At 39.9% G+C, this 250,680-nt stretch overlaps 5 protein-coding genes, 1 long non-coding RNA gene and 1 other non-coding gene across 9 annotated transcripts; 4 read left to right on the top strand and 3 right to left on the bottom strand.

Annotated features, from left to right (window-relative positions):
• Positions 1-1,050: 1,050 nt before the first annotated feature.
• Positions 1,051-41,267, bottom strand: GTF2E1 (general transcription factor IIE subunit 1). 3 transcript variants are annotated; one of them, XM_061167067.1, is made up of 6 exons: positions 41,128-41,267; positions 36,083-36,560; positions 19,548-19,749; positions 13,402-13,643; positions 8,349-8,769; positions 1,051-1,267 (listed from the first exon to the last, which is right to left on the bottom strand). In XM_061167067.1, the coding sequence occupies exons 2-6, from the start codon at positions 36,528-36,530 to the stop codon at positions 1,261-1,263; spliced, it is 1,320 nt and encodes a 439-aa protein (XP_061023050.1). In that variant the 5' UTR covers positions 36,531-36,560; positions 41,128-41,267; the 3' UTR covers positions 1,051-1,260. The 3 variants fall into 3 exon arrangements, with proteins under 3 accessions (XP_061023050.1, XP_061023051.1, XP_061023052.1); XM_061167068.1 differs by lacking the exon at positions 41,128-41,267 and adding an exon at positions 40,947-41,094; XM_061167069.1 differs by having other exon boundaries at positions 1,051-8,769; positions 41,128-41,266.
• LOC133074299 (small nucleolar RNA SNORA70) lies at positions 28,760-28,892 on the top strand. Its single transcript, XR_009697145.1, has one exon. It is a non-coding gene; the product is annotated as a small nucleolar RNA SNORA70 (small nucleolar RNA).
• Positions 41,268-41,360: 93 nt separating the features above from the next.
• RABL3 (RAB, member of RAS oncogene family like 3) lies at positions 41,361-78,949 on the top strand. The gene is made up of 8 exons (XM_061167070.1): positions 41,361-41,458; positions 48,230-48,321; positions 62,341-62,470; positions 66,348-66,462; positions 68,819-68,969; positions 73,701-73,772; positions 77,009-77,047; positions 77,650-78,949. Exons 1-8 carry the CDS (start codon positions 41,413-41,415, stop codon positions 77,713-77,715), a joined length of 711 nt encoding a protein of 236 aa, XP_061023053.1. The 5' UTR covers positions 41,361-41,412; the 3' UTR covers positions 77,716-78,949.
• Positions 78,950-85,502: 6,553 nt separating this feature from the next.
• On the top strand, positions 85,503-127,395 carry HGD (homogentisate 1,2-dioxygenase). Its single transcript, XM_061167944.1, has 14 exons — positions 85,503-85,517; positions 91,737-91,808; positions 92,567-92,655; positions 96,658-96,763; positions 108,371-108,430; positions 110,051-110,142; positions 111,575-111,609; positions 112,448-112,527; positions 113,076-113,175; positions 115,243-115,367; positions 117,142-117,246; positions 119,587-119,713; positions 124,470-124,651; positions 127,130-127,395. Exons 1-14 carry the CDS (start codon positions 85,503-85,505, stop codon positions 127,277-127,279), a joined length of 1,338 nt encoding a protein of 445 aa, XP_061023927.1. The 3' UTR covers positions 127,280-127,395.
• A 15,569-nt stretch (positions 127,396-142,964) lies between these two features.
• NDUFB4 (NADH:ubiquinone oxidoreductase subunit B4) lies at positions 142,965-148,822 on the bottom strand. The gene is made up of 3 exons (XM_061167072.1): positions 148,603-148,822; positions 144,501-144,647; positions 142,965-143,087 (listed from the first exon to the last, which is right to left on the bottom strand). The coding sequence occupies exons 1-3, from the start codon at positions 148,780-148,782 to the stop codon at positions 143,025-143,027; spliced, it is 390 nt and encodes a 129-aa protein (XP_061023055.1). The 5' UTR covers positions 148,783-148,822; the 3' UTR covers positions 142,965-143,024.
• A 35-nt stretch (positions 148,823-148,857) lies between these two features.
• Positions 148,858-149,418, top strand: LOC133073523 (uncharacterized). The gene is made up of 2 exons (XR_009696997.1): positions 148,858-148,975; positions 149,215-149,418. It is a non-coding gene; the product is annotated as an uncharacterized LOC133073523 (long non-coding RNA).
• Positions 149,419-184,348: 34,930 nt separating this feature from the next.
• LOC133073968 (mitochondrial import receptor subunit TOM20 homolog) lies at positions 184,349-184,786 on the bottom strand. Its single transcript, XM_061167945.1, has one exon. The coding sequence runs from the start codon at positions 184,784-184,786 to the stop codon at positions 184,349-184,351; it is 438 nt and encodes a 145-aa protein (XP_061023928.1).
• Between the last annotated feature and the right edge of the window lie 65,894 nt (positions 184,787-250,680).

Genomic DNA, 250,680 nt, shown 5'->3' on the forward strand with positions numbered 1-250,680 from the left:
GATGGCCAGAATGAGTCTATGTTATGACTTAAAAAGTCTGAAACCCAGGAAAGGATATAAAGGGCAATGCAGAGAAGCTAATTCCTTCACAAAAGAAAATCCAGGATGTTTCAATTCTTACTTCATACGCACACCTACTATTACTTGGCCCTCTGTAGCTGTTGCTCTGGTCACAGACCCTAGAGCTCTGAATATTCTCTGTTGATTCTCACTTCCAAAACAGACATCTTGGTTATAAGGCCCTGTCTACTCCCCAGTGATTGCCAGTAATTACTGCACATAGTGCTGGGAAGGTGGTATGTTAAAAAGAAACAGCACATAGACATTATCACAAACTCAGCAATTTCACTTTTAGGTATAGGCCCCTCAAATTGAAAACATCATGTATATGAATATTCACAGCAGCATTATTCACAATAGCCAAAATGCTGAAACAATCCAAATGCCCATCAACAACTGAATAAATAAACAAATTGTGGCATATACACACAACAGAATACGACTCAGTCATAAAAAGGAATGAAGTACGGACAAATGCTACAACATGGATGAACCTCTAAAACATTATGCTAAGTGAAAGAGGCCAGATACAAAAGGTCACATACCGAATGATTCCATTTATACAAAATAACTAGAATACATAAATCCATAGACAGAAAGAAGAATGGTAGTTGCCAAGGGGTGTGGTTTCCCCCGGAGAAAGGAAAACAACTGCTTAATGGGGACGGATTTTGTTTTGCAGAGATGAATATGTTTTGGAACTGGATAGTGAATAAACTAAATGTCACTGAATTGTTCAATTTAAAATGATTAATTTTATGTCATATGAATTTCACCACAATTTTTTTAAAAAGGAAGGGGGATACTGACTTAGCTATTATATACCTTTATCATCTTACTCCCTCACTTCTACCTGAAGATGTATGTAGAAAGATGAAGTACTGGCCATTATGGAACCATAAAGCAACAAATACTTGCCTCAAAAAAGAAAGACTAAGTATAAAGATAAAAGGAAGCTGGGTCTTTGATATCATGAAGGAAACCACGGAATCATCAATTTTAATTTATTAAGAGATAAATAAAATCTCCAGTTGAAGAAACAGCACAATCTTTGCTTCTCACAATTTCTTCTGTAAAGAATGACCTTAACACAGACTAAGTGAACAAATTGGTTTAGTTAGATGCATTTGTTAGATGTATTTTGGTTAGGTGGTTTCACCAGTTGCTGGGAAAAATGCACTTTGCTGCGTAGATCAGCACTCACCATCTGTAAGCATTCCAAACAGGAAGATAATTAATACAAAATAGCATCAAAAACATTAGGTATACAATTAGGTATACAAACGGAAAACAGTCTTTTGTATAAAGGCCATGACTTACTCCTGGCCTGGATAAACATACTTGTTTATTCATTCAGTATTTATTGATGAGTACTTACTATGTGCCAGGCATTGAGTCAGGGATATGAGACAGAACACTGCAGTAAGCAAGAAAGATAAAGCCTTTGCCCTCATGGAGCTTACATTCTATAGCAAGGGGAGAGACAGAAATAAACACATGAGCAATCTCACATACACTGCCTGTTAAGATCACGCATACAGAGCACCACTTTAGGCTTCCCACTCCTCTGATTTAGGACTGGTTCTGAGCTCCTCTGTCTCTGGCGTGGTGGCTTCACCAGATGCTCAGGTTCCTCACTTACCCAGAAGTCAGCAGCACTTTCAACATCACAAAATTGGTCTAGGTAGTCAACAATTCTCAGTTCCTTATCTCCACTGCTAATGTCATCCCTAATATTTCATCCTACTTCAGGAAACACACAAAACAAAAAAAAAAACACCTCACCCCAACCATTTTCACCCATGAAAGGGGAAAAATTAAACCAAAAGCAAAATTCACTATTTTCCCAAGAGAAAGAGTCTACCAACAAAATGAAGCCTACCTTTCTAGTAGATGATAGGGAGGAGTGGAACGTGAGCACAGCATTCAGCTCAAAAACTTGCACACGAGGAAAGATGTATAGTCACTAAGTACAATACATAATTCCAGCACCTGAAGAGAATGTCCTAGACTAGTGCTGTTCAACAGAAATACAATGCAAGCTACAAATGTCAGCAATATAGGCAATTTAAAATTTTCTAATAGCCATATAAAAGAAATAAAAGAAACAGGTAAAATTAGCTTTAATAGCATATTTCCTCTAACCTAGCATATCTACAGTACTATCTTTTCAACAAATAATCAATATAAAAATTATTAATAAGGTATTTTACATTCTTTAATCCCACACTGAGTTCAAAATTTGGTATGTGTTTCCTATTTACAGCACATTTCAATTTGGACTAGATACAGTTCAAGTACTCAATTGTCACAAGTGGCTAGTGGCTACCTTATTGGACAGGGCGGTCCTAGACAAAATACTAAGTTCTCTTTTTCATGAACATTGAAGCTAATGGCTCCCCAGAACTAAAGCTTCTAGGCGTCTCATTGGTTGCACCAAAGAAGCTATATTCTGCTACCCTGGGGACACAGTCCTAGGTACCATGAACCACAAGTAAACATAACTAATTGATTAAGAAACATATATATAAATAAAATTCAGGCAGGAACAAAATGATATGCCTTGGTGGAGAAAGAGTATGTTCTCCTAGTGCCAATTCATCTGTCCATTCATCCATTCAACATTTGTTGAGAGCCTATCATGTGCCAGAATTAATTGCACATGCTAGTATTCTGTCCTTAGTCTTTTGGGGGGGTGGCGGGGGAGTTGAGAGACATAAAAAAATAAACAAGTTCACTGTAAACAGCAATGTTATTATGAAGAAAATAAAGTAGGAAAATATCACCATGAATGGGAGAAGAGATTAAGAGAAGGCTTTTCTGAGAAAGTGCCATTTAAGCTGAGAATCAAATAAAAGTGACAAGAATGGAAAAGAAAGTTCTATGCAGAGAATATAGTTAGGGCAAAGACCTAAGGCAGGAAAAACCTTGGCATATTTGCAAAGCAGAGAACGTCAATGTTGTTAGAGAGTAGTTAACAGGAAGAATAATAGGTGTGCTCATAAAAGTAGTCAGGGGCCAGATCTCTTAGGACCTATAGAAAAGGGTCAGGAGTTTAGTCTAGATGTTATTCTAAGAAACAGTCAATAAAGTGTTTTAAGTGGGGGTAGGGGAGGTATTAATACGGCCTGTGGTAGGCTGGTAGTGGTGGAAGTATAAGAGGTGAGATTTAGAATATATTTTCAGTTTATTAGCAAGTCCTATCAGCTCTACCTTCAAACTTAGGTTATATAAATTAGATTATATTTTGAGTCTGACAGGACTTGCTGATGAACAGGATGTGGGATAGAAAACAGAAAGGATGGCCAACTACTAGACTTTTGGTGTGAGCATGTAGGTGAAATGATGGTGCCATTTATGAGATGCGAGCTGAAACAAGAATAAACTCTGCTCTCCCTCCTGTATTTCCAATCTTGATAAATGGAACAACCATTCAGTCAGAATACAGCTTCATCCAGGGTAGTGCCATATTCAAACAGTCACCAAGTACATTAGTGCCACCCCTCCAAAGTTTCTTAAACCTGTCCCCTCTTTCCATCCCCACAGACTTGTGTGTGTGTGTGTGTGTGTGTGTGTTTTAGTTGCATAGTCATGACTCTTTGTGACCCCATGGACTGTAGCCTGCAGGTTCCTCTGTCCATGGAATTCTCCAGGCAAGAATACTAGAGTGGGTTGCCATTCTTTTCTCCAGGGGATCTTCCCAACCCAGGGATTGAACCTGGGTCTCTTGCACTGCAGGAATATTCTTTACTATCTGAGCTATGAGGGAAGCCCTTTATTACTAAGCCTATTGAAATCACCTTAATAATCTCCAGGTTTCAACTCCAACCCAACAGCAATGCTACAAATTGTTTCCCTGCTTAAAATTCTCCAACAGTTTTTTTGAAAAGTGATTTGGCAAGAGCTATCAGTTTAAGATGGACATGTCCTTTGATTTGCTACTTCTCTTTTATGGTCCTATCCTATAGAAATATAGAATAAGGATATATAAGGGTAATTCATTATAGCACTTTAATAGTGAAAAACTGGACACTACCTAATTCAGCCTAGTCCTTATTTTTAAAAATGAATCAGATTTAAATATACAGATATAGAAAGATTTTCAAGATATTTCAAAAACAAATGGCAATGTATGTATGGACAATTTATATATGATTGTATTCACTTAAAAAGCATTGCAATGTATCTGTGGGTATGAGTGTAAGTATGTTGTTTCTAAAGGTCTAGAAAAGGTCTGGGATGATACACACTGTCAACAATGGATATCTTGGGGTAAGTGAGATAGGGATGGGCTGGGTGAGGAGTTCTCATTTTTTTACTATATATACATATATATCTTATTGGATGAATTTTTAAATAATATATTTAAGTAACAACAACAACAAATTGTACAACTATTCTGTATGCCTTAATGTGATTAAAGGCACTTTAGCACCTGGCACTAGCCTTTGTTTCCACACAAATTTCTCAGACTTATTTACAACAGGTAAGTGATAATGTACTTTCGTGTGATGGGAAATGTGGGTTGAGTTCTGAAACTGGGTCATGTTAGAGACCTGTTTGCTTTGCAACTGGAATAGGAATGGCAGCCTCTAGTACTCAGAAGGACAGCAAGATCTTTCTGAAGAGAGGTTAAGGTGCTTGTTCCTTTCCTTGAGGACCCACTAGAATTAGTTCATTCCTTTTTACCTCTTCAAAGGAAGAAGCAAAATTTCAAGGCATTTCCCGTTTCAACCCATTTGGCTTTATATGTTTTAAGAATACCTGTACTTATTCACAGTTTACTTTGCTTTCATAATATAAAAAGCCAATAGAAAGGACAGTAAGTTTAGTGCCACAGTTCTAGTTCCTTTCTGAAAATCTTCCTCATTTCCCCAAGAGATTTAAAAAAGAAAAATTTTTAACTGATAGTAGCATAGCTCTGCCAGAGATAACAATGTGAAACAGCTTTGATGGAAACAAAATGCTAAACAAATAGAAGGTAGAATTATACCAATTTATAAATTCTAAAGATTTTCTTATGTTTTTTGATTGTCATCTCCTAGCTACTTTTTTTTTTTTTAACCCAGGAATATGTAGAATAAGAAACTACACATATAAGTTTTTCTATTGTAGTACTGGCTGGGAATCTAGCCAAACAGCCAACTGGTAGAAAGAAGAGGAACTGCTCTTCCCAATCTCATTCCCATTCACTAATTATCTCAAAATGATACCAAAAAGAGTTATGAAATATTCAATTATTTCTTCCTCAGTTATTGAGGTCAGAAATGAAGTACCTTGGCAGGACCAGAAGACAAAAACCTAGTTAGTAATTGTTTATGCTCTGGTTTTCTACATTCTAAATCCTAAAGCTGCTACCTACACCAGCCCTTCCATTAAAATATCCTTCAACTGGCTTGAATTGCTGTAGCACATCAAAAGACTTCTTCTTGTTATTTTGTTATTATTATTCAGCCTCACTTTAAAACATGTTAGCTACCACTTACCTTCATTAAATATCAGAGCAGAAAGTAATATTGGTGATCCTACCATAATCCTCCCATTATTGACAACTGAGAAACTAGCCCAGGAAGATCACATCAGGTAATAGTGTCACACTGCAAGTGTCTAGTTAACTGGGACAAGAACCTAGTCTCCTGACTTCCAGGGTATGCCAAATTGGATATTTCCTTTTAATCATTTAAAGTTAATGCTCCTTAAGGTATTCTGGAAAAAAAGTGGTATCTAAATGAGAAAAAGGGTTCAACTACAAGGGCAGATAGATTGGAAGCAATCTTCCAGCAGATACAAAGCTATGGATCACCTAGGGCCAAAGTTGTTTCCTCATCACCTGACTTTGGTCAAGTGTATGAGGAATATTTATCTAGTGCAGAGAGAGAAGAAAAAAAGTGGCAAAGTGAGGGGAGGGGGGAAAAGTGGGTGGAAAAATGGTTTCTTAGTTAGGGAAACATTTTAATAGACCACTTTGGATATGATAGGATCTTTCAAGGTCATACTTCAAACAGGAATAAAATAAAAAACTAAGTTATTTTTTCTAATACATTTATCACTTTCCAAGGCCTTTGGAAAGAAAAAGGTGATGAAAGGTGATGAAGGAAAAAGGAAGCTGAAATATTACAGCACTCTACTTGGGATGAAACATGTGAAAATGGCAAAGACACTCTTTAAGGACAAGGATGTGTATCATATTCCTTGACTACTCAATGCTGAATCCCTCCCATTGACCACCCCTTGCCCTCTACTATAATACAAGACTTCAGTGAAAATCTGCCACACAGACTTGTGTCCATGGTTACTGTGAGTCAGTACAGATGGTGCAGAGGCAAGGTAAAGAAGCCAGGGAAGCATGGAGGCTTCCTGAAGTAAGGAGAAACCTGGCCAGTGTAATGGCTAGGATACCAAACAAAAAAGGTTTCAAGCAAAAGATGGGTTGACAGCTCAAAGAGCAGCCAAAGAGGTTGAGAAATAAAGAAAATAAGAAATAAGACATTAAAAAAAAAAAAAAAACTGAACAATTTCAGCACAGTCATAGGTTATAACACAGACTCCAAGAGGGACATGAAAGAATAGATAACAGATAAGAAAAATAGAATGGTAGCTTCAGGAAAAAGAACATGCAAGTGAGATCAAGAAAAAAAAGCAAGAAACAAGTATTCGCTGAAATGAAGAGCTGACAGTTCACCTAGAACTACATTTCAAAACTTAACATCTGATTACTACTGAACTTCTTTCCAAACTATCAATGTTTAGAAAACAACAACAATGTTTAAAAGTTGAATAGCCCTATTTGCACAAGGTACATACTTAAAGTCATTCTTAAGGCAACTTACGGCCAGAAAAAAGTTTAGATCACATACAACTGCATTGACTATTTGAAACGATGCCAATAAGAGAAAAACTTCTGAAACATTTTTCTTCATTGGGAAGAGTATTCACTTTAATTATGCTCCAAGATGTTAGAGCTAGAAATTAACAAATTTCAGTCAGTATAAAATAGATTTATTGTCAATATTTAGTCATTAATACAACCCAGGTTAATGAAACATTACTTCACACAAGGCTCAGATGCTCTAAAATCTATCTTAACTTTACACATGTACTAGAAAACGATAAATACCTAAAAATGACAATGCAAGGGAAAATATTACAAAAAATACAACTGTAGACCCTTGTATGAAAAATTTTTAAAGTTCTGCCTTTAGGAATAATACCACGCTACATATCAGAATCAAAAATTAACTATCTTCCTTGAGGTTACAATGCTCAACAATATACTGGATACACTCTAAAATACCATGCTTGACAAGAATCAAAAGAGACAAAGAAGGCCTTCAAAAAGGTTGAGAGAAAAAAACAAAGGAGTAATCAATTGTTATATGCTGATTTCTGCTGCGACGACCTCTTTAAACAATTTATAACACTGTGGAAGAACTGAAAAAGAAGGGTATCAGTCTCAGCTTTCTAAATCAGCACAAAGTCAGACGATTTTAAAGGGTACTGTTCCCAATGCTCTCGACTCTTCAATACTTTACATGGACTCCTTATCCTAAGCCCACATTTTTTTCTCTAATTTCTTCCTAAGGACTTTCCAAACACACTTTCTGTTTTCTATTATCCAATATACAAACCACAAGGCAGTAAGCAAAACAATAATATCTGCCAGTCAAGTCAGTTCTAAAGACACCAGTTTTGGTTTAGATATTAATCATGAGACATAGGCATAACCATCCTCCTTCCAGATATACTCTCATCTCCCCTTACACAATGACTCCATCTTCAACAGTGAGGCAATGTGATGCTTTAAGTTTTTTTTTCCTACATCAATGACTTGCCTGTTGTGAAGTTGCCTGGTTGGCAGCAATATCAGGGGCTGTGAGGAATGCTTGGTCAGAACAGATAAAAAGGATGTGATCAGTGAATTACTGTAACCTATCATAATGGGCTTCTACAGGCAGACAGGAAGAATTTACCTTATAGACTTGTCACACTCATTTCAGAAGGGAGAAAAATGTGTCTTAAAAAGGAAAGGAAAAAGATTAGATAAGGGAATACAGCAAAATATTAATACTGTAGTAATAGGAAAGGGAATGCTTATAGCCAACCTACCTTGTGGGGGAAGTTTCTGGCATAAAATAATCAAACTTTCTCTCCCACTATTGTTTGCACAAGATTAACAGTTGCTTTACATCAAGAGGGGCAGAAAGCCACTAAACACATTTCTTCAAAGGTAAGAAATCTCTTTTTGAAATGAGCATTAGAGAAAGGAGGAAAAGGTAAGGAAAGCTCACTCAAAGAGGTCCTCAAACATGCGTTGTCCCATTGCTATGTATGCTTCCTTTTCCTCTGGTGTCATTTGGGCCACCAGCTCTGGCTTCTGGCTCACTTCACTATACGAGAACGGACGGCCAGCCACCATGACAACGGGGTCATCTGCTACTTCCTCAAATTCATCGTCTTCCTCATCCTCTTCCCCATGATGTGCAGCCACAGTGGCCACACGCGGTGGAGAGTCATCATCTGACTCGCTGGTCTCACTCTCAGAGTCACTGCCGTTGGCAGCTGTCACGGGAGCAGCCACCCCCACTGAACCTGCAGGGGCAGATGGGGTCTTCTTCTCATGAATAAGCAATGCTCGCATAACCTCCTCATTATCATCTGGCCCTGCACGGCCTTCTTCATGCTCCTGAAATGAGTCTATATCTATGCCGCCTGGAAAGAGAAAATCAGAAAGTCAATATTCTTAAATATAAAAGGCACTCCTTTACAGCTTATAAAAGTTTAATATATTTAAATATAGGATAATATAAGATAACACAGATTCCACTGGTTCCATTTTTTTGAGCTACTGTCCAAAAGATATTCAAAATGTTTCTCACAAACTAGAGCTTAAGTAACATAAACCTTAAGTAGAGCTGACCCTTGAACAATGTGGGTTTGAACTGTGCAGGCCCACTTATACATGGATTTTTTTTTTTCTAATAGTAAATACTACAGTAATATATGATCCATGGTTGGTTGAATCCATGGATGTGGAGGAACTATGAACATAAGTTATACTTAGATTAATCCCTGTAGTGTTCAAGGGTCATCTGTACCTGGGTCTGTTTTGATTTGTTTTGTTTTTTAATATCTACTTATTGATTGGGCTGTGTCGGGTCTTAGTTGGTGCACATGGCATCTTTACTGGGTACACAGGGTTAGTTGCCCTGTGGCATGTGGGACCTTAGTCTCCCAACCAGGGATCGAATGCATGTTCCCTATATTGCAAGGTGGATTCTTAATCACTGGACCATCAGGGAAGTCCCTGCACATGGGTTTTAAGAGACATATAGCTTGGATCTGAACCCTGGTTCTTCCAACATGCAAGCTATAACACTTTGGGCAAGTTATTTAGTCTCTAAACTTCAGTACCTTTTTCTATACGATGGATGATAAAAGTGTTTGGCTTCTAGGGCTCTGGTTAAGAACATGAAATAATGTCTGTGAAGGACCAAGTTTGTAGCTGGCATAACAGGACATCAAAATAAAGCTCCTCATCCTGCTTGGGGCAAAAGCCAAAGCCTTACAATAACCTATAAAGTCCCACATCATCTGAACTCCTCCTGCCCAACTACTTATCCCTTTTCTTACCCCTTGCTCGTTCTGCTCCAGTCACAGTGGCCTCCAAAGTATTCCCCGTGCACACCACACACACCTTCCTACCTCAGGCCCTCTCCACTGCCCATTTCCTTTGCCTGGGATATTTTTCCTCTAGGTACCTATACTCCCTTGCATCTTTCATGTCTTGATTCAAATTTTATATTCTTTCAATTCACCCCACCTCTATATTCTTAATGTTGTATTTTTTTCCCTATAGCATTTATTTTCTAACATAGTACTTTATGTCTAGTGTCTCTGTCACCTACTTTTCACAAATGTCAGTTCTCCACAAAAGATATTTACCTTTTCTACTCAGTGATATATCCCATGCACCCAGAATAGCGCCTACTGCTTGTTAGGTAGTGAATAAATATTTGATGAATGAGTAAATAAACGGCAGCTTATTTTCCTGAAGCAAATTAAGTATACTTTGAACTGTATCTAGGAATCTAGTATCAGAAAGGAAACTTCTCCCATCACACACTTCCTATCATTTTGTGTACATGTTACAAATGAAGAATTTAAGAAAAACATTTGCATCCTGTATTCTGAAAATAATACCAAATATAATGCCATTTAAAACACATAAAAGAAATTAAAATGTTGATTGAAACCTGACTCCTTTATTCAAATCCTGAGGAACATTTATTAGATGTGTTATTTTAGCCAAGCTACTTCATCTTTTTCTGCTTCAGTTTTCTGAAGTACAAAAAGGGTGGAAAATAGTATTTATCTCACTGGATTACCAGGGTGATTAAGTGAATATTTGCAAAGGCCTGGCACTTAGATTAGTGTTATCTATTATCATTATCAAGAGAAGACCTGTGTATGCTAAGTCGCTTCACTCCTCGTGGCCAACTCTGTGCGACCCTATGGAGTGTAGCCCACGAGGCTCCTCTGTCCATGGGATTCTCCAGGCAAGCATACTGGGGTGGGTTGGTTGCCATGCCCAATTCTGGTCATGGATAAAGTGAAAGCATCTTCTCACTAACATATGAGAATGAATTAGTTGTAATCTTGGACATTTTTACAATGTATAGATAAAACTCCGAAGATGAGACATAAAAGAAAGAGAAAAGGAAAGAGGAATTGAGAAGTTAAAAAGTTTAGATCAGAGAAAACAAGTTTTTGACAACATGGATGTAGAAGTGAGAATTGAAATCAAACTTAACCATTTAAAAATAGTGCCAAAGGCTGAACCTCCTTCTTAGGGCCCTTATTGCCAATGTAGTATTTCAAGGGGAAAAAAAGACAAGTAATGTATGCAAGTCAAAACTAAATGAAGTCATGTCTAAAAGATTTCTGACAAGGTTACTGAGAAACATAGGCAAAAAAGGAATTGATCTGTTACAGAGAGAACACAAAAAATAAGGATAAATGAAATCTCTAAATGGTAAAGCAGAAAAACTAGTTCTAGGAACAGTCTTATTTAACAGAGTTATAAATTACGAAGATGATGTGTACTGGGAAACTATCAAGTTCACTGATGAGGCTAAGCAATTCTGGGTACTTAAAGGCCAAACTAATACCAAAAAAATATAGGAAGAGCTGAAGGTTGAATAAGTGGGCATAAGAGTGTCAGACCTAGTTTGTTTCTCAAACCTGCTGAGTTTGGGGGGTATTTTTTAGTTTAAAAATTTTTTTGGCTATGCTGTGCAGCAAGAGGGATCTTGGTTCCCTAATCAGGGATCGAACCCATACCCCCTGCACTGGGAGTGCATAGTCTTAACCCCTGGCCACTAGGGAAGTCCCTAGATCTATTTTAGTACTGGCATAGTGTAAGAAAATCTGCCTAGAGAAAAATAATCTAAAATATACTAAAAAACCTGATCTAAGCCATCACATAAAGGGAAGGAGAGGATCTGAAAAAAATTCCTGCATATAATTCTAAAGTTGTCTTAATATGCTTCCAGAATCAAAGCAATAAAGAGTCATGTAAAACCTGAAGGATATTTGAAATAAAACTCAACTAATTAATCATAAAATCATTCATATATAATATGTATTGTTCTGGTCACTAGGTCTCAAGTAAAGTATATTACAATTGGAGATAGTCCAGAAAAGGACAATTAAAATAAGACAAAAAATGTAGGTGGAGATGACTTGGGGGAAGAAAATGATTTGTAAGGAGAGTAGAAAAGAATTAGAATTATCACTAAAGTAATGACATCATGATTGAAGTCTATGAAATTCTTAAAGATATTAAAGTAACTTGAACTCTGAGGAAAATAAAGTGTAGGACAAATAAGACTCACTTTACAGTTCACTGGATAGAGTCTATTCAACTATCATAAAACCTAATGAAAGCAAATTTAGACCTAAGAGCATACACTATTTTATACACAGAAGGAAATATTCACAAAAGGGAACCAAGACTAGATGACTTATTTAAAGTCCTTATGATTTAAATTCCACCATTCTCGGAATTATAAACATTGAATGTTAAACTTATGAGCCTAATGGTATGTAACACTGGCTAATAATAGTTTTATTTCATTTGATTTTGTTCCTAAGTTCACAGAAAAAAAGGCTTGTTGCTTCAAGAATAGGCAAGAAGCCAAGCTGGGGAAAACAAACCATTAAATAGTTGACAGACTAACTACAATGTAATCTAAAATAACTTGCATCAAAATAGCTAAACATCACAGTCAAGGTAACCAATGGGTAGAAGGGAGACTGAAGTATGACTACCAAGGAAAATTTTTTTCCAGTTGGAATTAAAAGACTAGAGAATCACACTAGAGGTATTACCTGCTTTTACCATCACTACCCAACTCCACACTACTTTTACAATTCTCAGCATACACAGTAAAAGAAATGCTAATTATGAAGGGGAAAGAGGTTAGGGAAAAAGTAAAAAAAACAAGTGGTTTTTAGTTACTGATGATTCTTTCAGCATTAAAGAACCAGACTCAGTGATACATTGGTAATGATACATAACCTAGGAACAGGGGCGGGTAGGTTATAATACTAATGAAATCTGACTAGAGGTACAGACTCCTTATTTCACCCCTGTTTCCCAGCTTCTGAGTAATATTTATCCAGTTTTAGCCTCCCATTTCCTACCTACTCTTAAAGCATCATCATTCAAAGTCTCTAAATCCAGTAATTTGAGACTAAAATGTATAAAGTAAAATGGTGCAGCTCTCAAACTTCGGATTATTATGCAATTGTTAACACTTCAGGGCTCACAGAGATTTCTAAAACCTTCTGATATAAAGTTCTGTCAATCTTCTTGGATGGTGAGATACTTGTTCTTTATTCATGTGATATCTTTTTATGTATTTCAAGCAGTACAACTCCTTTTTATTTATGAGGAGGCAACATAAAAAGTTGGGGCTAGTGTATAGCTAAGGCTCCCAATTCAAAGAAATAAAAATGCATGTAAAAAGGCAACAGAAGATTAAAGAAGAGATGAATCTGGCCACTTTGCATCCAAGAGTACTTTTGCAAGAAATTAAAACAATGACAATTTCTCAAATCTAAAAACAGAGATTTTAAAAGTTGTCTGTTATTTCAACTAAGTTGAAGGCTAATATAAGAATACTGGTTGGTTTTACTGCTTATTGCTCAAGTTACTTTCTGCTATGGGGGATGGTTTTCAATAAAACTAAGAATTGCCCAGGCAAAATTTCTTTACCAAGTCAAGTTTATTTTCTACTGAACTCAAGACATATTCATCTTACTAACTTCTACTCTTACCTTCTTTCATCTCTTCAGAACTATATGCTCCTTGGACAGTGCTCTCTCTTAACCAAATAGGTCTCTCTTTGGCAGATTTCCCCTCCAGTGAGGCTCGATGAAGATCTTCTTGGTCATCCATGTTAATGACAACATTCTGAGTGTATAAGTCCTCATAGGAGGGACCCTTGGTGGTCCACGCCTCCCGGTGGTGCCCACCTGCCAGGCCAGCAGCTCCAGCAGCAGTTGCTGCACGGTCCTTGCTACATAAAAAGATCAGAGGAGGAAAGAAAGAAAAAAACTTGACGTCTTAGTGAAAGAAAAGAAGGGCAGCTGGGGAAGTGGTTACTGAAGTATTACATATAAATGTAATCATGCACACATGCTTTAATAATTCTGAGAATTTGCTCTTATACCTTTGGGTGATGTTTACATTGGTTAGATGAACACATCATATTTATATTTAAGTTCCTCAAACTCTGAATCCTCTGGTGTGTACAAGTGATTGAGGTTGGATAGATTAAGATGTTTCAATAAATATACTTAGTGAGAGGGGAGAAAGATACAGTGACATAGACCACTTAAAGACACTAGTCTGGCAAAACTCTCTCCCAGTAAAATCTCTGATGAGAATTTTGTTTTAAAACAAAACAAAACAAAAACCCAAAACAAAACACATGTTATATTTTTAAAAGCATCTTCTCAGCTGAATGTAGAAGAATTCAAAGCAGTTCTATGGGCTTTTTCCTGTCTTTCGTGTGCTGAGAAGCTAGAAAAGTATTCTACAAAGCCAGACTTCAACTCAGAAATCAATGTTCTTCTGCATCTCACCAAATAAGGCAAATCTTCAAGCAGAGATTAGCCTCTTTTCTGTCAAGTTGTATCTCTCCATCTCTGCACCTACACTGACTCTCCATATCCAGCTCCAACCATTATTTCTACTCCATGGCAACCATAATCTATTTCTGAGTCTATTTTGTTTAGCTTTTTACCTCTACTAGCCATAATTTTCTTAAAAAACAATTTATTTATTTTTGGCTGTGGTGGGTCTTCACTGCTGCATGGGTTTTTCTCTGGTCGCAGCAAGCAAGGACTACTCTTCATTGCAGTGCAAGGGCTTCTCATTGCAGTGGCTTATCTTGTCGCGGAGCACAGGCTTCAGGGCCTGAGGGCTTCGGTAGTTGCAGCACATGGGCTCAGTAGTTGGGGCTCTCAGGCTCTAGAGCGCAGGCTCAATAGTTGTGGCCCACAGGCTTAGCTGCTCTGTGGCATGTGGGATCTTTCCAGACCAGGCTTTGAACCTGTGTCTTCTGCATTGGCAGGCAGATTTTTTACCACTGAACCACAAGGCTCATGATCATCTTAGTCTACTTTAGGTCAGATCACTCCTTATTTTTCTCTTGTCACTTAATGTTTTCTCATCTCTGTTGAGTTAAGTTTTAGTCTTTCTGCTGCTCCTTCTGCTTGTTTTGCTTTCAATCTGCTCCATACTCTTTTTGACTATACCTGATTTTCTGTGTCTAAGCTCACCCCTTATCTTTCTTTGCCTGTCACTGATGCTTTCTGCATCAACATCTATGCATGACTCTCCCTCCCTTTCTGTTTAGACAACTCTGTTTTATTCCATAAATTATCTCCATGTTTCATGAACTACCTGCTTACTTAGTACCTGCCCTGTATCTTTCTCCATACCTTTTGCTGTGTTCTTGTCCATGTCTACTGATTCCCTTGCTCCATATTTCTCTTACTTCTCTGCCATTTTTTCCCTAAATTTTCCCCATGGATCCTGAACTTGCTCCTGTGCAGTACCCTTTCTCATTCTGAGCCTAAGCAATACTTCATTTGTCTATAAGTTCTGAATCACTTCTCTCAGAAGCCACTCACTATTTTTCCTTCTCTTTGATCCTACTTCATGTCTGCTTACTCCATTGTTCCTCAATTCTCCCTGGGCCCACTTACATCTACTTAACTTTTTTGTCTCCTGTTTAATTAAGATTTTTCTGATATATATGGGGGTCACAAAGAGTTGGACGCGACTGAGCAACTGATATATACTGTGGTCCATGTATCTGATTGGCTCATTACATCTCTCCCTGAGAACACTATGTTTCTCTGTAGGTAATCTTGGTTTCATCCCATACCTCCTTGCCTCTGGATATCTACAGACCCATTGCCACTTTTTCCCTCAAAAGAAGAAGAAAAAAAAATGCACCCTCTCTAGCTGTACAAACCATGCTGATCTGGTCACTTAATCCATGCCTTCTAACTACTACCCTTAGCTGTACCAGGGCTGCTTTGTACATCATTCTTTCCCACAGACTTTTTATTAGTTATCTCCTCACCCACTCTGAGTTTAGGCCTAGGAGGCATCTCTCTGTACCCAATCCATCTACCTTGCTATAGTTTAAAGTCTTATGTTACAGTTGCAAATAACTGGTTTCTTTCTAGCTTTTTATTCCTTTCTGCATTCATTCTAATGTTACTTTTTGCATTATGTACAATGTTGATCTCAATTTAATCCATATCTGTTCTTCATTCCTTTTCTGTCTTCCATATTGTCTTCTAAAAGGTTGTGCTGTTGCTTTCACTATACGAGTCTACTTAGTCTGGTGTAAGTTGTCTTTTTAAATGTTGGTCTCTCTCAAGCATTCAATTTTGTCTTCTCTCTTAGCCTGATCTGTGTTTTCATGTTTCTGTGCTTACTCTATATTCTGAGTCTCTCCTCTCTCACCCAGTTGTCCCCTTAACTCCTTTTAATGTCTCTTCTATTTTCAGCTAATATTCTTAACTTGTTGTGCTGAGCCTGTCCTATATGCCTGTCTGCGCCCACATGCGTCTCCCTGAGTTAGCCAGATGCCTTTTCCGTCTCTCTCCACCCACTCAGTTTCTCTAGTTCTGACCTGGCCAACTCCACCCTGTCCTTTTTCTCCTTCACCCATAATCTTAAATGATCCACTCAACCTTTCTGAAGCTATTATTTCTCCATATCATCTTGAACACATAGTTATCATTTATGCTGTATCTTTAGCATTAACTCTGATGACTCTTCTGAAGGTAGTTAAGTGTTCAGTAGTTTGGATAGGACAATTCAAATAAATGTGAATATAAGACTACTTTTAAAAAGTCTTTTGTTTTCATTACTCCTACAGAAACTCAAGATTGGTTTTATTTTGGTTTGAGGCAGGAAAGATTTGGCCACAAGTTAAACAAATTATTAAATTTGGAAGAATTTTTTTAAAGATATCTTTAAGCATGGAGAATTGACTACACAGATTTTATTTATATCTTCACCAAATATATAGTCAAATCATCAGCAAATGTGACACTAAAGAAAGTCCAGGTGAGAGATATCAGAATTGACTTCTTCTGCATGCTTAAATTTCTCCTATGGAGAGAATGTACACATTTCACTTAAAGATGACCAAAGTGACAATTCAGTTTTGAATCTTTTTACATTACTTAAATAATTGTAGAATTTTTAAAAGATGTATCTCTCACTCAGGGGTGAGGGAAGAATATTATTTCAAAACTAAATTTTTAAAGATCTTTAAGGTGAGTGTTAAATAAGAGATGATGGAAAAGGAGAGGTTACTGACAAGGAATTCCATTTAGGAAGGATAGGAAGACTTTAAATATCATCAGTGGGTTGACTTGCTGAAAGGCTGGAACTGTTCATCAGTTCTTGGGTTAAATCTACTGACAGTTTTGCAGAGGCAGCCTCTGGTTCCTGTTCTAGGGATAAGCTAGAATTAATTGGTTACAGATCAGGAGCCAAACAAACAATCACGCCACCAATTTTTTAAACAAAATAACGCCTTACTATTGTCTGTGTATTCCCACATCACTCTATTGATGTTTTCCTTTTCTTGTGCTGGGGCAGGGTGGCTACTACAAAACTGTTGTGCTCTGAAATAGAGCCTATAGTACAGAAAAACCTAAATAACCACCACTTCCAGGATGTTGGATACAAGCAGTGGAGCTTGTCAAATGCTGGTGAGGCCACCCTAGCCAGAGTAACACCTTCTAACCTAGCTCTTAACAGTCTTGTTCCTAACTAAGTAGAAGCAATTGTATTTTGTTCTCGCTGGAAGTCCAAGTACCCCATTCTATATTTCTTGCCTGCCTTCATTTCCCCCTTTCTTTTTATTGACCAAGCTGTTGAGTAGCCTCTTTTTTGATTAGTATTTCCATCACTCCTAGTGAGAAGCAGGTGATTTGATATACTGAGCCGCTGTTGGACCTCTCATGTTGCTCAGACTTATCTCCAGGATGGACTGAGGGATACCTAAGTAAAGATCCTGGATGGGAAGTGGACTGTGGTAAGTGTGGACAATAGAGGTAGAATGCCAATGGTGGTGGTGAATGAATACTACTACAGTGGGGAAGGATCTTAATAAACAAGAGGATAACTATATTTAGAGGAGGAAACACAAGTATAATTCACAAATAGTATTAATATTATACACTGTAAAGAAAGCAATCAGAGAAAATGTCCAAAACACACTTCAATATGAAATAACCAATAAGCTTAAAATGTATGTATTTTTGTAAAACAAATTTCCCTCACAGGCTATTCTGACAGGGTTGCTGTATTATTTAAATGCACAGAAAAAGATATAACAAATAAATTATTGATAAGAGACCAACAACCAGTAAGAAAAATTTAAGGCTATCAGTAATGTGGATGATATTGGCTGCCTATCAATTATGGCTCCTCTCCTTCTTTGTTTATCGATTTTATTCAAGTACTAATGGCTATTTGCTTCAAAGGACTCTGGATCCTTCCTTAGTCCTAGGAGGTAAACCTTAACCAGTCTAGGCACCAATCATGTGATCTCATTTTCTTTGTGAGATGCTGGCTTAGAAATAAGCAAATAAGCAATTCTGGCCAGTGAGACACTGGTGGATACAGCAGGATGAAGGTGGCCCTCTGAGAAAGTTTTCTTCCATCTTTAAACAGGAAACAAAGAAGGGATGGTCCCATTTTTTGCACGTGAACATTTTCATCTATATGTGATACCTAGAAAGACATGGCCATCTTAGCTAGCTCCCCTGGTGGTCCCAAGAGGACAACCAACAGGCTGAGTTCAGCAGAGTAAATATGGAACAAATCTAGATCCTTGAAGATGTAATTGAGCTGTGAAATTAATTCTGAGCTGTGCTACCTAAGGACTTTTGGTCATGCTAGAATGTTTTTCTTACTGTTCAAGCTACTTCTAGTTGGTGTTCCATTATTACAGATAGAGGCATTCTAACCAACACATATGCTAGGAAAGAAAATTCACATTGATTTGTTTAGATACAAAACCTTCTATATAATTAGATTGTTTTTAACCACCGAAATGAAATTCAATTTGCTCAGAACTGCCCAGAACTGGCTTTTCTGCAACATCTGTACCAGAGAACATAAAATACTAAGAGTGCTCCCAAAATCTATACAGCTACAATTTGGACTATTGGGTTCTATAGAAGGGAGTAGATGGGTATAAACTCTAAGCCATCAGCTTGAAACTGGAAAGAAGAAAGAAAAAGTGTAGAATAGGCAAGCACTCCCTGATCTCAATTCTTGTTTATGCTCTTCAAAGAAGATAAACTGCTTTTTATGGCATGACAAAATGAAGGCTGCCTCTACAATTCAAACATTAGAATAGAAACAGAGAGCCATAGAAAGAAGTATTAACCCATAAGTAACACCCACTTATACTTCACTGTCAAGACAGTTGCACTGAAAGCTAAGGAAGGCAAGAAATGCGTGGTTAGAATGTTTCAAATACAAATTTAAAAAGTGATTGCTGTATTTCTTAAAGAACTTTGGGTTTCAGAACTTGACTAGGAAAAATTCAGATATTCCCAAAAGGCAGAACCAGTTTGGGACTAACCAACAATTAGCAGAGTTGCAGCAGGCCCAAGCAGATTGAGTACTTAAAATCAAACCTGACTATTTAAAGATTTTTGCCTAAGGCCCACACTGTTCTGCATTCAGTACAAACAAATTTCATCGAAGGCACAAGTTAATACAAGTGTGGCAGAGCTTAGAATCCACATAATCTTATAGTTTTTAGTCTCCTAGTAAATTACTTACCTAATCCTGTTCTCCAAAGTACAGGCGGTTAAAAAAACGGCGAGCTTAAAGGTGTTCTTGGTAAGAGTACAGAGCCTATACTCACCTCTGTTTCAGGGCTGGAATTTCTGTAGGTTCTGGTTCAAGTATTTCACGGGCCAAGTTTACATCCTCTGTCTCTCGAAGCAAGGCATAAATGGGCTCAATTTGTTCATTAAATCTTGCCAAAAGTGTGCGTGCATCTTTTTTGGGCATTGCTGATTCATCTTCTTCTACCTCTGTCTGGCAAAAGGTACAGCGGAAAGTTCCTACAGAGAAAGCAAAAGTCTTAAGTCAGGGCACACAAATTCTTAAGACTAGCCTTTAGCAAACAGTATATATCTCCACTCTTCCTCCAACATTTTATTATCAAAACTTTCAAAAATATTCAAAAGATACATCTCTGTGCTCATCACTGAAATTTTAAAATTAACATTTTTCTATTGTCGATTTATCATATATGTATTCGTCTATCATTTTTTTGAAGCATTTCAAGTAATTTCACCCCTAACTACAGCATAGCAAACAGATTTTAATCATAACATTTATAACACATTTATACTTATTTTAACTTGAAATGAAATTCTTTACAGCTTACCACTGAGGCCTGTACCATGAAATCAACACTTTTCTCTTTGCACTGTATACACCTGAGTCTACATTACGGGAAAAGCAGAATAAATACCTAAAACCAAAAGTCTCCAGTAATTCTGTATATTGCCATAAGGCTATTTCTTCAAACTTACTACTTATGTCTAAATCAGTTCAGTTCAGTCGCTCAGTCGTGTCTGATTCTTTGCAACCCCATGGACTGCAGCACGCCAGGCCTCCCTGCCTATCACCAAGTCCCGGAGTTTGCCCAAACACATGTCCATTGAATTGGTGACCTATCACCAAGTCCTGGAGTTTGCCCAAACGCATGTCAATTGAATTGGTGATGCCATCCAACCATCTCATGTGCTGTCGCCCCTTCTCCTTCTGCCCTCAATCTTTCCCAGCATCAGGGTCTTTTCAAATGAGTCAGCTGTTCGCATCAGGTGGACAAAGTATTGGAGTTTCACCTTCAACATCAGTCCTTCCAATGAACACCCAGGACTGATCTCCTTTAGGATGGACTGGCTAGATCTCCTTGCAGTCCAAGGGACCCTCAAGAGTCTTCTCCAACATCACACTTCAAAAGCATCAATTCTTCAGTGCTCAGCTTTCTTTATAGTCCAGCTCTCACATCCATACATGACTACCAGAAAAACCATAGCCTTGACTAGACAGATGTTTGTTGGCAAAGTAATATCTCTGCTTTTTAATATGCTGTCTAGGTTGGTCATAACTTTCCTTCCAAGGAGTAAGCGTCTTTTAATTTCATGGTTGCAGTCACCATCTACAGTGATTTTGGAGCCCCCCCCAAATAAAGTCAGCCACTGTTTCTCCATCTATTTGCCATGAAGTGATGGGACCAGATACCATGATCTTAGGTTTCTGAATGTTGAGCGTTAAGCCAACTTTTTCACTCTTCTCTTTCACTTTCATCAAGAGGCTCTTCAGTTCTTCTTCACTTTCTGCCATAAGGGTGGTGTCATGTGCATATGTAAGGTTATTGATATTTCTTCCGGCAATCTTCATTCTGGCTTGTGCTTCTTCCAGCCCAGCGTTTCTCATGATGTACTCTGCATATAAGTTAAATAAGCAGGGTGACAATATACAGCCTTGATGTACTCCTTTTCTTATTTGGAACCAGTCTGTTGTTCCATGTCCAGTTCTAACTGTTGCTTCCTGACCTGCATACAGATTTCTCAGGAGGCAGGTCAGGTGGTCTGGTATGCCCATCTTTTTCAGAATTTTCCACAGTTTATTGTGATCCACACAGTCAAAGTCAATAAAGCAGAGATAGATGTTTTTCTGGAACTCTCTTGCTTTTTCGATGATCCAGCGGATGTTGGCAATTTGATCTCTGGTTCCTCTGCCTTTTCTAAAACCAGCTTGAACATCTGGAAGTTCATGGTTCACATATTGCTGAAGCCTGGCTTCGAGAATTTTGAGCATTACTTTACTAGCATGTGAGATGAGTGCAACTGTGGGGTAGTTTGAGCGTTCTTTGGCATTGCCTTTCTTTGGGATTGGAATGAAAACTGACCTTTTCCAGTCCTGTGTGAGTCTTCCATATTTGCTGGCATATTGAGCGCAGCACTTTGATAGCATCATCTTTCAGGATTTGAAATAGCTCTACTGGAATAGATGAGACCAATCCATTTTCAAAATTAAAGTTCAAGAAGCCTGTGTTGTTTTTATTTCTATAGCTTTAACTTCAGCTTAATTACAACTTCAACTTGTAATTAAATTGTAATTCTTTAGAAATACCTCATATTTTTCACTTCTACTATCATTTCACTAATCTGGGGCACCATTATCTACTTAGCCTGAAATTAAGCTTCCTAGATCTAGTCTTTGAACCTTTAGGCTCTGTCTTTCCTATTCCAAGTTCCTAGGCCACTGTTTTCTTTATCTCATCCTCCTGCTCTGAAGTCTGTCTGATGGCCGAACCTCTAAAGTCCACAGTATCAAATTGAAATTTCTCATCCTAACATTCAAGATCCTATATAACTTGATCCAGAAACATCATAACCCAACCACAGTCCTTTACTTGTCAAGTAAATTCAAACACTTGAGAGACAATATACATTAACATCTATTTTATTGTATGTAAGTGCTTTCTTTCTAAAGTACTTCCAGGTACACTTTTTGATCCCTACACCAACCCTGTAAAATGATGTCAGAACTGAGGGTGTGAGTTTTGTGACTTGTCCAAGGCACACAGCCAACAAGAGAAATGCAGTAGCAGCAGCTACTGTATACCCAGTGTTTGCTAAGTGCCAAGTACGGCCAATCATCTGAAGATGGTATTATTATTAGTGCTCATTTAAATCTGCACAATACAGAGATTCTAAGCGGTTAGGAAACTTGTGAAAAATCTTATCGCTACTAATTGGGAGGTGATGGCAGGATTCAAATCCAAACTATTATGATGAAACTCATACTCTTAAACATTACTTAATACCACTGGCCCAACTCAGACCTCCAGTTTGGTTCTTACTCTCAAATGCCAGGGATGGCCATCGTTCCTTTCTAACCCAATCAACCCAAGAGATTAAGAGAGATCAAGCACTTAGTGTCTGGCATACAGTGAAGATGTAAAACATTTCGTTTTAAAAAGCCTAATATATGATTGATATATAACCCCACCCTCAACCCCACTTCCCCTAGTAAAGAATAAACAATCTAGACATTTCTGCTTCAACATTAACACTAGGCTCTACTGATATATTTCAAACAGAATAAGTTTCTCTACTGCCTCTCACACATAAAATATCCAATCACATGTAAATTCTTTGCTCATAAACCCTGTCTAAATACTCTTACTCCATCTTCCTGCTATCCACATGCTATCTCATCTTCTACATCTATTCCAAATAAGTAAAAAAGAGAAAACAGCCTCTCATAGCTGAGAAGTAGCCCAGCACTCATATGTTAGGCTGTGGCGCTTTTCTGACAAATGGAATCCACAAATCACCAATATCAGATAAAAGGTTCTCTGAGACCATGACGAAAGTGAGGCAAAACCAAGTCAATTTCAGTCTGTCTGAATACAGATAAAAGCAAGGTCTGCACAACCACCAAAAAAAAAATTCTAGCTAACACAAGTGACTGCTGCTTCTTTACCAATTCTAGTTTTAGCCTCAGCCTGGTCATCTCACTTCTGAGATAAGATTTATGAAGATATCCAATCAAAGAATTAGTCTCACTTCTTTTCTTTTTTTTTTAAGTCTTTATTGAATTTGTTAAATATTGCTTCCATTTTATGCCTTGGTTTTTTTAGCCACAAGGCATGTGGGATCCCAGATCCCCAGACAGGGCTTGAACCCGCACCCCCAGCATTGGAAGGCAAAGTCCCAACCACTGAACCACCAGGGAAGTCCCTTAGCCTCACTTCTTGACAGTACCTAATCCATAGCAAATCTCCTCCAATTACCTGAATCCTCCCCAAAATCATCTAACAAAAGCCCATATTCTCTAAGTTTGTTTAGCAAAGTCTTGCTTAGTCACCACATGGTTCCCTATGGTGTGTGACTTTCTTGCTACAGAAAGCATCAACAAACCCGATTTTGTTTACTGTGGGCATATATCTGATGGTCTTTGACTAATGGACATCAACACAAAGACTGACTTAACTGAACAAGGATACTATTTACCAAAACAAAGAGGAAGAACAAGTTTGTTTTTCTTTGTGGGAGAAAGATATCAAGTTGCTTTAGATCTGAATCCATTGGCCTTCAAAATGGATTTATTAGAAGTCAACTTATTATAACTTCTCGGAGAAGGCAATGGCACCCCACTCCAGTACTCTTGCCTGGAAAATCCCATGGATGGAGGAGCCTGGTAGGCTGCCGTCCATGGGGTCGCTAAGAGTCGGACATGACTGAGTGACTTCACTTTCACTTTTCACTTTCATGCATTGGAGAAGGAAATGGCAACCAACTCCAGTGTTCTTGCCTGGAGAATCGCAGGGACGGGGGAGCTTGGTGGGCTTCCGTCTAAAGGGTTGCACAGAGTCGGACACGACTGAAGCGACTTAGCAGCAGGAATGTTATAACTTCTGAAAGCTCAACAGTGCAATTTAAGATTAGAAATTTTGATGTAACAATCAACAACATATAGATGGTAACTGAAGCCATAAAGTAAATCAGAGTATCCAGAGATTAAGGAAAGTGAGAAGCACAAACAGTCAAGGTATAAGCCCAAGGAAAGAGAAATCCTTGAGAGATAGAATTTGGTACGATCAGAGGGATAGGATGGTGTTTCAAGGAGAAAATGGTATGGTGCTAATTTTCAAGGTCAACAAGAATTGAAAGCTAGCTTTTATATTTCATAAAGTCAAAGTAAAAGTGAAAAGTGAAGTTTCTCAGTCATGTCTGACTCTTTGCAACCCCACGGACTGTAGCCTACCAGGCTCCTCCATCCATGGGGTTTTCCATGCAAGGGTACTGGAGTGGGTTGCCATTTCCTTCTCCAGGGGATCTTCCCGATCCAGGGATCAAATCCGGTTCTCCCACATTGCAGGCAGATACTTTACTGTCTGAGCCACCAGGGAAGCTTTATATTTCGTAACAAAAGCTAAATAGAGACCTTGGCTAGAGAGGTTTTAGTTTATATGCTATCTTAGGGTGTGTGCATGCTAAGACGCTTCGGTTGTGTCTGACTCTTTGCAACCCCATGGACTGTAGCCCACCAGGCTCCTCTGTCTATGGGATTCTCCAGGAAAGAATACTGGAGTGGGTTGCCATGCCCTCCCCAGGGGATCTTTTCAATCCAGGCATCAAACATGCATCTTTTACATCTCCTTCACTGGGAGGCAGGTTCCTTACCACTAGCACCACCTGGGAAGCCCCTACCTTAGGGTATTCTCTAACTACTCCAGGCTGCCTCAGTTTCTTTACCATCTTTCACTCACCTCAGATAGGACCAAAAAGGCACATAAGGGAGAACATGCAATCTAGATCAAAGAATGTGCCAGCAGAGAGAAAATGAAAGGTACAAAGGTTCTTTAGGCCAAGTTTGACAAATGATGAGATAAGGAGGAAAAGATGAGTTCAAACACACTTATGTTTGATCATACACACCCATAAACTACACACACACAAACACACACACACACACACATATATCTAAGAAGGTTACTTTACAAATAAGCCGGTGTATTCATCAAAGCCAATCTGTGCAACAGTATTATTCAGGTCTAACATATGCAGGAATAAAGACTCATAGGAGTTAACGTTTATCAGGTCAGAGCTTAAAAATGAAAATCACAAAGCCCAGATTCAAATACAAATCTTTCTGACTCAAAAGACTAAATTCACTGTACCATTCTGAATAACACATCCCTTTCCTAATCTATCATCTCTGCCAGCCACAATTTAGCAAACTTTCCCTATGTATAGGAAAGGCTTCAATTTTTAAAAATATGGAGCAGGGGAGAAGATTTGTAACAAAAAATATATTTAACAAACATTAAATGTGTATCACATGCCTGGCATTTACTCTGCTGAGTTTTAATGTATTGGGATTGGCAGAATGATTAAAATATATCCAGATGTAGATAATTAACAGGTATTGAAAATAGGGAGAAAAAGATTTTTTAAAAACAGATATTTCAAAACTATAATTTAGGGTTGTCCATTCAGTAGTATCCGAATTCTATGACTCAGGACTTTTCTAGTGACGGTAAGTTATTACTCCAAAATGAGAAAATAAATGGAGACCTACTTGTTAGGATGAGAGGAAAAGAAGAGGGAGAGTGAAAGAGTTTTATACAATTTTAACTTTCTCCCAAAATAATAAATGTAACAACCAAAATGAATCTGGGGCATGGGAGGAGGGGAGAAAAAGGACTGGGAACAAAAGGAAAAAAAAAATCACATTCAACAAAATTCAAACGTAACACTTTCCTTTGCTAAACACAGAAAAAGAAAATTTAGACGACGTCTATAATGCTGGCCAAGGTCTTCGACTTAACTGTATACTCATTAACACATGGGACTCATTTTAATTATGCAAGTATTTAGTCAAGGGAACAATGAATAAGTACAAGTAAAACAAAAGTGAAAAAATTGTTTATCCTCCTTAGTTTAACAAGAAGAAAATGCTGTGGAAATTTATCACAATTGAGGAAAAGGGATGAGGACGTTATGAGTCAAATCCCCAAATAATTAGACATTATTTGGATTGTGTTTTTCCCTTCTTCATGCAAACACACAATGAGTAAGTCATTGGCTAATTCCTGAGTTCAGGAATTCCTGAGTTCACTGTCAAAGATCTGCCAAACATATTCATTGCAACTGGACTATTACTCATCCATTTTCCTACGCCCCCCCAAAAAAATCAATCCATCAATCAAAATAAAATAAGCCCAACTGTTTTGATATGCTACAGGTGCTGCAGTGCTGAAGCAGAAGTTATGCTGCAGCCCAAGTTCTCAAGGTTGGCCAAAGAAAGAGGAAGGATCAAATGTTTACTGCTGCAGAGCCCTCACTCCAATACAGTGAAACTAATGTCCCAAGGATTTCCCACATTCTGCCTCCCTAAATCTTGCCAATCATCTTCTGAGCTGCTTTTCTGGAATTCATATTCTATTGGAGAGTGGTGGTGGTTTAGTCACTAAGTCCTAACCAACTCTTGTGACCCCATGGACTGTAGCCTACAAGGCTCCTCTGTCCATGGGATCTCCCAGGCAAGAAGAATACTGGAGTGGGTTGCCATTTCCTTCTCCAGGGGATCTTCCTGACTCAGGGCTCGAATCCATACCTCTTGCATTGACAGATGGATTCTTTACCACTAAGCCATAGTCAACCCACTCTAGTATTCATGGGCTTCCATGGTGACTCAGACAGTAAAGAATTCGCCTGCAATGCAGGAGACCTGGGTTCAACCCCTGGATTGGGAAGATCCCCTAGAGAAGGGCACGGCAACCCACTCCAGTATTCTTGCCTGGAGAATCCGTATGGACAGAGGAGCCTAGTGGGCTCCATAGGGTTGCAAGAGTTCGTTAGGAGTTAGTGTCTAAACCACCACCACTCCCCATAGGGTCACAAAGAGTCAGACATGACTGAGTGACTAAGCACAAGCCATAGTCAAGACAAAAAAATAACATCAGGTGTTGAAAAGTATAACAAAGAAAAGCGAAACAGGGAAAGAGGATAAAGAAAAAGGAGGGTGGTAGAAAGGGGTATCGTTTAATATACAGGAAATTTAGGGAAGGCTTCTCTGATACAGCAATGTGTAAGCAGAGACTAAAAAGACATAAAGGAGCAAGACATAGATAAGATAATTCCGCAAGAGAGACTAGCATATAAAAAGGTAAGGAACAATAAAGGGATGTCTGATGAGCACAAAGTGTAATGTGGTTGCTGTAGCATGAGCTAGGGAGAGTGGTAAAAACAGTCTCTGAAATGGGGGATAGGGTGGAGTAGAAGGGGATGGAGGAGAAGGGAAAAAGAGAATAGATAAACCATCTTCTAAGTTCTGTTAAGAACTTTGCCTTTCTAAGGAGAGAAACCTTTTAAGGCTTCTGAAGAGAAGAATGACATAACCTAACGTGATTTTTTTTTCTATTTGCTACAGCTTTATTCAGATGTAACCCACATACCATACACTTCACTGATGTGTTTTTTAAAAGGGTCAGTGGCTGCTGTGACAGCTTACAAGCAAAGCAAGAGTGAAAGCAAGGAGACCAGTTAAAAGAGTGGTGCAAAATCTAACCAAGGGGTAATGACTTAATGTTTCTCGACAATTCAATGAAAAAAAATTTGAATAAAAATTTTTTACTTACCCTCACTCAAAAAGTTTCTAGGAAAAACAAAACAGAAGACAATTCACTTCATGCTAAAACCAAGTAACTGGACTAAAAATCAGTAGAATTTCAGTGAAATAAAGGGGAAATTATAAAACTTCAAGATACAGTACTAACATATGGGATTAATTTTACCATTCTTTAAAAATCCAACCACTATATATTATATATTTTAGAAATCAAATTTGGACATTGGTTCCCCTCCCAATGTCTATTTTATGGATTATGTATATATAAGGAAAGGAAATAAACTGAGGAGCTTGGGAAAATAAGATTGCCAAAAATTCTAAATACTACTTTCCATTATGCCACAATGTGTTTCTGAAGACAGCCTAATTAAACAGAACATATTTTCTATATATAGAAATAGAATATACAGATATAGAATTTCTATATAGAAATTTCAGTTCCTAACCAAGGCTTTCAAATTAACCAAAAATGACTAACATTACTCTCTAAAAGCAGTGATAAAACATCCCCAAGCTTCTCTATACTTTTAAAATGTCAACTATTCTCCAAATAAAAGGGTGCTTTGAAATTAAGAGTTGAGAGACAACATATATGGTACAGAATAGACTGACCTTATCATTTTACACATCCTTAAAAAAAGACCTACAATGATTATAGGATTTTCCCAAGGAATAGTTATTAATATAGCCCAAGACTGGAAGCAGCATGCCTCTGGAACCCAAATACACGGTCACTTTGCTGTCTCATAGGCACTGCTTAAAAAACAAAATGAAACAAAAACAACCTCTGAAAATGACATAGCCACTGAACACGCTGATAATGCAAAAAAAGACCCACTGAATAAGTGCTCTGAAATACCCTTACAATATGAACGTAAGTTGGTCAAGCATTAATAACCACAGCTGTCACAATAACAAAATATTTCATTAAAAATCACTTTCCCCATGGAGGTCTGATGTGCAATGGCTGCAAACAGCACCCTCCCCGGTAGTGTATACAGTGTGCTGCATATATGGGTTGCCCTAAGGGACCCTAGAGACAGCCTTTTCCGGTGGACATTCAAGTCTGGCATGCTGTCCCAGACAAGTATGTACAGTGCCTTTGGAAATCCCCAGGGCACAGTGGCTATGGTCCACACTGAACAAGTCATACTGTCTATCTGCACCAAGCTGCAGAAGAGGCATGAGATTGAGGCCCTATTCAGGGCCAAGTTCAAGTTCCTTGGCTGCCAGAAGATCCACATCTCCAAAGACTAGAGATTTACTAAGTTTAATGCAGATGAATTTGAAACCATGGTGGCAGAAAAGTGGCTCATTCCAGATGGCTTCGGGGTCAAATACAACCTAATCGTGGCTCCCTGGAAAAATGGTGGGCCTTGCACTCACAAAAGCCTTGGCGCTTTCCCTTCCTTACTCATGCCCACAAATAAATCCTATTTTATTATCAAAAAAAAAAAGAATTATCTTGCTTTCTCAGATTTAGCTTATGGAGGAGGGAGGGTGGGGTGGATTTGGGTATATAAAGTAAAACTTTATATAATCATAAAACTTACCAATTGTCAACACAGAGAAAGATGGAAAGAGCAGGGACTGGGTTGAGTGGGAGAGGAAGAAAAACTAGGTTTGCCATTTTAGTCTATATATTTTGAGTCTTTAACAAGTTTACATTCATATATTAATTATTTATTTTTAGAAGAAAGAAAACAAATGCTATTTTGAATCTCCAAAAACACTCAACTAACTCCCTCTTAATACACAAAAGTTACACAATCATCCTTGGGATATTCTTTGAAAGCACTACCAAGTCCTTTGTTAAAACCTTTATAACTCAAAATGTTAATGGGTGTTCTACTAAAATGTTACAGCAAATACTGAAGTCTCAAAAAGTTACCCTTTATTCTAATTTCCAAACTTCTTTCATAAAGCAAATTTCTTCAGTTTAACCAGACAAGGATATGTGCATGAAAAAAGGAATTGCTATTATAAAATAGTAACAGACATGAGAGGAGCATAGTTATATATTTTATACAATTATTTTACCTATAATAAAAATGAATTTGAAAAACCAGACTTCAGCAATCTACTGCAGAACATATAAGTTACACTGTAAAATATTCATTCATTTGCATGAAAAAGGAATAAAAACCTAAAGCAGATTTAATGTGCTTTTAAATTCAGAAGATCTCAACTATATTAATGATGTACACAATACAATTCCACCCCCAAAACTTCAATCAATGAAATTGGCTTCTGTCTTTCCTTAAATCAACTAGATTTGGTCTAATCATGCATCATTCCTAGATTCTGTAACTCATTATAAAGGGGAAAAAAATACACTATGCCTGGGAAAGAAAACAAATTGAAGTGTAGTACTTGAGTGAATACTAAAGGAAGTTTATAATATATTCTCTGAATTAGGCCTAAATCAAATTATCTCAACATACAGTGAGCAGGCAAAAAAGATTCTCGTTTTGATATGACTATTGGAAAGACAATAATCAGTAGAACATTGTACACCAGCATCAAAACTAAAAAGCAACTCTTCACAAATGAGTTTGCTCCTATGTAAAATACAAAAAGCATCAAAATACAAAAAAAGATAAATCACAGATAGTTTTTTTTTTAAGTTTTCAAACATTTAAACAAATTTTTTAAAAAAATCAGCCCTAAAGGTTTTGGTGGAAAGTTAAGGGTAGAAGAGGTAAGACACTTATTCCTTACTTACTCTAATAATCACCTTCCTTTGGCCCCATCACCAGTCTCCCCCAGTTCACACCTCTGAGCTTCCCAGTATAATTTTCTAATGAACCCATCCTGAGCAAAGATTTCAAATCAGCAACTGAGCAAAGCAATCCTAGAAAGATTCCTCTTTATGTCTGCTTGTGTTTTTAGCATTTCAGGAATTGAACACACCACTTATCAGACATCTTGTCTTAAACAGAAAGAGATGAAGAGAGGAAAGAGCAGCCTGCTCTATGAAGTTAGTCAACATGAAGGCAACAAGTCTTGGGGCTTCCCAGGTAGCTCAGTGGTAAAGAATCTGCCTGTCAATGCAGGACACTAGGGTTTGATCCCTGGGTTGGGAAGATCCCCTGGAGAAGGAAAAGGCAACCCACTCCAGTATTCTTGCCTGGAAAATACAATGGACAGAGTAACCTGATGGACTACAGTCCAAGGAGACTCAGAGAGTCAGACATGAACCGAGCACGACTCAAGTGAACAAGTCTTGAACACGCTCACGAAAACAGGACTCTGACAGTTTTAAAATGTTAAAGGAACTGAAGAGGAAGTTCAATGACATAGGAATCAGGAAACCTATCTGTCTATATCAAAAAGCATACCTACAGTCACAAAGGAAGGAGGGACTCATGATTTAACCCTAAACTTAGAAATTAATATCCCAAGAAGAAAAGGAGTTTACTTGAATATTCTGAATGACCCAAAACTAACCACTAAAAGAGGTCCGTTTCCACTGTTGGCTATTTTTAAGAGTTATTCATTAAACACTTCTTTTACACTAATCCTAAACTCTGACTCTTAAGTCTTTTCCGAGGAGCCACACAAAAGGTGAATCCCCATGAAAGCTATTGTATCTCCCCTACACTCAATCTAAAATATTCCAGAAATCTAAAACATTCCAGAAATAGCCCTACATTATTACTTGAAATATCCTCTAGAATACAACACAGACATGTGTATAACTACATCCACACACTTTTAATGAGTTTAACTAGATAATCTCTAAGCTCCTACTTATAAGATTGTATTAAACACTCGTTTATAAGATTCTTCTTTAAAAAATTAACTTATTTCAAAGTTTATTTAAAATGGGACCCCCCCTTCCAATCTCTACGTGAATTCAGTAATAGGGGCTTTCCTATTTCTAACCCAAACACCTAGCAATTTTACCCAACCCACAATAAAACTACACTTATCTGCCTTTACATAAGTTAGAAAACTATATTTTTTTAACTTATTAACTTTTAACTTTTTTAACTTTAATTTTTTAACTATAATTTTAACTTATTTTTTCAACTTTTTTAACATTAATATATATATATATTTAATGGGAATAATAGTATTCCCATTGCTAAGAATCCTCTTAAGGAAAAACTTAAAAAACAAGAATAAAATGCTATATGCACAAAAATATTTAAAGTATCATACCTATATCAGCCAAAAAAAGAACACTAAAAGTGGCCCAAAGGGGTGGAAAGGAAAATACGGGAGAAAAATAACATCTAAAAACACATTTAGAACACTAGAGAGAAACAGGAGAGTTGCTGCATTAAGATTTTTACCAAGAGATCACAAACTATTCTTTGCTATGACTGCAATCATAGATAATACACAAAAGGTTGGTGGTTTTGAGGTAATCTTTTTCTCTTCAGAACTTTTTCTGGCACTATGGCTATGTAATTTTTAAATTAGAAATGGAAAATATTTCCATATCATCTAACTTTTAACACCTAAAAAGAAAATATAATCTCCGCCTCCCTTCTGGGAAACATATTGCTGAATTTAACTTACAAGCATCATTAACAATATCATGGTGGTTGAGATTACAAAGTAGAAATGCTACGTCTATCCTCATGGTCAGAGGCTTGCTAAATCTAAAATATGCATTTACGGACCACAAGACACTATTTTGCTGACTGATGGGGTTTAATGCCATGATACCTTTGTTTTCATTACAGAAGACTACCATATTTCAGGAAATAAAACAACTGATTTTGTCTGATTAAGTTTCTGAAACCAAGGACTACTGGGCAAAAGCTAGACTATTCCATTTTAATAAAGTTAGCTATACATATCAAGCATCAAAAATTTGGAGTTCAACCCCAGAACACTAAAGACAGAATCTAAGTGGAAAGTATGGAAAGAGACTACACTCTTTAGGAAAAAGAGATGGGGGAGGGAAAAGCTATAAACTAAAGTGAGAAATCACTGGCTTATATGTGAATCAACACTGGTAAAAGAATTCTTGCCAGACCCAATTTGCTGGCCCCAGAATTTCTGGATACTCATCTAGGAGTCACTACTCTCTGTCCCGTGGCAGAGTTGACCATACACAGTTAAGAACTTTTGATCAGGGAAGAAGTAAAACCTAGAGGGCTTCATCTAATTCCTGTGTACCATCTATTTACTAACATAAATCACAGTGTATAAACCTAAGAACTGTTGAAATGGGAAGGGAAATAGAAGCCCATTAGATCGCACTGTCAGAAATACCATTAATCTCTAACAGCAACCAAGAAATAAAATAGCATTGAACAGCTCTAGCTGAGAATGAAAACTGTACCAATTCGAATAGAGTATATTAACAGCAGAAAAACTTCCCTCCTTCTCCTCTGATACACATACCAAACATTTATTTCCCATCTTCTTCAAAATGAGGAGGAGAGAAATGAATACTGAGCAAAACAGGAAGGAAACAGACGGGAAAAGACCAAGATTTCTAAAGGGAATATACAGAAGAACAAGGGAGGGTGTCGAGGTATTAATAGTGGAAAAACAAACCCAAACCAAACTGACAAGCAGATTGAGAAGTCTATTATCACCCAATCAGCATATTCTTTCCATAAGGAAAAGGCCAAATGAAAAACCGAATCATAATCAAAAGGCAAGTACTTTCTCAGAATGGGGATCCCCAATGATTAAGAATTTTCAATCATGGTGTCTCAGGCTTCACTAAAGGGACATTACTACCAATTAAGCTGACTATTAATGTTGGCTGATCAGGGCACCCTCCCATGAGTGATACCAACGCAAAGGGACGTACTCTTGCTCTGCTGAACCCTGTCTTTCCAGCTTCATGTTGACCATAATCCCTGTATTAAGAATACAGTGAACAGAACAGGCCTCTCTTCACACTGGCCACAAACAACTGTTTCAGTTTTAGCTCTCTTTTATAAAATGTTTTCATGCTCCCTGATGCCGCTAAGCTAAGTCACTTCAGTCGTGTCCGACTCTGTGTGACCTCATCCCTGGGATTCTCTAGGCAAGAACACTGGAGTGGGTTGCCATTTCCTTCTCCAATGCATGAAAGTGAAAAGTGAAAGTGAAGTCGCTCAGTCATGTCTGACTCTTCGCGACCCCATGGACTGCAGCCTACCAGGCTCCTCCGTCCAGGGATTTTCCAGGCAAGAGTACTGGAGTGGGGTGCCATTGCCTTCTCCATTCATGCTCCCTACTCTATCTCAACTCCCTCATACAAATAATCTTGACTGTATTTGGTTAGGTCACTTCTTCTACAAGCCACCTGTTAATTACAACTAATTTCTTTCAGACACAAACCCTAGGTAAAATTTGAAGAGCATCATGAATCAAACTCCTGAATACTGATATATAAGCAGTGGGATAACTTCCTTTTAGAAACTTTCATGAAATTAAATAAGAATCAAGTTGAGTAAATGTAATAGAAGCATATTACTTTAAATTACCCTCTCTGAGGGACTGGATAACACCTTCCACTGCAGTCAAGAGTGACGAAGACGACCACTGTAACACCAACATCTGCAGAAAATCACAAAACCAAAACCCAGAGCTCCTTTAAGAAATCTGTTACAGTAAACAGCAAAAAAATCATGAGACTTTCTAGTTTATTTCGAAAGAGCTCCAGATAAAATCTACAATCTTCCTCTATAGTACACTCATCAATACTCAGGATGGTTAAGATTTTCTTGTAACTAAGACCTCTGCTAGTCAAGCCCTTTCAAAGTAAACAGTTAGGTTTAAACAAATTAAATATTTAATACAAAGGTGAATTCTTTCAATGATTTTTCATCCAAAATGACTGCTTCACAATAGATAAGGAAAAAAGTCATAAGCCATCATGGTCTTTTTGCTAATAATCTTAATTGATATTGGTATTATTTCCCATTAAAAATCTTTAAAAATTCTTTACACTGTACAATATATAATATATACACAACTAAACATGTACACAAACCTGTAATTTTTTTATAATAAAGCATTTCATATGTGAAAAACTTAGATTATATTTTTAGACAGTTATTTTAAAGTCAGATCTATGAATGACAAAGTCACCTGTATTTCTGAATTCAGTCATAACAAAGGGACAATCTAACAAAACAGCAGTGATTCTTTCTATAGATTTTTACAGATTTTTAATACAAAATTGATCTACCGAGTAATTAGTAAAACTATAGTCTCTTTTCCAATTTACAAATAGCAACACAACTATACAAGTGAGCAATTTAAAGTTTCTCATGTTAATGTTAGACGTTGTATTTTCAGAAAACATGTTTTGTAAATTCTGTGTTGATCAGAAAAATCCTTAAACCTAAGTATTTAATCAAATGAAGCAAATAACTCTTGGTGACAATTCTCTTCTATCAATGACTGGCTAAGAAACTAAATATATATTGTTAACTTAAGGGGAAAGGGTGCTCCCTCTTATTTCATCTGGTTAACTTTTACTTATCTTTAAGGTCCCTGCTGTTTAACTTCTTTCAGAGGCCTTCCAAAAACCAGATTAGCTGCCCTAGTTATGTCCTCCTGATAGCACTTTGCACTTCTAATATACAAGTATTTAAGTACTAATAATAAGCATTTATTATAACTGTCTGGCAGTGATTGGCACAAGAAGGTGCTCAAATATTTGTTGAATGAAGAGGTCAAAAGTAAACTCAGTAAAGTCAGAATAGCCTCAAAGTGGTAGAGAAAGTAAACCCTTTAGATTAGGCTTCAGTTGTAAATAAGGGATGGGAGTGGAAGGAGAGGTGGAAGGGCCATGGGTGAAAGAATAGTCCATGGATGAGTAAACTCCCTTGTAAAGGAGAAATGCTTTGCAATAGCGCCTAAAAGTAGTATGACAAATAGGACATTAAGACTAAGAATGACTATATGCTTACTTACACCAATATATTCACTTTTATAATGATATATAGAGCTTCCCAGGTGGCGCTAGTAGTAAAGAATTCACCTGTCAATGCAGGAGATGTAAAAGATGCCAGTTTGATCTCTGGGTCAGGAAGATCCTCTGAAGTAGGGAATGGCAACCCACTCCAGTATGCTTGCCTGGGAAATCCCATGGCCAGAGGAGCCTGACAGGCTACAGTCCATGCAGCCACAAAGAGCTGAACGCAACTGAGCACACAATGATATATATAATCAGTTTAAAAACTATATAAATCAATTTAAGATAAAGGATATACACTTTATTCTAAAAAGTTACTTAAAAGAAAGATTCATTAACTGGAAAAATCTCACCTGTCATGGGATCAAAGAGCTGATTAGCTTCTAAGTCTGTAAAAGTACTACTACAGACAGGACATTTGAAGGAAGCCCGGTTGGTGGAATCTCTCTCATCAGTTTCAATCCTCCTTCTCATGTGGTCCAATTTATATTTTACCACATTAACAAGAGTACGATAACTGATAAAGTAGTAGTTGTGGCGAGTGGTTTTCCCATCAGCAGCAGTCTCCACCCTCATTCTGCACTTAATGAACTTGTCTCCCTTTAAATTATTCAAGACTGATCGAAGTTGCTTCCGATCAAATTTGAGAAGCTCCAGCATGTCCTCCTCTTTCACACAGGGGTTTCGGATCAAGATGTCCAAGGCCAAGGCATGCTCAATGCCATAAAATCCCCGGATCACGTACTTGGCTAGCCGCTTCAATGCTGCAGGAACTTCAGTGACAACATCTGGATCTGCCATCTTTAGCAGCAAACTTCAACTTTAAATGTACTGTCAGGAAAAAAAAAAAAGAGAGAGAGAGAAAATTAGCTAGAATACGGATAAAGCAATTATTTTAAATCTAAAAAAATCAACCCATTAAGTAGCTGATAACCAGTATTCTTGGAGTGCCACAAAAGTACTCAAAACATTGTTTTTAAAAGACTTATAATGCCCAAGCATGTAACAGAGAACAAGATATTCCTCTAGAGTACACAAAAGATCACACCTAAAAAGCCTGACATATTTCTTAAATGGTTATTTTCATGACCTACAGAGTGTTTAATTCTAAAAAGCAACATTATTTATAGCAATGATATATTGTATCAAGCCCATTTTATTTCAGAAAGAGAAACACAAAAAGGCTAAACAAAGTCTCATTCATTGTTCTTAAGGCTACAGATCTTTGGGAATGCTGGGGGGAAAAAACCCTGAGAAACTTAGTTAGCAGTTAGCATATTCTTTTAAGTGTCTTTTGTTCTTTTCTCGAGTAAAATTTTTCTACCAAAATAGATTGTAGGATGTTCTACACAGTCATGCTCTCATAATAAACTCATAAGAAACCAATAAACACCTAAATGACCAGTTGGGGTGTTTGGAAAAATTACTGTTATAAATCTGAAAGAAATGAACAACTACATACCGCTTTACCAACCTTGAAAAGATAAATGACCAAATAAGCAAATGCTATTCAGTTCTTAACAACAACAACAAAGACCAAAATATCCTTAAATACTGCATCCCCTGCAGGACAAGCAGAAGCTAACTGTACCCAGAGAACGGTCTTCTAGAAGCCCAAACCAGCATGAGCTAGACTTCCATGTGATTGTTAAAGAGCCTGGGATTTGAACTTGTGGCTGTGTGATTCTAAGCAAATTCCTTAACAACTTCAAGGCACACTTTACTCTCTGAGAAATAAAGATAATATCAACTGCCTCAATAAGGTTGCGGTGAATCAATGAGAATGTAATGTGCTTAGAGTGAAAAAAGTGAAGTCACTCAGTCGTGTCCGACTCTTTGCGACCCCATGGACTGTAGCCTACCACGCTACCCCGTTCATGGGATTTTCCAGGCAAGAGTACTGGAGTAGGTTGCCATTTCCTTCTCCAGGGGATCTTCCTTCTCCAGGGATCAAACCCGGGTCTCCCATGTTGTAGGCAGACGCTTTACCATCTGAGCCACCAGGAAAGCCCAATGTGCTTAGAAAGCACTTGTTTATAATAAAGTGCTTAAATATCAATTTAATATGTCCCGACACTACAAGGAAATTTCTAACAGACATCCTGTTGAACTGTTTCAATAGGGAATCATACTATTATTAATACTAGTTCCTCCTGACCCTTTTATTTAAAATCAGTAGTTATTAACCCTAATAGATTTAATGCCTCTTTTAATAAGAAATATCTTTATATCCACAGTACTATAAAGGTATTTCTAAATAGTCAATAACATACACATACAGGGGGAGGGATATAATACCTGACCTGTAACAAAGGAAAAATAAAAGGAAATAGTTACAATACATATTTTGGATTATAAATACTCAGGCATGATGAAATATAAGAGATAACAAAGTAGCACCTAGATCCAAACTTGTGGTCCTTGAGGCTCTCTGTCATCCCAAGGCTTAAGGATGCCAAGCAAGTATCTGGGCTCAACACCAAAGCAGTATCATAATATACTAACAGACATATTTTGTTCTCCTTTCCAATTTGGTCTATATGTTGTACTTGAACCTACTTTTGGGGGTCATGTTTTACATGCTCAACAACTGGCAGAACACAGTTATGTGCTTTCAGAAACAGACCAAAGGATGGCAGACAAATGTAAAGGATAACCTACTTTTCTAGTATTATTTCCTACTATTATATTCCCCTCCCTGACCTTCTTCCCCATATACTCCATTTTCCAGGCCAATGACTCTCAACCCTGGCTGTAAAGCAGAATCACCCAGGGAGCATTTAAAAATACGCACCCTGGACCCGTTCCCAGAGATTGTTTCAGCTGGTATGGGAGGGCCAGATTAGGCATCACACTGACTTTTTTAAAGCTCCTTAGGCGACAAATATACAGAATAAGTCCCTGACTACTGCTACCAACAAACTGGGTACCTAGTTATTACACACCCCCACCAAAGCACATCCCATATGGAGAGAGCCCTGTACTATGTATCATTCAGCCTGTTACTTTTGCCTCAAACATCACTGGGGGCACTAAAGATTTGAAAAAGGGAGTGACATGATGACTCCAATAGGTTTAGGTTTCGAATCCCAGTTCCACCATTTCTTAGTCCATGACCCTGGAAAATTCTCAGCCTCCATTTTATCAGATTAACAGTGCCTTCCTCATAACATTGATGCGTGAGGATTAAATGAGACAATTCATATGGAAGTAATGATATTAAGAGCTATAGTAATCAGACTTACACTACAAAAGAGAAGAAGAAATTACCAGAGGACAGGATGAATGAAACTTATTAGAGAAACAAAATCAAAAGGCCCCAATAATATATTCCAATAATATACTGGAAATGGAGTATTTTTAAAATTTTAAATAGCTATTTGGGGTTCCCTCCCCCCCCCCAGTTTTTTAATAGTGATAAAATATACATAACAAAATGTACCAGTTAAGCATTTTTAAGTAATAATTCAGTAATGTTAAATATATTCTTAATGATATCCACCTATCATCACCAACCACTTCCAAACTCTTTTCATCCTGTAAAACTGAAGCATTATATCTATTAAACAATAATATACAGCTATTTGATTTAAGCCACTGTAACTGGAAGAAAAAAGTACTACTATGAGAAGTACATTAACTCCTGAAGAGAAACAGATTTGGAAGAATTGAAGCAATCAGTGTTAGTTGCTTGTCTTTGAGGAAACACCACAGGATATTACTCTGAAGATACCCAGGAGGCAGCTGAACAAATGAAACTGGAGCTCAGCAAAGAATCACCTTGTTCAAAATCTCTACATTCTAAAATCCTCCTTCCTGACCATGTGTTCTCTCCTTTTCTGCCTCTACTCCCCTAATTATGCTGAATCTCCTCAATCTCTGGATTTCATAATACTGAGCTAAGAGGTCTCAAACTGGCAACATCTACCACATCACTTGATTCAAAGAATGTTTTGAAAATTTTCTTAATTACTGGTCAACAATTAAAAATCATGAGATTTCACATTTCAATTTTCAGACACTCTTGAAAATTGGAAATATCTGAGGGAAAAATGTGACCATGTTCCCACACAGAAACAATTAACTAAAGAGCAGTTGACACTTCTAAACAGGGAAGGAGTTGGATTGGCCTCTGTTGACTTCTGAGTGTGTGACCTCTGGGGACCAGCCCATGTTTCTTTTTTTTTTTTTTTAGCCTGGGAGTTCATCAGTTACCTCTCAGCCTCAGCTATGACCCTACCCAGCCCAGAGCCCCAAACGCAAGTCGGTTGTTTCCGAACCATATGTATTACAATCATACAAACACTGGGCACAGAGGTGGAGAAACAAAGATGAAATGAATGCACTCTTTGCACTTGGTCTATCCTCCTCAGTCTCATTTCCAGGCATTCTCCAATTCCACCAGCCACACATGCGTTCCCCACTTCCAGGCCTTTGCACATGCAGTTCTCTCTGCCCCCACAGCTAAGCCTAAAGTCCCTTCTCCTAACAATCCGTCACATCTCGAATGACATTTCCTCTGAGACATCGTCTCAGATTCCCCTTAGTAGATGAAATGAGCCCCCTTTCACAAGTTCCCACAGCTCTTTCCCCTTATTTTTTACAGTGAACCGAATACAGTGAACATACTTTCTCCATATCTACCTCGGAGACCAAGGGTTTAATCTTGTTCACCACTGACTTTCCAGCATGTGCCACAGCTGGTCAAGTGTCCCACAAAACTTTCAATAGATCGCTAAACACCTGTTCTTCAAATATGCCCACCCAGCTTCCCCTCAATTCACTTCCTCTACTGCGGCTTCCAGAGTAGAAAAACACAGGGTATTGGAAACCCTCTTCTTAAACTTCAGATGGTTTTAGGCAGGACCTGACAGCATCAAATTCGTGTTTTTAAGGGCTTATGCAGGCTGCAGCGTGTAAGAGAAAAAATGGAAGGAGTGGATGTGGGGAGTCCTGTCAGATATTTCAGTTTACTCCTATTCCAGTTTCAGAGGAATTTGGACTTCCACCGCCAACCGGCTTTCTCGGTCGCCACAGTTCACGGTACTCTCCACGCCTTCGTGCATAAAGCGGCACAATACCGCGAAACCTCCGGGCCAGCGGGCCTCCACGCGCCCGGTAACGTTCTTCTCCTCCCCACTGCGACACCCCGACACCCTAAATTCCCCAGGACTCTACCAGCTGAGGACACACTCGGCGCAGTCAAGCCCGTCCTACCCGAGGTCGCACATGGGCCGCTCCGGGGCCAATGGTTCTTTGGAAGACCAAGAAGAGAACCGAATCAAGAGGGTAGCTAAGGGGGAGGAGGAGAGCTAAGAAGAAAGGAGCGAAAAAGAGAAGGCACCCTAAGAGGCGGCGCCTGGCCAGGGAACTCAGAACAACAGGGAACAAGGTTTACCAAAGTGAATCCTCGAACACTCCCACTACAGCTTCCCTCAGCGCCTCAACTACCGGCTTATCCGAGCCACGCCACTTGTGCGTCAAAGAAAACGCTCTATTCCTGCGACCAGCTTTAGAAACCACCAGCTACTTTCAACCAGGCGGGCCAATCAGCACAGTGAGGCCTTCAATCAAGAGTCACGCTCTTATTGGCCAATAACATTGAAGGCGCTGCCTTTCAAACCCAGCTCTGATTGGCCTATAATCCCGGAATAGGCGTTAACCTCAGGAAGGCAATGACAAGATGGCGTCTCTGGATCGAGTGAAGGTACTGGTTTTGGGAGACTCAGGTGAGGGCCTTATCACAACCCTGGGGCTCCCGACACTTTTGAGTTATCCGAAAATCCTCCCCTTTCACTCTCCCTCCATCCACCCACCGACTGATTCCGGCTCGTGGCTGAGTTCCTTCTTAAGCCTTAAAGACTACACTTCCCAGAGGACTTTGCTCAATTTAACGGAGCGGCAGCGTCGTCCGGGTGGGGGGCGCGAAACCGGGGCTTTTCCTCTGCTTTCGCAGGTCTCTACGTCGGTTTCCAGGGTGACAGAAGCCCACTGAGTCTTTGTTTTAAAAGATGTGCAGATACTGAGCGTTGAATTGAGCGCCAGGCTGAGACAAGCGCGGACCTTGCCTTTGGGAGATTTTAATTAAGGAAATCAAACATGCACTAGGAAGAATGACACTGTTCCAAGTATTATTGACACTGTTCCAAACTTTGCACGTATTAACTCATTTAATCCTGAGATCGGTCCTATTACCCCATTTTACAAATGGTAAAAGTGAGGCGGAGAGATGTATGATTTATGATATTTACATTATAAATGACAGAACTGGTTTGAGCTGCAAGTCCTTGTATCTAAAACACCAACCCATACTGTTTCATGAAATAACAGGTGGTAGTCCTGTTATACTTTCAGCTGCACTTCTCTTTTCTTTGTTCTCTTTAGCCTTAATTGAAAACCTATTATGTGCTAGGCTGTAAGAAATAGAAGATTTAAGATAGAGGCCATATTGTGATGCAGCTAGAACAACGCTGAGCCTAGCTTAATCCTAGTGTTAAAATTCTTACCTTGGACACTTGAGAACTGGAATTGAAGTCTGTGTTTCTGTATCCCCTTCACTATCTTTCTGTTTCTCCTAGCCTCCATTCCTAATCTTCGTAAGAACTTGGAATAGATGACAACTTTGCTTTTCATGTGGTGGTGGTTTAGTCGCTAAGTCGTGTCCGACCCTTACCCAGGTGGACTGTATGTGGCCCGCCAGGCTCTTCTGTCCTTGGGATTTCCCAGGCAAGCGTACTGGAGTGGGTTGCCATTCCCTACCCCAGGGGATCTTCCCGACCCAGGGATCAAACCCGTGTCTCTTGCATCTCCTGCATTGCAGACAGATTACCGCTGAGACAGATTACCCTGATTACCAGGGCAGCCTGGTGCATTTCATAGATGTACTTTTCTAAATTGACCTTTGGATATTTGCTATGAGCAAAAACATTGTGCCAGATGCTTGGAGGTGGAGAGGACGTACTCCAAAGAGCTTGAAAATTAGCCTTACCAAATGGAGTAAAATTGCCATGGGGAGGAGTTTGAGTACCTTTTCAGATTACCTGAAGATTATTTTGCATTACAAAATATTTTACAGAGAGCATTATTTAATATTCCCTTCAGAAAGTTGCATAATGAAACCCTGTGAACATAATCCAGTTTATGTCAACTTTAGTTTTTTAGCTTGATGTGATACTGAAGTTAATTTAATAAAAGCACTCAGTTTCACAGATAAAGAAAGCAGTGGTGGTCTAAATGGACCTCACAAGAGTATCACCAAGTAGGATTTAGAAGAATCCAGAGCTAACACTTCCCAGTTGGCGCTTGTGATGAAGAACACATGTGCCAGTCCAGGAGACATAAGAGACCTGGGTTCCATCCCTAGGTCAGGAAGATCCCCTGGAGGAGGAAATGGCAACCCACTCGAGTATTCTTGCGTGGAGAGTTCCAGAGATAGAGGAGCCTGGTGGGCCACAGTCCATGGGATCTCAAAGAGTCAGACACTGAACAACTTAGCACAGCACAGAGCTGACACAGTTTTTCATGACATGTAAAAGTGGGTGCTCTCTCTCATTTTTAAATTCCCTTTCTACTGCATGTAGCAACCCATTCATGTTGACATCTTGTGCAAACTGTCCATTCTCCCCACCCCAATTTTTAAATACTTATTACATATAACACTGAGTTAAGTGGTAGGGATATAACTGTGGAATCAAGGCATTATGCAACAGGGTTGAATTGGCTGCTCTATTAAATGTGGGAAAGTGATCAGGCAATTATCAATAGAAAGCTTTTAAAAATTATTCTTATAGTTTAGTTGTAAAACAGAAGACATAGGCATACCTACCAGGAAAGTGATTGATCCTGTCACGCATTCACTGAAGTTAGGCTTTATGTGCAAAGTCAGTTCTTGTCTTTTTATAGTTCCCTTTTAACAGTGATTTGCTTATCTGACAGGTTAGAATATACTTTTTACACTTCATCTGACTTTGTATTTAAACTTCAATGTTTACTTTTGAATAAAGGCTTATTTTTCCCTGTGAAATTTTAACGGTTTCGCAAATATACAAAGGAATGACTTTGGATTTAGAAATCTGTTTGTATCCCATAGAGTTATTTGATAATTGAGTAAGGAGTCCTGAAAATCTAACATGCACATACTCTTTTCTCTTTGATCCTTTGGTATAAGCAATGATCTTAACACATTACCAACTCTGTTTGGCCCTGGCATTTATTTGATTATATTGAACTTTTTACCCAGCAAATCAAGTGCATTCTTTTGATCTAAATTAGTTCTATTGATGAAAACATAGAATTAGAACTTCCTTAAATTCGTAAAATTAGCCACTATTCTTGGTACTCAAGTTGTTCTTACTATGTAAAGTTCATACCGTGTTAGCTAACTCTTGTCACCCAAAACACCCAAAAGTTAATTCATGGAGAGCTATACAATATTATTGCATAGAAATGTTTACTCTGACAGAGTTAAACTTAACTTGAAATTCAAGCCTTGTATCAAGCTGATAACTAAATGCTTAGCTATGTGCCTCCAACATAAACAAGCCTACTTGCAAACACAAAAATCAACAATATGCCCTAAAGGCAATAGATAGCAGATGCAATGCAATGAATAAAAGACAAAGCTCAATTTGAGTATTCAAAAGTCTTAACTCGCTTGTATATAAAAATAATAAATGAAAGGGAAATCTGAGAATATGTTTGGTTCAATTACATGAGCATCTAGTATATGAAGAGGTCACTAAAACCCAGTAGATAAATGGGTAGAGCACATCAATAGATAATTAATAAGAGAGGAAAAGCAACTGGCTTGCAAAGATGATCATAATGTGTATCTTTACCAGAAGGTAAACAAATGCAGACTAAAACAAAAATGTCTCTTTTTTACCTCTTATAAACTAACAAAGATGAAAAAGCAACTGCACACTGTTGAGGTGCAGTAAGACCTGCAGGCTTGTGTATATGGCTGGTGACAGAGTAACCAGATACAAATTGTCAGTGTATAACAAGAACTTTAAATGTTGATTTCCTTTTACATATTAATTTCATTTCTGGGAAGGTATACTAACAAAATAATTTTAATTTTAAACAAAAGTTTAAACAGACCTTTTCTTAGTGTAGTGAAAAGTTCAAAGCACCCTAATATCTAATAATGAGAAAATGTTTAAATAAATCATTATGTCTACTCTCTGAACTTGGAGACATTAAAAATGTTTCTGAAGATTCTGTAAGAACATGGAAATTTTTAGCCAATAAATAAGTACTATTTGAGACCCTATTCTTTGTACCAGAAATAAAAAATGAGTAAAACCCAGCCCCAGGCCTCAAAGAACTTAAAATTAAGCAGCAGTAGTAAAATCTAAACGAGCAGATATAATAGTGTGTTTACGTGCTCTGTGGGAGAGTGTGCAGGGAAGTTGAGAGGATGATGAATGATGTGCTCAGTTCTGCCTGTATGGAATATGGAAAGACCTTTTATCTAGAATGATGCTGAGTCTTGAAAGATTAGTTCACAAGGCCGATGGGAGAGCAGAAATAGAAGGAGAGGCTGGGTAGAATACTTCAGACAAAACCAGCTGTGTAAGCAAAGGCTTTTTTTTTTTTTTTAAGTACCTGCATTGCATCACTCAGTCCTACTCTTTGCAAGCCCATGGACTGTAGCCCGCCAGGCTTCTCTGTCTGTGGGATTCTCCAGGCAAGAATACTGGAGTAGGTAGCCATTCCCTTCTCCAGGGGATCTTCCTGACCCAGGGATCTGTCCTGGGTCTCCTGCATTGCAGGCGGATTCTTTACCGTCTAAGCTACCAGGGCGCTTCCCAGGTGGCGCTAGTGGTAAAAGAATCTGCCTGACAGTGCAGGAGATGCAATAGACTGGGTTCCATCCCTGGGTTGGGAAGATCCCCTGGAGAAGGGAATGGCAGCCCACTCCAGTATTCTTGCCTGTAAAATCCTATGGACAGAGAAGCCTGGTGGGCTACAGTCCATGGGGTCGCAAAGAGTCGGACATAACTGAGGGACTGAGCACACACGCATATGTATATATTCACAATAACAATCTTCTTATAGAAAAACTCTGCTTATAATATTAAATCTGCATGCTGACAGTAGTGTTCTTCAGGTGACTTCTTTCTTCTTTTTTCTATACTTTCTACATAGTCTGAAAATAAAACTTATAATAAAAAGTGATAGGTCCACACACAATAAGGCACACAAAGAGGTATTTTATCTTTTATAACAACTAGTGATGCATGAAGCATTACAAATGTGCTTGTTATAATAGCATCCTGAAATGTGTTAATTGAATGAGTAACCCTGCACAGAAATGTACATGGGATAGTTCATTCCCTTTCCTCTTCCTATAGATCTCTAAATACTAGCCCTAACATTAGTAACTATATTATCCTAAACCCAGGAGATCTATAATAAAAGAAAATACTGTCCTATGAATGGGAGAAGATATTTGCAAATGACATATCCCATAAGGGGATATCCAAAATATGTAAAGAACTTACACAACTCAATATCAAAAAACAATTAATTTTTTAAAATATGCAGAGTATCTTAATAGACATTTTTCCAAAGAAAACATACACATGAAAATATGCTCAGCATCTCTCATCATCAGGGAAATGCAAATCAAAACCACGAAATATTGTCTCACACCTGTCAGAATGGCTGTTCTCAAAAAGGCAACAAATGACAAGTGTTGTCCAGGATGTGGATAGAAGAGAACCTCATGTACTCATGGTGTAATTGTAAATTGGTGTAGCCACTGTGGAAAACTATGGAAGCTCCTCATGAAATTAAAAATAGTTGCCATATGATCCAGCAACTACGTCTGGGTATTTACCTGAAGAAAACAAAAACACGAATTTGAAAAGAGGTATCCACCCCTATGTTCATTGCAGCATTATTGACAGTAGCCAAGATCTTGCCATTTATGACGACATGAATGGATCTGGAAGGTATTATACTCAGTGAAATAAGTCAAACAGAGAAAGACAAACTGTATGATCTCACTTATATGTATAATAGAATCTAAAAAACAAACAAAATGAAAACAGGCTCAAATACTGAGAACAAACTGGTGTTTGCTAGAAAGAAGCTGTGGGGAAAGGGGTGAAATAGGTGCAGGGAATTGAGTTACAAGCTTCCAGTTATAAATAAGTTACAGGGATATATTGTACAGCATAGGGAATATCACAAATGGTACTGTAATAGCTTTATATGGGGACAGAGGGTTACCAGACTTACTGTGGTGACCATTTTATAATGTATTTAAATGTTGTATACCTGAAACCAACATAACATTGCACATCAACTATACTTCAATAAAAAGAAAACTGCTGCCTGTAAAGAAAAAGGGCCATAATGTAGGTGGAGAAAAGTTGTTCTCCTTTTCCAAAAGATAAGTCTAGGCCAAGCAGTTGACAGCTTTCCAAAGATCACTGTATGGGAGAACTGAAGTATCTAAATATGAATTTGTGAAATGGTGAATCCCTGTCACTGACAGTGTTCAAGCCCATTCCAAAAGAGCAACTAACAGGATCTGTGAAAGGGACCTCTGCATTGGTGGTCAGTATAGAGGAGATTACCTCTAAAGTATAACAGTACAATTCTAAAATAAGCTGAATAGATGAAATCATTCCAAAGGAAAAGGATTAGTTAATTTGAAATTGCCCTGGATAAATAGATCTCAAAGTGAGTTCCCTGGATCAGTAGGATCAACATTACCTGGGAATTTGTTAGAAGTGCAAATCTTTGGCTTCCATGACACACCTGCTGAATTGGAAGCTCTGGGGACAGGACCCAGCATTCTATGTTGTTTAGCAAGTCCTTCAGAGGATTCAGAGGATGCTGATACTAAATTTGAGAGAACCAGTGTCCTTAACCATCTTCTCTATCAGTGAAGCTTATTAAATCATTGGTATATTCTGTTCAGTTCAGTTCAGTTGCTCAGTCGTGTCTGACTCTTTGCAACCCCATGAACCACAGTACGCCAGGCCTCCCTGTCCATCACCAACTCCCAGAGTCCACCCAAACCCATGTCTATTGTGTTGGTGATGCCATCCAACCATCTTATCCTCTGTCGTCCCCTTCTCCTCCTGCCCCCAATCCCTCCCAGCATCAGGGTCTTTTCAAATGAGTCAGCTCTCCGCATCAGGTGGCCAAAGTATTGGAGTTTCAGCTTCAACATCAGTCCCTCCAATGAACACCCAGGACTGATCTCTTTTAGGATGGACTGGTTGTATCTCCTTGCAGTCCAAGGGACTCTCAAGAGTCTTCTCCAACACCACAGTTCAGAAGCATCAATTCTTCTGCTCTCAGCTTTCTTTATAGTCCAACTCTCACATCCATACATGACTACTGGAAAAACCATAGCCTTGACTAGACGTACCTTGAACACCCTTTAAACAACCATGCTTTGAGTAACGTCGTTACTGCTTATTCTCAGTCTTTTTAGCATATCTTTTATATGACTAGAGTGCTTGTATCTTTTACAGGTGTTGGGAAATCTTCCTTAGTTCATCTCCTGTGCCAGAATCAAGTGCTGGGAAATCCATCGTGGACTGTGGGCTGCTCAGTAGATGTCAGAGTATGTGTTTCTTATATTTTAGTTTTTCAGTGTCATATTAAAGATAACCTGTTCAAACTTGTGCCAGATTACAGCCCTGTAGTCAGGAATAAATAATAAGAATAAAAAACTAGCCTTTATTAAATACCTACTGTGTGCTGGATACTATGCCCAATGTTTTACATATCTTTGCTTATTTAGTCTTTTTTAAACTGTGAGATATAGCTATCAAAATCAAGGCACAGAGAAGTAAAGTAACTTGATCAAATTCATTCAGTTCATAAGCAGCAGAGTCAAGATTTGATTCTCATTATTCTGATTGCAGAGACTTCACTTTTAATTACTGTGCTGTATATATCTAGAGTTCACTTAATGTGCTCCATTAATAATTCTGCTTAAGCCTTTACCAGTAAGATAGCCAACTTTGGCTAGAAATACAGTGTAAAGGCAAAAGCTTCTGGAGTCTTATGTCTAGGTCATCTGTTCCACATCACATTTAGGAAACACAAGTGCTGTTTCCACTGAATTAGCTACCTTCCCAGATATTTCGGTCTTGCTAATTCCAGCTAGTCCTGTCCAAGCCCCTCTTATATTGGCACACCTTTCTCCATTGAGTTAGGAAATAAATGAGGAGGGAATAGTAGTTTGCTTGATTGACAGCTATTATATTTTCCTTCAGTTCTTTGCACCTGTTGTTCCATAGTCTGTGATGTATATTGCTGAAGATTAGAAATCTTTCAGCCTAAGTATTCCTTTTAAAGATAATTTCTTCTCTCTAGTTGCTTTAGAAAAAAAAATTTTTCTTAATCTTTGATGTTCCATAGTTTTGATGACCTATATCTGGGGGTAGGTTAGTTTTTAGTCATCTTGATCAGAAGTTGTACACCTCATGTCTATCTTCATTTTTCAAAATTTTTAGCCATTATCTGTTTGCCTTGCCTTGTTCTGTCTATCTTCTCCTTTTGAACTTCTGTTGGATATTTGTCCTCACATATTTTAATTGCACTTTTCATGTTTTCTATTGTTTATTTTTCTGTGGTGCATTCTGGATAATGTACTCATATTCACTTTCCAGTTAACTAAGAATCTCTTCAACTATGTCTAATCCATTTTTTAATAAATCCACTCAATTTTTTAATTTCAGTAAGTGTAATTTTTAATTTCTAGTTGTTCCTTTTGGTTCTTTTTCAAATGTCAAAATTTTTCAAAATATTCTGACCTTTCATTAGGTTTTTTTATTTTAATCATTTTCAACATAATATTTCATGGTTTCTTTGGATCATTCTATTCTTTTTTCTGGGTGGATGGCAGATCTCCTACTTGCTGTATATGCTGACTCGGCCTCATGAAAATGTACGTCCTGTATGGTTTGTAACTCTTTAAAGAAGACCACATCTTCAAACAGAATTTTTTTTCCCGCTTCCCTTTTGAAGTCTTTATATTTTATGTTTTGAGAGTACCATGTCTTTTTGTTCCGGTTGCTGCAGAGCTCCAGAGATTTCAGTGGTCCCTGTAATTTCTTGGGTTGAAATGTCCATGCCATCTTAATAATGTAAAGTCCCCCAGTATCCAATTGTGGTGTCCATTTTTTGTAGATCTTTCATCAGCTCTGTACAAGGTTCCTGACAGAAAGTTTATCCTGCTTTCCTGATCCAGTGAACTGTTTTTTCCTACTCTCTTTCACTGACTGGGCTGCTCATGAAGGGTCCACATTTCAAGAAGGGAATCTGTTCTTTGTCACTCATCCACATATACTCTCGCCTTGAAAGTTGGAAAATGGATCCCTATTCTTGTCTGGGCACTGTAACTCTGGGGACCAACCCTTGAAACTATATCTGAATCTGGGTAAGCTCCCACTTAACATTCTACAGTTTTTTTCTTCATTTCTAGCATCTAGGGAATTTCCTTTTTTTCTTTCTCTCTTGAGCTTGTCTTTTTTATTAAAAAAAATATATTTATATTTTTTGTGGCATTTCTATGAGTTGAAGTCAGAAGGGACTTGTCTGTGTCATTTCAGTCTACCATGTTCCCAGATTCTTAGCTATGGAAAGAAAAAGAAATTCTAGATAATGAGTTCAGTGGCAACTTTAAGTTTGGTATACCCAGTAATAAGTTCTGGGCATGATTTCCCTTTGGACTTTTCAAGCTCCTTTTCCTTGAGAAAGCATGACATACTGAAAAGAAACTTGAATTTGAACTCTCACTTCCTTGGTCAGTCCACATATTGCCTTTGCTTCTTAAAGAGAGACAGACTAATCAGTTTACTTCTCTGAGCCTTGTGTGTCATTTCCAAAATAAAGGTAAATAATACCTGCTTTATCTAGCCTACAGGTTTGTAGGGAAGATCAGAGAAGCCTAAAACGTGTGAAGTTACGGTCTGGGCTTTACAATTTGAAGTTGAAATTGAACTTAAAATTCAATTTTCTGCCCTGCTTCCACTTGCCCCTCTTATCCATCCAGAGCCCAGTCTGATCATGTAATTTATGTTTTGTCTTATTTGGGTTTTTTTCCCCTTTTCTTATTGAATCGGCTAAATTTCCAGTATGATGTTAGGTAGAAGCAGTGCTAACAGGCATCCTTGTCTCATTCCCAGTCTCAGGAAATTTTTAATGTAATACCATTAAATATGGTATTTGGTATAGGACTTTTTGTAGATATACTTTATCAGATTAAAGTTACCTTCTCTTTCTATTTTAATGAGAGTTTGTATCACAAACTGGTGTTGGATTTTATCGGGTGCTTTTGCATGGTAATCATAATTTCCCTTCTTTATTTTGTAACTATGGTAAGTTATGTTGATTGATCTTTAAATGTGAGACCAACTTTGCATTCTTGGAGTAAATCCAACTTGGTCTTGATGTATTCTTTGGTAACATTACTGGGTTCAGTTTGCTGATACTCTTTCAAATGTAGTGTGTTAGTCACTCAGTCGTGTCTAACTTTTGGTGACTCCATGGACTGTAACCCACCAGGCTCCTCTGTCTCTGGGATTTCCCGGGCAAGAATACTGGAGTGGATTGCCATTTCCTTCTCCTGGGGATCTTCCCGACCTAGGGATCAAACCTGGATCTCCTGCATTGCAGGCAGATTCTTTACCGTCTGAGCCACCAGGGAAGCCTTCTTTTTTTTTTTCCCCTAATATTTACATCTAAACTCATGAGAGACATTGGCCTATCACTATTCTTTCTTATGATCTCCTTGTGGGATTTTAGTATCAGGATTATGCTAGTTTTGTAAAATGAGTTGGCAAGTTTTATTTCTGTGTCTGTTCTCTGGAAGACTTTATGTAAGTTTGGTTTTGTTTCTTCCTTAGGTATTTGGAAGAATTCACAATTAAAAACCTCCAGGCCTAAAGTTTTCTTTGTGGGAAGTTTTTAAATAACATTAAAGAAAATATGAAAATGACTATATTTCTTCCAAATCAATTTTGGTTAACATGTTTTTAAAATAATTTACCTATTTCATGTAAATTGTCAAAAAAATTATTTTTATATCCTCTGTCATCTTTCATTATCTATAGGATCTATAATAATATTTCTTTTTTTTTTTATTGCTGACGGGGGTAATTTGTGGCTTTTCTCTTATTTTCCTTGTCAGTCTTTCCAGAGTCTATCAAGGACCAGTTTTTGGCTTTGTTGATTTTATCTACTACATGTTTGTTTTCTATTTTATTAATTTCTGCTCTTTTCTCTATGATGTCTATACTTTCTTTGGGTTTAATTAGCTGTGTTTTTTTCTAACTTCTTGTACTTGGTAGTTGTTTTGTTGGGTTTGTTGCAGACTTCCTTTTAGAGCTCTAAGGCTCTAAATTTCTTTCTATCCAGGCACAGCTTTAGTTGCCTCTCTGAAATTTTGTTCATTATCATTCAGTTTAGAATAGTGTCTAAATTCCATTATGATTTCTTCTTTGACTCATAGGTTGTTTAGAAATGTACCACTTAATTTCCCAACTTTGAGAATTTTTTTTACCTTTAAATTATTGATTTCTAGCTTACTTTCATTGTGCTTAGAACATATGATATATGATTTCATTTTCTGAAATTTGATGACATTTGCTTCATGCCCCATTTGGTAAATATTTCATTTGCACTTGAAAAGAATGCAATTTTTTAACTGTTGGCACACATTGTTCTAACTATATCAATTAGGTCAAGTTTGTTAATCTTTTGTTCAAATCTTATCTATCCCAACTGATTTTCTTTGCTTGTTTCATCAGTTGCTAAGGAATGAGAATTTTATAATCTCCAACTTTAAGTGTGGATTTGTCTATTCCTCATTTTAGTTCTGCCAATTTTTTGTTTATATATTTTGAGGTTGTTTTACTAGATGTATACTAATTTAAGATTGTTTAAACTTCCTGAAGGATTTTATCATTGTGATATATCCTCTCTGTATCCAGTAATATGTTGTACCTTGAAGTCTGTTTTGTCTGGTAATAAAACAGCTAAATCCACTTTTTCCCCCAGTTTTATTGAGATATAATTGACATGTGACTTTGCAATAGTTTAAGGTGTAGCACATAATGACTTGATACATGTATATATTGAGAAATTATTACCACAATATCTTTATTAACATGTATCACCTCACATAGTAACAGGTTTTTTTTTTTCTTGTTTTCATGAGAATTTTTAAGATCTAAGTGTCATTAATGAATGAATGGATAAAATGTATATGCAATGAAATATTATTCAGCCATAAAAAAGAAGAAAATACTGCCATTTGAAATAACAAGAATGGACCTTGAGGGCTTTATGCTAAGCGAAATAAGTTAGAGAAAGAAAATCACTGTATTAGCACACTTAGTTGTGGAATCTGAAAAAAAACAAACTCATGGGAGCAGAGAATAGATTGATGGTTGCCAGAGTCAGGGGTGGAAAAGGGGGAGGGTTATTATGGGTAAAGGTCATCAAAAGGTACAAACTTCCCATAATAAGATAAATAAGCTCTGGGGATATAATGTACAACATGGTAACTATAGCTACAAGTACTGTATTATATAAACCAACTTATTTTTAGTTAATGTTTTGTGGTATATTTTACTTCTATCTCTTATGTTTCCTATGCCCTTATATTTATAGTGTATTTCTTGTAAATAGGATACAGTTAGGTTCCCTTCAGAAACCTCTGCTTTTGAAGAAAGTGAAATTAAAGTATCCTTGAGTTAGCTTATGAAAGACTGCTGAGTTTTGAACTCCCTTCATAGTTCCAGGAAACACTGGAGAAGATGTAAAACTACCCAAAGGGAGTCTGGAATAAAGGCTATAGAAGATGAAGATGGTGTCATGTAATAATGTGACAGATTTTACTGGAATGAATGTGTTGCTGCTGCTGCTAAGTCACTTCAGTCGTGTCCGATTCTGTGCGACCCCATAGACTGCAGCCCACCAGGCTCCTGTGTCCCTGGGATTCTCCAGGCAAGAGTACTGGAGTGGGGTGCCATTTCCTTCTCCAGGAATGAGTGTGTTACTGACTCCTTTAAAGCCAGGCTGGCCTGAATTGTATTACTGTGGAAAAGTGGGGCATGTGGGGCTGAAAATGACCTTGCTTTTATTACTCTTCATTGAATTGGGCTGGTTGACCTGTCTTCTTTGAGAAAAATGCATTTCTTGAGTGACAACATAAGTAAAAGGCATTTTTAAACAATTTTAAGGAAAGTTCTGATAGACGTATAAGTTATTTTGACTGTTGTTATCATAAAGTGAACAGTTCTTCCCCCTAGCAAGAATGATTAAATCTAATAAGACTTTTACCCAGATAACTTGGAAGAACACATTCTTCTCTGGCAGCTTTTATATTGCAATTACAGCCTCTGTATTATTGAAACCTATGATGAGGATGTCCAGAATCAGTAAAGATCGATAAATATACACTCTTCAGAACTCTTAAAAACAGTTGCCCCATTTAGCTCATTTCACATCTATTAAGAGCCAGCTAAAAATAGAGATGGTAAAGGTGATAATATAATTGTTTAATTTCAAGTGCTGAATGAAGCTAATGATGTTGAAGTATGTGAGTGAAAGTGAAAGTCACTCAGTCGTATCTGACTCTTTGTGAACCCATGGATTATACAGTCCATGGAATTCTCCAGGCCAGAATACTGGAGTGGGTAGCCATTCCCTTCTCCAGGGGATCTTCCCAATCCAGGAATCGAAAGTATGTACTCAGTAACTATTAACTTTTTGGAGTTAGTATGCGCTGCAGAGATGTTCATAACTGAATTGAAGGCAAAAAGGAGAAAAGTTTTATTTTGTGGTATTCTTCATTCATTACTGTGTTCTTATTTTGCTGCCTGAAGTCTAATGGGACCAATATAATGCATGGTTGTGCTTAATTATGAAAATAAGACTTACAGAATTTAATATTTTCACAAACTATAAATAAGGAAATTGATTTGTCATTTCTAGTTTAATGGGATTTTTAACTCTAATTTACACATTGCATACAATCAATATTTATTGAATTCCTCTTGGGCAGCATAACAATATGCAAGCAGTAAGGAGAAAAAAATTTTTTAGAGGCAGTCATCTTAACACCAAGAATATGAGGTGGGAACTAGTAGGTGGGCCAAGGGTTTATATAAATGATCTTTAAAATAATAGTATTATTGAATGATTGCTAACATTTTTTTTAGTGCTTACTTTGACTAAGCACCTATTTAATGTACTAATCCATGACCCTTAATGCTCACAGCCTGTCAAGGTAGATACTGTTAGCTTCTCTATCTGACACATGAAGTAGCTGCGGCAACTGCTTTGTTCATGATGACAGTGCCAGAAAGTAATGGAAATGGAAATCCAAAGCAGACAGTCTGGTTCAAGAGCCTGTGCTTTTGATCACTACTCTGTACTACCTTTTGTTCCAGAATGGTATTAAGGTATTCTGGTGTTGTTAAATATAGTAATGAGTAGATTCATGTGAAGATTTAAATTTAAATGAACTAAAATTAAAAATTTAGTTGTCTAGTTGAACTAACCACATTTCAAGTGCTCAGAACTCACATATTGCTGGTAATTATTATATTTGACATTTCCATCATCACAGAAAGTTCTGTGGAATAGCTCTTATATAGAATATAAGTGTTACAGCAGTTAATAAGAAAAAGTGAAGTGCTTGTGAGGAACAGAAAATTATACTTAGTGTTAATGATTGAATGGGTAGCCTGGGCAACAGATAGCTGGACTGTTCCTTAAGGAGGGGGATATATATTACAGGTGAAAGAGAAGGAAATGGAAATTCTACTCTGGACGTGATGAATGGAGGGATCTATGAGCTATCCACCTGAAGCTGCCGAGAAAGTATTTGACTTGCTGAAGCTCGAGAGAGAATTCTGAGACGGAATCCTCTCTGTGTGGATAATCTTGAACCATGAGAGCTGAGGAGGTTTTCAGAAAGGAAAATTTAGAAAGAGAAGAGCTGAGGGAGAGCCTTGAGGTATATATACTGAGTTGATGGTGAAAAGCGGTTCAGAGAAAGGAAGAGAGGAGGGATAGCTAAGGTGATGGAAAACCACAAGAGCAAAAAAGAGCCGAGACTCATGAAGGAGGGATTGCTTTTTAGTGTGAAATAGTATAGAGATGATGACTGAGAACTGCATTGGTAATGACAGTTAGTGCTGACCTTTTAAAATGCAGCGGAATGTTAATAGAAACCAAATGATGTGAGTAGGCAGAGAGAAAATATAGACAGAGGTTTAAATCAATCTTTCACAAAGTTTAGAAGTTAAGTAAAGGAGCAAGTGAGTACAGAATAGAAGGGGAAAGTGAAGGTTTTGTTTTTTTTAATAGAGGAAATGAACTTGGCTGAAGGCAAAACAGTTAGCAGAAACCTTCATGATATTATTCATTCATTCATTTGTTCATTCAGTATATATATTGCATACCTCCTGGGTGTCAGACACTGTGAAGAATGAGGTAAATTCAATTCCTGCTCCCCTGATACACTCACATTGTTGACTTTTATCTATCCTTCTGTCTTTTCTCCCGACTGTCTCCTAAGACTCCTACCTTCCTGCCTGTCTTTAATAATAGTTTACAGGCACACATATCAAACCAAACTTATTAAAGAACATTTAAAATATACACTGCTCTTTCCTGGTGTGTGTCATTTTCTTTACTAAATTTCTTTCTTCTTTTTAAAAATTACAAACAATGAATAAACTCTTCAAATGAGACAAAACCTGTTATACTTGATCTTGATTTGGTTTCCAGTAAAAAGTAAAGAGGTGAGTAAGTGAGAGGTACCAAAGTTACAGTATGGTTCCTTTTCCCATTTGATGATCAACACATACTGTTGCTGCCTGTTGAGAAAAACCATTCCTTCTGTAGCTGTAAAGTCTGTCATGACTAAGTATTGGATCCCTGATGACCTGATTTAAATATAAAACACATTTCTTAGAATTTGGCATTACCCTCCATCATGTTGAACTCTTAGAATAGCAGCAAGGTACCACTTACTGTGTCAAGAGCAATACTTGTTATAATGTCACGCTTTCCCTTGGAGATCACTCACCCATATAAAAGATACAATGTCAAAGCTGCAAGCTGTGATTTAAAGTTCTTAGGACTCGTTACATTTGAAGTAAGTTAAACTTGGTTTAATTCAGCAGTTTGGAAAGGAAGAAGGGCATCTTCTCTTCTAACTCTGGAAGGAAACATGAAAAGTTTTAATTAAAGAAAGTATTTTGTGGTGAAGAGTACAGATGAGTAGGTCAGTCCAGTTTGGGAGTATGTATTGCCAGAAGGGAACTGCCTAACAGACTTGTTACATTGCAAGGCTAGGAGGGCATGCTACCTGTTACATGGTGGCTGTTATGGAAGGAGTTACAGTCATTTAGGGGAGGCAACATTAGACATTTGAAATACCATTAGAGACAAAAGTGATGTACTTAAATGGTTGTCCAACTTAATTATGTATCAGAATCACCTAGGGAGCTATCTTTCAAAATTCAGCCCCACCCCGGAGGCATCGGGAGTTGTCCAAGAATTACTTTTTTTAATAAGCCTTCCTATTGGTTCTAATTTAGTTTGTTCTCAGAACTGTACTTGAGAAGCACTGGAATTCAGTAAAATAATAAACAGAATATAATAAAACCTTAGAGGATGAGACATCCTGAATCTTTTCCTTGATTTAACCAAGCATATCCAAGTATCTAATATGTGCTAGGTATCATGCTATGTTCTAGGCTTACAAGGTTGAGTAATATAGTTCCTGCTCTTAAGCTCAGGAACCTAATAGAAGAGATACTGGCAGATAAATGAGAGTGTGGTTGGTGAAATGATAGAACTGTGCAGCATGTTATGGGAGCAAATAGGAGGAGTACCTAGCCAGCCCTGGTTGGTTTTGAAGCCAGGGAAGGTGGCAGGATCAAGAGAACTTCATCAAAGTGGTTGAGCTTTTTGATACCAGATAACTAACGCCTTATAATATCTCATATTGTTCATTTCAGTGGTTATGCTTAGAAATCTTGATAAAATGTATTAAACATTTTCTTGCTTTCAAAACAGAATTCATGTAGTTTGATCTTTTTATTGATGATTTAACATGATCATTTATTATCTGTTATTTATGCCATATAATTGCAAAATAGTGATAACTTTTATCACATTCTACAGAATTACTTTCTGTTATCCACAAAGGTCCACAACTACTGTGATTTTGCTATTGTCATTTGTGTTTCCTATCCTCCTTGTTGCCATTCTAATCATTGTCTTCTCTTAATGTCATTGTGACTATCTGTAGAATATCTTATTTATTTAAAATTTTCCTTGGACAAAGCGATTTGGATCTAAAAAAAGAATATGAATAAGTAAAAAGTATGAAGCATTCTGTGAAATATAGTACATGTATTTTATGATACATATTTTAACTACTCAGCTCTCTTTTTAGAATTGATTTTTATTGGAGTATGGCTGCCTTAGAATGTTGTTAGTTTCTGCCCTGTGGTGTGCTCCTCTCAGTTGCTCAGTTGTCTTCCACTCTTTGCGACCCCGTGGACTGCAGCACGCCAGGAATCTATATGTGGGATTCTCCAGACAAGAATACTGACCTGAGTTGCCTGCTCTCCTCCAAGTGATCTTTCTGACCCAGGGATCGAACTCAGGTCTTCCATCTGAGCCTCCAGGGAAGCCCAAGAATACTGGAGTGTGTAGCCTATCCCTTTTCCAGGGAATCTTCCCAACCCAGGAATCGAACTGGAGTCTCCTGCATTGCAGGTGAATTCTTTACCAGCTGAGCTGCCAGAGAAGCCCAATTTCTACTCTACAGCAGGGTTAATCAGCTGTATGTATACATGTATCTCTTTTTGGATTTCCTTCCCATCTGGGTCACCACAGAACACCGAGTAGAGTTCCCTGTTCTGTACAGTAGATTCTCATCATCTGTGTTAAACATAGAATCAATAGTATATGTATGTCAGTCCCAATCTCCCCGTTCATTCTACCAAGCTGTCTTACTTTTTATTTCAGAGCCATTTGATACACATAATGTAACTTCTTCATTTTAATTTTATAAGCAAGGAAACTGAGACTCAAAGATATCAGGGATTATCAGTAACAGTCAAGGAGTATGGTCTAGGCCTCCTGATACCAAAATAGTTCTGACTTTCTATAAAATCAGTGATTCTTAATTCCTGGAGGTTATAGCAAAATCATTTGGAGAATTTTCAAATTTTGCATGCCAAAGACTGGACCCAAAAGTAACTGATTCAGTAAGTCTGGCATGTATATTTCTTTTTTTTCTTAAGGACTTTTTTTCAGCTTTGTTTAGATATAATTAACAAAATTATAAGATATTTAAAGTGTTTATTGTGATGATATACTATATTCTTATACATTGTGAAAGGATTCCTCCCATCCAGTTAATTAGCACATCCATCACGTCACATGTTTATTATTTATTTGGTGAGAACATTTACATTCTGCTCTCTTAGCATATTTCAGTTGTACAGTAGAGTGTTCCCAACTACACTCAACCACATTGTATATCCTCAGACCTTATTACTTTAGAGCTGAAAATTTCCACCTTTTTACCAAATTCTCCCTATTTCCCCCACCTCTGCAACTCCTGGCAAACACTTTTCTGTTTTCTGTTTCTATGAGTTTAGCCTTTTATTCAGATTCCACATATAAGTGATAGCATGCAGTATTTTTTTTTTTTCTCAGTCTGGCTTATTTCACTTAGCATAATTCCCTCAAGATCCAACCATGTTGTTGCAAATGGCAGGATTTCCTTTTTTCTCATGGTTGAATAATGGAAGAATATTCCCTTCCCACAGTTTTATATCCTATCTTCTCTATTCATTCATCATCCATTAACAGACACTTGAATTGTTGTCATGTCTTGACTGTTGTGCAGTATAACATGAGAGTGCAGATAATCTCTTCAGCATCCTGTTTTCATTTCCTTTGGATATATACCCAGAAGTGGAATTGCTAGGTTATATGGTAGTTCTGTTTTTAACTTTGAGGAACGTTAATTCTGTTTCCATAGTGGCTGAACCAGTTTATATTGCCATTAACAGTGCACAAGGGTTCCCTTTTCTCCACATCCTTGCCTACACGCATTATCTCTTTGTCTTTTTGGTAACAGCCATATTAAGAGATAGGAGGTGCTGTCTCATACCTTTAATTTGCATTTCCCTTCTGATTAGTGATATTGAGCAACTTTTCAGGTATTCGTTGACCATTTGTCTTCTTTGAAAAACTCTGCCCATTTTTAAAATTGGGTTGTTTGGGGGTGTTTTTGCTATTGAATTGTATGATTTCTTTATATATTTTGGGTATTAACTCTTTATCAGATATATGATTTGCAAATATTTTATCCCATTCCATAGGATGCTTTTTCACTTTGTTGCTTGTTTCCTTTGCTGTATAGAAGCTCTTTTATTTGATGCAGTCCCACTTGTTTATTTTTTTGCCTTTGTTGGCACGTATATTTCTAAAAAAGACAAATTCTTAAAAGATTCCGATGTACACCCCTGAACCACCGTGTTATAATCTGGTTCTTGTCTATATTCTAATAGATAAAGTTGCCATATATCAGATTTCATTTCTGAGTAATAATATGGTACAAGGAATAAGTGCTTATAAAGTCTAGACCATAAGAGAGAGATTTTAGAGTTTACTCTGAGTAAAAGTCATTGGAGAGTTTTGAATTGAAGGGGGATATGATCTAAGTTGCATTTTTGAAATGATCACTCTAGCTACTATATGCAGAACAAATGAAGAGTGGTGGGAAAGTGAGTCACTGAGGCTCTAGTGGGGAAAGCAGTTAGATGATTTCATTAATTCAGGCAAAGAGATAGAGGTTTTGAGGGTGTTAATAGTAGTGATGGTGAGAAATGAATGGGTCTTGAGTATATTTTTAAGACAAAAGCAACAGGATTTGCTGACAAATCAGATATGTAGTGTGAGAGGAGTTAAGTTTTAAGTTAAGAATTCAATCTTAAGTTTTTGGTCCTTCAAGTAACTAGAAGGCTAGAATTGCCTCTTACTGAAGCAGAGAAAATGGGAGAAGAATGGGTTTGGGAGGAAGATTGGGATATAATTTTTAAATATTTAAAATTTGAGGTGCCTTTTAGGCATCCTAATTGTAATCTGGTGAATGGACTGATAAGTCTGAGGTGGAATGGACTGATCCAGCATGGATGTAAATTGCAGACGAATTCTTTACCATTTGAGCCACCAGGAAGCTCATCGACATATTTATGACATTTTAAATCATAAGGTTAGATGATACTGTCAAAAAAGCAGATGTTGATAGAGACTCAAGAACTAAACCTTGGAACACTCTAACAATTAGAGGTTAGAGAGAGATGAGGACAACCCAAATGGAGACAGAAAAGGATTATGCAGTGAGGTGGGAAGAAAAACAGAACAGTATAATATCCTATAAGTTAAGTGAAAAAAGTACTGAAAGAGGAAGGATTAGTTTTATCAGATAGTAGAGTAAGATGAAAACTGTTCATTGATCATTGGATTTAGCAATATGGAGACTATTAGTGACCTTGATAAGGAACATTTCAGTGGGGTGATTGGGACAAAAGTTATGACAGGAATGGATTCAAAACAGAATGTAAAGAAACGAACTAGAGACTGTTGAGAAGAGACAACTCTTTGGAGGGCTTTTGTTATAAAAAGTAATAGAGAAGTGGTATGGTAGCTCAGGGAAGACATGAGGTCAAGTTTTAAGATGGGAAAAATTATGGCATGTTTGTTTGATGATGGGAATTATCAAACAGAGAGGGAAAATGTGATGATGAAAAAGAATTGATAGAACTACCTCTTTGATAAGAAAGAAGAAATAGGATCTCATGCTTAAGAAGGGGATTTGGCCTTAGGAACACAGACAGTTATCTATAAGAGCTGCAAGGAAAGCAGATTGTATGGGTACAGATGCAGAGAGTAGATAGATAAGGGAAGAGCAAGTTGTAGACATTCTTTTCTGATTGCTTCTTTTTGGGGAAGCAAGCTTATAAGCTGTGCTTGAGGATAGGAGTTATTGGAAATTTGAAAAAGAGGAGTAAGTGTGAAATAGTTATCTAGGAGTGGAAAAGTAGAAACCGACTATGGAACTGACTAAAGGACAGCTTCAAAGGTAGACTGGAATTTAAAGTGAATCCAGTTAGCTTGAATTTATATTTTTCTGAACATTATATTCAGTTGCAGACATGGAATACAGGAAAAGGTGGATATAATCAAGATTGAAATGTTGTTTGGTGAATACTATGTTGGCGGGTGGGGTGGAGTGACAAAAGTGACAAATCATGGAACTTTTGCTTTGTTAGGAAGGAAGTGAAGATTTGGAAGTGGAAGGGAGAACTTTGGAAGATGTTAGGAACAATGAACTATAGGAACCTTTGGGGTCGGAGATGATTATTAGAGTTGGAGTAGTAGAAGAAGCTGAAAAGACGGGAGGTGGTAATCAGAGTCAGAGGGCAAGCTGCTGATACGGAAAGGTCCAGTGCTTTAAGCTGGAATGAGGAGGCTTACCAGTTTTCTTAGTGGCTATAATAATTATTCTGATGGATTGATTTGTTAGGTTCATGACTACAAAGAAGGAACTCCAGAAGAGAAGACCTACTATATAGAACTGTGGGATGTTGGAGGCTCTGTGGGCAGTGCCAGCAGTGTGAAAAGCACAAGAGCAGTGTTCTACAACTCTGTAAATGGTAAAGCTTTTTTATTTTTACCATATTTTAGTGGTCTCAGATCATCTGATGTGGAATGCTGGACTCAGTTTAAGAAAGATATAGTATATTCACAGCTCTTAAATCTGCATAACACATTCCAGTTTGTGTTTTCTAGGTTCTGACTATGTATTTCAGAACATTAGATATTTGCTTTGTCTAGGTACTTCTGTTTACATTATTGTCATAAACTAAATATTGAGACATAAAATTGTATTTTAGGTACTCAACATAAAACATGGAACTTTCAAAACACTGTCCCCTGGGAGTGCTTGCTTTTGCTTTAGTCAACTGAGTATATACCATTAGGAGTCTCATGGTCTAAGCCAGATGTCACAGAGATACTGAGATTTCTTTTGTCTGCTCGTTAGAGGCCTATGTAATTATAAAAGCTACCTAAGGATGTTTTCAGGGGTGCAGAAATTTCATCCAGTTGTGTACAAATACCTGGAGCAGACTTCCAGATAGAATATGTATGTAATGGGACATGATTGCAGTTCATAGAGTGCCTACTCTGTGTCAAGGAACTAAACTATAGGCACCTGTGATTTACCTGTGGTTGGTTTTTTTTTTTTAATCTTTTTTAAATTCAGTTTTTACCTTTTTTTTTTTTACTGTGATATATAATTTCAGCTTCTCTTTGATTGATGTACCAACAGATTTAGCATCTTACCCTTCCTTTCTGATAGATGCTTAGTTATTAATTGGGCTTCATTTATACTATACTTAGACCTCGTTCAATAATAGGTAAGCATTGTAATTATTCAGTACCATCTTCATTACTTATATTCCTCTTTCAATATCTTAGCTCCCATATCATAAGGTTTTGTAGATGCTACAAAAAGTAGAGAAGGCTCTTGTCACTGGATACATACTATAGAATACAGGATGAGTTGTGTCAGTTGTATCAGACCTGTGTCACATTTAACTCAGAATTCTATCTGAAAGTGTCACAATCTAACTGAAGAAACAAAATATTCATAAATGAAACAAAATAGTTTAAGATGGTGACATTAATATATGATATCATAATACATGATAAAGTACATGATAATAGCATGTATTAATAGAATATATAAGTGAAAAAACCTATAAGACTGGTATAGTGTTAGGTGACTAATGTTAAAGAGCAGGAGAGAAAGAAATGAGGCCTGGTTTATTATATTGGTCAAACGACTTGTCAACATTGGTATCAATCTGATTTGGCAAAGAGAAGTTTGGATAAATGACAGTTTTGCTGTTTGATCTTTTTGAGAAAGAATTAGGATAAGAATTATAAATAAATAATAAAGTTAAGGACTATTCAAACCCTAGAAACTTCATGGAATTCTGAGTTGTAAACTTAGTAAGTACTGAAGAAATCCATCTAAATCCATATTTATTTGGTTATCTTTTTTATACCTACTATCCATTAGTGATTTGTATCTTCCTTGAATATTATTGAAGTAATTTCATGTACGCTGTGTTAGTTTTACAGGTAAAACTGAGATACATTCCTGCTTCTTAAAAAATAATCCCTGTTAGGAACAATCTTAATAGGGAAATCACAGACACAGAAAACGAAATGATGATTACCAAAGAGAAAGGTGGGGAGGGATAAATTAGGAGTTTGGGATTAGCAGATACAAATACTACGTATAAAATAGATAAATAATAAGGTCCTACTGTATAGCACAGAAAACTATATTTAACATCTTGTAATAACCCTATAATGGAAAAGAATCTCATATATATATATGTATAAATATATCTGAATCACTTTGCTGTACATTTGAAACTAACACAGTATTGTAAATCAATGATACTTTAATTTAAAAAAAAGAGAGAGAGAAATCAGTTTCTGAGTTCTTTGAGCCTACCTCTGGAAGATTTCTCTTGTTAGAAGCATACAAGGTTCTTTACTCAATCTACCATCCTTAGTTTTCTAAGAAACAGAGCATAAGGATCATTCCATTCAAATACACAGTCTGTTCTTAGCAATAACTTTCTTCTCTCAATATCCTACCTCTTCCCACTTGATGACTGAGGCTGATAATCCCTAAAGGAGACTTGTAAAGTGTCTCTCGCTTTCTGTTTTCAAAGATTTAGCACATATTCTGATCAGCTGTCACCCTGACTTCTTTCCTTTGGGCCTCACTGTGTCCTTTCTAGCTCATAATCTACAAAGCATGGACTCTCAGCCCAAATGAAAGAAGGGACATAAGGAAAAGGGTGCTCAGTGCCCTTAAAAACTCAAAAGCCGTAAATAGAGATCCTCAAAACGTCTAATAACTCATTTAGGCCTTTGTAATTTTTTCACTCTCCCAGCCAAACCCACTCATATGTTGGTATTTATACCTAGGAGATAAGGAGAGGAGAAAGTATCTGCCATTCCTTTGCCCCGAAGTGACTTTATTCTGCTTTCCTCCAGTCTTTTACTGTCAGATTACTTGATTTCAAATCCTGGCTGCCCCAGTTACCAGCCTCTCTGAGCCTATTTCCACATGTGTAAAATAAAGATAATAATTCTTATTTCATAGAACTGTTCTGAAAACCAAATTAGATGACACATGGAAAGCACAATATGTACTACATAAATACTGAATAAATATTGGCTATAATTTTTAATAGTAGCTCTTGATTCCTTTTTAAGTCTGTCCTTGTTTCCTTAATGCGTATTAGAGCCCCTCATTGAGGAAGGTAGAGTGAATGCCGTTGGACCGAGGGGCCAGTGTCAGATCTCTATTTGTTCCAGATGCCAGGAGAGATGCAGATTTAACTTGAGCCTCCTGGAACTGGTCAACTATAACTTGCGCAAGCACCTTAGTTGTACAGTGTCTGTAAAACCTAGAGGAGCCAAATAATTCTAACTCTCTTGCCCTTCTTTTTTCATATTTACATATCTTACATCTTGAAGATGGAAGAATCATCAGTTTCACATTCTCTCTTCACAGTAGAATCTGGGTAATACAGGAAAGAGTTGGGGTTTGTTTAAAAACGTATAGTCTCTTGACTCTAAATTTCACTAGGCATTAAAACATTTCCTCTATTGTATATATTGTATCGTAATTACCTGCTTTGCCTTTCTGTCTAGGATCTTAGCTGATTCTATTTAATTGTACTTCTCAACTTCATTATATTTTACAGTTTTCCTCAGTCTCTAGAAAGTCCATCTATTTTCTACTGTTCATACTTCTTAACTATCTTTTCCTGTCTCCTTGTGGCGTATTTCTTTTGCTGTGTTTTAACTAAATCTCTTACAGATTGAGCAGGCTTACATAGCTAGGCATTAATTCAGAGAACTAAATGATTAGACTTTTAAGTTGATTAGGTCCAGGTAACCTTCAAGAAAACATCTTGTCAGCCAAAGAATAGCAGTTTGTATTAAATTAAATCAATACCACTTAAATAAATTTTTATTATTAAATATTTTAATGAGTGTAAATAATAGGTATATGTATGGTGTCTATGACAGATGCATAGTGTAGAAAAATAATCTTTTTGAATGAATATAATTTCTTCTATACTTACAGTAATTTTGATTCTTTTTATTGATGAAGTAGTTCTTTAATTAGGACCAGGCAGAGTAGGCACTCATTAAGTGTTTAATGAAGGAAAAAAAAGACATTCTAAGAGCTTAATGAAATTTTTGTCAGCTCTTGTAGAATTTTTTTTTAAGTTATATAACTGACAAAGAAAAAAATTTAGTGAATTATTTGTGAATAATTATTTGCAAGAACTTACAGAGGAAATTTTTAAATAATCATGTCTGAGTTTGTTAGTCATACCAGAATGCATTCATTAAGCAATCTAATGCTTTGTCACTTGTGAAATGAAGAGGAAATGTTAAAATATTGACATTATTTTCTGATTATTTTAGGTATTATTTTAGTGCATGACTTAACAAATAAGAAGTCATCCCAAAACTTGTACCGTTGGTCATTGGAAGCTCTAAATAGGGATTTGGTGCCAACTGGAGTCTTGGTAACAAATGGGTAAGCCCAAATTACTTCACAATTGGTTTGAAATGCTATAGCAGTCACAAGAATGTACCTTCCAAAATAACCATTTTGTAAGATGTTTGATTGACAAATATTTTCTCCCAGTCTGTGGTTTGTCTTTTCATTCTTTTAGCAGTATCTCTCACAAAACAATAGTTTTTCATTTTGGTGAAGTCTAGTTTCTCTTTTTTCCCTTTATGTATTGTGTTTTGAGAATCATGTATAACAACTGTTTGCCTAATCTGTGTTTCTTTTAGAAGTTTTATAGTTTTTGGTTTCCTTCTAGATCCGTGATTCACTTTGAATTAGTTATAATGTTGTGAGGGTTTAGTTGAGGATGACTTTTGTATCTGAGTGTCACGTTCCAAATTATTTGTTTTTCTGAATTCTTATCTTCTCCAGAATGGTAGATAAATACAATAGTCTGAAAGATGGAAGGTTTTTTGTTTTTGCCAAAGTGGTATTGTACGTATAATATGAAAACCTGGTTATCTGTCTCTTTTGATGTTATTATCAGGCTTATCCATTCGTGATAAAATTCCTAATTTGTTTTTTACCTAATGATTTGAAAAGAAAAAAAGGGTTTCAATACCAAATTTCAAATTGGATATAAGATTTAATGAAAGAAAATGAGCGAAAAGGAAAGCTAAAAAAAGAAATGAGAGAACAGATTGTGTGTGTATATATTTATATATATATTTCATGTAACATATATGTTATGTTACATATATACAATAAATATATGTATGTTAACTTGCAAAAGATTATGAAAGACTGCAAGTGACAAAAAAATATATGTGTCAAAGATGATGTTTGTTAAAATACATACAAAAATTTGTATGTAAGCCAAAGTTAGAGTATGGAGAGGGGGGAGTCCTAAAGGAGGACACTTTCAAAGATTTATTCTCAGGACTTCCCTGGCAGTCTAGTAGCTAAGACTCCATACTCCCAAAGCAGGGAACCCAAGGTTCAATCCCTGGACAGGGAACTAGATCCTACATGCCTCAACTAAGAATTCGCACACTGCAACTAAAACTTGGTACAACCAAATAAATAAACATATACTTTTTTTTTTTAAGAACTTTATTCTCTAATAAAGCAATTTTCAGTTTTGGACCATGTCTCCTAAGTCAGTGTTGATGTTGGTAAGAAGAAACAAAAGCCTTGGAACTCAAACTGTTATTGGTTTTGATGCAGTAATTAGAATGAGAACATTTTTATGAAATGGGAGGTAAAATAGTTCAAAACAATTGAGCTCCAAGGCTGAACAGTAACTGAGGCTCTGTAAGATTATTGTGAAGGGCAAAGAGATTTGGTAATTTTATACACACATATACACAAGATTTAGATTATTTAAAGAGAAAGAAAAGTAATGCCAAAAGAAGGAAAAAGCTGTGCTCACCTGGTTTGTATTGGTTGGGTTATGCACTATTGATTTATTGACATAAGGTGTTGCAACCAGATTTTGCTGACTGTTATAAACTGAGCTTATACTATGTCAGAAATCAAAATCTGTTTTATTTCTCATACGTGAGTAGAATTTATATTAACTAAATAACATTGGGCTCTATGTTCCTTTCAGTAATAGAGTGACCCAGGGCCACCAACCCCAAGTGATTCTTACTACCTGTTCTTTGTCTCCATGGCTCTCATGTCAGGGCAGACAACTATTTGTTGCTTAATTCTTTCCTTTTACTAATTTTACATTTAAACTGTTTCCTGTTTCTTTCCCTTTCCATTTGTTGAATCCATCTTTCCCCAGGCAGTAGCATCAGCTATGGTTGATTTATTCTGGCCTTCAGCATTCCTATTTCTTATTTTCCTGAAATGACCTATTTTTCTTTGCTATTCACAGGCAGACATAAGTATGGTGGATGTAAAGCTTATGTGTACTCCAGAAGGTACCCAGAAGCTTGGCATTCCCCTCTGCCAAAGTCTTGACTGCGTGCTAGGTTCCTGGGTTTTCTGTCCACTGAGGTTTGAATCCACTCTCTATATCTCCTCAGAAAAATTTCTGAGCTGTTAGCCTTAGAAGACAGAGTTTTGGGAGAAGTCAGTCAGCCTACTTTCATATATCTAGTGGGCTCTCAATTTATTCATGTAGTCCATAAGACCCAGGGACAGATTTTGAGTAGTTGAATTAATAGTTGGAACTTGAAGGATGGTAAGACTGACTGAAAAATGAACAGGCATGTGTAAGAAATTGGGAGAAAAGTAGGTTTACGGGTCATGGGTGAGCAAGAGTTAGTGAAGTATATGTAAAATAGTATAAGCTAGTTACATTTAAATATTACACATCTACATCAGAAAAGGTAAATTCTATTCACCTCTTCATTATTATTTATCACAGGGATTATGACCGGGAACAGTTTGCTGATAACCAAATCCCATTGTTGGTAATAGGGACTAAACTGGATCAGATTCATGAAAACAAGCGTCATGAAGTTTTAACTAGGACTGCTTTCCTGGCTGAGGATTTCAATGCAGAAGAGATCAATTTGGTGTGTATTTTCACTAATGCATGCTTGTTTTATTATCAGGAAAAAGCAAAACCAAAGACTTCACAAATTACATATTCACAGAAGAAGCTTTATATTTGAATCAGGCATTTGGGTTTTAGTCCAAACAGTAGTGAAGACTGGAGCCATACAGATTATGAGATGGGCACAGCCTCCTTGTGTGCTGATCTGTTGCAATGTTCAGACTTCGTTGTAATGTAAATTACAGCTTTTTCTTGAAAAGATCTTCAAAAATCACACCAAAATCAAAATAATTAAGATGACAAAGAGTGGTCACTGATACTGTGGGTTGTTTATTCTTGCTTTAGAAAAGCCTCTTAGCTTCTTAAAGTAGAGAGTTTACCTTAAAGGGAAAACAAACATACAAATGAGAAAGTTACAAACTGTAAACTGGGAGTGCTTCATAAGCATTAGTTCATATATACTTATATATATTTATACCATGAATTGAGTCCCTTCTTGAGATATTTAGGTCAATTAAAACTAGACTTTAAAAAGGCTAGGAAAGTTCTCATATAAGCCAGTTAGTGTTGCTGAGGGAATGATCCTGGCCAGCAGTTTCAGTCATGGTTTATATGTCATTGTTTACAAGTAGGATTTCTGCAATATATCAGTGTACTGGTATTTCAGCCATGGTGATGCTGGTTTAATACAACTAAGGGCTAGCGTTAATTAAGCACTTATTGGTGCCAGGCACACTATCTTAGTACTTTATGTACATTGTCTCACATGCATCATTGTCACATCAACCCTAGAAGATAGGTACTATAAGAATCTCCATTTTAAAAATGAAGAAAGAAGGTAACGATAACCCTATATGTGAGACAGCAAAAGAGACACAGATGTGTAGAACAATCTTTTGGACTCCGTGGGAGAGGGCGAGGGCAGGATGATATGGGAGAATGGCGTTGAAACATGTAAAATATCATATGTGAAACAAATCACCAGTCCAGGTTCGATGCATGAGACAGGGTGCTCGGGGCTGGTGCACTGGGATGACCCAGAGGGATGGGATGGGGAGGGAGGGGGGAGGGGGGTTCAGGATGGGGAACACATGTACACCCGTGGCGGATTCAAGTCAATGTATGGCAAAACCAATACATATTGTAAAGTAAAATTAATTAATTAATTAATTTTAAAAAATAAAAATGAAGACTAGAAGCAGAGAGGGGTAACTAAGCCAAGGTTACACAGGTGGAACCAGGTGCTCTAACTCCAGAGCCTGTGCTCTGCAATTAAACCTATTTTCCACTTAATTATCCTTCAACTAACATTTAGAATCTTGGATCTGAGAGAATTGTTAGAAATCGTCTAGATCACCAAGTACCCAAACCTGACTGCATATTCATATTACCAACAGTATTTGTGAAAATTTTTGAATAAGTGCCCTACAACCGGAGCTTTTTATTCATAAGGTGTGACAGAAGGACCAGGACTCTGTAATTTTAACAAATGACTCAGGTGATTCTGATGCCCTTTTTCTGTGATTCAACATTGGTGAACACTGCTAGGTTCAACCCCACCTCTACCCCCATAACTGAGTTAACTTCTGCCTGACACTGTTTGTTCTTGTTTTTTTTAACAATCTGCTTTACAGTGGAGGTGCTTTTTTTTCCTGAGCTGTCAGCATTATGTCCCAGGTAGTCAGGACTGGACCATCATAGTCCAAAGAATTCCTATTACATAGAATATATAATATCTTTCTTGAAGAAGTGCTGAGGTTACTTTTTTGAACATTGTTTCCAAAGGGAAATTTGCCATTCAATATGCTTAATTTGTTCCAGCAATTACTTTTAATGTATTTTAGAATGTATCTGTTTCAGTAGCTGTGAGTTTCTATGACAATCACCTAGCTATATGCTTTTCCTGTTTTACTTGCAAAGGCAGGGCCATCTTTAGTTGTTAACAAGATGTAAAGGTACTCCAATAGTGGTACTTTGGCACACGTGGTCTCCACAGTGTTCATATACAACATACTTAAAGCCTTCAATCAGTGTACACTTTCAAGAGCACAGAAGAAACAACAAGAGGGTCTTGAGGATGCAGAGAAGAAAAAAATGAGGAGGAAAGTTAGATAAACTTTTCAAAAAGTGATAGCAGTCAAAAAGACTCAGCAAGTAAATATAGTCTCAAATAAAAACTGATTTAAACAGTATTAATGCTAACATCTTTGGTTCCTGTATGAATTTACTTAACATTATTAAACAGTAAGAATTAACATAATTATATACCTCAAAGATAGAATCAAAGCTATCTTGTGTTTGGGGCAGGGGAAGGCAAATTGTTTAAATTATAAACAGGGAGGCGATTACTTATTGTTTTAAATCCTGCTAGGCTTGTTGTGGGCTTCCCTCATAGCTCAGTCGGAAAAGAATCCGCCTGCAATGCAGGAGACCCAGATTTGATTCCTGGGTTGGGAAGATCCCCTGGAGAAGGAAATGGCAACCCACTCCAGTATTCTTGCCTGGAGAATCCCATGGACAGAGGAGCCTGGCAGGATACAGTCCATGGTCGCAAGAGTTGGACACAACTTAGCAACTAAATCACCACCAGGCTTATCATGTCTAGCACAGATTTTTCTCTGTTATGTGTTTACTTCAAAGTGATCATTCTAAATTATCTTCCCTAGTTAAGATTTCTTTCTCAAGCTTAGGCAAGCATTTAGAGCTATTAGTTTTCAGGCTTTGCCCTCAGTCATGATCAGTAGCAGCTAGTTTATAGTTCTTTGAGATCAAAAATTCTCATCCTAAAATTATAGGATTTCTCTAGCCTGGTCAACTTGAAATTGTTGAAGTAAGTTTTGGAGAGGTTTTGTTTTTTGTTTGATGTTTGATTTAATTTTTGTATGTGGAATCGTCTGAAGTCTTTTAACAGTCTGACGATTATGTAACCAATATCCATTTTGTAAAACATATCTACTTAAGGTTTGTCTTTTATATGCCCCAGCTACTATATAAATGTTCAAACATTATTTCAAATACAGTGGATTACACAATATTTCAGTCTATTTAATCCGTATATAGAATTATCTTTTATTATGTTAAGTGCTTTTGTGTCTAAAAATTCAATCTGATGGCATTTTCTTGGAATGAAGAAAGAAGGAAACTAGTATTTCAGTACCTGCTATGTGCCGGAGATGCATTAAGAAAGTGAAGTCGCTCAGTCATGTCCGATTCTTTGCGACCTGTAGCCTACCACACTCCTCCGTCCATGGGATTTTCTAGGCAAGAGTACTGGGGTGGGTTGCCATTTCCTTCTCCAGGGGATCTTCCCAACCCAGGGATTGAACCTGGGTCTCCTGCATTGTAGGCAGACGCTTTACCATCTGAACCACCAGAGAAGTCCTAGACATGCATTATCTCCTTTAATTTTCATAAAAATCCTATGAGATGAGTATTGCTATCCCCAATTCACAGATTAGTAAGCTTACCTTTAAAGGTTTTGTAACCTAACCAATGTCACACAATCTAGAGATACTAGGATAGATACTCAGGTTCAGAGCCTGCTGACTTCTGAGACCTCTGATTTTTCTTTTACTCTACAATCTTTGAAAAGTTACTGTAGTCTCTTTTTTTCTTTTGAGGTTTTGGAAAATGTATTTTAGCTTCTAGCCAAAATTTAAAACGTGAGCCTTGAAATGTTGTATATTGGTAAAATAGATGATTGTTATAAAATATATTGAAAAGGAATCATGTGGGTATTTATCAGAATAAATTACAAATAAATTACAGTCAGAATAAATCCAACAATAATTAGGTCCCAAGGAACACAGATGATTTATAACTGAAAAATTAAATACTGTCCTGGCAAAGAAGCCTGTATCATATCCCCATGGTTGGGTTTTAAGTGGCATTTGAGGTAAAAATCGCAGTAGTCAGTCTCTTGAGGTGGCAAGTCAGTATTGACAAGCGAAGGCAATTCAACATTGGATTTCCAGGAAAAGGATAGTAAACCACTTAAGGTCTTTACTAATCATTGGAATGTACTATCATTATACTATTTCAGATTATTTTGTCTTTTCAGAGCCCCATTTTCTCTTCTTTATTCTAGTAATATCTGTTGTTTCTTATTTAATTACTATTAAAAATAATAATGGTATTTTAAAATAAACTTATTATCTGTTGTTTATTACTATCACAGTATATCTCTTGTTTACTGTTATCTTTACGGCCCACCACGGATGTGGCGCCTGCATTCAGTGAGTGAGGCGCCCCGGCAATGCTCTGTTTTCTTCTCCTGTTACTCCTTTACTCCTTATTTTCATGCTTCCTACTCTTCCCAAGAACTTCAGAGTATTTAAGTTAGATGAGTACTGGTAAATAACTAGTGTTAAATAGTGAAGTGTTATTTATTTTTGATAGCTCTGTTTCTGCTTTTCAAGGTAAATACAGGTAAGTCACGTAAGTAATATCTTAGTTTTGTTGTTAGTAAGACATTACCAATCTTGTCTTCCTTTATGAAGTTATTTGATGATGAATACATTGGTTCAGTGTCCTCTAAAATTGCCTAAATAACAAAGAGTAAGTGGCCTTGTCTTCCTTTAGCACTTCCCTTTTTGCTCTGTGTATCATAATTTGAAAAATTACTTGAATATTTTATGAGAGTATGATGCCTAATGTTTTATTATAGAAATGTGCAAGAGGAACAGTAATGACTAACAAAAAGCTTATGTTTCCTAACGTTTAATTGTGGATCTTATGTTTTATCTCCTAGGATTGCACAAATCCACGGTACTTAGCTGCAGGTTCTTCCAATGCTGTCAAGCTCAGTAGGTTTTTTGATAAGGTAATGGCTTCAATTAAGTTATTTTTAAACTTAATTTATGTACCATGAGAGTTTAAATTCTTTGCAGAATGCTTTGTCTTTTTATTCCTTCATCCTGAACTTCACAGCTTGAATAATACTTGTTTTGAGCTCTCTTATCTGTTTGTATAATTGCTCAAGACCTGCTGATGTGTTTATTCTATCCCCAGTGTTCTCTAAGCAAAGGATGAAACCTACCAGATTCAAATAGTTTTTTTTTAAGATACCTAATTCCCTCCTTAAAACAATTTATGTTTCCATATTTTCTAGCTCTTTTTGTACTCATTCACTACCCCGAAGCCCCCATAAAATGCACTAAACTGGAGGAGATTCTACTTAAAGTCCTGAGTTATTTTGCTCGCCCAGCTACTAATATTCTCCCACATAAATGTTACTATTACTTTTAAGGCTATGTCATCTTCTTGATTCCCTAATTTTCCCTATCAGAAACCTTTGCATTCCAGTTATTGACTCTTACCAGCATCATCTTATTGTCCTGAACTGGAATGAAAATGTAGAATGATTCAGCATACTGGTAAATTAGAGCACTGTTTGTCTTTCCTTCACAAGGCCATGTCTCTGCATTGTATATAATATTGATCAAGTTAAACTGTTCACCCAGTGTTGACATTGTGCAGTAAAGTGAAATAGGATGTATTTCTGTATTATTATTGAAAAAAGATTAATTTCTGTATTATATTTCCTTTATAAGTAAATTTCCCAAGAAAAAATTCCCTCCTCATAGCTCTGTCTTATGAGTCTTTTTTCTTTTAGCTATTTAGAGATCTAAATATTTGGCTCTTTTGTCTAGTAGGTCAACATAAGATAGGCCCCACAGCTCATCCCTGTTTAAAATTAGACCACTGGGAAATTTTTGCTTCATTGCATAAACTCCCAACTGGTGTGTGGCAGAAAAGGTACAGGTGTACTGAGATGGTGATCCCTTCAGTTCTCAGAGCAGCCAAGGCCCCTGGGCTGGCTCTACCATTTACCCCATGTCACACACACATATTAGTATTCTCTAAATGTGCCATGACTGAAAAAAAATGGTAGGAAGCACTGCAAGGAACCAAATTTTCTTTCCACATTGTTTTCACAGTTAAAACATATGAGTTCCTATTTGGTTTAGATCCATGATCACCATGGTGACTCAGACAGTAAAGAATCCACCTGCCAATGCAGGAGACCCAGGCCCAATCCCTGGGTTGGGAAGATCCCCTGGAGAAGGGAATGGCTACCCACTCCAGTATTCTTGCCTAGAGAATTCTGTGGACAAAGGAGCCTGGTGGGCTAGAGTCCATGGAATCAAGAGTCAGACACAACTGAGTGACCAGCATATACCATCTGTGTCCCCTAGGAACATCTTATATTCATAGATCTGTGTCTGACATGGAAAGATCCCATAATATATTGTCATAAATTTAAATAATTTGTTAATTTTATTTTTTACTTAAAAAATTTTTTTTTCTACTTTCTGGCCATACCTCATGGTATGTGGGATCTTAGTTCCCCCACCAGGGATCGAACCCGTGCCCCCTGCAGTGGAAGCACAGAGTCTTAACCTCTGAGCCTCCAGGGAAGTTGCTTAAATCATTTATTAATTTTAAAATTAAAAAAATAAAATGTGATGTTATATCCCAGAGAAACAATGGATTATAGGCCAGTGTGATTCAAGTTGTCAGGCAAAGCTTTGCTTAAAAGAAAGACATTGGAGGGAACTTAGTTGGTTTTAAGAAGAGAGCAAGGTTTGATAGGAGAATAATAACACAAGTTGAGGGCAGGGAATTGTGAGCAAAAGGGAAAAGTAACTTCTCTTTTGGTTTCCTAAATCACAACAAAAGGTAGGTGGATTAAGAGGTTGGCCAGACCTCCAGATTGCGGTGGTTGGCTGAAAGCAAGGAACCTGGCAGCTAAATTTAACCCAGTTTTCTCTGCATCTTCCAGAATTTACAGGATTTCTTTTCCAAGAGGGTATCTAATCCTTTTCCACACTCCCTTCACTAGTAGTAATTCCTCTCCACTCTAGAGTAATAGAATTTTCCTGTCCTACCCTGGAGAGAAGAACGAGAATCAGTTCTGTCATAGTTTTTGTAGGGTCAAGTATTTTAGATGTATACTAATCACTAACCAGCTTTTCTGCCTTTGAGGCCAGTGACTGCAACCTTACCCTGAGTCTCTTGTGGCTAAAAGTAACTGAGCCATAGTCTTGAAGATAAAAAGAATCCAGGTGAGATGGCTGTCAGGCCAGTGGAAGCAAGCTGGTACAGGCCTGGAAGAAGACACCCTGCTTTATTCAGAAGAAATTCCTAGCTTCATAATTCTAGACTCTAATCTCTTAATCTCCAAATAATCTGTATTCTAATCTGCTGACCTTTTCTTAATCACAACAGCTCTGTGTAAAGAAAATAATACTGTCTCTGGTGGCATTGCAGTTTCTCAAGTGTTCATCATATAGACATGTGGTACTCTTAAATTCATTATATAAAGGCGTATGTTTTGAAGGCTTCTTTTCAGTAATAGTGATGGATTTTGCCTTATTTCTCCCACTGACCAAATACAAACAGTTCTGAAAGTAATGAATTACGGGTGCAGATTAAGTCCATAAGAAGTTAATTGACCGATTTTGATATTGTGTCATCTGTCTCCATTAAGGACCTACAGACTTTACAACTGTGGTTACTGGAGGGATATAGCAGTTGACTACGTTATACAGACAGAGACCTCTTTAAAGAATAGTTGTGCTATTGTAGTAGCAAAAATGCTTTGCTTTTTTTTTTAATTTGTTTTTTAATTGGAGGATATTGCTTTAGACTGTTGTGTTGGTTTCTGCCATACAGCAGATTGAATTATCTTATGGATTCTGTCTGGTGTCTTTTGGGGCTGACTGCTAGAGAGTTTTGAACCAAATTTGCAGCCAAATTTCCAGATTTACATTGGGAATTGCATGAGATCTCATGTCATTTTCTCTCGTTATTTAGTCATTTTTGTTTGTTCATTTATTTTTTGACCTAACGTTAATGCTTTCTGGAACTAGAGACAGGCTTTTATAAAGATACTTCCACAATCCTGACCCCACTAGCACCAGACTTAACTCGATGTAGTAGACGTCTGTAGACTCTTGACTTGGGTGTACTCCTTTTAGTGCCATCGGTGGTCAGCGTGCTTACTGCTTTTTCAAGGTATACATGCTAATCCCTTGATATCTTTGTTTCTAATAGGTCATAGAGAAGAGATACTTTTTAAGAGATGGTAATCAGGTCTGTATCTATCTTTTTTGATAAAATGATTTCTTGAATTTGTGGAAAGGTTTGATTGATCTGAAATTAACTTCCAAATTCATTTTTTAGTTGTTTTTTTTTAAGAAGTTGGGGTGACAGGGGAGTACTTTGCAGGCCCAACCAACTGACTTTCTTCTGTCTTCTTAAATACAGAAGAAAAACTCAGGTCAAGGGAAAATAAAGGTCTTAGAAACAAGAAGAATCCAGAGATAAAGTTACATTATAAAATAATAGGAAATAATTTGCTTGAGACTGCAAAGGTACATATCCATAGTCTATCACAATGCAAATAATTCATATGAAAGTCCAGCAGGTGAGTATTGTGAGTTTCACCTTCATCCCGTCTGATTTAGATGACACTATCACCAATTGCTTGGCAAATGTTTTTCATTTTAGTAGAATTTATTTTTATTATTTAATCTGCTGTGATTCTCTGAGTAAAACCTCAAAAAGAGAGTTCTTTTAAGAACAACAGCCTAATAATATACAGAAACAAAAAATAAAGAAAACAGTTTAAAAGCTATTAGCATTTGAACTCTGCCTGTTTTGAGTCCTAACATGATTCTCTTTCTTGCCTGCAGATTCCAGGCTTTCCTGATCGAAAAAGGTTTGGGGGAGGAACATTAAAGAGCTTACATTATGACTGAATTACACTCATCCTTTGGAAGAGTGAGCAAGCGGTGGCAGTTTTTCACAGCTTTCTTCTTGCTGTGTCGATTATTAATGTCTCAGCCTTTTAATGAAATCATCTTAAAATGCCACCCTTCAGCCTCACCCTTTAATGGAAAACTGAAAGGAAGTAACAGCGCGGGAGGTCCAGACTTTGTCCTCATTCTCTCTATTCTTCACCTTTCTGTCCCTGTTTATAGATTATATAAAAACCTTGTGGAAATATGAGATGTCAAAATGATGCAGTAAATGAGCAGTGACAGAATGCTGCAGAGAAAATTTATTCTTGCCTAGAACTGGAAGATTTTTATGGGTCTGTAATTTTCCCACACTCATTGCTGAAGGCTTAATTAAGTACTTCAGAAATGTATCTCCATTGTTTTGCCTTCTGAGGGGAAAGGTTATGTTAACCAGCCCTGAGTTGTCCACCCCAAACAATCTCTGTCATTTTCAAAGAAGCAAAATGGTATTATTTAATTGTCTCCACCTTCATCACACACACAAGGATGCCTAATAATAGCAACCCTTGTCTCTCTGTCTTCTCTTTTGCAAATGGCTCAGTGGCTGGAAGAGGCAAACTAATAGCTGGAGTTAAATATAAATAGATTAATAATACATAGAGAACAGCAGTACCAGTAAAGAAGAATTCTGCAAGAAATTGACAGCTCACTAAATCCTTCACTCTTTAGGTTACAGCTGTCTGCACCCTCTTACTGTTTTCTGTTTGGAAAAAGGCGGGGTGAAATCTAAGACCTGCACAAGGGCAGTAAGAGGGATTTACACCCTCTTCAGTTTTTATTTTTATTTTTGAAGGAAAAGTCAACTCCTAAAATGTCCCTTAACTATAGTCCATAAACTAAGAATATTATTCTTTGTGTTAACAATGCATTTATGGAGAGAAGTAAAAATAAGTTCCACAGCAACACATTTACATGAATTATGGACTAGGATTCTTGGATTTCATAATCTAAAATTTTGGGGGTGGTGTGTGTGTATATGCATAACTGTTCATCGTTACTTTTTTTACCCATCTTTTTTGCTTGTATAATTCCCTTTGCCCCAGTTCTTTATTAATATATAAACCTGTTTTGCAAAAATTGTAATTTGCTGCCTTATTCAACAACACCTTTTCACACATATTCTGTCTCTAGCTTTGCTGTAAGACTCCACACTCCTGATTTTGCTCCATATTAAAGTATAATAATAATATAATACACAGTTTCAGCGTCTCCTTTTAAAACTAGGGAAAAAACACTAAATTCTCTTTCTGTTCCATACTCTGGAAGTCAAGGTGTGCTGAAAATGGATATCAAAATCACAGTGTTAGAGAGTGCTTTTAGAACGGCAGTTTTGGGGATTTGAGAAAGGATTTTAAAGCACTTTTCATCAGCTAGAATATTCTCCAGTCTTTTTTCACATCCTCCCCCACAAGAGTTAGCCCTGATTTCTTTTTTGACATAGAGGAGAGCTATGTAAATCAGGATCTGTATGTGGAATTTGGCACAAGTATGTTGTGACAAAGGCTGTGCAGTTAGGAAGTAGAAACCAAATGCATACACAAAGACCTAAACCAACTGAAGTTCTTTGTGTTCCTTTTTTTAAAAAATAAATCAATAGCCCTTTCTTCCTCTTTGTTTCCCTTAATTAAGAAAAAGAGCTATTCCAATTTCTGTATTTTCTCCCTTATTGAAAAATAACCCATCCCTGATAGCTTCAGGATCAACTTTGAAAAATTAACAGTACTCCACTCCATTTCTTCTTGCTGTCAGGCTTGACTCCTGAATTACAGTTTTCTAAGGAAAAATAATTTTTAATACTCTACAGTAAGTTTGTTGCAGTATAAGTAGCAGCAAAATAAGGTTGTTTGCCAAAATGAATGTTATTAGCCAGAGTTCAAAAAGAATCTTTTGAAGCATAATTTTTGCCAAGACTTCCTGAGACCTGCTCATAAAATTTGCTTTTAGGTAATAAACAAGTGTAAATACCAAATACGTTCTTAGAAGTGTTAATTAAATCTTCAATTTTCTTGCTTTCTTGATGGAACAAATTGCTAGCAATAGAGAAAGTTTTTTGTTTTCCCCTGTAGTGATTCAGATGTCTAACCAGTGTTCTTACTCACTGTGGAGGCAACCAGATACGAAAACATTTGTCCATTCATCTGTCCCTCAGGTTGCTTGGTTTGCAACCCAGCTAAGGATATGGGTTGGTCTTTCTACTTTAGTGCTCTAAGGAAAGAGCTGCTCCCAAAGGGGTTGATCTATATCAGCTTTATTCAGGTTCTCAGAAGTCCCTGAACTTGAGGCATCTTTGATATAATCCAGGTGCCTTGACACTGCTGTTTTTCTATCCATTCTGAAAATGGACTTAATAGAACTGATGTGCTGGGCTGGGTCGTCAGACTGAGGTAAAGAGTTCCTAACCGGCCTCTGTGATCAGAGTTTTTGAGTCTTCATTTCAATAGTGTGTGCTTTAGCACCCAGCCCAGGTAGGGCCTTGTATGTGTATCTAAATGCTGGTTTAAAGCACAGGTAGCAACTGTTTTGGAAGTTTGAAGGTCTAACAGGATGTCTGCATTGATTTAATATCTGTTAAAATTCAAAGGAGGATACCCTTTGCAGGGAGGAGGAGAAGGAAATAAAAAATTCATTTCTCCCTAATCCCAAAACTGAGTTAAATTACTGTGGTAGGAGAGGAAGGGTTGCAGGATGCCTAGTCCTTGGAGAACCCTGAACCTCACATATTACCCAGTATGTTGGCCTGATGCAGAATTGGGAGTTGGAGCCTGCTAGGGCTGCTCCATAGAGTAGGAAAGAGATCCAACTTTGAGTTACAGTTAATTAGCACCTTCATTTAAGAACTCAAAGAAATGACTTTCAAACTCAAAAATGCATGAAAGTCCTCTGAAGTGTTTATTTAAAATGCAAAGACTGAAATTTCTTTTGCCCCCTTCACTCAATTCTATGTATTGGGTTGGCCAAAAAGTCTCTTTGGTTTTTCCCATGAAGTCTTATGGAAAAAGCAGAATGAGCTTTTTGGCCAACCCTATTGGTCTTCCAACTGAGATGTGTGCATGTATCTCTTCCAAGAGGTACAAAGGCACAAATAGTTTAAGGGAATCATTTTCCAGGTCATTAATTCCCATATGAATGTATCTTTATTAACAGTACTTGTGAAGCAGCTCAATGCTGGTTCTTACTTCCTACCTCTACATTCACAATTGCCCTTTTCCCACTATAGAAAAGGAGCATCTCCCTAGTAGTGCAATAGAAATACGACTTATTGCCCCAGGGTATAAATATCTTCAGGATGCCAACAAGAGGGCATTTCTAAATACCAGTTTTATAAGGATTTTGTCTGTTCCACTCCTCACAATTACAAAAAAAAAAAAAAAAAATGCAGAGCTCTTAAGGAATAGCTCCCGAGGACAAAGCAAAGAGCTTTCATAAGAAACATCCATGGCTATATGGCACTTTCATGTCAAGGCTTCTCACCATAAAAGAAATCTATCAAAATATGGAAGTAACATTTTTATCAAAAATAATTATACAGGCAAAGTATATATAATTAACATTTTTATTTTCCTAACCCTTTCTGAGTAAATGAGTTAGACAAAGCACCTCCGAGTGAAAAGATGACAGTTACAGTAATGGTTCCAATAACTCGGTAACAAAGCTGATCCAAATCAGGTTTCCAATTATTTGCTTGCAATAAAATTAACCTCGTTGAGTTGTTAACTGATAAGTCATTAAAATAATATTTAATGGTAGATCAGTGTGTGATTTTTGGTGTTTAATTCAGAAGGAATTTCAGTGATATAAAAAATCCCTTCCATTCATAACCACTTATTTATGCGAACAAATTTTCTCAACATTTATGTCTGTAAAAGCAAGAACTAGGATTAAAAGATGTGGAATCCCGTGTCTTTCTAGAAATAAGAATTATTAATTCATGAATATATAAATTAAGGTGGGAGGGAGCCATTCACCTCATTAAAAGAAGCGTTTCCAGAAAGACTTTATCTTTTATATTTAATAAGTATTTATCAAAATGTATAGTATTTATGGAACACTGTCCTAGAGAAGAATCCTCCAGGGTCCTGTCTGGAGGGTAAGACAATTGCTGGTAGCATTCTGGAAGTGCAGTCAGAGAAGGAAAGTGGAGATTTCATCATCACTACACTTGGTTTTGGTCCTTCTCCCCACTCCCTGGTGTGTGTGAGTCCAGAGCTTCTGCAGAGAGTAAGCCTATCTTGTGCCAGAATCCAGAGGTGGCATATATCCGGTGTCTCCAATTCCTGGTCTTTTTCAAATTCTTCACTTCACCTGCTCCCCACATCCATTCACTGGATCCCTCTCCCTCTGCCTGGTTTTTAGCATCTTTATTATTGCTCGCCACTTGGATACTGTGATTCTTCTCTGGTCCAGTATATGATTGCCTTACCCAGTATATTGTGTGCCTTACACACAACCTGCTTCTTCCACTGGGTGTCTTTGAATGTTAATCACCCTGCCTCTTTCCCTTGCTTTAAATATCTGTCCAAACTCCCCTTTCTGAAAGACTTCCCTCACTAGACTCCACTCTATTCCATCAGTGCACTAAAAATAGGTTTTTGAATGCACTGCACTTCTCTTTGTACACAATCCTCCCTCGATCCATCCCTTACTGTATGTGACTTGGCTCAGCTATTGCCTCCTCAGGAAGCCTTCCCTGCCCTGCTAGTCAGAGCTCTGCAGTCTCTAATCCCTCCCATAACACCATGGACTCTTCTTCCTTGTCACAAGAAGAGTTCAGGCACCCCATTGTAATGGCCCATTTATTGGTCAATCTCCAGTGCGCGCCCTCCTAGAGGACCAGACTTATCTCTGTATCCCCCACATCTCACAGGGCCTGGCATATAGCAGGTCCCCAATAGTTGTGAAATAAATATGTAATTAGATTAAAATAAAAAGCCATCAGACATAGAATCAAAGCTGTGTGTTTCTGTGTTTTATATGTTCTCATTTCTCCTATGTGTATATGGCACAATACCTGGCACATAGTGGTACAAAGCAAATATTTGTTTTATTGAGTTATTGTTACAAAAACAGAAGACAGGAAATAAAGTGAACCAACTTGGGAAAAAACCCTGAATAGGAAATTGATAGGTTTATTCGACTTTAAATATTTTCAGGCCCCTAAAATGATTTTCATTCTATCAAGGCTCTCTTACCACATTCTTACTCTTTCAGAAATCTCTCACATCTTAGGAAAGAACTGAAACACCTCTTAAATCTGCCTTTAAAGCTGATTCAGAAAGAGCACATGAAGTTTATGAAAAATCAAAGCAGTAAAGCTTTTCCTTTGTGTCCCATTGGTTCCCATCCATTTTTCTCCCTAATCACCAAACTCTGGCTTCCAGGATCAATAGCAGTTCAAGAGCCAATGTACTCATAAATTCAGATATGCAAGAAATATTTATCCTGAATTCACTTTTGATTTTGAGTCTGCATATTGCAGGAATAATAAAAACCTAGCCTCAGTAAAGCGGAGGTTTATACCTTCCCCCTTTGTCCCAGGTTTGCATATAAATTCCAGGGAAGCTTATGTAATACCCCAATGTCAGCTGCCTGTGCTGACATATGCTAAGATGTGCTGTAAATTCCCTAGTCTGCAGGCATCAATCCACACAGTGTGCTTCCAGTCTGTCACTTGTTTCTATCAACAAGTGCCTTTGGGCTGGTCTTTCTGCACTAACACCTCAGACACAAGCAAATCATTCTACTGCTACTGCAGTATGCTGGAGCCTGGGGACCTCTGGAAGATGCTTAGGCCCATTTATTTAAAGCAGAAGGTGTCAAACTGGCAGTCCATAGTCACTCACACCTGTATGCATGCTTTTTTTGACATAATTGTATCAGTTACCTATCACTGCTTAACAAAACACCCCAAAACTTTACTGGCATAAAACATGTCATTCTATTTGCTCACAATTCTGTGTGTCCACAATTTGGGCTGGGCTTAGCTGGTGGTTCTCCTGCTGGTCTCACCTAGGATCACATATGTGTCTGCAGTCATCTGGCAGCCACATTGCTTCATTCACACATCTGGCACCTAGTGCTGGCTCTTGAGGGCATGGACAACTCAACAAAGACAACGTGGTATAAATTCTTTAAGAATCTTATTTCCTTATGCCTATATCTCTCTAATAAGAGACCCAAAGGTTATTTTATCCAGGTGGTATCTCATTCTCTTTGTCCAGATGATATCTCACTCTCAAGGAGGCTAGCCTGCATGCTGGTCTCAAGTAGCAAGAACTGGGAAAATCCTAAAGCACAAGCATTTTTCAAACCTCTGCTTATGTTGTGTTTGCTATTAGCCAAAGTAAGATTCAAGGAGATAAGTTAAAAACTCCATCTCACTTTGGGAGGAGCAGCAAAGTCACATTGCAAAGGAGCATGTATGCAAGGATGAAAGGAAATTGTGGGCATTTTTTACAATCTGTTACAGTGACTTCATTCATTCATTAATTCATCCATTCACTTGTGTAAGTTGCCAAGTTTAAAAATTGGAACTTCATTTATATATCTTTAAAACTTAGCCTACCTTACCCATTTACATGTCCTGCTTGGTCTGCTGCACTTGAGTTTATAATAAAGCCTAGTTTACAAGATTGTTTTTGTGCAATTAAATGAGGTAATGTCTGTGGGAAAATCTGGCATGACCAGCACTCAATATATGGTTTCTTCCTTCCTGAATGCCATTAGCCATGAAGTTGATACCTGACCATGGCTAAGGAGAGTAGCCAAGATGAAGGACAAGGGAGTCATGGAAAAGTGACTGGAAGATAACCCTTGGGTCTCTTGTTAGAGGGACACAAGCATAAGGAAATAATATTCTTAAGGAGTTTATAAGAACACTAAATGTATTTGAGAAATTAAGTGGAACAATTAAGAAGATGAAGTCGCTCAGTCATGTCCAACTCTTCATGACACCATGGACTGTAGCCTACCAGGGTCCTCTGTCCATGGGATTTTCTAGGCAAGAATACTGGAATGGGTTGCCATTTCCTTTTCCAGGATCTTCCCAACCCAGGGATTGAACCCCACGTCTCCTGCATTGCGGGCAGATGCTTTACGATCTGAGCTACCAGGGAAGCCCAAGTGGAACAGTAGTAAACATCTAAATTGGATTTAACTGGAGTGCTTCAGGCTTTGAACTGTTCACCCAGCTCATCCCTGGGAGGCAAGTGTGGAAAGCTGTCCAGACCTGGTCCATGTTTCAGGCAGCTATGTGAAAACACCTTTGTCAGGGCACAACTCGTTTCCTCATTGCTCAGAGAGGGAACACTCTGCTGTGTTCCTTCCTGGCCTGAGTCAGGACTGAGTGGAGAAGCCTTTGCCTCACACACCAAGCACTAACTGCCACAGTTCCTCTCACAGAGAGCTTTAAATTCTCTGCCTTTGATAAGCCTCCCTCCTAAACCTGAAACAAATAATTGATCAACCGTTATCTCAGGTCAAGAGGAGACAGGCCTCTGCAAACTCTTTAGAAACAGCCCAGGTTTAATAAAAACCAAAGGCAATTATGAAAGTGGTTTGGGAACAAGCATGCTGGACTTTCTCCCTAGCATAGCCCAGTTAGGGAATGCCTGTAACTGATTTGAGTGACCTGCTGACCAGTGAGCACAGTGAAGAAGCGGAATAACATCCAGAGGGTGGTTTGCAGGAGAAGCAGAAGCATCAGGGCCTGTATTTCCTGAAATCATCACACCTGCAGCAGAAGGAAAATGGCTGAGTTGAAGGTAAGAAACTATCTGGCCAGTTTGCTGTGGCTTCTTCAGCCACAATTCATGGAAGTTTCTGAAAATTCCAGACAGTCAGAGTTAGCACTAACTCAGAGAGGCCCTGGTCCAAGCTACTGTATTCAAGTCTTTGCCGTAAGCATGGCTGGGGCTGGAGGATGACAAAGAAAACAGATGACAGTCTAATTGTCCATCTCTTGTCTTGTTCAGTTCATATATTGTCTTGGGAATCTGTAGAACTTGTAAAGGCTCTCCTCCACTACGGACAGACACATTTCTCCCTGTGACTGTTTTCCAGTCCCTACTCTCACACACCTTCCTGTTGCTGCAGTTTCCTGGACAGCCTCCAGCCCACCAGTTAGATATGTTTATTCAGTTATTTTGAGGCTCACAATCAGCCCTTGACCAGCAGAAGTCCTAGCACTTCCTCTAGGAAATAATCCCTTATTATTTAATCTGCAATTGAAAAATATGTATGAGTGATGTGCTATTAATAAATTAACTCATAATCTTCCAAATAAATCTAGGATGGAGCCACTTTACCATTAAAGAATGTAAACTTCAGAGAGATTGAGTGTCTTGTTCAAGGTCACTGCTAAGCAAGAAAGGTGATGGAGACTGGATTAGAAATTAGGTGTGTTTGAATCCATGCCCAGGCTCCAAAGGGAGCCTTAGTGGCACCTGCTAAACTGAGGGCCTAAGGCCAGGGAAAGGGAGTGTGTCCCCAGTTTCTAAAACCACACCTAGTGTCCACCTCAAGCTTGCATCAGTGCCCAAGACAGTTAGGTGGAACTAAGTAGAACTACCCAGAATCTTGACTCAAGCCAAGTATGCCAGACGCCAGGCTTCTTTCCAGGGTATGAGCACTTTCTGAATGCCCTCCAATTGATGCTGATTTTGAAAATCAAACATCTCCCTAGTTGATAGGGGTCCTAAAACTACTCAACACTGAAATAAAATCATTTGCTTCTTCATGTCTGATTGAGAGAAAGACTGAGAAAGAGTTCTCACTCTTTCATTCAGCAAATATTATGTGTTAGTACATGATGCCACAAAATGACAAAGGAAAGGAACGGAATCTGGACTAGCTGAGACTAAGAGGAATTTCTTAAAGGAGGCTGTTCCTGAAAGATAAGTGAAAATGCTCAGTCACCTCTGTCCATGGGATTCTCCAGGCAAGAATACTGGCAAGGGTAGCCATTCCCTTTTCCAGAGAATTTTCCCAGCCCAGGGATCAAACCCCAGTCTCCCACACTGCAAGCAGGTTCTTTAGCATCTAAGTCACCAGGGAAGCCCTTCCTGAGCCCAGCCTTAGAGAGAGGTTGAAAGTGACTAACTTAGAAGGGGTGGGGGCTAGAAGCAACCACGAGTGCGTAGGCACAGCACACAGACAGCCCTGCGTGTTCTGAGATCCAAGCGTCAAACTGGAGCTGCTCCAGAGACAACCAAAGATGAGATACCAGGATGTGGTCAGTTGTATGTGTTTGGAACTTAGGGGGGAGGGGAGAGCTAGGAGACTAGATACGTGTATGTGTGTGTGTGTGTTAGTCACTCATTCGTGTCTAACTCTTTGCGACCCCATGGGCTGTAGCCCGTCAGCCTCTTCTGTCCATAGAATTTTCCAGGCAAGAATACTGGAATGGGTTTCCATTTCCTTCTCCAGGGGATCTTCCCAACCCAGAGATTGAACTCTTGTCTCCTGCGTTGCAGTCAAATTCTTTACCATCTGAGCTACCAGGGAAGCCCAGGAGACAAGACACAGGAGGTCATCATATCAATGACGGTAGTTGAAGCCTTAGAAGAGGGGGAGTATGTAAAAACTTTATTTCCTGATGAAAATCCTATAGGAAGTTCAGCAGGGTAAAGACATCCTTACCATTTATAAATAAATTATATACAAAATCCTATCCTGCTGAAATTTTTAAGAAACTTAATATGCATAGCACCAGCACACCAATGTAAATTGCATGCTGGTCTTTGTTCTCAATTTCAAAGGCATTCTTCCCAGCCTGCTTTCTAATCTCTGCAAGGAAAGGTTAGCTTTAGAGATCACAGATCCAAACACAGAAAGCCAGATTGCATCATTCTAATCAATACACATTTTAAGTTTAAAAAAAAAATTTCTGCTCTTATTTATTCCTTGTAATGGATATGCCAACCCAAAGCCTCAAATGAAATCACATTTACATAAAAGCAGCACAATTGGGGGAAGAAAAGTCAAAGGATATAGTAATAAAGTTTAATTTTAAATGAACCTCACTATGTTCTAAAGTTGTTTCACTTCTACAAGTCTTGATTTCCTCATTTCTATAAGAAGAGATGTTTAACAAGCAGACTTTAGGCCCCAGGACTAAATATTTTGATTTACTAGGTTTGGGTCTGTATTTTTGGGTCCAAACCTAGTAAAGCTTTGGGGGTGATTCTAATGATTAGTTGGAGATACATAATTATTGTATCACTTTCCTGTTTCTGTTGTAAGAAATTCCCACAAATTTAATGGCTTTAAATGACTAAATTTATTTTCTTTTAGTTCTGGAGGTCAGAAGTCTGAAATCCATTTCCATGGATTAAAGCCATGATTAAAGTCAAAGTGTTGGCTGGTTCCTTTTGATGACTCAAGGGAAGAATCCATTTCCCTGCATTTCCAGCTTCTAGAAATTTCTTGATTCATGGTCCCTTTCTTCACCTTCAAAGTGCATCACTCTGACTTCTGCTTCCATCATCATATCACCTTTTCCTCTTCTGTCGTCAAATCCTCCTCTACCACCCTCTTTTATGAATATATATGATTACATTTCAGTGAAGTGAAAAGTCGCTCAGTCGTGTCCAACTCTTTTCGACCCCATGGACTATACAATCCATGGAATTCTCCAGGCCAGAATACTGGAGTGGGTAGCCTTGCCTTTCTCCAGGGCATCTTCCAAACCCAGGGATCGAACCTAGGTCTCCCACATTGCAGGCGGATTCTTTACCAGCTGAGCTACAAGGGAAGCCCAAGAATACTGGAGTGGGTAGCCTATCCCTTATCCAGCAGGTCTTCCTGACCCAGGAATCAAATCAGGGTCTTCTGCATTGCAGGTGGATTCTTTACCAACTGAGCTATCAGGGAAGCCCTGATTACATTTAGGGCACACCCAAATAATCCAGGACATTTCCCCATCTCAAGATTCTTAATCACATTTGCCAAGTCTCTTTTGCTATATAAGGCAACACTCACAAATTCAAGGGTTTAAGACATAGATATGTTTGGGGAGCCACTCACTCTTCAGCCTAGTGCAGTTTAATCTACTTGCAATAATCGGCAAGTTCACCTAGCAATCTATATTCTGTGTTCCCAACAAGGTTAACTAAAAATACTGGACCCTTTACACAGGGGAAAAAGGTAGATATAGTTCCATCTCTGCCCTGACTTCTCTCGCTTTTCCTCATGCCCTGTAAAAGGAGGTGAGGTACACCATCTGCTCATCCCATCAGGGTGTTATCCAGAATCAGAGTCAGGCAAAAGCACCTCATAAAACTACTCTGACAAATAAATCATATCCTGGGGACCAAGTGAGAAATAGAAATCTGTACACTAGGGAACTGCCAAAGAACTGACGCTGCTGAAATTACATGGAGTTCAGTCATTTGTTCTTTAGAAAGGAAGGATGTATAGAATTCTCTTGGAAGGAAACAAAATCATATTTTTATGTTGGATAAAATTATTCAGAAATCCAGATTGAAGAAAGCATATAAATACACACACTTAATGTCAGATTTATTTATTTATTTTTTGAACAAGGTATATTTGTACAGTCACTGAATCAGCTGGGGTTGAAAGCTTGGATTTTCACAGCCGATATGAGCAGAGTTCAGATTCTGTCCTTGATCTCAAAGCCTTGGGAAAGCAGCTACAGAACACTGCTCCCTCCATTCTGATACATTCAGCAGTGAGGCACATGATATTTAAAGCTCTAACAAACTCATCTGTAATTTTTCTCTTAGGAAAACCAACTGGTCTGAGAATGACTCAACAGTTTCCACCCTCCTCTTCAGCCAATGCACAGCAGCTAAGAGTGAGAAACCGATTCAGAACTAACACCTCTCTCCGAGCTGGGTGGCTCCCTTCCAAACCACCAGCTGTTCTTTCTACTTTCTTTTCTATTTTTTAAACCAGTCTGAAGCAAATGCTTTAAAACTACACATAGTAAGTCTCTTTTCCTCTGTTTCCAATGTACAAATAACCCTGGACTCTGCTCTGAGGCCAGGAGTTGCAAAGAATGAAGCAAGTTAATGAGTAAACCTACCCACTCCTTCCAGAAACCTCAGCTGTCTTACTCAGCACTCAGTCCTGCCTGCCCCCCTTTGCAGAAACAATGCAGCAGTGGGACGAAGTGAAGGCACTGTGATACCCTGTGGCTTCAGTCAAGATTGGTCTAAAATTCCATTCCACAGAGCTGAAGATAATCTGGGGTCATTACCATTTCTCAGCAGCTCAGATTCAATCCTCTTGATGGTGAGCACGAGGTTCATTTAGAGAGAAGAAAATTGTATTCAGTGGAGAGTCGTAATGTTGGATGGTCTCTGCCATTTCCCCCAAAGAAATCATTCCAAACTGCATGCCACTGCTGTTAACCAATCTGTGTGTAATATAACTCGCTGTTTTTAGTGCTGATAGATTTTCAAATACAAAAAAATACTGTGTCTGAAGGCAAAAAAGGAATACTTTCACTTCCATTGCTTTCTAGGTTCTAACATTTCACATTTGATATTCCTTCCAAGTAGGGGCAGCTGTTGCGCTGCTCGGTGCTCACACATGCAGGTGTATCCCATCCAGCTCATCCTTCTGCACGCTGCTGAGAACTCTGGAGGGCTTATCCTCCACCCACTTACATCCTTCTTATATCTTTTAGACACTGTGCTCAGATGGTGGTATTTCACTCACTGAGTGAGGCTGCACTTTCATTTTCATGGGCTTAAACTAAGTACATTTAAGAAACAACTATGGGAAGAAAACAGCCGTTTTTGATGTTTAAGTTAGAGAAAAGGGTGTGGGGGGTTGGTCCTAACCCTACTTGGGCTTCCCAGGTGGCCCTACTGGTAAAGACCCTGCCTGCAAATGCAGGATACGCTAGAGATGTGGGTTCATTCCCGGGGTCGAGAAGATCCCCTGGAGGAGGGCATGGCTACCTATTCCAGTATCCTTGCCTGGAGAATTCCATGGACAGGGGAGCCTGGCAGGCTGCCGTCCATGGGGTCACACACACACACAACCCTACTTAGAGCAGGATACATACTCTTGCGTTGGCATAGGCTTCAAAGGAAAACTAAAACAATAGGTATCTATTGAGTACCTTCTATAAACAAGGCACAAGGCATATATAGAGGTAAACAAGATGCCATAGTTCCAGCCTTTATGGAGCTTATAAACTAGCAGAAAAGCCAGAGAGTGAACAAGAACTCACAGGTGTGTTAAGTGTTGTCAGAATCAGTTTCAGGGTACCTACACACTTTGTTGAGAAACTCTCTTTTCCTCTCTCTGAACGTAAAGTAAACAGATGGCAATCAGGATACACTCCTTTGTGCCACTGAGGACAGATTCTGGTCAGACCCTTCTCCTGAAGGCCACCAATATCTTCAAATTTTGTTTTCCTGTATCCACATAGATGCAAACATATATACAAGTGCTCCATATGTGAGCCAGATGATATAGGCTTTTGCCTGCAGCCAGGTTGATTGGACGGCTTTTTCTCAAGGGTTTTGCTGTCAGATTGGATCCACACGTCTCCTTGTAGTTGCTTGTTTCAGTGTCTGGAGTGGGAGTGGATCGCCAATCTCAGGGAGGTTTCTGTCTAGGCAAGCAAGATCTTACTAACCTGGAGTTGAGCCTGAGCCATCTCCCCTCTCAGGAACTCCCTGATGGACCCAGAATTAAAGAACCTGTTCTTGGAGTGGGACAATTAAGAACAAGCCCATAAATCAATTAAGTACAGCTAGGGGTGGTGAGTCTGTGCAATATCCAGCACTCTTCTCCCAATCAATTGTGGGTTTTTGAAATTCACGCAGGGAAATTATCTTTCCTAAATGGGTCACATGCCAAGACATAGCAAAGATATGATGTATAGAACATGATACATAAACACATGTCCATATAGAAATTTCTTACCTTCGTAGACTGTCAAATAGCAGAATACTCTTTAAGTCCCATTAATGCTGACCTTTGTGTCTTGTCACATGCAGTACATTTCTGGATTCGGGAATGAGTGTGCCTCAGAGGACCCTCGCTGCCCAGGTGCCCTGCCAGAAGGACAGGTATGACTAAATAAAATATTAATTAGAGAATGTATGACCAGCCTTCAGGTCAAGTGCCCCTTCCCACCATGGCTATTGTATTAGCCTGTGAACTGTCTAAAAGTTTTACTGATTGTTAAGACAGTTGGGATACTGAACAGCAATAATGCAAAAGTTAAAGTTGGATGATGGTTACCTATGGCAAAACACTTACCCCAAAATAAGTAAGACTAACTGTAGGGCTTTCAGGAGGATCCTCAGGTTCAGAGTTAGGGGACTTTCTTATACTTCTTTGAACAGCATAAGGTATGACAGTGAGGAGAAAATAATCAGCCCTTGTTTTAAAATGTGTACACAAAGATGTTCACACTAGTAAGACTATGGCAAACAAAAATCTTTCAAAAAAATTTGCAGACTATTTCATGGCATAAAAAATGCTCACAACATACTGTTTCCTCTTTTTTAATGTGTTAATTATTAATAAGACTACACATATCATAAGGTCCCCATTTTGGAGGGTAAGAATAGAAAGAAATATACTCATATGTCAGCATTGGTATATTTCTGAAGGGTGAGATAGGTTATAATTTATAAATTTTATACAATAAGTTACCTAAAACATTATTACAAGAAGGATATATAGGTTGGAGATGGTCATGTGCAGTAGGTGACCCAGAGCATCCCCATCCAAGCCAGAATTCCCCCCACTGAGTTGTTTCATGGGAAGGTGGGATACCTTTCTGATGGAGTGATGTCATTTATTGCCTCCTTTGTTTTAGAATAATCCTCAAGTTTGCCCCTACAATCTGTATGCTGAGCAGCTCTCAGGATCAGCTTTCACTTGTCCACGGAGCACCAATAAAAGAAGGTATGGAAGCTATAACTAGTATTTAATTCTGCCTCCTATACCTGGGCCACAACCTCCCAGGGCTGCCCAAAATCCTGCTTCTTATAGGCTGTGCCTTGGGTCATAGTCAGGGAAGGATGAATCTCATCTCCAGCTAGAATCAAGTGACTGTTGGAAGTGGAGAGAAGTGGAGAGAACAGCTGCATAGAGCCTAGAAAACAGACATGTCTAGTTACATTTACAAACTATTGCTTGTACTCAGAAAAAAATGTTCCTCATAGTCTGGGGGAAGCCCTGGGAATTATCCAGTTTTACTTGTTTTTTTTTTTTTTAATACTGATTAACTCAAAGTTACAGGATATTCAGTGCAATATCTTCCTCAGCTGACTAGAAGTATTATGTTCTTTGGATGAAAATATTGGATAATCCAAGCATGGGTTAGATGAAAGGTCATGTATTATGGCCCCTTGTGGTTAGAATTAATAAGGTTTTTTCTCCTTGGAATTTACCTTTGCTGGAAACCAGCACATTCATTAGCACAATGTGTCATGTTCCATGTCCTACAAGCCAGGTCAATGAACACACTCCCTTGGTTAACTCCTATGGTGCAGATAAGACGCAGTAGATGTTGTGATTTGAGGAGGCAGTTAAGTGTTGTGACTTAAACAAGCAGTGTCCAATTGCAAGAATTTCAGACCAGATGAAGGTTTCCGCAAAGAGAGGTGCTACTTATATTGGAGGTTGGGGGCGGAGGGTAGGCAGTCTTGTATTGCCTAGTGGAAGATGATTAGGTTTATTGCCAAAGAGTCTTCCTGAGAAGTAAATGAGACAGTGAGTACAAAAGCATCATGGACCACACAAATGATAGGTTGTTCCCCTTACTGATTAATCATGCCCACACTGCAGTCAGGCCTCCTGAATTTAAATCCTGGCTCCTTCTCTTTCCAGCTGTGTGACCTCAGGCATGTCATCTACCCTCTTAGAGCCTTCTGGTTTTTCATTTGTTAAAAAGATAATAATAGTACTTATTTCATAGTCTTGAAGAGGATTAAAGGAAAGAATGTATGCAAAGTCCTTAGCACATTGCCAGGTATATGGTGAGTGCTCAATTAACACTAATTACCATAATCATCATTATTGCCACAATAGCAGAGTGTCCCCCTTTAATACATGGTATCCCTAAGAGGCTGTCAGAAAATTGAGTGGCAGGTGCTGTTATCACATCAATATCAATATTGCTTCTCTCTCACTAGATTTGCATGTGAAGAGGGGAAGAGATAATTTCCCATACTTGTCAAATCAGGATTAATTCTGTCACTATTTAATCATCTCTCTCTGCAAGCCCAGATAGCCAAGGTAAGGTAAGCATACAGACAGTTCTTGTCCATTCTAATTTATGATGGCCTGGCCTCCACGGCTATGTTCTTGACTTTATGACCCATTCACTAACGGGACACTTGGACTCTGAATTCTGCTGCCTGCCCCCATTATTCAGCAATATCTTTAGCCAGCGGGAGTAGAGCTCTGTTCCAAGAGGCTGAAAAGGAGCTGTTGGCATTTCATTAAGATGCTGGCACCGTTCCCTGAAGCAGAATTAAATCTCTGTCCAGGGCAATGTAGTGCTGCCTGGGGAGTTTTACAAACTCGACTGAAAAACAAAGGACCCTAGGCATGGTTCACCCATCTGTCTAGAACTCTTCAAAGGTATCCACAAGAGTTTTCTGAAAATGCTCAAAATCCCCAGGGGGAAGATGGAGCCAACCCCATCCATAAGTGAGAAAGCCTGGTATTCCTACCTTTAGTCACTACTCATTTAAACTGCAGAGTTCAGGACCCCTCACCCACACCCAAAAACTATCAGAGAGTATATCTATCAGGGGTTGGTTTTTATGATTACTTAGCTGATCCTTTCGGGCCTGAGAAGGTAAAAGCCAGGACAGAGAATGTGGAAAATCTGGACCATCATAACCACCTAGATGATAGGGGTAGACAGATAAACAATTCAACGCACACCTAATAAGTGAGCACCTACACTACTAGGCATTCTTGGTACATAAACTGAATCCTGACAACAATCCTAGGAGATAAGGATGAGGAACATAGACTCAAAAAACTTGCCCAGGATCTCACAGTTGGTTCTAAGATACACATACATGTTCTCAATTTTGTATACTACTAGATGCTAGTGAGGCATAGTTATTAATAATTCATGGTCTGTGGTCCAATGCCTGAAATCACTTCACCTAGAGCTAGAGGCAACACAAGAAAACCGAACAAATCTAGCTTGATCTCCCGAATGACTCAGTTTGAGGCCAGGTCAGCTCCACCTCCTGAAGTAGGAGTCCTGGGGCTTAAAAGGCCAGAACCTGTTGGAGCAGGTCTAACCTTCCATCGCCCCAGGTGGTAGTCCTCTTCCTGCTGCACTCTCTCAGGGTAACAGCCTCTGAGAGGACTTGGGTCCCTCTTAGTGAGTTTCAGTGTCCTTCTCAACTTCTGGATGGGCCTCCTCCTGGCGTCCTTCAGGGTTCCTTCATTAAGATCATCTCTTACTGAAACAAAGCTCTGTGTGTGTTGGTCGCTCAGTCATATCCAACTCTTTGTGACCCCCTGGGTCACAGTCTCCTCTGCTCACAGTCGGCTCGCCAGTCTCCTCTGTCCATGGAATGAATTCTCTAGGCAAGAATACTGGAGGGAGTTGCCATTCCGTTCTCTAGGAGATCTTCCGGACCCAGGGATCAAACCCGGTCTCCCAATTATAGATGGATTCCTTACTCTCTGAGTCACCAGAGAAGCTTGAAACAAAGCTATAAACGTGCTATAGGAAAATATGGATAGTTTTATAATTTTAGAGTACAGTTGTGTTAATTTCTAAATCTCTTACAAATTAACATAAAAAAGACAACCCAATAGAAAAATGGTAAAGAACTTGGGCAAGTAATTCACAGAAAAATTACAAGGGGCCCATAAACATATAGATTCTCAACCTTACTCATAAATAAAGGTAATTCAAAATAAAAATGAGATAGCATTTTTCACCTAAGGTCAAAATTATTCATAATACTGCATATTTGTAAAGATGTGGGTAATCAGCCACTTTCATACATTATTGTTGTGAGACTAAAGTGGTACAGTAATTGGGCAATTTTGCTTATTATGCATTGGAAACATCTGAAAGAATAAACAAGAAAATTGTTAAACAGTTCTAATGCCTCTGAGAATTGGCGTTGGAGAAATTAGAGGAGAAAGTCTTTTACCTTTTGTGACTTTTTAAATTGCTTGAATTATTTTTAGCACTGGCATGAATTAATTTTAAAATTTTAAATAAGAAAATTGATTAATATTTCAAAACTGACAAAGAAACCACCTGTATTGTCTCAAACTGTGTGGGCTTCATTTTCCTCACTTACTAGAGCCAGAGCAAAGATTAGGATCCAATGACATATATAAGCTAATGTTTTCCTGTGGGTATGCCTGTACAGATATCCCTCAAGGCACTTCCCCTTCCTTTATAGTTGTCATTGGGAAAGACAATTCTTTCTTTGCCAGCATGGAAACAACCGAGGGCTAGAGCCTCCAACTCTTCATTTGATGGGTAGAGTTGAAAGGTGAGAAGAGGCAGGGCTATGGGCAACAGTGGCTATTAAGAAGTGATGCTGTTGTATACTATCTATGGTGAAACAGATCACCAGCCCAGGTGGGATGCACGAGACAAGTGCTCCGGCCTGGTGCACTGGGAAGACCCAGAGGAATCGGGTGGAGAGGGAGGTGGGAGGGGGGATCGGGATTGGGAATACATGTAAATCCATGGCTGATTCATATCAATGTATGACAAAACCCACTGGAAAAAAAAAAATAATAATAATAATAATAATAAAAGAAGTGATGCTGTGTCATTGCATCTCACATTAAAGCCCACGGATCACTGTGGACCTGAGTGTCTTCCTGATGGTACTTCCTGAGACGGTCTGGGCATCACCCATAACATCACCTTAAGTCTTGTGTGTCCTTGTTTCCTCCCCACAGCTGGCTGTATAGGATCCTACCTTCAGTTTCTCACAAGCCTTTTGAATTCATTGACCAAGGCCACATCACTCACAACTGGGATGAAGTTGATCCTGATCCTAACCAGGTAACCTGGTCCTATGAGTTGGAGAACAGCATGTATCCAAAGCCTTAAATATAAACATTTAAGTCTAACCTGGGTCTTTGAGAAATCAGACAGATTTTTAAAATAAGTGCTACAGTGTATCTGTTCCTTTGCCCAAACTTGGGTAGGAATTTTGGAAGTGATTGTGCCTATGCACATGTATGTGTATAAGCTTTCGTTTTTCTAGCTTCAGGAGTGCCCAGGTGAATGAATGGAAATTATATAGGTTGGTGAAAATACATCTACACATCTGTAGGCTGGTTGATTTTCACCTAAATTCACCACAGAATACTGAAAACACATTCAACACTTGATCTATCTGAAAAGAGGCCTCTATTATAGAGATGAGAGGCTTGTTGTCTGACCTGGATTCTGTAAATCTGTTGTCACCTGCAAACTTCCATTCCTTGCCTGAGAGCTTCCTTCTTTTGGTCTAGTGACAAATGGGCTTTCCCTCTGCATATCATTTACGTACTGTGCTGTGAGTAATGAGAGACACCCAGTGCTATAGTAGACTGAGCTCTTTTTTTACCTTCTGAGCACCCGAGTGCATTCTCTTTGTCCCTGAGTTTAGGTACATGTCACCGATAACAAAAGGATAATGCAGAAAGGAAAACAGACCTAGGTTTGCCTCCCTGGCCTTCTACTTAACCTGCTGTCTTTGAGCAGTCAAGTCACTGTTCATTCTCTGAGAATCTGCTTGATTCCTCAACAGGTTATATCTCAAATTCTCCAATTTCTCCTTTAGAGTTACAATGGTCATACTCATTTGTTTTAGATTAATAAATAGACCCAATGGCTTAATAACAGGACTCCATTATATTAGAAAAAAACAAAAACAAAGGATGGATACCTATACTTCTAAAGGATTCATAGTCAGGATAGAAATTAAGCATTTATTGGATATTTGTTTTGGAAAGTTGAGAAACTAATTGAAGCACAGTAAGTTTTCTAATTCTTTTCTTGTTCAGCAAAGAGAATCCCCAATTAAATTTCTGATAGTTCTCTCAAGCGGAGCCAAATTTCATATTATACAAAGGAACAACGTGGCTGTTAAATCAGCAAGGAAAACAAGTTAAAACCAAATCATCTCTGAAAAATCCCTTAACTCCCCATTAAGTATAAGATACGTGGTTTTGTGTGTGCTACTCTGTATGGTAATTCTTATGTACATTAAATTTGAGAACCATTGAGCTAAATTTGAAAACCATTGAGCATTAATTAAAAGAAGGATTACAGGCAAAATCCGTAGGCAGATATTTGGGAATTAAATAGTGGGACCCTTAAGATAACTATCAGCCATGGTACATGGGGTGAAGAGGGGAGTTCCACTGTGCCTGCTGTGAATGTCATTCACACAGTTATCTAAGACACGATAATCTATGTACATCATCTTAGATGTGGCTGTGTGGGCAACAGTGGGGTCAAACATGTCAGTTTTTGTGGGTTGGAGGGTGAAGCCTTAAACCTAATCTTTAAGGAAAATGTGTGTGATGTGTAATATGCTCAGTAATATCCTTTTATTGTATCGTATTTTTATCTCTATGACTACTATGATACATTTTATTTAATATGAGTGCAACCCTTCATAATGATTATTTGGGGTACAAGTGGCTTTTCTATGGAAGCTAACCTCATTCTGATAGAATTTTTCTGATTTTGTCTTATTATAAGAGTAATATATATTTTTAAAAACTTAAATGATATAGAAATTAGCAAAGTAGAAAATGGAAGTCTCCCACCATAGGTGAGAGTCAAGTACATCAGTTGTGCATGTTAATTCATTATTTCATAAGTAGTTGGCACACACACATTCTGAGAGAGAAATCTGAGGAAACTGCATTTTTAAAAATTTAATTGAAGTACAGTTGATTTATAATGTATTAGTTTCTATTGTACAACCAAGTGATTTATTTATAGATATAGACTTTTTCATATTCATTTCCATTATGTTTTATTATAGGATATTGAGTATGGTTCCCTGTACTATACAGTAGGACCTTGCTGTTTATCTATTTTATACGTAGTGGTATGTATCTGCTAATAAGGAAACTGCATTTAAAAGCCTGAGTTAATCCAGAGGCATCCAAATAGATGCATTGAGAGTTTCTGCTTGTTTCTAGGACATCCTCAGTACACACTTGTTTCTTCCTCTCCTTCCTCATTTCCTTGCTTTGCATTTCTCCTCAAACTTGTTACCTCCCTCCTGTTCTTAATTCCTTCAAACACTTTCTCCATATTGCATTTCTCCAAATGCATTTCTTCTTCAATATTTCTCCTGCTCATTTTTGACTCTGTGCTCACACAAATGGGGACAGATGTGCCCCAGAACTCAATCGTACTTCAGGTTGGACACCAGTCCCATCAACGTGATGGTTTATCCTCCTCTGACTCTGTAATCTACACCTGCCACCCTGCTTCCCCTGTCCTGATACACACCCTAGCTGTTCTTGAAAAATTTATCCTTTTGTCTTTTTGTTTACACCTTCTTGACAAGTTAATATCTCTTTCCAATTTTATGCTTCATTAATTAACCACACTAATTAATTAACCACCCCCCCACCCCCCACAACCTCTTTCAAATATGTACTCCAGACTCTCACTGAGAAAGTCTGAGAAAATTATTTTTAGGTATCCATCTGACAGTCTTCTCAGCTGAAACCTGTACAGTAGGTATGTCTTCACCCATCACAGACCCAACCCAATGCTTCATCAGCGTCACCAACTCCCTGTATTAGTCATCTCTGAGTATTTGAAGACATGACAGTTACTTAATGTTTCCTCCAAGGGAGTATTTTGGGATATGCTATCATCACCATCATATGTGATTCCCTCCCAGGAAGATTGGAAATGATGTCCTCCAAGCCTTCATTTTCTTTTAGTGTATATTTAATTAATCACCTAAGAATTAATGCAAACTTTGACTATATTTAGATTCAGCTGTGGACATAAGTCCAAACCATTAATATCTCACATAAGAAATATACCCAATTTTGTGCATTGTGCACCTTCCTCTAACTTCTGGAATTCCAGCATTTAACAAACAAATATACATGCAATTTAACTGTAAGTTTACAGATTTCAATTAGCATTCCTGAATCAGTGTTCCTCTTTACCAGTCAGAGTCCTTTAAAGTTTATCTATGTTATTACTATAGCCCTAGTCCTAATGTCTTGACTGTTGGAAAATCAGTCTATTGACCCAGTTAAGCCTCAGCTGAGGAAATTACTTATTAGATCTCAACCAGTATTATTTGGACCAAGTGAGAAATACTTCAAAGCTAGTAAAAGATCACATCATAAAACTCCCTCTGCCTCCAGGACACACAAATTATCATAACTGTTTCAAAACAATACATCCTTACAGAGTGTTTGATGTCTAATTTGTCATTCTTCAGGTTTCACTATTCTAAAAATCCCCTCCCACCAAAAATGTCTTGGATTTCCTGCCTCTTTAAGCTTTTGCCCGTCATTCCTATTCATAGTGACTCCTTAAGAAAGTAATCTAAGCCCACTTTATCACCTCTATTCACTCCTAACCTTTTGCGATACAACCTGCCCAGATCACTCTATTGAAAGTACTAATATGTGTATTTTCTTTAAACAACAATAATAGCCCCTTATTATTAAGTCATGTTCTATTTAAAACTTACATAGAATGGCAGTGACTAATAATCATACCAATGCAGAGTTAACTACTTCCAATGTTTTGGTTTCTTTCTTTCCAGTCTTCTTCTTTGCACGTGTATGTAAATAAATAGGATCTGGAGTCTCATGCAGCCAGAGACCAAAAGTAATCAAAAATAATCCTAATCTTCATTTGCTTCTCCTGAAAACACTAAAGAGTGTCCAGTATATGACCCACAGCAACACTTTTTAAAATCCTCTTTCCCCAGTTTTCCCTGGACTCCAACCCTCTCATACCACTTTTCCGAGCTCTTATCTTTCCCAAGCAACTCAGGCCTGGACCACAAGTACCTGGCTTGCCTCTGCCTCTCCCTACCTTGCGCCACTAGAAAATGTCAGAGAGTAGGTCCACATCCACTTCTCACAGCACATTCACACGCACACATGCACAAACATTGATTTACATGGTGAGAATGAAGTTCAAGGATTAAGGGAGTGGGAATGAGAGAAGCAGAATTTTCTGTAGGGAGCAGGTAAGGGACAGAAAAGAGGCTATGAAAACTCTTAAATTAATGATGATTTTAAAAAAGTATATGATGTTGTCTTTCTCTGTCTAACTTCACTTAGTAGAGATTATTATACTACTTACATGTGTAATCTAAACTGTAATACAAATGAACTTATTTACCAAACAGAAAACAGGGAATTCTCTGGTGGTCCAGTGGTTAGGACTCCATGCTTTCACTGCCAAGGTTCAGGTTTTGATCCCTGGTCGAGGAACTAAGATCCTGGAAAACATGCATCACAGCCAAAAAACTGACTCACAGACTTAGAAAACAAGCGGGATGGGGAATAAATTAGGAATTTGAGATTAACAGATACAAATTACTATGTATAAAGTATATAAATAATAAGGTCAATCTGTATAGCACAGAAGGGCTTCCCTGGTGGCTCAGTGGTAAAGAATCTGCCTGCAGTGCAAGGGACACAGGTTCAATCTCTGGTTTGGGAAGATCCCCTGGAGGAGGGTATGGCAACCCACTCCAGTATTCTTGCCTGGAGAATCCCACGGACAGAGGAGCCTGGCGGGCTACAGTCCATAGGGTCATATAGTCAGACAGGACTTAGTGACTTAGCACGCACACACAGTCATGCTCTAATACAATTTTACGTTCTGTTTTTTTTTAATGGAAACATCATATTTTATGCTTTGTCCCATGTCTTTTCAAACTCTTTGAGTATAGATAGTTTTTCATGTGGCATAATTACCCAGTACATGTTTATGAGATAACTCCTTTATTTTCAGATAATTAGATTGTTTCTATTTTTATTATTATAAATCATCCATGGCTAAACACAACCCTTTTCTCCTCAATATCCCCAAACCTGGAATAGTTGACTTGCTTCTTTTCTTCCTGGATCTCTGTCCTTTCCTGTGTTCTATGACATCATGTAAACCTGCAAAATAGGCCATCTCCAACGTCCTGAAATACTTTCTTGTCTCTGCCTTGTCTCCATCACCCTCTCGGGAGAGAGAGAAGTACTTACTCTCCTGCTGCTCCTCTCCTCTTCCTTCTTGTCTTGCTTATCTTCTTTTCTTCTCTTTCTTATCCTCCACATCGGCTTCTCCCCTCTTTATTCGTTTGCAAGGGACTGACAACATCATAACTGTAAAGGCGTAACTGCCTTTACAAAGTACCACAGACTGGGTGGCATAACCAATAAATCTTTGTTTTCTCACAGCTGTAGAGGCAAGATGTCTGAGATCAAGGTGTCAGCAGCTGGGTTTCTTCTGAGGCCTCTCAACTGACTTGTAGTTGTCTACCTTCTCCCTGTGTGTCTTCATGTCATCTTCCTTCTGAATGTCTCTGTGTTTGAACTTTCTCTTTTTATAAGGACACAGTAGGTTGGTAAGGGGCCACCCCAACAACCTCATTTTAACTTAATCACTTCCATAAAGACCCTATCTCCCAATGTGGTTATATTCTAAGGTAGTAGGGATTTGGACTCACACATAGGAATTTTGAGGAGAAAACAGTTCAACTCAGTTCGCCCTCTGCTTCCTCCATTTTCTTTCCAATTATCAATTAGTGATTCCCACTTTATTGGACTCTCTTTGCTTTAGAAGCAAATGGTTAATTGCTGTTGATAAGAAATATCCAGCTTTGGTGAACTAAGAAGAGGAATTCCTTGAGCAGCAGAGGGTTTTTCTAGCCCACTTCATTTCCTACCTATCCCCCAAATTCCCCACATATTTACATCTCTGCAGGCAGAAATCTAACTTCACACAACATAATTCCAGCCCAAAACTTGGTGTAACTTGTAGGCCATATTTCAGGAAGTCAGTCCAAACAGTCAGATTTGGAAGCTATTCTACCTTCACTATGGAACCTCATTTACACTCTATCATCTTCTTCATCTTCCTCTCACTATCTTCCACATCTCCCATATTTTACATTTTAAAATCTAACAAACATCATTCATTTCCATGACATTAACTGTTACCTCTCTACAACATGTTTTACAAATCTCTCCCCCAACTCCAAACCCCATATGGGACATTGCCGTGAGTATGTCCCACCTCAACAGGATCCACACTGAAGACATCGTAGTCCCAGCCAGACTTTTCTTTCTCTTAGGCTTTATAGATCTGTTAATGACACAACCACTCTTTCACACTCAACCTGCTTTTACCCCACCACCACCCACTGCCCAGCCAGTCCCTGGAGTCATCATGAAAATTTCTCTCTCCCTTTACATTGAATTATGTGCCATGTTTATAAGATGATGATTTCCACCTACATAAAAGTTACCAAGGTGACTTGTTGAAGACGTAGATTCCCCAGACTCCCCCACCCCAGAGATTCTAATTCAGTAGGTCTGGGATGATACACAGGATTCTCTCCAGATGATTTCCATTCAGATTGGCTCTAGACCACACTTTAAGGAACATTGCCATAGAATTGCTCCCAAGATGTCTTTGGTATCTATACTCTCCTATCTTTTCTTAACACCATGTGATTTGGACTTCACTTCCTCTTACCTGACTGTTATAAGGGCCTCCTAACTGATCCATGTGTCTTCCCACCCTTTCCTACACCTTACTGCCAGACTCAGCTTACCAAATTATTACTCAGAAATCCTTAAATCCTGCTATTACCTCTCCCTCACTGCCCAGCCAATCAAATGCAGACTCCCAAGACAGGTAGTTCACTATTGTACCTTTCAAACACTTCATTCTTCCATGTCTATCAGCCAACCTGGAACTTTCACCATCCTAGGAAAATAGTCTAAATTTTCCTGCCTGGGTGTCTTATGCTCTTCCATCTACCTAGAATTTTCTCTACTTCCCTCACAAGTATCCACCCATCCAAATCTCACCCATAATTTAAAACTCCTTTGTGGCTCAGCTGGTAAAGAACCTGCCCACAATGCAGGAGACCTGGGTTTGATCCCCGGGTTGGGATGATCCCCTGGAGAAGGGAAAGGCTACCCACTCCAGTATTCTGGCCTGGAGAATTCCATGGATGGTATAGTCCATGGGGTCGCAAACAGTGGGACACGACTGAGCGACTTTCACTTTCTTCTTAAATACTACTTTCTTCACTGAACTCTTCCAATATTTTTCTCAGAGTATTTGAGAGTAGGAGCTATGTCTCCCTCATTTTCTTACAACCTGAAGTACCCAGCATATGCCTTCTTCCAGACAGTATAATCACAAGTATTTGTTGAAGAATCTCCCTGATAGCTCCAACCCCATTCTCCTATAAATAGACTAGATTGCATTTCTCTAAATGCATTCACTGACGTTTGCCAACACCGCAGTGCACATTGCCCTGTTCAACCCTTTTAGACAGCATGCTGGCTCTTTTTACAGTACGTCTCCATCAACTTACATTTAATTCCTTGGAAAAGATGTTGGAGCTATCTGAAAACCAGATTATTCTATTGTGTGTGTCTTTTATTGTTCATGTGTAAGAATGTTAAATACGCCCTGCACCAGGAATTATTCCTGAGGGAACATTCCTCATTTCCAGTTACCCATTTCCTTGTTTTTCTATCATCATGTGCCCATATTGCAGGGTCTTCTCTTTCCCCAAGGGCAGAGACTATCATGTTCACCTCTGGTACCTAGCACAAAACCTGGCATGTGGAGAGGGATAATAAATCATTTGAATAAGTGAATATATAGGGATTGAACAGGAATGCTGACCTTGAACGACCTTTGCAGGATTTGGGTCCCAGGAGTTAGACTAGGCCAAGGCAACTCAGCCCTGGAGGAGCAGTAGATAAGGGTCCAGATTAGAAGACCAAGTACAAGGCTATTAAAAGGAGCCAAAACCTGGGTTCAGGAGCCATGGAGATCATGAATGGTTTTGGAAGCAGATCAAGACAGCTGAGATTAAAGGGCTCAGGGTTTAGATTACTAAAGGAGGTTGAGAGATTGTTAGCATCAGTTTTGAGTAAAGGAAATTTAACTGTTCTTAACCATTAGTTTTGTCACTATAAAATAGAGATAATAATTAAATTATGGGAGCCCTAAAAGGTTATTGTGAGAATTAAACGTCATCCAACAACTATTTGTTGAGTGACCACTATGTTCCTTGCTCTATGCTGGGTGCTGAGTAAAGGGTATAAAGCCCTTAGCTTTACACTCAAGGGCAAAGTCAACTATCCAGGTTTCTGTCCATGAACAAGTGTCATCTAAATACAATGCTAGCTCATCTTTTTTCGTCTTCTCATGAAAGACTTTTAAAAGTCTAAACAATTAAAAAAAAAAAAAAAGAAGTCTAAACAAAGTACAGTGATTTAAATCTTCTTTACCCATGCTCTTACTTATTACCTCTAAGATCTCCAATGAGTCACCCGAGCCTGATTTCTTGCCATGTAAATTATGCTGCCATTTCCCTCAAATTCTAGGTTTTCCAAAGAACTTAATGAGCCACTGTTTTATTTTATCTCCCTCCCCTATCTCTTCTAGTCTGGGCTGAAATTCTCAGTAGTGAATTACCCTGAGCCTCGCCTAGCCATAGCTGTTGTTAACAATTGTTTTTACATTGTGATCACAACTGCATCTACAAATAACTTCCAAATTCTTGAATAGATATTACCAACTTCTAGCAATATGTTTACCTCAAATCCACCAATGTTGTTGAGAGTATCCAACTCATACAATTTAGTTGAGACCAGCGCAACTTTGGAGGGACTCTCAGTGAAGCAAAGAAACCAACTGTGGGAGGTGATACTCAGATCATCCAGTATACCTCCCAATCTTCTGACTTTAGAAATACTGAGTCCAATTCTCTAGTTTCATTTACATTCCTGAGCACAAATTTCAAATCCTGATCATTAAATGTTACCACGGATTCTCTTTCTCCTTTGATAAATTGAAAGAATTTTTACTTCTAACTTTAGTCTCTGTTGAAGATGATTTCCAAGTTATTTTTGACCACCTCACTTATACTAAGCAAAACTTTATTTTCCAGTAGAATTTGCAGAACACAGTTGCAAAATATGTAAAGTATTGATAGAAGTGAAAAGAGAAATAGATTAAATCCACCATTATAGTAGGAAACACCAACACCTCTCAAGAGTTGATAGAACAACTGAACAGAAAATCAGAAAAGATATAGAAAAACCGTGGGTTTTCACATGTATAAAGAATTGACTTATATTTTAGAAACAATCTTAGGACTTTTAAAAACAATTTTCAATTTACTAGCTATTGCCTGAATGTTATTGGACTTCCAAAAGTCTCACAAATTTGCTTTAGTCTTGTTCTTTGAGATATTAGCAATGTTCTCAGTGTCTTATATTTGCTCATTCATTCTATCATTCAGTACAAATATATTAATATCCGCAATAGTCAAGATATTGTATTGGATGCTCCAATGGATTTCATTGTCTTTGAAATGTTAATAATTGCATTCCATGGCGGGGGGCTCTTTAGCAATAATATACAGTATGAATAAAATAAACTGTTAAAAATTTATAGACTTTAATTAGTTAATAAGAATGAAATGACTTTCCAGAAGTCACAGAATAAATAGGAACAGAGGGAGCAACAGAACCCATGTCTCCTGGGTCAGCCCAGTGCACAGTGCCCTTGGGCTGGCCTTGGATCAGAGAGTTTCTGCTCCACAGCATGCAGTTAGTCTGAACATCCGCTTTTAGTAGATGTTTCCACTCTCTACTCCAGGGCCTCTTCCTGTTTATCCTCTCCTCAAATTTGCCTCCCCACATTCAACATGATATTGCACCAAAACTCTTGCCTGAAGAAGACCCAAAACTCGCTTCTTCTTCTGGATTTTGGGTTTATCAGAACCACTGTGGGGTCTTTATTATTGTTTGTGATATGCCAAGTATAGTAAATCCTTTCCACTGGGAAATCTAGAATGATGACTTTTCTTAGGGTCAGGATTCTAGGTTGTATGATCTTCCAGGCAATCTTCGTGGGTTACAAACTCCACGCTGCTACTAAAGAGAGAGCAGCACAGAACGGTTTGTGGTAGACCAAAACCTCCCTCAACAAGCCCGCGGCACTTAGCTTTGGCCCTGGCTGAAGTCGGGGGAACATCCTCCTATGTCCATGGTGCTCGACCAGGGAAAGTTTGTCCCCTCGTGACATTTGACGATGTCTGGAGACATTTGGGGCTGTTACAACTGGGGGAGTGCTATCAGCATCCAGTGAGCAGAGGTCAAGGATGCTGGTAGACACCCTACAGTGCACAGGACAGCCCCCACAACAAAGAATTATCTGACACAAAATGCCAATAGAGCCTGAGAGGAGAAACCGTTTCCTAGATTCTTGCTCTCAGGTCCCACAACTCCTCCATGAAATATCATCTTTAGTGGAATTAAGCCTTTTCCTTCTTTCTGAAGCATGATTTCAATGTTTTTCAAATCAACGTCTTACATTCTTTTAAGGTAGTCCTAGAAAGTGACAATCCTGCTTTGCCTTTAAGAAGTAAAGGCTGCTCTCTGACTGTGTGCATCAAAGAGGCAGGATCATCCCAGAGCCGCCTTTTCCACTCGCTGTTTCCTCCCCTACCCGGCTGCCTCTCTGGACTACAGTATGCGCTGAACCCCAAGACCTGCTGGAGGGCCAGCCTGGCTTGCCTTGACCAGGCACTGCAGCCAATGGAGCTGGCCCTTGGGGTGCAGGTCTCTCCCTAAGATGTCCTGAGGCTCCTGGGGCTATCAGCTGCCAACCTGCCTGGGTCAGGCCTGCTGCCAAGTTGATTAATAAGTGCTGGGCTGATACTGCTAGTAGAGCTCAGACCTGCTGATTTTATTTCCCACTTGCTTAGATCATTTCATTATTAAATTAAAGATTGTTGTGATTTAAACTGAACTGTCAGGCAGCCTGGGGACAAGCACAGAGTTGGTGAAGAAACTGAACCTGGTACTGCACTTACTAAAGGCAATCTCAATTTTTTCTTTCTCTCAAAGAAATAATTCAAAACTCCAAGGGCTGGAAGTAAGAACTAGAGCCTTCCCCTGCAGTGTCAGGAGCCCACATACTGAGGCTGCCACACCAGGAAAGGGAGCTGATTATAAATAGCACAAAGAGCAGCATCAGTCAAAACTCACTGATGTGCCTGAGCAAAATGTTAAAAGAAATAGCTTCTGAAATAGGAAACAGTGATTTTTCTATATTTTTGTAATTTAAAATGCTAAGGAGTGAAGACAGTATGTATACATATAGGTTAAATGTTCTCTCTCTCACACACACACACACACTCTCACACACACCCACCCACCCTGCATACCCACACAAAACCCAACTGAGCCCCTTTAAGGAAATGATGGATAATTATTAAATTGAAAATAGCAAAATCACAAGTCGTCAGAGCCTCACAGAGGGAGCAGCTGTCCTTTTTATGTGATTTATTTAGAAAGTCAATGGTTTCCCCTTTTGAAATAACTTTCCTCTATGTGTCTGTGTGGTTTTTTTTTCCAGCTGCGATGGAAACCATTTGAGATTCCGAAAGCCTCTCAGAAGAAAGTGGACTTCGTGAATGTAAGTCCATACTATCCACACCTGCCCACCACTCTCTTCTCTCCCATGGTGGGTGATACAGCCATTTTCAGGCTGGATGCCAAGCAGAAGCAGCCTTGGAGTCCAGGCAGCAGACAGCACCACCTGCCTCTGCCTTCCAGGCTGGCCAAGGGATGTCTTACTTACCAGCACCATATGGCCCCTGACACCAAAGGGCACTCGTGAATTATTTACATCTCCAAACAGCCAGTGGAAATTCAGCATTTACCGACTTCAGGTTTCTTTGTTCTTGGCTAGAACAGGGGTTCTAAGCTTTTTTGTTCCAGGGACTTCTTTGATAGTCTGGAAGCCTGTGTTTTTAAATGCATAAAATAAATTACATAAAATTACAAAGTAGCCAATTATATTGAAATACAATGATAAAAATATTCAAATAACAAATTTGGCTTGCTTTAGAGTAATATATATGCTGCCTTTTTAATGCACTAAATCATAAGATCTATGAAAAAGATCTAATAACTATGGTTATTAAATATATGAGCACAAATGATATTTTGAGGTATCTGAAACAACTATACTGTTACAGGCACTTCTAAAACCACTAGGGTTTGTTGCTTACATTCATTCACATTAATTCAAGGAAATGATAAATTTCAGTCAGAGGTTAGAGAAATACATATATCATTTTTTTTCTCATCCAAGGTCATGAACTCTCCAAAATGGATCCCTAGATTAGAATAGTATCAACTCAGGGTGGCAACTTCGGTTAGTACAATGAAGATTAGAAGTTCTGCTTGTTAGTTACAGGTGCTGCGAGTATTGGAACATCTGTGCTCAGAGAAAGCGTATGTAGGGGAAAGGCCAGGAGCTATAAGGAGGTGGGGCTCAAAGAAGCTGGGGGAGGGTTCTACAGACTAACCTCAGTCCTTGGCTTACTTAGGGAAGAGTCCAGGTACCCAGCCTTAGGCCAAACTGTTTGTATCCTATTAAATTCTTTATCCATATTAAATGCTCCAAGCCCTGTGCAAGACTCATCTAAACAGGCCCCAAACTTGCAAAATGAGTTAAAATACCAAAAGAAATCCCTCACCCTGGATGAATTACGAATAACTAGAGAGCAGAGCTCCCTCCTTTCAGAAAGGCCCATGTGTTAAGGTCTTTGGGACTGTGGGTTATTAGCAGAGAGGATTACAGTTGGTCAGAATACTTTCCTCTACCCTGTTCTGGAAAGATTAGGGTTGACCCTATTTGTAAGCACACAGTTGCCCACATAGTGACGTGTTATCTGAGGTTCATTCATTGGGCCCTAATGCTGCAACCTTCCTCCCCAAGCTTCCTAGAGGCCTGATTTTACCTCCAAAGGAAACTCTATTTCAGGGTGATCTTAAGCACTACACTGATAAAACGTCAAGTAATGAATTGATGTTCTCTAAGGTCAATTCTGATGGAGCCATTAAGACAATCCAGATCTAGGGCCATGCCTAGCAATGAGGGTGGGCTGCCATCTACAAAACATAAAAGGCTCCCCATAGGCAGCCTGGTCCCAAAGGGAAGACCCTAGTAGAACTTGCCTCTGATTCTCAGGAACCTGGGGGAGGGCTGGCTGCATTCACCCTTCCCTCTTGTGCGGGTCTTTCCCAGGGCCTGCACACCTTGTGTGGAGCTGGAGACATCAGGTCTAACAATGGGCTTGCTGTCCACATTTTCCTCTGTAACACCTCCATGGGGAATAGGTAAGTGCTCAGACCTACAGCAGGTCAGCCCCCTTCCCTAAGAGCTGCTGCCCAGAGGGTGAAGGCTGGGTGGTTGTTTCTGTTACTGCTTTTTTTTTTTGTTTTAATCCCAGAGCAATCTTAAAATACATTTAAAAATAATGACAATAAATGAGCATTTCTATCTTGACTGACTCCTGTGACATAAATAAGAATGTCCTATGCGTGTGTGCTAAGTTGCTTCAGTCATGTCTGACTCTTTGCAACTCCATGGACTGTAGCCCGCCAGGCTCCTCTGTCCATGGGATTCTTTCCATGCAAGAATACTGGAGTGGATTGCCATTTCCTCCTCCAGGGGATCTTTCCAACCCAGGGATCAAAACTGTGTCTCTTATATCTCTTTCACTGGCAGGGGGTGGCGGTGAGGGGTGGTGGGTTCTGTACCACTAGCACCACCTGGGAAGCAAGAATGTCACATAACAATGCAAGCAGAAAAGGAATAAGGGGGCACTGAAAGATGGAGTAGTCCAAGAAGCATTTAGACTTTAACCAGGTTTGAGTCAGAATATCCTTAACTTCTAAGTTTCCCCAGGGTTGTTCTTGAATCCAAAGTCATACTACCTGAGCAGCCATTAGGACTACCTGTTGGTGGCAGGTCAAACTGACAGACTAATAACTGTGTAAACTTAAAGATCCTGAATAGGAGAACTTACATATTATATATTTTTTTCAATCAGAAAAACTTTTATATAAAAGGTATTTTCCCTTTCCTTTGGGAAGCAGAGTATCGTAACAGTTTTGCCCACTATCTCTGAAACCAGACCACTGTGTTCAAAGCCCAGTCCATTCTTCCTGACTGAGCGAACTTGGACAAGTCATTTAACTTCTCTGAGCCATGAATCAGGGCCAAGATCATGGCCCTATGACAAGACACTAGAGATGTCCTTCAGAGTTCAGTGTGATATGAGGCACCTCCTCTCTCTCTCTACCTGAGCTATTAAATACATTAGCCTTCATTCAGTTCCTTTTACCTTCTATCCACCCTCCTGCCTCAGAGCAGTCTTCTGCCTGAAATGTTCTCCTATATCACTCCCATCCCCAAGTCCTTGCCTAGATGATTTCTTCAGATCTCAAGTCAAACATCCCCTCTTCAGGGAAACCTTGGCTGCTGCCTCAGACTAGATCAGGTCCATTATACTTTCAGTCCCCTGAACTGGACTTTATGGCACCATTACAGTTTATGAGATGGTTCTGTAATTGTTGGATTGCAGTCTGACTTCCTACTAGACTCTACGGCTCCATAAAGGCAGAGATGAGGTCATTTTGCTCATCATTTTATGCCTAGCACTAAGCCTGGCTTAGCCTATCTACTGAGCAATAATTTGTGCAGTGAATTAATTTGTCTGGACATTGTTAAAATAGAAAATCATAGGAACTATTCTATATGTTTCAGATGTTTTTACAATTCAGATGGAGACCTCTTGATTGGTGAGTTTTAAAGACTTCAGATCCTTTCATTGATAATTGATCCCTAGTTATAAGCTGCTTTTTAATTGTATACATATTACTTTCCTTTCAATCCGTCTCATTTAATGTAGTCTACAGACTAAGGTGTAAAGGTAATTGGTGGTCTGGAAAAGATTCCTTGTACCTTCAAGCCCCTACCCTATTTCCTGGTATCCCTGTCTTTGCTCCTTTCTTCTGGGCCTTTCTGATCTGCAAGCTCTGGGCAACTTAAAAGAAATACAGGGTAAAATCAACATGTGATTAACTTATTGAGATAACTCTATTTGCCTTCAAACTTACCCAAGTAAAGATCATCTGTCATTGATATCTGCAATATAAATACAAATTTTCATGAAACCGTAAAGATGGAAAGTCTAGTAGGGATTTCTCTGGTCTCCTGATTCTTTTTTTTTTTTTTTTCTGATTCTTTTTTTATGATCTTAGTACTGATATTTTGGAATGAACATTTTGATGTAAACCTTAGACATGCAAATGCCAGCTTCCTGCTGGAACTATCAGAGATGGGTCTTTTTCCATCCTATTTCTGCTGCCCTTTCTGGTCAAGCCACAGAACTGTGCAAATACAAGCTCCTTATCTGGCAACCAAAAATAAGAAAAAAGCAGAGTCAATTTTTTCATTCATGCTTTTCTAGAAATAGCCAACTTAAGTTGTCAATTCTGACATTTTCCCCCATAAAACTCAATGAAGCACTTTTCATTTGGATTGAAAAAGCAAATGCCACCCTTAAGCCTTTCACTCTTCATGAAGTGGTTCTTACATGAAAAGAGTTACTCATTGCTGTCTTGTCTTTTATGTTAGTTCCCCAGAAAGGGAAACTTCTCATTTACACCGAGTTTGGCAAGATGCTTGTTCAGCCCAACGAGATCTGCGTCATTCAGGTTGGTGATGTGTCCCCCTCTCCTCCCAGCTTCTCCCTAATTTTGGAGCAATCAGATGTTGCAGCTGCTGCTATTTCTAACTCTGAAATTTCTCTATCATGTCTGGGCAATGGGGAGGGAGTTTGAGTTATACAGAAGGCTCCCTGTGTAGAAGGATTAGCAGGCTTCTGTGCCTACTTTGTTTTAAAATAGCACACAATCACAAAGCAAAGAACATTGTCAATTCACTTTCCTGAATATTTATGCACACTCTGGATGATACTCTGGAGGGGACAGAAGGCAGTGAAGATGGATTTCTTTAAATTTTGGTGAAATCAGGGCACTGTTATCTCTGAACCCAGTGAAAGTGTAGGCTAGAATTGGTTTGGGTCACATATGTGATTAGAAGTTAAATTTTTTAAACTCATCTTTCAGCTGGTCACCTCTCCAACATAGCTCAGCAGACTATAGAATTACTTGTGCATGTGAGGTTGGCTGTAGCTCTCGGGCAGCTTCTTTATAACTATAGGTACTGGTGAGAGCACACCAATGTCTACTTCCTGTTCCAGAGAGGAATGCGGTTCAGCATCGATGTCTTCGAGGAGACTAGAGGCTACATCCTGGAGGTTTATGGAGTCCACTTTGAGTTGCCTGACCTGGGACCAATTGGTAAATCTTCAATGCAGGCTTTTAAGCCTGACTTGAGCTATAGGACACAAATAATTGCATGAAAGTCAAACATCCATCTCTCCTCCTTATCTCACTCAAACTGCAACTTTCCTCTCTAGACAACTTCTTCTCCAGACTAAGTGTAGTTGGGAATTTCAGAAAATATTAGAGCCCCCTGAGCAATCACAGACTTCTTATTTCAGGCCTGTAAGTTCAGAGGCTCCAGGTGGTATAGTTGACCCATTTGATGAGATGATAGCTTCATTAATTAGCTGGTCAGTGCATCAGTTCATCAGCTTGTCCCAGTTCCCATGTTGTGCTGAGGGTAATGACCAGAACCACATCAAGGATGGCACAAGCCTCTTCCCATCACATACACACATAACAGAGAACAATCCAGCCAAACCCACAATAAATCTTTCTCTAGAATAGCATACAGACCATTGGAGAGCAAGACAATCTGTACTAGAGTTCAGGTTATACAGTGTACACCCTAGAGGATATAAAGTCTGGGTTACTGTGAGCCAAAGTTTCCAGGAACAGCTTCATAGCAATCATAAAATATGACTAATCCTTGATGAAAAGTTGAGGAGAAATAAAGAGGAAAGGGACCAGTTTAAGAAAAAGTGTACAAGTGGGAATGGATTTTGTGGATAGAAGAGAGATCATTTGCTTGTCAGTGGCTTGTGAGTAGACAATAAAATGGGAAAAACCATAATAATGGCAGGGGCTATGTGGCTATGGAAAGGGGAAATGGACTGAAAGAAAGACAGTCTATGGATGTCACATTCCTACTGAGCACCTTCTACAAAATCTACATACTTAAGAGTCAAAAAGCGTGCCTCACTCAGTGCTGTGAAGGAGCTAGAAACCACAGCCTCCATGAGGCAAATGAAAACTTTCCAAAGTGAACCAAGGTCCCCTACCCCCGATTCTTCTGGCAAGCTGGAGACAAAGAGAGCAGGGTCTGAGAAGTGAAGGTGGTAGGAGGGGATGTTCTCAAACCATCTCTCGAATGACAGGAGTGGTTGGGGAAATTGGCCCTTGGTTTCATCTTTGGCTTGTTTGCTGAAGGTGGTGGCCACACCTCCCAGCTCTTCCCTTTTCTTGTCAACAGATTTTTTTAGAGCAAAACAGGGACAGCCCAGCATGTGCCTTCTGGTCACTCCCCTGGGGGATCCAGATAGTCAGAGGAAGGTGGGAGGCAGCCGAGAGGCAGCTGGAGTCATGGTGGGCCGTCTGTCATCCTGCTCTCCACCCGCTCTTCCCACTTTGGTCTGGTTTCCTGCTGCTCCACAGCCAGCAGAGCCTCCGGGTGCCATGCCACATGTACCCTCTGGAAAATATATATAATTTACTAACCAGCTGGGGGCCTATTTTTTTTTTAACCCCAGGAACTAGAAATGATAAAACACTCCCTAGGTCTCTTCTCTCAGAGTTAAATTATGTTTTTGCACTTAGATTTTTCATTTCTGGTCTTCTGATTTATTTTCTTTCTCTGGAGGGAACACTCACAAAGCAAAGGTGAGCAGGCAGGTCTCCCTCAGTGGCAGACAGATTTGTCAGGCTGCAGAGCAGTGTTGCAGACGTGGATTGATTTTGAGTCCTGTCTAAGGAGCAGAGGCACGCCTGAGGCTACAGTGTGTAACCTTCTCCTTCTCAAGGACTGTCGATGAGTTCTAGAGTTGTCAGAGTTTTCTTGGGAAAAAAGGTCTGGTATTCTATCATATCTTCCCTTTTCCTCTTTTGTACTCTCTTCCTCTCTTCCCCTCCCATCCCCTTTAATGATGAGGTAATGCATGGAAAATGTTTATAAACCATATTCACTCTACAACTTTACGAGGTAATGCTGGTGATGATATTTTCAGGACTTCTTTTTTCTGACCAAATTTCTTGGGTCCGCCTTAAAAGGTACCAGACTGGGATTCCAATGAGTCTTTCAACAAGGATAGCAAATTGTGGAGTGGCTTTTGACATAGAAGAAAGCCCTTTCTCTTTGTGCAACAGTGGATCTTTCCTGTGTGATTTCAGAAGTGTCTAAAAGACTTTTGGATCATTATATTCTAGGAGCCAATGGCTTGGCCAATCCTCGTGATTTCTTGATACCTGTTGCCTGGTATGAAGATCGCCAAGTGCCAGGTGGTTACACTGTGATTAATAAATACCAGGGCAAGCTATTTGCTGCCAGACAGGTAAAGTAAGTGGCTTGACAGGCTGGGGAAGGAATGAATAATTATTAAGCACCTTCTGATTGCCAGGGCTTGTGTTAAGTGTTTACATACATTATTTCATCTTTACTATATCACTAAGATACTATAATAAGGTACTGTTTGCCCTGTTTGTAGTCCTGAAAACAGTCCAGGTAGTGATAACTTACCAAATGTCACAGTAAATAACAGAATCAGCATTCAAACCCATATCTTTTCTGACTCCAAAGGTCATGCTGTTTCTATTCATCAAGCAATAAAAAACCCCACAATATCTAGGTCTCTATAAAAGGTGGGGGGAACATAATAAACAGGCATGGTAGTATGGCCTGAAAAAGAAAATTAATTAATAGCAGTTCATCTAAGACATATTTATCAATAGTCACCATATTTCAAATACAAGCAATGACTGATAGAAAACAAGCAAAACTCAGTTAATTACTTTGACTTGGTTGATAGCACCAGACTGGTAAACTCAGGAGATAAGCAAAGGCATTTTCTATAGCCATACCACCCGGAACATGACCAATCTCAATGGATAAACAAAGGCATAGATAATAATAATTTTAAAATAATAATATAATATGTAATACTGGATATATAATGTAGTAGAATACAGTAACCATATAATAAAAATAATCCAAAGATCTATTCTATTTACCATTATTCATTTGATCTATTTTTGCCCATTTAACTTATTGCTTACATGTTGCTAAGGCATGTTATTTTCTTTGGACAGCAACTAGAAGGTATGCTAACCAACAGAGGCCAGTGAGTTTGGCATTTAAAATTAACTTCTGAAGGTTAGTTGCCATCTTCATTGATACATAGTCACCCTCATATTCTCTAGATTGGATTTCTTAAAATGTAGTTCAGAGACCATTTGCATCAGAAATTCTCAGGGTGGCTTGTTTAAAATGAACATGCTTAGATACTACTCCAGCCTGGCATAAATGATAACCTCTGGAAATTCAGTGTGGAAATCACATTCATTTAAAGCATATTCCTGTATTGTATATGATATACATTTGACAGAGAAGCACCATTCTAGAGGTGGCCAGCAGCTCCATGGGTTTCCACTTTCTAAGTGAACTCTATGAAGGTTGTTCTCCCTTGTGTACCATGATCTGTGCCCTGGGAGACTGATCTCCATGGACTGTATCACCTGGACTTGCTAGCCTAACTACTTTCCTATAACAGAACACTGATCCTCTCTTAGGGCAGACCCAAGAAGCATCACCTTAGGATTGCTCTGAAATCTCAAGTCCCTGGGGCTGGGACTCAGAGAACTCCTCACCATCCTCACTCACCAACCCAGGCACTACCTCTACCAGACGCTCCTTTGAGCAGTAGTTACTTGGAGAGCAGTCACAGCCAGTGCCTGCCCTCGGCACCGGGAAACCCAGACGGTGGCCTAGGTTGTCAAAGAATTGCTGGCATCCACAGATTCTCACCATTGCATTAGTATTGTTGAAAAGGCACTACTTGGCCATGCTTCTGCTGCACATGTGATCAGAGGCAGCTATAACTGATGTACTGGAAGAATAGGGTCAGTGGCTCTGGGAGGACAATTTGAGAGAAAGTGAAGCAACCATAAGATGATTCAGGGTGATATTTCTCCCAAAGAATGGTATTATTAAGTTATGCGAATAGAATCAAATCAAGAGACAGTAATGCCAAGTACAAACTGAGGAATCATAGCTACAAAAGCATTATGTGCTAAAATCACCCTCTCCTGCTTTTTCTTTTTGTTGCTTAGGATGTCTCCCCATTCAATGTTGTGGCTTGGCATGGGAATTATACCCCCTACAAGTACAACTTGGAGAACTTTATGGTCATCAATTCAGTGGCCTTTGACCATGCAGTAAGTCTGGCCCATGGAGGAACCCTGGGGAGAGGGTCCCTTTAGGCTGGACAGGTCCACAGTAGACACCTGGTGTTCACAGATTTAACCTTTCCAATGTTGCCTTGGAAGCCCGAGACTTAAGTCATCTGTCATTGTGCTGACAGGAATTTGAAACATCTGCTGCAAGGCTTCAGTGATGGAGTAAACAACCTACCAGAGGGAGATCAAGACTAGACACTCAGCATTCACCCTGCCACACAGCTCAGTTCTCTACAGGGTATTCACAGTAACTTTCCTTCCTGGCTAAGAACACGATTTCCTCCTAGACAATGTATCCCAATAAGAAAACCAACTGCTAATATCAGTGATGGAGTATTGAGAAAGGAAAATTCCTGAATTTGGAAATTTCTCTGTCCTCCTCATAAATACCAGAAGTCTGCCTGCCCACTTCAGAACTTCTATTCCTGGCTCTTTTTAGCTGAGATGGGACTGACAGCTCTCTTCTGAAGTTACGCGTAACATTCAGTGCTTGAATTTAAACCAAAGAAATTCTAGAGTATGAACTCGGTCATATTTTTCACTCAATCAGGGGCTGAAAATAGGTCCCCAGTCTACAGTGCAGGCCCCCAAGGACCCACTTTCATGATAAAGTGCTAGTTCTGAGATCCTGGGGGAAAGTTCACTTTGCATAACAGATTAATTTAACCCACAAACTGGAGGGACAATTACAGCAGAAGTCAGAGAACCAAAGACAGAAAGATTACTCTAAGCCAGTTCAGTTTACCTCTCGGGGCTCAAAACTACCTTTCTGAAGACCAGCAACTCGATAAAACCAAGAGACAAAAAAACGAGGCATCATGCCCAAAGCAGCAAAAAAAAAAAAAAAAAAAAAAGGATCCCAAGACACTGAAAGAGCTTTTTTTGAGCCTCACTGCCTTTTAACAGTTTCAGATCATTTCTCATGACAGATGAAGAAGTATTCATTCTCGCAGCATTAAGGGTTTCTTGATGTGCATTTACACGGACATTCTCTTTTGTACTGCTGCTATAGTCATTTTCCCAAAATTCAGACCTGATCTTTCTAATGCTACATTACAAACCTTTGCAGGCCCCCTGTGGTTTAGGATTATGTCTGAGCTTTGAAGCGTGGTATCCTATGCTCGTCACCATCTGGCCCTGGACTTATTTCCCAGGACCACCTCTGCCTCTCTGCCTCCTGCCAATGCACTCTGGGCTTTAGTTTTCTTGCTTCTTAACAAAATCTCTGTGCATTTTGATGTCTTTCCTGTTTTCTATGCTTAAAATGCCTTTTTGCCTTTTCCTTCCCTTCCCTTCCTTTTTTCCTATCTTCCTCCTTCCCTCCCTTTCTTATTCCCTCTCTTTTTCTTTCTTTCTGCATTCATTCTTCAGGACCCACCTCAAATATCACCTCCTTTGTGAAGCCTTCCCTGATCTTCTCAGGAAGAGATAAGCACTCTGTACCCCTTTGGATCTCTATTTACAAAGATAGATTGCCCTTGGCACCTTGCTGTGACTCTTCAGACACCTGTTTCATTACTCCTTCTGTCCCCTTCACACACACTTGCCACCACCACCAATGGTGCTGAAGGGCCAGGAATAGAGTTCAGTCATCTTTGAATCCCCAACCCTCACATGACATCAGAAAGCAGACCTGATCACACTGATTGCCATTAAATTTGAATCTCAATCTTTCCACTGAAAGGGCCTAACATTCTTTACAAACACTGAAAGAGTCTAACATTCTTTTCAAATCATAATATTGTCCCCCAACCATTCCCCTCTACACTACCACCACCCAGATGAGTGATGTATTAATATTTTAGGCCTGAGAGTCAAACAAGGATAAAAAAGCCAAGAAGATACCGTCTGGAATCTCAGTGATTCCTCCAAAGAGATGTGCATCCTACATCTATCCCAACACTCAGATATTATTTTATTTCTATTTCCACCTCACTCTGAGCATCCCTTCTGCCAAGAGCTCCCTGCAGCACATGCCAGCTCCAGTCACTCTGACCTGAGGTTGGGAGGCAGGCACTGCTGGTTCTCAGACCCACAGGGTAGTACTTACATGAAATGGGGGTTCAGAAGGGTGAAAAAGCTGCTCAGAATCCCCTTGGCTGCTGTTAATTCATTTTGCTTCAAGCACAGCAAGAGGGGAAAGTCAAATGAGTGATTACTGCACCTAGATGACAAGCCCAGACTTCGTAGCCTGGCCTGCAGTTTGATCAGAAATTACAGTGTCACTCTAAAACCCCTTCAGCATGGGGGATGTGTGTCATTGTTGGTCACCTCCCCTTTCATCATGTCTTCAGGCTCTTTTTGTCCTTCCTTTCCCAGGACCCATCCATTTTCACGGTATTGACTGCCAAGTCTGTACGCCCTGGAGTGGCCATCGCTGATTTTGTCATCTTCCCACCTCGATGGGGGGTTGCTGATAAGACCTTCAGGCCTCCTTATTACCACAGTAAGTCATCTGCCAAGTTACATTTGGGGAAAAAAAAAAAGAACGAGAGAGACAGCCAAGTGGTCAACATGAACCCTGGGGAACACTGCTAGAGGTATTTCTAGAGGCAAGATGTCCTGCCCTGGCTACAGTTCAGAATCCTGCCTCCCAAGGCCCAGTGCTGCTCCCTAGACTGTTAGCTTCTTAAACATCACAACTTGTGATGTTTGGCATCAAGTTGGCAGTGGCGTGTTGACTCTGAAGAGAAAACCCTGTGTAATGCCTAGAGCCCAGTTCCTCTGGCCCCGAAGAGAGGCACAAAGGCTGGTGAAGCTTGAAGCAAGACATTTCCTTACATTTCAGGTGTAAAGGGAAGTGGATCTGTGGGCTGTTGTTGCTTAGTTTGTTGTTTTGGGAGAGTTCATTATCTCAGTCTGGCTCAAGAGCCAATAAAGTGTGCCTTCTCCAATGGTTTTGGAAGGGTAAAGCAGATTGCAGTCCACACCAGGGGAAAAATCCTATTCTGGAAGCAGTTTCTCCAAAGCAGTTGTTATCTAGAACAGAACTTATCAAATCTATTATTTTAATTTTATTAATATTATTTTTATTTGGTGAAAAGTGAAAGTGTTAGTCGCTCCGTCATGTCTGACTCTTTGCAACCCCATGGACTGTAGCCCACCAGACTCTTCTGTCCATGGAATTCTCCAGGTAAGAATACTGGAATGGGTAGCCATTCCATTCTTCAGGGGATCTTCCTGACCCAGGGATTGAACCTGGGTCTCCTGCATTACAGGCAGATTCTTTATTGGCTGAGCCACCAGGGAAATTAAAAATTATTGACCCTTTCTTTATGACTCTGTAATAAGTTCTTCAAAAGTATTAACACATTTATTTCTCATAACTGTTGTTAAAGATAGGTATCATTATCCTTTCTTTTTTTTTTTAAGAAGATGCAACTGAGCTGTGAAGGGTCAAGTCCTCACAGCTAGTTAAGTGGTGGAGTCAGTGAAGTATTGATGAAGTACTGGACGTGAAGACAGTCTGATGCCAGAGCAGACAGTCATGGGCATTAATGGATGTCCCTAGCACAGTGCCCAGTGCATGATATGCATCCAATAAATATTTATTTAGTAGGTGAATGCATCACCAAGAATGAATAAGATACCTCATGGTGTACTTAATGAAGGTAGCATTTTTAATTGTGCTAGCTATAAATTCAACCTAAATGTCAATGCACAATTCTTCTTCCTGGATATTGCACTTTTGTACACAGAGTTCTGGAAAGACTCTGAGGTGCATTTCAGCTGTAACATTCTTTTTTAAAAAGCCCCTTTCTTTAGTTAACCTCAGCACTTTGTCCCTCTGGGGCTCTTGTCTGTATGTGCCCAGGTGCCAGGGCTTTGACTAAAATGAGCAATGTAGGTGTTTCAGAGGGTGGAGGACAAAGGCCTTCAGAATGAAAGAAGGTCACTTCATGGTCAAATGTCAGCATTGCCTTTTTCAGGTGACATCAGCTGAAAAGGATGCAATTGGTTTAACGCTTCAAAGACACCAGATACTTTGCGAGTAGAGATATAACAAATTTTGTCCTTTCTGAGGAATATCAAGCCCATCACATGTCCTAACTCTTCTCCTCCTGGAAGTTAGTCCCCTAGAGGACCTGTTGTCAAGGCGAGAGGCTTGGTCTGAATTATAGTCTGACCCTAACATACTAATCCTTGGTACTTCCCTACTTCACATAGTTCTTTATGGAGGGTGCTGTATACGCCAGAGGCACTGGTTTTCAAATTTTAACATATGTCAGTGTCACCTGGAGAGTTAAAACATAGATTCCTTGGACCCACCCTCAGAGTATCCAGTGTAGGCCTGAGAATCTGTGGGTTGTTTTTTCTTTTTTAAATGGTACTATAATTGCTTTCCCATGTTGTGTTAGTTTCTGCTGTACTGATTCACATGAAGTGAATCAGCCAGATGTATCCATCTATCCAGTCCCTCCTAGACCTCCCTCCATGAAAATTTGCATTTGTAACAAATTCCCGAGTAATGTTAATGCAGCTGTTCCAGGAACCACACTTTGAGAGCATTAGAGGATATAAAAATCACTTATTAATAGAATGCCTTTAAAAAAAATTCCCACAGGTCTGCTATCAGAGAGTTGAACTAGTTGGTGTTGAGGTGGAACCTCAGAATCTGCACTTTGAACTAGCAAGTCAGGGATTCTGATGCCGAAGCTCCACAGACCACATGCTGAGATATGCTGGCCTGGGGCTTGTCTTCCCCATCCAGGTTCCCTACTCTGCTACAGCGCTCAACCCACTACTTGACTTTAATTTGTAATTCAGACTGCCTGAGACAAGTGACCTCGTGAATGCCTCTTATAACTTCTTTTTTATAAAGAACTCTGAAATAAATTTGGCTCAGGAGAGACAGATCTCAGAAAGGCTTGATTGCCCTGAGTTAGTTGGAAAAACCACAGAACCCTGAGTTAGAAATTATTTTTTACCAGAGACATTAAAAATAATGCTTTAGCAATAACCAAAATCTTTGCTACTTTGATGTGACTTTACAGAAGTGGAGAATGATTTCTGTAGAAATATTGCCTCCAGTCATCTTAATGCACCTTAGTCGACTTGGATTCAGCATTAATCAAAAAGGCAAGGTCTACCTTCCCACTGTCCTTTGAAATATAGAAAATGATGTAGAAATGTCATCACCAACTCATTGCTACCTAAATTCATATTCAGATCAAAGCTGAACTCATTCTTGCTCTCTTCTTAAAATTAAGCCTTGAAGGTGACCCTGAGGACACATACTAGATAGAGGAGTATGCCAGAATATTTAAGGCATGAGCAGAACTGCTTTTAAAATGTAGACACTATATGCTTACAGTTACTTTTCCCCCTCTATTTCTGCTTCATGGAGAAACAAGTAGTGCTATAATCTAGGTCTTGCGTTTTCTGCAGGGGCCTGCAGCAACATTTTGGTTTCTGGGCAAAATGTTGTTTGGGCAGTTCCACAAGGAAGAGAAGGGGATAACAGAGGATGAGATGGTTGGATGGCATCACCAACTCGATGGACATGAGTTTGAGCAAGCTCCAGGAGTTGGTGATAGACAAGGAAGCCTGGCGTGCTGCAGTCCATGGGGTCGCAGAGTCGGACATGACTGAGCGACTGAACTGACCGACAAGTATTTTGCCACTTGCCTATATTCACATGTAGGGAAAAGGAGTGGAGTATTTATCATGTCAAATGTTTAGCTTTGCAATGTTTGCCAGTGCCTTCCATATCTCTCTACTCTGTCTATGATTTGCAGTGTCAGCACTCTCACAGGACTGACTAAGACTATGAGGAACATTAAAGAGGCTGCTTCTTACTCATTTCTATCATAGTACTTAGCACAGTGTCCATATATGCTGGTTGGATGGATAGGCAGATGAATAGGGAGGGGAACGGACAGATGAATGGATGGATGCATAGATGAGTAGATGTTTTCAAGGTGTTGTGTTTCTTTTAATTCTTGCTCTAAATAAAAAGCTTTGTTTAAACAGAAATGTAAGATAGAAAGAGTGGGAACATGGTGATTTTTGTCAAATTTTGTTGATTCCAGGAGGCACAACTAGGACCAATATACTCAACTTACATGAAAGCAAATTTCCATTTGACTTAGGAGAACTTTCTGATGCCCAGAGTCTTCAGTAATATGACAGATTCCTTTGTTGAGTAGAGCACTTCAATTCACAGGAGGCATGCAGGTTATTTATCAGGAATGATATACAGATTATTTTTGTATTGAGTAGCAGTACAGAATCCCTTGGTCTTCCCTGGTGGCTCAGATAGTAAAGAATCTGCCTGCAGTGCAGGAGACCTGAGTTTGATCCCTAGGTTGGGAAGATTCCCTAGAGAAGGGAATGGCTACTCATTCCAGTATTCTTGCCTGGAGAATTCCATGGAGAGAGGAGCCTGGCGGGCTACAGTCCATGGGGTCACAAAATGTTGAACATGAACGAATGACTAACACTTGCACTTTTTTTTCAGGGATCCCTTCCAGTATTAAGATTTTCAGGTTCTTTGAAGAGAATGTCAATGCAAAAGGAATGAATCTAAGAAGCATTTTGGAAAATGAAAGAATAAGATGATATTAGATTCAGATACAGAAGATATTTGTTAAAATATATGGTATTTATGGATTAGATTATAGATAATAAGATTTTTTCACACAAATTATTATTTGATAATGGACTCCAAGTCCAGGGTTCTTTCCTTATATCCCATTTCCAGCAATGTATACACACACACACACACACACATACACACACCACTTTAATTTTCTAATTTGTAACCAGAAATATGGTGATGCCCTGTACTACTGTGAGGCTATTTGGGAAGGAATTCAGATCTGGGAAAGTGGATAATTTTTATATGGGGCTTGTAAGCCTAGATGATGGAGTACATTCACTCTTTATCATGATTTGTATGTTACTTATTATTAAAATTCGTGTTTGGGCCCTGCTTTTCTTTAGATCTAGCATAAGTTCATTCAGGCAGTGAAACCTAAGACTTCTGTTAATCTACATAGCCACGGAGTAGGGCTTTGCATACCAAGAATTCCACACTAATGAATGTTTTATGGTTGTTTTCCTGTCTATGTTCTTTATTATTTCTATGAAATTTTATGATTCTCCTCTCTTCTTGACATTCTGTGGAAATAATGTTTGAGAAGTCTCAGTGTTTGGGGTCCTTGCCTTGGATAATAAAAATACTTTTTCAATCTTCCCAGGGAACTGCATGAGTGAATTCATGGGACTCATCAAAGGTCACTATGAGGCAAAGCAAGGTGGGTTCCTGCCAGGGGGAGGCAGCCTGCACAGTCCAATGACTCCCCATGGGCCTGATGCCAACTGCTTTGAGAAGGCCAGCAAAGCCAAGCTGGCACCTGAGAGGATTGCTGATGGCACCATGGTAAGCAAGTTAGATATGAGGCTCTGGTGGTCTCTGGGATCCCCAACCTTGTTGAGAGGAATGTCTATTTTTTTTCTCCAAAGTCACAGAGGAGAAGTCTGGAGAGGAGAGTGTCTGTCTGTATGTTCCCACCTGTGTATGCACACACCCTGTGTGTATACTAGATGCCTGATGTGTTAGGATAAAAAGAGCTTTGTACTTGGAGTCAGGTCTAGGTTTGAATTCTAGCTCTTGGTTCCTGTGTGACCTTGAGGAATTTACGTAACTTCTCTGTGCTTCGTTCTCTCCATCTGTAGAAAAGTTAGGGCATCCCGTGAAGCTGGTGGCTGTGATTTAACCCTGCTGACTGGGCCACACTGTTCAGACAAAAGGGGGGACATTATTAATACTGTGTCAGGAGTCTTCCCTCATCTGTATGTGGCCCTGTATATATAATATATATATATATATATTCTGTCTCAGAGTCCCTGCTTTTTGAAGTCATCCTCCAGGACCATGGCAGCAGGGTTTGCAGGATGTCACTTTTAGCTGGTTTCTCAAGCCCAGGAGGGTCAGGAAGCATTTGCCTGACTATAGTCAGGGCTTGTGAGCAGCAGTTCTCTCATTTTCTTTTGCTCTCCTTTGGCAAGGGATGAAACTGATGAGATTTAAAAGCTATTTTGTATTCCTCCTGTGTCATGCTGTAAACATTGAAACTGAACACAATTGCAGTTGGCTGCGGTACTTGATTTCATTTTATTTTTGCATTCTTGGAGGTAGAGTTTATGAACCACAAGGAGTAATTTTATGTGACATCATATGCAAACTTGCTTTACATTTTTAAACCAACGCCTTCAATGTTACCTGACTTTAAAATCAATAGCACAGACCGGCCTGACTCCATGCCCAGCTTGCAAACCACCTGAGCAGAGAGTTTATCTGCCCCTCTACCCAACACAACGCAGATTGCTTTCAGTCCCAACTCAAGGACCAGAGTCGATGAAGCTTATCTTCAGGGGCAGGATGTGAGTCCCATCTGCCAGACCTCAGCTCTGTTTCCCCTTGCAAGGGCCTCTGCAGTTTCTGTAGAACACTTTCACCTCTGTGTGAGAGCTCTATGAGATATTCATCATCTTAAGCTACTACCTCCGAAAGTTCCTAGAGGTACACAGGCTAGCCCATAGTTACCACTTAGTAACCTTGAATGCCCAACCTGGCTTTGGATAATGTTACCAGGGAGCAGTGTTCTGCAACAGTGAAGCACGGGACAGGGCTGTTTTTATGAGGAACAAGACTTTGGGTCTCCCTCCCCTTTTCCCATTATGTAATTTGGATCCAGGTTCATCCACATGCCTTATCCTTATACTACTTTGGAATAAATTACCTTTATAATACTGCCTTCATAGCTCAGCTGGGATGGGGCTTTGTTAGTCCAGTCAGACAGGAAGTCTCCTAAGAAACAGTTAGCAAAGAGCCAACAATAATTATGTCCATAATAATGATCTTTATATCTGACTAGTGCTTTATAACATGTCCAACACCTCACATCAAGCTTGTCATGGAAAGTCAAGCAGGGACCATCATCTCTATCATTATAGATAAAAAGAAGTTAATACATATTAGAATGTATGCCAGACATTAACAGGGGTTCTCTGAGTTGTGGCACAAAGAGAATTTTTATCTTCCTTTTGTCCATCTATATTTTTAGAATTTCCAACAATATGAGTACATAAGAATTGTAGGGTTTTGTTTTTTTTAAAGCCATAATTGGTCAGAAAATCAGCAGTAGGTGAAGCTGGAATGTCAAGGATGCACAGGGCACTTGCATATGCTTTCTGTTGCAGACAAAACCTGCCTGAACATAAAAGGACACCCACCATTCAGAACCTTCTGGGACAGGGCTTTTAAAAGTGCAACAGCCATTCCTGCTCCCTTCTTCCTGCCTCCTCAGTCTCTCTTTTCCTTCTTTTCCCTTCCCTAGCCTATCTCTTGGTCAGAGTCCTGCAAAAGAAAGGCTCAAATCCCAAATCTGCAACTTCTCATTACTACCATCTTAGACAGTCACTTCCCAGCTCTGAACCCTAGTTTCCTCATCTGTTAAATGGGAATTATGTTCTCTCTCACATGGACATAGCCACCATAATGGCCCCTGAAAAGAATAATCCCAGGACTCTCCCACCTCTGCCCTTGGATCTAGCAAATTTAGCTCCATGGTGCTACAAGAACAATGTGATGCTTATGTGCCCAACTCCAGTTTAGTAAGAATAAAACTTGAGTGTCAGAGAAGCTGAGGGTTTCATATAAGCTATCACCCACTTGTAAGTAGCAGGACCAGAGTCAGAACCCAAGGCTTGAGTGTTTTCTCCTTCCCATGCAAGCACATGTGATTTATTACTCAAAGAGTCTACCTACCCATATCTTCTCTCTTGACATCTAGTCAAATGTGTTTTATTATCCACCTCACTTCCTCTTTCTTGTCTCCATCCTCATTCCCTACAGGCATTTATGTTTGAGTCTTCCCTAAATATGGCCGTCACCAAGTGGGGGCTGAAGACCTCTAACTGTCTGGATGAGAACTACTACAAATGCTGGGAACCTCTCAAGAGCCACTTCACCCCCAATTCCAGGAACCCTGCAGAAACTAATTGAGACTGGAGCATGATGCCATAGTTGAGAATGGATTTGTGTGATTGCCTTCAGAATCCCATGCCCTTGGGCAGTGTTTGGGGAGGGGGGTTGGTTAAAATGGAAACTCACTTTTTCATAGTCAAGGAACTTAAACACTTTTAGAAATGTAATAAGTTCTGTCAGCTTAATTACTCAATAAATACTTGCTGGTGTTCTGTGAAAGTGACAATTGGTCATAATCAGGCATTGATGAGGCAGGCGTGGGGTGAGGGGATGGGAGTCCATGAGATTGGACCAGGTGATTAGGTTCTCCTGGAGTGAGAAGACAGGCAAAAGAACAGAAAGGAATGGGAAGTGGTGTTTGTCACTACTTTGTAGTTTGAACACATTTCCCTCACTTTGTTGCCATAGTAGCAGTTTTGATATGCTGCTACCAAATTTTTATTTAACATTGAGTAATGTGAGTCAGCTATGTGTTGGGGCCTAGGAACTAGGGTTGCCAGATAAAATAAGATATCCAGTTAAATGTGAATTTCAGATAAATCATGAATAATTTTTAGTATATGTCCTGTGCATTACTTGGATATACCTATACTAAAAATTATTTGTAGTTTATCTGAAATTCAAATTTAACTGATATGCCTCTATTTTTTTTTTTCCCCTCACTGCACAGCATGTGGGGTCTCAGTTCCCTGACCAGGGATCGAACCCTTGCCTCCTGCACTAGACAGACAGTCTTAACCACTGGACCCCAAAGGAAGTCCCACACCTGTGTTTTTATTTACTAAATTTGTCAATCCTACGAGGATATGGAGGTCAAGAGATAAGCATGGTCATTGCCCTTATAGAGATTACATTATAGACAGGGAGACAAAAATATGCAAACAAAATAATTGCAAATTGAGAAACATGCAAAGAAGAAAACAAGTAGGAACTGAGATGGGAATGATGGGTGGGAGGGGGACATCTTTCTTCAGGTCTTTGATGAAGTGACATTTAGCCAGACCTAAAGGATAAGACACCTAGGGCTTCCCTGGTGGCTCAGACAGTAAAGAATCCACCTGCAATGTGGGAGACCTGGGTTTGATCCCTGGGTCAGGAGGATCCCCTGGAGAATGGAATGGCTACCCACTCCGGTATTCTTCCCTGGAGAACCCCATTTTGCAAAGAGTTGGACAGAACTTAGCAACTAAGCACGATATACAGGTGCTTTGGGAACTGGGAAGGGATAGGAAGGAGCAAGTCATAGGAAAGGTAGGGTTGGTCTGGGGTAGGGTGGGGAAAAGGAGCATTCCAAGAAGAAGCCTTGTGAATTTAAGGAACTGAAAGGAGGGTGAGTGTGGGGAGCCCAGGACCAGGCCATTGCAATAGTCCAGGCAAAAGACACCATTGTCCTGGACCAACGAAGTGGCAGCAGAGACCGAGTGGATAAATCCATGAAAGCTTTGGACTAGACCTGAAAGAACTTGTTAGTGGACTGGATGTAAGGGGTGTGGGAAAGAGGAGTTGCCGATGGCGTGGGACTATTGTGGGTTTCTGGCAGTGGCATTTCTTGGACTCAAATGTTGAGGTATCTTAGTAGCTGATGTGCCTTCCCAAAGTTCCATACCATATTAAGACAGCTTTATTAAAAATTAAACATTGTAAACTAGTAAAACAGTTAATATTTTTAAATAAAAATTTTTAAAATTTTTATTTATTTGCCCAGCATATGGGATCTTTGTTCTCTGGCCAGAGATTGAACCCATGCCCCCTGCATTGGAAGTGCAAAGTCTTAACCACTGGACCACCAGGGAAGTCCCTAGATAAATTTCTAAATTGACCACTACAGCAGGTTGCCAGGGACTCCCCTAGACCCCATCAGTGATCACCATCCTGTGTTGGCCAGCTGCTTCCAGTTGCCAGCAACACACTCACAATATTGCCTGAGGCCCAAACCAGAACAAAAGTTCTGAGGAGTGAATGGCCCTGCACACAGTCCTCAACCAACAGAGTGGAAATTAGTGGATAAATCTGCCAGTTCTCTTGCTCCATACCTCTGAGGCTTGTGTTCAGCCAGGGTATTAAGCTTCACTGCCCGAAGTGGCAACTTCTGAAAAAACATCCATTAGTAGCTTCCTTCCCTCTTACCTACTCACTCCCCTGCAGTGCTTGCTGGAATATTCTCTAAAATAACCCCAAAGCAAGACAACCACTAAATGGTCCCAAATTCCAGCGCTTACATAATGAGCTCACTCTAGCAATGGCTCAGCAGTAAAGAAAGTGAAAGTTGAAGTCGCTCAGTTGTATCCGACTCTTTTCGATCCCATGGACTGTAGCCTACCACGCTCCTCCAGCCATGGGATTTTCCAGGCAAGAGTACTGGAGTGGGTTGACATTTCCTTCTCCAGGGGATCTTCCTGACCCAGATATCAAACCCAGGTCTTCCTCACTGTAGGCAGACACTTTACCATCTGAGCCACCAGGGAAGTCCTCAGCAGTAAAGAATCTGCCTGTAATGCAGGAGATGAAGGAGACTCAGATTAGATCCCTGAATCAGGAAGGTCCCCTGGAGAAGGAAATGGCAAGCCACTCCAGTGTTCTTGCCTGAAGAATTCCATGGACAGAGGAGCCTGGCAGGATACAGTCCATGGGATCACGAGTCGGACACAACTTAGCAACTCAACAATGACCCTCCTCTTATACACAAATCTAGACTCTCACCTATTTTGGTTCACTCTGTTATCAGTGTGCTGGCAAAACCTTCCTAGAGCTAAAGAAACATTCTGGGTTTACATCCATTTAGCATCCAAGCCCGTGTACTTTATCTCCCTGTTGCTGGCAGCAACTTGTCAGCAGGAGACAATATTTCACCCAGTCCAGGCTGTTCACACTAATTAAAAAAAAGATATAGTTTCCTTCTGTTGTGCTTCAGATCAGCTAGAAAGATCTGTATCATTTCCTTAATTCTCTATTCTTGAAGATATGTTTCTCTATTATTCTCCCAAGAAATAAACCATCTGTTTGCTTAGAAATTTAAAACTCTTCTTAAAAAAGAAAAAAAAAAGCCACCCTGATTAGGTTTCCTCCAATGACAGGAGAGTTTTCTGCTTGACATCTTTATATATTTTCCTGTTAGAGAGAATGCCACAGAAGTCTCCCTTCTTTTTTTTTTTTTTTTTCTTTTTGGGAGACTTCTCACAGCCCAGGCTACTAGCAGTGGCTCTAGACAATGGTTCACAATAAGGGTGATTTTGTATCCCTCACCCAAGACATCTGTCAAAGCCTAGAGACATTTTTTGTTGTCACAACTGGGGAGGGTGTTATTGGTATCTGTTAGGTAAAGGTTAGAGAAGCTGGCAAACATTCTACAATGCACAGGACAAAGAATTATCTGGTACTGAATGTCAATAGTGCCAAGGTTGAGGAACCCTGCTGTGGTTTGCATCTTCACCTGTGCATTGGAGCTCCTGGTAGTTTCTGAAACTCCAGGTGCCCAGGGTGTATCTCGGATCAATTAAATATATGGCAAAAACCACTACAATATTGTAAAGTAATTAGCCTCCAACTAATAAAAATAAATGGAAAAAAAAAGAAATACTGAGGGTGGAATCCAAATGAGAATTTTCTTGAAATCCCTCAGGTAATTCCAATGCGCAGGCAAGGCAGAGGGCCACTGTTCTATTAATGGAAACTATCTTAAAATCAGTATCCAAAACATTCTGTTTGCAATCTTTGATTCTGGTGCAAATCTGGGCTTCTTGGGTCTACAGAAAGGAGGTGAGAAAAGCTCCCAATGTTTCAGTGAACATACATTGAAATGGGATAGGATGGGGTATGTAATGAGCAACTACCCAGGAGGGGAAGCCACTATCAGGCAGTGGTGGGAAGGGCCACTGCCTGCCTCCAGAAAGCACACACTTTGTTGACCAGATGGGGCACACAGAGAGATGGAGGATGAGAGGGAACGTGGAAAACCTAAGGCCTAGATGTAAACTGTAAAAATTAGTGTGTAGTTTCTGTGTTGTAATTTTCTAGAGTGATGCAAGAGTTATCACTTCTGAGTTTGAAGGAAGTTCTGCCCTTTCAGAAAGATATTTTACTACTAAAATGGAAAAAAAAAAAAAAAGGCTTGAGAGCTGACATTTAAATTTCTTTGTTACATTTAGTAAATAGGCTTTAATTTGATAGAATCAACTTTATATAATTGTGTGACAATCTGAAGTATATCTAAAATTTATCCTTTTGTGAGTCAGTGTGGTACCTAATTAAGAGGGCAGATGCTGAAACCAGACTGCCTGGATTCAAATCCAGGCACAACTACTTGTTAGCTATGTGATCCTGAATGAGTTATTAACCTTTCTGAGCTTTTGTTTCCTCAGCTGTAAAATGTGGATAAAGATAATACTTACTTCATGAGGAATTCTGACTCTGGAATCCAGACTGTACTTATAGCTGAATGAGTTTGAGCAAGTGACTTAACCTGTGCCTCACTTTCCTCCTCTGAAAGAAGGAAATGATTTATTTCACAAGAATTTGGTAGGAGTTTAAATGAGACAATGGGCTTCCCTGGGGGCTCAGTGGTAAAGAATCCACCTGCCAATGCACCAGTTGAGAGTTCAATCCCTGGGCCAGTAAGATCCCCTGGAGAAGGACATGGCAACCCACTCCAGAAATCTTGCCTGGGAAATACCATGGATCGAGAAGCCTGGTGGGCTACAGTCCATGGGGTCTCAAAAGAACTGGACACAACTCTGACTAACACAACACAAAATGAGACCATGCATTGAAAGCACTCACACTGCTTTTGGCACCTAGTAAACATGGTCAGATTTAGATATTATTGTTGTTATTGTTGCTATTGTGATTCAGTAAATACTTATTAGTTTCTGCCTCAGAGAGGCCACTGTGTAGCCTACTGTAGGATATGCTGGAATGAGTAAGTCAAGGTCCTTGTCCCTAAATAACTAGCTTTTAGCTGTGGAGGAAGGTATGCACTCTTCTAGTGCAATAAGTAACAGAAGCCCGAAGTACAGAAAATTTAGAAGTACTTATTGCCTTTTTCCATCATCTTTTAGGTCTGAAGAAAACCATATTGAATTTTAATTTAAGATCTCAACAGTGCATATTAATAGCTCAATTAAAGTGAAAGCTAAGACAGAATCTAAAGTGCCTTTGATATAAGTAGTTCGCCTATGACTAACTATAGAGCTTTTTCTGGAGGAGTCTTGCCTAACCATGTGGGCCTTTGGACTCTAATTAGCCTACTCTAGGTTTTTTTTAAATCTAAAATTATATCAGAAGCTTTGACACAACCCACTATAGCACTATAACAGTGATACTTCACAAAAAAACCAAGTGTGTGCAATTCTATATAGTCGCTGGAAGAGAAATTTAGCAAATGGAGCAGTTTTGCTCATTCATGAGCATTTACTGTCCTTACTTTGGATTTTATAAATAAAATTAAAATCTGAACAATTATATTTTATAATAAATAAAAGGACATGATATCAATTAAGAGTGCATTCAATTATACATGAAAATCTAACATTAGTTTAACAACTAAGACTTTATCTCATAAAAGAAGTCTGAGGTTGGCAGGTCAGGACAAAGACAATCATAACACGAAGTTAGCTGGGAGCCAAGTTCATTCCGGTTTTCTGCTCTGCTATTCCTGAATATTTCATTCCATCCCCAAAGAAAGGCAATGCCAAAGAATGTTCAAAATACAGCACAATTGCACTCATCTCACACGCTAGCAAAGTAATGCTCAAAATTCTCCAAGCCAGGATTCAACAGTACATGAACCGTGAACTTCTGGATGTTCAAGCTGGATTTAGAAAAGGCAGATGAACCATAGATCAAATTGCCGACATCCATTGGATCATCGAAAAAGCAAGAGAGTTCCAGAAAAATATCTACTTATGTTTTATTGACTATGTCAAAGCCTTTGACTGTGTGGATCACAACAAACTGTGGAAAACTCCTAAAGAGATGGGAATACCAGACCACCTTACCTGCCTACTGAGATGTCTGTATGCAGGTCAAGAAGCAACAGTTAGAACTGAACATGGAGCAACAGGCTGGTTCCAAATCAAATAGTGGTGCTGGAAAAGACTCCTGAGAGTCCCTTGGACGGCAAGGAGATCAAACCAGTCAATCCTAAAGGAAATAAGTCCTGCATATTTATTGGAAGGACTGATGCTGAAGCTCCGATACTTTGGCCACATGATGCAAAGAACTGAATCACTGGAAAAGACCCTGATGCTGGGAAAGACTGAAGGCAGGAAGAGAAGGAAACAACAGAGGATGAGTTGATTGGATGGCAGCAGTGACTCAATGGACATGAGGCAACAAGCTCCAGGAGTTGGTGATGGAGAGGGAGTCCTGGTGTGCTGCAGTCCATGGGGTCACAAAGAGTCAGACACAACTGAGAGATTGAACTGAACTGAACTGAACTGATTCTTGGATATGTCTTAACTTCACCTCACTTCCATGTTCTAGGTCAGAGGAAGGGAGGAAAGCAAAAGGGTACCAGTACCATACTGTCTTGATGACTGTGGCTTTGTAGTGGATCCTGAAGTCAGGCAGGTTGATTCCTCCAGTTCCATTCTTCTTTCTCAAGATTGCTTTGGCTATTCGAGGTTTTTTGTATTTCCATACAAATTGTGGAATTATTTGTTCTAGTTCTGTGAAAAATACCATTGGTAGCTTGATAGGGATTGCATTGAATCTGTAAATGTAGATCAATGGAACAAAATAGAAAGCCCAGAGATAAATCCACGTACCTACAGACACCTTATCTTTGACAAAGGAGGCAAGAATATACAATGGAAAAAAGACAACCTCTTTAACAAGTGGTGGTGGGAAAACTGGTCAACCACTTGTAAAAGAATGAAACTAGAACACTTTCTAACACCATACACAAAAATAAGCTCAAAATGGATTAAAGATCTAAATGTAAGACCAGAAACTATAAAACTCCTAGAGGAAAACATAGGCAAAACACTCTCCGACATAAATCACAGCAAGATCCTCTATGACCCACCTCCCAGAATATTGGAAATAAAAGCAAAAATAAACAAATGGGACCTATTTAAACTTAAAAGCTTTTGCACAACAAAGGAAACTATAAGCAAGGTGAAAAGACAGCCTTCAGAATGGGAGAAAATAATAGCAAATGAAGAAACAGACAAAGGATTAATCTCAAAAATATACAAGCAACTCCTGCAGCTTAATTCCAGAAAAATAAATGACCCAGTCAAAAAATGGGCCAAATATCTAAACAGACATTTCTCCAAAGAAGACATACAGATGGCTAACAAATACATGAAAAAATGCTCAACATCACTCTTATCAGAGAAATGCAAATCAAAACCACAATGAGGTACCACTACACACCAGTCAGAATGGCTGCTATCCAAAAGTCTACAAGCAATAAATGCTGGAGAGGGTGTGGAGAAAAGGGAACCCTCTTACACTGTTGGTGGGGATGGAAACTAGTACAGCCACTATGGAGAACAATGTGGAGATTCTTTAAAAAGCTGGAAATAGAACTGCCATATGACCCAGCAATCCCACTGCTGGGCATACACACTGAGGAAACTAGATCTGAAAGAGACACGTGCACCCCAATATTCACTGCAGCACTGTTTATAATTGCCAGGACATGGAAGCAACCCAGATGCCCATCAGCAGACGAATGGATAAGAAAGCTGTGGTACATATACACTATGGAATATTACTCAGCCATTAAAAAGAATTCATTTGAATCAGTTCTAATGAGATGGATGAAACTGGAGCCCATTATACAGAGTGAAGTAAGCCAGAAAGATAAAGACCAATACAGTATACTAATGCATATATATGGAATTTAAAAAGATGGTAACGATAACCCTATATGCAAAACAGAAAAAGAGACACAGATGTACAGAACAGACTTTTAGACTCTGTGGGAGAAGGCGAGGGTGGGATGTTCTGAGAGAATAACATTGAAACAAGTATACTATCAAGGGTGAAACAGATCACCAGCCCAGGTTGGATGCATGAGACAAGTGCTCAGGGCTGGTGCACTGGGAAGACCCAGAGGGATGGGAGGGAGAGGGAGGCAGGAGGGGGGATCGGGATGGGGAACACATGTAAATCCATGGCTGATTCATGTCAATGTATGGCAAAAACCACTACAATATTGTAAAGTAATTAGCCTCCAACTAATAAAAATAAATGGAAAAACAAATAAAGTATGAAGAGAAAAAAAAAGAAAAAGAAAGCAAAAGGGTAAAGGGACAGAAGGATTTCTCTTTGGGAAATGTCTTTTATTGAGGAAAGAAAGCCCTCCCTAGTAGATTTCTCTTATGTCTTAGGTTCAGAACTGGGTTACACATCCACCCTTAGACCAAACCAAGTTCATTCCCTGGAGTGGGATCATGCCCACTTTCTCTGAGTTAAAGAGACTTCCACCAGCCTTGTAAATAAACCAAGGTTCTATTAGAAGAAAAAGAAGGAGAGTGAGTGGTGACAAGTAAGAGTTGACGCCTGCCATGGATACCTTTTTATGGGAATTCAGCAAGAATAACATGAGAGGTATTGGTTTTGAATCAAATATTTTCATGTTCAACCTCCAAGAAGAGATAAATCTTCTAATACTTGCTTTACACAGAAAAGTGCTCCAAATATCTGCCTGATTTCTCTCCAAATACATCCTTATTAAAGGTACAGAGATTTCCCAATACCCTCTACCTTCAGTTATGCATCAGTTCAGTTCAGTCACTCAGTCATGTCTGACTCTTTGCGACCCCATGAACCGCAGCACACCAGGCCTACCTGTCCATCACCAACTCCTGGAGTTTACCCAAACTCATGTCCATTGAGTCAGTGATGCCATCTAACCATCTCATCCTCTGTTGTCCCCTTCTCCTCCTGCGTTCAGTCTCTCCCAACATCAGGGTCTTTTCAAATGAGTCAGCTCTTCGCATCAGGTGGCCAAAATATTGGAGTTTCAGCTTCAACATCAGTGCTTTCAATGAACACCCAGGACTGATTTCCTTTAGGATGGACTGGTTGGATCTCCTTGCAGTCCAGGGGACTCTCAAGAGTCTTCTCCAACACCGCAGTTCAAAAGCATCAATTCTTTGGCGCTCAGCTTTCTTTATAGTCCAACTCTCACATCCATACACGACTACTGGAAAAACCATAGCCTTGACTAGACAGACCTTTGTTGACAATAGCCCACCCCGTTATCAACATCCCCAACCAGAGTGGTATGGTTGTTATAACTGATGAACCTACATTGACACATCATCACCGAAAGCCCATAGTTTACTTTAGGGTTCACTCTTGGCATTGTACAGTCTATGGGTTTGAACAAATGCATAATGACATATATCCATCTTTATAGTGTCCTACAGAGTAGTTTCACTGCCTTAAATGCTTTGCCTATTCTTCCTTCCCTTAGTTGCTTCCAGATTATGGTCATTACGAATTAAGTGTCTATAAACATCCATATGCAGGTTTCTGAGTAGGCCTGTTTTCAACTGTTTTTGCTAATGACAAGGAGTATGGTTGCTGGATCACATGGTAAAAATATGTTTAATTTTGTAGGAAACCAACAAACTGATGAACTGCTGAAGTGACTGTATCATTTCGCATTCCCATCAGTAATGAACAACAGTTTTTTAAGCAGGGTTCTTGAAGAATTGGACAAGTTGTTGCTCCTATCCAAACCTTTCCTATAGAGTTAGGCTGTGAGACTAGCAGATCTTTAACAATCCTTCCAGCTCTAACATTCTATGTACCTGTGAATGTGCTAGAAAACCTAAGAAAGTGCACATGAGGGTCCCTGCTCTTGAAGGCACCATCTTTTAATCCCTCCAGGCTTGACTGGCTGTCTTTTCTCAGTATTGGGCTTCTCATAACATCTATCTTTATCCGTTTCAAAGAATGGTTAAAAATTGCCCTCTGAAGTCAGGTTGCCCAGATTTCAGTTCTATCTTAGTCCTTATTAGCTAGAGGACTTGAGCAAATTATTTAACCTCTAAAAATCTCATGATGATGAGATTTAAGGTATCATTCTAGTGATGATTTTTAAGGTATGTTGGGAGATATATAAAGCCCTTACTTTATCGTAGTGCCTAGAACACAAGTAAAAGTTTAATAAGTGTTGGCTGCTATAATTGTTCTCCATTGTGAATTCCTCTAAGAAGAAGCTGTATCTTCATACTAGTATCCTCAGTGCTTAGTAAATGACTGGAGCTCAATAAGTATTGATATATGATCAATGCAGAGGGGACTTGATGGTGAGTGTCCTACTAGAATTTAACAGGACACAAGTTCCTCCATCCCACTGCCTCCAGGAAACCAACCATCTTTAGAACCGGAAGGCCAACTCCTTCTCCTTGTGGTCTGGCGTTTGTCTCTCCTCCTAAAGTCCCTGATGGGACCAAACTGCTTCTGGACCACTCCTGTAGAGCATGATTTTGGAGCAGAAGCTGCCTGCACAGCTTCTAAGACATGGCACTGGGGTTACTGAAACCCTCCACGTCCATCTACCTTCATCCAAGCTACTCCATATAAAATACTACTCTTTGATACTGTCTCCATCTCACATAAAGAATAAAACCCTCTTTAGAAAACTTTCATTCATGTGAAACATATAACGTAAGTAGAAAAAAGTGTTTAACTGTGCAAATGTAGTTTCGTAAGTCCCGTCTCCCACCTTTTCCTCCTACCCACAATTGTCTATCAGATTGCAGTCCTTGAGACCCTCCTGTGTTGATTTCTGGAGCAGCCTTAGTCAAGTTGCCTGTTTCCCCCATCCCCAAGAATTTTCCAGAATTATTAAATAAGAGGAATGATTTAAATGTGATTGGTGGTAAAGAATTGACCCTACAATGATAAGGTGATAACTCCTTGTGATTATAGGAGAAATAAATTTGAACTCTAGTGCAAGTTTGCTCAAGAAATCTCGTGTTGCACCAGCCATCTGTCTCCAGGGGTATTCAGAGATCAAGTGTCAGATTTTCAGCTTGACTTTAATCTTATAAATCCTGAAACTTGGCCATAAGATTGCTGAGTCTTCTAGGGATGATGGTCTCCAGGTGAACGATACTGCTCAGTTCCCTCCAGGCCACAGTGGTTATCAGCAGAAGGGGCCATCTCTAGCTCAGCTAGAGAAATGGCAGTAAACAAGGCAGCCAAGGAGGGAATTGTTGGATATATTACAATCATAGTGATAGGTACAAATGGATCCTATAATAGAAACATCATAAAATCCTATTTGTCCACACAAAGGTAGAAAGTGGCAATGAAAGCTTCGGAAATTCAGAATCTTTGAATGTATTTGTAGGATTATATTTTTACTAATTTTAAAATGCTGTTCATATTTTTAAATCACACATTTGATCAAGACAGATTCTTTTTTAAATTTTATTTTTTTAGTTGGAGGATTACTTTACAATATTGTGATGGTTTCTGCCATACATCAGCAAGAGTCAGCCATAGGTATACATATGTCCCCTCCCTCTTAAACCTTCTTCCCACCTCCCTCTCCATTCCGCCCCTCTAAGTCATCACAGGCACCAGCTTCGGGTTCCCTGTGTCATACAGCAAATGTCCACTGGCTATCTATTTTGCATATTCTACAAAGTGAAGTAAATCAGAAAGACAGATTCTTGTTCAGAACTCTCATCTCTTCAAATACCCCATTAATGATCCTGAAGAATGTAGAGATAATCAATACCCTGTATTTTCCCCAAAGTTATGAGAAGACTGTGTGCCAGGAATGAGAAAAGAAAAGTAAATCAGGGGCTGAACCCAATGGGATTTTGATCAGAGCATGAATAATCTTTTTCTTCACGAAGGATCCATAATAAAGGGTAAAAAAAAAAAAAATAGTACTTAAACAAACGAGGCTGTTAGAGAAGCAATGTTGTTCCAGAGAGACGAAGGGATGTCCTACAAGGATAAGGAATTATTAAGAAAGCTGGCTCCTCATGCATGAGCATAAAGGGGAACTAATAGAGATAACATATTTAGAATCTTATAAAGCTTTCGACAGGTTCACATCTGAGTGAGCCATCCTGGGATTGGGAATGGGCTGCTTTATTCTGCACTGAGAACAATCTCAAAAATTGAAAACAATTTCTGGCCTAAAGTCTTACAACAGTCTGGTTCTGGTCATCCTCCAGCCTCTGTTACCCCAAGATGTTCCTCCAGGATCCAGAATGATCTTTCAGGAGTGCAAATTCAATAAGCTTACTCCTGCTTAACACCTTCAAAGGCTTCCACTGCTTTAGAGCTGAACATATTACATGTTTGCTTTTTCAGTCTCCCTTGCAGCTAGAACTCACCCACATAACCTAAGCTCAGCCACTCCCATGCCCTGGATTCAGGAGCAAGTGATGGGAAAACACAATGCCCTTGAGGAACTTTTCCAGTGGCTGTACTTGTAACAAACTTGAGTTCTTGGGCTAACAGAGGCAGCTTACCTGTACAGGCTTCTACACCCAGTGCCCAGGGCTAGTGGCATCAGTCACATATGACAGCACTGAATGCTCACATAAGATGACAACTCCTGAGTGTGATTTGGGGCAGTTTATAATGATAAGAACACATTGTTGAGTATTCTCAATGTTAAAAAATTGTTTAAAAAATTCTGCCTATGTCTTTCTGGATCCTGCCTTCTTAATTATTCATTATTGGTTGTGCTAGGTCTTCCTTCCTGTGCATGCAGGCTTCCTCTAGGTGTGGTGATCGGGGGCTACCCTTCTTGGCAGTGCGTTGAGGTGGCTTCCCTTGTCGCGGAACACAGGCTCTAGACACAAAGGCTCAGATTGAGGCGTGTGAGCTTAGCTGCTCCACAGCACATGGGAATCTTCCTGGACCAGGGATTGAACCTGTATCCCCCGCATTGTCAGGCAGATTCTTATCCACTGTACCACCAGGGAAGTCCTACTGTAAATGTTTTTCCTGTAACTAAGGTGTATTAGAATAACTCTCACAGGAAAAAAAGATTGGTATAATTGAGGATTCATATCGTCACCTGTCTAAATCTGAAATCACTAAGAAGACATTTTACATCAGAAAATTTGGCAGTGGATCTGAGCAAGCAAATAACAAAATAAACATAAGTGGACAAAAACATATGAAGTTATATTATACTTCAGTATTATGGGCTCCCCTGGTGACTCAGACGGTAAAGACTGCCTGGAACATGGGAGACCCAGGTTCAATCACTGGGTCAGGAAGATCCCCTAGAGAAGGAAACGGCAATATCCTCCAGTATTCTTGCCTGGAGAATTCCACGGACAGAGATATGAAGTTATATTTAATAAATGAAATGCAAACTAAAATATTTTCATTAATTAGGTTTAAAATAATAGTTTTAAACTCAGAGTTTAATAGTTAAAATAATAGTTAATACTCACCAAGACCTGAATGTGTGCCACTGTTCTAAATGTTTTATAATAACTCATACAATGAGTTTAATAAAAAATGTTTTACTAGTTTATCCATTTTAAAGATAAGGAAACAGAATCTAAATATATTCCAGGTCACTTAACCAGTAAGTGGCAGAGCAGGGATATAAAGCTAAGGAGGTCAGGGGTGAGACTGAAAGTTCCAAACAGCCAGCCCCCATCCTTAGGTGTGGTTCAAAAGTCACCTTATTAACATAAGACACCTTTTTCTGTTATCTCACTTAGGAAATCCCAAGGGTTTTAGAAATTCTGTGCCAGAAACAAAGACTGAATATATACTTATTATAAATCATAGAACTAATGTTAACAGGATTTCACTTTAATTTGAAGTCATCACTAACTCCTGGCCATCTGGGGTTTCTTGTACTTCGGAAGCTGTAGATAAGAGAAAAAAAAATGGCTATTTATACTGGCAGCACTAAACGACCTTGATTACAAGGAACTAGGGTTGCCGTTACACAATGGGGATAGACAGGGATACCCTTGACTCCCAAGGGATTCACTGGCTCATTTTCATGCTTCCATGCTCCGTGAGAAGTATAAACAGGCAGCTGCTGCATCAAAGGCCTGATGATGCTAGAGTAACTAAGGTTCTGGCCTTTGGAAATGAAAATCCTGGTAAGCAACCTAGATTGCTAAAGTGATGGCCAAGAGAAGGGAAATCTAGAGAGCATGGTGAGGGGAAATGATGATTATCAGCTAGGGCCTCAACCAGTCTCAACTGTGGACAGCAGCTTGCTCCACTAGCCCTCCTGTGACACTGTACCTAACCCCCACCCCCCCCAAATGACAGATTCAGTGTGTGCACAGAGGCAAGCTGTTCGAAGAGTGGATGAGGAAATCCTATGCCTCTTGTGCCTACTTCAATTCTGCTTGACCCATCTTTTTACTCCAATTGCTGCTGCAACTCTAAGTTGCCTGCAGGTGTGACTTCACCTCAGCTTCACAGCATGTCACCTGCTTTCTGCCCTAACCTTCCTTCATTCTTCATGAGATGCCTATAAGAACCCAGTCAGCCCGTCTGAGGCTTGCCCACACCTGGCAGTACAAGAGAATTAACTGCATGAGGCAACTCTGGACCAAGAGAGGAGTGGTATATATTCACTTTTTCAAGTCTGAGGAAAAGTTGTGTGTCCATTCCACAGTGCTCCTCAGAAAGCCCCTATAAGAATTAAGCCCGTTACCCTCAGGCCAAGAGCACACAGTTGATGGGTTTTCCCTCAGTCCCTGTTTCCCTCTTAGCAGTCTGCCCCTTGTTCTTTCAGATCACTTCCTAACATGAAAAATCTGTACAAGCTTTTCTCTTGGGCTCTGCATTTTGGGGGTACACCAGGTTCATGTAAGGATCAAATGAAAGAATAGTTGTAAATATGTTTTGAAGCTAAAACAAAAATACTCATGTAAGCCAGCCCCATAGAGCATGCTGTTCCCCCTACAACATTTGATTTTACTTTGTTCTCAGATCAAATTGTCATCCCTTGTTTCAAGACTGAACTACAAAGCATGGGGCAACTTTTACTGAGCAATACTCTGTTACTTCATTTTCATCTTATGAGGTAGTAGACATTACTATCTCCATGCCATGGATGAGGATGTGGAGGCCTGGTATTCCAAATGCTAAGCTCAAGTTAAGACTCTAGCCCAGATCTGACTTCCAAAGACCATGCTCTGTATCTTTTTACTTCTGTTCTTCAGCATGTCCTCCACCCTCCCTGTCTTCTCCCTAACAGCGGTCCCCAATCTAGCCATACCCAACACACCTCACCCTTTTGTGCTCCTGGTTTGCTCTGTCAGCCCCTGTGATCTTCAGGGCCGAGATCAAATGCCATCTTCCTAGACAGAACTGCTTCTTCATCAGCTTGCCTACATCACTTTCCTGAATCACTATCTTTTTTTTTTTAAACCACAAGGTTGTTAACTGTTCTGCTGCATTTATGACTGGGGCTGGAGCCAGACAACAGCTTAAGTCTTAAATAGTTCTAGATGCATAATAAGCCCTCATATAATAACTGTTGAATAAACACTTGTCAGTGTGTGTACTCCTAAAGCACAGGGCCCAAGTTTGTCCTACTGACTGCTATACTCTCAGCACGTAGCACAACGCCTGGTTTATAGCAGACACTCATTTGCTAAATGACTGAATGAATGAACATGAATCTGTTTCTTCATTAAACTGAATTCTTACAAAGTGGGATTCTACAATGTTCAGCAAATGTTTGCTTATTCCAAGTAATATTAAGAAAGAAACACTATTTATTTAATGATTAATTGATTTATTTAAACAATAGTACATATAGACATCATTGTCAGACTTAATATGAGATGCTAAGTGTTCGATCCAATTTTCCTTCCTGGATAAGTTTTTCTTTCCTATCCTGCACAAACAGAAAAAAAAATAAGTACATTAAAAACAATGCATCCTGGCACAATTCATGGTATAACTCTGAAAAACAAGAAGAAACACTCCCAACCTAATTCCAATCTCTCATTGTCTAACGTCTGCACAGTATGACTGAGGAAGCAATAATCTGAAGAATTAAAGGGATAGTAAGAAAACACTCCTATTGAAAAATATCTATATTACCCCCACCAAATAGCATACACTGAAAGCAAAAGGCATATACCTTCTGATAAGTGTGGCCTACCTTTCTGTTAAGCAGTAATTTATCAGATAATGCAAATATATACACTCTTAACAGGACAGTGGATTGACCAGTTTAAGGCAGAGCTATTAACACATTGGTGGGCTCCAGTGTAGATGGCAACACGAGGCCTGCGGGCTCGGGTTGGGGATCTAGTATCAGACTGGTCTAGTGTCAAAGATAAGCTTGGCTTTCTATGCAATCACATACCCAGGCCTCTGATGTCAGTGATCCCCACCACAGGCTGCATCTGCTACCCTACTGTTGGAATATCAATGTTTTAACATTAACTCACACGATATGACCTATATAACTGAAAATCATGCAGAGCAGACAGAGAACATACAAAGTGATACATGTATTCTGCTAATATGTAACCCAATAAATATCTCTTTAAAAACAACATCTAAAGGTTAATCAGAATGGAAAATCTTAACTTCTGCACATCTAATGAGAAAAAAGCAATTAACTTTTAAAGTTATTTCTGTATCCTCTTGCTTAATATACACAGGTGGTGCAGTGGTAAAGAATCCGCCCACCAATGCCAGAGACACAAGAGACATAGGTTCGTTCAATCCCTGGGTCAGGAAGATCCCCTGGAGAAGGAAATAGCAACCCACTCCAGTATTCTTGCCTGAAAAATTCCATGAACAGAGGTGCTTGGTGGGTTCCAGTCCATGGAGTTGCAAAGAGTTAGACACAACTGAGTGCACACGCACGAACACACACACACAACTTCCTTACCTCATCTAGAATACACCAGGAAAACTCTTCCATGAGCTAAGTTCAAGTCTTAGATATTTAAAGGGACCAATTCATTATTTTAAATTCTAGATATTTAAAGGGACCAATTCATTATTTTAAATTCTAGAGCCACTAATATTAAATTTGAAAGACCAAGAAACTGTGGTTTTTAAGAGGGAATATTTCTACATGAGTTGAAATGATAGAGCAATAAAACTAAACATGTAAATGAAACTTCCGGTTTTTAATTCAGCTGGAAAGGGATGAAGGTAGGAGAGGATAAAGGAAAGGTAAGGAGGAGGAGTAGAAAGCCAAGAAGGGAATTATCGAGTGAGAGACAGCTGCAGCCAGCACAGCAGGAACCTATCACACAGTCACCAAATACAAGGTCCAAGTACTTACTCTGTCAGTTTTGAAAACATAATACCAGAAGACGAGGGGCCCAATTCCAAACAGAGCTCCTAAGAGGGAGGTCTTGGTATTGGGTCTGAAATTGGGGTAGATATTTGCTGATCTTGCATAGGTCCAACGAACCAAGGCAGGATCTTCCTAAAATGAATGAAAACAAAAGATACAGGAAATGAAGTTCTACACTGAGAAGCAATCTCATCAGGACTTTTGTTCTGGAGCAGAGGAGACACCCTTTCTTCTCTCCTACAGTTAAGGGTATATCCCAAATATTCCTACATAGCTTCAGAGACGATCACACATTTCTAGCATTTGTTGACTAATTTCCTGATGATCCTGTTCAGAATTTAAAAACTCATATTATCCTTCAGCTTTCTATTGATTTAAGAATCCTAATCATTTTAAGCAGTCAGAGAAGGCACTTTTTTTTTTTAAATCCTTTTTTTTCTGTTTTTTTCTGGATTGTTTTTGGCTTCACTGCCTTTCTTGAAGTATGACCAACAGAACCACACAGTATTTCCAATGAAGACAAACAGATTTCATATGCTCTATCATACTGTCAACTTTGTTTCCAGGACCTTTTCTAATGCTACACCCATGCCAGTCTCTCCAAGCTACAAATAAACTGCAGGAAGGATGAAGACTGAGGTAGGCTAACTCTGAACTTAAAAGTTTTTTGAGCTGCCTTGGCTGGTATTTCTAAGAGCAAAATTATTACATTTCACACTATTAAAATAGTTTTTCAAAAGGATAAAGTTGTTAAAGAAAAATAATCAGATCGTCTCGGTTAAAAAAAGTAGTTGTGATGTGAGGGCTTAGTTAACTGGCAGCATGTGGGTTCTTAGTTCCCCAACCAGGGAACAAACCCAGGTGCCCTGTGTTGGAAGGTGGATTCTTTACCACTGTACCACAAGGGAAGTCTCCCAAGGTGACATTTTAAATGAAACTGTTTGCAGAGACAGTAAAGAAGGTGAAGACACAAGATACAGGTTCAATGGGACATGTGAGCTCTATACCTGAAAGGACAAAACATCTGTCTATTCTTATATCTATCCCTTCCAGGGCACACACCAGCTTGGCTTTTCTCCTAACTCTCTGGCTATTCCTTAGTCTCTTTCACTCACTTCCTACTTCTCTCTCCAATCTCTTAAGGGTGAACCTCAGACCTGTGGGTCTTTCCTATCTACATTCACTCCCTTGATAATCTCTAGTCACATAGCTTTAAATATCCACCTATAGGCAATTCAGTTCTGTCACTCAGTCATGTCCGACTCTTTGTGACCCCATGGCCTGTAGCCTACCATGCTCCTCCGTCCACGGAATTTTCCAGGCAAGAGTACTGGACAGGGTTGCCATTTCCCTCTCCAGGGGATCTTCCTGGCCCAGGGATCGAACCTGGGTCTCCCGCACTGTAGGCAGATGCTTTACCATCTGTGCCACCAGGGAAGTTTAACCGGCAAATGTGATGCCAAATGTGATGTATCCCAAACCGATTTCCCAACATGCCATTCCACCTCCATCCCTGATCCTTTCACACTCTTCCTTATCTTGGCAAACTGCAACTTCATTCTTCACTTCAGTCAAAAATCTGAGTTATCCTTGAGCCCTCTCCTTCTCTTACACCACATATCCAATCTACCAGCTAACCTGGCTGGCTCTACTTTCAATACATGCAGAATGGATCATGTCTTACTAACTTCACTGCCATCACCCTTGCAGCCACCATCAACTAAGAAATTAGAATACTGCAAAAAGGTCCTAGTCTCCCTGCTCCTGCTTTTGCTCCCCCATAGTCTCTTTTCAACTAAGCAGCAGAGATGTTAAAATATAAGTTCTGATTATGGGACATCCGACTCAGAAAAGTCCTTTCAGTGACCGATGAGACCTGGTGTGATCTAGTTCTAGGTACCTTTTCAATCACATCTCTTCCTACTCTGCCCTCACGTTTCTCTATGTTAATCAATCACAACAGTCTCTTCAGTATTTGGGAGATTAACGAGGCACACTCCTGTTGCAGGACCCCTGTACTTGCTGTCCCCTCTACTAGAATGCTACCTTCCCAGAGAGCTAAGTGGTTAGCTCCCTCACCTCAGTTTTCTGAAATCTTCAATGTTACCTTCTAAGCGAGGCCTTTCCTGAGCCTTTCTAAAATTATAGCTGCTCTCTGTCCCTTCTACATACACATACCCCCTAATCCCCCCTTCCTTGCTCTATTTTTCTTCTCATCACTTACCATTACCTAACATGCTAAACAATTTAATTTTTTAACTTGTCTTCCCTTTGGAAACAACGCTTTATGAGGACAGGAGTCTTTGCCTGTTTGTTCTCCACTCCAGCCTGTTTGTCACTCCAGTATCTATAAGAGGGCCTGGCATGTAACAGACTCTAAGCAATTACTTATTCACTAAATAAATCATTCTTAAAAGATTAGGCAAAGAATTTCCATGTACTGCTCAATATATAATAGGCATTCATTTATTTAGGGGCTTCACAGGTGGCACAGTGGTAAAGAATCTGCCTGCCAAGGCAGGAAACACAAGAGACACGGGTTCGATCCCCAGGTTGAGAAGATTCCCTAGAGTAGAAAAGGGCAACCCACTCCAATATTCTTGCCTGGAGAATTCCATGGACAGAGGAGCTTGGCGGGCAGGCTACAGTCCATGGGGTTGCAGAGTGGGATATGACTGAGCATGCGCGCATTTACTTAACCAACAAGGCTGGTATAAAACCTGTTTTACATGGCAAAACTATAACTGCTCTGGGTCACAGGACTGAAAAAGAGAAAATCTGTAACTCTGTCTGACTCAAAGACTCTTTCTTTGAGTCTTTGAGAAAGACTTTGAGAGAGACTGACTCTTTTTTTAAAAACCTATATCTTACTATCTAGCATACCAAACCCAATCGCATAAGTATGTATATAACGAATGTCTCTCTCCGCACCTTCTTCCAAGTGAAGTAGGTTCTGGCTGGAGACAATATAGACAAACGTAAGAAGATGCTTTGGGTTACACAGACTATAGTTCAAACTCCGCTCTATCACTTGCTAGTTGATATCACTCTATGACATACTTGTCCTTCCCATCTGTAAAATGGGGACAGTAATAGAGCTTAACTCTGAATAGCTGTGATATCTGAATATCATTCAGAAAGACTTTCAATAGTGCCTGGCACACTGTAAATTCCCTTCAATCCTCATAACTTCCTAAAATTCCTACAGAATACCAATGTAATTGTTGGGAAAAGTCTATTTTTAAAAAATATCATACATCATATTTAAACAGCTCTTGTACAAAAATTATCTAAAAGCATGCTTCTTAAATAATAATACCTTTCAGTTTACTGGGCATGTATTATGTGTCAAGAGTGTTATACAGACTATCTCATTTAACCTCACAAGGATCTATAAAGAATGTACTAACATTTCCATAAATGAAAACTATAAAACTAAGTTTCAGAAGGGTCAGGGATATTGTACAAAGTCATATAGTTTGCCAGTACTTAGAGCCTTGGCGTTTGACTCCAAAGCGCAGAGCTTCAATAAGCAGTAGCCTGTTTGGGTCTTTAAAAGATAACAAACTGAAAAATCACTATATTCCCATCAGGAGAGAGCAGTATTGACTTAACTGTGACTGAAAAGTAGAAAACAGCTTAAAAAAAAAAATACAGCCCTTTCTCCCCGACGTTTTCTGAACACAAGCCAGGCACTGTGCCAGCCGGTCACTTGCCTTATCTCGTTTAATCCTCCTAAGAGCCTCATAAGATAGGAAGTACCATATTATCCCCATTTTTCTGACGGGAAAACCGAGGCTAAGCCGCAGGGTTCAACAACTGTTTCAAGATCATTCAGGCGGGAAGTGATCAAGCCCAGACTCAAACCCAGCCAGGTTTGAATCCAGAACCTGTCCTCTTTACCACCAAACATTCTGCCCAAGGTCAAAGGACTAATGAACCGGCCTGCTCTCTGGGCCTGGAAGAGGACCTGTGTCTAATGGTGACCACCCCGCTGCCTGGTCCCCCTGCAGGTCTGGGCTGAGCAGTCAGACGGGACTAACCTGACTCTGGCCCCTATAATTCCACCCACTGACCCCTCACTCACGATAACCCCTCGGCGACTAGGGTCGTTGTACTGAAGCTGGTATTCCCGTTTAAGCCGGGATCTTATGGCCAACCGCTCGGCTTGTGCTTTCCGGGTTTCAGAAGATATGTCGTATTCAGCTGGGTCGAGGGTAGTAGGTAAGCTGGCCAAGCGCGACGGCTTGTACTTGGGGAACGACATCTTGACGACCCGGAGCAAAACTGCGCTTGCGCGACTCCAAGGCCCGCCCTCTTCAGTCTGACCTTCGTCCCGAGGAAGTGCGCCTGCGCGTTAGCCAGAGGTTGAAGATGGCGTTAAAGTTCTGCTAGCTTCATTCCTCAACCTTTCTTCGTCACTGTCCTGGCCCTCTAGTGGCGATCTGCGCTTGCGCAAGGTACTTTGCTTGCCTTCCCCCGCCTCTTTTTCCCTGTTGTGTGACTGTGTGTGTGTGTCTGTGTGTCTGTGTGTGTGTGTGTAGTCGCTCAGTCGTATCCGACTCTTTGCGACCCTGTGAACTGTAGCCCACCAGGCTCCTCTCTCCATGGGATTCTCCAGGCGAGAAAACTGGAGTGGGTTGCCATTTCCTTCCCTCCCCTACTCGCCTCCAAATCTGTCTTTTTTGCTCATTCCTAGCAGCCTTGTCTCTACTGACAGAGCTGATTATGTGAAGTTCAGCTGACAGAAACGGAACTGACTGCGATTCATCTCTGTGACCTGGGACAAGTCACTTCAGTTCTCGGAGTTTCCTCTTGCTTATCCTGGAGATAATGACCCTTATTCTTTCTACCTAGCAGAATTGTTGTGAGGATTAAAATAAAACAATGAATAGAATGCCAACACACTTTGCAACACTCAATTTTTATCCAAGAAAAAGAAAATAATCTTTTCTGTACGTTGCCACGTTAGATCCATACAACATAAGCAGAAGAGTGTTTTTCATTGGCATAGAATAATGTCTAATGGAATGATGTTAGAAACATTCCCTTCCTGACTATAGGTCAGAAAAAAAGGGGAGGGGGGCGGGTTATTGAATAGACCTCTGGAATACAATATCTTAGTTAAAATATTAAAGCCTCAAAAAAAATTACTAAAGCCTCTTAGGTAAAATTCCTAGCAGTCTTCAGGGGCTAAGAACAACGTTTCACAGAGGTATGAAAATAAGTATCGGGGTGTTGTATCTTGCTGTGAAAGATGATTTGGGGAAAAAAGAAGGGTAACCTAAAAGGAAAAGTTCTCCATCCCTACTGTCCTTCTCTTTCCCCCACTATCACCAAAAAAAAAAAAAAAAGGGCAACTTCAAGTTGTATGGCAGGGTCTTTGGGTACTAGTGATATACTCCTTTGGGGAATACAGGTGAACAATATTTCCATAACTCAGGCAGGGAAAGCTGGATCAGCTTGGGTGAAACATATGGGGACATGTAGGTATGGTTAAGAAATGGTTGCTAAGCAGAGAAGGGATCTAGAAAGTGCTGGCACTTTAAGTGATGAGGAGCAGCACTACTGTCAAATTTATTCAACATTTTAATACTGTTTTAAAATATTTATTAAACACTCATTGCATGAAGCACACTGCACACTAGTCAGTCAATCTTCCAGGCTCAGCGAAGGGAACGCAGAAGTGAAGGATGAGATGTTTGTCTCTGAGGAGCTGACAATCAGTCGGTACAGAAAGAACAGACAGAATATGATAATATTTGCTAAGCAGTTTAATGTCCAAATGAATATGGAGCAAAATGGGTTCAGGAGAATGCAGGCTGAGGGAATATAGAAAAAATGAAGCTTGAAACAAATCACTCATACTCGATTTTAAAGGAGCAGGGGGAAAGTTCCATTTTTCTAAAGTGTTCAAACAGATTAAGAAAATAAAAGCAATATGAAAAGAAGGAACAGGTTGGAAATTCTAAAGGCTGTGTTGATAGCTTCGAAAACCTTTGTTAATAGATTAGACCCTGAAGAAAGAAGGACATGTAGAAAAAAGAAAAGAAAGAAGAAAGAAGTACAGTGAGTACAAACTAACTGACAAAGTTTTTTTAAAAGACTTTTTAAGGTTAAGAGAGGAGGAGAGACAGAATAAATTTCATCATTTCATTTGGATGAGTTAAGGGGGTTATCTCTACATTTGCTTGATTACCATAAGGATCCCTTTAGATGATTGTTAAAAATATGAAGTCCTAGGTTTTGTTCTGCTCTTGTACACTTAGAATTGGTCTGGCAGTTGAAATTTTTACAACTTTCTGAGGAGATTCTTACAATATTGTGTGTTTGAGGAACACAGAGATAAATACAAGAGGCCTTCCTTTTCCCAGAAATGGCCATCTTAGAATGAATCTATTTATATTGGAGACATAGATTCTATAGTGAAAGGAAAAAACTTGATTGGGATTTTTATCATGAAGCAATGCAACCAGTAAATTATGAAACTGAATTTATCTTGTATTTATCACATTTTATTTTCCAACTGTGTGCTAATTCTGATAAATGAAGTGTTAATTTGTGGGGACATTATTTTTCTGTACCTTATTATTCTTCTCATTTGCATGAGAAGAATACTGCATTTGAGTTTTTTGTAGTAGGGTCAAATTTGCCAAAATGTTGGAGGGCTTTGTCCAGTTTTCCCAACACTCTCTCTTCCTTCTTTGAATCCAAATTATTTCCTTTTGAAGCACTGATGTCATCATCATTCTTATTGATTTTTCTTGTTTTCATTTGTTACCTGATTCAGCTCTAAGATCCTCCTGTGTTAGTGACTTTGCATGTGGATCTAGCAGTTCATCAACATCACTTTCATCAGTTTCATAAAATTCCACATCTTTTGTAAGATTTGCAATAGATTTCTATTGCATTTGAGGACTCGATATTTTCAAATGGATGACCAAGACTTTGATGGGGTAGATGTAGGCACTAGGGTTAGCAAATGGAATAATTTCAGTGAGTAACAATTTCACAGGTGGTCATATCATCAATGGAAATTTTATGTTTTGAAAATTTTTACTTCTCTAAGAAATCTCCTAATAGAATTTATCAGAATTTATTACAACATGGATTACAGGGACCAAGTACATGTGTCTGTACTTGGTCAGAGAGAGTGGATGAAGTGGTAAAGTGTAGAAGGAGAGAAGTACATGTGTGCAGGGGTGGTCAAGCTATATAAATGGGGCAGGATTTCAGGGAACAAAAGGTGGACAGGTGAATACAGAAACTGTAAGAAGCAGATTAGTTCCAGCTTGTGACAATATGAAGAATGTTTCTTCTCTTAACTGGGTAGGATATTATGTAAATTTGTGAATAAACTCTTCACTTTGGGTTGAAAGTAAACCCAATGCCTAGAGATTTAGTTGATCGGTGATTAATAGCAGTTGACATTTAGTGAGTATTCTCTATTATTATTTTTAAAAATCTTGTCCTAACATTGAATGTTAGCAAAGGATATACTGTCAAGCTAATGAAAGGTCCCCTCTTCCCAAGAGCCCTCTCTACGACCCTGGGAAGGACCCTCAAAATGTGTTCACATGGTCATTCTGTTTTTGTAAAATTAGAAAAGGAAAGCTATTTGAATGACAGTTTTCTAAGACTGCTGTCTCTCTCCTCTGTGACTTCCCCCTTCTGTGACATTTTTCACCTGTTGGGTAGTATTGCAGTGACCTTAGATATTTGAGGGATCTTGCCCACAAAAAGTGGAATTTAGTAAGGTATATTTATTTGATTCACAGCTATGCCAAGTGGAGTTGTTACTAGCCATCCAGGTACAAGATGTCTTCAAGGAATACTGTCATCACCTAGTGTGCCATGAAGGTGCAAGATCAGAGTTTATATTGTGATATAAACTTGTCCTGTGAAGCTGGTCCTGGAAATAATGAGGGTAGAGGAAGAGAACAAGGTTTGAAAAACAGAACCAGAAGCTAATTTGTAGAAAATTCTTCTAGTCATCAGTAAATCATTTTTTCTGGAAGAGGGTGCCTCCCCCATGGGACAGCTCCTTTTCCCCCCAATTGTATAAACTTCAAGTCCCATCAAGTTTCTTGATGGATCTTCCTGTTTGTCAGTCTTGTTTAAGGCTACAAGGAAGAGACTCATAATGCTATGTGAATTAATTTAATTGCATGGAAATCAAGGAACCTGGGGGTAGCAAGGAAAGTCATCTCTTCAAGAGCTGCATAGCATCCTGGGAACTTGTTTTCCAAAACTGAAATGAACAGCAGTTCAAAGAGAGAATAGGAAAAATACTCCAGAGTTTTCAGCATTCCACCTAAGCTCATGTAACCCACTTTCCCTTTGTTTACTTAGCGTTTACTCTTCCCTTAAAAGAGGGCATTATTGAGTCAGTTTGACACTATTCAATCTGGATTACCCCAAAGCAACACATGGGAGATTGGCTTTCATTGTATCCAACTCATCTGTGGTTCTTTGACTTGGGCATTATCCAAATTAGTTGTGAATAAGATTGCACAATCATTTTACCCTAACAGATACACCTAAGTCAAAGAAGCTTATCATATTTGGAAAAGATTCACATAGAACTACTATCTTCAGAAGTAGATTGTATCCAGAAGATGATTTGAGAGTACACAGCCTCTTACAAACATACATCACTTTCTACATATTTCTATCATAGCTTTTAAATAAGTCTTGGTATCATGGAGCAAATCTGTCCATTTTATTATAGTTCAGAATTGTCTTAGCTACTTCTCTTTCCTTTTCTCTTTCAGAAGAATTTTAGTATTAAACTGTCAAGTTCCATGAAAAAAAAAAAATCCATTGGGATTTGTGTTGTAATTGCACCAAAGTTGTAGCTTGACTTGAGAACAAACATCCTTATAATATTTTATCTTCCCATATGTATTCATTAGTTAGGTCTTTTATTTCCTTCAATCATATTTTATAACTTTATCCATAAAGAATTCTGGCCTCTTCTTTTAGATTAATTCCTGCTACATTATAGATTTCATTGCTGTTGTTAATTGTTTATTTTTCCTATTATATGTTCTAAATGATTATTGCTGGTATACAGTAATATTATTGATGTTAGTGTGCTGATCTTGGAACCAGTATGCTTGCTGAACTTTTTAGCCAGTCCTATTAGCTTTTCTATACATTCTTTTTGGTTGTTCTGTATAGTCAGTCATTATCTTATGAAAATAGCAGTCTTGCCTTTTCTGTTCCACATTTTATACTTCCTTTTTTCTCTCTTATTGCATTAGCTTGGACCTCCAGGACAATATTTTACAATAGTAAAAGTAGTGAATCTTCTATCTTGTTTCCAGGTCTAATAGGAAATCTTCTGTTAGTTCACTGTTAAATATGTTTGCTGTGGGGCTGGTAGAATCTCTCTGTCATATTAATAAAACTCCCTTTTATTTCTTGCCAAAAGTATTTTAAAATAATGAATACTTGTTTAATTGATCAAATGCTGTTTCCACATTTCTTGAACTGTATGTTTTTTCTCTGTTAATTTGTTGAACAAGACAGAAAACCTTGGTAGGTTTTTCTGATGTCATGTGATTTCGCATTCTAGAATTAACTCTACTTCATAGTCATGTGTTTTTTAATATATTGTTGCATTGAATTTATGAGCATTTAAAATAGAATTTTACCATTTATGTTCATAAGTGAATTGGCTCTTATTTTGTTTTTATCTACTTTTGGTAATATATTGAAATGAAATGAGTTGGATATATTTCCTTCTTTTTTTTCTTTTGGTTCTCCAAAACATTTTGTGCAAGACAGGAACTATAATTCTTAAAAGCTTAGTAGATTATCTTATAAAATTGTCTGAGGCTTCCATATTTTTTCAAGGGAGACTTTTGGCTTTCAATTCAATTTCAGTAATTATTATTGGCTTGTTCAGGTTTTCTCCTGGAATCATTTATTGTAATTTACATTTTCTCAGGTATTTTTCTTTAAACTTATTGCCATAGTTCCTCATCTTATGCTCTTTGCAGTCTCCACTTCCTTTATAATTATGATCCTCTTTTTGCTTTATTACTATTTATTTATTGCTCCTTTTTATCTGTCTCAATATTGCTAGAGTTCTGTCTACTTTGTCTTTTCAGAGACCTTATTTTTCATTTTTAAAATTATTTCTAATCAGTAATTTTTCCTCTTATTTCTTCTATTTTTCTTGATTATGCCAGTGTTCGTTTTCTGGCTTCTTAAGCAGAATGCTTATCTCATCTATTTTTGTTTATGTGTGTTTTATAATTTTTATTCATGTAAATCAGTATATTTTCATTTTGACAACATCTCTACAAGTTTTATCAGTATTTTCCTCATCATATAGCTCTGAGTATTTCATAATTTCCATTATGTTTTTTCCTTAACCTATAATTTAGAAATGCAAAAGATGTTTTTCTTTGTCTATCGTTTTATTGTTAATTTCTAATTTAATAGCATTATTGTCAGATAACTGTATAATATTAGCCCTTTGGGACTTCATATGTGATCAGATTTTTGTTCAGTTTGTTTTGTTTTTTAACACACCAGTTTTTAAAGGTTTCTATTTTATGATGTAGTGTTGCCAATTAATAATATTGTGATAGTTTCACTTACACAGCAAAGTGATTCAGCCCTGTATATACATGTATCCATTCTCCCCCATTCAAGCTGCCACATAACACTGAGCAGAGTTCCCTGTGCTATACAGTAGGACCCTGTTGGTTATCCATTTAAAATATAGCAGATATACCATTTTTTGAAATGTAACCTACATATGCACATGCTATATATATATATAACTCTGTCATATACATAACAGAGTTATGGCTCAGCCAGTAGAGAATTCGCCTGCAATGCAGGAGACCCAGGTTCCATCCCTGGGTTGGGAAGATCTGGAGAAGGGAATGGCAGCTCCAGTATTCTTGTCTGGAGAATTCCACAGACAGAGGAGCCTGATGGGTTACAGTACATGGGGTCACAAAGAATCCAACACGACTGAGTGACTAACACTTTCACTTTCATGCAAATACTAAGTTGCTTCAGTCCAACTCTTTGCAACCCTATGGACTATAGCCTGCCAGGCTCCTCTATCCATGGGATTCTCCAGGCAAGAATACTGGAGTGGATAGCCATCCCCTCCACCAGGGGATCATACTGACCCAGGGATTGAACCCACGTCTCTTGTCTCCTGCCTTAGCAGGTGGGTTCTTTATCACTAGTGCCACCTGGCAAGCCCAACCTACATATAGAAAAATGCATAAATTGTACATATGATAGTCAATGAGTTATTACAATGTGAACACACCCCTGTAATTGCACAGTTGTTTTTTAATTGAAGTATAGTTGCTATACCTTATTATGTTGCAGGTGTACAGTGATTCACAATTTTAAAGATTAAATTCCATTTATAGTTATAATAGAAATTATAATAATATAAAATATTGGCTATATTCCCTGTGTACACATAGTCATTTTTATAATAGTTCTGGTGTAGCTTTAAAAGAATATATATTCTGTATTCATTGAGAGCAAGGTTAGATCAAGCTTGTTAATTGTGTGGTTTGGCTTTCTCATATCTTTATTCATCTCTCATATCTTTGTCTGCTTGATCTGTTTCTAACATGGAGGTGTGTTATAATCTTCCAATGCCATTGTGGTTTGTTAATTTCTCCTTGAGCAAAATTGGAATACACAGGGTGAATTGAAGGTGAATGAAAACGTGTTAATGTGCATGCATCCGTGAATTGTTTTTACCATAAAGACAAAGCAGTTCATACATAATGGTTCGCTCACTCCATCCATTTATTGTGCTGTATACAAACCAACCAGAAAAAAAGATTTCTGCTTAAAATATACAGTGCACTTAGAAACACATCTGTCACGTAGACAGATCCAAAAGCTTATGAATATTACATTTTGCATTCCTCTTCTTCAGAGACATCTTTTCATCCTAGTCATATATCTGTTCTTATTCCTAAAGTCACTTACATAAGCACATATTTGTACTTGAAAGGAACAATAAGTTTCCTACAGAGTGTAAGGTGACATTTTCTTGCAAGTTGTCAGTTTAACATAAAAGAGGGTTAATCCTCTTACCTGAGGCTATGTCATGCTTTCTTCTTGGGATAAAGTTCTGCCCTACCATCATCTTTTGCTTAGGAAAAGCAATAGCCTCCTAGTTGGTTTTCTTGTATACATGCACACATGCTACACTTCCATTTTTTTTCCCCACACAGCATCCAGTTGTTGTTGTTCAACCTCTTAAGTCATGTCCGACACTTTGGGACCCCAAGGACTGCAGCACACCAGGCTCCTCTGTCCTCCACTGTCTCCTGGAATTTGTTCAAATGCATGTCCATTGAGTTGGTGATGCTATCTAGCAGCCAAAGTGACCTTTTAAAATATCTGTTATCTATCTCTTATAATTAAACTCTTACATGACTTCAAGATCCGTGAGGTGTGCTCCCTACCTCTTCAGCTACACTTGGCCTCATGCTCCCCTTCGCTGTCTGTGCACCAGCCACATTGGCCTGCCTTGAGTTCTTTTCTTCCACAAGGCCTTTCTACATACTTTTCCCTCTGCCATAAACATTACACTCCTATTCATCCTTCAGAACTCACTCAATTCTGTATTCCCTTAACTAACCTACAAGGTCAAATTCTCCTGTGAGCTTTCATAGCACTATAGACGTCTGCTTTACAACACTGACTACAATCCTAACTTTACATTTGGTTTTATTTAGTTAATCCCTGTCTCTCCCCACCCCCCACATTAGAATATAGATTCTTCAAAGTCCAAGACCACATTGGGCTTGGCTCAGCCTGTATCCCCACACTAGCACAGTGCCTGGCATATCATCGCAGTGGTGAATGAGTAAATGACGAGTTGTCTTTCTTCACTTCAAAGAGAACATATTGATGAAACATGCTTACCCTTTTCTTGCTGTCTCTGCTTTCATCCCATCCTCACTTCCACACCATACTCCATGCTCCTCACTTCACCCCCTTCTGCTCACAGCCCCAAATTAAATATTCCTGTCAAAATCCATAATGGTCTAGTAATGTAGACTTTTACTGAAGATTTTGTGGAGTAACAGAGGAGGGGTACATCACAAAGCAAAATGCCTTAACGATGCCCTTTAGCATCTCTGCTTTTCCCCCTGGTCCTTATTTCTGCAGCAACTTTCTCATCCCTCTTCTTTTGCCCCCTTGCCATGTCTGCCCTGGGAGGCTTTCTAGCAAGCTACCTTGTCCTCTACATACCTCCAGGTGTAAACTCAGCGAAACAAAGCAAGCCATAGACCAAGTCACAACTTGTAGAGTCCTCAGTTTATAGGGCCTCTTGCATTAAAAAAAAAAAAAAAATGGAACAGGAAGTGTTACCCTTTTATCATTTTTTTTTCTTTGCTTGATGATCTTCTTTTTTCCATTAATGCCAGCCTATGCTCTCCCTGCAGTCTGTGGCCAACTGAAATATTATATCCATCAAGGTCCACTTCAATGCCAATTTTCTGAAAGCCTTTGCATAAAATGCCCAAGTAGAGGTGATTTTTCTCTTTCCTAAGTATGCTTACTACTTCTTTTACTTTACTTACTATAGGCAATGTTACAGTTGTTTTTCTCTCCCTCTCCTTTAAGAGCAAGTTTGGTTTCTTATTCTACATGTCCCACTGGCTCAGGACCCTGTGCACAGCCTGCTCCAGTCCTGCTTAGATTGTAATGAAATTGTTCATGTGTCTTTTCCTACACTTTAGGAAAAGCCTCTTCAAGAAAGAGACTAAATTTCATGTTTCCAAATGACAGCTAATATTTCAGTGTTGGAGTCAGCTAGCAGAAACAACTCCTTGCTCTAAAGGAACTCTCTAGATCCTGTGAGTGACTGCAGCACAGCTTTGGTTTAATAGTCTTGGAGAGAAGTTCTCTCTCCAGGTAGAAAATATAGCTGACATTCTTGCTTGGGTTGACTCTAGCTTTCTAAAATGCAGCACCAGTCTTGCCCCTGAAAGACTATCAGAGCCCCTAAAAGAATTAGAGTCTAACTCTTACAACTTCTTTAAAATGCCAGCGAAAAATGTTGGTGTAGAAATTTAAGCTCCTGAGGTCTAGAGAGAGACCTGTTGCTAGCGGTCTATATTCTGCTACCATTAGTGTGAACTTTAGTCACCTTGATCATGCAAAAGGGTTGGAGGCCCAGTGATGAGATTGCTTCATGTATATTTGGCTCACTGAGGGTAGTTAAGATATAATTTACCATCACTTAATCAAATTTCCTACCAAGTTGTATTTATGTTCTCAACATGAAGCCATAAATATCTTTAGCTTCTTATTCTTATTAGCATCTTCATTACTCTAGATTAAACAGCAATAAAAAGTAAAATGAAGTTTTTTGGTTTATTTTTTAACATTTTTCCATTCCAAGAGTAATACATGTCATTAAAGGAAAATTTAAAAATAGAATAAAAAATCAAAAGATGTTTTAAAATGCATAGTTCTACAACCTAAGGACAATCTCAAGATTTTTTGTCATCTTCTTCCACTTTTTTCCATGTAGAGGATATTTTTAAAACATTGTAATCATGCTATAGATATACTGTATTCTGCTTTTGCACTTGAGATTTTATGTAAGCATTTTTCTTTAGTATCTATTGTGGATAATAATATCCATAATATTAAGGATATATAAAATTCCAACAAGAGAAAATAATTGGAACTTACTTTATCTCCTATATTTGAACTAAAAAAAGAAGAAAGTATAATAAGTACTTAAAAAACACTGATTTTCTAAACATTTTACACTTACTCATGGAGTTATTTGCTTTTTTCAATTCAGTTTATCTTTGCTTTTCACGCCCTGTTGGTTCTTCCAGATGTTGGGCTCACGTCCAGCTTTCCTGGCATCCTCTGTCAGTCCCATGAGGCTTGGGGTAAACAAGCTCAATGCTTCCTTGACACTCCCCAACCTGGTCTATGAACTCTTATCATCCTATCATCCCTAACCCAAAGAGCATGCTTTTCATTTTTCTTGGTTTAGGCTCATTCTGTGCAGAAGCAGCCAATTCCTGAAAAATCAATTCAATGGGAGCTAGTTTGTGAATGACCACTTAAGCTCCTGTAATTTATCATCCCATGATCTTTAGGGAAAAGACCTGACCTCTCTAATCTCCATTTTCTCAAATGGATCCCTAGACATAAATGAGATCATGCTTTCAAAGCACCTGATGTAGGACCATTGTGGTAGGAGCCATGATAGAAAACGGTTAGATAGCATCTTCCTCTTTGGAAAATAGGGGGAAAGATCAAACAGGTGGCAAAATATATGCTGTTCTACCTCTGAATCCTAGTTTCTTCTCTCTTTTAAGATCTAGCTCTTAAAAAGTCTATTTCTTAAAAAGCCTCCCTTTTCTTCTAAACGTTCTAAAAATATAAAATCAAAGTTTTAAAACACACTTTTGTGGTTGTTTTTTCACAAGTGGTAAAGACAGTTGGATGTACCCCAGAATCATCATTAAAATATCAGGGTAACTTCTGGGGTTTTTTTTTTATTATTATTGATATCTTCAAATATACACAAAGGAGAAGAAATGGTATAGTGAACCAACCCCATGTACTCATCCCCCAACTTTTACAGTTTTAAATATTTTGTCAGTGTCATTTTATCTATCCCCCAACTTACACATTTCACTTTTGTTTTTGCTGGATTATTTTAAAGCAGTCTCTAACAGTGTTCTGTTTTACCCATAAATACTTCAGCATATATTTCTAACCATTAAGAAGGTTTTTTTTCTCTATATAACCACAATGCTATTATCACATGTAACAAAATTATCAATAATCTCAGGAGCATTTTAAAAATAGGATTCTGGAAAAAGCAAGCCAAAGGAATGAGTAATATAGAATTTCAAGCACTCGGGTAAGCAGTTTGGAAAGATGCTTTTGGCAAAATGGGTACTTTCACTCTTGTAGATGACATCACAGAACCAGATGCTGCCTTCTCCTACATATCCAAAATTGGATCTTCTTATCCCAGAATGTATTCCCTAGTTCAGTTCAAGGCATCAACCACCATCCAGGAGCTCAAGTTCAAGATCCAGAGTCCTTGTGTTGTCTTTTTCCCCTCCCCTCTCTCTGGCACTCCATTTTACCAGTTTTGAAGTCCTAAATCTCAGGGTGAGTATTGCTCATATCCATCCCCTCCTCTCCAATCCCACTTCTGCTCCTTTTGAACCTCCATTATCTATCTCTACACTGAGGTATGGAAAGGTCGTCTTCTGAGTTCCCCAAGCAACAGAGCCTGAAACAAGGATTTGAGTATAGGTAATTTATTTTAGAGGTGATCTCAGGAGACCTAGGACTCAAGTAGGAGAATGAGACAGGGAAGTGGAAGAAGCCAGTGCAGTGTGTGTTATCAAGCACTGCAGGAACTGGAGCTCCATCCTTCTAGCAAGTTCTGGGGTACATTACAGAACACACCTCAGAATCATCCCAAGTGACAGGCAAGGGAACTGGGATATTTATCCACCCCCTCTCTACTTATCAGCGCTTAATGGCTGCTCCCACGGGCAAGAAGTCCTGCATTGTGTAAAGGCTGAGCATGCTCCAGTCAGAAGGCAGATGGTCACAGGCCTTCAGTGCACAGTGGTGAATATAGAGGGGCGTGGCAGGGTACTAACAGCGCTCAGTACATCCGCCTCCCTTCTTGCTCTCTCCCCACACAAAGGCCACAGGTAACTTTCCAAAGTGCAAATCTGACTCTAACACTTCTTTGTTCAATAAAAAAGGGTATATGGATGATACTAAAGAACAACCTTGTTCATTTCCCCTGATGGAGGTGACTGTCTGGAGTGGTATTTAACCATATGATGCTGGGCACTTTTTGCATACCTCTGCATGGGGACAAGTTTTCTATTGGAGTTTGAATCTGAATGAGTCCAGTTGTGAATTCAGTGGAGAGAAAGAGAGCTTTATTCATATGTTTATCATTTAAACCTTACTTATTTACAGAACAGGTTGGGAGGGGAAGGGACAAGTGATTGCTTCTTGTTTGGATTCTGCTAGTGTAGCCCTTACCTCTCTACAGTTTTCCATAATCCTTCCCAGCAGTGGAGTTCCTCTTTTCATCGATGCCACTGCACCAAAGCTATCATGGCAATACTTTGTTCTTCTTTATGCAGTCACATTATCTGGGAATCTCAATGTGATCTACAAGCTTACATAACTTCCTAAATGAGTCAGCATGCTCATCAAGAAGGCAGCATGGTAGATTGGAAAGAACACAGCATTTGGTGTCAGATACAACAAGTCCAGTTCCTGCATCTGCCACTTCCTGACAGTGTGTCAGACAAGTTATTCTGCCTCTCTGAGCCTTGGGTTCTTCCTCTTAACGAACAGAGATCAGAGTCCCTACCTAGGAGGGTTATCCTAAGGATTAAATCAGGTAAAGAACACTCAATGTGATAGATCAGAGACCCTGAACCAGTGTTCACCTTCCCCCATTCTACATCCTGATTTTACATATCCGGTGGCAAGTTCTTGAACCTTACCACCCTGCAGTGAGTGAAAAATGCTGATTTATCTTTTTCTGCTTTTAACAACCGTAGATTTTAGATGAAAGTCCAGATCAGTTCTTTGTAAAAGAAAGCTGCTCTTGCTTCACTCTGGGCAAAGCAGCCACAATCACATTGTATGTGAAATAAACCCATACCTTCCAGAAAGGGTAGAGAAGCTCTAGGAAGGACAGGGCTGGCACAGCCTAATCCAGCCCCAACTGCAGTGGCAGCCAGAGGTTGCTGGCGTTGAGAGGCGACTTTGTGAGCACACAGTGAGACAGACGGCCAGAAAGACAAAATGTGCAGGAGAGGATGTGAAGTCCCCTCTGCATAGGAGCTGTTAGAAATAGTGTGGCAGGATGCCTTTTGCTGGAAGTGGCAGCGTGCAGGCGAGGGTACTGCTGTGCCGGCCAGAGCTGGGGACCATGCTGGAACTGTTTGTCCAAAGTGCTTGGAACAAACAGCTCCAAGTTTAAGTAAATAAATAAAATCCCAGTTAGCAAATGAGCACTGCTGCAAACGCTCTTCCCTGCTGGTCGCAACACTGTTGGGGCAGGATTACCAGACAAGCTTATTTCCAGCATTTTTACAGCCAGCATAATACATAGTTAGCAGTCAGCTAGGGAAAATATTCATTTTTAAGTGGTGATCAGTGAGTGTACTGTCCCCATAAGAACAAAGAAACCTCTAAAAAGGAAAATCAAGAGCTAATCTTTGAAGGTAGAAACAATAGAACAAGGAAGGTTCTTTCAGATCATCGAGCTGTTCTGGTGATATTTAAATGCTAAAAAAATAACAGAACCTTTTCTTCAAATAAAATCTTACGCAGACTCTCCCCTTGGGAGGCAAATAAAAGGGCTGCTCCTCTGAGTAGGGCTGGGGAGGAAGACAGAGGGCAGAGTGGTTCTGGAGCCCTAGCCCGTCTCACTTTAGGTTTCCCCGTGTGGCCCAGAAATAATTAGAAATCCTGAGGCCCCACTGACTCCATTGTGAAAATCTCTAGTCTAGTCCACCCTTCATATTGTACAAAGGAGGAATTTAGTCTCAAAGCTGAAACATGATTCATCTAAGGTCACCCAGCAGAATTGGGACTAGAGCCTAAACCTCTTGATTTTAAGTTTCTTGCTCTCCTAAAAACCACGTCCCCTTAAAAAATAAAACAAAATTTTAAAAAGGTGTCTTTAAAGATAAAGTTACCTCATGAAATAGCTTGTTAAAGTAAGTGAGAAGGCCAGAGGCACCCAAGTATAAACACTGGCTTTGGAAGAGATCCCACTCTATCTTCTTGTCTGTTGGACCCAAGTACAATTTCTTATTACACTTATTTTAAGATCTTTGGTATGGCAGTCACAAAATCCAAGGAGAATTTCTAAACTAATGGTCTCTTAAGGTAGGATAAGTTTAACCAGTTGTGCCTTCTAGAAAATAAGAAAACAACTACAACAGCTTAGTGTTTTTTAATTAAAATATACAGAGATTATATATATATATATATATATATATATATATATATATATATATATATATATATGCACGATAAGAAGGGGATCTGAAATGCAGGGTGGATGAAGATGTCCAAATCAAGGTGCTCACACTGGGGAGCACAGGCACGTCAGACTTCTGATCCTCTTCTTTTTATGAGACCCTGAACAAGTCACAGGAGAAGGAAATGGCACCCCACTCCAGTACTCTTGCCTGGAAAATCCCATGGACAGAGGAGCCGGGTAGGCTGCAGTCCATGGGGTCTCGAAGAGTCGGACACAACTGAGTGACTTAACGTTCACTTCACTTTCATGCATTGGAGAAGGAAATGGCAACCCACTCCAGTGATCTTGCCTGGAGAATCCCAGGGACGGAGGAGCCTGGTGGGCTGCCATCTATGGGGTTGCACAGAGTCGGACACGACTGAAGTGACTTAGCAGCAGCAGCAGCAGCAGCAGGACAAGTCACAGCCTCTCTGGACCTCAATAATTGAAAAATTATATTGAAACAGACAGATCAATGGAACAAAATAGAGATCCCAGAAATAAATCCATGCAAATATGAACAGTTGATTCACCACACAGGAGCCAAGAATATATATAATGGGGAAAAAACAGTCTCTCCAATAAATGGTGTTAGAAAAACTGGACAGCGACAAACAAAAGAATGAAACTACACCTCTGTCTTACACCATTCAGAAAAATCAACTCAAAATGGATTAAAGACTTAACTGAAACCACAAAATTCCTCAGAGGAAAAAAATAGGATGTAATTTCCTTGACATTGGTCTTAGCAATTTGTTTTCTTAAGATCTGACTGCAAAGGCAAGGGAAACAAGAGCTAAAATAAACAAATGGTACCATATCAAACTAAAAAGCTTCTGCATGGCCAAGGAAAGCATCAACAAAATGAAAAGTCAGCCTACTAAATGGGAGAAGATGCTTACAAATTAAATCATGTATCTGATAAGGAGTTAATATCCAAAGTATTAAAGAAGTCACATAATTCATCAACAAAAAACAAAGAACCCAATTTAAAAATAGGCAGAAGATAGGAATACATTTTGCCAAAGAAGACATACAGATAGCCACCAAACATATGAGAAGATACTCAACATCAGTAATTACCAGGGAAATGCAAATCAAAACCACAATGCAATATCACACCTGTTAGAATGGCTATTAGTAAAAAGACAAGAAACAGTAAGTGTTGGAGAGGATGTGGAGAAAAAGAACCCTCATACGCTGTTGGTAGAACTGGAAATTGGTGCAGCCACAGTAGAAAACAGTATGGAGAGTCCTCAAAAAGAAAAAAAGATTGGAACTACCATATGATTTGGTTATTCTTACAATTTTAGGTATTATCTTAAGACTATTAAAACACTAATTTGAAAAGGTGTTTGCACCCTATAATCTATTGCAGCATTATTTACAGTTGCCAAGATATGGAAACAACTTGTGTCTATTAATGGATGGATGGATAAAGAAGATGTGATGTGTATGTATATACACAGCTTCTCTTCAGAAAGACATTGTGTCTTAGAACCTTGCATATAATCATTTAGCCAACTCCATCACACACACACACACAATGGAATACTATGCAGCCCAAGAAAGAAGGAAATTTTGCCATTTGCAGCAACATGGATGGACCTAGAGGGTATTATGCTAGGTGAAATAGACAGAGAGAGACAAATACCATATGATTTCACTTATATGTGGAATCTAATAAAACAAACAAAACAAAACAAAAACAAACTCATAGATACAGAGAACAGACTGGTGATTACCAGAGGGGAAGGGGGTTATTGGGGGAGGGTAAAATGGGTGGTGTGAATCAGTTGTATGATGATGGATAGTAACTAGATTTATGAGAGTGATCACCTTGTAATGTATACAATATTGATTTATAATGTACACCTAAAATGTATATAATGTTATATACCAAATTTGGGGCTTCTCTGGTAGCTCAATTGGTGAAGAATCCACCTACAATGTGAGAGACCTAGGTTCGATCCCTGGGTTGGGAAGATACCTAGGAGAAGGGAACAGCTACCCACTCCAATATTCTGGCCTGGAGAAGCCCATGGCCTTTACAATCCATGGGTTGCAAAGAGTCAGACATGACTGAGAAATTTTCACTTTAATATACCAATTTTACCTCAATTAAGAAAAAGAATTTTTTTTTATTGCAGGCAACTTAGATAATGTCTTAAAGTAGTAGCAGTGACTTTCAATTCTTTTGGACCATGGCCCACAGTAAAAAGTGTATTTTAAACTGTGACATCAGAATACACAAATCAACACACATATATGACATGTAACAAAGATTTCACCAGCTAACACTTTATTATTGTTACTTGTGATGCATTCTGGTCTTTCTCATTTAACCTCCCAATAACTCAATGAGGATAGTGTTCTTAGCCTCATTTTACAGAGAATAAAAGTGAAGCTTGGAAAGGTTAAATAACTTGCCCCAAATCAGCAACTAGCAGAGTTGGTTTCTACTGAAGACCTCGCTGATGTCAACCCCAAGATTCCTCCCTACAACACATACTGTTTGGGGTTTCTAAGCAAAGCCCTGACCCATTAGGTGTCACTTTAAGCTAGGAATGTTCAATTAAAGATAGTAGTAGCATGTGGTAGCAAATGTTAAAGTTTACCAGTGGGTGTATGTAAGGAAAGAAGAAGTAACATTTTTTCAAATGCAATATTCTAGGCATTTTACATTATTCAACTTAGTCCTTCCTACAACTTTCAAATTAGATATCTTTTTTTTTTTTTCTTCTTACAGATTTGAATGCAGAGAGGTTTATCAACATTTTAAAGATAAGTATTTATGTAGCTACTGGACTGTAAGCTCTCCAAGGATAGAGACTGACTTTCTCATTTGTGTTTCTATTGATATCTACAGTGCCTGGTACGTAGTAGGAGATCAATACACATTTCCTAAAGAACAGCAGAAGGAAATGGCCAAGTGTTAGATCCAGATCTGCCCAGCTCCCAAATCTAATTCTTTTACTTCTGAACTCATAATTTATTAAAAACAATCAGTATTTGGCCTGTGATTTTTTTTTAACCCCGTAACTACTGCATAACTGGAAGTGTTATGAGCTCTGGTTCCAATGTCTGTTTGAAGCTCTAGGTACATAATTAGTTACCGAGTTCCTGTCTCTTGACTGAATCTATAATTAAGCAGGTTTCATAAGATATACTTCGACATAGTCCCTGGTTCCCTAAAATGCGTTAACAGGCACCCAGAGGACCAGACTTGGAGAAAAACACAGGGCTGGAAAATATTTACTATATTCCAGTATCATTACTCTCCTTGGTCACCATAACCAATTACAGAACAGGAAGGTGCTTTTTCATTTGTTTGTTTGTTTTAAATTAGTGAACACATTTTAAAAGGCATACACTCTCATAGAGTTTCTTCACAGTGCATCTTAGAGTGAAACAAATTTTGACTCACTAGCACACAATGATATTAACATATTACAGTTTCTGTCCAGGAATTGGATAAAGGTGGTAAATGAAAGATAAGTCAAGCATCCTGTTCTAGGAGGATGTGCTTAGGTGTGCCTGGAACCTTGCCCTTGCCTCAGGACTCAACAAGGCAGGTCCAGAGGTCTGTGAATCGTCTTTATCTTCTGATGAAGAGTGGGTGAATAAAGTCATTTCTTCTTATCTTTCTTACTCATGTGTTGACCAAGGCTGTTGACCATGGCCCCAGGCATCCCAAGACATTTCACTGGGGCTTTTCACCTATGTGCTCATCTATTTCTTCATTCCTCCACTTTTTTCAGGTATTTGCTAAGAGTTCTTACAGGCTCAGGCTCTTCAAGGTGCTGTGGGGGCAACAGGAGGAACAGAGGACGAGCTTCTAGACTCTGCAGGTGTTTTTAATAATATACCCGGGACTCAGGGTGACTGTGAAGCCCCCGGAAACTGAGCTGGTGACTTAACTATTATCACCTTCCTTCACCAGCTCCTGAGAGCTTGGGAAGTCTTTCCTGTTACTGTGGCCTGAAGACTGTGATTCTCCCTTATTTCTCTCTGCTCAGGGGTCACCATGACGTCAACACAAAGGTGGCCCTCTTGCCTTGAGTGAAATAGCACCCATGACTGCATGATCAGAGAGGTGTCAGCCCTTTACACGTTAGTCAGCGGGAGAAGATGCAGGATTGGTTTACTTTGTGGATAATTCTCCTTGCTTCCTGCAGTGAGTCTGGCTACCTTTATTTTCAGTCTGCACTAAATCTGCTGTTTTCATACAAAATATGTTTTAGCTTGAGGGGAAGACTGTCTCTCCTAAAATCAAATATTCTCTTTATAGTCTCCATATTTCCTTCTCTAAGTTTCCCTCTAGTAACATCTGCCCAGCTCAAAATCTCATTTTATTTTTTTAATTAAAAAATGTTTTTCTTTATTTGGCTGTGCCAGGTTCTAGTTTCGGCGTGCAGCATCTTTGCTCTTCATTGTGTCACGTGAACTCTTAGTTGTGGCTGTGGGCTCTGATCAGGGATCGAACTTGGGCCCCCTGCATTGGGAATGCAGAGTCTTAGCTACTGGACCACCAGGGAAGTCCCCCAAATCTTTTTCTTTTAATTTTAAAATTTTATTTGTTTATTTATCTGAGTTGCACTGGATCTTTGTTGCTGCACGTGGGCTTTCTCTAGTTGTGGAGAGCAGAGGCTACTCTCTGGTTGTGGTGTGCAGGCAGCCCATTGCAGTGGCTTCTCTTGTAGAACACGGGCTCCAGGCGCACAGGCTTCAGCACAGGCTAGTTGTGGTGCAAGGGCTTAGTAGTTGCAGCTTGTGGGCTCTAGAGCGTGGGCTCAGTAGTGGTGCTTGGGCTTAGTTGCTCTGAGGCAGGTGGAATATTCCTGAATTAAGGATCAAACCTGGTTTGATCCCTGTCCTCTACACTGACAGGCAGTTTCTTAACCACTGTACCACGAGGGTAGTCCCCCCAAAAATCTTTTTTTAAATAATAGTTTATTGAGATATAATTCACTCTTTTAAGGTATATAGTTCAGCAGTTTTTAGTTTATTTGCAGAGTTGTGCATCCCCGTTGTCTATTTTCAGAACATTTTTATCCCAAAAGAAACCAGCTACTCTGTCATTCTCCAGTCCTTCCTTACCCCAGTCCCTGGTGACCACTAATCTATTTTCTGTTGCCATGAATTTGACTATTTTGGACATTTCATACAAATGGACTCACACAATGTGTGATCCTTTGTGACTGGCTTCCCTGAATTAGCATGTTTTCCAGGTTTATCCATGTTGTAATATATGTCAATCCTTCCCCCCTTTTTGACTGAATAATCAATTGTATGGATAAACCATATTTTGCTTAATCAGTCATCAGTCAGTGGACACTTGGGATGTTTCTCCTTTTTTTGGCTATGATGAATAATGCTTATGAACATTCCTGCCCAATTTTTTGTATGGACATATGTTTTCAATTCTCTTGGATATATCTAGAAGTGGGGTTGCTAGGCTGGCTCAAATCTTAAATAAACATTTCTAATGGTCTTCATTCTCATCTGTTTCCCAGGGAGCAGGTTTCTCCATGCTCGCTAAACAAAAGGGAATGACCAACAGCAGGACCTTCTTCACCAAGTCCTGGAAACAGTACCTGCTTTTCCAAGTCAGATACAAAGCCCAAACATCTCCACTGTAAACAATATGCGGCTCTGAAGGGCTGTGGCAGACCAGGATGGGGACAAGTCACTGCAGTGACTCACGGTTCATAGCAGCTTGCAGCTGCCGGAGGATGTATGTAGAAACCACCTTTTCTTATAAACAAAGGAACATTTCCAGTTATGTCATTCTCTGCTTATAACTGATTCCTTGAAATCTAGTCCTTCATAGCCTGTCAAGGGTCTTGGACTGTGATCTCTGATGGTATGTGTAGCATGGAATAAGCAGTTTATAACCTTGGAATCCTAAATTGCCCTTTCCCCACCATCCACCCACTGCAGGTTCCTGTTTATAACCGAAGTCTGCCCTCTGCTGGTCGTAGGCAGCTGAGCCCCACACCACAGAGCGGCTGAGCAGGTTTCTTACAAAATCGTATCTTCTCCAGGAACATTTTGGAAATTGCTACAATTTATTTAGCTATAGAATATGGAGAAATGACATCTGCAGAGCATACCTCTTTTATTTTTCACTTTTTTATGTTTGTGGGTTTTTTCCTTTATTAGTAGTAGCAGGACTGGGCCAGTTTCAGTTATATTTATGAGTCACTCTCATCTGTGATAAATAACCATTATTTGTATTTATGCAGTGCCTGCCCAGGCCCTTCTGCTCCTACTGACTCCTGAGTCACTAAAACACTTTCCTATGGTGGGAGTGGACAAGGGCTGTTCGAGACAGGAGATACTGAAATTTACAGGTTGTCAAGTGTCCAGTAACTTTCCAGAGGTAGTTTGTAGACTGAGTGGTGAGTAAAGAAAGACCCAGAGACTGACTCTCCTCACGTTCTGTAGGGCGTGCACTTGCCATGTTAGAAGGCTTCAGGGCATCAGGGATCCCAAGCAGACATGGCAATCCTTTCTTCCTGTTCCTTTCACCCGGGCACTCTGGCCCAGACAAGCACTTGCAGGAGGACATGAAAGGTGAGTAGGGGAGGAAGCCAGAGCCCAGAGACCACAAGACAGTGCGAGCGAAAGTCTGAATCAGCGATCAGGGGAAAGCGAGAAGCTCGGGGAGGGGAGGTGGGTGAGAGAAAGGAAGAGTGGGCAAGGGCAGAACAGGGCACTGAAGAAGAGACTCCGTTTTTCTGAGGGCTATTCACTGCTTTCTGCAGTGCAGTTCACTGTAAAAATTTGTTCAGTTTGCAGTCAGTGAAGAGAATCCTTTCTGATATTCCGGAGTCTTTGAAAATAATGCTGTGCTTCTGACCTATTGTTTTGGAACATTTATACTTTCTGCATTAAGAGAAAAGCAGCACTTTTATGAAAGAAAAACAATTTTTAGAGATGGTTTGGATTTCTAACCTCTGAGTGGAGGGATTAGGGGGAACAAGGGATCCTTATTGTGAGCGTACATCCTGGCCAGAGGTCTGGAAATCTGTCCCACCCTCCAAGGTGATCCTCAAGTACAGCCATAGTGGGGGCCCCACTCCCCACCCCAGGGAAACCCTCCCCACAGGGGTCTGACTACCCCGTCAGTCTGCTTGGGCCTGCAGAAGTCCAGGCTCAGGGTGTAACAGAGATCCCTGTGTCCTGTTCTTTCTCTTGCCCTCCATTTCCTTCTTGCCTCCTCCCTCACCTCCTCACCTGGTCCTCTGGACTCAAGTTCTCTTCTCCCACATTGCCCCTCTCCAGACGTTGTGACTTAGAACTTAAGCACTTTATGAAAGACAGGACTCAGTATACTCTTATAAGTGGGTGGTGCTGCCCCTTTAAAATCCACCTGACGGGGAGGTGGTGGAGAGAAAGAGAGAACCAGATCTTCTGCCTTTCCTCCTAGAGATAAAGGTTATTCTTAGTAAGATCAGCTTGGCACTGGGGAGACATGTCCCTTCCCGTCCCAGGGGCTTTGCACATAGCAGTTCCTCCTCTTCATGCAAGGAAGAAGACAAACGGGGAGAAAGAAAAGGAAAAAAGGAGGAAGGGGTCATCACTGTTGCCCTGGTGGGCTCTTCTCAGGACGTACTTTGGAATGCTGGTTCTGCTGGACAGCACTGGACAGCGGAGTGCCCTCAGCCCAACCTCAGAAGGCCAGTTTTAATTCTAGCAGTCACTTTTGAAGCGAGAAGACTAAAGGCCAAATGAGTTCACTTCAGGCCTTTGCAGGGCACTTTGTATGTGGCACATGTTTAATGCTTATTTATTAGCCTCCTGCTTGCACCCTCCTTAGGAGGAGTGTTCTAGGACTGCCCTCATTGGGCGTAAGGATGATTGTAATCAGTCAGGGAATTCAAGCCCTAGTATTAGCTTCGGATAACCAAGAACTTGAGAATTTAAAAAAAAAAAAAAAAGGAAAAATTGAAGAGTGGGTAAAGCTCGAGAAAACTTACGTAATCTGACTCCACTTTGGACCCAGATGGTGAGATTCTGCAGAGCCGCCAGTAGGGGGAGCTCGGGCAGTGTATCAGAACACCAGCGCCCGGGTTGCCAGGAGCCAAAACCTCCGGATAAACAAAGCAATGAACATTTGTGGTTTCTCTTAGGTTCTTAATCCTGGGAGGCTCAATCCGGGCTCTTCTGATTTTCATCCTAGGGTACCCAGCTAGCTTCTAGTGGAACATTAACTGGTCCTGGGTGTCTTTAAAAGTCTCTCTCTCCCTTTTTATCCTTGCTTTCTCTCTTCCTCTGTTTCCAATTCCTTTTCTCAAACTCTTTCAGTATCTCTTTGTGTGTATCTTCTTTTGCAATTTCCATTTTCTCTGAATAAATCTTTCTGCCTATGCTTCTTTCTTGTTATTTCTCTGTAACATCCTAGGCCCACTAGTAAATGCCGTGTGTGCTGTGTGCTAAGTCCCTTCCGTCCACGTCCGACTCGTCACGACCCTATGGACCGTAGCCGGCCAGAATCCTCTGTCTATGGGAATCTCCAGGCAAGAATACTGAAGTGGGTTGTCATGCCCTCCTCCAGGAGATTGTCCCCATCCAGGGATCGAGTCTGTGTCTCTTAAATCTCCTGCATTGCAGGTGGATTCTTTATTTCTAGTGCTGCCTGGGAAGCCCCTAGTAAATGTTAATAAAAAATGAATGGAGATGAAACCATTATAACTGAGCTCTGAAGACTTCAATATTTGGCACACACACACAAAATTAATTTGAATATATCATATTCAAAAATTAAAATATATTGTACAGCAAAAGTGGCTAATTCTGCCACAACTTACAGTTCAATCACATCTTCTGTGTGTATTCTGTCTCTGTCCTGCAGACCTGCTGCCCTCACCAGCCTGCAGTTCTCTGTTGTCCATTGTCTGCTGCCAAGCTGCTGCCCACCTCCTCCAAACTATTGACCTGCGGCAGTCATCTCCCTCCCTGAGCAGCCTAACAAGGTCTTTCAGGTCCAGAATAGTTGTACCTCTCTCTAGTGACACAGTTTGTTGTTTCCTAAGTAAGACCCAGCCCAGAACTCACTGGAACTCATAGAATTGGGAGTTGAGGCACTCCAGGTGAGAAAGTGGGGAAGGACTCAGCTTGCCCTCTGTTTGAAACCTCTTGTTCTCCAATATTCAGGTGCCCCGGCTGGACCTGGTCTACTCTGCCAGAGTATTTTTGCTCACAGTGACTTTCTCTTGGGGAGCTTCTTGTCTTTCTTTCTCTCTAGACTGACACTTGGGGACCTCTAGCTTATCACACAGTATGTATCTGACCCCCTTTAGGACACAGAGTTTGCATTCTTTTTCTGGGTTTTGGGGCCCTAGGGACTCAAGCAATACAACTGAGTGTGTGTTATAACTTTCCAGAACATCTCATGGCAGTCAAGACGCACCTCTAGTATCTTACAAAAGGATGCCTTGCCTGGACTCCACAGAGGCCCTGTGAGGGTCCTGAGCATGTATAGTATGCAGATGGCTCTGGGCAATGTCACTCAGCAGGCGCTGTCTCAGTTCCAGGCCCAAATACTGTGACTGTGATTGGCAGAGATGGAGGTGGGAAAGTGTCCACCCCATTTCTATATTTCATGCTCACACCCTCGTTAGGATGAATCTCCCAGGATCCATCCTATGTCCAAATCTATCCTGTTCTATCCAGGTTCTCATTATTTTTTCAGACCCTAATTTTCTGTGTCCCTGAGAGGCAGATTCTAACATTTGATCTGGTAGGACGTGAGACTCTTTAATCTTTGCACTTTAACTTTCTTTAAGCCTCCTGGAGCCAAGGAAGGTGGTGGTGGTATGATCCGATCATCCCTCTTCCTGCTCAGTATATGGTAACCATTATCATCTCCTAGTTCGAGACCTGTTTGGATCTAGTTGAAGACCAAAGTAGGGAGTAGGGACCAAACGGGCAATACAATCCAACGTTTAAACGCACTAGCCATTTGCTTGCCCTTGCTAGGCCCTGACCACACGGAGAGCCTGAACAGGACATAGGCCCCTTCCTCAGGGAGTAAATGCTTCAACTGGACTGCCCCATTATGTCTCTGGACAGAAATCAAAATGAAACTGCTGCAGAAAAACCCAGTGCTGCAGAGTGCTAACATCATCAAGCAGGTTGGCTCTGCAGTGCAATCCATAATTTCTGTGACTTCCAGAACCAAGAGGGCTGTCCTATGACTTTCTAAATTAAGCTTCTGCATTACTTTGGAAACTTAAAATGCGTTGCTTCCCACAGACATTGCTCCCAAATTAAACACTCTGTGCCTGTGCAGCTGTTCAGATGTTAGTGAATTGAGGATGGAAAGGTTCTTAAGAAGGGAAGGGTGGTGGGTGCCTAGAAAGGAGAAGGGAGCCCTGCAGGGGTGGTTTTGTTTTTTTGTTTTTTTTTTAGGGGACTGGATTGAAGAGATGGGGGTCAGGTAGCAGGGATTATATGAGTTGAAGATTATAATCAAGTAAGTACATAAAATGTTTTTTAAATTATTAGGTCTAGAAAAGTATAGGTTAAGGAGATGCATTTATTATGATCAGGTATTTCAAAGCATGATTTTAAATGGAGAACTTGGTGAGCAGCTATTCCCTACCTCTAATCAGTAGGAGCCAGAAGGAATAAACACATATTTCTAAGGTGGTATCTTAAGGTTATTGTGAGGCCCACTTCTGAAGATTGGACAACAGTTGAACTAGAATGGGTCACAGAGATTGTCTGGGCACTGTCCTCTGGAGGCCTTCACTGAAAGCAGCAGCCTGTGTTTCCTACAGTGCTGCAGGTGACATTTAGCATAGACGTGGGCCTGACTTGCAGAAGCTGGTCTCCAGGTTCTCTTCTAGATTGGGAGAGAAAAGAATGCATGTAACGTCAGAGGCTTTTAGCAGCAGCTGGAAAGAAAAAAACAGATAAAAGGCCCAGTTCCCTCTGGCCCACCTCTCACCAATATGCTGGGGCCCCTTCTATGAAGCCACCCTTGTGTCATTTGTTTCATAACTTGCACCTAAATCTTTGCCTACAAGAATGTGGGCCATTTTGTCAAATGGTTGTTCAAAGAGCCATTGCTCACAAAACTTGTCTTCAGTATTTGGACTGGCTACCAGGGCTCTCACATTTCCACACAAGCTGTCCCCACCTTATTGCTGGGCCTCTTCCAGAGGGGCAGCAGTTATTTGGTGCTGATGGTGACTGCTCAGTCTGTTTCCAACAGACTCCTCTTGGAAACCATTTTCATAGGGGTCGGCTGAGTGGTAGGGGTTGAAAACAGGGGTTGGAGCTGAGTAGAGTGAAGAAGTAAAAAAAGCCACAGTTAGCCAGATAGTATCGTCCATGCGGCTGAGGAAGTAAGAGCCCCAGCCTGCAGCAAACTGGGCCCCAGGGATCACAGACACAGAGAGAAGCACTGGACTCTGGCTGCCTGGCTCCCCCAGCAGTTCCAGGGCAGAGCCCTGAGGAGGCTGTCCTCTGGTCTTGGCTGTGCTCCAGATTAGATGTTGTCCCTGGGCCACTTAATCTCTCTGGGTCTCAATTTCACTATCTGCAAGAGGAAAACATTTGTGCAAATACCTATAAGGTTCCAATAAACTATGTTCTGTCATTCCATATGGACTTGTGTTTTGGTTTTAAACATTAATGATACCTTTTACCTGTATGGTGCTTTATGATTTATAAAGAACTTTCACATACTTATCTCATTTGATCCTAACAGCTATGCTATGCGATAAGTAGGACAGAAATGATTCTCCTTGTTTTCAAGACTGAGAAACTGAGAATCAAGGAGCTTAGATAATTGTTATCACACAAACAGTAAGTGAAAAGCCAGGACTCCAGCCCAGGTCTTTTAAGTTGAGCTTAATTCTTCATTTTTTTGGGGGAAGGGGGGTGTTGTCCTGTGTGCTTTTAAAATCGGGTAATTATGGATCATCTACTAGAAAAATGAACTTGGGAGTTTTAGATGCTTAAACTCAGCATAGGCTCCAGATAAAGTCCTCTTACTCTTCAATCGCCCCTATGAACTCACAAATGTTTGAATGCCTTGCTTCTCTGACCAGACTGTAAATTCCTTGGAGGTTCAGGCCATGTGTTTTCTCTTCCTTCCTATATTCCTTCAGTAAGCGTCACAGAGCCAAGCACCCAGCAGGGGCTGTTGCATTGCCAGGAGAAGGAAAGCAAAGTAAGACTATGAAATACATACGTGGGACAGATGTCTGTTTCCACATTTGACCACTTGTCCTACAAGAACTGTTATTCTTGTACAAGTTCTGCCCAAGACAGTTACGTGATTGCCATATTATTCCTTGAGTTCTGTAACCCAGCACAGTGCCCCCTGAGAGCAGCAGTCATATTCTCCTCAGCATGATTTTCCAGGCACAGAATGGGCTCATAGGTTCAAAGAGACATGGCCTCAGTGATCTCATGCCCCAGGAACATGATGTAAGTAAAAGAGGCAGACTGGCTGCCTTAGGTGGGGGATGGAGGTGAATTACTGGGCGGGGAGTGGGAGGGCGGTGGGGGCTGGTCTGAGCTAAAGCTGAGAGTGGAAGGAGTAATGAAGCAAAAGTAGTCAGAGCATCTGAGGAAAGTTGCCAAGGACATCTGGGTGCTGAAAGGAGGGAGTGCCTTCTGCCAGTGTAGGGGGGTGGGAAGGCCAGAGGAATGAATCAATAGGGCTGAGCCCACAGCCTGTGTGTGTTCTCTGACCACGTGTGCACACCTGACACCAAGCCTCAGTGCAGTTTTGCTTCACATCCCTAGACCTCCACCCTCATCAGCGACTGTGACTTCAGTCCCTTCTTCAGGACTGCGAGGAGGGAACACTCAATGAGAATCCAGAGGTGGGGACATTGACTTGATAAACAGAGATGGCTCCAACTTAAGACTTTTACCTCATTATTACCCTGACATCTCGTCATTATCCTATTTGCCAAATCCTTACTTTCCCAGATTTGGTGGAGAAAGAGAAGGATTCTGAGATTTGTAAGCAGGACCACTCCCAGTAAATGAGATCATCCCATACCCTAGGGACTGACTCAGTTGAGCTCCACTGGCCAGAAGAATCTTAACTCCAGATGAAGGAGGTCTCTGTCTCTCACCTTGTAGCTGCCTAGGACTTCACTAAGAGAACACTCCTAGGGTGATAGAATATTAGAGATAACGGGCACCCTAGAGGTTACATATTCATCCAACACCCTCACTTACAGATGAGGGAACTTGAGAGCATAGTGATGACATAAGTGTTCAAGTCACTCAGGAAGTTAGTAAAAAAGCCTGGACTAGAACCTGAAAGTCTTGACCCAATACCAGGCTAGATCGTCTTTCTTATCTGACCCTGGGCCTTTGAGATGCCAAAAATCTCCAGCCAGGGCAACTCTGAGCAACCAAGCAAGAAAGATCTGAATTTATAAAACTTCCTTGTGTAAGTACCTGCTCTGTAGGAGACTTTTTTTTTTCCCAAGCCATAGAAATCTATTTTTATTAAATAGATGTGTAACTTGGATTAAAGTAAGTAAATAAAATCAGTATGATGGCATAATACACAGCATTCATATCATTTTTGAGTTTTGCAACAAGATCCAAGATCTTTGCATAAGAGTTCAAGAAAGTTCAAGGCTTCCTTTGTGGCTCAGCTGGTAAAGAATTCACCTGCAATGCAGGAGACCTGGATTCAATCCCTGAGTTGGGAAGATCCCCTGGAGAAGGGAAAAGCTACCCTCTCCAGTATTCTGGCCTGGAGAATTCCATGGGGCTGTCCATGGGGTTGCAAAGAGTCGGACACGACTGAGTGACTTTCACTTTCACTTTTTCAAGAGATCAGCCAGTTTAGGAGACTGTTTATGTTATAGCCAGGACTGGGAACCCTGTCCCTGCCTCCCCCTAAAACTGCCATTCTAAAAGACTTTCTAGTGACCAAGGCTGCCCCTTCTGGCCAAACACAGCACCTGATCTCATCCTCTAATCAGACAGTCCTGGTGCCTCATGGTGGTGGGGGTGACACTTGTCAGATGAAAGGTGGAAGCAGAGAGCCTTGCACAGACACTCCATAAATGTTCTACAAGCGAATAACCAAGGTTCCAACTCTTCTGCACTCCGTTTAGCTCCCCACTTCCAAAAGCATCTAGCAGACTTATGTCCAACCTGCAGATTAATCAAGTCAAATAAACAGAATTTATTGAGCTACAATTGGGAAGGCAGTCTACCGGGTGCTGAGCTTTATACAAAAACCAGCCTGAGTTCCTACCTTCAAAGGACTCACAGGCCAGTTTGGGAAGACCAGGTGAAATTATATGTGAATTATACCATAGGCAGCAATATAAGTGCTATGAAGCAACAAATGACCATATGCAAAATGATTGGAAGAGATAATTTGTGTATTGGTACACAAAAGAAGACGGCAATGGCACCCCACTCCAGTACTCTTACCTGGAAAGTCCCACGGATGGAGGAGCCTGGTAGGCAGCGGTCCATGGGGTCGCACAGAGTCGGACACGACTGAAGTGACTTAACAGAAGCAGCAGCGCAAAATATGAGAACACTGTGAACTACACAGGCCAGGGAAGTTTATGGAAAAGGAAAAATCTGGTAAGGACTTTAAAGGATGGGAAGAATTTAGGGGAATTTGGAGAGAAGGGATGAGCATTTCAGAAATTATAAGAAAAAGTACAAAAATAAAAAAATGTAAGTGTACTGAAGGTAGTGAGTAATAATAATCATAATAGTAGATGATGCTTATCATGTATCAGACTCTTTTCTCAGCAACTAACATATATTCTCTTGCAATTCAAATTATTTCTATTAAGCCATTTTTACAGTTGAGGAAACTGGGGCATAGAGGGGTTTAAGTAACTCACTTGAGGATACAACCTTTAAGTGACTGAGCTGGCATTCCAGCCCAAAGGCTATATGTCCAGCCACAGATTTGCACAGCTTCTCTCATTATGTCTAGAGGAGTTGATTTGTTGAAAAGGTATATTGGGAAAAACACAGAGGATCTTGATTTTGTGGGCAGCAGGGAACCATTAAAGCTTTCTAGAAAAGGACGTGGATCTGGATTTAAGTTTTTAAATTGAGATATACACAGGATGGGGCTTCCCTGGTGGCCCACATGGTAAAGAATCTGCCTGCAATGCAAGAAACCCTGGTTCGATCCCTGGGTCAGGAAGATTCCCTGGAGAAGGGGATGGCAACCCACTCCAGTATTCTTGCCTGGAGAATTCCATGGACAGAGGACCCTGGTGAGCTACAGTCCATGGGATTGCAAAGAGTCAGGCACGAGTGGGTCACTAACACTTTCACCTTCATACACAAGAAGAAAATCCTAAGGACATATTCATATAGGAAAAAGCACAGAGAAATATATTAACTCATACATTTAGATGAGTATTAACTCATCCATTTCGTACAGTGTGTTGTGCAGAGTTACTTCTGGTGGCCTCTCAGATCTTGAACTACCAGATAATCAAATCCATGATTGATGGCACCAAGGGAACAACCAAAAGGTAAGGGGCCCCCAAATCTACCCAGGCATGTGCTCAAAAGCTAGGGACAGAGATACGCTGGGAGGAGGGTGTATAAAGGGAAATAGGAGGCATCTGGGTCAGAGAACAAGTGAGAGGTCAGCAGAATGAGCTGGGACCTCACCTGTATAATTCAGCAATACATTAACCATGATTGGATCAAAGCTTCTGGAAGAATAAAAAATAGTGCCAGCTATCTTCCTGAATATTTTATAATAGCAGATAATTTCTTCAGTATTTTTCTTCAATTTACAGGCTGAAATGGAAAATTCTATTCATGCACAGAATGCCATTTCTCTCTCTCTTTTTAAAACTCAATTTTGCTAATATATTCCATCAAAGACCTAAAGCTGAACTTGTTCTCATGACCATCCCCTATAATGAACATGGGACAGATGAAGTAATAAGACCTCTAAAAGGGTGGTAATTGAAATGAGAGCATCTTTTCTTTTTTTCCTCCAGGAACTGATGTACAAAGGAGCCTGCTCAATCCAATGAAGTAAAAACATTAGGTAATTGGAATCCTGAGCAAAGATTAGATAATTGTCTTGGATGGGACTTTGGGAATAGTCACGGGAGATGAGGCATCATCCTGTTGAGATGGTCTTTAGGGAATATCTGGTTTGTATGAGTGTTGTTTGGCCCCTGAGTCACAAAGCAGGGGTTGAAGAGTTGTCCTTGGTCTGGGCTCCAGGCAAAGTTATGTACTTACCCTTGTAAATTGTGGTATTCAGTATAAGCATTGTTGCAATTTATGGCCACGCCTTCATGACCCCACTTTTGGAAATGGGCTCCAAGTCTGAGTTCTAAGCAGCTGTTTTATGTCCACCCACAGGAAAGCAGCACATACATGGTGTGGGGGTGGTTTGAGGAATGGTTTGTGAATGCTCATATCTTGTTCTCTTGAATACGTATTTTTTTTGTTTGAAGAATGAGTTGATTCATTTATGTTCAAGTGAGGGCAAAAAAAACACTAACATAAGAAAATCAAATGTTGTGTAGCATACCCTCTTCAATCACGTGGCATTTAGAAACTGCGGCTGTTAGTCTCTTCTGTATTTGCTTTCTCCTCAGCTGCTACTTTTGAGAAGACTTAAGCCCATGCCTTACACTGAGTCATTTCTGGCTGAGGCTGTCATAATGGGTTTGGAAATGTCACATTCCCAGACCCACATTCTAGGAACCAAGTCATTACTTTTGGGCTCCTCTGTTGACATAAATTCTTCCCCTTCAGCCGGATCTGGAATATTTGGCACCAACAACAAACCTGGGCACCCATGTGGCCCTAGAGTCACAGTTCTTTCTGTGTTGACCCTTCTGTGTATGTTGGCCCAAGTCCCAGAGGTGAACTGTTACCCTGGTTTCCCCTCATAAGTTCTGACTTATTGTTCTGCCTGTATTTCTGCTTCTCCCTCTAGCACTACATGCTCTCCCCAGTTTCATCCATCCTGTCCCTTCTTTCTGCCAGCTGAAGTTACCTGCCATGTCAGGCCATGGAATGATTGTGCCATAGGACAGGCACACTTGCCTTATTGGGCCCTCATATTGTTTCCTGTTCACTTAAGTTGGGGCTTCCCTGGTAGCTCACATGGTAAAGAATCTGCCTGCAAATGCAGGAGACCCAGGTTCAATCCTTGAGTCTGGAAGATCCCCTGGAGAAGGGAATGGCAGCTCACTCTTATATTCTTCCCTGGAGAATTCTGTGGACAGAGGAGCCTGGCAGGTTACAGTCCATGGGGTCGCAAAGAGTCAGACACAACTGAGGGACTAACAACTTCACTTCATTGTTTTCTGTTCACGTAAATCAGTGTATCTCAGTAAGAAAGGTACCAGCTTCTAGGAGATGTATTGGAAACTCTAGGGGGAACTTCTGATTGTCACAGTTATTAGGAGGGGCACTAGTAGCATTTAATGAGTGGAACCAAGGGTGCTGGCTATTTGATCTTGTGCACCAAGTGTCGTGTGTCCTGTGAAAACTTCAGAAGTCACAGTGGATATTTGTGTGGGAAAATCTGTTTGTAATTATGTGGTGTGAAATTCAATCCCATTTTACTTGGAAACATAAGTTACTTTTGTGCATTTTAATATACACTGATTTTTCTGTAAATGTCTCTTAATCCTTTTTAAAGGAAGAGAAGATGGCACTGTGTTTGTTCAGAACTTTACCAACATTATTCACAATTTCAGAAAAGCATTTGGCTACCAGCAATTTCGCTATTCTGATTTGAGTTGTCAGCAAACGTGTCTCTATCTATTACATTTGTCTCTGTCACATTCACTCAGATTTCAAAGCAACTGCTTCATTCTACCTCCTAGTTAGTCTTCCCTAAATATTAATATACTCCAATACTTATTAGTTAGTTATAAATTATTCCTCTTCTATCAATAATTTTTCTTTATCTTCATCATTAGGACATTGTGTTGACTTTTAGAAAGATGTGTGTAGGAGGTTTCCCTGATGGCTCAGCACATAAAGAATCAGCCTGCTGTGCAGGAGACATGGGAGACAGGAATTCAATCTCTGGGTCGAGAAGATCCCTGGAGAAGGAAGTAACAACCCACTCCAGTATTCTTGGCTGAAAAGTCCCATAGACCGAGGAGCCTGGCAGGCTACATACAGCTCAAAATGTCCCAAAGAGTCAGACACTACTGAGCAACTAAGCACGTATAGGAGGTTTATAATTTGTGAATTTCTTTTCCAGATAGTAAGTAGGACCTAACAAAACATTCACTTAAAAATAGGTCGTTGGCTCTGATGGGGTTAAGAATCCTTGATCTAAGTGGATACTGTGGTACTGTCTAAGGAAGGCAGCAAAGGGCTGAAGATGAGGTCAATGCATTCCTGGAAGGAGGCTGCAGCTGCCCACCAGGGTTTGCTGTAGCATCCCCCTGAGGAGCTGACCACTTTCCAAATTCCAGTGTTTATCCTTATCAGGTTTCCAGAAGTTTTCAGAATTCAAGGTCACTTGAATCACTCAAATCCAGGAGGTTACTCATAGCCAAAGTAGAAATTTATAGTGGGAGACATTTCTTCCCAGGGACTGAAAGCTTATGTCCACTGCCCAGGGCAGCTAGTCCCAGGATCAGAATGAACACAGATGCTGAGCCTAGGGCACACGGGATACTGAAGAGAGATGAGAAGAGGCACTCCTGTTCCACAGCAACCACAAAAGGCAGAATCTCTCCCCTGAACAGGGCTTGGGTGTGCACTACCAAGTTAAGATGCCTTGGGGTTTTTATTTCCTGTAGTCCACACTGACCACTTCCCATTCTACCCACACCCTCACCCACCTTCACCCAGTCTTCCCCCAGGCGATGGGCAATTCAATTGATTATCTTCTATGCAATGACATTCACATTCTGCACCTGCCTTCCTCTGATTACATCCAAATTTCCTCCCTTGATTGGAGTTTCATGAGGTCCATGCATTTCAGTCTCTTGATTTACTCCCACGGGTGACTAATCACATCCATTGTGAATTTTACTACTGATCGTTCAACTCTGAAGGTGACCTTATGTCCCTGGTCTCCAGAGTCATGGAGAGGGAGACCTCCCACTGTTGCTTCCATATCTGGCCAAAACTGATGTCTGAAACGAGGACTCAACCTCCTTTCCTGCTCTGCACCAATCCCTATAGTTGGCACAATTCTCCTGATCGTTATCTCAGTCTGATAGAGAATATTCCCTGGTGGCTCAGTGGTAAAGAATCCGCCTGCAATGCAGGAGACCAGGATCGATCCCTGGGTCAGGAAGATCCCCTGGAGAAGGAAATGACAACCCACTCCAGTATTCTTGCCTGGAAAATTCCATGGACAGAGGAGCCTGGCGGACTACAGTCCATGGAGTTCCAAAGAGTCAGACACGACTAAGCAAATAAACAACAACAGCAACAAATTCCTGTCTCACTCCAGCTTCCTAGTGACTCCCTTCCACTTGCCCTGAGTGGCAGTGTCAGCACAAATCAAGCTGGAGACCACCCAAATTATAACTGATTATGGATCAGAAAAGATAACATGGGCATCAGGATATTTGGTTGGGGGGAGATTTTGTTATTTATTTATTTATTTTTATTAAGCACCAAGGATCTTTATTCTTAGGTCTGATATTCAATCTGTGGCTGCAGGTAATATATCACTATTTAGAGAATAAAAGGTCCAATTATCTTCATTCAAGTCTTCAGCCACAAAGTTACACCTTACTCTCATACAAGATAAGGGTTGTTAGGGGATTAAGGAGGTACACTGAGGATAAAAGCAAAAGGGAGCAAACACTTTTACAAGCATATCGTCCCAGTTACTGTGAGGGTTACGTTTCAGGTTAATTTACAAAAGTAGTGACATGATTTCAGTGAAAATCAACACGTTATACCTTTTAAAAAACCAATTCAGAAATACTAAGTCAGGCAAGCATGCAAAATTCAGAGTATAAAAAAACGCAAGGGCTGGCTGCCCAAACAGGTATTTCCCTCAGAAAGAGGGATTTGAAAATGCTGCACAGAACCAAAGGAATTAGAAGCTGAATTAGCAGACCCATTTCCTCAGTTTATATATGAGGCAAGTGGGCAGACATTAACTGGTAAAGCTTACTTAGCCAGATTAAGAATGTATAGACATCTAATTCCTGGTGCTATCTGCAACTACATGTATCTAAAATACAAGGAGATAAATATCCAGAACACATCAAACCCACTGATTTAAAGAAAACATTTCAAGGGTGGGGGTGAAATTGTTTCTATAGCATAGCAGCACATTACACATATTTAAGAGATTAAATGGAAAGAAATAATCTCTTATTTTAATGCTCAGTTTTGATGAACACAAGTTTCCAGCCAACTTTCTGATGTAGAACAAAATAAGTACATTCTTCAGTTTTCTTCTACACTTTTTTGGGCCTATCTTTCAAAACTGAGCACTGGGTATTTTTAATGTAAGTAATGGGATGTAATTACATTCTAATTACACATTTTAAGAATAAACAAAATGCATATTTCAGTAATTCATAGTGTATTTATAAAATGAAAAGCTCTCTATCAAAATACACTTTTCACTGGGAAAAATAAATAAAACAGACAAATGGATCTACACAAAGTAAAAATTAACTTTGGTAGACTTCACTGTGGAGGACAGTACATAACAAGCTCATCTGCCCTTACTCCCCCAGAACCGATCATCTTCCGAGATAAGATTTTAAAAATATGTTTTAATTGAGATCATTATGTTGATATTTGTTTCTCATTCCACATCATCTTCAGCTAAGTTCTGAGCACTTACAATTCTCCGACTAACTGTTGGGAGCTTAGTCAGAAGCATCTGGAACACTGGTGGTGGAAGAGTTTGTTGCAACACTTGCAGTAACTGCTGTGGCTGTCCACACACAGCAATTGCATTTGTCAGATGGTCCACACCCTTCTCATATTCACCTTGAGCTAGTAATTCTTCACCAAGCTGTATTTCTTCTAGAAAGAATTTCTGAACGGCTTCAGCATCTTTAAGGTCAGGTAACTTGGAAAGCCCAGCTCTCTCCTTGGCAAGCTTTTGTTTCTTTCTTCGTTCTCGCAACCTGTTCTTGAAGTTGGGGTCACTCCGTCTCTTGCGGTCGAAGTAACTGCAGTAACCGATGAAAAGGGCCCCGCACACACCGGCGGCGATGGCGCTGTTCCGGCCCACCATTGTCTCTCCACCGACGAGCCGGTCGGCTGCGGCGGGGCCCGCAAACAAGCCGTTGACCGCGAAGCCTCGGATACGAGTGCGCGGCTCAGCCCCGACGCCCTGTTTGTTATTTATTGTTTTTGAATATACAGTGATTCTACTTATATAGACTGGTCAGAGATGGAATGATGAGCTGATTAACGGAACAGTCTAGTTAATTAAGAGATAGTACATATAACATAGATGAACAATGATTTTTGAAGAATTATTAATGAAATACAGTTAATTCAAAAAGTATATTAATTATGGTAGAGTTGTTTTTCTATGGTTCAGAAGGGAAAAGCTCAAGGAAGTGTCCCCCTACCCCCACACCATTCGTTTTTCCATTACAGACTGAAATGATGTTTCCTCAAGCTCCTCATCTCAATCACCTGAATCCTCTCAGTTCTTATCAGTGTTCTCTGTGCTCTTTGACTTCCCAGAGTTGAATCTTTCAGTAATATTTCCACTTCAGTAAGAATTAGTCACTTTAACCTCTTTGTAGCTTCAGCTCATTCTTGTATCACTTTCACTAACTTTTTTGTGAAGAAGCTCCCCTAACCAAATCAAGAATTTATGTTATGGTATTTCTGTAAGGCTTTAATTTAGTACTGTCCGTCCTTCTTCATTAACAGAAGATACAGTAAATATAGCACAAGCTCATAGCTTTCTCCAAGAACTTTTAAATATTGAATAAACACTGAATTGAAATTTAAGTGTAAGAAATATTTTAAAGTGTACATCATTCATTCATTCATTTAATTATTCATTAGATGAACATTTATTAAACATCCATCATGTGACAGACACTGCTTTAGGCATTGGAGATACTAAGAAAGAAAGTCATGATCCTAGCTATCAAGGAGCTTATAGTTTAAAAGAAGAGAGACTGATACATAAAAATATGATTTTAACTCAGTGAAATAAGTACTACCGTGGAGGTTTGCTGATGATCAGTTGTGGCATAAAGGGACTAAATGATCAACTCTACTTTTAAAAAGGTGCTGCTTAGAGAACAAACTTATGGTTACCAGAAGCCAAGGGTGGAGGGGAAGGAATAGTTAGGGAGTTTGGGATGGACGTGTACACAGTGCTATATTTAAAATGGATAACCAACAACTGTATAGTACAGGGGAACTCTACTCAATATTCTGTAACAGCCTAAATGGGAAAAGAATTTTTAAAGGAGTAGATAACATGTATATGTATAACTGAATCACTTTGCGGTACACCTGAAACTATTACAACATTATTGCCAAACTTAATCCAATATAAAATAAAAATTTCTTAAATTCAAAAATAAAAAAAGATTACAAGGTTCACAGAGGAAGATGCTTATTATGAATTGTGAAGAAGAGGTAGAAATTTTCCCACTAGATAACAGCAAAGAGAGATGTTTCAGAAAGATGGAAGAGTGTGTGCTAATGTAAAGAGGCAAGCAAGAGTAACTGTTACTTGTTCCCAGTAACTGGGAACTGGAAGCAGTGTGATGGGACAATCCCTTAGACAAGACCTCATGAGACAGGGTTGGAAGGGCTAGATCCGAAATGGTATTGAATACCTTGATAAAGGGTTTGGATTTCATTCACTTGGCAGTGGATAGTAATTGGGTGCTAAATGGGGAAGTGGTACAATCAGATCTGTGGTAAGAAGACTATGATTGATTCCATGTGGATGGATATATGGTAAGACTAGAGGTAAGGAGCTACTAGAGATAGATGAAATAGTTGGCTGACTACTGAAGATTTATGACTCTAGAAGGCATTTGCTCCATGAAGGTCAACATTTCCTAGATCTCTCCAGGGGGAATCATGTGGCTAAAGGAATGCGAGTAAAGGTGTGTAGGGCATTCTGAGCTAAGGTAGTTAAGTGAACCTACCTCATACTGTCTTCCCTTCTACAGCAGCCCTGAACACCTCATGAAGATCGCTATGCCATAAGACAGAAGGAACCTGGATCCCTGAGTCAGAGAAGAGAGAGCTACCAAGAGAGCCACCCAACCAAGAACACATACACTGGACTTTGCCTGCGTGCTAAGTCACTGCAATCATGTCCAACTCCTTGCGACCCTGTGGACCGTAGCCCACCAGGCTCCTCTGTCCATGGGATTCTCCAGGTAAGAATACTGGAGTGGGTTGCTATGCCCTCCTCAAGGGGATTTTCCTGACCCAGGAATTGAACCCGCATCTGGCATGTCCTACATTGGTCCTACATTGGTAGGTGGGTTCTTTACCATTATCGCCACCTGGGAGGCCCACACTGAACTTTATATGAGTAAAAAAGTAATTTGTGTGTGTGTTTAGTCTCAGAGATCTAAATATTGTTAAAACTGTTAGATTACCCTCATCCAATTAATCTAATACAGGAGGAGTATTAGGAGATGTTTGCAATATTTAAGATAAGATAGAAGCTTTCCATATTATATCCTGAAGTATAGGATCCTGTGGAGAAAATAAGTGGAAGATGGAAGAAATGGGGATAATAATTTATGGATAACATTAAGAAGGCAGAAGGAGATAGGATCCAGAGCACAGGAAGCATTAGCTCCTTCAGCAGAAGGTGTAAGGAGGGATGTCTCTTTATTTAAAACAGAAGGGAAAGCACATCTATAGGTGAGCAGTAAGAAGGTGCCTGGTTTTCTCTATAGCATAAGAGGTAAAGACATGCTGAGAGAGTGAAAGGATAGCTTTCACTAAAAGAGTAAAGGTTCAAGACAAATATAAATAGCAATTTCTGTGAAAAACAGGAGAGTTGTGCAGAGATATTTAACAAGCAAAAGGCCACCAGCCCACATGGTTGGATAAATCTAGCTCATCATTCTGGGTGGAGGGGGCAGATCGGTGGGTTTTAGGATTAATGAATTGCAGAATAGGTGTAGTGCAAGAACAAAGGAATGGTGGAATTGGCTTAATAAGTTAGGATAGGCCTACCTGTTGAAACCAGGGCCCCAACAGTAATTCAGTGGCTTAAACAAGATAGAATTTTCCAATTCCAGGTACAATAGAGTATTCTGCATATACCACAATGGATACAGCTAAAAAAAAAAAAAAAAAAAACTTGAACATAATGTACGGAGCAGATTTTTGAGGACTCTGAAAATTAAATTGTAGTTGGTAATTGGGGAAGAGGACTAGAATTTGAAGTGCCATCGAATTGGTAGACAGTTTATCATCTTTTTCCTCCAAAAAGCAGCACAAAACCTGAATGTGGGCATCTGCACAGAGGGAGCTCCAGGAGAAGCCCTGTAGCTCTGGCTGAAAGAGCAGGAAGGGTCTCCTAATGCTCAAGAGAGTCAAGGAGAGCCCTCTTTCTTCTTTTCTCTGTTTTTCTCATGGGATTTCCCTGAGAAATCCCATGATGGCAATGGCAGTGTCTGTAGTGATAGCTGGACCTGTGGATTCTAAATGCTGAGAGAGGGGAACTTGCCTCTTTGATCAGAGGAGCTGTGATCATCTGTGTGGGACAGACTCCTGTTGCTTTTTGTCTTCTCTCTGTCCTCCTGCTGGTTGACCCTGGACATAAGTGTAACTGCAAAAAGATGCAACAGAGTGAATAAATATAGCTCCAACTTTTTGGTTACAAAATTTCAGGTAACCAGAAAATGCTGAAGAGTTTGTCCCAGGGAGAGGATTGGGAAAGAAGGCCCATGAATTCTTGGGCTCACTTCCAAGTTCATACGCCCATGTCCATGCTGACCCTAAAGAGCATATAAGTTTAAGAAATGAACTACAGGACAGATCACCAAGGTTTCAAATTAGCCACTGGGTGGTGCACATGCAAGACGGATCTGAATAGCACTGTTTTGAAATCAGCCATCACACTGAAACCACAGAAAGTTGGTTGGAACTTGTACCTGAACTCAACTGGGTCAGTTATCTGTTAAAACAAATACCCATAATCCCATAACATAATATTAAAAATGTACAGGATACAATCTGAAAATAATCAGCATACAAATAACCAGGAATATCTCAACCTTGCATGGCAAGAGACAAATAAGAGATGCCAATGCCAAGATGACATGCAAGTGAGAATTATCTGATAAAGACTTTCAAGAGCAACTATTATAATAGTGCTCCAAAAAGTAAGGGCAAATGTTCTTAAAATATAAAAAGCTAGAAAGTCTCAGCAAAGAAATTGAGGGTATAAGGAAGAAACAAAGGGGAATTTAAAAAGCACATGACAAAGAAAAAGCTGAATGGTCTCAACAGTAGACTGGAAATAGCAGAGGAGACTGTAGATGAACTTGTGAACCAATCAAAAGAATTTACCTAAAGTGAACAACAGAGAGAAGAAAGTGGTTTTGTTTTGTTCTGGTTTTTTTGTGCCATGCCGCACAGCTTGTGGGATCTTAGTTCTCTGACCAAAGATTGAACCCAGGTCTTCAGCAGTGAAAGTGCAGAGTCCTAACTACTGGACTGCCAGAGAATTCCCAGGTTGTTTTTGTTTTTAATGAATAGAATTTCAGATATCTGTGGAATGACACCAGAAGAGCTAATATTGATGTTGTCAGAGTCCCAGAGAAGATGACAGTGCAGTGTAAAAAAAATATTTGAAGAAATAATGGCTAACCAGTTCCCAAACTTTGTGAAAGACATAATCTCCAGGCTCAAGAAACTCAGCAAACCTCAACAGGATAAACCCAAATAAATCTATGCCCAGACACACTGTAAGCAAACTTATAAATTAACGGCAAAGTGACCAGAGAAAAATAACACATTATTTATAGGCAAACAATAATTCAAATGACTGTGGAATTCTTATTAGATACTATGGAGGACAGAAGAAAGTGAAACAATATTCCTAAAGTGAAAAAAAGAAAAAACACTGTCAAATCAGAATTCTATATCCAGCAAAATGCCTTCAGGAAATAAGGTAAAAAAGACATTCTCAGTGAAAGAAAACTAAGAGCCAACAGGCCTGCCCCAAAATAATTGCTAAAGGAAGCCCTTCAGAATGAAAAAAAATAATACCAGAAGAAGAAAACTTGGGATATCAGAAATGAAGAGAGAGCAACAAAAATAACAAGTACATAGGTAAATATGCTCTTCTCTTTTTGAATTATTTAAAATACTTTCTAAAGCAAAAATTAGACAATATCTAGAACTGAACAAAAATGAAAATACAACACATCAAAATTTGTGGATGCAGTTAAAGCATTGCTTAGAGAGAGATTTATAGCATTAAATGTTTATATTGGCAAAGAAGAAAGTTCTCAAATCAATAATCGAAACTTCCACCTTGAGAAACTTTTAAAAAGATGAGCCAAATCAACCCCAAACAGCAGAAGGATGGAAAAATAAAGAGAAGCACAAAAAGCAATGAAATTTAAAACAGAAAACCAAAAGAAAAATATCAGTGAAGCAAAAAACTCAATAAAACTGATAAATCATTAGCCAGAAAGAGAGGGAGACAGAGGGGAGTGTGAAGCAGTGGGCAGGGATTGCCAGTATCAGGAATGAAAGAGGAAAATGAGTATAAACCCTACAGACATTAAAAGAATATTAAGGTGATAGTATAAAGAACAACTCTACACACAAAAATTCAACAATGTTCATTAAATAGACTAATTTCTTAAAAATTACTATGACATGTACTAAAGAGTAAACAGATATTAAAGAGATTGAATTCATGGTTTAAAATCTTTCAGAAAAAGAAAGCTACAAGCCCACATGATTTCACTGGTTCACTTGGTTTCATTTGCCAAATGTTTAAAGAATAGATAACATTATTTATACACAATTTCTTCCAGAAAATGTAAGAGGATGGAACACTTCCCAACTTACTTTATGAGGACAGCTTTACCCAGATACTAAAATCAGATAAAGATAGTACTTAGAAAGAAAACTGGAGACCAATATATTGTAGAAACACAAAAATTCCCACAAGATATTAGCAAATTGAATCCTGTAATGTTTAAAAAGACTAATACACCACAATCAAGAGCATTTATCCTGGCAATGCAATGTTAGTTCAATATTTCAAAATCATTCAGTATAACCCAGCATACTAATATCAGAAGATAGCATTAAGAAAATGAAAAGGTAAACTGCAGATAGAAAGAAAATACTTGTAAAACAAAATATGTATATGATAAAGGACTTGTATTCAGAATATATAACTCTCAAGACTTCACAAAAACACAAAAGATCTGAGCAAACATTTTACCAAAGAAGATATGCTAATAACCTACAAGCCCATGAAAAAATGCCCCAATTGTAGTCATAAGAAAAATGCAAATTAAAACTATGGTTTACTCAGAGGGGTAACTGAAATTAAAAAGATTGATGATATTAGGCCTAGGTGAATATGGAGAAACTGGTTTTCACACATTATAAGCAGGAATGCAAAATGGCAGTCACTTCAAAACTCAGTTTGGCACTACATGTAAGTACATATAGTCCAGGCTTTTCATTCCTAGATATTTACCTAATAAAAGTAAAGCTATGTCCTCACAAAACTTGTATATGAATATAGCATAAGCATTCATAATAACCACAAATGGTAACAATACAAATGTTCATCATCTAGTGAATGAATAATCAAAATATAGTATATCCATGCAATAGAATATTACTCAACAATTAAGAGAAATGAACTACTGATACATGTTAACAGCCTGGATGAATCTCAAGAGCATCATGCTAAATGAAGGAAACTAGTTGCAAAAGAATCATCACACTGTATGATTCCATTTATATGAACTTCTAGAAAAGTCAAAACTATAACAACCTGAAGCAAATTAATCGTTTCTAGGGGAAAGAATGGACTGCAGAAGGGAGCTTTTCGTGGGTGACAGAGTGTACTGGAACTGGATTGTGGGGGGCTGCCTGCATGACTCTGTATACACGTACAGAAAATTTACCAAAATTCATCAACCTATACATCTAAAAGTGGGTGAATTTTATTACACGTAAATCATGCCACAATACAAATGTAAAAATAAAAATGAAGGTTAAGTAAAGTTGTTTCCAGACAGACAAAACCTGAGAGAATTCAATGCCGGCAGCTGTAAACCAACAGAACACCAAGAAGTTCTTCAGGTTGAAAGAAAATGGTCTCAGATGGAAGAGCACTGACTAGGGTAAATGTGTGGTTAAAAATATAAGAATGCTAACTGTTTACATCAAAACGATAATAATCACACATGTAGAAGTAAAATACATGGAAACAGTAGCACAAACTGTGGGTGTGTGACAAATGCAGTTTAACTGTTGCAAAGTTTCTTGCCTTATTTAGAAAGTGGTAAAATCAAAAGTATTCATTTAAGGTAGACTATACCAGACCACCTGACCTGCCTCTTGAGAAACCTGTATGCAGGTCAGGAAGCAACAATTAGAACCGGACATGGAACAACAGACTGGTTCCAAATAGGAAAGGAGTACGTCAAGGCTGTATATTGTCATCCTGCTTATTTAACTTATATGCAGCATGAGAAACGCTGGACTGGAAGAAGCACAAGCTGGAATCAAGATTGCCAGGAGAAATATCAGTAACCTCAGATATGCAGATGACACCACCCTTATGGCAGAAAGTGAAGAGGAACTAAAAAGCCTCTTGATGAAAGTGAAAGAGGAGAGTGAAAAAGTTGGTTTAAAGCTTAACATTCAGAAAACTAAGATCATGGCATCTGGTCCAATCACCTCATGGGAAATAGATGGGGAGACAGTGGAAACAGTGTCAGACTTTATTTTTGGGGGCTCCAAAATCACTGCAGATGGTGACTGCAGCCACGAAATTAAAAGATGCTTGCTCCTTGGAAGGATGACCAACCTAGATAGCATATTTAAAAGCAGAGACATTACTTTGCCAACAAAGGTCCATCTAGTCAAGGCTATGGTTTTTCCACTGGTCATGTATGAATGTGAGAGTTGGACTGTGAAGAAAGCTGAGCGACGAAAAATTGATGCTTTTGAGCTGTGGTGTTGGAGAAGACTCTTGAGAGTCCCTTGGACTGCAAGGAGATCCAACCAGTCCATCCTAAAGCAGATCAGTCCTGGGTGTTCATTGGAAGGACTGTTGCTGAAGGTGAAACTCCAGTACTTTGGCCACCTCGTGCGAAGAGTTGACTCATTGGAAGAGACCCTGATGCTGGGAGGGATTGGGGGCAGGAGGAGAAGGGGATGACAGAGGATGAGATGGATGGATGGCATCACCAACTCGATGGGCATGAGTTTGAGTAAACTCCAGGAGTTGGTGATGGACAGGGATGCCTGGCGTGCTGTGATTCATGGGGTCTCAAAGAGTTGGACACGACTGAGAGACTGAACTGAACTGAACAATACATCAAGAAAGCATATTGTATTATCTAGCCTGTGTGTGTGTGCTGAGTCGCTCAGTAGTTTACGACTCTTTGCCACCCTTCGGACTATAGCCCACCAGGCTCCTCTGTATGTGGGATTTTTCAGGCAAGAATACTGGAGTGGGTTGTAGTTTTCCTCTTCCAGGGGATCTTCCCAACCCAGTGATTGAACCTGCATCTCCTGTGTCTCCTGCATAGCAGGTGGAATATTTACCTGCTAAATCTCTAGGGCAACCACTAAAAAAAAAACCACGTAAGAATGTATAACTAAAAATGGAATAAAGAAGGAAAATGGAATAATAAAAAAATGTTTTCATACTCCAAAAGAAGACAAAAAATGAGAAATAAAAGAAAAAACGCAAAAGGACAGATAGGAGAGAAACAGCAAGCATTAAGCTGTATCATTAACTATTGATTATTTTAATGTCAATGGTCTGTGATCCAATTAAAAGACAGTTTGCCAGACCAAATAAAAACACAAAAACCAGCTATATGCTATTATTAATCAGAGCCACATATTAGATGATAAGATAAAGATTGAAAAATAAAAGGGTAAGAAAAGCTATCCTACCCAAATACTAATCAAAGTAAATCTGATACAGTTAAATTAATATCAGACAAAGTAGATGCTGAGGTTAGAAGTATTGCTAGAGATTAAAGGGAACAGTTTATAATTAAAGATATTTAAGAATATTACTCATTTCTATCTTCCTTTCTTTCATTAAGTGCTGTAATTATCTAATAATAGAATAACTGTATTCAGGTAAGAGGATGATTCCAAAATGCTTTGTCATTTCAAGCACAAAAATATGATGAAGTCAAGTTTAAAAAATTATTGCTCACCCATGCATGCCATTAGACATTTAAGAGTGACAGCTTTGAAAATGTTAGGATTATTACATTTGCTGATCACCAAAGATTTTATTTTACTTCTGCCTATATAGCATTAATGTGCAGAACCATTCACTGCATCTGTCCTATGTAATAGTCTGCTTCTCTTTCCTCTTTATTCTTCTGAAGTCATGGGTAATGAACTCACTCAGAAAACAGGAGTGAGTTAGCACTGCCAAGACAGACCAGTTTCATTAGCTTCATGAAAATGGTTCAGGGGAAAGACCTTCATCAGCTATTATGTCCTGATGAGAGTTCAGTCATTACCTGTCTTAAAAAAATATATCTTAAGCTTTGAATTCAGCTGTTTTCTTCTTGGCATGCATCTAGTTTCATACACACCCTTAAATAGAAAGTAATAAATGTAGTGCTATAGAACTTTGTATAAATGTCAAGTTCTGTTATTATTTTTCACCAAACTAAGAATGCCATAATTCAGAAACCACATATGGCCCAATGAGATGCTTTTGCTCATAAAACCATTTAGTTTCTCTCAGGGAACAGTAGCCAGAAGTAGAGACACTGTCTAAACATTGAGCCAGGAGCTATTCAGGTCGAATGCTGTGGAGGACACACAGAATGTGTCCATCATTCAGCAACTTCATTTGAACCAGAACCAGTAACCAAACAACAACAAACTGGACAATCTGTTATTTCCAAGCTTTGATGTTTTATAAGCTGGTGGATATAAAATTCACTGTAACTGTAGGCACACTCGAACTCAGAGAGTTGAGGTGTGGCCAGGGTGTAGGGCCCTCAGAGGAGTGAGTGGTTATCAAAACGCAGAGGAAGCATCCTGTGGAGAGGAGCTAAGACTTTTGGTTGGTGGAGCAGGAGAGAGCTGGAGAAGGGAGCATAAAAACCTTTGCCTTACTCTCCCTGTTTCTCACCTCCTGCCAATAATCTCTATTGACCAAACACAACTGGAAACCAGCAAGCAAGTTGGAGCATCCTTTGTGGGAACACAGTAAGATGGAGAAGTGTATAGAGGATGTGGAGGAGCACAGGGAAGCTATCTAGCACAGGGACTGTTGCAACTGCCTAGATAAGAGACCACCTGCGTGCGTGCTAAGTCGCTTCAGTTGTGTCCAACTCTTTGCAACCTTATAGACTGTAGCCTGCCAGGCTCCTCTGTCCATGGGATTTCCCAGGCAAGAATACTAAAGTGGATTGCCATGCCCTCCTCCAAGTGGATCCCTCCTCCAAGGGATCTTACTAACCCAGGGATCAAACCCATGTCTCTTGTGTCTCCTGCATTAGTAGGCATGTTCTTTACCACTAGCGCCACATGGGAAGCCCAAGAGCACCGACTGAATTTGAATTCCAACTCTGCCATAAACTGTGTGCTGTGTGACTTTGTGGAAGATACTTAACTGCTCTGAGCCATAGTGTCCTAGTCTTTCAAAATGAGGTAAATATACTCACCTCACAGATTATTGTCAGGATAAGGTTAATGTGTATCATTTAGTGCCGTGCCTGCCACACAGTAAGTGCTAGATAAATGCTAAGTTATTTTCCCTTCTTCATTGAGCTTATTCTCTGCTTGCCTCTTTTAAGCCAACCCTAGAAATCTTTCTTTTCAGCATTAACATGCTTTAAAAAGATCCTCTTACTCATAAAGGCCCTGGGAAAGTGTCAGGATCATTCCTATGTCAGATACATTACTGCAGTAAAATTGTTTTGGATCAGAATATTACTTAAGCAGAAAAACATTTACTTTTAATTCTTCAGAAAGAATTGCAAGGACTAATTTGGCCTTTAGCAAATAGTTCAACATAAATTACCATCTACTTACCAAAAGCAGCAGTTTATGTTTCCCTCGTAGCTCAGTTGGTAAAGAATCTGCTTGTAATACAGGAGACCAGGGTTCGATTCCTGGGTCAGGAAGATCCACTGGCGAAGGAAATGGCAATCCACTCCAGTATTCTTGCCTGGATAATCCCATGGACAGAGGAGCCTGGCAGGCTACAGTCCATGGGGTCACAAGATACAGACACAACTTAGCGACTAAACCACCACACCAAAAGCAGCAGTTTTATTTCCTAGGGCCACTGGACACTGGCATCAGCTGTACCCTATTTGTTTGTGTCAGATAATGAGATACTCTGCATGGAGAACACTTAATTGGGTCGCCGTTGAGTGAATCTCAGAAGACTTGCTGTAAGCCAATTGCTCATTCCAAGCACCTGAGGAATATTTTTTGTTGTAAACCTCACAGCAGCTTGCCAGGTTATTTCCAAGTTCTGATGAAAAGTCTATAATGTATTCCTGGAATCATCTAATATTTTTATCCATGATCCCTCAGGCTGAAATGTTTTCTGCCGTTTCATTCACTCAGTGTAATTCTAAAATAATGATGGTTGCCTGCAGGCTGGACCATCAGAGAAGACTGGACCATGCTCAGGCTACAGGCTTTCCTTGTGGGCTGCTCTGATGACAGGGAGGAAAACTGAGGGTATTGAGTGCAGTATTGAGAAAAGCCCACAAAATGATAATTGCATGTGCATCTGCTTCTCCTTTCACTAAGCACCTTCACAGCCATTATGCCAGTTGAGGTGGGTAGGATAATTACTTCCTTGCTCTTTACAGATGAGAAAACTGACTCCCAGGGATGTTAACTAGCTTGCCCAAGGCCTTCCAGCAATTTGGGTTGACACAAGGGTTAGAATATAGCCTTCCAATTCTAAAGAACTTGTTCAGGGATGAAAAAGAAAACTTACATTGCAGAGTTACTGTTGACTGCCTGTTCTCTGTAAATGAAGCAAAGACCACCAGAGCTTTAACAGTTAAAAAAAAAAAAAAAGAAGAAGAAAGCCAAGTTTATTTCTTTAACAAGAAAACACTAATCAGTTAAAAACAAAAACAAATTCAGTGACTAGTTACTGAGAAGGAAAAGTCAGAATTTTATAAGTGCTTTAGAAAGATTCAAGGTGGTTATGCCAAGTAAGCATTGAAAACTACTTCTTTGGATAGAATGGAGCCAGACCCTAGGTCTTACCTGATTGATTTAACAAGCCCCATTGTTCATTGGTCTGGAGAGTCTGAGTAAGGGTTCACTAGAACTTGATGTTCCTTTTTCAGCTTCAACCAGTTACTATGGTTAAGTATAGCATTCAGGTGTTTTTTGTTTTTTTTAGGATTTTTGATGTGGACCACTTTTTAAGTCTCTATTGAATTTGTTACAATATTGTTTCTGTTTTGTTTCTTTGTTTTGGTTTTTTGACTGACAGGCTCATGGGATCTTATCTCCCTGACTGGAGATCCAACAGCCACCCTCTGTGTTGGAAGGAGAAGTCTTAACCACTGGACCACCAGGAAAGTCCCTAGCATTCAGTTTTGACATCTTCTCAAACTCTCAAAATCCTCAACTATTCACTGAATTACACAGAGGGCTTGCTGAGGCACAGGTTGCTGGGCCTAACCCCAGAGTTTCTGATTCAGTAGTTTTGGCATAAAGCCTGTTATCTCCAAGTTCCCAAATGAAGTTTTGTGGCTGTCATGGGGCCATGATTTGAGAACCTCTATCCCAGACACATGATACTATAAAGGGGGAGTTTTCATTTTATACCTCTTTGTCACCAACATCCTCTACCAGATGACTCCCTCACACTGAGAAGGGACAGAGGTCTCTCCTGATAATAACCTTCATATTACCCTTACAGAAGATCTGCCTTTTTCTTCTATCAGTAGGGAACCTTTTTTATGGGGGCAGAATAGATAAAGAAATTGCTCATGGAATCTAAAGTCAACACAACTTCATACCACAAACTTTATCTGTTCATTTCCCTTCCTGGTGGGGAATCAGTACTGAATTATTTGACTAGCCTTTTTTAAAAAATAGCATTACATGCATTGATTCAATCTCACTACCTTTAGAGTTTGCTTTTATTACCTTACCCTCTCTGATCAATAATCACATTTTTCCACCCTCATAACCTTTTCCCATCTGATTTTTGATGAGCATACAATCTGACTTATTTCTGCTGCAATTCAGCCTTACAGTTCTCCAAGCTTACAATTCTCCTTGTAAGAATCCAGTCTTCTCCATTTACATCTTCATTGTTCCTGTGTTAGGCACATATTCTAAGTAAACAGTAGTTATTTGTGTACCTGTTTGAGTCTTGCAGTGGACTGATGCCTACGGAGAGAAGGAGCTTACTAGAAGGCTTTGTTTTCCTCATAGCACTAGTCCAGACCCACTCATAATGGGTGTTTAATAAATACCAGTTTGAATTTGTTGGCAGTTCTTAATCAGATTCTTTTAATTCACATAAGTAAACTTCATACTTTTGGGCATAGAGTTGAGTCATGACAAACATAAAAAGCCCTGTAACCACCACCACAATTATAATAGAACAGTTCCATAACCTTAAAAAGATCCATCATACATGCTATTGTTTGTAGTCAAAAACTTCCCTTTTCCTTAGTTCCTGGAGACCCCTCGTCTATTCTCTATCCCTATAGTTTTACCACTTTCTGATTGCCATATAAAGAGAATGGTGCAGAATGTAGCCTTTGAATATGGCTTATTTCACATAGAAAAGTGCTTTTGAAAGTCATCCATTTTGGTGACTCTATCAATAGTTCATTCTTTGTTACTGAGTATTGTTCCCTTATATGGATGTTCAACAATTTGTTTATCCATTCACTAGTTGAAGGACCTTTGGGTTGTTTCTAGTTGTAAATATTTGCATACAGGCTTTTGGGTGAACATAAATTTCCATTTCTCTTGGATAAATACCTAAAAGTAGGATTGTAGGGTAGTGTGATATGAGAAACAAGCAGTTTCTTATAAAGTTGCTGTACCACTTTGTATTTTTATCAGCAATGTACAAGTTCCTATTGCTTTGTATCCTCAGCATCTCTAGGGCTTGTCAGCTTGTTTAGTTTTAGACATTCTAATACCCCATTCTCATGGGCTTCCCAGGTGGTACTAGTGGTAAAGAACCCACCTGCCAAAGTGGATTTGATCCCTGGGTGGGAAAGATGCCCTCGAGGAGGGCATGGCAATTCACTCCAGTATTCTTGCCTGGAGGGCTATGGTCCATAGGGTAGCAAAGAATCAGATACAACTGAAGCGACTTAGCACAAACACCCACAATTTTTTGTTAATCTGCATTTCCGTAACAAATAATGATATTGAATACCTTTCCAAGTGTTTATTTGACACCCATGTATTAACTTCTTTAATGAGATATCTGTTAAAATCTTCTGTCCATTTCTTCCAGTTGTTTCCTTCCTTACTGTTGAATTTAGAGAATTTCTTATATATTTTGGATAAAAATCCTTTGTCAGATTTGTGATATGCAAATATTTCCCCCCATCTATAACTTATCTTTGCAGTGCTTTAAATTTTGATTCTTGAGAGTCCGTCGGACTGCAAGGAGATCAAACCATCAATCCTAAAGTTAATCAGTCCTGAATATTCATTGGAAGGACTGATTCTGAAGCTGAAGAAGCTCCAATACTTTGGCCACCTGATGCAAAGAACTGACTCACTGGAAGAAAGATTGAGGGCAGGAGGAGAAGGGGACAACAGAGGATGAGATGGTTGGAAGGCATCACCAACTCAATGGACATGAGTTTGAGCAGGCTCTGAGAGTTCGTGATGGACATGGAAGCCTGACATGCTGCAACCCATGGGGTTGCAAAGAGTCAGACATGACTGAGCAATGGAACTAAACTGACTGAAATTTTTATCAAGTTCCATTTATTAATTTTTTTCTTTTGGGAATCATGCTTTCGCTATCCTATTTAAGAACTCTATGTCTAACTCAAACTCACCAAGATTTTCTCCTCTGTTTTCTCTTCAAAGTTTTATAGTTTTACCTATTGTATTTAGGCCCATGACCCATTTTGAGTTACCTTTTGAATAGTTTGGAGCATGGTTTGAGATTCACTTTCATGGCATTTGGGTATCCAGTTGTTCCTTCACTTTTTTAAAGAATATATTTGTTCATTTATTTGGCTGTACTGGGTCTTAGTTGTGGCATGCCAGATCTAGTTCCCTGACTCGGGATTGAACCCAGGCCCCCTGCCCTGGGAGGTGGGAGTTTTAGCCACTAGACTACCAGGTAAGCCCCATTCCTGCACCTTTTGTTGAAAGGACTGTTCTTCCATTGAATTGCATTTACCCTTTTGTCAAAACCCAATAGATCATATTTGTGTGGGTTTATTTCTGGATTCTCTATTCTGCTTCACTGATCTACCTACTTATCTTTTTACGAATACTGCAGTTTTGACTGCTATAAACCCATCTTCTTACCAGTACCACAGAGCTGATTTAAGAAGACTTTTAGGAAGTTGTGAAACCGGGTAATATGGATCTTTTAACCTTGCTTTTTTCCAAAACTGTCTTTGTTAACCAACCCTCCCAAGTTAGTCCCCAACAGAGATCCTTTTGCCTGGTGTCACTAACACTGATAGAACAAGTTACAGTTTGGTTCAGAAGCATAGGGAAGCTTCGTTATTTGATCAAAGAATAAAGATGTGAGCTCAAGTCCTAGAGCCCCTGCTCTCCCCAGAAGACCAACCGTGGGGGAGGGGAGGGCGCTGCTTTATATGGATTTAATCAGCTGAGACGGGGCAGAGTTCTCACAAGGCATGCGCAGCTCTGCCCCTTCAGGCCCAGATCACCACGAGGAGCTCAGCGTCTCTAACCGCGCACTCTCCCGCCACCTTGAATTGAGAGTTATGAGCAGTCTCTGTACACACCCCTGAGCTGAGGTACTGGTGCAGCCATTTCACCCTAGGAACTTGTTTGAAGTGCTGGGAACAAGACCTTTGCACACAGCACCCTGTAAGCAAGTGAAACTGGATGAAGCACAGAGGAAAAGAAAAAGGTTAGACTCTATTTTACTACCACATTCTATTTTTATTGCCTGGGAATTGTTGTGGGCTTTGCCAGTGACAAATCTCTCTTCTGTCTTTTGTCCAGCTCCTCATTCTTGAGGGGTGTTGAGGGGCACAGGTCCATCTTCTGCTTTCTGTTGATTTGGGGCAATGTCATACCCCCGGGTAGATGAGCAGAACCTCTCAGCTGCCTTTAGGTACATTTGAGGCTCACCAGACCTCAGGCCTGACTGTTGGTATCCCTGGGCCACCATCTTTTGTCTAACTTTCGCAGTATCACTGGTGGCTCAGACTGTAAAGAATTCACCTGCAGTGCAAGAGACCCTGGTTGGATCCCTGGGTCAGGAAGATTCCCTGGAGGAGGGCATGGTAACCCACTCCGGTATTCTTGCCTGGAGAAAATCGTGAACAGAGGAGCCTGGCAGGCTATAGTCAGTGAGGTGCAAAGAGCTGGACAGGATTAAAGTGACTTAGCACACATGCAACCTTTAAAAATTATGAATCACTGTATTGTATGCCTGTAAAATATAATACTGAATATCAACTATATGTTAATAGAAATTAATTAACTAATCAATTAATTCAAAATACATGGCCCAAAAGAATATGATCACGTTCAAATTGTTATCACAAGAGAATATGATCACATTCAAATTGTTTTCCTAAAAATGCCGTTATTTAGGTCTTTTGTGTTGTGTTGGCCACTCAGTTGTGTCTGAGTCTTTGCAACCCTGTAGACTGTAGCCCACCAGACTCTGTGCATGGGGATTCTTCAAGCAAGAATACTGGGGTGGGTTGCCATGCCTCCTGCAGGGGATTTTCCCGACCAAGGAATCGAACCCAAGTCTCTTACATCTCCTGCATTGGCAGGTGAGTTCTTTACCACTAGCACCACCTGGGAAGCCCATCTAGGTCTTTTGCCTATAGGCTAAGTGTGCCCTGATATTGAGGCTCACTGCCAAGGCCTGAATGTCCCTGATCACACTTTTTTTGTTTTCTGCAAGAGAAGCTTCAGGTCAGAGAGGTTCTCATGAGTAGTCAAGGTGTTTCATTGTCCCAGGTTGTTTCTCCAGAGGTTGGGGCTTGGGGGCCTGTTCACTCATGTGATGTAACCACAGAGTGACCCTGGCAACTTCAGGATGGAATGGGTGGTTAGGATCACCAAGTGGGGTCCATTCTCCTTAGGAGTGAATTGGACTTGCAGGCTGCCACTTTTCTAGATTTTTAGGTTACCCAGTCTCCTGCCAGAAGTAGTGTAGTGCCAGGTCAGTGGGTGCAGGCAGCACCTGGTTATTCTATTTCATGAGGGCTTTCATGGTTTCTCCTACCTGATGGGCACACTTGAGTTGTTCCATTTCAAGGCAGTTAAGGTTTCTGTCCCTTCCCTCAGGCTTGGGAATAGGTCAACCATACATGAGTTCCAATGCACTTAACTTTTTTTTTCATGTTTTTAAAATTTATTTTTAATTGGAGGATAATTGCTTTACAATGTTGTGTTGATTTCTACCACATACCAATATGAATCAGCCATAAGTATATATATGTCCCCTCTCTTGTGAGCATTTAACTTTATCTCATGGAGTTAACTGAATAAGGAACAGGGCAAATGGAAGCAACTTAACCCAATTTTCTTGTGTTTCTTGACACAACTTGCCTAAAGGCCTGCTTCAAGTTCTGATTGGATCTCTCTTTTTCCCCAACAATTGGGGCCCCCAGGATGAGTGCAAGGTCCATTATATGGACTCCTTATCTCTTCATCACTTAAGACACAAATTCTGGACCATTATTACTTTGTAGGGATCCTGGGAGTCAAAACTTGGGGATTATTTTCCTTTACTATTTAGCTACTTTGGCTGCCGTTTCAGGTCTAGTGGAGAATGCTTCTACCCACCCTGAAAACATATCCACTAGCACCAAGAGATACCTGAAGTTGCCAGATGCTCTCAGCATGACAGTGAAATCAGCCTTCCAGTCTTTACCAGGATATGTCTGACTGGTCTGACGGGCCTTATCTGGGGGAGGGGGTGGGGTCTGGTGTTGGAGTTGTTCATTGTGCAGATGGGGCACCTCTCAACCGTCTGATTGATGATACTTTTCACACCTGGAGTTACCATGATCTCAGCTGGTGAGTTATATAGAGCTACCCTCCCATAATGAGTTCCTTTATAAGCCTCCCTGGCAGCTGGATAAGCTGAAGTTTGAGGAAACAAGTATCACCCATGTTCATTAACTAACTGCCCATGGCCTCCTAGAGCTCTACTGAAACTCCATTTTCTGGCTCTTAATTCTTCCTTTGTGTAGATCGGGGAGTAATTGGATGGAGCTGGCCTTCAAGGTATGAGGGATAGTTGCCAAATTACTGGCTTTTGGGCCACCCTTTTGGCAGTTGCATCTTCTTTGTTGTTTCCCTTTATAACCTCTATATCCCCCTTCTGATGACTGCTACCTTTTTGAAAGCTTTACCGCTTTGAAGAGCATCAATACACTTAAGCCTTGTTTTGCCTGTTTATTCTCCACAATGAGCATACCTCTTTCTTCCCAAATAGCTCTGTGTGTGTAGGATGGCATACACATGCTGAGAATCTGTATAAACATTCAAGGTCTCCCCTGACCTGAGCTCTGAGGCCTGAGTGAGGGCAATCAGGTTGGCCTTTTGGGCTGAAGTCCCTGGTGATAATGCCTCTATGACTTGGGTCAGGGAGGCTAATGCATATCCCACTAAACTTTTCACTTCTGTCATTAAACTGCTCCATCTGTGAACCAGTCCTCTTCGGCACTTGGGAGAGGACCACTTCCTAGGTTGGGGCAACTGGAATAGATGGTGTGTATGGTTTCTATACAATTATGCCCCAGGAGCCCCGTTTCTGTGGGTAGCAGGGTGGCAGGATTTAACATGTGTTAGGTTTTTAGGTAACCACTGGATTGTCTGTACCTGACCTTCTGAGGGATAGCCATTCTATTCCCTTAGAACTTACCACAGCTGAACCTGGTGTGGAGTCCATATAATGATTGACTGACTGAACATTAAGCTTTTCAGCCTCCTTTGGCAGGGTTGTAGTAGCTGCTACTGCCTATGGGCAAAAAGGCCGTCCCTTACCAGTTTGATCCAGTTGTTTAAAGAAATAAGCAACCACCTCAGTAAACGATCCCAGTTTTTGAGCTAATATCCTCAAAGGCAAGTCCCCTTCTCTGGTGAATGTGAAGGTCAAAGGATTTAGCTAAATCTGGGAGGGCCACGGCAGGGGCCTAAAGTAATTGCTTTTCCAATTCTTGAAAGGCCCCTTCACATTCTGAATTCCATTCAAAAGGATCATCGTCTTTTCCTTTTAACATTTCATACAGAGACCAAGCTATTAGATCATAGTTAGGGATTCAGACACGGCAAAACCTGGCCACGCCCAGGAAATCTCTAAGCTGTCTTCCAGTTAAGGAGGGGCAAAACTGAAAATGGCTTATTTCCTTTACTGGGGTAGGCTTCTCTGACCTTCTGTGAGAGTGAAGCCTAGGTAAGTCACCCTAATTTGTGACCATTGGAAGGGCCAACTTTCCCCATCTCCCAGCTGGTTTTGGGTATTACCTAAAAGATGAAATGTTTCTGCAGGATGCACCCTAACAGGCTGTCCTTAGGTATGGCGGACATTTGATTCCCAATACCTTAGATGCTCTGCTTTGGTTTTGTTTCCAACTACTGAGGGGGCAAGAACTTACCAGGAAGCTCAGTGGTAAAAAAAAAAAAATCGACCTGCTAATGCAGCTGACCCAAGAGACATGGGTTCAATCCCTCGGTCGGGAAGATCCCCTGGAGAAGGAAATGGCAACCCACTCCAGTATTCTTGCCTGGGAAATCCCATGGACAGAGGAGCCTGGCAGGCTGTGGTCCATGGAGTTGCAAAAGAGTCGGACACGACTTAGTGACTAAACAACAACTAAGAGGGCAGTTGAAGTGATATGGCACAAGATTTGACCCAAATAAGATTTCCAGTTCAGGAAATTTGGAACCACTCCCAGATTAACAGATTCCTTTAAAGACCAAAAGAGGAGACGTCCAGATGGCATGGACTCTGATGTAACTGAGGTCCCCCTTGAAATGTAATGGCTTGTGCTTGAGACAGTTAGTCCCTCCTCAGTCAGAACATCCCACAGGCAGTCAGACAGGACTACCTCCAGGCCAGAGCAGCTGAGCCACGTTAGTTCCTGACCCACCTGGTCTGTTAGAGAGTGGCACAAATGTCTGAGGCAGGGGTCTTCTTTTTCTTCCTTTTGGCCAAAAAGGAGTTTTCCGACTTCCCATCAGGTGAGAGCTAACAACATGAGTGATTCTCACAGGGTACTCAACCAGAACACTAGGGAGGGCAGCCCGTGGAAACTCAGTCAATGAAAAATCGCCCAAGTTTCTCCTTATAAGTAGAAAATGGCAGAGGGCAGCCATTGGTTGTTTCCTCTTCTTGTCAGCAGTTCACAGGGCTTCTCAGTAATACAGTTCCTGGTCTTGTGAATGGCTCACAGGGCTCTCCAGCCCATGTCAGAGAAGCTAGTGCTGACTAGAAGAGGTCAAGTCACCAGTCACATACCTACACTGGGACCGTCTCTCACTCAGACAGCCCTGCTCTCTCTCTTTGAACTCTGCATTCCATTTTGTCAGGCAGTCCTTAGCACCTGGGCCTCTTCCCAGTCTCACCTCTGGGCCACTTCACCAAATGAAAATGACTGTGGAGAATGCTACCGCTGACTTCTGGAGGTTAGCAAGGAGGGCAGCAAGCCCTGGTGTGGCTGCTGCTGCCTTGTGCAGGAGTGGAGAGGACAGCACTTGTTACGAGGCAGTGGGCAGGACTGCCGTGGCTCCCTCATTCGTGTGTCCCCCCATCCCCAGGGGTCTGGCACCACGGGAAGGCCAGCCAGAGGCAGCAGGCAGATAGGCATGAATTTTAGTCTCCTACCCCGAGTGATGCCACAGTGTGGACCCTCAAGGGGGTGCAGTCCAGATGGCTCTGGGGGCTATGTGCTGTGTACCCCACACCCTCGTATTACTGGGTTGTTGGGCAGAGTTGCTCTGAATTTGGCCAAAGGCTGCCGCCGTTATACCCCATCAGTCTAAGCTCAAAGATCATCATGGACTATGATTTGGGAAACATGGCCCTCGCTTCCCTGGAACCTAGAGAACACTCCACAAGCTTTGAGGAAACTTATCACACCCACAAACTTGGTGAAAGGACACGGCATTGGGTTCACAGTTAAACTGAACAACTAATATCATATATCATACAATATTATGACCAATCAGTATTGTCCATCCAGTGCTGGTACACTAACCAAAATTTCATGGATGTCTAACTACCCTGCTTTAGATGACGATAAAAATGATGCGGATTTCCTTGTCCCATGAGTAGCTCCTCTGTGATATGTATGCTATGGACCACTTGCAAGAACATTTTCTTATACTCAGGGCAGAAATTCATAAATCATTCTCAGACAAGGAAAAAACTGGATTGGAGGGATTCACAAGGTACGTGAGAGAGTTACAAGGAGAAACATTAATCAAATGAATAGACTCTCTAGAGAAAAATTAGATTAATGACCGTAAATATTAACTTTGCTTTACATTGAAATATGAATTGACCAGCTTGCTTGGGGAATTGGACATTCTTGTTAATTTAATTTTCTGTAATGGGAGATGGAAGGTTAACTGGAAAAAGCTTCCAGTAGAAAAATCTTTCTAAAATGAATTAGTGTACTTTTCATGTTAATTTATTACTAAGCATTCACTGCTTTGCTTGTTTCCTAAGGGTTGAAAAAAAATTTACAAAAAACTAAAGTGAATTTAAGAGGATTCTCACAGGTACCTGAACCAAGAGACTCACTGAATAGACTTAGCAAACAGGTGGAAAGAAATAAATTATTGTAGAATGCCACTGGGGTAGTGAACTCCTTTCCAGGTGTTAATTGCTTTGCTAATAGGCCAAGGCTGCTTAGAAAGGAGGAGGGGGAAGTAAAAATTTAGAAGAAAACCAGTTTTCAGTCTTAAAAGAGCCTTCTCAGAAGCCCCAGAGTCAGCAGCCCATGTGAAAAGGTGTGGCATACCAAGTAACCATGTATCCTTTATCGGGTAACCATGTATTCTTCACTCTTCCTTTAAGTTTTCTTAAGGCACCATAGGGAGGCTTGATGAATCTTTCCCTGGGTGTTGTAGTCTAGGGGTTCCTAGGTGGGTTGTACCCAGCTGATATCATCTATACCCTGGCCTCACCTTCTGTTGGTTGTTTCAGGGGTCCCCAACCGTGATAGGAACCGTGCTCACAGCAGGAAGTGAGTAGTGGGTGATCTAGTGAAGTTTCCTCTGTATTTATAGCTGCTGCCCACTGATTCTGCATGATGGTGAGTTGTATAATAACTTCATGACATATCACAATGTAATAATAATAGAAACAAAGTGCACAATAAATGTAATGCACTTGAATCATCCTGAACCATTCCCCTGCCCCTGGTCCATGGAAAAATTGTCTTCCACAAAACTGATCCCTGGTGCCAAAAAGATTGGGGACCACTAGGTTATATGACCTTGGAAAAGTCATTGCACTTTCTCTTTCCCTCAGTTTTCCTGTCTGCAAAATGTAGGAAACAGTAGTACCCACTTCATAGAGTTTATTGTTGTGAAGGGCAAACGGGTTCTTGTATGGTTCTAAGATGTGCAGAATAGTCCCTGGATAGTAATCACTATCATGAATTTGAGCAAACTCTGGGAGAGAGTGGAGGACAGAGGAGCCTGGTGTGCTGCAGTCCGTGAGGTCGCAGAGTTGGACGCTACTTAGCTACTGAACAACATCAGCGATGAGTATTAACCACTACTAATAATAAAATCATTTATTTATGAGGAAGAATTTAAGACTGAGAATACTTCCCGAGGAAGGTGTCGTGAGACTTGCGGTGAATCCTGTTCCTGTCTTTGCCTGAATTGCTACCATTTATTCGTTGTGTATGTACAAGGTGGTTATGTCTGCAGCGCGGTCGCAGCTCTCTCCGCCCAATTATGCTTCTTCTCTACTTTCCTTTCACAGCTGTCAGAACTACCTCACAGTCTGAGGTCTTTCCCTGCCCTAGTTTGCTTCCACCCCCTTTATCTTGACTCTTGAACTCTTGATTCTGACCCACCGTGCTTCCCGGAGGACCCAAACTAACACACTGGGGTCACTGGCCCCCAAGCACACCTCCGAGGACAGAGCCCACTGAGAGGCAGTGCCTCACTCTGAATCCCCTCCAACAGTGGACCCTGGGCTGCTGGCTGGGGAGGCTTTCAGGCAGAGGACTGAATGTACCAGCACTGTCTTAGCTCTTCCACTTGAAAGTTGTGCCTTTGAAAGATTAAGATTACTGGAAGTGAATAGGTATCTCAGAAGATGGTGTCAATACTTTCTCTTCTCAACTCTGATTTATAATACCAAAATGACAGATTCCTGGCAAAACAAGTGACGCCTGTTAGGAAGATTAGAAAAAAAATTTTAGGGACAAAGCTTACTAGCCAAAGGGCTCCACATGAAGTTTGAAGGGAAGGGAGAAAAAGACTTAGAAGAAACTTCTAAATTACAGAAATGGTCGTTAATATGAGTGGTGTAGAAAGAAGCTTCACTCCTGGAGAAAAAGAAGCCCAGTAATTTGAAAAGAACCAGGCTGAGAATAATACTTAAGGCTCATTTTGTCATGTTTCAGTGTATAACATAATACAATATAGCTGAAACTTTAAGACATGCAAATTGTCCCAGGTTGGACTTCTCAGGAAACAAATGCTGAGATGGAGTTCAGCTTGCAGGAAGCTGACTAGAGAGTGCTGTTAGGATTAATACCTGTGAACTGGAAGGGAAGGAGCAGAACTGAGCAAAGGAACAAGGGGAGTTTCATTGCCACCTCAACGGAATGTCTCACCACCTTGTTGAGATGACCCTCCAGAGCTAGCCTGAACAGAGGCAAGAGGGACTGGGCTTTATTCCTACACTGGTCAGTCATTGAGTGCAGCCTACTCTGGAAGGGTAATGGCCTTGGGAGACGACACAGCTCTCCTCGACTGAGACCATTCCCAAAGAGACTGACAGGTGAAGACCAGCTTCAGCGTCATTCCCAATAGCTTGAGTAATACTTCCTTTATTCCTAAAGGGGAATGGGTGGTACATCATAGCATCCACCACACAGATAAATATAATTTCTTAGATCTTACTGAGACTTGGGGAAATGAAACTGATTTAAGCAATGAAATGGTATGTGTTTCTCAGTGTAAGCAGATCTGATAAAAACGGATATATAGTACCACCGTGTGTCAAAACTGCAAATGTATGGAATCCACAAGTACAGCATGCAGCATATGGAGAGGATTAGATGAAAGTGAGAGAGTACTGTTATTTATAGGAGCATGCTAAGAATGCCAGGCTAAACGGGAGGATGCTTCCCTAAATCAAATGATAAAAATGTCACAGAGGCAAGATATAATATGGCTATGTTACTTCAACTACTTAGACATCTGTTCAAAATCTCTACAACAATCTTAGAATTTAATACACTCTTGGCTTGCCTTCCTAATAATTTGATCTTTTAAAAAGTGTAAGAAAGAATGAAGGGAACTGCTACACTCGACTCAGTCTGATCAGCAAGGAAGGATTTGTTGGTGCTGTTTATATGCTAGAAATCTTTCAACAAGCATATGAAATAAAATGCAGTCCTTGCCTTCCTAAAGAAGAAAAAAAGGAATTGTGTCAATCTAGAGTCTGTAATAGACAAAAAAAAAGAAACCTTTGTCAAAATAGACATGTAATTGAGGCTTTAGGAAAACAAACTTCAACAAGTTCACAGAAATAAAAATATAACCCCAGGGCCAGAGGCAGTAAAAAAAGGCATCCATTTTCCTTAATAGTGAAACTCAGAAAAATTAAACTTTGTACTGTAATAATTACCTGCAGAGGCCAATATGACCCAACATAGAGTTCTCCAATGAGTCTATATTTTGAGATGACACATACAAAAGATGAAAGAAAGACACACCAAGATGAATAAGGAAGTTGTAAAGACTCTGTAAGAAAGTGACAAAAGGCAAAAATTCAGAATGAGCTGAGGAGTGCTAAATGGCGAGGACCACAGAAAGGGCTTTAAAAACACACACGCAGTTTGAAGTAAGATGAAGGAACGGATAAACTGACTGACTAGAGAGGATTCTGTTAAATGATTATGGAGAAAAGGCAGAGCTACTCAATTGCTTCTTTCTTCTCCAATAGGGAACATGATCTTCAAACTGAGAAGGGTATAACAGATATCACAAAGAATAAATTGAAACGCAATCTAAGTGAGGAGAGTCAGAGAGTCCAGGTATGCAGGATTTGCAGTCTGAACAAAAGATTATAGGTCTCAGGGAAAAAGAAAATAGGACATGTGCCAGAAATCTAAAGCAGGCAAAAATACAGATTCTCTAAAGGAGGAAAAAGTGGATTATGGAATCTATGAAGTGAGTGAGCTTAGCATTACTTTCTATAATATTCTAGAGTGCATATTACATAAACATTTGTGAAGTAAACTTTAAGTCTCTGAGTTAGCATCATATTATTTCCTGATAGAGCTAAAAAATAGAATGGAAGAATACCAGGCATAAGTAACCTTTTTTGCAGCACAGTATTTTGCAGAGATGCTTGTAATATTCATTTGAATAAGATAGAGGGATTTTGCCAAGTTTGTGTACTGGTTGGAGGGGTCCACTGCTGACTAGACAATTGCATTCATATGTCTGTTAATAGATCTATACCCATCATAAATGAGGCCCTCTAAAGCTGTAATGTATTGTTCTGTACATGTTCTTGTACTATTCAACATTTTTTGGGAGAGGTTCATATGAAGACTCTATAAAACAGAGTAGAAAGAATATTATGAAAAGAGTAAGGATAAGCAGTTCATACAAAAGATGTTATGGAAAAACCCCAAACAAACTTTTTAGCCAACCCAGTAAGATCCTCAAGCTCATTAGTAATTGGAGTAATTCAGATTAGTAAAAACTAAAGCATGTACAGAAGTAAAGAAGTGCATAGGAACAAGCCTTGATGAATACGTACCAAGCCAAGTTGAGTAAATATCTCTGGAGAAGGATGTGGGGTTAGAGGAAGAAGGGCCAAAGGAGATGTTCACTAAATCTGTGGTGTTTGGTTTTGTGCCATGTTAATGTTATAAACTTAGCATGTTACTTGTAAAATTAAAAATAAGTGAAAAGACCCCTTTTAAAAAACAGTATTTTTAAAGAAAGAAAGGCACCAAGGCACTATCCTGTAGACGGAGATCCTCATCCTGGCCCTGCACTTGCTCGTACGTCACCATGCTGCTCTGAGTGCCGGGCCCCTGTAAGAAAGGGAATGAGCACTGCCTTGGAACTGATAACAAAACGAGATGTAAACAGCAAGGCTTCACAGACTTCACTGTGCACTGAAACTTCATATCCATGTTGCAGTTTCAAGTGGCCAGAGTTGGAAGGGAAAGCTAACCAATTAACTGATTGAAATAGGGTCCAAATTATCCTAATGATTTTAAACAGTGGGCCTCACACAACCAGAATAATGGACTAGGGATGAGTATAAACTTTTAAAGGTTCAGATGTGAATTGTATAAGTGTAGGATATAAGACACCTAGATGTTAGAATCATCACTGTAGAAGCAGTTCTCTGATGTAGATGATAAAAATATAACATAATTTCAAGCCATATTAGGAGAAAACTTGGGAAGAGAGATGTGGTCACAGTTGTCAGCTGGGTCATCTACCAGAACTGACTGTTCTAAGCTTGTTAACCAATGAGAAACACAGAAATATGTATCATTCAGGAACATAACAGATTTCTCTGAACTTCTCTCCATTGAATGCCATACCATTTAGCATTTAACATGATTTCATTAATTATCACTGTTATTCCCATTATCTCTTCCTGTGATTCCCAGGTATCTCTGTGATAAAGAATCTGCCTGCCAATGCAGGAGACACGGGCTTAATCCCTGGGTTGAGAAGATCCCCTGGAGAAGGAAATGGCAACCCACTCCAGTATGCTTGCCTGGAAAATCCCATGGATAGGGTAACCTGGTGGGCTACAGTATGGTCCATGAGGTCACAAAGAGTCGGACACAACTGAGCAACTGAGAGGATCCCATTACGGTGTAAGCTCCTTAAAGGCACACATGACTGATTGTACTTTTTCATTCCCCATAAAACTTGGAGGAGAGCTGAGCATATAAGAGGCATTTAGTAGAACTGAATGTAATAAAACAGATTTTATGTTTTTCTTTTTTAACTTTTTGACCAGGCCGCACTGCATGTGAGATCTTAATGCCCTGGCAGATTTTTAAAGACTGAAGATAATGCAAGCTCTGCATCTGTCATTCTGAAGATTAGTAATAACATACATGATTCTAAGAGTAGATGTAGGGATGGTTATACCTATACTGTCAGTTGATTGTTTTGTTGCCTTTATACGACCTTGTTTTCTTGAGGCTTTTTTTTTTTTTAAACACAGTCCAGCAGAAATTCCAGTGGATTCATTATTGTATCATATTGCTAAAAGTTTTACATGCAGAGGATTTTATGTTACTGGTGACAGAAATAGCTAAGACATCTGTAAGAAGATAAGAGCAAGTTATCCATCAATCAGAAACAAGTGGGAGAAACAGCTATTTAAGCAAGGACGCCCTTTGTAGGGTTTTATGAGAATTCAGACACATACAATTTTTCTGTTAAAAAATCCACTTGGTACTAATTTTAGCTTTCTCAGAGTTGTGATACTCTTGAAGGAAGAATATGTCCATTGGAATATGTGAAAAGGTGGGAGCTGTGTTTATCACTTTGTGTTGTTTCAGTAAATCCTTCTTCCCTAGCATCTATATGTAGTTTGCCTCAGAATCAGCTGATACACTTTTTAGAAAGATACATATAGCCTGGTCTCCCTCCTCCTGGTCTGAAATGGAGCCTCAAATTCATGATTTTTTAAGTGTTTTTATGATACATGGCCAGGAATGAAATGAATTTGGCTATAGCTATAGAAAATAAATTTTGAAACCTTAGTGATATGTTTCTCCTCCTGTCATATTTTCAATATTGTCTTCATATAATTCAGTTAATCAATGATTTGGGTTTGAGAAGAAAACAAAAGGAAATATATTCAGCAATTTTATTGGTGAGATGAGAAAATAAGGTCAGGCATGTGTCACAGTAAGGACGGATATATTTGTCATTCAGGACCCTGTCAGGGAACTGATAGAACATGCAAATAGGATAATTGGGGAGAGTTTAAAGATACTATTTACAAGGTGTCGAGGGGGTAAGGGAAGACATAAGGGATGGGTAAGTGCCTCCACTAGCAATGGTGGGAACTGCTGGGCCTGGAGGGGCAGGAGAAAGAGGTGGTGGTCAGAACTCCAGCTGTAGGAGAGGGTCACCCAACAGGGGCCTTCAGGAGAGGAACAACCTGCAACCAGCCAGGAGGGAATTGAGGTGCTAAATGCCCAAACCTTGCCCTTCTGCTACCTTCCTATCTTCTGCCAGCCCCTCTCCACTGGCCAAACTTGACTTGGAGCAGAGGGCAAGGAAGCTGGTTGATGCAATTCATGTAAGTAAGTCTTGAGTGGCACAGTGCAGGGAGGAGAAGAATGGAAAATGGATCTAGAAGGATAAATGGAGAACATCTGGCACAGGGTATGGTCCCCATGTACCTCCGTGGACACTTCAGCTTCTTTATTTGTTTACCAATTTTAATTTATCAAATCTATAAAACACTGGCAAACTTTCCGGTCGCTGAGTACCTGATCATTGTTGCTATATTTGGGGGGGTTTCCATGTTCAGAGCTTTGGCTCTGTAAGCTAGAAAACTTGCTTCCCCTGCCCCTCATTTGCAGCAAGCTTCAGGTGTGAGCTGGGGTATATCAATTAGATATATCCAAAGCACAGCAGATTCCTGCTTGAAGAAAAGCTTTGCATATTTTGCTGCTCAGGATGGCAAGAGTGGTGATTGGCTTTCGGGATCAGTAGAATTATAGTTGAGCTCCCATAACCGGAGGAGTACAAACACACTGCACAGTGCCAGCAGATGTCGTTCACAGCGAGGTGTGTTCTACACAGAAATAGCACTGATGTTTCTGTAAGCATCTAGTTCACTATAACATCCAGTGCTCAGTGCTTGAAACAGTAGCCTTTCTCAGCAGGCTAATTCTAAAGTTTGGAGCCCTGTTTGGCCTCCCCAACAATTTTGTGAGCTACACAAAACCCTAGTAATAAATTTTTTCTGCTCAATCAACCAGAGTCAATTTCTGATGCTTGTAACTGTGGACCCTGATATGTGTAATACTTCTCTTTTCATTTCTATTCTTATCTTTTATTCTCTTATATTTATCTAAAGTGGAAGTGTTAGTTGATCAGTAGCCCACCAGGCTCTTCTGTCCTTGGAATTCTCCATACTGGGTTGCCAATCCCTTTACCAGGGATCTTCCTGACCCAGGGATCGAATGTGGGTTTCCTGCATTGCAGACAGATTCTTTACCATCTGAGCAACCAGGGAAGCCCCATATTTATCTAAACTGAACACTTAATAGGGCCATGTGAGAGACAAAATAAGGAGTAGCCTCCTAACTCTGCTTTCTATCAGAAGCAAGAAAGGCTGGTATGCACATATTTGCATTTGAAAAACTTGCAGTAGATTGAAACTGAGACCTTATGAAACCTCGATGTGATTTGTTCTGTGAAATGCCTCCACTTTTTAAATAGTTAAGCATCGCAGTAGAAATCATTTATCAAGTATCCTAGTTCCATCACTTCTGATATATGCTTTGTTGAAGAAATACAAATCTAAGAGAACCCAATTATTAAGCTCTAGCTTTGCTGTCAGTATACCATGTAAACTTGAGCAAATATCACATATTTTTAGAATCAGCAAGTCATTCCAACTTTGCTAATTACAAAAATTCCCATTCATACTTTAAACATTACAGCCCATGGTGTATGTTATTAATGGTCACTTTGTCACAGAAAATTGAAAACTTCCCAAGGAAGATTTTTATAAAACAGCTGCTGGACTTGAATAAGATGAGACAGGAAGTTCACACTGACATTGCTGTTCTTCCCTCAAATACATGGTGATGATAAACTATGAAAAAGAAAATTAAAATGATGTTGCAGAGTTCAAGGGGGGAAGAAAGATTGCTGTCTCCATGGGTGTCTCTCAGATATGCAGATGACACCACCCTTATGGCAGAAAGTGAAGAAGAACTAAAGAGCCTCTTGATGAAAGTGAAAGAGGAGAGTGAAAAAGTTGACTTAAAGCTCAACATTCAGAAAACTAAGGTCATGGCATCTGGTCCCATCACTTCATGGGGAAACAGTGGAAACAGTGGCTGACTTTATTTTTATGGGCTCCAAAATCACTGCAGATGGTGATTGCAGTCATGAAATTAAAAGACGCTTACTCCTTGGAAGGAAAGTTATGACCAACCTAGACAGCATATTAAAAAGCAGAGACATTACTTTGCCGACAAAGGTCCACCTAGTCAAGGCTATGGTTTTTCCGGTAGTCATGTATGGATGTGAGAGTTGGACTGTGAAGAAAGCTGAGTGCCAAAGAATTGATGCTTTTGAACTGTGGAGTTGGAGAAGACTCTTGAGAGTCCCTTGGACTGCATGGAGATCCAACCAGTCCATCCTAAAGGAGATCAGTCCTGGGTGTTCTTTGGAAGGACTGATGCTGAAGCTGAAACTCCAATATTTTGGCCACCTGATGCGAAGAACTGACGCATTTGAAAAGACCTTGATGCTAGGAAAGATTGCGAGCAGGAGGAGAAGGGGATGACAGAGGATGAGATGGTTGGATGGCATCACTGACTCAATGGACATGGGTTTGGGTGGACTCCAGGAGTTGGTGATGGACTGGGAGGCCTGGCGCGCTGCAATTCATGGGATCACATAGAGTCGGACATGACTGAGTGACTGAACTGACTGATTGACTCCATGGATGATAAAGAAAACAATAGAATGCCAAAGAGTGAGTTGGGCTAAAGCCATGGACATGTCAGTCTCCATGTCAAAATTCGGTGGTGAAGGTTATGTGACTGGAAGTCTATTCCACTTGAGACAAGGGGCCTGGATTAGAATCATTGCCTTAGCCAGAAGCTGCCTATGCTGTGAGTTAGAAAAGTCTATATAGCTAGGGAGATGGGAGGATACAGATCCAGCCTTGAGAGCAGGAAAAGAACCAAGCCACATGTTGGCCTGGTGAATGGACCTTTGGTACCTATAACATCACCATGGCCAAGAGTCCTGAACTGCCTTTAGAGCATGTGGTTCTGAAACGGAATTCCAGGGGGCCAAGTGAAGTGACAATCACAAAACCAATGGATTTAGTAAAGTAGACACAGGGAAAGAAGAGAGGAAAAAACAGACTGAAAACAACAATTAAAAACAATTTAACACAAAATTAGCTCACAAATCAGAATACCAAGATCCATGAAATCTAATCCTAAAAAAATAGTCAATAAAATATGAAATCAGAATATGAATTCACTCCAGAAGGAAATTTATTATAATGAATGCATAATGGGTATAACAAAATGGTTAAAGCAAGAAAGCGCAAAGATAAGAGAATGACAGTCATAAAAAGAAGCAGCCATTACTGAACAAAAACAGGCATAAATGAAGCAAGAACAGATGGATATGCAAAATAACCAAATAGAACTACTCTTCAAGTAGCCCTCAAAATTTTAAAATTACTTAATAGACGGACTGACCTCTAGATCAATGAAGAAACTGCTGGTCACTGGAAAGTTCGCATTGAGGAATTCACCCTAAATTTAACACAAAGAGATAAAAAGTTTGAATACACAAAAGAGTGGTTACATGCATATACTATGAGTCCCAGAAAAAGAGAATGAAAAGAATGACAGATAAGCAATACAAGTTGTTTCACATAAAAGTAACGGCTGAGAATTTTCCAGAGCAGAAGAAAGACATAAATCCTCTGACTGAAAGTTCACTCAAAGGATAAATAAAAATGAATCCCCATCTAGGAATGTTGTCATGAGAGTTAGAACACAAAGAATAAAAGTAAATCTTAAATGTGCCAGGAAAAAAGTACAGAGTGTTTAAAAAAAAAACACAAAACCCAGATTATCAGATTTAGCAGCAGCAACATCAAATGCAACAAAACAATAGAGAAAACATTCCTCAAAATGCTGAATGAACAAAACTTTCAACTTAGACTGTTATATTCAGCCAAACCACAGTTTGAGTGATGAAGAAAAGTAAAGATATTTTCAGACACACAAAACTAAAACTATTTATAATCCACGAACCTCCACTGAAAGGACTTTTGCTTTGCCGACTGGGCTCCTCACCCACCCTTTCTTTAGCAGTTCTCCACCTCAGAGCACTCCTACCTCACCCTCCTCCCAGCTTCTGCCGTGTTTGGTGCCCTGATAGTGTACACACCATTAACCCTTTCCCTCTGGTCTCGCTCTGCTCTTCCTCAGTTTACCCTCCCCCCCCCCACTTTGACCTGGGTCTCCTTATCCCCATGGTACAGGCACCAAGCAACTGCCATCTCCTGCATCTCACCCCCACTAAGCAACCAGCCACACATCGGTTGATGGATTTTCTGCTATCTTCTTCCCTAGAGTATGCAATGCAGGCAACCTAAGCCTGGAAACATCAGAAAGGCTGTCCCATTATCTTGTATGCAGTTGGGTTAGTGCGGGACATAGAGTGGAGGTAAGAATTATGAGTGCCAGGGAGAAAAGTCAGAACACGAGGTCATAATACAAAAGATGTAACAGGAGGAAATCCTGAGAATTCAAACTATTGCTTTAAGTCCTGATCCTAAAATATCTCTCTGTTTCCACTGGAGGGTGTACATGTGTGTGTGAGAGAGAGACAACGGCAAAGACAACTGAGATTGGGGATTTTGCAGTTTTTAAATACAGTACATGTGTCTCAGTTCAGGAGCAGCTAATACAGTAATGCTTTAGTTTCCTGACCATCTTGGATAATAGGGTTTAATGGAATTTCCCATGTAAACATGAGTCCTTCCCATTTGTGCTGTGAAATTGCCATGAACAGGGATCCTTCCACACAAGAGTGTATTGACCTAAGGCCTGATCTTCCCCCAGTGCCCAGTCTTACTGGTCAAAACCTCAATTCTCCATCTTCAATCAAACACCTTGATTTGTGTTCTGCAAGCAAGAGCATTCTGGCTTAGCATGTATGCCTTCTTTTTAGTTTCTAGGGTTTGCATATTGCTTTGAGGGTGGAGTTTGTCCATAGAGGTTTTTGCAGTAATAGAGGACTGTTTTATTTCAGGCCTGGTGGCCTCTTGACCAATTTAATGGCCTATTAACACCACCTAACAACTTTTAAAGAGGCTTCACAGAAATAAAATTAGGACCATTTCTGTTGACTTTGGCACAATCAAATTTAATTTCCCCAAAGCATCGCATAAGTAAAGAGCAGAAAACTTTGAAATATGACAAGAAGTGATAGGTATTTTTTATTGATAAGAAATATAAATACATATGCCTCTTAAAAAGCCACGTAATTTGAAAGTTCTAATTTAAAAATAAGAGATTAACATATACACCATTTCTCAGCAGATTTTACAAATAAAATGCCTCTTTGTGGCATTTATTTCACTTTTCTTTGATTATGGAAAAAGGCAGAGGGAAGAAATTCAGGTTTTTCTTTCATTATTCTAGTGGTGGCCACTACTGACTTTTGGAGTCTTATTTTTTAACCTGCTTTTTTCTCTCTTAATACATATAATAATTAGCTTAATATATCACAAAATTTTCTTATGAAATTTAATATTACTATAACATAACATTATTTTATGGTTGTATAGTATGCCACTGTGTGACTATATCGTGTGTGTGCTCAGTTGCTCAGTGGTATCCGACTCTGCAAACCTATGGACTGTAGCCCGCTAGACTCCTCTGTCCCTGGGGTTTCCTAGGCAAGAATACTGAAGTAGGTTGCCATTTCCTTCTCCAGGGGCTCTTCCTGACCCAGGGATTAAGCCCATGTCTCCTGCATTGCAGGCAGATTCTTTACTGTTGTGCCAGCTGGGAAGTCCTAAGTATATTGTAATTTGTTTAAAGGAGGATTCTCTTTTTGGCTATTTGGCTGTTTCCAATTTCTCACAATGATAAATAGTGTTGCAACAAACAACCTTCTACAAAGTTTTGTTTTGTTTTTGCACATCTTGGATTGTCTTTTTCCCTTCCTGAAGGCTGGAGTAAGTGACTTGAGAGATAACTTTTAAGTCTGATTTTTTCAAGCTCAGGCTTTCCCAGAAGTGTTGACCTTCTGGTTCACAGTGGTGTGAAGGCCTAGTGTTAGTAAGTTAGTAGAAGGCCTAGTGTTAGTAGTAAGATGGTGCATTGTTCTTAACAGACAGGTCCATGGTAAGTAAACTCTTCATTTCCATCTTGAAACCCTAGATTTTTTTTTTTTTTTGCCTTTCTATTCAAATCAATTAAAAAAAACAAAAAACAAATCCTGAGCTAGCTCACATGCCAACTTTTTGAAACAGCTGAAATTAATTTTGATGTGTTTAATATGAGTTTGGAAACTGTTCTTAGATTTGTTATTTTTAGAGTTTTCGTAGCTGTTCCTATGCCTTCCCAATGCCAATTCATTGTTAAAGTATACCAGATCTATAATGTACATTTTAATTAACGCCATAGTTGAGCCAAATAGAATTCTGCAGAACGTAATTGAAATTTTGGAGACATTTAATGGGCATCTTAACACACAGTTCAGTCCTATTTAACATGAGTCAGAAAAAAGGCATCTTTGGCTCATGAAATTGCCGCCCTTACATTAGCAGTCTCTCTTATATCCCAGCAGGCAGAAAATGAAGTCACTTTGGAACAAAGCCTAAGAACACAATGACTTCAGAACACAAATCTTCACATAGGGAGGAGTTTGAACATAAACAGTTTCACTAATGTCCAGGAAGTTTAAATCTACTTCTTGTTAGGATGACTATTATAAATAGCCAAAAAGGTAGGGGAGGGAGGAATCGGGATAGAATTTTATCCTATTTATCTGTTTCATTTGATTACTTCTCCTTTATTGGTGTTTTTTGAAAGCATGATATCTAAATACATAATCATGGAATACTATAGTTCTCATAATTTCATCATCAAAAATGTAGGTTTATTCAAGCTGACCTAATTACTATAAACTAAGCCTGATAGATTAAAATAAATTTTTTTCTGAATGTAAATAATATTCTGAGTCAAAGTGCAGCAGCTGAAAATTAAGTTTATGGCCTATGGCAAAAGCAACATATCTTAAGACATGTCAGATTTTCTGGCTGAAAACAAATAACTGGGGAACGTGGACATAATGAAAGCTTAGAATTTCCAAGTTAATTCCTAATATTTTTAGCAGTCCTGACCCCAGAAGAATTATAATCAGTTTTTAATAAAGGCCAATTCAAAAGCAGCAGTGTAGAACTGGATGTTCATAGCACCATCCATAATCATGCCTTGTTTTCTTATAAACCTCTGTCCTTTCAGTTTATAAAAATTGGGTAATGCTGCTTGGCTCATTAATAGTCTATATGAGTTCAGGCTGAAAGGATGCCAGAGAAAGAGAGACAAGGCCTCAGAAGAGCTGGGAGAGGAAACCAGAGGAGAAACATAGCCTGTGCTGAGAGCTTTGTGGGCAGGAGTGGGGCATGATTTCAGTCACCCCTCCACCCCTACACCTGAGGAACATGTGAGGGGCACAGAGTGTCTGTAAGAATAAAAACTCCTTCATGTTCTGTCCTTACAATCAAACTGAAGGAAACCATGTGGTCTTCCATCATTCATTCATAACCCAAGGTGAATTAGAGTTGGGAAATTAACAAAAATGCTTAGGGTCAATGGCTAAGACCATGGGGAGAAAGAAAAGAATCAGGATGTAGTAAGATGAATCTAGGCTTATTGCCAAGCTGGTCAGGCTACAAGGATGGGATTGGACTTCTCCCTGAGGAGTATGAGCACATCTGTCATGACCAGGTGACAGTGCCCACTTCCCTGAATCAGTACATAGAAAAGAAAGGAACCACCAGGAAAGTTTCCATGGGGTGTCATATACCTATAAGAATAAACAACACTAGCACTCTAGAATTTACAAAGCACTTTCATCTTCTTTTTCTCATATCTAGTCCATGAACTCCTCACATTTCCATCAATAGGTAAACCCTTAAAAGAAATGATGCCTGAAATAGTGTGTGATTTTCCCGTTACCAGGGAAAGATTCAGTAAAGTGTTCCAAATAAAAGCATGAGAGAACTAGGTTCTGACAGAGTAGTCAATCTACAACAGTGTGTAGCACTCTGGACTGGCTGCACTGGTAGACGTACTCAGCAGGCTCGGTTTCCTTCTGCTCCCCCAGGGTGTCCAGAGAGTCGAATGTTCAACTACTTGTGGAGAAGAGCACGTGCAGGCCAGTCCTGCTCAGACTGTGGTAGAGAGATACCAGACGGGGCTGGGAAGATCTTGCTGCCCACAAGCCTTCACTCCCCTCCTAGATGGTCACATGACATTTTCAGAGGCAAAGAACACTATTCATCCACTTTCTGATCAAATGAGGCTGGTATCTCCAAGTGGGTAAGTCAGAGGCCAAGATTGAACTGTATCCCGCACTTCAGGTTCTCAGAGGACTTCCCTGGTGGCTCAGACGGTAAAGCATCTGCCTACAATGTGGGAGACCTGGGTTCAGTGTGACCATGGGGTCACAAAGAGTCAGACACAACTGAGCGACTTCACTTTCTTTCTTTTCAGATTCTCGGCATATGGGAATCTGGTTTGTCCCTGGGAAAGAAGGTTCCACATTGACACAATAACCTTCATGAAGTTTTACAAGCAGCCTTCATCTTCCAGAGTCTAGTTTTACCCGCAGTATCATAGCTCTGTGTTTTGCTAACACAAATATACATCGTCTATGTGAAAGTGAAAGTGTTAATCTTTGCAACCCCATGGACTATAGCCTGCCAGGATCCTCCGTCCATTGGATTTTCCAGGCAAGAATACTGGAGTGGGTTGCCATTTCCTTCTCCAGGGGATCTTCCTGACCCAGGGATCAAACTCGGGTCTCCCACATTGCAGGCAGATTCTTTATTGTCTGAGCCACCATGCATGCATGCATGCTAAGTCACTTCAGTTGTGCTCAACTCTTTGCAACCCTATGGACCACAATCTGCCAAGACTCCTCTGTCCTTGGGATTCTCCAGGCAAGAGTACTGGAGTGGGTTGCCATGCCCTCCTCCAGAGTATCTTCCTGACCCAGGGATCGAACCCACATCTCTTTTGTCTCCTGCATTGGCAGGCAGGTTCTTTACCACTAGTGCCACCTGGGGAGCCTCTGAGCTACCATACCGGGTATTAAACCCTAGAGAACCAGTCTCAAAGCCAACAGCTCTTCAGTGTTAACACTCATGGCTAGCCTCCAGCATGTTACAGCTGGCTTTGGCCTTGCCCTCATTATGAAAGCCTATGACCATAAAGGGTCCTGGACTTTGCAGACAGCAACACCAGGGATGGGTCCAGCAGTCTGAGCTATTTCAAGCATTCACTGAATCTTGAGGGCATAGGGGTATTCTTAACTTCAGAGGATGAGGGAAGTGGAGGTATCTCACATCTCTTCCTCCTCAAGCTTAGTAAGTCCTCATTTAGCCCTACAACCCTGGGGGTAAGTGAGGAAGCCCCTGTGGCTACTAGAGATGGCTCTGGAGTTCTCTAGGCCTTGGTGTTAGCCCTGCAAGTGAGTCAACAGACTGCTAACCTGAAGTTTGATGGTAAGGGAGCAACAACCCCTGGGGGCCCTATGAAGCCTAACGGGTGGCAACCAGGACTCAGAAGGCTCCCTCCCAGTTCCTGGTAAGCAGCTGTGTAACAGGATGGAACTTCTCTGGGCTTTTCACTGTTCTACCTGCCACCTTGGTTATACATGAACATTCACAAAAAGAAGACCCACTAAGGGTGATTCAGCAAGAGAGAAGCAGAGACAGAGATGAAGTAAAGCAAAGAGAAAGTTGGAGAATGAGCAATTTAAGGGAATTCAGTAAAGAACAGAGGTGAGATTGAAAAAGAGCAGTTACTGTAGCTGCACCCCCTTAGCACCTGATACTGTTTACATCCCACATTTTGGCCAAACTTCTTAACACAGATTTTTGCCTTAACAGGTTAGTGTCCTTATTTGTGTTTCATAGAAAGAGTCATGAAGGGTGAGGACTAGAGTGTTCTTGCTCAAGGACACACAATATTAGACGTTTTCCCAGTTCCTCATTTGTCTTCTGGCCTCGAGATTAAAATGCCTTGTTGAAGAGGGATGGGATGCGGAGGGAGGTGGGAGGGGGGGATCAGGATGGGGAACACATGTAAATCCATGGCTGATTCATGTCAATGTATGGCAAAAACCAATACAACATTGTAAAGTAATTAGCCTCCAACTAATAAAAATAAATGAAAAAAAAAAGCCTTATTGATTAAGCTTTAACTATTTATGTCCTTTGAAACCTTTCTCTTCACTGGGTTCCAAGACACAGTCTCCCATAGCTGTTCTGTACACTTCTTAATTAGAGAGTATTATAGCATTGTTTTTTCCAGAATTGTACCAAAGCATCAGAATAATGAAAATAAATCAAAGGGTCTAAGAGATGGAAGCAACTTTAGAGGTCACTGAGGTCACTGAGCTCGGTCTCCTCACTTTCTACATCAGCAGCCTAATGGCAGTCCAGAGAGATGAAGAGGTTCCCCACAACTGCCTGGTTGCACAGGGAAGGCAGGAATTGCAGTTTAGATATCTTGATTTCTAGGAAGCTACCTACCCGAGAGTCTTACCAGACACAGATTTCTTTCTTTTCTTTATACCTAGTCCCAAGTATTTAGCATTCCCAGAGCATTCCAAATGGATGAACGAAAGCAAAGAACTCAGTGTGATCCAAAGCACTGATTTCTAGTGTTTCTTCAAGGGTGTTTTTGGCTTTCAATCTGTTAACCATAAGGAATATTGAGTTTAGCAAAGTACATCGACGTTTTCTATGCAACATGTTAAGAACAGCTGAAACCAATTAAATGCTAATCAATTTTACCCTGCCTGATGCAGAATGGAAAAAATGTTCCAGAGGTCTCTCCACCCTGAGATGTTCTTGGCAATGGGTCTCTGTGCTGTGGGCCCCCTCCCATCTCTCTTAGTCATGTACACTCAGAAGAGGAGAGCTGGCCAACTCCCTTCACAACTGGGAGGAGAGTAGAACCCAGCCCAGACTTTCCTTTGAAATGAAAGTTCGTCGTGGGAAAAGAAGGCTGCAGACTCTGAGACAATGCACATCACAACTGTGAGAGCAGACGGGACTGGGGAAGGCGGTGAAGTCACATTTATCAGTCCTCCATGGCCACTTCATGGAGTTTACCAAGATCTCTATTACCTTATCTCCCTGCCCTGCTTTCCCCTAGTCCCCATCTTCCATGAGAAATAGGTAGCAAAGAAGAAAATGTCCAAATATGATAAACTGGGGTTTGAATTTGGACTCTGCAATTATTAGATGTGATGCTAGGCAAGTTAACCTCTCCTGGCCTCAGTTATTTACTTATTGGTTAAAATTGAGTAATAACATCAACTTTTAAAAATTAAATGAGTAATGTTTATAGAGTGTCTGATATATGGTGGATGAGCTACATGCCTTTTAATTAGTTATTCACAAACTCTCCTATATTCAAGCCATTCCATTCACTTTTCTATCAACCTAGTCCAATGTATCACAGTGTGTATGTATATTTGTCTGTCTTCTGACTATCTGCTCTGTCTGTCCTGAGGATGCATGGATGAGAATATGTATATTAGGAAACCACAAGACAAAGGGCCCTGGTTCTTTGCTTGTGGGCAATATAGGGAGTGTATTACCCTCTACTCTGCCCAAGGTTCTGTGTCCAGGGTAATAATCATCTTCTAGAGGCCTGAAATTCAGGACTTTTAGAGGCTACTCACCACTCTCCAATTCACAGCAGTAGTCTAAATGTATATATATTTTTTAATCTGTTAACTTTCATATACCTATGTGTATAAAAATGTCTACGTGGGTAGATAAACTGTATCTGTATCTTTATTTTTATTTAAATAAACTCACCTATTGATTAATTAATTATATTTATACTATTAATTTATTTTACTAACTTGATGATTTACTCTTTTATATTTCTGTAAAGAGTAGGAGTGGGAAGCAGGGAGGGTGGTGTGCCTGAGTTAAACCGCCAAGTGTTTACTAAGACTTGAAAAGGACCCAGTGACTTCTACTTTTAGGAAGATAGAAGAAATATCCTTTTCCCTATTGCCCCTGCTCAGCACAACTGAAAACAAATATAAGAAGCCTCTGAAAGGTGGAGACTTCTAAACTCGAAGAATGACATGATGGTAATTCCCTGAGCTTTCTCTTCACTTCACACATTCCAGATGTGGAGCTGAAGAACATACAACCCAGAAACACTAACAGGTGCAGGCAAAAGAAACCCTCAACAAAAACCTGCTCTCTAACCAAGGGACCAGAAACTGAACATTGTAGCTAGACAAAACTTTTAGACAAAACCTACTCTCCTCCAGTGAAACACCAGAGAAAATCCATGCTTCAGCCTCTCTCACACCAGCAAAGCACTGGTGGGAAGCTTAAGATTTCCACCCTTGGGAGGCTGAAATGAGGCACCCCAACCCCTCTGCTAGGGTGGTGCAATGGAGACCACACAGAAAGCCTGGAATTCTATCCCCACCCAGCAGTAATGAGACATCCTTCATCCTTCCTGCTAGGGTGTTATCAGAGGAAGGTTAGTGAAGAGTTAGAATGTTCATCATTACCCTGTGGAAACTAGGCCACCTCTACCACAGTTCCAGTAGAGACCACCAGGAGAATCAGAGCTCCCAACCCAGTCCCACAATTCTGAGAGGCTCCTCACCTTGGGTATCAGTAGAAGTTGAGTGAAGAATCTGGATTTCTACCTCTCCCTGACAGTAACAATGTGGAAGTCTCCTTCTCCTCCTGCCAGAGCAAGGTCCAAAAAAAAGCCAGCTAAAAAAGAAGGTTTAAATAAGATTTAGAATCATATAACCTGATATGAAATCACTCATCATAACAAGAGCTAGGAACATCTCAAATTGAATGAAAAGAATCGACAGATACCAACACTGAGATAACAGAGTTGTTGGAGTTATCTGATAATGAGTTAAAAGCAGCCATGATAAAAATGCTTCAACAAGCAATTATAAACATGTTTAAGACCTGTGAAAACAAGAGAATTTCAGCAAAGGGACAGATGATATAAAAGAGAATCAAATAGAAACTTGAGAACTGAAAATACAAAAACCAAAATAAGAATAGCAGTAGATGGGCTTAATTGCAGAATAAAGGGGACAAAAGAAAGAAATTATGAAATAAAATATAGAACCATAAAAATTACCCAATCTAAACAACAGAGAAAAACATCCTTGAAGAAATGAGCGGAACCTCAGACTGTAGGATCATAACAGATGATCTAACATTTGCCTCATTGGAGTCCCAAAAGAGAAGAAAAATGAGGGAGCTGAATAATTATTGAGAGAAATAATAATGGAAAACTTTCCAAATTTGTCAAGAGATATATATTTCCAGGTTTAAGAAGCTGAGCAAATCCCAAACAGAGTAAGCCTAAGAAACTCATGCCAAGACACATTATAATTAATCTTCTGAAAACTAAAGATAAGGAAAACTTGAAAGAAGCCAGAGAAAAATGGCACCTTATCTATTACAGATGATTGATTCATATGTCAGCAGATTTCTCATTAGAAATCATGAAGGCCAAAGGGAAGTGATATAATATTTTTTCAAGTCCTGGAAGAAAAGAACATTTAACCCAGAATCCTTGAAAATATCTTTGCCTACAACCACATGGAATGTGGGATCTTGTGGGATCTTAGTTCCCCAGCCAGGGATCAAACCCACACCCTCTGCATTGGGAGCACAGGGTCTTAACCACTGGACAACCTGAGAAGTCCTGAAAATATCCTTCAGGAAAGAAGGGGAAGTTAAGACTTTCTCATGTGAAGGAAAACCAAGAGAATTTGTCATCAGATCCATGTTAAAAGAATGGCCAACTGAAGTTCCTTACACAGAAAGGTAACAGTAAAAGAAGGAAGTTTGGGAGACCAGGAAAAATGAACACAATAAGCAAAATTATGGTAAATACAATAGAATTTTCTTCTCTTCTTGAGTTTTCAACATTCTGCTTGACTATCAAAGCAAAAGAATTATAACACTATCTGATGTGGTTCTAAATGTAAGTTATTTAAGGTAATTATATTATACATGGGGGAGGGTAAATGTACACAGAGAGAGGAGGTAAGGTTTCTCTAACATTATTCAAACTGGTAAAGTGATGACACCAAAAGACTAATAAGTTAAGTAGATATGGTGTAACAGTCAGAGCAACTATTTTAAAAAGCTATGCAAAGAGATACACCACAGATAAATCAGAATTTTTAGAATGTTTGAGTAACCTGTAGGAGGACAAGAAACGAACAAACAAACAAAAACCAGAAGGGAAAAAAAAACAGAAAACAAAAAATAAAATGGAAATAATAAAATAGTGCTCAGGAGCTCAGTGGGCACACAAGTGCATGAACCAGCACACAAATGCCAGGGTTGCTAAGCCCCCACTGCTACCTGCTCGTAGGCCCAGCTTCACCACTGCCTCACTCACAGGCCTTCCCCTGGCTGCAACCAAGTGCTGTCATCACTGATGGGGTGGGGAGAGGAGGCATGTTTTCCAAACTAGACTGCACAGGCCTATGGTCTTGCTCAACAAGGCTGGAAACATCCCCTCATCTTTCATCTTCATGGCCATGTCTTCATGGTACTGTATCAGCTGCTGAGGGACCACAGGCCACCATCCCTAGGCTACACCCAGGGAACTGGGAACAGCCAAGTACCTCAGAGCAAATATGCGGAGCTGCCGACCCATAAAGAGTTGAGGAAGGTGATCAGACCCACCTACCCTGAGGCATCATTCACCCTAAAGGACTGGATAAGGCGTACTTGGCTGAAACAGAACACAATACCAAACCCTAGTCGCCTTGTTAGTTCTGAAAGATTTTCCATATATATATTTTTTTAAATAAAATGGGAGGTTACAGTTTCTCTTCTGTTCAAAGGAAACATGCTTTCAAAATGGAAACAGTTTGACTTTTTCTCCCCTTTTCCCTCTCAGGGTTCCTTAGGTTCTGAACCTACAGAAAAGATTTTGCTTTTAATCAGAATTTTCATTTTAGGATGAAAATAGGAACTATTTGGGTTAGTTTTTAAAGCATCAATTAAAAAGATGCACATGAAATTTATCTACCCTTGAAGCAAACTGTAGTTTGCCTCCCAGATACCAGTGTCTCATTTTAATCTCTCTTGATAACAGTTAGGTAGCCCAGCTTCTTCCTTGTGCCTTTTCATAAGCCAAGACAACCCTAAGGATTTTTTTGTTTGTAATGAATAGTGACAGATCCCTTTGTTTTTAAATTTTTATTTTACTGACAGCTGTACAACATAGATGCTACATAACAGAACTTTTTTGCTTAAGCACTTGCATGACTGTTAGTGCTTTGAAGTCAGCTTTAAAAGTCACAGTTTATAAATACAGATAAAAGAGCAATCAACCCAACAGCGACTTTCATACTAACTGTATGTAGATTTCAGTACTGCCTTTACTGTAAGTTGATCAAAACATCTGTTAAAAAAAAGGACTAAAACTGCTTTCATCTTTGTGCATATTTATTAGTTTAATAAAGCTTATTTTCATTAACTAAAAATTAAAATAAATAAAATTAAATGGAAGATTAAGGCCCTAACATATTAATAGTTACATTAAATACAGACAGTCTGAATATACCAATTAGAAGACAGAGGTAGGCAGATTGGATTTTAGAACATGACAAAATGTATATGCTATGTACACGAGATTTCAATTTGGATGATATAGGCAAGTTGAAGGTTCAGTTCAGTTCAGTCACTCAATCATGTCCGATTCTTTGCAACCCCATGCACTGCAGCATGCCAGGCTTCCCTGTCCATCACCAGCTCATGGAGCTTGCCAAACTCGTGTCCATCATGTTGGTGATGCCATTCAACCATCCCATCCTCTGTCATCCCCTTCTCCTCCCACCTTCAATCTTTCCCAGTGTCAGGGTCTTTTCCGATGAGTCAGTTCCCCGCATCAGGTGGCCAAAGTATTGGAGTTTCAACTTCAGCATCAGTCCTTCCAATGAATACTCAGGACTGATTTCCTTTAGAATTGACTGGTTTGATATCCTTGCAGTCCAAGGGACTCTCAAGAGTCTCCTCCAACTCCACAGTTCAAAAGCATCAATTATTCGGTGCTCAGCTTTCTTTATAGTCCAACTCTCACATCCATACATGACTACTGGAAAAACCATGGCTTTGATTAGACAGACCATTGTTGGCAAAGTAATGTCTCTGTTTTTTAATATACTGTCTAGTTTGGTCATAGCTTTTCTTCCAAGGAGCAAGCGTCTTTTAATTTCATGGCTGCAGTCACCATATGCAGTGATTTAGAGCCTAAAAAAATAAAGTCTGTCACTGTTTCCATTTTTTCCCCATCTATTTGCCATGAAGTCATGGGACTGGATGCCATGATCTTCATTTTTTGAATGTTGAGTTTTAAGCCAGCTTTTAAACTCTCCTCTTTCACTTTCATCAAGAGGCTCTTCAGTTCCTCTTTACTTTCTGCCATAAGTATGGTGTCATCTGCACATCTGAGGTTATTGATATTTCTCCCGGCAATCTTGATTCCAGCTTGTGCTTCATCCAGCCTGGCACTTCACATGATGTACTCTGCATATAAGTTAATAAGCAGGATGACAGTATACAGCCTTGACATACTCCTTTCCCAATTTGGAACCAGTCTGTTATTCCATGTCCGGTTCTAACTGTTGCTTCTTGACCTGCATACAGATTTCTCATGAGGCAGGTCAGGTGGTCTGGTATTCCCATCTGTTTCAGAATTTTCCACAGTTTATTGTGATCCACACAGTCAAAAGCTTTGGCGTAATCAATAAAGCAGAAATAGATGTTTTTCTGGAATTCTCTTGCTTTTTCTATGATCCAACGGATGTTGGCAATTTGATCTCTGGTTCCTCTTCTAAATCCACATTGAACATCTGGAAGTTCATAGTTCATGTACTGCTGAAACCTGACTTGGAGAATTTTGAGCATTACTTTGCTAGCGTGTGAGATGAATGCAGCTGTGTGGTAGTTTGAACATTCTTTGACATTGCCTTTCTTTGGGATTGGAATGAAAACTGACCTTTTCCAGTACTGTGGCCGCTGCTGAGTTTTCCAGATTTGCTGACATATTGAGTGCAGCAACAGTTTCATAGCATCATCTTTTAGGATTTGAAATAGCTCAACTGGAATTCTATCACCTCCTCTAGCTTTGTTCATAGTGGTGCTTCCTAAGGCCCACTTGACTTTGCATTCCAGGATGTCTGGCTCTAGGTGAGTGATCATATCATCGTGGTTATCTGGGTCATGAAGATCTTTTTTGTATAGTTCGTCTGTGAACTCTTGCCACCTCTTCTTAATATCTTCTGCTTCTGTTAGGTCCATACTGTTTCTGTCCTTTATTGTGACCATCTTTGCGTGAAATGTTCCCTTGGTATCTTGAATTTTCTTGAGATCTCTCATCTTTCCCATTCTATTGTTTTCCTCTATTTCTTTGCATTGCACTTTAGGAATTCTTTCTTATTTCTCCTTGCTATTCTTTGGAACTCTGCATTCAAATAGGTTTGTCTTTCCTGTTCTCCTTTGTCTTTTGTTTCTCTTCTTTTCTCAGCTATTTGTAAGGCCTCCTCAGACAACCATTTTGCCTTCTTTAATTTCTTTTTCTTGGGGATGGTCTTGATCATGCTTCCTGTACGATGTCACGAACCTCCATCGTTAGTTCTTCAGGCACTCTGTCTATCAGATCTAATCACTTGAATCTATTTTTACTTCTACTGTATAATCGTAAGGGATTTGATTTAGGTCACAAACCACTAGACCATTCAGGTATGGCCTAAATTAAATCCCTTATGATTATATAGTGAAAGTAACAAATAGATTCAAGGGATTAGATATGATAGACAGAGTGCCTGAAGTTGAAGGTAAAAGTATTGAAAAAGATATACCATGCAAACATTAATTAAGGAAAGAAGAAATGTTAGTAACAAATAAAGTAGACATTAGAGCAAATAAAATTACTAGAGACAGAGAGGGACATTATATAATAATGAGTCAATCCATCAGGAAGATAGCTGTTGCTATTTAGTCTCTAAGTCGTGTCCAACTTTTTGAGACCCCATGGTGAGTAACCTGCCAGGCTCCTCTGTCCATGAGATTTCCCAGGTAAGAATACTGGAGTGGGTTACCATTTCCTCCTCCAGGGGATCTGCCCAACTCAGGGATGGGACTCAGGTCTCCTGCACTGGCAGGTGAAAGTTCTTTACCACTAAAGTCACCTGAAAGAAAGTGAAAGTGAAAATGCTCAGTTCTGCCTGACTCTTTGTGACCCCACGGACTGTACAAACCATGGAATTCTCCAGGCCGGAATACTGGAGTGGGTAGCCTTTACCTCTCCAGGGGATCTTCCCAACCCAGGGACTGAACCCAGGTCTTCTGCATTGCAGGTGGATTCTTTATCTCCTGAGCCACAAGGGAAGTCCAAAGCCACCTGGGAAGCCTTAAATATGTTTGCACTAAATAACAGAGCTGCAGAAACCAATAGAACTGAAAGGAGAAATAGAGGAATTCTGAAGGAAGAGCAGAATCACTGGAAAGTTAGAACCCAGAAGACATGACAGGATTGGAAATCGGTAAAGATGGACTTTGCACTGATGAGCCAGGCTGGGCCCCGTGAGAGATAGAGTCAGCTAGATATGATGGGACCGGAGGACTCTGGCAGGGTGTGGTATGCAAGATGATTTCAGGAGGCTTACCACTGCAATTTTTGTTTGCTTTTTACTTTATGCATAAGTATTTTAATGTTATTAGGGGCACAAGTACTTGGGCACAGAAGATAGAAACATGGTTTCATAGACCACCTAGATTAACAGATTGCCATGAATATTTCAGAACTTTATGTATTCAACATTTCACCACAACTTCTTGGAAGTAGGGATAGTAAGAATGACTGCTCTTATCATCCTTCCCATAGTGGTCATGGTAGGTTATCATTTCCATATTGAGACTGCTGTCAGGGTGGCCCGACTGTGTCACACCACCAAGCAGGGGCCCCACCCACTCTGAACCAAAGAATCATCTAGGCTTGGTGGCATCATCGAGCACCAGTTGGACAATCGTGAACTTAGACCAAGGAGTTTTTCACATGTTTAAATTAAGCACTTTTCATATATGCATTTAAACACTATATTTACTACTTGTTTATCATTTTTTTATTTTAATTTTTTTTTGAAGTACAACTTTTGTTTTTGCAGTGTTCATGTCAGCAGCCTTTTGTTTCCCAAGTCTCCTTAAAACCTGACCCGGTGGGAAAGCTTTTTTTTTTTTTTTTTAATTGCTAACTCTTAGGTAAAGACAGTACAGTCTTTTATGTTCTAATTCAGTCCTAATTTGGTAATTTGAATGTCAGGTCCTTGATAGTAACCAACCTTTCAACCTCCTCCCCCTCCCCTAGGCAAGGCCTCTACTTGACAGCTGCCTGCCTTCCAGGAAAGGAGTGTGTTTGGCATCTGCTCTTTCCACTCACTTCCTCCTTCACTTGTTAGCTGCTGTTTTACTTCTTCCCTGGTTAGAAAAGGGGAGGTCCAGGACAGGAGAAGTAAAGGCACTAGGACAGTATTTTCTGACAGGTGGCTGAGTGCTCTGTGGGCCAGGGAGGTCACATCTGAGTTCTTCTTGCCTGGGTACCTCAATGGAGATTTCTATCACTCCCTGGAGCAGGGCACTTACGTATTTCTAGTCTTGTCACAGCATTCCCTCCTAGCTTCTTTTTGCTGAACTTCCTTCAGGATCCTAGATGATCTGACCCAACTTCTCTTTCTCCCAAGTGACCCAGATCTGACCCATGACAAAGAGTAATACCTTCCTTGTCCCCAAAACGCTGGAAATTCAGCCCACTCCTAACACAGCCACTTCTACCCTTCATGGGGTGGGAGTTGGTTGCAATTACTCTATTTCCCTTAACTGTAGGAAACATGGTCCACAGCTCTGTGTGTGTGTGGTCACGAGGAAACTTGTCACTCTAAGTCTGAAGAGAAGGACCCTTCTTGGATCTCTGCAATGGCACCAGAATCCTAAGAGCTCCTCCACAAATCCTCCTCTCCCTCCACAAATCCTCCTCTCCCTCCACTCCCTCATTTTAAATATCATTGATCTAAGGGGTACAAAATCATGGAACCAGTTCTCCACAACTTCCTATGCAAACTTGCATATGAGGACTCCATCTTACACTACTTTGGCAATATATATTGTATATTACATTGGAGTCTTAGTAAAAAACCATGGTTGGAAGCCACATTCTAACATCCTGCTATATTTATTTGCATGATTACTTTCTATTTAAGGAAAGTGATATCAGTTGTTACGGTAGAGTGTATTTTTTAAATTAATGTATTTAGTTATAGACTGAGTTTTTTTTTTTTTTTTTTTTAAGATATTAAGTAATGAAATAGAAGAGGTAACGTAGATAAGGCTAAAACACAGAGACAGTAAATGAGTAATAGTCATCATAGATTGGGCTTCCCTGGTGGCTCAGTGGTAAAGAATCCTCCTGCAATACAGGAGACATGAATTCAATCTCTGGATTGGGAAGATCTCCTGGAGGAGGAAATGGCAACCCACTCCAGTATTCTTGCCTGTAGAATCCCATAATAGAGGAGTCTGGCAGGCTACACTCCATGGGTTTGAGAAGAGTCTGATACAACTTAGCAACTAAACACATACATACATACCATAGATTATAAATCTAAGGTATTTTATTGAGATTAATTCAGTGGAAGTGAGAATAATACATTGGAGGAAGGAGAAAATGTAGTTTTCCCATAAATTCCCAAAATACAAATACAAAGTCATGAGAAGGCTTAGTAGATAGTACAGGGAACTTTTGGAACTAGAATGCCTTCTGAGAGTTAAAATGTAACACAGCCGCGTGGGCTGTCGTGTCCTTTGTTTGCCACATTCTCTGACTTTTGAGGAAACTGCCCTGTTCCTCTCAAATGAACATAAAATAAAAGTCGTATATTCAAAGGGACCTTGTTCCCTAGCCACAGTTGATTGTTCCAGGGCAGGAAATTGACTGGAGTTTGGCTAATTATACTCCTTCCTTAGGAATTTGGAATTAAGACCAAGAGATTACAACTCAGTTTATCCTGCAGGAATGCATTAACCATGAGTGCGCTGGCAGATTGTATTTCTGAACTTGTGAAATGGACAGCCCCCATCTCAGAACCTGATGATATTCATTACCCAAAGTCATGAAAATTAATGAGTGAAAAGCCAAAACTCTGATTTTTAGATTTATATCAAGAAATATAGTGATCCAACAGACTAAATACTTAGGCATACAGAACAGCATATCCTGTCACTGCTTAATCTGCATAAGCAGCCAAATTATTAGAAAGTTACTTGAAATCAGAACAACGGATGCTAACTCAATAAGCATAGTGGCTGGTGTCCGGACCAAAAAAAACATGGTGCATTTATCTCCTCCAGGGGAATATGCAATCTGGTGGGTCACAACCTGTGTTCTTTGCATCTGCAGGCCTTTTATTCCATCTGGTGCTGAAAACACTCTTTGTCATTCCATTGCCAGCTAATGCCATTTTTTTTTCCAGTTTATTTATTTATTTTAAATGAAAAAAAAATGAATATTTTTAATGATAAAAGGTACAGTTCACAGAGAAGGTAGCTAACACCATTTTTAATTGGCATTTTATTTTTAACTATGCCAAGTGTTGTAGGCCATATGATGGTCCCCTAGAAGATATTCATGTCCTAATCCCTTGAATCTGTGAATATTACCTTATATGGCAAAAAAAGTCTTTGCAGATGTGATAGTATTACATATTTTGAGATGAAAGATTATCCTGGGTCATCTGGGTGGGCCTAAATGGAATCACTGTGTCCTTTTAAGAGGAGGGAGATTTGATGTCCAGGCAGCAGATGGGAAAGCAACATGACTCCAGAGACAGAGACTGAAGTGACTAATGTGGCCACAAGTCAAGGAACTGTGGCAGCCACTACAAGTTGGAAGAGGTAGGAAGCAGATTTCTCCTGGAGTCTCTGGAAGGCGCACACCCCTGGAGTGAGCATGGCCCTACCGACACCTTGATTTTATTCCAGTGATACTGACTTTGGACTTGGCCTCCAGAACTTAAGAAAATTAATTTCTGGGTTTTTAAGCCACCAAGTTCATGGTAATTTTTTCTTACAGAAGCCATAAGAATCTAATACTTACAGATTCAGCTTGAGAGTTACTCTTTCTCTTACAGATGACTTTACTTGACTGAATTCTAAGTCATTATGTGTATGAAGTAACAGAAACTGATTTTAGTAACCGTAAGCAGAAAGGGAATTTGTAATTAGGGCCCAAGGGAACCTTACAAATTCTGAAGGCAGGAGAGTGATTGGATCCCAGGAATAGGTGGAACTATGTGACCTGGGACTCCTCTTTCATGATCTCTCATCTCTGCTCCTTTCTGAGCATCCCTCTGCTTGCTAGCCTCTCTTTCAGCAGTGCAGGCTTTCTCTGTTACTCAGTCCACGTAGCAGGTAATGGCTTCTTCCTTCAAAAGCTCTCAGCTGTTAAATGAAAAAGTTGGATAATATGCTTTGCAGGCTCCCTCTGGCTCTGAAATTCGATGGAATTCTATTAAGGGTCCTGTGTGGCAAATGACGGAAGGAATGGAAAGCCAACTACAGTGGGTGTGAGGGAGCAGAGTGCCACAGAGAAGGGAGCTATGGGGTGAGGCTCAGAGCTGGAATCTCTCAAGACCCACTGAGCTCGTGGGCTTAGTCAGTGGGAGGGGAGATTTTGACAGGTGGCCTGGAGCAGGGGAGAGTCACACTTTGTTGTTCAGTCGCTCAGTTGTTTCCTATTCTTTGTGACCCCATACACTACAGCATGCCAGGCTTCCCTGTCCTTCACCATCACCTGGAGTTTGCTCAAACTTAAGTCCATTGAGTTCGTGGATGCCATCCAACCATCCCATCCTCTGTCATCCCCTTCTCCTTCTGCCTTCAATCTTTCCCAGAATCAGGGTCTTTTCCAATGAGTCAACTCTTTGCATCAGGTGGCCAAAGTATTGGAGCTTCAGCTTCAGCATCAGTCCTTCCAATGAATATTCAGGATTGATTTCCTTTAGGATTGACTGATCGGATCTCTTTGCAGTCCAAGGGACTTGCAAGAGTCTTCTCCAGCACCACCATTCAAAAGCATCAATTCTTTGGCGTTCAGCTTTCTTTATAGTCCAACTCTCACATCCATACATGACTACTGGAAAAACCGTAGTTTTGACTAGATAGACCTTTGTTGGCAAATGAATGTCTCTGCTTTTTAATATACTGTCTAGGTTTATCATAGCTTTTCTTCCAAGGAGAAAGTGTCTTTTGATTTCCTGGCTGTAGTCACCATCTGCAGTGATTTTGGAGCCCAAGAAAAGAAAGTCTTACTCTTTCCATTGTTTCCCCATCTATTTGCCATGAAGTGATGGGACCAGATGCCATGATCTTCATGTTTTGAACGTTGAGTTTTAAGCCAGCTTTTTCACTCTCCTCTTTCACCTTCATCAAAAGGTTCTTTAGTTCCTCTTCCCTTTCTGCCATAAGTGTGGTGTCATCTGCATATCTGAGGTTATTGACATTTCTCTGGGCAGACTTGATTCTAGTTTGTGCTTCATCCAGCCCAGCGTTTCCCATCATGTACTCTGCATATAAGTTAAATAAACAGGGTGACGATATACAGCCTTGACGTACTCCTTTCTCAATTTCGAACCAGTCCATTGTTCCATGTCTGGTTTTAACTGTTGCTTCTTGACCTACATACAGGTTTCCCAGGAGGCAGGTAAGGTGGTCTGGTATTCCCATTTCCTTAAGACCTTTCCAGTTTGTTGTGATCCACACAGTCAAAGGCTTTGGCGTGGTTAACGAAGCAGAGTAGATGCACTGTTAGTTAGGCCCTGTGCACTTACACGTAATAGCGGACAGAAACTCTAGCTAGATTGTTCCTTACCTGTGATTAGCATATATCGTTTATAAATCCTTTCCCCTTTTTTTAGTAGGAGGATACTTTATTTTTAATATAAATGAGTCAGACTGCCCCATTCTATATGTGTAGTCCCTCAGAGCACTTCCTGTTGGCTTTGGAGGAATGTTCAGTCTGTACCTGGAACCACAGTGTGACAACTAGATGCATCTCTGCCCATGCCCTTCACCTGGATAGTCCTACCCACTGACATGACACCTCCTTTGGGACCCTACCCCTGAGGTCGTCTTATTCAGAGCACCCTTGTATGTACCCACTGCACCCATGACTTGTTACTAAGCTTATCACCCTGGCTGGCAGTCAGCTATTCACTCCACCAACCTATGTTTATAAACTGTATCTTTTCCACCTACATCTCCTGTGTCTAGCACAGAGCACGGAACATGGTAGAGACCCCACAAATGTTGAATGACGAGAAGGTTAACTGTCCATTTACCCGTCTTAATTATGCTGCTCATCTGACAGAAACCACCAGCCCCTTCCACATTTCCTGCTTTCAAATTGTGATCCTATGTATATTATAATGAACATTGCATCATGAGGTATAGTGAAAAATGAGATGCTTACTACCCTAAACAGAGAAGAGCTAATGTTTTCTTAGATTAGCTTAATTTTTTTGTTCACAAAAAATCTAAATGAGACTTTTTAGGCATGTTGAGTTTGAGGAGAAAATGTTCTGGGAAATATAGGAAGGGATAGGGAGGAAAACCAGCCCTTCCTGCTCTCAACTTAGACCCTGAAAGGAAGCCTTTCCAGCATCCTCCAGTCTTGCTACAGGATGACATACACTTACCTACTCCAAGTTCCCCTTGTGGCTCTATTTCTTGTGTTCTCACAGTTTGGAAAACAGAGTGAATTCATTTTGAGACTTCAGTTTATATGCAATATTTTCATGATTAAATCCATCTAGAGAAATATCACTCATTGCCTGACTGGGGTTATTGTTGTCTGGTTAGCTAGGCACATATTTTCCGAGCATGAAAGGAAAGGGTTGATATGTGGAGCCTCAGAAGAAATATCTTACTTGGCACCTGCTCCAACTACTTCCTTAGAACCACCCCACTCCCAGGCAACCTACCTTGTCTCAGAGGTCTCAAGTCTTATCCAGGGCCCCAGAAGTTTAGAGGAACTGTGAAGCATCTTAGGGAGGGGCTCCCACTCAGGAAGGAGGCATTCTCCCATGAAATTAGGCTAGGGAAAAAATGACTCAGTTTTACATGACTAGGAGTTTGACTTCTCTGTTTTTCTTTTTAATACTAAGCAGCATAGACATAATTATTGCTCTGTCAAGGCCATACTGCTGCTTCCCACACCAAAGTGAGTATCTGGGTAGAGGAACAGGATAGAAGGGTAGGTGAGGTCATGAGGCAATGAGGAAGAACCCTCACTTGACTCTGCAGAGCCAACTATTTGCAGAGGTGCACACATTCACATGCTGACCTTCCAATGCTGCTTGTCACTCTGGATCAGTAGTTCTCAACTGGGAGCAATTTTGCTCTCCAGGCAACATCTGACAATGTCTGGGGACATTGTTGGTTGTCACAAGCATAGGAGGTGATACTGGCATCTATGAGTAAAGTGTGGGGATGTCGCTAAATATTCTCCAAGGCACAAGACAGGCCCCTACAACAACTATCCAGCCCCGAATAACAATAATGCCCTGCTCTAGACACTTTGATATAGAGACCTCATTCCTGCTGATGGTAGCAACCATCTTCCCTAACTGCAGAGCAGAACAGCCTCTGAGCTTCTGCCTTACACACCCAGCTGCTTCTTAGGTATCTTTACCTGGAGGTCTCAAAGGCTCCTCCAACTCAGCATGACAAAAACTGATCTTTATTCGTTCAACAAACATAAATAAGCACTTTCTATATGATAGGCAGTATACTCATGATAGAAATGCAGGAGTGAAAAAAATAGGCTCTCTGCCACCTTAAAAATTCTGGTTTGGTGGAATGTCTAAGCAGCCAAATAGGAAATTATAATATTGAGTGAACAGTGATCATTAATTAAGCAGAAAACTGGGTTTTAGAATTGGTGAGGACTATATACTTGCCTGGGAAATCCCATGGACAGAGGGGCCTGGCGGCCTACAGTCCATGGGGTCACAAAAGAGGTGGACCTGACTTAGGGACTAAGCAACCACAATACCCAAATACACCATAGAGCTTGTAGGCAAATTTCATTCTACAGTTGTAGGCTTAAAGAAGACAACTTTCAGCCAAAGGAAAAGAGATATCAACTAAAAACTCTCAGTTCAATTCAGTCGCTCAGTCGTGTCCGACTCCTTGCAACCCCATGCATCGCAGCACGCCAGGCCTCCTTCTCCATCACCAACTCCCGCAGTTTACTCAAACTCATGTCTATCGAGTTGGTGATGCCATACAGCCATCTCAACCTCTGTCATCCCCTTCTCCTCCTGCCCTCAATCCCTTCCAGCATCAGGGTCTTTTCCAATGAGTCAGCTCTTCACACGAGGTGGCCAAAGTACTGGAGTTTCAGCTTCAACATCAGTTCTTTCAAGGAACACCCAGAACTGATCTGCTTTAGGATGGACTGGTTGGATATCCTTGCAGTCCAAGGGACTCTCAGGAGTCTTCTCCAACACCACAGTTCAAAAGCATCAATTTTTCGGCACTCAGCTTTCTTCACAGTCCAACTCTCACATCCATACATGACCACTGGTAAAACCATAGCCTTGACTAGACAGACCTTTGTTGGCAAAGTAATGTCTCTGCTTTTTGATATGCTATCTAGGTTGGTTATAACTTTCCTTCCAAGGAGTAAGTGTCTTTTAATTTCATGGCTGCAATCACCATCTGCAGTGATTTTGGAGCCCAGAAAAATAAAGTCAGCCACTGTTTCCACTGTTTCCCCATCTATTTCCCATGAAGTGATGGGACCAGATACCATGACCTTAGTTTTCTGAATGTTGAGCTTTAAGCCAACTTTTTCACTCTCCTCTTTCACTTTCATTAAGAGGCTCTTTAGTTCCCCTTCACTTTCTGCCATAAGGGTGGTGTCATCTGCATATCTGAGGTTATTGATATATCTCCCGGCAATCTTGATTCCAGCTTGTGCTTCCTCCAGCCCAGCGTTTCTCATGATGTACACTGCATATAAGTTAAATAAGCAGGGTGACAATATACAGCCTTGACACACTCCTTTTCCTATTTGAAACCAGTCTGTTGTTCCATGTCCAGTTCTAACTGTTGCTTCCTGACCTGCATGCAGGTTTCTCAAGAGGCAGGTAAGGTGGTCTGGTATTCCCATCTCTTTCAGAATTTTCCACAGTTTATTGTGATCCACACAGTCAAAGGCTTTGGCAGAGTCAGATGTTTTTCTGGAACTCTCTTGCTTTTTCGATGATCCAGCAGATGTTGGCAATTTGATCTCTGGTTCCTCTGCCTTTTCTAAAACCAGCTTGAACATCTGGAAGTTCACGTATTGCTGAAACCTGGGTTGCAGAATTTTGAGTATTACTTTACTAGCGTGTGAGATGAGTGCAATTGTGTGGTAGTTTGAGCATTCTTTGGGATTGCCTTTCTTTGGGATTGAAATGAAAACTGACCTTTTCCAGTCCTGTGGCCACTGCTGAGTTTTCCAGATTTGCTGGCATATTGAGTGCAGCACTTTCACAGCATCATCTTTCAGGATTTGAAATAGCTCAACTGGAATTCCATCACCTCCACTAGCTTTGTTCATAGTGATGCTTTCTAAGGCCCACTTGACTTCACATTCCAGGATGTCTGGCTCTAGGTGAGTGATCACACCATTGTGATTATCTGGGTCGTGAAGACCTTTTTTGTACAGTTCTTCTGTGTATTCTTGCCACCTCTTCTTAATATCTTCTGCTTCTGTTAGGTCCATACCACTTCTGTCCTTTATTGAGCTCATCTTTGCATGAAATGTTCGCTTGGTATCTCTAAGTTTCTTGAAGAGACTCTAGTCTTTCCCATTCTGTTGTTTTCCTCTATTTCTTTGCATTGATCACTGAGGAAGGCTTTCTTATCTCTCCTTGCTATTCTTTGGAACTCTGCATTCAAATGGGAATATCTTTCCTTTTCTCCTTTGCTTTTCACTTCTCTTCTTTTCACATCTATTTGTAAGGCCTCCTCAGACAGCCAGTTTAATTTTTTGCATTTCTTTTCCATAGGGATGGTCTTGATCCCTGTCTTCTGTGCAATGTCATGAACCTCTGTCCATAGTTCATCAGGCACTCTGTCTATCAGATCTAGTCCCTTAAATCTATTTCTCACTTCCACTGTATAGTCATAAGGGATTTGATTTAGGTCATACCTGAATGGTCTAGTGGTTTTCCCTACTTTCTTCAATTTAAGTCTGAATTTGGCAATAGGGAGTTCATGATCTGAGCCACAGTCAGCTCCCAGTCTTGTTTTTGCTGACTGTATAGAGCTTCTCCATCTTTGGCTGCAAAGAATATAATCAGTCTGATTTCGGTGTTGACCATCTGGTGATGTCCATGTGTAGAGTCTTCTCGAGACTCTAGATAAGTACAAATTCCAGGATCTCCTCTAGTCCCCTATCTAGTCCCTCCTGACAAACACTTTCTGTTGGTGACAGTGGCTGTTCTGGGAGGGGAGTTGGGAGTTGGGTTCCTGTCCAGGAATAGGAAGCTATGAACTCAGGCCCTTGGGCATGTTATCCTGAAACTGTAGCTTAATTATCTTCATTGATTGTAATTTTTTTTTGTTGTTTATTTTTTTCATCTGTACATCAAGGTTCAAGACATAATTTCTTACTCTGCCATAAATGCCATGTTTTTGCCTTATCCAGAGGCTATGTAATAATAAATAGACTCTACACATAGGCTGTGGCACTGTTTTTACATAAATCATATTTAGCTTGAGGACATAGAGGATCATTTCACTACTACAACACAGGTCTGGAAGAATTAAATGTGGCAGACTATCAAATGGTGCTTTTTTAAAATACAATCTATTTATTTTGTATTTTGGTCTGTGCCAGGTCTTTGTTGCTACGTAGGCTTTTCTCTAGTTGCAGCCAGCAGAGACTACTCTCTATTTGTGATGTTTGGGTGTCTCATTGTGGAAGCTTTTCTTGTTGTGGGGTACGGGCTCTGGAGTACAGGCTCAGTAGTTGTGGTGCATGGGCTTAGTTGCTCTGAGGCACATGAGATCTTCCTGGACTGGGGGGAACCCATGTCTCCTGCATTGGCAAGTGGATTCTTTACTACAGAGCCACCAGGGAAGCCCCCACATGGTGCTTTAAGAGGTTAGGAGGCTTGGAGGTTAGGGAAGGATTCCTGAAGAAGTATCTCTGAAGATATGACCTGAAGTACCAGGGAAAGTTATGGAGATGGTTTATCGTAGTTCAGTCACTCAGTCATGTCCCACTCCTTGTGACCCATGGACTGCAGCATGCCAGGCTTCCCTGTCCTTCACTATCCTCCAGAGTTTGCTCAAACTCATGTCCATTGAGTCGATGATACTCTTGGAGTAGGAAATGGCAACCTGCTCCAGTATTTTTGCCTGGAAAATTCCATGGACAGAGGAGCCTGGTAGGCTACAGTCCAGGGGGCCGCAAAGAGTTGGACACACACACACTGACATACATCAACACAAATGAGCCATAGGTATATATAGATACATGCCTCCCTCGTGAGTTTCCCTCCCCCCCAGCCCACCCCTCTAGATAGTCACAGAGCACTGGGTTTGAACGCCCTGCATCAAACAGCAAATTCCCACTGGCTGTTTATTTTACAAAATATGTCTATTTTTACATATTTTACATGTCTAATATATGTTTCAATGCTTCTCTCTCAATTTTTGCCACCCTCTCCTTCCCCCACTGTGTCCACAGGTCTGTTCTCTATGCCAGCATCTTGGAGGACAATATTCTTTTCTCAGTCTACAGATTCAAGTGCTAATCCCACCCAGAAACACCCTCACAGAAACATCCAGAATAATGTTTGAGCAGATATTTGGGTATGCATGACCCAGTCAAGTTGGTAGAAAAAAAATAACAGTCATATCACTTTAAAAATTCTATTTGTTTTAAAAATATATAAATCAGGCTTCACTAAGGCCCCTCACTGTATCCCTACATGGAAGAAACTATTCAAAATCTCATTTAAACAATGCTCTTCTGTTTCAGAATACTGCATTTTTTCGTGACTATATTTAGCTGTGCTGTTCATAGGTAACCATTACATTTTAAGCAACTCACAGCATGTTAGCTTCCAGGAACAAGGATTTCTAAACAAAGTAGTATGTGGAAAAGCACTTTCCCCTGAGAGGCAGGGGTGTGGTTAGCTGCCAGAAACTTGGCCAAAACTTGTTTGGGAAAGTGGGGTCTCTAACAGAGACACACCCAGATAGTGCCAAAGGGAGCGGAGAAACGAGTTACAGAGCCAAGGAAGGCTGGGATGTGGTCCTGGTGACACCACTTGAGTTAGAATGAATGACTGTAGAGAGCTGGTGGTGGAGGTATGAATTTCCCGCAGTCAGTACAGCTTATCAGTCGAGTCTCAAAGTCAGTTGTGAGCAACCAAACTTCATCTATCTAAATAGAATCAGAATAATGGAGTTGGGGGAAGGGTGGTGGGGGCATAGATTTATCTTCTAGAAAATATGAAAAAGAAAGGAGAATTGGTATGTCTTTATAGTACCTAATTTAACCTTTGAAGTAGGAGTTACTATATCCACTTTATAGAAGATAAAAATAAGGCATTGACAGATTAAACAACTTATCCAGGGATATAGAGCTAGAAGTTGGCTACGGAAAACTTAAATACACAGTTTTCTCTAATTGCTCTTCATTATGCTGAAGGTAACAGTTTGGGGTTGAATTCTGTGACCCCCATACGTTGAAGTCCTAACCCCCAGTATCTTAGAAAGTAACCTTATTTGGAGATAGGGTCTTTATGTGCGTGTATGCATGCTCAGTGACTGTCAAGTCCAATTCTTTGCAGCCCTATGGACTATAGCCTGTCAGGCTCTGCTGTCCATGGAATTTTCCAGGTGAGAATACTGGAGTCGGTTGCCATTTCCTACTTCTGAATCTTCCCAACCCAGGGATCAAACCTGCCTCTCTTGTGTCTCCTCCATTGGCAGGCTGATTCTTTACAACTTCAACCACATGGGAAGCCCCAGGGTCTTTATTGCTACTGCTGCTAAGTCACTTCAGTCGTGTCTGACGCTGTGCGACCCCATCCCTGGGATTCTCCAGGCACGAACACTGGAGTGGGTTGCCATTTCCTTCTCCAATGCATAAAAGTGAAAAGTGAAAGTGAAGTCCCTCAGTCATGTCTGACTCTTCGAGACCCCATGGACTGCAGCCTACCAGGCTCCTCCATTCATGGGATTTTCCAGGCAAGAGTACTGGAGTGGGGTGCCATTGCCTTCTCCGGATTAAGCAGGTATTGGAGGCTGAAGGGTGAAGGAGGAGCATGGAGGTGACAGAGAATTCAGGAAGCAGCTCCCATCCTAGGGCAAGGGGAAAAGAGAAGAGATCAGGGTTATCAGAATCTAAAGGCTTAGAGGAGTGGCCCTACCAAGCTGGGATCCAGATGTGGGGGCTGCCTGTCAGTGCTGGTGCCTCCAGAGCCCAGGGGATGGACCCACCAAGCTGGAATTCATCTCTGAGGACTCGTGGCCAGTGGCTGGGGCTGGTGTCTCCAACAGGGATACTGTGAGGATTTTCAGAAGAGTGGGAACCAGAACCCATTGTCATCAACAGGGTGAGCAGTCTTTCCTGAGGTGACACTGACAGGAACAAAAAGCAAAACAATTCCAAGAATCCCCTCCAGCCTTCCAGTCTCCCTTTAGTGTCCCCTATTGTCAGAGTGTCACAGGGACCGGCTACTCAAGGAGAAATGTGGCTTGATGACCTCTGTCTTATTCTAGAGATCTAAATGGCTTTCCTTCAGGAGGGCCCTGCTCACCATCCCTCCTTCGCCCCATTGCTAGTCATCCTAGGACCTGGCAAAACTTATCTGTACCATCTGGTATACCAGTTCTTTATAAATTCCCTGAAACACATTTGTCATCACATTGCTCCTCTCCTCAAAAACTTTTAGTAACTAACTGTTTTCTCTATAACCCTGTTTTCTCCCCACCTTGACCAGGCCCTCAGCCCTAACCATCAATGATTTCACTTATCCCTACTAAATGCCCTTTCTCATTCTCCGTGTTGACAGTTCCACACACTCTCCGCAGCCCTTCCTCTAGCCTCTTTGTCACAAAGAAAATGGGCTATCAGGCCAGAACCCTTCAACTTCTCTTTCCTCTTCCTGTCAACTTACCTACTCACTTTCCTCCTTCCTGCCTGGCTCAGAAGAAGAGCTTTCAGTCCTCCTGTCCCAGACTAGCCTCCTCACCTGCCTGGGCCTCAACCCAATCCTGCCTGCCTCTCCCAGGCCTTGCTCTCTTGTCTGTATTTTCATAATCTTACTCTCTCTAAGAGCTACTTCCTCTTCACCAAGAATATATCCAGGTCTTCCCCCATCTGAAGAAAGGCTTCCCCAAATTCAGCTCCCTTATCATGTTCTCAGCATATGTTCACTTCCTCACTTTTCAGTCACTCTTCCACCCAAGCACTCTGGCATCTGTCACTGTCACTTACTTAAATGCCTTCCATTAAGGTCAGCAATGACCAAATAATCAAATGTATTTTGTGCTCTCTTGTTCAGTCATGTCTAACTCTTTGCAACCCCATGGACTGCAGCACGCCAGGCTTCCCTGTCCTTCACTATCTCCTGGAGTTTGCTCAAACTTATATCCATTGAATAGGTAATGCCATCCAACTATCTCATCTTCTGTTGTCGCTTTCTCCTCCTGCCTTCAGTCTTTCCCAGTATCAGAGTCTTTTCCAATGAGTCAGTTTTTTGTATCAGGTGGACAAAGCATTGGAGCTTCAGCTTCAGCATCAGTCCTTCCGATGAATATTCAGGATTAATTTCTTTTAGGATTGACTGGTTTGATCCCTTGCAGTCCAAGGGACTCTCAGGAGTCTTCTCCAACACCACTATTCGAAAGCATCAATTCTTTGGCATTCAGTCTTCTTTATGGTCCAACTCTCACATTCATACATTGACTACTGAAAAAACCATAGCTTTGACTTGACTGATATTTGCCAGCAAAGTGATGTCTCTGCTTTTTAATATCTAATCTAGCCTTATCATAGCTTTTCTTCCAAGGAGCAAATATCTTTTAATTTCATGGCTGCAGTCACCATCCTTGGTGATTTCAGAACCCAAGAAAATAAAATCTGTCACTGTCTTACTTGATCTCTCCTGTACTATCTGATCTTTGGTAAAGATTTTATGATGGTTTTTGTCTTGGTTTAAAATTAATACTCAGTCATTACATACATTTCGGGGAATATGTAAAATAACAAAATATATGTTAAAAAAAAAAAAAAAAAAGATTCTCAGACTTCCCTGGCAGTGCAGTGGTTAAGACTCTGTGCTTCCAAAGTAGGAGGCATGGGTTTGATCCCTGGTTGGGGAACTAAGATCCTGTATATTGTGTATAGCATGGCAAAAATTTTTTAAAATAAAAATCTCTGAACCAGATAATACTTACTATAAAGTTCTGAGGGGGTTACATTCTAAGGTACTGGAAGTTCGAGCTTCAACATATGAGTTTTGAGGCAGACACAGTTCAGCCCATAATAGTCTTTGCAGAAAAAGTTTTAAGGTCTAAAAGCTTGGCTTTTAGTTATTAAATGCTAATGCTCCAAAAGATTTAGGGCATAAAATCATGTCACACTATTATCATGTCATATTATTAAATTATGAATCCCATATTTCATACTTGGGTTAGATTCCTCTGAATTTCCACTGAGCTCTAAGACACTGACAATTATAGTTCTGGTTACGGAAACAAAAGAGAAATTTGAGACATGTTATTTTTACACTGATATCCCTAGACAGCACTGATGCTTTAAATGTTTATATCTGATTTTTTGTTGTTTTTCTGACTCCTCTGTCACTATCAGCAGTTTTTCTTACTGTTTACAATGTACAACTAGATCTTCCTATCACTTATGAACCTCAGTCTGGCATAGAAACTTGATAACTTGAGTGTCTTTGAATATGTAGCAAAAACAAATAAGCTTTATTGAAGGGTTTAAGGGGCTTGCCTATGAATGAACTATTTGGTGTATGGCTTCCATGAAACCTGTTTTCGTGACTTTTTTTGCTACTTCCTATCCCTAGCTGTGTTTAGATTAAGTTCAGTCCAGGTTTCAGGTGGATGAGAGGTCATTGTACAGCAGAGTTTTGGCAAGAGAAAATCTTTTACCTTTTCACAGAAGAAAACCTTGAGCTTGGCAATGGGAACTCTGGGATCTATTTAAATCCCCTAGTTCACGAATACTCCACTGGCATAGAGAGAGGATAATATGACCCAGTGTCTTCTCCTCCCCACCCCCACACTTTCTGCTGTCCCTTGTCCAATCTGCATTTGACCTAGACCTGACGCTGTCATTGTCTGAGGGTAGATTTGTTACAACATAATGCAAATAGCAAAGAAGTCAGTTCTTAGTTTCAAAATAGGTTTTGCAAGAAAAAAGGGTTTTGTGATCCAAAAGCTTTGCCTTTAGATACCAAAAGCTAATACCCCCCAAAATTCAGGGCATAAAATCATGCCAAATTATATATTATTAAACTGTGACTCCCATGTTTCTAAAAGAGCAATATAGAAAGGCTCTCTTTGTTAGTTCTGGTTATTTTGTAATTAAAGAAAACAACCAAATAAGCTATTTCTGTGTAGGTACTCCAGTAAGAATAAAACACTATGTTTTAAGAGAAACATGCCACAAACAGTAGACTGAGAAGACTTCCAGGGAAGGGTCTAGGATCCAGTCCTCCATCCCACGGTTGCACAAAAACAAAGAAAGAAAGGCTTGAGAAAAGCCCTTGTGCCCTTCCACAGGCTAAGCCAGGGAAGAAGGTGAACAAAATGCTCAGAACCTGTTGGGGAAATAAGAGCCCAGGGAGTGGAGTGGTATGACTCTACCCCTGCAAGCAGAGAAGCAGTTGCAGGGTCTGGCCCTTGAGAAGGTATGGGCTTAGAGGCCAGAAGTGCCGCAGAGGGTCCCTGTGCACCGAGGCAGCAGGTCAGGACCCCAAGAGAGCAGGAGGGCCAGGAAGACCAGAGTGTGAGGGAGATCTTTGAAGGTGCCAGGCATGCATCAGTGGTGATGAACCCAGGGTTATAGCCCATCCTCACCAACTCGCTCCCCCAGGGGAAAAGAAGAAAAACACTGAACCTAGGGAGCAAACTCAGACTCTGCCACCAGGTAGAAGGAAGGCTGAAGAGAGTACTTAAATACAGCATTGAAAAGGAGCAAATGTTACTCCACCTACCCCCTAGCCCACACCTGAGTTTGTGGTCTGAAGATATGTTTCCACTACACATGTGATTTATCCTTTCAAAAGCTGTAAAGTGCAATTGAAAAATATGCTCCCAGTTAATACTTTTATTCCAGGTCGACTTCATTGAGATGCAGAAGCTAGCAGTCTGCAAGGCATACTCACCAGTTAAGCCACTCTTCCCCACCTCAGCTCAGAGGAGAAGGCTCATGCATGCCCCAGAGCATCAGAAACAGCTAGAAATTCAGGAGTTCATTGTAACCCAAGGAGTTTTATTTATTTATTTTTACTTTTTATATTAAATAACTTTTTAAATTGCAGTGTAATTGCTTTACAATGTTGTGTTAGTTTCTGCTGTACAACAATGTGAATCAGCTATAAGACATGAAGAAGAAATTGGGGGTCATGATAGACATAATTTATCTTCAGATGGTTCAGGAAAAGCTGTATATATCAACTTCTTCTTCATGTATCTCCTGAAAATGAGAACAATTCAGGAGAGAAAATTAGTTTGATCCAAACACCGGATCAGCTCTCCCTGGGTTGTGTGTCCCAGCAGCTGTGGTGAGGGGTCACAAGGCCCAAAGCTATCTCCAAGGGTCCACCTCCTTCAGTTCTCAGAGAAGAGAATGACTGGGTGGGTACTCAAAATGATTCTGCTGCATCCTCACTGCTTCTTATCCCTTTAAGATTAAGTTTATATGTATATATATATATATTATATATAATATATATATAACATATACCATGTCACAACCCTTGAGACAGTTTATGAATAGTTGAAACCACAAGACTGAAATCCATGAAAGACAAAGGCCTACTTCATTTTACAAATGGCCCAAACCTACCCTTCCTTAATGTCTATAAAATATTCTGCTCTTGACCACTTACAGTGATGGGATTCTGATGTTGGAAAGTTCTGGAATAAAGTAATTGTATGCAGGTTCAGTACCTATGAAAAAATAAAACAGTTAAATAGCTAAATAGTAATTGAGCACTCACTGTATGCTAGGCATTATGCTAAGTGTTTTATATACATTATCCAGTTCCATCCACACAAAAACCCTGCATGATATTATTTTACAGAAGAAACTATAATGAGCAAAGAGCTTAGATAACTGGTCCAAGCAGCTAGTAAGCTGCAGATCTCTCATATACTTGAATCTGTAGTCTTAACCACTACTCTGTATATAAAAGCATAACTGTGCCCCTGCATGCTTTTAAGGGAGCTATTAATTTTCCCCTCCTTCTATAGAGAAAGAAAACTTGAGCCCATTTTTAATAACAAAGAATGGAAATGGCCCCAATACTAAAACTGGATCTTCTCCAACAAGTCTTATCATTTTAACTGCAGGAAGCTCACCAGGGGACGATGATCACAGAGCAAGTGTTCCTGTCCCATTCAGCACTATCTCTGAACAACCCCAAATACTTCCAGTTCAACTACAAGGTCACATGCCAGATAAAGAGAGGTTATCTACCCTTTTCTTAAGAAGGTGATGGTGTTGGAATGAAACCATCCTTTCTAATCAGTCCTGCCTCATGCAACATGTCAATGGGAGTCTCTGAAGTGCTTAGCCAGGTAGCAGGCACTGTGTTCCCCACACTGACTGCATGTTCTGAAGGGCTTTCATAAGAAGGTCCTGGGCTGGGGGTGTGCCCATGGAGCCTACTCCTAATTACCCTTATCCTTGCAGAGACCCAAAATGTTGACTCTTGAGTTATATTTAATCCATAGACAAGTTGATAAATACACTATACTCCTTCTCTGAGCCTGATTTGGATGCAGGGGGTGAATGTTGCCTCCCACTGAGTCCATCAGAATGTTTCCACTTACTGTTCAGGACTGGTGTAGGGCTTCTGGGACTCAAATCCTCAGGGGCTACTCTCAACTTCATAGACCCTGCTGGCTGCCTCATCAGAGGAACCCTTGCTTCAGGCCATCCTGAGTTGGTCCTGCCCAGGACACTAGAGTTATATGTCTTAGCAGATCATCACTCTCCTTCCTGACATCCATCTCATAGGAGACGAAATAGTCCCAACATATTGAGCTTTTCCTAATAACTCTATATGACTCAACCACATAGATATGTTTTGAAGCTTTTCTTAAGCCCATCTATGCTTTCTATTTTTGAGGGACTGAAATGTGTTCTG

The sequence above is a fragment of the Dama dama genome, chromosome 19 (genome assembly GCF_033118175.1).
Source record: "Dama dama isolate Ldn47 chromosome 19, ASM3311817v1, whole genome shotgun sequence".
NCBI classification, from domain to species: domain Eukaryota; kingdom Metazoa; phylum Chordata; class Mammalia; order Artiodactyla; family Cervidae; genus Dama; species Dama dama.

Bases quoted from the DNA above. Each gene is read 5' to 3' on its own strand.
- GTF2E1 (XM_061167067.1), bottom strand. From the start codon at position 36,530: ATGGCAGATCCAGATGTTGTCACTGAAGTTCCTGCAGCATTGAAGCGG. The intron at 13,644-19,547 runs GTGAGTATAGGC...CTTTTTATGTAG, and splicing joins ATTCCAGCCCTGAAACAGAG to CAAGGACCGTGCAGCAACTG. The intron at 8,770-13,401 runs GTAAGAGTAGAA...TTCTCTTTCCAG, and splicing joins TTCTGAAGAGATGAAAGAAG to GCGGCATAGATATAGACTCA.
- RABL3 (XM_061167070.1), top strand. From the start codon at position 41,413: ATGGCGTCTCTGGATCGAGTGAAGGTACTGGTTTTGGGAGACTCAG. The intron at 48,322-62,340 runs GTATGTGTTTCT...TTGATTTGTTAG, and splicing joins GCTGCTCAGTAGATGTCAGA to GTTCATGACTACAAAGAAGG. The intron at 73,773-77,008 runs GTAATGGCTTCA...TGTTTCTAATAG, and splicing joins TCAGTAGGTTTTTTGATAAG to GTCATAGAGAAGAGATACTT.
- HGD (XM_061167944.1), top strand. The intron at 108,431-110,050 runs GTAAGTCCATAC...GGTCTTTCCCAG, and splicing joins AGAAAGTGGACTTCGTGAAT to GGCCTGCACACCTTGTGTGG. The intron at 113,176-115,242 runs GTAAATCTTCAA...ATTATATTCTAG, and splicing joins GCCTGACCTGGGACCAATTG to GAGCCAATGGCTTGGCCAAT.
- NDUFB4 (XM_061167072.1), bottom strand. From the start codon at position 148,782: ATGTCGTTCCCCAAGTACAAGCCGTCGCGCTTGGCCAGCTTACCTACT. The intron at 144,648-148,602 runs GTGAGTGAGGGG...CATTCATTTTAG, and splicing joins CTAGTCGCCGAGGGGTTATC to GAAGATCCTGCCTTGGTTCG. The intron at 143,088-144,500 runs GTAAGTACTTGG...CTGTTTGTGCAG, and splicing joins ATGTTTTCAAAACTGACAGA to GATAGGAAAGAAAAACTTAT.
- LOC133073968 (XM_061167945.1), bottom strand. From the start codon at position 184,786: ATGGTGGGCCGGAACAGCGCCATCGCCGCCGGTGTGTGCGGGGCCCTT.